We start from the raw sequence: 202,446 nt of genomic DNA, 5'->3' as shown, positions 1-202,446 counted from the left end.
GGATCATTGTCATGCTGAAAGACCAAGCCACGTTTCATCTTCAATGCCCTTGCTGATGGAAGGAGGTTTTCACTCAAAATCACATGATACATGGCCCCATTCATTCTTTCCTTTACACGGATCAGTCGTCCTGGTCCCTTTTCAGAAAAACAGCCCAAAAGCATGATGTTTCCACCCCCATGCTTCACAGTAGGTATGGTGTTCTTTGGATGCAACTCAGCATTCTTTGCACCCAGTGTCACAAGAAGGCCAAAAAGATCATCAAGGACAACATCCACCGAAAACACTGCCTGTTCAGCCGGATACCATCCAGAAGGCGAGGTCAGTACAGGTACATCAACGCTGGGATCGACAGACTGAAAAATAGCTTCTATCTCAAGGCCATCAGACTGTTAAACAGCCACCACTAACACAGAGAGGTTGCTGCCTACATACAGACTTAAATTATTGTCCACTCTAACAAATTGGATCACGAGTCACTTTATTAATGCTACTTTAATAATGATGTTTACATATCTTGCATTACTCATCCCATATGTATACAGTATACTGTCATCTATTGCATCTTGCCTATGCAGCTCGGTCATTGCCCATCCATATATTTATATGTACATATTCTTATTCCATCCCTTTACTTTGATTTATGTGTATTAGATAACTGTTCTGGATTTTCTGGATTACTTATTGATATTGCTGCAGGGTCGGAACTAGAATCATAAGCATTTTGCTACACTTGCAGTAACATCTGCTAACCATGAGTATGTGATCAATAACATTTGATTTGATTTTCTCAGGAGACAGACAGACAGAAAACGTATGTTCCAGATAATAGCAGAAGCAGCTGTGCTGCTGGTTTCTAAAGCTATTTTATTGTACACATAATGGTATTGAAGTGGCTCGAAGCTTTGAAGTTAGAGAGACATAGTGCTGTGCTGTGTAGTAGGGGCACCCTTTTACATGAAACTGGAATGAAGCCTTTAGCAGGCTGAAGGGACTGATTGGACTGTACCTCAAAGTCCTCCTCCAGTTGCTGTTGACAGATGAATACATTAGTATGTGTGTGATGCGGCTAGTCCAGTTGTGCTGGGGGACAGCGGTGGCTGTGGCCTACTGCAGCTGGGTTTGGCTGCTGCACACACTTGCACGACACCCACACCCTCTCCCCAGAAAGCTGTGGACCACACACTCCTGCAAAGCCATAGGTGACTTGTTTCAGGAAACTAGGTCTGTAATTTTTTATCATAGGTACACTTCAACTGTGAGAGACGGAATATAAAACAAAAATCCAGAAAATCACATTGTATGATTTTTAAGTAATTAATTAGCATTTTATTGCATGACATAAGTATTTGATACATCAGAAAAGCAGAACTTAATATTTGGTACAGAAACCTTTGTTTGCAATTACAGAGATCATACATTTCCTGTAGTTCTTGAACAGGTTTGCACACACTGCAGCATGGATTTTGGCCCACTCCTCCATACAGACCTTCTCCAGATCCTTCAGGTTTCGGGGCTGTCGCTGGGCAATACAGACTTTCAGCTCCCTCCAAAGATGTTCTATTAGGTTCAGGTCTGTAGACTGGCTAGGCCATTCCAGGACCTTGAGATGCTTCTTACGGAGCCACTCCTTAGTTAGCCTGGCTGTGTGTTTCGGTTCGTTGTCATGTTGGAAGACCCAGCCACGACCCATCTTCAATGCTCTTACTGAGGGAAGGAGGTTGTCCATATCGATGTGATACTTCAAAACCGTCTCCTTTTACATGTCTCATGCTATCTCATATCGCAGCAACAGCATCACAGAGTGAGCTGCTACCTACCTTTTCACTGTACCTGAATAGACATGTGGTGGTGTCTAGAATTCAAACCCAGCAAGAATCTAGTGGGATTATAAAGCTAATGAAAGGCGAGCTAGTGTGTGTGTGTGTGTTGGCAGTGAGTCAGACAGACCCAGAGAGAGAGCCATCCAGCCCAGCCGGGTCCTGGGAGGGGAGAAGGCTATTTCCTGCGTCACCTGCAGCCAGTGACAGTGTGAGACGAGTTAGCTAGCGCTAGTGAGTGTTCACTGCCGTTCCGCATGCCTCTCTCAAGCGGAGTGTGGAGCTGTTGAAGGATGACAACTGACATGGAAGAGCCTCCAGCCTGTGTTGGGAACCATGGCGGAGAGATTATTCAAACACCAGACCGTCAGTACATCACAGACCTTGCGCACTGACCTCACAATACAGCCCAAGCATAGTAGCGTTTGTCTCTTGTCTCATGGCCTAGTAGTACTACTGCCATGCACTGTGCTCTGCCAAGCAAGCCGCGTTGACTGTAATATTGATAGCCATCTGAGGGACCACTGGGCCCTGAATATATGAAAGGATTTAGAGCACAGTGGCCATAGACTAACATATGTCCTGTTGTTTGAGTTTTACTGATGCTTTAAAGATTTATAAAGGGCAAAGAAAGGCATTTATGTACTCAAGATGACAAGTGAAAGCATAGGGCCCCTATAGGTAGTCATAACATAAAAGCAACACTGGTAATGTCTTAAAATGGCCATTCTCTCATGACACCACAAGATGGCACTAGCAATACATCTGTAACACTATCCACCTGACAAGCCAAATACGGCTCTCCCCCTCTCTCATAATGTCCGCATAGCCTTTAAGTTTACAATCAATTTCCCCAAGAACAACCCAGCACAACTAAATGAATGGACAAGTAATGCTTGAAACCAAAATAAACAGCTTTGAGGTAGCAAAATGACTGAATTTAGCTCTGAGATAACAAAAGGAGAGAATTCACAAGTGTGGGTTAGTGGGCTACAGTACCTGTTACTAATCTTTGGGCCAGTCATGCGAAGCAAATCCCTCTCGACACTGTTAACCTAGTGGACTGAATTTATTGGTTGCATGGGTCCTAGAGCACTGTTTCTCTTTTGTATGCCTGCTCTGCTCGCAATGCTAAACAAGCGCACAGGGATTTTTTCCCTAGATGCTGAATAATTTGCATGAGGACCATGGGCATGAGGGTTTGACTTTGAAACTACCGATTCTGATGTTTACTACAGTATGAGCGAAGTCATAGATACAAATTTTAATGTGTAGCTTGTAGTCATTTGGAGTGGGTATCTGTTGAGTAATGATACACCTACTCACAAATTGGAAGGTTCACATTTCATATGAATTTCAACAGCCGAACAAAGTTTGCCTACGGTCTCTCTTCTCAAAATGTTAACTTCTTCCATCATCACTCACGAATCAGGTATTAATCCGAATGTATTTCTCTCATAGCAAGATGGAGAACAACTGAGGTTTTATTCTTGGCCAATTTCAACTGTGAGGGGCAGTTATGGACCAAATTCACATCGAGACACTCATTATTAGTTGGGGAAAATGTACCAAATCATCGTCTAATAGAACCTTCACCTTTCTTATTTACCTTCAGAAATCCTAATTTATGAGGGGAGGACAACAGTAAGATTAATTGTGAGGTGAATAATACAGATTGACTTTCATGGTCTTCTTTATTCATTGGCCAAGGCTCCCAAGGAGGCGTGGAACGTTCTTGGTAACACTATCGCTGTACTATCTGTATCACCTTCCACCGTCTGGTTGAGGCGGCCAATTCAGAATGTCTCTCCAGGCTGCCATGGGCAATATACTCTCACAACCGCACAATAGCCAAGTGCTCAGGGGTGTTCATGGGCCTCTCGAGTGCTCAGGGGCCTCTCGAGTGCCTCAGCAATCTAAGGCACTGCATCATAGTTCTTGAGGTATCACTACAGACCCGGCTTCGAATCCGGGCTGTGTCACAGCCGGCCGTCAATGGAAGACCCATGAGGCGGCGCACAATTGGCCCAGCGCCGTTCGGGTTAGAGGAGGGTTTGGTCGGCTGCAATGTCCTTGTCCCATCGTGCTCTAGCGACTCCTTGTGGCTGGCCGGGCGCATGCACACTGACCAGTTGTACGTTGTTTCCTCCGACACATTGGTGCGGCTGGCTTTCCGGCTTAAGCGAGTAGCATGTCAAGAAGCTGTGCGGCTTGGCAGGGTCATGTTTCAGAGGACGCATGGCTCTTGACCTCCGTCTCTAACGAGTCTGTACAGGAATTGCAGTGATGGGACAAGACTAACTACCAATTCGATATCACGAAAAAGGGGAAAACATAAAATGCTAGTGCTCAGATGACCTAACCATTTCATACACAGTCAGTCCGTCAGGCCATCCTCTCTCTGTTTGACTTGCTCTGTCTCTGTCTCCCTCTACAGCTCTGCCTCTCTCTCCCCCCTCTCCTTTCCCTTCTCTCTTAGTCATTTGGCGTGTCTGTTGCTAGAATATAGTGATTGTGTCAGCTTCAGTAAACACAGCAGCATTTGACGTGATAAGGGAAAAAATATAGGGAGAAACAAAATATATATCAACACAGATTTCATGCACTTTTCAGAACTGCCTTGGGGCATGGTGGAGCTGCCTGTCAGCACATTTGAAGTATGTTTGCAATTATCTGATTTGTTAACCGATTTGAAAATACGATGTGTTTGCAGCTTGAACTCCAAGTTCTTTGCTTCCACCTGTTAAAACATTTGCATAATTAAGGTAAGTTTTGCACTTTTTCATATTTCCACTAGTTTCTAATATTTAACCTGTAAAGAATAAGGTTTAAGTGATCAGTGGTTAGATTATTTAAAAATTATTTTATAACATCTGTCGCTCAACAAAGATGAGATCGAGATGAAATCCACTCCACATATGTATGGCCAGGGTCATGTTGCAGGTGTGGAAAGAGGAGACAAGTTTATGGCGGATCTTTGCATGACTAAGGGATGATTGTACCTTTAATTAGTTTGAGGTTTATTGTTTTTTTTTAAACTTTCTTCTCAACATTGTAAATGTAGAGATATAATCAAGAGGGGAGGGTACAGAGAAAGGCATTGGATGTACTTCAAAAAAACATGAATCAAAGTGAAACCGGTTCTATCGTTTCTCATCTGTCTTTTTAAGTTTGCATGTTTACCTCTTTTATTGTTTTGATAAAATAACATCTACTTAGGTTTATTTTTGAGGAAGGATATCAGTAACACTTCTTATGAACTACCTCTATAATACATATATATATATATCGATGCTAATAACAGCGCTCATAAACATCTATAACTACTTCCATAGAGCATTATGAACAGGGTGTATAATGCTTTATGAAGCAAAGTGGAATATGACCTAATCAATCAATCAATTTTGGAGTCAGGACATACAGTAACTGATAGACCCTCAAAAGGTTATTTGAACTGCAGAACTGGACCATTTGAATGTATAACATTTGACCAATGTTGGAATTTCAGCAAGTTGAAACCTTACTTTGGCATCCATATTAGGAAGTTCCTCAATTGTCAGGTGAAACTCCAATAGTCACTGGATAAAATGTCCTAATATGGATACCGTATCCCCATACTCACGGTGACTGTAAAAATCAGTTCTTTATCTTGATATGAGTGGGTATTAGATGCAATTTAGTTTCAAGATACATTTTAATTGTATGTACTTGTTGATCACTTAAGCATGTCAAGCCATGAAATCTTTCTTATTCTTGTAGGCTTAACCATGCTGGTAGAATCACTGTTCAGAGCATGCTTATCGTGAGCTTGAGCAAATGTGAAAATTAGCAACGATTATATTACTGTATGGTAATTGAACTATGGTACTATTACAGTCATTTAAAGCCATTGTAGTTAAAACAATGCTGCATTAAAAAAAACAAAAATGTGTTTACATCAAATAAATATGATCAAGTTAAATTAGAAGAATGCAGCATATTGTCACTGGGGGTGATCTAGTTTATTTATTTCAATGTGGTGTTCTAAGTTTATTTTCTATGTTGGTGATTTGTATGATTTCCAATTAGAGGCAGCTGGTAATCGTTGTCTCTAATTGGGGATCGTATTTAAGTAGCTGTTTCACACCTGTGTTTGTGGGATATTGTCCTCCGCTGTGCCTTGGTCCTCCTCCACACACGGTTATGACACATATACATGTATGTTGCTTTATTATAATTAGTAGACTCATTCTGATAGTAAAAACACTATTTCAAGGTAACATGCTAACTGTGGTAACAATAGTCAAAATACATAATTCACAAAAAAAGGACTTATGTTATTTTTGTTCAACCGATAAAGTCTAGAAAGGGTTGACAGAGTGAGCAGGCTACAGTTCTATATACGTTATTGGTTATCATATTTCAAAGCAGACCTGGGTTAAAATATAATTTTTTTGTTAAATACTGAGTTTGACTGAGATTATATGGCGCACCACTGGGATAGTCCGAAAAGTGCAAACCATTCCCTCTCTGTCACTCCAGGAAGGCTCAATCAAGTGCTCAAAGTATTTGATAAAAATCGAATACTATTTAAACCCAGGTCTGCTCCACAAGCAAGAGAATGTCGGTTACATGCCACCTATAATAAACATATAGAGGAAAATTAAATGAGAAAGAAATGCAGCAATGAGAGAAACAGCCAAACGTAGCACTTTGATTGAAAACATGTTGAAAGCAAAATTGCACTTCAGTGCACTGACACAACAAGGCCACATAACCAGAATTTGATGGCTAGGTAAACATTCACAATGTAACAGCTCGGGAGATCTTAGAGATATCGCCCAGACGCTCCCAAAACTCAATTTAGACTGAAGACAAGACTGCCAGTCAATTTGCTTATTTTTGAGACAGGATGGATTACAATTGTGTACTATAAATGTTTTGCTATCACAAAGGCTTTGGAATAGGGATTGGGGAGTAGCAAGGGTTGCATTCGTTATTACAAATTCTGGCAAGCACCAAAGTCTGTGTTGTACATGGTGAAGTCACAAAGTGGTTGCTGGGACGCTACGCCTCATGTGGTGTAAATCCAGCCTAACGTGAATGCACCTATCATGTGAGCTGAAACATAGTGAATCCAGTTTGACCATCCAATCATATTCTCCCGAGCATACGGGCGATCCACCAGTTGCAGGGCATAATGATCTGACAGATGACACGTCCTCCTTGGTAGTAGTACGGGTAGGGGTTAAAACCCCCCAGTGGCTCATAGTAGCGCTGGCAATAGCGGTAACCACGACGACAGTGCTGGCAGCAGTAGCCACGGTCATCTAGACGGCTATCCAGCTCAACTCCAATGTCTCTCTGTGAAGGACAAGTGGCAAGTCGATGAAAGGAAGGAAAGAAATGAAGTGCTTCAAAGGGCAGGTGATACAAAGAAAGGAGAGCCAGGGAGAGAGAAAGACACACAGCGATCTTGAGAACATTTAATTGGAAGTATAGGTGGAGTGTGGAATGCCTACACCGCATTGGCAAGGTTTATTCTTCTGCGGTAGCTCCTTATTCAAAAATTAAGTGCTAAATGTTTCTCTTTCTTTTGGCTTTAGAATTTTCTGTTCAGTAAGGTCTGCACTTATACTTTAAATTAAATATTTATCAAGCAAAAGCAATCTTTTCCCTGTGAAGAACACAAAAGTAGGGTCACACACATGATGAATAGCAGCACTCCCAGAGCAGGGACAGTCAGGACAGAGGATTTGATTGGGTGACTCGATGTTCTCGCTTCGGTCGTTGGTCAGAAAAAAGCTATGAAGCAACTAAACAGAAGAGAAAGATCAAAATGGATGTCCAAGGAAATAAACGGTCAAAATGGTTCCACGATCGACCGTGACACACGGATCAAGATAGCATTGGAAAGCGGGGCTGCCTCGATCCGGGAACACAAAACATGATATAATACCCTTGACCTTTCTGTTATGTCAGTGGTAGCATTACTCTTTCCAAGCTCCATCTCACATCCAAGAGTCCTCGGCCCCTTTGTCCCAGGGCTATATTCAATCAAAGTGACTGACACTGCCGTTTACTGGGAAATTTACAGTATTCTTTTCATCTCTGACCCTCCACTCCCCCTGCTGTGACCCATGCGAGCTGAGCCAAAATGGCCGCCACCCCTCCATTAGAGCCTACAAATGCGAGGCTCTTCATCTTGGGCGCCCTCCCCCTGACCTTGACTTTAAGTGGATGGCACATTCCTAAAGCAATTAGGAAAGTAATGATCGACTAACAAGGATTCTTTTATTTGCTCGCACCGAATGGGTGTGAATTAATATAAGGGCCAAATGAAACCCAAACGAAAGGTAAATTGGGAAGAATTAATGGCCCTTGGCTTTTTCCATTGTGCCAGTCCCCCGGGCCCATGCCCTCTCCAGACGGAGTTAGGGCTGAGTGCCATGCCTTTGATCGAGGGCAATTCTGAATTGGACTCAGAGAAGTGCCACTTAAAGCCCTCCCAGAGCTGCACAGATACATGCATTTGACAACGTTTTCAATCTCCTGTATTGAGTGAATTTGACTAAAACTTCAGAGACAATCCAGCATTGTCTGGTTAAATAGCTTTGATGAAAGAGACCAATTGTCCCCCCTTTGGACTTTACCTGATGCTTTCCTTATGAGTTAGCCTTTCATAACAGAAGACAAACAACATTTCACAGAAATCCATTGAGAGGGGAACAATGCAAGGTCATTGTTTCACCCCAGTCTTGAAAAGGCCTGGGACCCATAGGAACACATAGCTCTGACCCTAATTTCTCCTCTACTGTAAACTATGGGCAGTGTGGACTGGAAGTTGTTTGGCTACTTCCCTAGAAAAGCAGTATTAGTCACAGGAAATAGTTGTATAGGGCACTAAATGGCCCAGGGTCTCACAGATGTTGTGGACTGTAGTGTTTGTGGCTGGCGTTAAGCTACATTCAGGTTCCCATAACTTTTGGCCAGCATTATAAATACACAACACAAACAGTGCAGTAAGTAGGATTCAAATCACGAATCAGCCATCACAACTGCTGTCACAGATGATAAATGGACTAACACTGCATACTCCTAACATGGGGGACTAACAACTCAGAAAGAAAAAAAAGATGATATGCAAAAGGTGTGTTTGATTTACGACTCTGACAAAGGCTGGTGGGCAATTACTGATGGATGATTTTAGTCCAGTTTAGAGTCATCAGCTGCGAGGCAACAATCTATTATGGAAACAACATAGACAATAATCTTGTCAGCCACCTCACAGCTAAAACTGCTATAATCCAAATCCAGAGCTTCAGTTAGGGAAAATGAAGGGAAATATATTTATTCAAATAATGGGTGATTACAAAAACAAACAGACAATCGGTTGGCATTGTACGTCTGAGACAAATTAATCAGAGGCATCCTTTTTTAAAGCGTATATTAATAATTTTGGCTTTAAATTCCCCTCTTCAACGGTGATCGGAATGGGGCACCCTGGGAAATCTGCGCTCGTCACAATCAAGCAGCATTAACCATGGGTAAAAGTCATTACCCTCGTCTCCGTCGGATTTTTGACACACACCGAAACGGCACCTCACACATAACATCATATCAGAGGTTTGATCAGTCTGTTAAGTTGAAAACTTTCAGTCAGTTATTCAATAATAAGGAGGAAGAGAATCAAGACGCAACGAAAAATATGAAGCAGGTATTGCTTTGTACTCCCAACGCTAATTGTGTGGTCTCATCATCCACATGAAAAGCCACATTTTCTCATTATGCAGGCAAGGGTGAAACCTCTAATGGTTAAACTCAAGGGGAAATGTAATATTAAACATATTAGTAAAATATGCCACTTAGCTTTTATCCAAAGCAACTTGCATACATTTTTAGTAGGAGTACAGTATGTGGGCCATGAACCCACGACCTTGGCATCATTCGCACCACTTGCCATGCTCTTACCAGCTGAACCACACAGGCCCAGGCAGTAACTGTTTACGGTTTGGTGTAGCTTACGCTCAGGGAGCAGAGGAGGTATTTACAGCCTCTGTTTACCCTCGGTTTGGGAGGAGGTATTTACAGCCTCTGTTTACCCATGCATGGGAAGCCGTGTTGTTTCAATGCTAGCTTTGGATGCCAAAGAGGGCTGGGCAGAGGTACAGTGTCACACGATGGCCCACCACCAACCATCTAACCACCAACCTCCAACTGGCCCAAAACCGGCCCAGAACATGTGAGTGCCGGGTTGACCGACTGAGCCCCGCTGCCCAATCATATTTGAAGGCTTATCCTTCCCCTATCTAGGTCAAGGACAGTGATACGGCTCCTCCAGCGATGTTGAATGATAGTTATTCAGTTGGAGAGATATCCAGGGCCGCTGCCTCAGCGCCATGCGGATGCTCCACCGTGGCAGCATTGGCTATAGGTTGGCCCCATATATCTACCCACCTCTGTCACTGATACGCTAATGATTATTCAGGTTGAAAAATAAAAAGTCATGCCGCACCGAAATAACTTGTGTTTATACGAAATCAGGGGCTCCATTGGCGGACAGGCAAGGGGCCACGGTGGAGGCCAGATCAGGTGGAGGGGTGCTTGGGTCAGAATTGCCTCCCCTCCGTTGGTCACAATGGCCTTTGTTATTTTCCGGCCCGCAAACACTGACTGGCTGTGGCCATAATATGGGTGAGCGTTTAGCTATGTACAGTATTACCTTAAAAAGGGGGAGCAAGTTTCATCTCCTGGTATGCTTTAATTACAGGACATAGCATTGCAGCTGCAGCCATAGAGGATGAGCAGAGAGGAGGAGAGGTGGATAGGAGGAGAGTGCATGGAGGCAGGCAGGTATTTCGGGGCCCAGCCTGATAAAGGTTACTATTATGGCTGTGGTGTGTGTGCGGTGCATGCTGGCCCACCTGACTGTGTTGTCTGTGCGTGTGTCCAGTATGTATGTTTACCTTTGCGTGTACGTGTGTGTCAAGGGTAATTAATCATAGAGTACTAAGCCGCTCACATGCACAAAAATATGGCATTTTGGCCTCTAGACTCTTTTCTTTCTTGACTTGATAATTAAGGCATAATTAATAAATCTAGGCTATCTATTCAGCAATGAGTGTCATTGGGAGCGCTGCTTTGTACGTCGCTAGATGCCTGCCTTCGCCCGAGAAAAGACAAGAAAGGCTCCAGCTGAGACTGTAGGGAAAAAGTTGCTGCCTTTGAAGGCTAGATATTCCTCTCCAGTAATGGAGAGACATTAAGGGAGTCTTAAGCAAGGCAAGTGCATTTAAACAGATATATAGAGCAATTTCTATGCCCTGCGGTACACAAACACAAGTCCGTTTTATGCCATGAAAGTCAGCATCAATTAACGAGCGATTTCCATGCACAAAGAAACGAAGGAGAACTAGGCACCGCCGTGGCTCGTATCTCCTAGTGTGGTCTTGGTGTGCATCCACTAGGTCAAAAGTAGTGAACTACTGTATACACAGAGTATATCAAACATTAGGAAAACCTTCCTAATATTGAGTTGCACCCCCGCATTTGCCCTCAGTTTGCCGGGGCATGGACTCTACAAGGTATCAAAAGCATTCCACAGGGATGCTGGCACATTTTGACTCCAATGCTCCACAGTTGTGTTAAGTTCGCTGGATGTCCTTTCGGTGGTGGACCATTCTTGCCACATATGGGAAACTGTTGAGCATGAAAAACCCAACAGTGTTGCAGTTCTTGACACAAACCGTTGCGCCTGGCACCTACTACCATAACCCGTTCAAAGGCAATTAAAACTTTTGTTTTGCCCATTCACCCTCTGAATGGTACACATACACAACCTATGTCTCAATTGTCTCAAGGCATAAAAATCCTTCTTTAACCTCTTGAAACTCTAGGGGCGCTATATCATTTTTGGATAAAAAGATGTTCCCGTTTTAAGCGCAATATTTTGTCACAAAAAGATGCTCGACTATGCATATAATTGGTAGCTTTGGAAAGAAAACACTCTGACGTTTCCAGAACTGCAAAGATATTTTCTGTGCGTGCCCTAGACCGTGAGCTACAGGCAAAACCAAGATGAAACGGCATCCAGGAAATGAGCAGGATTTTTGAGGCTCCGTTTTCCATTGTCTCCTTATATGGCTGTGAATGCGAGAGGAATGAGTCTGCCCTTTCTGTCGTTTCCCCAAGGTGTCTGCAGCATTGTGACGTATTTGTAGGCATATCATTGGAAGATTGACCATAAGAGACCACATTTACCAGGTGTCCGCCCGGTGTCCTGTGCCGAAATTGGTGCGCAAACCTCAGCTGCAAGTATTTTTCCATGGAATTCAGAGAAGAAAGCAGGCTTCCACGAACGATATATCAATGAAAAGATATGTGAAAAAACACCTTGAGGATTGATTCCAAACAACGTTTGCCATGTTTCGGTCGATATTATGGAGTTAATTCGGAAAAAGTTTGACGTTGTTGTTGACTGAATTTTCGGTTCGTTTCGGTAGCCAAATGTGATGTACAAAACGGAGCGATTTCTCCTACACAAAGATGCTTTCAGGAAAAACTGAACATTTGCTATGTAACTGAGAGTCTCCTCATTGAAAACATCCGAAGCTCTTCAAAGGTAAATTATTTTATTTATTTGGTTATCTGGTTTTTGTGAAAATGTTGCGTGCTAAATGCTACTCAAAATGCTAAGCTAGCTTAGCATACTCTTACACAAATTAGTGAATAGCGATGGTTCAAAAGCATATTTTGAAAATCTGAGATGACAGTGTTGTTAAGAAAAGGCTAAGCTTTAGAGCAGGCGCATTATTTTCATTTTATTTGCGATTTTCAGAAATCGTTAACGTTACATTATGCTAATGAGCTTGAGGCTATAACTGTATACAGTTTTTTTTCATAGCCAAACGTGAACAAAACGGAGCAATTTGTCCTACACAAATAATATTTTTTTGAAAAACTGAACATTTGCCATCTAACTGAGAGTCTCCTCATTGAAAACATCTGAAGTTCTTCAAAAGTAAATGATTTTATTTGAATTATTTTCTTGTTTTTGTGAAAATGTTGCTGGCTGAATTCTAGGCTTATAGCTATGTTAGCAATCAATAATCTTACACAAATGCTTGTTTAGCTATGGTTGAAAAGCATATTTTGAAAATCTGAGATGACAGTGTTGTTAACAAAAGTCTAAGCTTGAGAGCAAATATATTTATTTCATTTCATTTGCGATTTTCATGAATAGTTAACGTTGCGTTATGCTAATGAGCTTGAGGCTATAAATAGAATCCCGGATCCGGGATTGCGCGACGCAACAGGTTAACCTGTAATCAATAAGGGATTTTAGCGGGTGACATCAATAAGGGATCATAGCATTCACCTGGATTCACCTTGTCGGTCTAAGTCATGGAAAGAGCAGGTGTTATTAACTTCTTAAGGTATAGGGGGCAGCATTTTCACTTTTGGATAAATAGCGTGCCCAATTTCAACTTCCTGCTACTCATGCCAAGAATATAAGATATGCATATTATTAGTAGATTTGGATAGAAAACACTCTGAAGTTTCTAAAACTGTTTGAATCATGTCTGTGAGTATAACAGACCTTATGCAGGGAAAATCCATTCAGAATTTCTCATTGAGTTCTCATTGGCAAACGATATTTCTTAGGAACTTGTTTTCAGTTCCTACCGCTTCCACTGGATGTCACCAGTCTTTGGAATTTGGTTGAGGTTATTTTTTACCTTTATTTTACTAGGCAAGTCAGTTAAGAACAAATTCTTATTTTCAATGACGGCCTAGGAACAGTGGGTTAACTGCCTGTTCAGGGCCAGAACGACAGATTTTGTACATTGTCAGCTCTGGGATTTGAACTTGCAAACTTTTGGTTACTAGTCCAATGCTCTAACCACTAGGCTACACTGCCGTCATTGTGCAATGAAGAAGTGCGGCTATTTAGGAACTGCGTAACATTGTTGAGAGTTGCGCAAGGCTTGAAAAGTAGCTTGGCTTGTTGTGTTCCTTTATTAAACACAGATAGACCTGTCTTCAATTTGATCGATTATTAACGTTTAAAAATACCTAAAGTTGTATTACAAAAGTAGTTTGAAATATTTTGGCAAAGTTTATAGGCAACTTTTGAAATATTTTGTAGTGACGTTGTACAATTTGGAAGCTGTTTTTTTCTGGATCAAACGCGCCAAATAAATGGACATTTTGGATATACACTGCTCAAAAAAATAAAGGGAACACTACAATAACACATCCTAGATCTGAATGAATGAAATATTCTTATTAAATACTTATTTCTTTACATAGTTGAATGTGCTGACAACAAAATCACACAAAAATTAGCAATGGAAATTGAATTTATCAACCCATGGAGGTCTGGATTTGGAGTTAAAGTGAAAATTAAAGTGGAAAACCACACTACAGGCTGATCCAACTTTGATATAATGTCCTTAAAACAAGTCAAAATGAGGCTCAGTAGTGTGTGTGGCCTCCACGTGCCTGTATGACCTCCCTACAACGGCTGGGCATGCTCCTGATGAGGTGGCGGATGGTCTCCTGAGGGATCTCCTCCCAGACCTCGACGAAAGCATCCGCCAACTCCTGGACAGTCTGTGGTGCAACGTGGCGTTGGTGGATGGAGCGAGACACGATGTCCCAGATGTGCTCAATTGGATTCAGGTCTGGGGAATGGGCGGGCCAGTCCATAGCATCAATGCCCTCCTCTTGCAGGAACTGCTGACATACTCCAGCCACATGAGGTCTAGCATTGTCTTGCATTAGGAGGAACCCAGGGCCAACCACACCAGCATATGGTCTCACAAGGGGTCTGAGGATCTCATCTCAGTACCTAATGGCAGTCAGGCTACCTCTGGCGAGCACATGGAGGGCTGTGTGGCCCCCCCAAAGAAATGCCACCCGACACCATAACTGACCCACCGCCAAACCGGTCATGCTGGAGGATGTTGCAGGCAGCAGAACGTTCTCCACGGCGTCTCCAGACTCTGTCACGTCTGTCACGTGCTCAGTGTGAACATGCTTTCATCTGTGATGAACACAGGGTGCCAGTGGCGAATTTGCCAATCTTGGTTTTCTCTGGCAAATGCCAAACGTCCTGCACGGTGTTGGGCTGAAAGCACATCCCCCACCTGTGGACGTCGGGCCCTCATATCACCCTCATGGAGTCTGTTTCTGACCGTTTGAGCAGACACATGCACATTTGTGGCCTGCTGGAGGTCATTTTGCAGGGCTCTGGCAGTGCTCCTCCTGCTCCTCCTTGCCCAAAGGCGGAGGTAGCGGTCCTGCTGCTGGGTTGTTTCCCTCCTACGGCCTCCTCCACATCTCCTGATGTACTGGCCTGTCTCCTGGTAACGCCTCCATGCTCTGGACACTACGCTGACAGACACAGCAAACCTTCTTGCCACAGCTCTCATTGATGTGCCATTCTGAATGAGCTGCACTACCTGTGCCACTTGTGTGGGTTGTAGACTCCGTCTCATGCTACCACTAGAGTGAAAGCACCGCCAGCATTCAAAAGTGACCAAAACAACAGCCAGGAAGCATAGGAACTGAGAAGTGGTCTGGTCCCCACCTGCAGAACCACTCCTTTATTGGGGATGCCTATAATTTCCACCTATTGTCTATTCCATTTGCACCTCAGCATGTGAAATTTATTGTTAATCAGTGTTGCTTCCGAAGTGGACAGTTTGATTTCACAGAAGTGTGATTGACTTGGAGTTATATTGTGTTGTTTAAGTGTTCCCTTTATTTTGAGCAGTGTATATGGACGGAATTAATCCAACAAAAGGACCAATTGTGATGTTTATGGGACATATTGGAGTGCCAACAAATGAAGCTTGTCAAAGGTAAGGCATGTTTTATATTTTATTTCTGCGTTTTGTGTAGCGCCTGCAGGGTTGAAATATGCTACCCTCTTTGTTTACTGTTGTGGTATCATCAAATAATAGCTTCTTATGCTTTTGCCGAAAAGCCTTTTTTAAATCTGATATGTTGGCTGTATTCACAACGAGTGTAGCTTTAATTGAGGATCTTACATGTGTGATTTAATGAAAGTTAGATTTTTATATTCCCTTTTTTTATTCCCTGGCTTTTGGCAGAGTGGGACGCAAGCGTCCCCTATAACATAAAAAGTTTTAATTGTTGTAATCTCAGTGTATAGGCCCTATATATACACTGAACAAAAATATAAATGCAACATGTAAAGTGTTGGTCCCATGTTTCATGAGCTGAAATAAAAGATCAACAGAAATTTTCCATACACAAAAAAGCTTATATCTCAGATTTTGTGCAAATATTTGTTTACATCCCTGTTAGTGAGCATTTCTCCTTTGCCAAGATAATCCATCCACCTGACAGGTGTGGCATATCAAGAAGCTGATTAAACACCATGATCATTACACAGGTGGACCTTGTGTTGGGGACTATAAAAGGCCACTCTAAAATGTGCAGTTTTGTCACACAACACCACAGAGGGAGTTTTGAGGGAGCGTACAATTGGCATGCTGACTTCAGAGATGTCCACCAGAGCTGTTGCCAGATAATTGAATGTTAATTTCTCTATCATACGCCGCCACCAATGTTTTATTTCTGTCTGTGATAAAGCCCTTTTGTGGGGAAAAACTCATTGTGATTGGCTGGGCTTGACTCACCAGTGGGTCGGCCTGACTCCCAAGTGGGTGGGCCTATGCCCTCCCAGGCTGTGTCAATGCCCAGTCATGTGAAACCCATAGATTAGGGCATAATGAATTTATTGCAATTGACTGATTTCCTTATATGAACAGTAACTCAGCAAAATCTTTGAAATTGCTGCATGTTGCGTTTATATTTTTGTTCAGTAAACATTTGACCTAGTGCATGATATACAGTAGGGAATATGGTTCCAATTCAGATGCAGCCCCAGTACAGTACGTACATAGTCGTTGACAGGAACCTGGTCCAGGATGTCACGGGCGACGCGGTGACCTCCGACCTCAGCATCAGGAATGTCCTCATCATCCTCCACCTCGTGGAACTCAGCATCTGCACCAAAAGGAGGAAGTACACAGAACAGCTGTTGATGTACTTTACCAGATCACAGCAGAAACATATTTTTTTCTCCTGTTTGAGGCGATCTGAAGGAAAATAGCTTGCCTTCTACTGTAAATGAATCTGGCTGTTTTTCTGAGAGGTTTACCATTCTTTAAACTGCTGCAGTGTACAAAGTACAGAGAATCTGGCATGGATGTCATAATGATGCCATTCTGGTTGAATAGAGCATATAACCAGATTACAACCAGGTAAGATGTCTTTTTATAATAACGTCAAGGTGTTTGTGAACAATGTCATATTTTGTTTGTTATACGGTCAGATAACCAGATTACAACCAGGTAGACATCTTTTTCTGGTCGCTAAAAAGAAGCCTAAAACATATTTTTACAATCAGTATACAACTTTACAAAAACAAATCTCTGGAGAGACACCGGTGACCCTGTACCTGTCATGGGGGAGGGATGGATCCAGTAGATGGGTAGCTCCTGGCATATCTCCCAGATCTTGGAGTTGAAGAGGAAAGCTGGGTTAGCGATGGGCTCCTCAGCAGGCACCCACACCTGAGAGTCCCCCACTACCTGCATGTCCATGCCCTCCGTGTTGCCCACCTGCCAGGGAGAGGAAACACGCACACACACACACACACACACACACACACACACACACACACACACACACACACACACACACACACACACACACACACACACACACACACACACACACACACACACACACACACACACACACACACACACGCCTTCAGTTCTATGCCCTCTGCATTCTCAGCCCCTCTTCCCAGAGCCACAGCACACAAGCCCTGGCCACGTCCTTTTATTCACCACCCCTTATTGCCCACTGGGAGAACCGCCACTTCCTGCCTCCTGCTGACTCCCACTAGCCTGGACTTCCTCCTCGCCCTTTCTCCCTGACAACAACAACACAAGAATCCAACAACGGGCATAGATTTGACTTTGAAAACGACTTTGTAGTGCTTTCTACTTTATTGTGCCACGAAAGGCTGCAATATCGTTAAATCCGACAGACACAATAATAAAGCATAGCGTCCTCTTCCCTCACACATCCCCTTAATACCGCATTCAGCTCACAGCACTAGCGACATGCTTAATTTGTTTATACTGTAGTTCATGAGCTGTAAAGTAAACTATTAGTGCTTAATGACAGGGAATACGTGTCACTGCTATCTAAGAGATGTATAAAAGGGGCTTTGGCAATGGCGCATTCCTCTACCGTGCCTGATGTGTTTCTTTATGTATATGTAAATACGTCGGCAAACAAACCCCTCTTCCCAGTGCCTCGTTAATTAGCAGCTGGAGAGAACAGCAAAACAGTTTACTTGACAAATGTTTTTACAAGGTGATTCTCTCCTAGTCTGAAGCTTAACTGCACATTAGTTGATCTTGATGTAGGATCCCCGGGCTATGGTTGGAGCCGGTATCATTTATATTAGGTTGTGCACTCTCGACTCTCCCTCCTTTCCCTTCTCACCCCTCGCTGATTCTCGCTTTATTCTAATTTACGGTCTGTGCTACAGTCTCGCTGTAACTGTTTGTTGTGAAGTGACATGACATCAATGAGCCTGCGGAGATGAACTCGCACCCCATTCCGGCCAGATGAAAGAATACTTAGCTTAGCGGCGTGGCCACTCAAGTGCTAGTTTGTGCTTAGACAAGCAGTCAAGCCTTTGACAGTTTGCTCTCACTCTTTTTCTGGGTGGGGCTAAGCTAATGACGACTCAGAGGAGGACTAGGGGGACTCTGGCGGCGTTCGCTCCTCCTGAACTACAGAAATTAAAATGAAGGCCAGGAAACACAAACAGACCTCTCTAATTGGACTGCAGAACCGCTGAAGAGGAGCAACTAAGGAAACCTTCCCGAAATTAGGAAATGGAGGTCACGACACAGAGCACTGTAATTGGACTTTTACTTTGCAGCTGAGACACAAGACCAATAAGTTGCAAAGGGAGACCGCTCTCTGGGAAATATTTAAGTTTATCATGGCTAGTGTGGAATAGTGATTTAAAAATACCAATTGACAAGTACAAAGATGATAATGATTTTATGATGCAGTTATATCATAAATGAAGCTGTCTTGTATCTAATTTTGGACATTGCTTTAAGTAAAGATATTTTGTATTAGATGTCAGACTAATTATTTATTTACTATAGATCGGAGCCACATTCAGTGTCATGCTGTAATGAACATACACTTGCCCTCTGTCACGAGTCCGACTGAGGGTGGTTTCCCTTCCCGGTCGGGTGGCGCTCAGCGGTCGTCGTCACCGGCCTATTAGCTGCCACTGATTGTCTTTTCTCCCCTTCCTTGTATGTTTATTGGTAGCACCTGTGTGTATGATTAGTTTGTCTTTATTAGACAGCCGGCCCGCCTGGTTGTTGTGCGGGATTATTCTTTGTAACCTTCTGCTCTGTATCAGAGGAACGTGTTAGTCGTGCCTTTTTTGAATCGTCATTTTGACATTCCCTGTGTTTTGGGGCCGTGATCATTGTTAGCACCCCGAGGTGCGTTTAGTGCATTAAAGAGCACAGCATTGTACTCTCTGTCTCCTGCCTTTGACTCCACACCCACGACACCCGGATTGTTACAGAATCCCGCACCTAAATTGAATGGAGTCAGCAGGAGCAGCAGCCAACCCCTCCCATCGATGGAGGAACGGGTTCTTCACCACACCACCATCCTCCATCGGATCGGATCTGCGATGGATCAAGTAATGGGGAGAATGGACCGATGGGAGAGGAGTGGTCTCTTCTCTCCACCTTCGGCACCCCCGGCTCCGGACTCCCCATCTCCCGACTCCAGCACCCTCCGGCTGACGCTACCAAGTGCTTATGATGGAGCGGCGGCAGGTTGCCACGGGTTTTTACTTCAGCTGGAGCTATACCTGGCCACCGTCAGACCCACTCCCTCAGGAGCAGAGAGGGTGAGTGTCCTCATCTCCTGCCTCACGGGTCGTGCTCTGGAGTGGGCGAATGCAGTCTGGAATGGCCCAGACTCAGCACGGGAGCACTACCCAGAGTTTTCCCGCCACTTCCGTGCCCGTCTGTCTGGGAGTAGAGATGGCAGGCGGAACGCTTCTCGATCACCACAGGTGAGTCAGCATCAAACTCACCCAGAACCCCTTGTTGGCCACCTGTTTGTCTTAACTTTTTTCCTTCACTTTTTTTCCCTCTTCCCAGCATAGGGCGCTAGTCGATTCAGGCGCAGCTGGGAACTTTATGGATCGCGGACTCGCCCTTAAGTTAGGGGTTCTGCTTGTGCCGATAGATTCTCCCTTTCCCTTGCACTCCCTAGATAGCCGGCCATTAGGGTCAGGGGTGGTCAGGGAGACCACGGTCCCACTGGACATGGTGACGCAGGGGAATCATAGGGAGCGCATCAGTCTTTTTATTATTGATTCGCCTGCGTTTCCGGTGGTGCTGGGGATTCCCTGGCTGGCCCGGCACAATCCTAAAATTTCGTGGAGACAGGGGGTTCTCCAGGGGTGGACAGAGGAGTGTTCTGGAAGGTGTTTGGGAGTTTCCATCGGTGCCACGTCGGTGGAGAGTCCAGACAAGGGTTACACCGTGTGTATTCCCCCCGAGTATGCCGATTTGGCAATCGCTTTCAGTAAAGTGAAAGCGACTAAATTACCACCTTATCAACCGGGAAGGGATTGTACGATAGATCTCCAGGTAAACGCTGCGCTTCCCAAGAGTCACATGTACTCGTTGTCCCAGGAGGAGACGTTGGCCATGGAGACATATGTCACGGAGTCGCTGGGACAGGGGTACATTCGGCCCTCCATCTCACCCGTCTCCTCGAGTTTCTTTTTTGTGAGGAAAAAGGAGGGAGGTTTGCATCCGTCTATTGATTATAGAGGTCTAAACGCCATCACAGTGGGGTATAGTTACCCTCTACCTCTCATCGCTACGGCGGTGGAATCATTCCACGGAGCGCAGTTCTTCACAAAACTGGATCTCAGGAGAGCATATAGTCTGGTGCGTATTCGGAAGGGAGATGAGTGGAAAACCGCATTTAGTACCACATCAGGCCACTATGAGTACCTCGTCATGCCGTATGGGTTAAAGAATGCTCCAGCCGTTTTTCAATCCTTTGTAGACGAGATTCTCAGGGACCTGTAAGGGCAGGGAGTGGTTGTTTATATTGATGACATTCTGATCTACTCGGCCACTTACCCCACGCATGTGTCTTTGGTACGCAAGGTGCTTGGGAGACTGCTGGAGCATGACCTATATGTGAAGGCTGAGAAATGCGTGTTCTCTAAACGAGCCGTCTCTTTTCTGGGTTATCGCATTTCCACCTCGGGGGTGGTGATGGAGGGCGACCGCATTAGGGCCATGCGTAATTGGCCGACTCCGACCACGGTAAAGGAGGTGCAGTGGTTTTTGGGTTTTGCCAACTACTACCGGAGGTTTATCCAGGGTTTTGGCCAGGTAGCGGCTCCCATTACCGCACTGCTGAAGGGGGGCCCGGTGCGGTTGCAGTGGTCAGCAGAGGCGGATGGAGCATTCAACAAGTTGAAGGCGTTGTTCACTGATGCACCCGTGTTGGCACATCTGGACCCCTCTCTAGCATTCATAGTGGAGGTGGACGCGTCCGAGGCTGGGGTGGTGGCTGTGCTATCACAGCGCTCGGGTACGCCACCAAAACTCCGCCCCTGCGCTTTCTTCTCAGCGAAGATCAGCCCAGCGGAGCGTAACTATGATGTGGGGGACCGGGAGTTGCTAGCGGTGGTTAGAGCTCTGAAGGTGTGGAGACACTGGCTTGAGGGGGCTAAGCACCCCTTTCTCATCTGGACTGACCACCAGAATCTGGAGTATATTCGGGCAGCTAGGAGACTTAACCCACGTCAGGCAAGGTGGGCCATGTTCTTCACCCGGTTCCGGTTTACTTTGTCTTATAGACCGGGCTCCCAGAACGTGAAGGCTGACGCACTGTCCCGCCTTTACGACATGGAGGAGGGGTCCACCGAACCTACTCCCATCCTTCCCGCCTCAAAGCTGGTAGCACCAGTGGTATGGGAGGTGGACTCGGACATCGAGCGGGCATTACGGGCGGAACCTGCGCCACCTCAGTGTCCGGCGGGGCGAAGGTACGTGCCGCTTGGTGTTCAGGACAAGCTGATTCGGTGGGCTCACGTCCTACCCTCCTTGGGTCACCCTGGGGTGACGAGGACAGTGGGGAGCCTTCAGGGGAGGTATTGGTAGCCTACTTTGGCTAAGGACGTTAAGGGTTATGTCTCCTCCTGTTCGGTGTGCGCCCAGAGTAAGGCTCCTAGGCACCTTCCTAGAGGGAAATTACAACCCCTCCCCGTTCCACAGCGGCCATGGTCACATCTATCAGTAGATTTCCTGACCGATCTTCCGCCGTCTCAGGGGAACACCACGGTTCTAGTGATTGTGGATCGGTTCTCTAAGTCCTGCCGTCTCCTCCCGTTACCCGGTATCCCTATAGCCCTACAGACTGCGGAGGCATTATTCACCCATGTCTTTCGGCACTACGGTGTGCCGGAGGACATTGTTTCTGATCGAGGCCCCCAATTCACGTCTTGGGTATGGAGGGCTTTCATGGAGCGTTTAGAGGTCTCTGTCAGCCTGACCTCCGGTTATCACCCCGCTCCAAGGAGACCTGGAGGGCCGTCCAGGAATCTCTACGACAAGCTAGTGGACGGCAGAAGAGGAGTGCTGACCGCCACCGCAGTGAGGCCCCCGTGTTTGTACCGGGGGACAGGGTCTGGCTCTGGACCCAAAACCTACCTCTCCGCTTGCCCTGCCGAAAGCTGGATCTGCAGTGTGTAGAGCCCTTTAAAGTCCTGAGGAGAATAAACGAGGTGTGTTATCGATTACAACTCCCTTCCTATTATCGCATTAACCCCTCGTTTCATGTGTCTCTCCTCAGGCCAGTGGTAGCTGGTCCCCTGCAGGACAGTGAGGTGCCGGAGGTCCCTCCCCCCCCTCTGGACATCGAGGGGTCCCCGGCGTATACGATCCGGGCCATTCTGGACTCAAGACGCCGGGTGAGTGGCCTGCAGTACCTCGTGGACTGGGAGGGGTACGGTCCGGAGGAGAGGTGCTGGGTACCGGTGGGGGACATCTTGGATCCATCCATGTTGAGGGATTTCCATCGCCTCCATCCGGATCGCCTTGCACCCCGTCCTCCGGGGCGACCTCGAGGCCGGTGTCGGCGCGCTGCAGGAGCTGCGCGTCGGGGAGGGGGTACTGTCACGAGTCCGACTGAGGGTGGTTTCCCTTCCCGGTCGGGATTATTCTTTTTAACCTTCTGCTCTGTATCAGAGGAACGTGTTAGTGCCTAGTTGTGCCTTTTTTAAATCGTCATTTTGACATTCCCTGTGTTTTGGGGCCGTGATCATTGTTAGCACCCTGAGGTGCGTTTAGTGCATTAAAGAGCACAGCATTGTACTCTCTGTCTCCTGCCTTTGACTCCACACCCACGACACCCGGATTGTTACACCCTCTCTCACTATAATGTCTTAAGAGTGCAACTTTGTGACTCAAGATCATACTGTAGGTTAATTGTGTTTGTCATTGATCAATTAATATTTTCTCATGACACCATAAGACTCTGGATAAAGCCATGGCACATTTTGGTAACACTTTACTTGACATAACAATGTCATGACCCATATATTTACACCTGTTGTGACATATTGCACTATTTTATGGTTGGTAATGATACCTACATAAGAGTGTAAAAACCAACATTTATTCAAGAGAGTTTTTCCCCTGCCAAGAAGATTCCTTTTGTTTGAAAGTTTGTCTTAAATCCTTTTTTGTTGTTGTAATTAATTATCTTCAGTCATGTTTTTTCATCGTATTTAAAAGAAAATACATTATGACCATTCTGTGTCACTTCACTTGGATTAAGAAAATACACTTTGAGACAATCAAGAGGCATTTTGACCATTATAATCATATAAGCCAGATATGCCTATCACATACATGCCCTTACAGTTGAAGTCGGAAGTTTACATACACTCTGGTTGGAGTCATTAAAACCCATTTTTCAACCACTCCACACATTTCTTGTTAACAAACTATAGTTTTGGCAACTGGGTTGGGACATCTACTTTGTGTATGTCACAAGTAATTTTTCCAACAGATTTCACTTATAATTCACTGAATCACAATTCCAGTGGGTCAAAAGTTTACATACACTAAATTGCCTGTGCCTTTAAACAGCTTGGAAAATTCCCGAAAATGATGTCATGGCTTTAGAAGCTTCTGATAGGCTAATTGACATAATTTGAGGTGTACCAGTTGATGTATTTCAAGGCCTACCTTCAAACTCAGTGCCTCTTTGCTTGACATCATGGGGAAATCAAAAGAAATCAGCCAAGAAGTCAGAAAGAAATTGTAGACCTCAACAAGTCTGGCAATTTCCAAATGCCTGAAGGTACCACGTTTATCTGTACAAACAATAGTGCGCAAGCATAAACACCATGGGACCACGCAGCCGTCCTACTGCTTAGGAAGGAGACACGCTCTGTCTCCTAGAGATGAACGTACTTTGGTGCGAAAAGTGCAAATCAATTCCAGAAAAACGAGAAAGGACCTTGTGAAGATGCTGGAGGAAAATGAGCCCTATATCGACTGAACCTGAAATGCCACTCAGCAAGTAAGAAGCCACTGCTCCAAACCAACCATAAAAAAGCCAGACTACAGTTTGCAACTCCACATGGGGACAAAGATGGTACTTTTTGGAGAAATGTCTCTAGTCTGATGTAACAAAAATAGAACTGTTTGGCCATAATGACCATCGTTACGTTTGGAGGGCAAAGGAGGAGGCTTGCATGCTGAAGAAAACCATCCGAACCATGAAGCACGGGGGTGGCAGCATCATGTTGTGGGGGTGCTTTGCTGCAGGAGGGACTGGTGCACTTCACAAAATAGATCATCAAGAGGTAGGAAAATGATGTGGACATATTGAAGCAACATCTCAAGACATCAGTCAGGAAGTTAAAGCTTGGTCGCAAATGGATCTTCCAAATGGACAATGACCCCAAGTATACTTTCAAAGTTGTGGCAAAATGGCTTAAGGGGTAAGGTTAGGGTTGGAGTGTCCATCACAAAGCCCTGACCTCAATCCTATAGAAAATTTGTGGACAGAACTGGAAAAGCATGTGCGAGCAAGGAGGCTACAACCCTGACTCAGTTACACCAGCTCTGTCAGGAGGAATGGGCCAAAATTAACCCAACTTATTGTGGGAAACTTGTGGAAGGCTGCCCGAAACGTTTGACCCAAGTTAAACAATTTAAAGGCAATACTACCAAATAGTAATTGAGTGTATGTAAACTTCTGACCCACTGGGAATGTGATGAAATAAATAAGAGCTGACATAAATCATTCTCTCTACTGTTATTCTGAAATTTCACATTCTTAAAATAAAGTGGGGATCCTAACTGACCTAAGACAGGGACTTTATACTAGGATTAAATGTCAGGAATTGTGAAAAACTGAGTTTAAATGTATTTGGCTAAGGTGTATGTAAACTTCCGACTTCAACCGTATTTCAGTCATCAGTCAGAAAGAGTGTGTCTTAGCAACAGAGCATTGAGGTAGGTGCATGTCTGACATCAATGTGTGCCAATTACAATGATAATTTCACATGGTCAAAAAATAAATAATTATATAACAATGTTGCGACATAGGCTATGGTGTAATGTTTTGCCTTGTGTGGGTAGGTCTTGTGGATTTTGACACTCTTATGTAGATGTCATAACCAGCCGTAAAATAACACTATATGTCACAACAGGTATAAATATATCTGTCATGACAGTGTTTTATGACCATATTATAACAAGTTATGTCAGCAGCTATGACACATGACATGGTTATGACCGTGTCATAATGTGTTATGACGCTGGGTGTCAAGTAAAGTGTTACCCACACTTTTAATAATGTGAATGCTCCGCATGTTCAAAATGACACACAACTTTTTGTTTTAGTCAAATGACATTTACCTACCGACATATAATTCCAAGAATGTGTTGTTTTTCCATGCATTGTTTGGCATTTGTTTGTGTTTTATCTGAGTGGGAGGTTTCCTTGCCAGCTAGGTTGTTTGTGGCAATACATATTAAGTGGTTACCCTGAGGAGGAAGAAGAGATCCAATAACACACTATTCTACTGTCTGAAGGAGGAGGACAATGGGAATTTCATCAGCTTCAAGACTGGAGGGAAACTAGGGGAGGCTCAGGGATTAAAGCCTCCCATCATTTCATACGAGGAGCAAAGTGAAAATGGCCGAAGATACCGGCGGCAAACAATTCATGTTTGTCACCTTGTTCTACTCCCCGGGTGCTTTATTTCCTTATCAGCCACTCGCAGATCCCTCACCGGCTACATTGTTTTCACCTCACCTCTGAGAATCTGAGGCCCCAGACGTCCACCACTGAGCCCACATTCACATAGCCCGCAGCTTGGATGAGCTGAGCAGCAGCATAAGCTGTTTTGTTTTTAATTAACCACTCTGTGGTTCACACGGTTGTAACATTTCTCAAATGACTGCCTCGCCTGATTCACCAACTACTTCTCAGACAGAGTTCAGTGTGTCAAATCGGAGGGCCTGTTGTCCGGAACTCTGGCAGTCTCTATGGGGGTACCACAGGGTTCAATTCTTGGGCCGACTCTTTTCTCTGTATATATCAACGATGTCGTTCTTGCTGCGAGTGATTCCCTGATCCACCTCTACGCAGACGACACCACACTGTATACATCTGGCCCTTCTTTGGACACTGTTAACTAACCTCCAAATGAGCTTCAATGCCATACAACACCCCTTTCGTGGCCTCCAACTGCTCTTAGACACTAGTAAAACCAAATGCATGCTTTTCAACCGTTTGCTGCCTGCACCCGCCCGCCCGACTAGCATCACTAATCTGGACGGTTCTGACTTAGAATATGTGGACAACTACAAATACCTAAGTGTCTTGCTGGAACACCCCCTTTGGCCGCCTTTCCTTCCAGTTCTCTGCCGCCAATGACTGGAACGAATGGCAAAAATCGCTGAAGCCTGAGATTTATATTTCATAGCCCATCTGTAAATATCCCACCCAATCTACCTACCTCATCCCCATATTGTTTTTATACATTTTTTCCTCTTGACAGAGCTGGTGTAACTGATTCAGGTTTGTAGGCCTCATTGCTCTCACATGCTTTTTCAGTTCTTCCCACACATTTTCTATGGGATTTGAGGTCAGGGCTATGTGATGGCCACTCCAATTCCTTGACTTTGATGTTCTTAAGCCATTTTGCTACAACTTTGGAAGTATGCTTGGGGTCATTGTCCATTTGGAAGACCCATTGCGACCAAGCTTTAACTTCCTGACTGATGTCTTGAGATGTTGCTTCAATATATCCACATCATATTCCTTTGTCATGATGCCATCTATTTTGTGAAGTGCACCAGTCCCTTCTGCAGCAAAGCACCCCCACAACATGATGCTGCCACCACCATGCTTCATGGTTCCGATGGTGTTCTTCGGCTTGCAAGCCTCCCCCTTTTTCCTCCAAACATTAACGATGGTCATTATGGCCAAACAGTTATATATTTGTTTAATCAGACCAGAGGACATTTCTCTAAAAAATCCGATCTTTGTCCCCATGTGCAGTTGCAAATCGTAGTCTGACTTTATTATGGCGGTTTTGGATGCAGTCTGGTTCTCCGTCTAAACAGCTTGTGTTCCTAAAGTCAGAAAGGGATATCTGGGATTTACTTGGCATGACGATGGAGCAACATTTAAAAACATTTTTTTAATGATGTAGCTGGTAATTGCCATCTGTAAAATGTAAATGAGTGTGGAGGATGGTAGAGGCTGAAAATATTTTGTGAGGCATTCATCTGCCGAACTTCATATACGGACGGCTCTTAGGCCAGGAGAAGTGAAATGAATCGCTCGAAGAAATGCACGCACCCTTTAATGGCTTATACCTCTTCCTCAGATCCCTCTCTTACGTTCTCGTTCACACTTACCCCTTTAGGCTATTTTGGTCAAGCCTTTGGAGGAGTATGATTACAAATGTATATTAGTTCAAGATTGACAGCAAACACCATTTGATGTGATCCACAAAGGGGGTTTGGTGGGTTTGCGGGCAGCTTTCAGACGGTTTCCTGTGTGCTGGAGACAGAGATTATACTTCAGCGGGAGAGGGCGGAGGTCAGGGTGAGTGTTTGAGCACAGCTCTCCGACTCCTCTTCTCTGTTTTATTCCTACTACCCCTGCAAAATACATATTTTTCTCCACACACACACACACACACACACACACACACACACAGACACACACACACACAGACACACACACACACACATTGAGTCAGAGAGATGCAGATATTCATACTGTACCGGTATCTCTGTGTTCAAGGTCGCCACCTCTGTCACTTTGGGAATCTCCCTGGTCTGGGTCTTGATGTAACACCTCTGATGTTTGGCGAACCGGATACCTGTGATTCCCTTTGAGCGGAAAAAGCGAGATGGAATAATACAAAATTCTGTTATGTATCGTTTATTACAGCATGGCGATGGGGCGATATCATTTTTCAAAATGCTCTTAATAACTAACAGAAGTTAGAACCTAATGAGGGTGCCTTTTGAGTTTCTTGCTTTGTTTTTCTCCTTCTACCTTTTTTCTACCTCCTTCTAGATTACAGCACATTCAAAGACAATTTATCTCCTACAACACAAGCCTCACGTTTAGAAGAGATTGAGTAAAAAACGAGGGGTTCATCCAGGCTAAACAATACTTGATAGAGAGGATATCTCAAGCAGGAAAGCCAAGCGACATATCCTAGTGCAAGGCAGTAGTTGCATCCCAAATGGCACCCTTTTCCATTGATAGTGCCTTCAGAAAGCATTAACACCCCTTGACTTTTTTCACATGTTGTTGTGATACAGCCTGAATTTAGAATTGATTCAATTGAGATTAGGTGTCACTAGCCTACACACAATGCCCCACAATATCAAATGGGAATTATGTTTGTATTTCTTTTTGAACATTAATTAAAAATGAAAAGCTGAAATATTCAACCCCTTTGTTATGGCAAGCCTAAATTATATTTATAAAACATGTGCTTAATAATAATAACACATAATAAGTTCAATTGACTAACTGTGTGCAATAATAGTGTTCAACATGATTTTTGAATGACTGCCTCATCTTTTGTACCCCACACATACAATTATCTGCAAGGTCCCTCAGTCAAGCAGTGAAGCCTCGCAAAGAAGGTCAAAGCCTCGCAAAGAAGGTCACCTATTGCTTGATGGATTAAAAAAAGCAGGCATTTAATATCCCTTTGAGCATGGTGAAGTTATTAATTACACTTTGGATGGTGTATCAATACACCCAGTCACTACAAAGATGCAGGCGTCTTTCCTAACTCAGTTGCCAGAGAGGTAGGAAACCGCTTAAGGATTTCACCATAAGACCAATGGTGACTTTAAAACAGTTACAGAGTTTACGACATTGTAGTTACTCCACAATACTATCCTAAATGACAGAGTGAAAGAAGGAAGCCTGACAGAATACAAATATTCCAAAACATGTATCCTGTTTGCAACAAGGAACTAAAGTAATAATACTGCAAAATTAAGAATGAACTTTTTCTACTGATTACAAAATGTTATGTTTGGGGCAAATCCAACACAATTTATCAGTGAGTACCACTCTTCAAATTTTCAAACATGGTGGTGGCTGCATCATGTTATGGTTATGCTTGTCATCGGCAAAGACAAGGCCAAATATACACTGGAGTTGCTTACCAAGACGACATTGAATTCCTTAGTGGCCTCGGCTTGAAAATCTGTGGCAAGACTTAAATGGCTGTCTAGCAATGATCAATAACCAACTTGACAGAGCTTGAAGATTTTTTAAAATAATAAATGTGCAAATATTGTACAATCCTTTCTGTGCACCCAGAAAGACACAGCTGTAATTGCTGCCAAAGGTGATTCTAACATGTATTGACTCCAGAGGTTGAACACTTATCTAGCCAAGATATATCAGTGTTTTATGATTCATATTTTTTTCTTCCACTTTGACAGAGTATTTTGTGTACATTGTTCACACAAAAAAATACATGCAAGTCCATTTTAATCCCACTTTGTAACACAACAAAATGTGGAAAAGGTCAAGGGGTGTGTAACGGTTTTCTATAGGTGAAGGAGAGTCGGACCAAAATGCGGTGTGGCTATTGAGATTCATGTTTAATAAATCACAAAGGAAACACGAATCAATACAAAACAATAAACGTAACGTGAAAACCGAAACAGACTAAACTGGTGCAAACTAACACAAGAACAGGAACAAGGACAAACACCCATGACACATTCAAATAATATGGCTGCCTAAATATGGTCCCCAATCAGAGACAACGATAAACACCTGCCTCTGATTGAGAACCACTTCAGACAGCCATAGACTTTGCTAGCAAACCCCACTAAGCCACAATCCCGATACCTCTGAAAAACCCCAAGACAAAACACACCACATACCAGACCCCATGTCACACCCTTGCCTGACCAAATAAATAAAGAAAACACAAAATACTAAGACCAGGGCGTGACAGGGTGTGAATACTTTCTGAAGTTACTGCATATGGCATAGGGTGATATTTGGAATGCATCCAGTGTTTCTATGGAGGCTGCCCCCGCTGAATTAGTCAGTCATAGGTTCCTGTCACTCTCTTAATCTGTGCAGCCTAGTGAAGAGCCACTCTTTTCAGCTCCATTGATGATCCCCCCCAACTTGTGGAATGCAGGGCCTTTTCAGTTTGACAACGACAGGAGAAAGCCTATTTCAACAAAGCAGACATATCTGTGAATTATCTTTGTGTGCAATTATCTGTTTGACTAGGTAATTCCGCTGGAATAAGTCTGAAAGCATATGAGATTGTAACTCGTGCCGTCTCTCGGGCTACCAGAGTCATGTGCATGTTAGAATAGAGTGCCGGATCTTCACCGGCCACGCTCGCCTTAACATTGTATCACGATAAGTGGTGACATGAAAATGGACTCGATTCAATCGTAATTGAATTACATCGACATGGCGCAGAGCTCTAATACCTTTCTGACGTCTTTAAATTAGCGTTTAACTCGGAAATACGGAAGTTCTATTCCACTTGTCTTTAGAGGTCACACACGACGACACGATATGAAGCCTGTCATAATCCTCTTGTCTGTAATTGTCTTTAGAGCTCACACACAACGACACGATATGAAGCCTGTCATAATCCTCTTGTCTGTAATTGTCTTTAGAGGTCACACGACGACACGATATGAAGCCTGTCATAATCCTCTTGTCTGTAATTGTCTTTAGAGGTCACACACAACGAGACGATATGAAGCCTGTCATAATCCTCTTGTCTGTAATTGTCTTTAAAACGCTACAAAAACAGTCGCCGAAACAGAAGTATAATGTTTACGCCTGACTTTATTGTGATGAGCCCCTGTTTATTTTACTGTAATGGCGAGCACCACTACAGAGAGAGGAAAAGGACAATCTCGGGATGTGATGCAATAATTAACAGAGTTGGTCAACCAGAAAAGAAAGAAAATACACATCATTATGGGGATAATAAATGGGAAAAGGATGCAAGATTTATAAAATAATGTCAGAATACCGGCTCGCTATTCACCCCTGATTAAACATGCTACATGTATACTGATAGCTTTAAGCTTTCCAACTGAACAATGATTTGATTGGAGGGCTCATTGCATAGCCATTGCAGAGAAAGGTTAGGGGACGCCGTAGGATTCATTGTCACTTGGGCTCTATATTACCATCTCTACCCGCATCTAGCATCTTGTGAGTGTCAGCCCAGGTAATGTGTTGAGGAAAAGAAACATGGATGCTCATTTTACCTTTAATAAATGATCAGTTATTAACTCCACGCTCTCCCCTCAGCTCCTGTTAAAGGGGGCCCTAAACCCATGCCATGAAATATTATCTCTGAGTCGCTGAACCTCTGTTTGTGATTTCCTTTCATTCACAGTCGTGTTCTGGGCCGTGCACATTTAAAACCTGTTAAGGAGCGTGTGAATTTTTTCAGCATTTTGTTAAAAATCGCGCAAAAGTTCAACGTCCTGCTACTCATGCCAGGAATATAGTATATGCATATGATTAGTATGTGTGGATAGAAAACACTCTGAAGTTTCTAAAACTGGTTAAATCATGTCTGTGACTATAACAGAATGTCTGTTGCAGGCAAAACCCCAAGGAAATCTGTTCACAAGAAACACACAAAAAATATCACTCCGCCAGTCTCCGCCAGTCTATGGCAAGACAAAATAGATACGGTCCAGTTTACAGTTCCTACAACTTCTGCACGATGTCGCCAGTGTTGGGAATTGGGTTGAAGTTAATCCTTGGTGTAATGAGAAAAAGGCACTTCCTGTCATCGAGCACACCGGTGGAAGTTATGGAAGAGAGAAAATCGTCCATGATTTGTTGACTTGCTGCTATTGAATACAGATCGCTCCGTGATCAATTTGATCGATTATTAACGTTTACTAATACCTAAAGTTGGATTACAAAAGTAGTTTGAAGTGTTTTGTCAAAGTTTATATTCAACTTTTGTTGCATTTTGAAACTGAGTTTTTTCCTGGATCTGACGGTCTTCATAAATAGACATTTTGTGTATACATGGACCGATTTAATCGAAAAAAAAGATTGTGATGTTTATGGGACACATAGGAGTGCCAACAAAGAACCTCGTCAAAGGTAATGAATGTTTTATATTTTATTTTTGCGTTTTGTGTAGCGCCGGCTACGCAAATTATTTTATTTACGTCCCCTTTGTGTATTTCGGGGGGTTGCATGCTATCAGATAATAGCTTCTCATGCTTTCGCCGAAAAGCATTTTAGAAATCTGACATGTTGGCTAGATTCACAACGAGTGTAGCTTTAATTGAGTACCCTGCATGTGTGTTTTAATGAAAGTTTGAGTTTTATCGGGTACTATTACTTGGCACTCTGAAATTTCCCCTGATGTTGATCCCTGTACAGGGACTGCAGCCATAAAAAGTTTTAAGGCACAAAACTGGAAAAAAACATTTCGCAATGGAAAATATAAATTATTGTTTGTTTTTGGACAACTAAAGGTAGTGCCTTCCTCTTTCAGTCCATTTCCCTCTGTTTTGAGCCTAATGGACACAACCTAGGATTAATGTGGTGGCAGCTAGCCTAGTGGTTAGAGCGTTGGACTAGTAACCGAAAGGTTGCAAGTTCATATCCCCGAGCTGACAAGGTACAAATCTGTCGTTCTGCCTCTGAACAGGCAGTTAACCCACTGTTCCTAGGCCGTCATTGAAAATAAGAATTTGTTCTTAACTGATTTGCCTAGTTAAATAAAGGTAAAATAAATAAAAAAATAAAAAAATGTCACTTGCCATAAACAATGTAATCTTTGGATATTGGAATATCTGAGAAACAGTATGTAGTTTAAGGAAAATAGATAATTGCAGTATAGAATCTGGATTGATATGACGAGGTACTGTGTGTTGCTCATAAAGGTAACCTGGAAGACTTCACATAAAAAGGGATCCGTGTCTTAGATTGGATCAATTTGCAGAATGCAAGTTTGTGTTGATGTCAAGCACAAGGTTCTGGAATTGAGGTAGGCCTACTCTCATCTATACTCTTTCCCCCAAATGAATTCTACATCATTATTTGTCTTGTATTATTGCTTATTTTGATATGGTTTGAAAGTAATTGATTGTGTAATAGGAATGATTTAGAGCTTTTACTCTAGTTCCAGATATCATTTTTAACAAAAGAGAGTAACCTTCAAAATACATAGATGCTGTCTTTTGCATCAATATATATTTTTTAGAAGAGCTACATTGAAACACATTAGATGTGTTGGTGGTAGTTGCACTATGTGACCATAATTATTCTCATACAAAAGACTGTTGAATATGCTTGAATGCCAGTCCTGTCTCTACTGGTATTCTTATCTCCACTTCGTGTTCCCTAGGTTCTTCCTGCAGCATGTTCCCTGTATTAACCTGATACAAAAGAAGCGGCATTATCTGCCCATTTCAATTCCTCATTCACAGCCCTTGAGCTTAACGGAGATAGTTTTTAAGGTGGCTTTTGAATTTCAACCCCCCCCCCCCCCAGCTAACACTTAGTATAACTTATAATCAGGTTTGTGTTTTCCTCCACTCTCTTCTTTTCTTTTGTAATCACAATGACGCTGGAATTATTCTGCTCGCTCACTTGTTTCGCCATCTCCCGTGGCAGTGCCCGGAATCAAACACGTTTTCTTGGTGGATTTGCTTCACTGACGGAAGTCAATAATTCAGACTGGATGAAATGGAGGAGGAACCAGCAATATGCATGCTATCGGTGTGTGTGTGTGTGTGTGCGCGCGCAAGTGCTTGCGTGTGAGTATGAGAAGTAACTGAGACCTCTTGTTATTAGATATTTAGTTTTATATAGAAAAAAGTGTTCCAAAAACGTTTTTCAGCTGTTCCCATAGGATAAATCGTTTTGGTTCCAGGTAGAACCCTTTTGGGCCTTTTGGGGTCCATGTAGACCCCTTTTCAATCTACAATCTTCTAGAAAGCACTTTTTGTGTGTATGTGCGCACGTTGGGCAAGGGATTGTGTATGAGAGGGAATTGAAAGCTCTTGTTATGATATTTTGTATTATTTATGACACACATTGCAGTGCAGGGTATTGTCGAAGAAGATATGATTTCAGGAGAACAGAAATGCTTTTACACAATATAAGAACAATTTCGAAAGTGCTCCAACACAAATTCAATCATTCTGCACAAAAACTATAATAATAATAAAAAAGAGACAGTAAATAAAGTATGCATAAAGTATGCTGTACGTAATGTGTATTTTGTCAATACTTACATGTTTGAAGTCGTGGACCTCGAGGACCTCATTGCTACCATTGCCCATCCTGAAGATCTCAATGCGGTGGGTGGGGTCAATCTCCATGATGCTGTCTGTTTCCATGCCGTCCAGCACGGCCTGATAATGTTGGTTGTACACCTGGAGACACAGGACCAATCAGAAACATCCTCAGCCTAGCTGACAGGTCATTTAACCAATAATACATGAGGGTGGGGCAACTTAACTGATTAGCTCAAATCTACAGCCTTTCAATAGGCCTAATATCAGTGACGTGTATTCATGGATGCCAAGGGAAGCCAGGCTTCCCCAAAAACTTTACCAATAAAGATATATAAACCTAAATAATTTATCTTTCGTCTCTGTGTTTCATCATTTTCCTTCAATTCGCAAGAGGCTGAATGTATCTCACCGGAGAAAGCATGCGAGCGAGCAAAACAGCACCCCTCTGTCTCTATGTGTAGCCCATCTATCTATTGAGGTCTGAACAAAAAGAGTATGATATTGTTGCCGCCGTAGCATTGAATGCAAGGGAAGACAGCGAGCATTTGGCCTCCCTTTGATAAAAACAGTAAAATAATAGCCAATCAGCATTGAAAGGATCTGAGCGAGCTCAACTGTGAATGGTCCTGGCGCAGGTTGGATTTGGCTTCACACCACTCACAACACAACAAAAGCCAAACGTCATTGACAGAAAAAAATGAATTGTTGTATCTCATTTTGTTGTCCTCCAGTGGCTAGCCAGCTTGCTAAAATTGTCCCTTTATACATAGATGGAGATTTGGACTTCTGGTTCTACTTAATTCTCGATACTGGGCAATGATTATAACAGTGATTCTGATCCAACCATGAATTCCTACTTTGTGTCCCTGGTCTGAAGTTCAATATGTAGCTAGATGTAGGGGCTCATCATTGCCCATGAAAGGAAGTTAGGCTAGCGAGCAAACATTTTAGCCAGGACAACAAAAACTAAAAGTGTGTAGCCTACTGTATGACAAGAGTCCTACACTGTTTTGGCAACATGAAAGAGACGAGGATAGGATTGGTGAGTCAACATGTTTTTTCTACTTTCACACACACACACACAGAGAAATCAGTACCACGGACAGCCACATATTTAGCTTACGTTGATTAGACTAAATAGTTTTTGGTATCTTTTATTTGTCACTATATTAGACTAAGCATACAGTATATATACATACTTATGTGGACACCCCTTCAAATTAGTGGATTCGGGCTATTTCAGTGACACCCGTTGCTGACAGGTGTATCAAATCGAGCACACACCCATACAATCTCTATAGGAAAACATTGGCAGTAGAATGGCCTTACTGAAGAGCTCAGTCACTTTCATGTGGCACCATCATAGGATGCTGTCTTTCCAATAAGTCAGTTCATCAAATTTCTGCCCTGCTAGAGCTGCCCCGGTCAACTGTAAGTGCTGTTATTTTGAAGTGGAAACATCTAGGAGCAACAACGACTCAGCCGCGAAGTGGTAGACCACACAAGCTCACAGAATGGAACCACCGAGTGCTGCAGCGAGTAACAATTGTCTGTCCTCAGTTGCAACACTCACCACCAAGTTCCCAACTGCCTCTGGAAGCAACGTCAGCAGAAGAACTGTTAGTCGGGAGCTTCCTGAAATGGGTTTCCATGGCCGAGCAGCTGAAGATCACCAAAACGCAATGCTAAGTGTCGGGCTAGAGTGGTGTAAAGCTCGCCACCATTGGGCTGTGGAAATGCGTTCTCTGGAGTGATGAATCATGCTTCACCATCTGACAGTACGACATCCTGGTGGATGCCAGGAGAACGCTACCTGCCCCCAATACATAGTGCCAACTGTAAAGTTTGGTGGAGCAGGAATAATGGTCTAGGACTGTTTTTCATAGTTTGGGCTAGGCTCCTCAGTTCCAGTGAAGGGAATTCTAGCAAACAATGACATTCTTGACAATTATGTGTTTCCAACTTTGTGGCAACAGTTTGGGGAAGACCCTTTCCTGTTTCAGCATGACAATGCTATCGTGCACAAAGTGAGGTCCATACAGAAATAGTTTGTTGAGATTGGTGTTGAAGAACTTGACTGGCCTGCACAGAGCCCTGACCTCAAACACCTTTGGGATGAATTGGAATGCCAACTGCGAGCCAGGCCTAATCACTCAACATCACAAATGCTCTGTGGCTGAATAGAAGCAAGTCCCTGCAGCAATGTTCCAATATTTAGTGGAAAGCCTATGATTTTTGAATGAGATGTTTGACTAGCAGGTGTCCACATTCTTTTGGTCATGTACTGTAGGGGATTTGATGATGTTGAAATGTTGAAGTTGAAGTGGTGCTGGAATAGTGGAGGCAGCTCCTGTTTTCAATGAGACTTGCGGTAACTCTGTGTTCTGAATCAACAATTGTTTAGTAGTCCGAATATTTCGGAAACATTAACTTGATTGACAATGCTGTAGGTCATGTTACAGTTTGTTACATGCAAGGTGCTTTGTGGATAGATGTTGCTCTCTGGTTTTGTGATGAAACAAAGGCGTGGCTGAATTTATTTTGCCACTATTCTGTTACTTATTGTCTCTGCCTTAGGCCTATATATCACGGTGGCAAGGCATACAAACTAATATGTTATAGAGCAAACAATACAATTATCAGAACATTTTAAACCATGACGGCGTAATGTGTTACTAATGGTTTTCTTTGAGACTGTGGTCCCAGCTCTCTTCAGATCATTGGCCAGGTCATGCCATGTAGTTCTGAGCTGATCCCTCACTTTCCTCATGATCATTGATGCCCCACGAGGTGAGATCTTGCATGGAGCCCCAGACTGAGGGTGATTGACCGTCATCTTGAACTTCTTCCATTTTCTAATAATTGCGCCAACAGTTGTTGCCTTCTCACCAAGCTGCTTGTCTATTGTCCTGTAGCCCATCCCAGCCTTGTGCAGGTCTACAATTTTATTCCTGATGTCCTTACACAGCTCTCTGGTCTTGGCCATTGTGGAGAGGTTGGAGTCTGTTTGATTGAGTGTGTGGACAGGGATCTTTTATACAGGTAACGAGTTCAAACAGGTGCAGTTAATACAGGTAATGAGTGGAGAACAGGAGGGATTCTTAAAGACAAACAAACAGGTCTGTGACAGCCGGAATTCTTACTGATTGGTAGATGATCAAATACTCATGTTATGCAATAAAATGCAAATTAATTACTTAAGAATCATACAATATGATTTTCTGGATTTTTGTTTTAGATTCCGTCTCTCACAGTTGAAGTGTACCTATGATAAAAATTACAGACCTCTACATGCTTTGTAAATAGGAAAACCTGCAAAATCTGTAGTGTATCAAATACTTGTTCTCCCCACTGTAGGTTGCAATATGGCTTTTCCTCCCCTGGCTTGGCTTCCAAAGGGATTTTACCCACGCACCGCTACTGCTTCATATACCTGTAGCCTTCCAATAGCATTTAACCAGGCTAAATACACCATCACCCCCCTTTTAAAATGGGTGGCAGGGGTGTTATAAGCCAAAGAGAAATACTGTAGTACAAAGATTTGAGGCCAGTACACACTTGATGCAATCACATTGATTTCTGTCATATTCTTCAAAGCATCGTGTCCAATGTAACACACAACACATGACCAATGCAAGAAATACACAACTGCAGTGAACGGCGTCCTGCATGCTGACATTTGTAAAGTGCTAACGTATTCATAAGCACGACCAGAGATAACACTGAGTCATTGTTGATACATTGCTATTGACAAACCGCAAGTTCAAATTAAGATTTGCACATCCATAGAGGCTGCGTAAGTACTCTGTGAGTAGCTACGTCGAATAAATGGCACTTTGAATACGTGGCTTGGATATTATTTTTCTTTTTTACTTGGCTGAAACTTTGTGCACTGGTTGTTTATCACGACACCTTGCTTATGGACTGTTCATGGGTATGCATGGCTGGCTGTTAAAATTCCCTGTCTACAAAAATGATTCATGCCCACAAGCTGAAAACGACGCTATTAATATTTATGTCGAGTGTGGTGTTATAATGAGAAATACATGTTGCTGAGTTCATCTTCGTCTGTTGTGGTGGTGAATCAAAGCTCCCCATACTGTACCAATGAGAGAGTTGATTAATGGATACAAGAAGGTGGCCAATAAAATCAATTAAGATTAATATTCCCAATCAACAAAAATAACCCAAGCCCTGTGAAAAATATAGTTTCTTTTTGGTGTTTATGACTACAATGTCCCTGTCTGATGCTCATATGTTGGTCTATGGTCTAGTGACTACAGTAACACTAGTTAAAGCTCTATAACATGGTCACTAACACATAATCCTTTTGACATTTTAAATGATCTGCCCACTTATTACCAGGCTCTAGAATAGGGGTGCAATAATGATTTAATGGGATATAATTCTTAACAGAAGATCACAGCAAGTATGGCTCTGCAATATAAATAACCATTAACATGGATCACAATGGCCTTGGCTCAGAAAGGAACCCAAACTTTAAAACCGTAAGACGCAGCCAAATGAAGATTGGAGATGATATTCAAGTATCTGTCATCCTCACCACCATTGAGTGTTTTCACGAGAAACCGAGAGTGGCCTTCACTTGTAACTTCACTCTATTATTTGCTCAGCCTTTACAACCAATAACTAAAAAACAAATTCTTCCAGATGTACATGCTCGGCAACCGAAGCCTGACTGGCTCACAAAAGACCCAGACGTTGCAAGGAAGTAATGATAGTGAAAGTTAATTAGCTTTCTCTGCGTCTTCACGTAGGTGGGGAGGCCAATATTCAGGGATGACATTAGTTCAAGGTGTAGCTAATGCAGGTACAAAGACTGTTGGGCTCTCATATTATAAAGGTTCTGTTCAGTACATCCTGAGAACTCCTGAAGAAATGTCATAATGATTAGCACTCGATCGGGTTGGCTATTCAGAAATGCCATATAATTAATTTGAAGGTTCAGATTCAACGCTGTTTTAACAATTGAAACTGTTCTGAATAACATACCTAAAATCCATGAAGTATAAGGAATATAACTTATCAAAACAATGAAATTAAGTTTAAGGAACAATTTAAAAAAGTTATTGAATTAGTCTTGTCAGTTTCAGGCAAGCAAAAAAATGGGTAGCAATTAGTAATAGCTCCACGCAATAAAGCATTTATAATGTATTAGTAAATAGTTAAATAATTTATTAATCTTTACTCCATTCGTAAGATGTTTAATATAGGTCCTTATAGACGGCAGGTAGCCTGGCAGGGTAGGAGCGTTGGACCAGTAACCGAAAGGTTGCTGGATCGAATCTGTCGTTCTGACCCTGTTCCCTGGGCACCGATGACGTGGATGTCGTTTAAGGTAGACCCCCTCACCTCTGATTCAGAGAGGTTGGATTAAATGCGGAAGACACATTTCAGTTGAATGTATTCAGTTGTACAACTGACTGAGGAATCCCCCTTTCCCCTTATAAACCATTTACTAATCAGTAGTTAAGTATTTTTGTGTGGCCTCATAAAGTGTGAGCTATTTATACTTTATAAATATATACTTTAAAAAATATTTTGAGTGATCAGAGTAATTTCTCACAAAAAGATGGACAGGCCATAGACATTCCAGAAGTACCTGACGCTCCTGAACGTCTCAAAATGCCAGTCACAATGTTGTAATAGTGTGATGTGTAACTTCAGACCCACTCTATGCTAAGTAACGTTAAGCTTGTTGTCCAAAAATGCTAACATTAGTATTTCTTGGCAGTGACTGTTCTACCAAAAAAAAGTGTTTATTGCAGTAAGTCCTTAGAGCAGTCCATGGACTGTTTTAGGTAAGAAAACAAATCTGAATACATAATTTCACTGAACTATCCCATTACGTTTAAAGAGTTGCTACCTTTAAAAGGACCAGTTAAAGTGCTGCCAAACAAAGCCATGTGTGAAAATAGTCTGTGGTTAAAGGGCTGGAAACATTTAAGGTTAAACATTATCAACACACAATCACAGATTATCATGAAAGACACGCAAATTATTTTAAACGTCTGGTGGACACGAGAAAATTGTCACAGATTTCGAATAAGTTTTGTGATTTCAAATCGAATCAAATCTAACTTTATTGGTGACATAATCGTTTAGCAGATGTTGATGCGAGTGTAGCGAAATGCTTGTGCTTCTAGTTCCGACAGTGTAGTAATATCTAACAAGTAATCTAACAATTCCCCAACAACTACCTAATACACACAAATCAAAAGGGGTGAATGTGAATATGTACATATAAAAATATGGATGAGCGATGGCCGAGCGGCATAGGCAAGGTACAGTAGATGGAATTAAATACAGTAAATACAATTTCTTGTTAATTTAACAAACTGTAGTTTTGGCAAGTTGGTTAGGACATCTACATTTTGCATGACACAAGTCATTTTTCCAATAATTGTTTACAGATTATTTCACTTGTAATTCACTGTATCACAATTCCAGTGGGTCAGAAGTTTATATACACTAAATTGACTGTGCCTTTAAACAGCTTGGAAAATTCCAGTAAATGATGTCATGGCTTTAGAAGCTTCTGATAGGCTAATTGACATCATTTGAGTCAATTGGAGGTGTAGGCTACCAAATACTAATTGAGTGTATGTAAACTTCTGACACACTGGGAATGTGATGAAAGAAATAAAATCTGACATAAATCAGTCTCTCTACTATTATTCTGACATTTCACATTCATTTCACATTCTGATCCTAACTGACCTACAACAGGGAATTTTTACTTGGATTAAATGTCAGGAATTGTGAAAAACTGAGTTTAAATGTATTATGTATGTAAACTTCTGACTTCAACTGTACATGTGATATGAGTAATGTTAGATATGCAAACATTATTGAAGTGGCATTATTTAAAATGGCATTGTTAAAATGACTCGTTATCCATTTATGAAAGTGTTCAGTGATTGGGTCTCAATGCAGGCAGCAGCCTCTCTGAGTTAGTGATTGCTGTTTAGCAGTCTGATGGCCTTGAGATAGAGGCAGTTTTTCAATCTCTCGGTCTCAGCTTTGATGCACCTGTACTGACCTCGCCTTCTGGATGATAGCGGGGTGAACAGGCAGTGGCTCGGTTGGTTGTTGTTATTGATGATCTTTTTGGCCTTCCTGTGACATCGGGTGCTGTAGGTGTCATGGAGGGCAGGTCGTTTGCCCTCAGTTATACGTTGTGCAGACCGCACCACACTGTGGAAAGCCTTGCGGTTCAGGGCGGTACAGTTGCCGTACCAAGCTGTGAAACAGCCTGACAGGCTGTTGTGCCTTCTTCACCACACTGTCTGTGTGGGTGGACCATTTCAGTTTGTCTGTGATGTGTACGCCGAGGAACTTAAAACTTTCCACGTTCTACATTGCTGTCCCTTCGATGTGGATAGGGGGGTGCTCCCTCTGCGGTTTCCTGAAGTCCATGATCATCTCCTTTGTTTTGTTGACGTCTCCTTTGTTTTGTTGAAGATTTGATTTGTGATAGTTGGTTGAACATACTTCCTGCAAATCATACATATAACATTTCTACCTCAAACACATATCAGTAATAATCAAGGAATAAAATCCACAAGAGAAAAACTGTCTTATCCGGACAGCTTTTGTGTGCTGGCTACATCTCCCTATTTTATGATTAGTTTGCGTTCGCGGGGTTGAAACAATTAGCAAAACACTCACATTCCAACTCTTCCTCACGTCCTTGCAACAGTCGTTTTACAACAGTTTTCTGAATAAAATTGTTATGTATTAGAACTAAGTATTACTGTCAAATGGGGTTTTCCATAGCAGTAGTTCTAATGCTATGCACTATGGGTATTGAAGTCAATTGTTAGATGACTTCCTGAAGCATTTTAAGAAGTACAACTTTCAGTGAAGAACTCAGTGGAAAGAGCTGAAGAGATGGAGGAAGTGGATACAGAGTTTGAATCAAGCAGCGAGTTGAGCAAAGTTGGTGAAGATCAATGGCCTGAAAGGACGACAGTAGTGTGAATCATTTTTACAAAAATAAAATTGTATAAAATTGGAGTGCAGGATATGTTTATGAATGATAATGGATTGTATGTTGTTGGGATGAGTTTGTTGAGTAAGGATGCATATGTGGGAGACCCATTTGAGGTGTGAAATGGTGAAGTATGCGCTGGGAGAAGTGAAGTCAATCAGAGTGACCAGGAGTGGTCTTATTCTGATTAATTGTATTTCTGAAGAACAGAGGAGATTGTCGTGGGCCTCAAAACAAATCGGGACAACAGATGTATCGTGCTTTGAACTTCAGAGCAGAGCACCCATCAAAGGAGTCATCTCAGGGATGATGACGTACAGTACCAGAATAATAGTGAAGACATCAAAACTATGAAATAACACATATTGAATAATGTGAACTCATCAGACCAAAGGACAGATTTCCACCGGTCCACAGTGGTTCTTGCCATAATGGACTTGGTCCAAATAGGGCTATCTCCTGTATACCACCCGTACCTTGTCACAACACAACTGATTGGCTCAAATGCATTAAGAAGGAAAGAAATTTGAAAATTGTCATCAAGGCAAAGGGTAGCTACTTTGAAGAATCTCCAATACATTTGGATTTGTTTTTGGTTACCACATGACTCCATATGAGTTATTTCAAAGTTTTGACATCTTCACTATAATTCCACAATGTAGAAAATAGTAAAAAATAAAGAAAAATGTTGAATGAGTAGGTGTGTGTCAAGCCCTGACCTTAGAGAGCTGTTTTATTTCTCTATTTGGTTAGGTCAGGGTGTGATGTGGGGTGAGCATTCTATGTTCTATTTTCTATGTTTTGTATTTCTTTGTTTTTGCCGGGTTCTCAATCAGGGACAGCTGTCTATCGTTGTCTCTGATTGGGAACCATACTTAGGCAGCCCTTTTTCCCACCTGTGATTGTGGGTAGTTAACATTGTTTGTGGCACTTAGCCCTGTTGAGCTTCACGGTCGTTTTGTTGGTGACATTTATCTGAAATAAAAATAAATGGACGCTCACCACGCTGCACCTTAGTCTACTTCATTCGACGGCCGTGACAGAACTACCCACCACCAAAGGACCAAGCAGCGTGGTCAGGAGGAGAGGACACGACGGAAACCTGAGAGGCAGCCCCAAAATAGATGACGTGGGCGTCGGCGCTGAGGGGTGAGTCCGAGACGAGGAGGAATTCTTGGACCGTTTGAGCGAGGAGTGGTTGGCAGTGGAGAGGGACGAAAGAGTTTGGAGGGGTTGGAGTCTGAAACATGACAGTCGCTTAGTATATCAGTATATCCTGTGCCAGCTCCACGCGCCCGGTCTCCTGTACGTCTGCCCAGCCCGGTAAGCCCTGTGCCAACTCTACGCACCCGGCCCCCAGTGGGGATCCATGGCCCAAAGCCTCCAGTGGTGATCCATGACACGAAGCCTCCAGTGACGATCCATGGCACGAAGCCTCCAGTGATGATCCATGGCACGAAGCCTCCAGTGATGATCCATGGCAAGAAGCCTCCAGTGATGATCCATGGCAAGAAGTCTCCAGTGATGATCCATGGCAAGAAGCCTTCAGTGATGATCCATGGCAAGAAGCCTCCAGTGATGATCCATGGCAAGAAGCCTCCAGTGATGATCCACGGCACAAAGCCTCCAATGATAATCCATGGCACGAAGCCTCCAGTGATGATCCATGGCACGAAGCCTCCAGTGATGACCCATGGCACGAAGCCTCCAACGACGGTCTCCAGTCCGGAGCCTCCAGCGACGGTCTCCAGTCCGGAGCCTCTAGCGACGGCCTCCAGTCCAGGGCCCGCAACGAGGGCGTCCAGTCCGGGGCCCGCAGAGAGGGTCGGTGGCGAGGGTCCCAACACCAGAGGCGCCACAAGTGGGGTTAGCCAGAGGTGGAGCGGGGTCTACATCCCGCACCAGAGCCGCCACCGCGGATAGATGCCCACACGGACCCTCCCCTATAGGTTCAGGTTTTGCGGACGGAATTCGCACCGTTGGGGGGGGGGGGGGGGTTACTGTGTCCAAATTTCTGACTGGAACTTTGTGTTCAGGTTAAATACCTGAAGAGATGTGGTTGTGGATGTGCTGTGGTTGGTGCTTGGCATCTGTACCACTGGGTGAATGGAGAAAAATAAGAAAGTTTGTTGGTTCTGTTGTTTTTTGATAAACCTGCACATGTGATGCTTGGTTATGTAAGATATGTTGTATGAGCTTTCGTCTTCAAACCAATTTTAAAAGGATTTGGCCGTGTTTCAAGTGTGTGTAGAGGGACGGAGTATACTGAAGAACAACGTATAAAAGGACGATGGTGTTGCAATTGTGATCCCAAGTTCCTGGAGTGCGCTGTAAGGGTGAAAGAGATTGAGGTGACAAAAGTTTGACCGCTCTATCGAATCTCCTATGCGGAGGCGATTTAAAAGAGTTGAGAAAACAAGGTATGGTAGTAGATGCACCACAGACTGTAGTAAGTGTTTGCTGCCAGCCAGAAGATACCATGTGTGTTAAAAAAGGTTGATTTTATGGCTTTCATTGCCACGGTTATAAACTGTATGGCTCAAGTCTCAAAGAAGTAAGAGAAACTGGACATTCATGTGGCTGCGGCAGAAAAGTTTTTGGGACTTAAGGATTTTACATCTGAAGACGGCCCGCACTCCCAGGCTCAACCTGTGTAGAAATCAGATTGGTTTAATTTTTTACAGAACATTTTTTGATTTAGTTTATTAGTATTTTTTTTGTTACATTTTTGGGGGAATCGTGTTTCCATCCTGCACAGTAGGTGGCGGGAGGCACAATAAATTGTGACTTCCCCATCCCCATTCCTGAATTAAACTAAATTTAACAAAGGAACTGGCGATGAGGTTCGATGGAATTATGCTGCATTTTTCCAGGATGATGAAAGTGATAAAAGTAAGATCTTTCATCGTTGAATCCGCCATTTGTTGACTGAATGCTGCATTTTACTTGAGCCTCAAGGGGGAGGAGAGTAGTTGCAACAGAGTGAATGAAAATAAATGGAGAAACAGGAAGCCAAATTTAGTAAAAGTTCTAACAAGTAGAAGAAAATCATTAAAAAAACTGTAGGATGAAGTAGTAAGTTATAACTAGTATAAGGAATTTAGTAGCAAACCTGATAGCAAAGAAAGAAATGTAATAAAGTGTCTTTAATAGGAGCATTTGGTCAGTTTGATTAAACAGTGGAGCAATGGGAGTGTCTACACAGAACATTTGAGATGTGACAGCCAATGGCAATAAAGATGAATTAAAGTGGCAACATTCGTTAGTGTGAAGAGAGCTAAAATGTTTAACTTGCTAAGGAGCTTGGTTCAGCCTGAGAAACTATGGGATAATAATGACAGAAACATGTGAGTTTGTATCTTGAATTTCGTGGTCGCACATTGAGCGTCGTTGTTGCAAGTACCATACGATTCACAAATGTGTAATTTAATTTTGCAAGCTTGTATCATGTTTTGTGAAAAATGTAACAAAACGGTCGCAAACTTGTGAAGTCCATTTACGACTATGAATATTAGGCTGTGAATCAAAAAGAAACATGCAGATATTTATTTTTTTATCTGCGCAAGCTCTGAGTTCCGCCATTGTTGTCACGTTACCTAGAGGTTCATAAGCTTGTAGAAAGTTTTGTAAGTTTGTAGAAAGAGATTTGCAAGTAAAAAAAAACTGGTTTGAGCAGTGTTGGTAGCAGGACCTTTTACTCCTGACCAATCAGCCAAAACCACAGCCACCAATTGCTGCACCATTGGCTGGATTGACCCATCAATCAAATCTCAGGAAGTAGCTTGAAGAGGAGAAGTTGGAAGCTACCCATGAAAGGCAACCAGAGTAGAGAGTGTACTGTACGTTCGTTGACGGAAGATGGTGGAAACTGAGGTTTTGTTTGAAACTGCTAGTGAGCTAATAGTACAGAAAGTGAGAATAAGTGGGTTACAGTGGTGAAGAAAAAGGGAAACATATAAGTAAAGCTATGTTGGTAAATAGGAAACCACTAGAGTTTTGGATGAATGCTACTGGAGAAATCCATCTAACGTCTCCAGGAAAAATCTGTAATGTGTTGGAATAAAGTGTGGAGTCAGTGAGAGCCTCCAAACTCTTTCGTCCCTCTACACATCCGGCCATGATTGGGAGTCCGCCATAGGGCGGCGCACAATTGGCCCAGCGTCATCTGGGTTTGTCCGGGGTAGGCCGTCATTGTAAATAATTTTGTAATAAATTGTAAATAAATTTGTTTTTAACTGGCTTGCCTAGTTAAATAAAGGTCAAAAAATAAAAGGGGGTTATTTCCTGGGTGGAAATAAAAGGCAGAGGATATAACTGAAGACATCGATGGAGTGGTTGGTGCCCGTCGACTGACCTGTATGGTGGATGGAGGAATAAAATGTTCACTTCATCCATGCTACTGTTCTTTGATAAAGGGTCTCTCCCTTCTCATATAAAGTTAGGATTCATTGTATACCCTGTAAGAGCTTTTGTGCACAAGCCCCTTCAGTGTCATACATGTAAAAGATTTGGTCATGTGTCAAGTGTGTGCAGAAGGGATGAATATCGTATGCTAGATGAAGGGAAATGTTGCAACTGTGGAGGTGAACATGCACCTGAATTATTGGAATGCCCTGTGAGGTGGCAAGGGTAAGGAGTGTCCAGCGTGTCTCCTATCTGGAGGCGGTGAGAAAATTGGAAGGAACGAGAGGCGGGGAAGAAGCAATGGTAGTAGAGCCAACAAGACCAGTGATGGTTTTTCATCAACCGAGGGATAGTAAAATGTTACATGTTAAAAAGGTGGACTTTGCATTATTTATTGCAATGGTCATAAACTGTACAGCAGAAGCAGAGAAGAAGTCTAAGAAAATTGGAATCATTGTGAATACCTCTGAACATTTTTTAGGGTCTTCACGATTTTACACCCGAGCAGTGCAAAAATCCTGCCGGTGAATGTAGCCCCATCACAGGCCCCTGAGCCTTCTTATTCTTTTTGTTTTTTAGTTGATGTGTTTTACTATGTATGATGTCGTTTTACCCCTTTCCCGGAAGGTTTTTATTAAGTTTCTTATTCAATACCCCGTCCAGCTGGTGGCGGTAATGCACCCTTAACAATGGATGCCAACTGTCGTTAAACCCCATCAAAGAAGAACAGAGTAATATTAACGCTACTCGGCCTGACGTACTAGAATAATACATAATAGTACACATCTTATGTGTACATGGATTTCTTGGGTGACAACACATAACAGTAGTTTGTTCATCATATCAAATATAAATGGTACATTTCTAATTAACTTTAGCTACTGGCTTCTGACATTCATCCTAGCTTTACTATCAACTGGCTACCGTTAGCTTCATCAGGCAGCTTTAGATGCGAGGGGAAAACAAATTCACACCTAACAGGTGTGGTATTTTTGTCTGTAATAAAGCCCTTTTGTGGGGGAAAACTTGGCTGGACCTGGCTCCCCAGTGGGTGAGCCTATGACCTCCAAGGCCCACCCATGGCTGCACCCCTGCCCAGTCATGTGAAATCCATAGATTAGGGCTTAATTTATTTATTTCAATTGATTGATTTCCTTACACTATAAACTGTATTTCAGTAAAATCTTTGAAATTGTTGCATGTTGAGTTCATATTTTTGTTCAGTATAGAATTGGGGAAAAACTCCCACCATCATCACATCATAATGTTAGGATTCTAGAAAAACTAAAACGATATATTTGCTAGCTATATTTCAAATACTTTTTTAATGACTTTTGAACTCTTTTGACAAACTACTTTTGACACTGCCTGTTTATTGATTGAAAAAGTTGACAAGAATTATGCCCCTCCTGCAAATAGGCTGCATTGTTTTGGTATAATTATGGCTGAATAGTCTTGTGCATATTTACAAGTGTCTAATTGGCCTAGTTAGCCAAATTACTGACTAGGCTTATTGTTATTCATGTTTTTGTTATTATTGCATTTCAGGTAGAAGAGTGAGTAAGATGACAAGAAAGTAGAACGCTGCCAGACAGGATCTCTAGGGGTATTACAGTCAATGCTTATGAACTGGATATTGTATGTGAATTGCCCATTTATATCAATGACACTAACGCATGCTTCCAGCTGCCAGACTGAATACTGGGGCCTTCAGTGGTACATTACCTGACATTACAGCAAGAGACTCCTTATCTCTGTTTTGCAGCAATTTAACATCAACATGTATTTTATGTAACCAGTCATTCATACAAACTGCTACAGACACAATAACAGACTTATATTCACTTGTCTATTTGTCCTATTCTTCAGGATTGTCTGGGATATACAGTGGGGCAAAAAAGTATTTAGTCAACCACCAATTGTGCAACTTCTCCCACTTAAAAAGACGAGAGAGGCCTGTAATTTTCATCATAGGTACACTTCAACTATGACAGACAAAATGAGAAAAAAAATCCAGAAAATCACATTGTAGGATTTTTAATGAATGTTTTTGCAAATTATGGTAGGAAATAAGTATTTGGTCAATAACAAAAGTTTATCTCAATAATTTGTTATGTACCCTTTGTTGGCAATGACAGAGGTCAAACGGTTTCTGTAAGTCTTCACAAGGTTTTCACACACTGTTGCTGGTATTTTGGCCCATTCCTCCATATGCAGATCTCCTCTAGAGGAGTGATGTTTTGGGTCTGTTGCTGGGCAACACAGACATTCAACTCTCTGCAAAGATTTTCTATGGGGTTGAGACCTGGAGACTGGCTAGGCCACTCCAGGACCTTGAAATGCTTCTTACGAAGCCACTCCTTTGTTGCCCGGGCGGTGTGTTTGGGATCATTGTCATGCTGAAAGACCCAGCCACGTTTCATCTTCAATGCCCTTGCTGATGGAAGGAGGTTTTCACTCAAAATCTCATGATACATGGCCCCATTCATTCTTTCCTTTACACGGATCAGTCGTCCTGGTTCCTTTGCAGAAAAACAGACCCAAAGCATGATGTTTCCACCCCCATGCTTCACAGTAGGTATGGTGTTCTTTGGATGCAACTCAGCATTCTTTGCCCTCCAAACACGACGAGTTGAGTTTTTACCAAAAAGTTATATTTTGGTTTCATCTGACCATATGACATTCTCCCAATCTTCTTCTGGATCATCCAAATGCTCTCTAGCAAACTTCAGATGGGCTTGGACATGTACTGGCTTAAGCAGGGGGGCACGTCTGGCACTGCAGGATTTGTGTCCCTGGAGGCGTAGTGTGTTACTGATGGTAGGCTTTGTTGCTTTGGTCCCAGCTCTCTGCAGGTCATTAACTAGGTCACCCCGTGTGGTTCTGGGATTTTGCTCACCGTTCTTGTGATCATTTTGACCCCACGGGGTGAGATCTTGCATGGAGCCCCAGATTGAGGGAGATTATCAGTGGCCTTGTATGTCTTCCATTTCCTGATAATAGCTCCCACAGTTGATTTCTTCAAACCAAGCTGCTTACCTATTCAGATTCAGTTCCCAGCCTGGTGCGGGTCTACAATTTTGTTTCTGGCGAGTGAGTAATGTGCCGTCCAATGTACCAGTCGAGCTATGGTTTTGTACTGCTGCTGCTTATTTTATGGCTAGGTTTAATAATAACAATAACTACAAATTATATACTTACTCATGATATACACAAAGTTTTAGAACGTGTACTCATTCAAGGGTTTTTCTTTATTTTACTATTTCCTACAATGTAGAATAATTGTGAAGACATCAAAACTATGAAATAACACATTTGGAGTCACAGGGTAGCCTAGTGGTTAGAGCGTTGTAACCGGAAGGTTGCGAGTTCAAACCCCCGAGCTGACAAGGTACAAATCTGTCGTTCTGCCCCTGAACAGGCAGTTAACCCACTGTTCCCAGGCCGTCATTGAAAATAAGAATTTGTTCTTAACTGACTTGCCTGGTAAAATTTAAAAAAAAGTAAATTAAAAAAACATGGTAACCAAAAAAGTGTTAAACAAATCAAAATATATTTTATATTTGAGATTCTTCAAATAACCATCCTTTGCCTTGATGACAGCTTTGCACACTCTTGGCATTATCTCAACCAGCTTCATGAGGTAGTCACCTGGAATGCATTTCAATTAACAGGTGCACCTTCTATAAAGTTAATTTATGGAATTGATTTCCTTCTTAAGGCTTGTCAACAACATCCGGTGAATATGAAGGGTAAGCAATTCAAATAAATAATCGTAATATTAAACATTTCTGAACATACAAGTTTCTTTACAGTTTAACAGCTTACATTCTTGTTAATCTAACTGCGTTGTCCGATTTACAATAGACATTACAGCGAAAGCATACCATGCGATTGTTTGAGGACGGCGCCCCATATCAATATATTTTTCAAACAGCTTCATAAAATCACAAATAGCGATTAAATAAATCATCTTCCTCTGTTTGCAATCCCAAGGGTCCAGCTACAACATGAATGGTCATTTTGTTATATCCCAAAAAGTCTGTTTAGTTGGCGCAGGTACCCTAAAATGTAAATAAACTATAATATTTCATACGGAAAGAAGTATGTTCAATAGAAAAGTAAAATAAGCAGGCGCGCCGACAGACTGATTTTCCACTGGGACTCTTTGTAACAAAACTCCAAATTCTTCCTCCTTTTGGAAGAAACAAGCCTGAAACCGTAAACAAAAACTTTTGCCATCTAGTGGAAGCCATAGGAATTTCATTCTGGGAGCTGGAATTGCATAGGACCCATAGCTTTCCATTATAAAAAACATTCTGGTTGGTTTTTCTTTGGATTTTTGCCAGCCATATCAATTGTGTTATAGTCTCATACATTTAAATAAAATTATACAAACTTCAAAGTGCTTTCTATCCAATGCCAATGCTACCAATTATATGCATATCCTGGCTTCTGGGCCTGAGTAACAGGCAGTTTACTTTGGGCCTGTCAGTCAGGTGGAAATTCAGTAGGGGAGTATACAGAAGATAGCCCTATTTGGTAAAAGACCAAGTCCATATTATGGCAAGAAAAGCTCAAATAAGCAAAGAGAATGACAGTCCATCATTACTTTAAGACATGGAGGTCAGTGGAAGACCCAGTTACATCTGTCGTGTCTCTGACTTCATTAACCTCTTGAAACTCTAGGGGCGCAATTTAATTTTTGGATGAAAAACGTTCCCATTTTAAACAAGATATTTTGTCACAAAAAGATGCTCGACTATGCATATAATTGATAGCTTTGGAAAGAAAACACTCTGAATTTTCCAGAACTGCAAAGATATTGTCTGTGGGTGCCCTAGAAGGGGAGCTACAGGCAAAACCAAGATGAAACGGCAACCAGCAGGATTTTTGAGGCTCCGTTTTCCATTGTCTCCTTATATGGCTGTGAATGCGAGAGGAATGAGCCTGCCCTTTCTGTTGTTTCCCAAGGTGTCTGCAGCATTGTGACGTATTTGTAGGCATATCATTGGAAGATTGACCATAAGAGACTACATTTTCCAGGTGTCCGCCCGGTGTCCTCCGTCGAAATTGGTGCGTCTTTTTCAGCTGCTGGTATTTTTACATGCGATTCTGAGGGGAAACAGGCTTCCACAAACTGCATATCAATGAAGAGATATGTGAAAAAACACCTTGAGGATTGATTCTAAACAACGTTTGCCATGTTTCGGTCGATATTATGGAGTTCATTCGGAAAAAGTTTGACGTTTTGGTGACTGAATTTTCGGTTCGTTTCGGTAGCCAAATGTGATGTACAAAACGGAACGATTTCTCCTACACAAAGATTCTTTCAGGAAAAACTGAACATTTGCTATGTAACTGAGAGTCTCCTCATTGAAAACATCCGAAGCTCTTCAAAGGTAAATGATTTTATTTATTTGGTTATCTGGTTTTTGTGAAAATGTTGCGTGCTAAATGCTACTCAAAATGCTAAGCTAGCTTAGCATACTCTTACACAAATTAGTGATTTGCTATGGTTCAAAAGCATATTTTGAAAATCTGAGATGACAGTGCTGTTAAGAAAAGGCTAAGGTTGAGAGCAGGTCCATTATTTTCATTTTATTTGCGATTTTCAGAAATCGTTAATGTTGCGTTATGCTAATGAGCCTGAGGCTTTATTCACTATCCCGGATCCGGGGTGGGGAGTATCAAGAGGTTAATGTGATGACAAGCAATTTTATCAAATTGGTTACTTAACTTTTAATTGATTACGTGATTGAATTAAACCGTGCAAGAATTAAACCATTAATAACCTATGACGCCATGGAAGCATTAGTTTATATAGAGCGGCTATCACCCGAATCCACTCTTAAAGATCTGAAGATCTTTTATATCAAAAGCACTCAATCAGTCATTAATGATTCTTTACCTAATATCTGTCTCATCTGAAAGTTGTAAAATTCTTGGTTATCTGCACAAAGCCAGCCTTTACTTATGAATCATCTATACACAAATTGGCCTAATTATTAATTTACTAACTAATTCAACAAATTCAGAATATACAATACATAATGACATTATACAGTAAATACCGTCCCTAGTGGACTATAAACACAAACAGTTTGGTTATAACACGATAGATTCAGAGAGAAGAGAAGGGGGGATTTGGAAGGAAGACTAAGGAATTGGTCTCTACTGGACATGGGAAGCTATTCTCACATAGATACATATGCCACTAACGATAGCTCATTCAGAGAAAGGTAATGCATTGTATTTGCATGAAGCTGACTGTGATAGTTGAGCTGGTGGTGTGAGGCTCTGGTTTGCCCAGTCGAGGTCGCCATTGTCCTTTGTGGATTCTTCTGGGTTGTCATGGAGTGAGATGTTGTGGTTTTCTGTATCGGTTAATGTTTTTACTAGATTTGCAACCTTTCCAGCTGCAGTCTGTTAGTCTGTAATCTTGGACTTCTTCTTGAGTGATCAATAGTTCAGAGTTCATAACATTTCACATGTAGAGCAAGCTCTCATGTTGTCTGGCCTGTATGGTTGAAATTAGAATTAGCCCTTTTTAAATGTGAGGACAAGTCCTCGCGGTATTTAGAACTGAGGTGACTTTTCGTCACTGAGGCTTTTATTCAAGAGTGGAAAATAGGTTGGTTCATCATTTCCAACCAATGTCTATTCACTTGGGCATGGCTAATGACTTAGTTCAACTTTACATGGAAGGCCAATTCTCTCATTTTAAAGGTTAACATCACATTACATAATTTCGCAAATAGTTTCATCTTTACTCATTCATTTTATACAAGAATTAGATGCAAGCCTCATAACTGAGGAACCTGTGCAAACATAGTAAGGGTAATGTGGCTGTATTGTCTTTCATGAGGTTACAAACATGAAACAAAATGGACCGGATTGTAGATGGCTTCTGTTCAATTCTCAAATTCTGGGATGTGGTAGAATTAGGCAGGAGAGTGCCTTTGTTCTACTGTGACCATCTCTCTCCCATACTGCATGGTCAGGGAGACAAGAGTGTCTACAAGGAATTTACAACGTGGTTGGAAAATTGCCCCCACTAACAAAATGGGGTGGGGGGGTTGTTCAAATCTCTGCTAGCCAATTCACTGAAAGGGCTAGCGTCATGACACCTCTGTTTCAGAGGATAAGTTCATTAGCGTTACCAGCCCAGATAAATACTTCACAGAGTTCAAGTAATAGACACATCTCAACATTAACTGTTCAGAGGAGACTGCGTGTATTCGGACTTTATGGTCGAATTGCTGCAAAGAAACCACTACCAAATGACACCAATAATAATAAGAGACTTGCCAAGAAACACGAGCAATGGACGTTAGATCTGATTTTTGGTTCCAACCTCCGTGTCTTTGTGAGACGCGGTGTGGATCAACGGCTGACCTCCGCATGTGTATTTCCCACTGTAAATATGGAGGAGGAGGTGTTATGGTGTGGGGGTGCTTTGCTGGTGACACTGTCTGTGATTTATTTAGAATTCAAGGCACACCTAACCAGCATGGCTACCACCACATTCTGCAGGAATACGCCATTGCATCTGGTTTGGCCTTAGTGGGACTATCATTTGCTTTTCAACAGGACAATGACCCAACACACCTGCAGGCTGTGTAAGGACTATTTTACCAAGAAGTAGAGTGATGGAGTGCTGAATCAAATGTCCTGGCCTCCACAATCACCCGACCTCAACCAAATTGAGATGCAGGGGCAGGTTTGTTGTGGTGCCATATTCTTTCATTTTTTTAAAATAATGCATTTAATGGTGCTCTGTGGGATGTTCAAAGTTTCGGATATTTTTTTATAACCCAACCCTGATCTGTACTTCTCCACAACTTTGTCCTTGACCTGTTTGGAGAGCTCCTTGGTCTTCATGGTACCGCTTGCTTGGTGGTGCCCCTTGCTTAGTGGTGTTGCAGACTCTGGGGCCTTTCAGAACAGGTGTATATATATATATATATATAAACTGAGATCATGTGACAGATCATGTGACACTTAGATGGCACACAGGTGGAGTTTATGTGACTTCTGAAGGTAATTGTTTGAACCAGATTTATTTAGGGGCTTCATAGCAAAGGGGTTGAATACATATGTACTCACCAATTTTATGTTTATTTTAAAAATGTATTTCACTTCACCAAATAAAAATTATTTTAAATTACAGGTTGTAATGCAACAAAATAGGAAAGATTCATGTAGAAGAAGAGTCATAAAAGTACCTCACATCACTACCCATACAGTGCCATTTGCCTTTTGGAATCACATCGGCATCTGACTTGTTCCAGAGGGCCATGGATTAGATCTTGAGCAGTCTCCCTGGGGTACAGTGTTACCTTGATGACAACCTAGTCACAGGAGCATCGGATAAACCTTGAAAAGACTCTAAACAAACAGTATGGTTTGCGTGTTCACAAAGACAAGTGTGACGCTGCTTTCTAGAAAGCAAAGGCAATGTTGATTGACAAGACAGTGTTGACTCACTTCGACCCATCCTTGCAAATTCAACTAGCTTGCGACACTTCCCCATATGTATTTGGGGCCATCGTGTCACATATCACAGTGACCAACAGGAGAAGAGAATCCCATTGTCTTTGCGTCTTGGATTCGAGGCAAAGTGGAGGTGAAATACCCACAGATTGAGAAAGAAGCTTGGTTATAATCTTCAGGATCAAAAAGTTCCACACCTACCTGATCAGACCGAGGTTCACCTTGCTATATTTGGTACTCCAGCATACCAACTCTGGCAGCAAGCAGAATGCGGTGTTGGGTGCTACTCCTTAGTGCTCATAACTATGACATCAAGTACCGGAGGCCTGAAGCGCGTGGCAGGTCTCCTTCGCATGACTGCCTTAAGAGCAGTGAACAGAAGATGATCTATTTCAACATGGTGGAGAACACACCTGTGACAGCTCACCAGATCAAGAAGGAGGAGGAGATCCAACACTGTCCAGAGAGTTTGACCGAGTGATGAGAAGCGTTCTGTCATGCATCGCTGACGCGCCACTGGAGTTCCAGCCTTACCTTTCACGGGGAAAGGAGTTGACAGTGACTCTGAGGTATGGGTGTCATCATACCGCCAAAGCTGTGGAAACCTATCCTGAACGAGCTGCACTCTGGACATTGTCGTCCGGATAAAGGAGCACGTAGCACGTAGATATTTCTGGTGGCTGGGACTAGACCATGACATTGAAGCCCAAGCCAGATCCTGCCCGTCATGTCAAACCATCCGAAACACGCTAAGCCTAGCACCACTGCTTCCCTGGGATTGGCCGGAGAGCCCGAGACCTGGATTTTGCAAGACCAGTGGAAGGAGCGATGTTGCCAAATGTAGCCAAATGTATACTGGAGTTGCTTACCAACAAGACAATGAATGTTTCTGAGTGGCCTAGTTACAGTTTGGACCTAAATCTACTTGAAAATCTATGGCAAGACCCGAAAATGATTGTGCAGCAATGATCAAGAATTTTGAAAAGAATAATGGGCAAACGTCACACAAACCAGGTGTGGAAAGCTCTTGGTGACTTATCCAGAAAGGCTCATAGCTCTAATTGCTGCCAAAGATGCTTCTACCACGTATTCTCTCAAGGGTGTGAATACTGTATGTATACTGTATGTAAATGCGATATTTCTATATTTCAGTTTCTATACATTTGCATAACATTCTAAAAAAATGTTTTCAGTTTTCATAATGTGGTATTGTGTAAAGATGGGTGTGCAAAAATTTTTTGGGGATCAATTTTGAATTCAGGCTGCAATAAGTCAAGAGGTAGGAATACTTTCTTAAGGTACTGTAATTTACTGTATGCAGTGGCGTAGCACAGTTTCGCCAATTTCATACTATTTTACACATTTTGCCATGAGGCTGAGAGAAAATGTTGCTGTTTTCGAGCTCAGGGATTCTTGAAAACGGGACACCTTTTTTCCAACAAATATTTTCCTTAATATTAACACAATCCTGTTCACTGTCAATTGTTTAGATGACTTCCTAAAGTACTGAAAGGCGTAGAACTTTTCAGTAAATAACTCGTTGCGTTTAAAACCACTTCTCCGTCTCCATCCCCATTCCTGAGTTCATCTGAAGAGTCCAAAAAATATATGTATATTTCCTTAAACATCCTGCGTTTTGTGTTTATTCTTTTACAATTGGTATGTTCTAGGCTATTTTCAGACCTTAAGGAGCATCAGGTACTGCTGGAATGTCTATCAATGGCATGTCTAGCATTTTGTGAGAAATTATGCTGGTCACTCAAAACATTTATAAAACCTTTCATAAAGAATTTATAAAGAATAAATAGCCCATCCTTTAGATGAGGCCGCACAAAAAGACTTAACTAGTGATTAGTAAGTTGCAGATACCAGTAGAGTGATTGATGAAGTGTGTGGAGTAATAATTAATAGATAATGACTAAACTATTTACTAACCAATTATAAATGTTTTATTAAGTGGAGTTATTATAAAATGCTAACAAATGCAGTAGCTTCAGAAAGTATTCACACCCCTTGACTTTTTCCACAACTTGTGTTACAGCCTGAATTCAAAATGTATGAAATATTGAATTTTTTTGTCACTGGCCTACACACCCCATAATAGAATTATGTTTTTCGGAATATAAAATTATTGATTCAATAAGTATTCAACATTTTTGTTATGACAAGCCTAAATAAGTTTAGGAGTGAAAATATGCTTAACAAGTCACATAATAAGTTGCATTGACTCACTCTGTGTGTGTCTCATCACTACAACTCCCATACGGGCTCAAGAGAGGCGAAGGGCATGCGTCCTCCGAAACACAACCCAACCAAGCTGCACTGCTTCTTAACACATCGCGCATCCAACCCGGAAGCCAGCCGCACCAATGTGTCAGAGGAAACACCGTGCACCTGGCGACCTGGTTAGCGTGCATTGCGCCCGGCCCACCACAGGAGTCGCTAGTGCCTGATGAGACAAGGATATCCCTACCAAGCCCTCCCTAACCCGGACGATGCTAGGCCAACTGTGTGTCGCCCCACAGACCTCCTGGTCACGGCCGGCTGCGGCAGAGCCTGGGAACGAACCCAGAGTCTCTGGTGGCACAGCTAGCACTGCGATGCAGTACACTAGACCACGGCGCCACCCGGGAGGCTTTTCAACATTATTTTTGAATGAGTATGTCATCTTTGTACCCTACACATACATTTATCTGTAAGGTCCCTCAGTCGAGCAGTGAATTTCAAACACAGATTCCACCACAAAGACCAGGGAGGTTTTCCAATGCCTCGCAAAGAAGGGCGCTTATTGGTATATGGGTAAAAAGCAGACATTGACTATCCCTTTTAGCATGAAAGAGGCGACTCCGGGATGCTGGCCTTCTTGGCAGAGTTCCTCTGTCCAATGTCTGTGTTCTTTTGCCCATCTTAATCTTCTTTTTATTGGCCAGTCTGAGTTATGGCAATTTCTTTGCAACCCTGACTAGAAGGCCAGCATCCCAGAGTCACCTCTTCACAGTTGACGTTAAGACTAGTGTTTTGCGGGTACTATTTAATGAAGCTGCCAGTTGATGACTTGTGAGGTGTCTGTTTCTCAAACTACACACTCTAAAGCACAACTCTTGCTCAGTTGTGCACCGGGGCCTCCCACTCCTCTTTCTATTCTGGTTAGGGCCAGTTTGTACTGTTCTGTGATGCGAGTATTACAGCGTTGTTCAAGATCTTCAGTTTCTTGGCAATTTCTCGCATGGAATAGCCTTCATTTCTCAGATCAAGAATAGACTGATGAGTTTCAGAAGAAAGTCTTTGTTTCTGGCCATTTTGAGCCGGTAATCTAACCCACAAATGCTGATGCTACAGATACTCAACTAGTCTACAGAAGACCAGTTTTATTGCTTCTTTAATAAGCACCACAGTTTTCAGGTGTGCTAACATAATTGCAAAAGGGTTTTCTAATGATCAATTAGCCTTTTAAAATGATAAACTTGGAATAGCTAACACAATGTGCCATTGGAACACAGGAGTGATGTTTGCGGATAATGGGCCTCTGTACGCCTATGTAGATATTCCATTAAAAAATTTGCCTTTTCCAGCCACCATAGTCATTTACAACATTAACAATGTCTACGAAGTATTTCGAATCAATTTGATGTTATTTTAATGGACAACAAAATGTGCTTTTCTTTCAAAAACAAGGACATTTCTAAGTGACCCCAAACTTTTGAACGCCAGTGTATATTTTGATCTACCAAAGTATCAGCTAAAGGAACAACCTCCTAATTACATATTTTTTTAACATAAAATGCAACTAACTGGATTCATCATGTCAACTCCGGCAGACACCATAAACATAATTTCATTTTTACAATTATTGACCAACAAGTGTTTAATGGCCTTGATTGTTTAATTCTAAGATTAGGTTATTCAAATAGGTAATACAAATCTCCAACTTCTTTTTGTTTTGTTTTATAGTGCTCTTAAATGCTCCAGGGATAATTGTGTTAGCATTTTGGCATGTTTTTCTAGATTTAGAACAAAAAACAATATTTATAAGGCAAACATTGTCCCTTAGGTCTGCATGGCAAAAAACATCAGTTGTTTAAGCAAATGTTGCAGAACAGTGATTCAAATACTTTTTCTGAATATTGACAAAAAATTATTGACTCCATCAGTGACAGAGTTGACAACAGATACTCAAAACGTACATATTTATGCCTCTAAAAAATGTTTCATTTGAAAATCCCCAATAAAAACAACCATTCTATCAGATTTTTCAGCACTCTTTCAGCAAACTTCAGCAGTGACGTTAGACATTAGGCTGTTGATTGTGTTCTGTGGAAAGTTGTCCCACTCCTCTTCGATGCTGTGCAAAGTTGCTTTATATTGGCGGTAACTGGAACACGCTGTCGTACATGTTTGTCCAGAGCATCCCCAACATGTCTGGTGAGTATGCAGGCCATGGAAGAAGTTGGACATTTTCAGCTTCAAGAAATTGTGTACAAATTCTTGCGACATGGGGCCTTGCATTATCATGCTGGAACATGAGGTGATGCCGGAGGGTGAATGGCACAACAATGGGCTTCAGGATCTTGTCACGGTATTTCTGTGCATTCAAACTGCCATCGATAAAATGCAATTGTGTTCGTTGTCTGTAGCTTATGCCCATACCCATGCATACTATAACCCCATTGCCATCATGGGGAACTTTGTTCACAATGTTGACATCAGCAAACTGCTCACCCACACAATGCCATACATGTGGTCTGTGGTTGTAAGGCTGGATGGACGTACTGCCAAATTCTCTAAAACAGCATTGGAGGCGGCTTAGGGTAGAAAAATTAGCATTCCATTTTCTGGCAACAGCTCTGGTGGAGCTTAAAAGTATGGCAACTTGGTATGAACTTTGAACTCTTATTCACTCCAGAAGTGATACCTTCTAGCCGTTGAGTTAGCAGCAGCCGCTGTAAACGTGGGATAGGAAAGGACGGACGACGTATCCAGTCTAACACACACAACAATACTACAACATATCCAGGTTACCACCAGAGACATTCTTCAGAGGACAAGAGATCCCTGCTGGGCAACCCAGCCTTCCATCTATGACCAACCTATTGAAGCGCAGCGCAGAGTAAATATTTATTGCATTTTCCTTTTTCCAAATGGTCAGTTATTTAGAATGCATAAGATTCTGTATTTACGATAGCATAGCTTCTCCCTTTGTTTCATTCAAAACCCAACACTCTTTCTTTGTGTCACCAGCCGTCATATCTGTTCCGTCCGCTAGGGACGTTTTCCTTTATGACATAATTTGTAATCAATGTATGATCCATTCTGTGTAGATGTAATTCTGTGTGATTATTTAGGTATTTAGTAAATAAATGATTAAACCAAATTTTGTATTGCTGATTCAACTTGTTAGCCAGTGTTCGTGAAGATAACCAAGAATTTATAACGTTCAGATGAGACTAAATAAAGTGATGATTAAATATTGACTGCTACTGATGTAAAAGATTACTAGGTCTTTAAGAGTTTATTCGGAAGATAACAGCTCTATATACATTATTTTGTGGTCTAACCCTAACCCTAATTCTATGAATGTCACAGTACACATTATTATGCCTTCCTTACTCCATACAACCTGCTGAATCAAAGTTTTACAGAGTATGAGGGCTAGATCTCCTATTGCACTTGCCAAAAACCACCATCAGTATCTCCCATTCCCCTTAAGAATGGCTCAGGTTTCGCACATATCCTTATGCCTCTCACCATCATCAGTTAACATACAAAAACCCAAAGTTCCACAGCGGGAAATGCATGAACATGACACTGCGAATTGTGGAAGCATTTCTTGACAATGCCTTGTTTATTTTACCACTGCAAGGCCTTATCTCCGAGGTGGTCCTCAACAACCTCTACCCAGATGGTTTCAAACGTAGAGCCACAAAAGGGGCCATTGAAGGTCTGTGTGAATGGGGCTTCTATCTGGCTGTGACACCAGAGGACATTACTCAAAAGATGGAGAGGGTGCATGAGTGTGTGTATGCGCTGCTGATGACGACATGTCCCCTAGTTGTACTTGAAGGCTGTGAGATACAGGCTTCCTTCCACTTGAGCAGAACCGTGACGCCTGTCACTTAGTATGGGGGGCTAGTAGGGGTGAGAGGGCGCAGGGGGCAGGCCTTCTATGCGGCACAGGGCCGACCGGTGAAGGATAGCGATGAGCAGCAGCTCACCAATTACAAGTCATGCGGTTTGAACCTCTCATTGTTACTGAAGGAAGTTTAATGGGTGGATGTATAAAAGGATGGGAAATTACATAAGCACCACAGTTACTACTACGGAAGATGGTCTCCTGGGTAGATAAATTAGTCAGCCTCCTCCAAGGTGGAGCGTAAAGTCAAAACAGCTGTATAAGTAGAGAGAGAGGAGAGTCTAGTGTTCAGCCTTTGTTGGTTGCCAACAGTGAGCTATCAAAATGGAAACTTCCCGAGCTCTCTCTTATAGCTTTTCTCTTTTCTCCTTTTGCACACAGAGGCCCCACCATTAGCTCCTTGTCCTCCAGAAAACTGCAGCATGGTGATTTAGCTGAGCTCAAGACTCTTGCCTCACATGGCCAGTCACATGAGAACTAAATAAATGTCTCCCCAGGGTTGCACTCGCTTCTCCACAATGTTGTTTTATTAGGGTTTTCCCCTCCTCAGATGGAAATGGACATATCTGTTAGAGACATTGACAATAACCACTTAAACAACCTCTATACAGGGAAACCCGACACTTCCCCCTTCCACCAAGACCACCAACTCTTCCTCCACTCTTTAAGAATGATTCAAATTAGAGACACTGAATTCAATCTACAGCTCCGCTTCTCTCCCATGGGGAATTTCAGCATGTTCAACCAGAAGGTGGGTAGAAACCGCAAGACAAACAAGAAGAGAGAGGAGACAAAAACAAACCAGAGAAGATTCAGAGAAACACAAGAAATTAAACAGTCAAGAGAGATGGATAGAAAAAAAGTCAAACCAGGTACCTATGGACATATTGCTGGAAAATGAAGAACCACAAGGGAAATAACTTCAACCATTATAGATCCAGCGGAGACAGGAGTGCAGATGGCATTCACATGTGTTGAATGCATGTCAAAGTCCACCCAATCAGCTACCGTGGGCGGATAGAATGCTGAAAATGCAATAAAACTCCTGTAAATCCTCAGTGTCCCCGCAGATCATCCATTGGAAATCAGCTCACTAATGCACACTCACTTCAGCACAGCTGGTGCTTTCTTCAAAACACATTTTCATTGTCATACATTGTACAATGAATCAGACAGATACACACACATTCTTTCATGCCATCTCAGAGAATTCCTCTCTAAGGGATAGACCTACAAATGGCACCAGTCTTTCAAGGAAATCTTCAGATAACACCACACAGTAGCTGTCTCTCTCTATTACCGTTGTGGAATAGAAATCCAGATGCAGGTTACATATAGGTGTCATGAGACATGGGGAGTTATGCTTGTATACATTGATTACAAGGCCTCCCCAGTGTGCGTAACATGTGATAAAGATGTATTTTACTGGTTGGAATCTGATCGGGATGTCATGCAACCAGATCACTACCAGATTACCTCAACTAGCCTGTACACCTGCACACTGACTCGGGTCCAGTCTCCCCTGTATATAGGGTAGCCTAGTGGTTAGAGCGTTGGACTAGTAACCGAAAGGTTGCAAGGTCAAATCCCCGAGCTGACAAGGTACAAATCTGTCGTTCTGCCCCTGGACAGGAAGTTAACCCACTGTTCCTAGGCTGTCATTGAAAATAAGAATTTGATCTTAACTGACTTGCCTAGTAAAAAAAAGGTAAAAAAATTATATATATTGTTATTCTTATTGTGTTACTTTTTATTATTACTTTTTTATTTTTAGCCGACTTGGTAAATATTTTCTTCTTCTTGAAATGCACTGTTGATTAAAGGCTTGTAAGTAAGTATTTCATGGTAAAGTATACACTTGTTGTATAAGGCACATGTGGCAAATAAATGTAGATTTGATTTGATTAAGACATCTTCTTCAAGAAAAATATATCTTATTTTGGTTGATATCTGTTTTTTGGTTGAAATCTGAAACCAATCTATATAAATATGTGCATAGTTAAAAGCGCAAATTTCTCTGCGGTCAAATAGTTGTCAAAAAAAGGTTTTAGCGCATATATTTTTATCAACAATTAGTCCAATATTATTGCACCTGAATTTGACCCTGAAAATATTAAAATTATATTTTTCCTTAAAGGTTTTAAGCAATTAACATTGTGTGCAGTAATCATATTTTCATTTCAGTAGCTAAATAAAAATGTCAAAGATTTGACTGCTAAGTGGTAACGTAAACTCACCCCATTCCGTACAAATGTGCACAACCGCAACATTCAAACGAGGCTACAAAGAAAACTAATGGGACAGTAGCGAATGTGTTGACTTTAAAATCGGGGTTGTGAACTAGGTTTCTATTCAAGCATTGATCGACATGGTAATGGATCTATAGTATTGGAGAAAAGTTGAAAAAAGGACCCTCCGTTACATTGTGACGTGTCATGCCGTAACGTACAGCATGCATAAAGCAACTATTTCTGTCTTACAATCTCTCTCCACCAGGTGGAGCACTTCTCTCATAGTTTAAAAACAAGAAATGGGCAGTGACGGTAAGGGTGGGATACCTAGTAATTTTTTGCGTCATCACTGGAAGCGATCATCATTCTCAAAGCCGCTGTTTACTTATAAGATCACTTTAGCACCGCCCTAAAAACCCGATTCAAATTCGACACAAACCTTCAAATAGGTATGTAATGACACCTAAGGTGATATAAGTTGGACAGATCGAGTGAAAAAAAGCTATTTCCCACACAACATCTCTCCTTCTCACTATCATGCATTAGTTTCGATCCCCCACCCGCCATTTAAAAAAAGACCCGACAGGGCTCATTGCCTTCTTGAATCATGCAGAAACGTGCAGCGTGGGGGTCATGTAATTGATTCTGTTGGAAAGGGGAGAAATTGTGCTTTACAATGGTATTGTCATTACAGTTGATCTGGAAGTGTTACGTTTTTGGGGCGCTAGAATAAGGTCAATTGTACGGACCAAGGCGATGTACAAAAGTGAGTGAGTTTACGTTAGTCCTAGATCTCCCCTATTCTTGTTACCCGGCTAATTTTAGCTAGCTAGCTAATGTTAGCTCTCTGGCTAATCCTCCATGGACATGGTACATTTTAATTTTTAGCTGTTGTAGGCGTTGGTTATAGCTAGCTTACTAACATTTTGATTTCTGTTTAGTTAATGATAGTAAATGTGTGTGTGTGTGGTGAGAGGGTGAGAGAGACTTTAGAAAACATTGTAATGTCAACGTTGTCATGCTAACTGTGTATTTGTGTGTGAGAGAGAGGGGGAGAGAGATGATGATTATGATCACAATAACTTCTAGAAAAGATTGACATAATATCTTGCTAGATGTGTGTGTATGAAAGAGAGAGAGGGAGAGAGAGAGAGAGTTAGTGTTTGTGTGTGTAAGACAGCAAGCTAGACTAATTCTTGAAACTTGTACCCCCAATATGGATGTGAAGATTTTCTTGATTTATCAGATATCCTTGTATTTATGTGTATTTTGTATTTGACAATACCATACATTTGGACTAACACACAATCTAACGTTACACCTCTCAACTGCAGTTTTCAATTCTTGATTCTCTGTTTTTGCAAGAATCTTCTAGCTTGGATTTGGTAGGATGGAGGAGGGAACAAAGGGAAGGAGTACAGAAATTATCCAGCTAGATGACTAAGAAATAGCCTATGCTTTGCTGTCTATCTCTCTATCTCTCTCCATCTGTCTGTCTCAATGCCAGATTGACGAGGGGAAACATAGTCAATGTACTTGCTAGGCTATGTCTAATTTAGTGAAACCTTAGGTAATGGTTAATCATGATTCATCTCTGTCTTTACAGTTCCTGAAACATGTCAATGACCCGATATATGGCCTCTATAGCAGTTCTTGGCCACCCACTCATTTATGAGTGACCTATTCTGCCATATCCCAGGGAAAGGAGAGACCAGAACCACCACTCCTTGAATCCATACTCATTGACAGTAAGTTGTGTGCAAAATGTTGATACTCTGATTTCAATGTGTATTGATTCCTACTAACCAGCGTTGTTAATTGGCTGTCCCCGTAGGAGAACCATTTGAAGATCCCCATTTGGTTCAAGGCAGAACTATTTTGGGTTCCATGTAGAATCCTTTCCGCAGAGGGTTCTACATGGAACCCAAAGTGGTTCTACATGGAACCTAAAAGGGTTCTACCAGGAACCTAAAATGGTTCCTATGGGGACAGCCAGAGATCCCTTTTGGAACCCTTTTTTCTAAGTCAATCCAATTGAACGAGCACTGTTTCTAATAATATAAGGTGGTAAAGCAAATCAACTCCTATTTTAATTCTGCATTTTTTTTCATCTGCAAAACCCTCTTGTCCTGACTCAACAAACACCTCCCTTGGTGAGTCATGTAAAGTTTCTCCTATTTTTCTCATTCTCCCTGTCACTCACTCAAACTCACATGTGTGCAGTTGCAGAGAAGAGGACGAGATTTGCCAATTACACCCATTTCTAACACTGTTTGTTGCAGGAATGGTATGACAGACAACTTTTGAACAATACAATATTTGATTGTCTCTTTATTGCCTCTTTACACACAATTTAATATTTGCATTTAACTACATTTTTTAAAGACTGCCACGCTGTCCTCAATTGGGGAACCTCTGTCCGGGACAATGTCCTCAGGATTATGGAGAGTGTGTTTATAAAAAGTTGTTTGAATATTACAGCATGTATTAGCTTTAAGCTAAACTTTACCATTTAGAGAGGAGTTAAACATTTTCATTATCCAACTACTGTCTTATTTTGATATCCTCTTTCTTAACATTTTTCAGATTGAATTAATGTCCCACTTCAATATCAAGGGACAGAGGAGCAAACATGCCTTTGCTACCACTTTCAGTAGATCCTGACTGTTAAAGATATTTAATTGTGCGTTACTGTGATGTCGTGTCCTGCATGTCCACATTATGCGCAAATGTATATTTTACATTTTTTATGCTCACAGTAAATGTCATGGAAAGCCAGAATACTAAGGAGGTTGATGTGTTGCGGGACCTCTGTAAAGTCCTGAAATAGGCATCTGGTCCGTATTGGAGAAGGATGCAAAGTATGAATATGAGCAATTTGCTCTTTTTTAAAGACATCTCTAAGCTGTAACTGCCACAGAATTCTTCAACTAGTACTATGGAAATACGTTTCCACAAAGTTTTTGGCCTTTTCTAGTTTACTTATAAAATCTCAAATAGATAAAGTTGTAATGCGCTGATTCTTTTAACTGCAGATCAGACCCATCACACAACCTTTCAAGAGGGCCATTATAAACTCCCAGTATCTCTATGCATGTGATTTCCGTGGGTGAATTATGAACCAATTACTCGATGCAGATGTATACATTTTTTTGATTAGATTTGTTATTGCCATTGCTTGATCTATTTTAAATGTAAGAACATGTTGCAGGTTAACTTGAATTGGTTACTATGGAAACAAATAGAAATGTAATGAACAATGTTTTCAATATCCAACTTGATCCTCTGCAATACTTATTATAGTACACTCTTAGAAAATTAGGGTTATTCGGCTGTCCCCATAGGAGAACCCTTTTGGTTTCAGGTAGGGTTCTTCCATGGGGACAGCTGAAGAACCCTTTTGGTTTCAGGTAGGGTTCTTCCATGGGGACAGCTGAAGAACCCTTTTGGAATCCTTTTTTCTAAGAGTGTAAGATTTCTAAGGGTGGTCTATACCAGGTTATGATGAGGTCTTAACTATGACCAGTAGGCTACATAATATAGCACATATTATAGTGGTCAGAATTATGACCCGCTGGTCAGTATAGAGGTCACAATTATGACCAACTGGTTGTATGGGGGTCAGAAAAAATACATAATATTCTGATCAGTAAAACAATTTCAACCAGTTTGTGACCAGAATAAGAAGTCAAAAATACCAGGTTTTGCCCTACTGGGCTGTCAGCTCCCAAGGCCTGGAGAATATGGATAAATGGAGTGGTGAATGCTCTGGGGCTGCCAATGGGAGTAAAAGGTACATATATTCTTTAGGAATATAGAGAAGTAAAATATATAAATAGGAAAGTAAATTACAGAAACCCCCCAAAACGACTTAAACAACTTATGTAGTACTTCAAAGTATTTTTTTACATAGTTACTTAGTCACCACTGTCAAAAATGGTCACAACTTGCAAAGGGAAAGTTTACAGGGCCAATTTTCTATTCCAGTGTGGTCTTTCTATTCACACACATATTACTGTGTTTGATATACTCATTGTTGAAATAGTAATTCTGTCTTTTAACTTTATTTACCTATACTACTATATTGTGTTCTTTAGTCAGTTCAAACTTAGACCATTAAAAACCCAAATGTGTACCAAACAGTTCCATTTCCACTCTTTTCCACTCCATTTCCACTCTTATTCTTCAATGGACACCAGTTAAAAATCTGCCAACATTTCTTTAATGAAAGGACACAAAATCAGGAGCAGCGTCTAAATATAACCACTTGAGATCCATTCTATTAATACCCTTTTCTGTGGTCTTCCCAACTGCGGTGATACATATAGGGAGGCTAACAAAAGAAAGGCTGTGCTTGAGGTTGCACCTCTCCAAGTTCTTTCAACAGCACTGTCAAAAGCCTAGCTATTTTGGTTAAGACTCCACTGAAACAAACATTGTTTAGAGAAACGGAGGAATTCCGGACTATCACCTGAAAGCCAATGTGATTTACTATGTATCCTCAAGTGTACTAAATCCTTAATGAAGGTTACAAGCATTCCTGTACCTAAGACATATTCTTGGTAAATTTAGTGTATTTAGAAGTCATACAAGTACTAATGTTTCAATTTGCTCAATGTGGCATTTAGACTGGAATTAGAGCAGAGGGCTATTGAGTTTGAGAATTTACCCAAGAAAAACATTAGTAGATATAATACCAAATAAAAAAGTGGCAATTTCAAAGCATAAATGTAGGGTTATTATAGAGCCATTTCACCAATTTCAACATCATTCAGAAATGATGTTGTTCTACTGTATGTATATTCCTGGAATGAAATGGGTGTTTTGGCTGCTGGTGTGCAGGGTCTCTAGATGTTGAATGCAACTCTATTCTTCCCCGCTTAATTCCTGCAAGGAGTGTAATGACACACTTTTTCTCCTTGTTCCCCAGTGACTCTCAGCCGCTTGCCACGTTTGCTGTGGTCCACTACCGTTTACAGCTGCTTTAAATTTTCACGAGAACCTATGTTCACATTTTTTTAGCTCTGGAACATATATGACTAATCGCAACAGCCATTTTAAACAACTTGAGCCCTCTCTGGCAATAAATCACCTTGATACGAGCTACTGTGCCTGTAATAGAGCTATGTTCAGTTGTGGGTAGAACAAGGGGGGCTTTGGGACCAATTCCATCTCTTCATGGTCAGCCCACTATTGTTTGGCAAACTCAGCGACCCTGACACAGTTGTCTAAAGCATTGTTTTTATGATCCTAACAAAAAATCTAAGAAAAAACAACTATTTATTATTTTCCTCTCTCTCTCCTTTCTCTTTCATTCCTCTCTTATGTTTTCTCTTCTCTACCCCCTCAGTGCCTCTTTCTTTCTCTCTCTCTATCTCTCTCTCTCATGTCTCTTTTTTTCACTGATGATCTTTCTCTACTTTCTCGTTCTCTCTCTTGCTTTCTTTTTACCCTGTGATGGCCGGCGAGTGGCATTTTCCTCACGAGGAGCATATTGAATGAATGCTGTTGCTGATTTTTGGTCTAAATACATTTCCACTCTTTGAATAAAGCCTACAATCTTTGCTAATAAAAGGACAGTTGATGTAGCATGAAAAATTCATCAAAGGCATTCCCCCAAGATTTTGACACACTGATGCATTTCCATAAATTACAAACAAACTTGGCCAGACCAAATATTGAGGTAAATGTCCACGAGAGTCACTGAATGATAGGCCTAGGAAAGCCATCTGGGGGTGTCACCTCTACAGTGGATATGCCTCTCTGTCACTTTGATTTGGTTCCTGGCCACACCACGTCTTAAAAAAATCGACAAGAGTGTCCTCTGCTCTCCCACAGCATTTAGGAACAGCTTGTGAGTAGCTGTAAGTCTGTATTCTAGATCGCTTAGATGCATGGGATCATTTGTCCAGATGCAGTAGCGGTGTGTGGTTAAAATCACTGGGGAAGCCAAAAAAAGCCATATTACAACCTATGTGTTGTGGTAGTTTATATTCCTTGCCACCGTGATATACTGTATAGGCCTAAGGTTGAGAGAATAAGAAGTCATTGGCAGAATAAATTCAACCACACCTTTGTTTCATCACTAAACTGGAGAGCAACATCTGTCTGGTAAAGTCCACAAAGCATTTTGCATGTAACAAACAGTCACATGACCAAGAGAATGTTCAATCAAGTTAATGTTAATCATTAAAAAAAGGTTTAATATATATATTTTTTACTTAACTATTGATTTAGAACACCGGAGAGTTACCGATGTAGCAAAGAAAACAGAAACTGCCTCCACTATTCCAGCACCATTTCAACTTCAACATTTCAATGTCATCAAATCACCTATGCTTAGTCTAATATAGTGACAGCTAAAATATACCAAAAACAATGTAGTCCAATTAACGTAAGCTAAATATCATGTGGCTGTCCATGGTACTGATTTCTGTGTGTGTGAGCGTACATATAAAAAAACGTGTTGACTCACCCTACTTATAGAGAAAAGCCAATGCCATCCCCTCTCGTTCATGTTTCCCAAACGGTGTATGACTCTGTCATACAGTAGTTACATGCTTTTCGTTTTTTGTTGTCCTAGGCTACCTGGCTAAAATACTTGCTCGCTAGCCTAATTTCCTTTCATGGGCAACGATTGGCCAACGGGAACCATAATTGAAACATAGATTTTCCCACCCAAGTCACACCCTGACCTAACCAAAAAGAGAATAAAAAGGCTCTCTAAGGTCAGGGCTTGACAGCTGGCTTCTCTTGCATCTAATGCTACGGGTGGCAACAATACACTCTCTTTTTGACCAGACTGCATCAGATAGATCTGCTACACATATTGAGACAGAAAGGCGCTGTTTCACTCAATTGAATGCTTTCTCCAGTGAGATACATTCAGCCTCTTGTGAATTGAAGGAAAATTATGAAACACAGAGAGACTTAAGAAATTATTTTATGTATTCTATAACATTTTGGGGTAAAACAAGACTGACTTCCCTTGGAGTCCATGAATATAGTTGAAGTCGGAAGTTTAAATGTATTTGGCTAAGGTGTATGTAAACTCATTTTGTCACAATTCCTGACATTTAATCCAATTAAAAATTCCCTGTCTTAGGTCGGTTAGGATCACCATTTTATTTTAAGAATGTGAAATGTCAGAATAATAGTAGAGAGATGTCACACCCTGACCATAGTTTACTTTGTATGTTTCTATGTTTTGGTTGGTCAGGGTGTGATCTGAGTGTGCATTCTATGTTGGATGTCTTGTTTGTCTATTTCTATGTCTGGCCTGATATGGTTCTCAATCAGAGGCAGGTGTTAGTCATTGTCTCTGATTGGGAACCATATTTAGGTAGCCTGGGTTTCACTGTGTGTTTGTGGGTGATTGTTCCTGTCTCTGTGTTTGTTGCACCAGTATAGGCTCAGTCACTTTGGATTTTCTTTTTTCCTTGTTTTGGAAGAGAAGAAAACGAGCGCCATTCTCCTTGCGGAGATGGTGCAAAATATATCAACTTGGTCGGTCCCTGGGATTGGGCTGGCCAACACGATTCGTTTTGCTTGGAAGGAAAAGGAGTTGGAGCCTTTAGGACTGGAAACCTTTGGAAGGATAATATTGATGGGGATTCTAAAGCTGACGGTGAAGGACGTGTTTTGTTTCCAAGGCAACTCGTTGGAGGGCACATACGACGTCGCGCTATATACAGAAGAAAAACACAATGATATCCTGAGAAGGGCAAGAGCAGTGGGAAGTGAGAGGCCAATGTGCCACTACGAAATAACAAGCCTGGCGAAGAATAACTTTAGGGTTGTAACTGTCACACGTTAAGGACAAAGAGGTGAGGGCTTTTCTGGGGAGATACATGGATAATGTCTCCTCAGCTAGGCACCTCAAAGACTCCCTTGGGTTTTGGAATGGGAGGAGAGGTTTCCAAGCCCTCCTCAGGGAGGACCCAAAGGGACATGGTGGCTACCTCCATCCTCCTGCTATGTTCTCCCTTGGGGCTGACAGGGGGACGTTGTTTTATGCACGTCAGCCCCCATTTTGCAGGCGCTGTATGGCCTACGGACACATTTTCGCCTCGTGCAGCATGAGAAAATGCAGATTTTGTGGATCTGAGGATCACGAGGCGAGGGATTGTGACAAGCATAAGGCGTGCCACGGGTGTGGCTCGTCAGCACACCTGTGGCGAGGGTGCCTGGCTTGTCAGAGGTCATATGCGTCTGCGGCTGGGGGGGGGAGCAGGAGCGGGGGATGGGGGAAGAAGAGGAGGGGAAGGAAGCACGCCTACAGGTCCAGAGGGGAAGGCCGCAAGGAAGGAGGAGGAGCAAGAAGCGGCGGATGGAAGAGAGAAGGAAACGGAAGGCACGGGAGTAGAAGAAACAGCAAAAGTGGCAGAAGAAGGCAACCGAGTGGAGGAGCATGAGAGAGAAGAAAGCGAGGGAGGAGTGTTGGAGAAGGACACGGTGGAAGAGCAAGTGGACTGGGGGGAAAGTGCCCTGGTGGAAGAGATGAGGGGTATGGTGGAGGAGCTGGCGGGGGGGAGGGTGGTATCTCTCCACTACCGCCATCACCAAAGAAGAGAATGAAGAGGAGGGTGCGATTGGCCGACAGTGAGAGGGAGGGGATGGCCAAGAGAGTGATGGGGGTGGGAGAAACTTCTGGGTTGCTGCTGGTTTCCCCAGGCCCTCAACTTCTGTTGGGTGGGGACACACTTAACAAGACTCAGGACTGGGTACAGGAGGAGGTGGGAGTTTGTTTGGGGACTCAGCCTCCCCGATTTTTTTCCAATCCAGCTGCAGCACTGGGGAGGGGGAGGATTGTGAGGGTAGACCCAGGGTGCAGGGCACCCCGGAGCCAAACACTATTCCTGCATCCTGGGTTGGTGAGATGGAGGAAGAGGGGGGGATGTCGGGAATACGGATGGTGTTCTCACCGGTAGATATGGAGCAGGGGAGCATCGGGTGAGTCTCCTGTTTTTTTTTTCTGTCTGGGTTTAAAATTTGAGTGTATTACATGTTTTTATTTTTTCATGGGGTCTAATTTTACTTTTGTAAGTTTAAATGTAAGGGGTTTAAGGGATTTTGTTAAGAGGAGGGTGGTTTTTAGTTATTTGGAGGGTGTGGGGTTTGATTTTTGTTTTTTACAGGAGGTTCACCTGAGGGATGGAGGGGATGTTAGTAGGTTTAAGAGGGAGTGGGACAAGGGGGAGTCGGTTTGGGGTATTGGGGGGTGCACTCATCGGGGGTAGGGATTTTGTGTGTGCACAGGGAGGTAAAAGTGGAGGATTCTTTTGTGGTAACGCAGGGGAGGGTTATAGGGGTGGATGTCACGATAAGGGATTGTAAATTTAGATTAGTGGTGGTGTATGGGCCACAGGTGGTGGCAGACAGGAGGGAGATGGTGGACTGTCTGACGCCCCTGTGTGTCACAAATAGGAAATTAGTGATAGGGGGGATTTTAATACAGATTTAGGAATGGGAGGGATAGCAGTGCAGGCGCCATTGCCGGGCTAATGGCTTGCCATGGTCTGGTAGATGGTGGTCTGCACACTACTCCGAAAATGGCCGGTCCTACATGACGCAACTCCAGGGGGGTTGAGCGGAGGCTCGACTATATTTTTGTACCCAGGTCTTTGGGTAAATTGTCTGGGCGGCTGTTGCCTGTTTTCTTTTCGGATCACGACGGGGTGCTCCTGCAGGTGGGGTCGCCAGTATGCCTCTTTGGTAGGGGGTACTGGAAGTTAGATCGGGATGTGCTGGAGGAGCAGGCTTTTGTTGACGGGTTATATGGTTTCTTTTGGAGGCTTGAAGGCCTCCGGTCCATGTGCGAGGGGATGTTAGAGTGGTGGGAATTAGTTAAGGTGAGGATTAGGGCTTTTATAATAGGGTATTGCAAGAGGAAAAAAAGGGAGGAGAGGAGGGAGGTGGATCGTATCCAAAGGTTAATTGAACTCGAATACGAGGCTGGCAACCTCGGCGGGTCGTTTGACTGGGAGAGATCCGCAACCCTAAAGGCGCAGCTCAGGGAGTTACAGGAGCGGAAGGCTCGAGCTTTCCTAGAGCGTGCGCACAGTGGCTTTCTAGAACATAATGAGACTTGTTCTGCTATGTTCTTTAAGTTGGTTAGGGCCAGACAGAGTAGGAAGGTAATGCATGGCGTTAGGGAAGAAAATGGTAGTATAGTTAGAGAACCAGAGGATATGGTCAGGGTGACAACTGATCATTTCCAAGGTTTATTTAAGGAAAGGGAAATAGATGTAGAGCAGGGAAATGTGTTTTTAGAACACTTGTCCAGGCGGTTGCCGGAGGACATTAGAGAAGTGATGGAGGCCCAGATCTCACTATAAGAGGTTGAGAGCGCTCTTAGGAGGATGGGAAAAGGGAAGGTGCCTGGGATGGATGGGCTGCCGGCTGAGTTTTCTCAAGTTTTGGGGTATACTTGGACCAGTGGTCCTCGAAGTCTTTAAGGCCATCCTTGAGACGGGGGTCCCGGGGGGATCAATGGCTGTTGGTGTGCTGTCACTTTTATATAAGAAGGGGGAAGTAACAGACCTTGGCAACTGGCGGCCGTTGACCATGCTGTGTGTAGATTACAAGCTACTTGCAAAGGTTTTAGCAGACCGGTTGCGCACAGCCCTTCCCTACGTCGTCCATGAGGATCAGACGTGCGGGGTAGAGGGTCGCTCTATTAGATGGAACCTACAGTTAATCAGGGACTCCATCGCTTGGGTTGAAGATAGAGGACTGCCTTTAATGGTAGCAGCGCTAGATCAGGCGAAAGCCTTTGATCGCGTGAATAGATCCTTTTTATTCAGAGTGTTAGGTAGAGTAGGATTTGGGGAGAAGTTTATAGGATGGATTCGTACATTATATGTCGGTGCGGGGTGCCGAGTTAGTGTAAATAGTCACTTGGGTGACGTTTTTGACCTCTCGTCTGGGGTCAGGCAGGGGTGCCCACTCTCCTCTTCGTTCTGTACATGGAGCCTCTGGGGGCTGCCATTAGGGCAGACACTGGTGTGGAAGGCTTGTTGATCCCTGGAAGTGGTGGGCTGCGTGTTAAGATGACGCAGTACGCCGACGACACTTCCTTGCTGCTGTGCAAGGACTCGTGCCTGACAAGGTCCCTTGCCATCTTTGGGGATTTCACCCGAGCGTCAGGATCAGTTCTGAACCATGCAAAGTCTTCCGTCAAGTTTTTTGGAAGATGGCGCGGTAGAACGGATGTGCCTGGGGGGTTCTCTCTCTGTGAGGGGGCCCTGAGGATTCTCGGGGTCCATTTTGAGACCTCCGGCTCAGCGACGCTAAACTGGAACATGCGTATCGCAGTGGTACAGTGGAAGCTAGCAATGTGGAAGGCTAGGTATTTGTCTTTTGTGGGCAAAGTCCTGGTCCTAAAGGTGGATGTGTTGCCGTCTCTTTTGTTTTTGGGGTACATCTACCCATTGCCGGCTTGTCTGAGGAGTCCTCTAGTGAGGTTTGTGTTTCAGTTTATGTGGAGTGGCAGGTGCGAGTGGGTCGCCAGGGCACGCATGATCTGTCCCATTGGGGAGGGAGGTAGAGGGGTACCACATTTCCCCCTCAAGCTGGACACAATGTTTGTTTCTTTCTTGTTAACGGAGCTTGCTCATCCAGTGATACACCCGTCTGGTTACTTCCTGCGGGTGTTCTTCTCGTATCAGGCGAGAAGCGTAATGGTGTGGTCTAACACGGGTCCTCGGGCGGAACAGCTGCCGTGGCACTTTGGTCATGCGGCCAAGAGGCTGCGTGCGCACCCTGAGGTTGAAGTTGCCCGAGTGGGTTTAGATCACAGGCACCTGTACGAGGAGGTCAGAAAGGCAGGGAGTCCGGAGCCTGTAGTGGGCATCTCGGAAGTGGTCTGGGAGGGAGTGCAGGAGCGGGGTCTGGACAACAGGCTCAAGGACCTGAATTGGTTGAGCCTCCATAAGTGCTTGCCGGTACGTTCCATCTTGTACCGGTATAGTTTGGCACAATCCCCCACCTGTCCAAGATCCTCTTGTGGCAGGGAGGAGACTGTGCGCCATGTCTTTTGGGACTGTGCCTTTGCCGGAGTAGTATGGGCTAGGGCACGGGTGTTGTTAGGTTTGGTAAGAGGGGATTTTGTATTGACGTGGGCCAGGTTAGAGAGAGGTGTAGGGAGAGCGAGAGGGACAGATAGGGACAGGTTTCTGCTCTGGCTTCTCATGAGTCTCTTTAAACGGGAGCTGTGGGAAGCCAGGCAGAACATGGTGAAGACAGGGAGAGATTGGGGGGTGGAAGGGATAGTGAGGAGGGTGGAAGGAGATTTGAGGGGGAGGATGAAGAGGGAGGAGAGGAAGTGGGGGCAGCATGCTGCTCGGGAGAGGTGGAAGGGGGGTTTAGGGCTGGTTGTCATTTAGATTTGTAAGGGGATAGATTAGGGACGGGGAGATAGGGAAAGGTATTTGGTAGGGTGACTGGGAGGGAAGATGCTCCCCTGAGGTTTTGTTTGGGGTTTATGTTTAGTTAAATTAGTTTAATTAAAATACCATCTTTTGAGTAATATGAAAATTATGAGTTGTAAAAGAATGAATGGTATTGAAGATAATAAATGATTTTTTATAAAAAAAAAAATAGGGCTGTTTTCGGTTTTCGCACGTTTGTTATTTTGTTAGTTTATCGTGTGTAGTTTCTTTATTAAAATAAAATGAATAACAACCACGCTGCATTTTGGTCCGCTCCTCCTTCCCACAACGAAAGCCGTGACAGAATCACCCACCACAAAAGAACCAAGCGGCGTGGTAACAGGCAACAGCAGCAGCAGGAGCAGCGTGACAAGACTTTCTGGACTTGGGAGGAAATCCTCGTCGGGAGAGGACCCTGGGCTAAACCAGGGGAGTGTAGCCGCCCCAAGGAGCAACAAAAGGAGGAATGGACATGGGAGGAGGAATTATTCGGAGAAGGACCCTGGGATCAGCCTGGAGAATATAACTGGAGGAGGCGAGAGCTGAGAGGCGCTGGTATGAGGAGGCAGCGCGGCGACGCGGATGGAAGCCCGAGAGTCAGCCCCAAAAATGCCCGAGAGTCAGCCCCAAGGTGGGGGAAGGGCTCACAGGGAGTATGGCGACGCTAGGTAGGAGACCTACGCCAACTTCCTGTGGTTACCGGGGGGCTAGAGAGACCGAGCAGGCACCGTGTTATGCTGTGGTGCGCACGGTGTCTCCAGTGCGGGTGCATAGCCCGGTGCGGTATATTCCAGCTCCGCGTATCGGCCGGGCTAGATTGAGCGTCGAACCAAATGCCATGAAGCCGGCTCTACGCATCTGGTCCCCAGTGCGTCTCCTTGGGCCGGCTTACATGGCACCAGCCTTATGCACGGTGTCCCCGGTTCGCCTGCATAGCCCAGTGCGGGCTATTCCACCTTGCCGCACTGGCAGAGCGACCGGGAATATTCAACAAGGTAAGGTTGGGCAGGCTCGGTGCTCAAGAGCTCCAGTGCGCCTGCACGGTCCGGTCTACCCAGTACCACCTCCACACACCAGTCCTCCGGTGGCAGCTCCCCGCACCAGGCTTCCTGTGCGTGTCCTTGGCCCAGTACCACCAGTGCCAGCACCACGCATCAGGCCTACAGTGCGCATCGCCTCTCCAGCGCTGCCGGAACCTTCCTCCTCTCCTGCGCTACCGGAGTCTCCCGCCTGTTCAGCGCTGCCCGAGCCTTCCTCCTCTCCTGCGCTGCTGGAGTCTCCCGCCTGTTTAGCGCTGCCAGAGCCTTCCGCCACTACAGCGTTGCCGGAGTCTCCTGCCTGCATGGAACAGCCAGAGCTGCCAGCCTGCATGGAGCAGCCAGAGCTGCCAGCCTGCGTGGAGCAGCCAGAGATGTCAGTCTGCATGGAGCAGCCAGAGCTGCCAGTCTGCAAGGAGCTGCCAGTCTGCAAGGAGCAGCCAGAGCTGCCAGCCTGCATGGAGCAGCCAGAGCTGCCAGCCTGCATGGGGCAGCCAGAGCTGTCAGCCTGCATGGAGCAGCCAGAGCTGTCAGTCTGCATGGAGCAGCCAGAGCTGGCAGTCTGCAAGGAGCTGCCAGTCTGCAAGGAGCTGCCAGTCTGCAAGGAGCTGCCAGAGCTGCCAGTCTGCATGGAGCAGCCAGAGCTGCCAGTCTGCAAGAAGCCGCCAGAGCTGTCAGTCTGCAAGAAGCCACCAGAGCTACCAGACAACACGGAGCAGCCAGAGCCGTCAGTCTGCCAGGATCCGCCAGTCAACCAGACTCTTCCAGATCTGCCAGTCAACCAGACTCTTCCAGATCTGCCAGTCAGCCAGACCCTTCTAGATCCGCCAGTCAGCCAGACTCTTCCAGATCCGCCAGTCAACCAGACTCTTCCAGATCTGCCAGTCAACCAGACTCTTCCAGATCTGTCAGTCAACCAGACTCTTCCAGATCTGCCCGTCAACCAGACTCTTCCAGATCTGCCAGTCAACCAGACTCTTCCAGATCTGCCAGTCAACCAGACTCTTCCAGATCCGCCAGTCAACCAGACTCTTCCAGATCCGCCAGTCAACCAGACTCTTCCAGATCCGCCAGTCAGACAGACTCTTCCAGATCCGCCAGTCAGCCAGGATCTGCCAGAGCCTTCCTCCTCTCCTGTGCTGCCGGAGTCTCCCGCCTGTCCGGCGCTGCTGCCGGAGTCTCCCGCCTGTCCGGCGCTGCTGCCGCAGTCTCCCGCCTGTCCGGCGCTGCTGCTGGAGTCTCCCGCCTGTCCGGCGCTGCTGCCGGAGACTCCCGCCTCTCCGGCGCTGCTGCCGGAGTCTCCCGCCTGTACGGCGCTGCTCCTGGAGTCTGAAGAGCCCCTCTGTCCCGAGCTGCCCCTCTGTCCCGAGCTGCCCCTCTGTCCCGAGCTGCCCCTCTGTCCCGTGTTATTAAGTAGGGTTGCCGTGGCTAGGAGGTCACGGAAGCGGACAAGGTGGGGGAAGACTACGGTGAAGTGGGGGCCACGTCCAGCACCAGAGCCGCCACCGCTGACAGATGCCCACCCAGACCCTCCCCGATAGGTTCAGGTTTTGCGGCCGGAGTCCGCACCTTGGGGGGGGTGTTTAGGAACAGCATTTAGGAACAGCTTGTGAGTAGCTGTAAGTCTGTATTCTAGATCGCTTAGATGCATGGGATCATTTGTCCAGATGCAGTAGCGGTGTGTGGTTAAAATCACTGGGGAAGCCAAAAAAAGCCATATTACAACCTATGTGTTGTGGTAGTTTATATTCCTTGCCACCGTGATATACTGTATAGGCCTAAGGTTGAGAGAATAAGAAGTCATTGGCAGAATAAATTCAACCACACCTTTGTTTCATCACTAAACTGGAGAGCAACATCTGTCTGGTAAAGTCCACAAAGCATTTTGCATGTAACAAACAGTCACATGACCAAGAGAATGTTCAATCAAGTTAATGTTAATCATTAAAAAAAGGTTTAATATATATATTTTTTACTTAACTATTGATTTAGAACACCGGAGAGTTACCGATGTAGCAAAGAAAACAGAAACTGCCTCCACTATTCCAGCACCATTTCAACTTCAACATTTCAATGTCATCAAATCACCTATGCTTAGTCTAATATAGTGACAGCTAAAATATACCAAAAACAATGTAGTCCAATTAACGTAAGCTAAATATCATGTGGCTGTCCATGGTACTGATTTCTGTGTGTGTGAGCGTACATATAAAAAAACGTGTTGACTCACCCTACTTATAGAGAAAAGCCAATGCCATCCCCCTCTCTTTCATGTTTCCCAAACGGTGTATGACTCTGTCATACAGTAGTTACATGCTTTTCGTTTTTTGTTGTCCTAGGCTACCTGGCTAAAATACTTGCTCGCTAGCCTAATTTCCTTTCATGGGCAACGATTGGCCAACGGGAACCATAATTGAAACATAGATTTTCCCACCCAAGTCACACCCTGACCTAACCAAAAAGAGAATAAAAAAGGCTCTCTAAGGTCAGGGCTTGACAGCTGGCTTCTCTTGCATCTAATGCTACGGGTGGCAACAATACACTCTCTTTTTGACCAGACTGCATCAGATAGATCTGCTACACATATTGAGACAGAAAGGCGCTGTTTCACTCAATTGAATGCTTTCTCCAGTGAGATACATTCAGCCTCTTGTGAATTGAAGGAAAATTATGAAACACAGAGAGACTTAAGAAATTATTTTATGTATTCTATAACATTTTGGGGTAAAACAAGACTGACTTCCCTTGGAGTCCATGAATATAGTTGAAGTCGGAAGTTTAAATGTATTTGGCTAAGGTGTATGTAAACTCATTTTGTCACAATTCCTGACATTTAATCCAATTAAAAATTCCCTGTCTTAGGTCGGTTAGGATCACCATTTTATTTTAAGAATGTGAAATGTCAGAATAATAGTAGAGAGATGTCACACCCTGACCATAGTTTACTTTGTATGTTTCTATGTTTTGGTTGGTCAGGGTGTGATCTGAGTGTGCATTCTATGTTGGATGTCTTGTTTGTCTATTTCTATGTCTGGCCTGATATGGTTCTCAATCAGAGGCAGGTGTTAGTCATTGTCTCTGATTGGGAACCATATTTAGGTAGCCTGGGTTTCACTGTGTGTTTGTGGGTGATTGTTCCTGTCTCTGTGTTTTGCACCAGATAGGGCTGTTTTCGGTTTTCACACGTTTGTTATTTTGTTAGTTTATCATGTATAGTTTCTTTTTTTAAATAAAATGAATAACAACCACGCTGCATTTTGGTCCGCTCCTCCTTCCCACAACGAAAGCCGTGACAAGAGAACAATTTATTTCAGCTTTTATTTCTTTCATCACATTCCCAGTGGGTCAAAAGTGTACATACACTCAATTAGTATTTGGCAGCATTGCCTTAAACTATTTAAACTTTGGTCAAACATTTCGGGTAGCCTTCCACAAGCTTCCCACAATAAGTTGGGTGAATTTTGGCCCATTCATCCTGACAGGTTTGTCGGCCTCCTTGCTCGCACACGCTTTTTCAGTTCTGCCACACATTTTCTATAGGCTTGAGGACAGAGCTTTGTGATGGCCACTCCAGTACCTTCACTTTGTTGTCCTTAAGCCATTTGCCACAACTTTGGAAGCATGCTTGGGGTTATTGGCGACCAAGCTTTAACTTCCTGACTGATGTCTTGAGATGTTGCTTCAATATGTCCACATAATTTTCCATCCTCAAGATGCCATCTATTCTGTGAAGTGCACCAGTCCCTCCTGCAGCAAAGCACCCCACAATATGATGCTGCCACCCCCGTGCTTCACGATTGGGATGGTGTTCTTCGGCTTGCATGAAGTGGAACAACATTTATTGTATATTTCAAACTTTTTTAACAAATCAAAAACTGAAAAATTGGGCGTGCAAAATTATTCAGCCCCCTTAAGTTAATACTTTGTAGCATCACCTTTTGCTGCGATTACATCTGTAAGTCGCTTGGGGCATGTCTCTATCAGTTTTGCACATCAAGAGACTGAAATTGTTTTCCATTCCTCCTTGCAAAACAGCTCGAGCTCAGTGAGGTTGGATGGAGAGCATTTGTGAACAGCAGTTTTCAGGTCTTTCCACAGATTCTCGATTGGATTCAGGTCTGGACTTTGACTTGGCCATTCTAACACCTGGATATGTTTATTTTTGAACCATTCCATTGTAGATTTCGCTCTATGTTTTGGATCATTGTCTTGTTGGAAGACAAATCTCCATCCCAGTCTCAGGTCTTTTGCAGACTCCATCAGGTTTTCTTCCAGAATGGTCCTGTATTTGGCTCCATCCATCTTCCCATCAATTCTAACCATCTTCCCTGTCCCTGCTGAAGAAAAGCAGGCCCAAACCATGATGCTGCCACCACCATGTTTGACAGTGGGGATGGTGTGTTCAGGGTGATGAGCTGTGTTGCTTTTACGCCAAACATAACGTTTTGCTTTGTTGCCAAAAAGCTTAATTTTGGTTTCATCTGACCAGAGCACCTTCTTCCACATGTTTGGTGTGTCTCACAGGTGGCTTGTGGCAAACTTTAAACGACACTTTTTATGGATATCTTTAAGAAATGGCTTTCTTCTTGCCACTCTTCCATAAAGGCCAGATTTGTGCAATATACGACTGATTGTTGTCCTATGGACAGAGTCTCCCACCTCAGCTGTAGATCTCTGCAGTTCATCCAGAGTGATCATGGGCCTCTTGGCTGCATCTCTGATCAGTCTTCTCCTTGTATGAGCTGAAAGTTTAGAGGGACGGACAGGTCTTCGTAGATTTGCAGTGGTCTGATACTCCTTCCATTTCAATATAATCGCTTGCACAGTGCTCCTTGGGATGTTTAAAGCTTGGGAAATCTTTTTGTATCCAAATCCGGCTTTAAACTTCTTCACAACAGTATCTCGGACCTGCCTGGTGTGTTCCTTGTTCTTCATGATGCTCTCTGCGCTTTTAACGGACCTCTGAGACTATCACAGTGCAGGTATATTTATATGGAGACTTGATTACACACAGGTGGATTGTATTTATCATCATTAGTCATTTAGGTCAACATTGGATCATTCAGAGATCCTCACTGAACTTCTGGAGAGAGTTTGCTGCACTGAAAGTAAAGGGGCTGAATAATTTTGCACGCCCAATTTTTCAGTTTTTGATTTGTTATAAAAGTTTGAAATATCCAATAAATGTCGTTCCACTTCATGATTGTGTCCCACTTGTTGTTGATTCTTCACAAAAAAATACAGTTTTATATCTTTATGTGTGAAGCCTGAAATGTGGCAAAAGGTCGCAAAGTTCAAGGGGGCCGAATACTTTCGCAAGGCACTGTATGTAAACGTCTGACGCAGTGGAATTGTGGTAGTGAGTTATAAGTTAAATAATCTGTTTTTAAACAAAAAATGACTTGTGTCAGGCACAAAGTAGACGTCCTAACCGACTTGCCAAAACTATAGTTTGTTAACAAGACATTTGTGGAGTGGAAAAACAAGTTTTAATTACTCCAACCTAAGTGTATGTAAACTTCCGACTTCACCTGACCATGCCACAGCCAGGTGAACAGAATTAGCTGCTAAGAAGGACTGGACATTCTTTCTCCACAGAGGAGGAACTATTAATGAAGCATTTCTGTATGGTAGCGCGAGGTCGTGAAAGATACTTCAGTCATTAGCAAGCAGGTTTGTAACTGTTAAGTAGGGATTTCTCCACAGGGGTAGGGGAGTTACATATTTTGCTCCAAAGCTTGTCAACTGCATGTGTTGCAGAGGAGCACAACACATTACATGTGATCACGACTTGGCAATCTCAAACTTTCAAAGAAACTGGATGATTATCAAAACACTGTCTTCCCAATGTCTTTCCATTGAACATATACACCAGCTCGACTATCCATATTTTCAGCAAATATCTCTCTCTCCTTTAATGTTCCACAATGCTATCGATATTCTCAGCACAACAGTTCCCACAGGGCTGAATATTTCACTACCTTCACTTCTGCCTTATTACTTACTTACATAACATGCTATCCCTTGAACAAGGTAGACTGTATGGGACAATACCTTAGTGACCACTGTGAGATTTACAGCCTCATAATTGTTCAAACGTTGTTCACACCAAGTTGCTGCCTTGAAGATGCAATAAAGGGAAGTCATTGACTGAGGCCCTGCAGATGGTTGGTGGTGGTGGTGATGAGGATAACTCCTTGATCTGTTACCATGGCCCCTGGGTGTGTGTGTACAACCTGTCTGCACTAGCTTGGGCCTTCATATGGGAGAGTCTGGCATACAAGGGCCCTCAGTGGCCCCACTCTCACAGATGCAAAGACAAACACGATTCCACGTTGATTGTGAAAGCACGATATGAAAATCAGTTTGAATAAATCTACCCACCTGATCCCAGCAATACTGAATCACCTACTGCATGCATTTCTGTAGCTTTTAATAATGCATTGAGTTTATTGAGTGGCTCTATACACAGAGTGTACAAATATTCCAAATATTATAATATTGAGTTACACCCCCCCCCAACAGTTGTGTCAAGTAGGCTGGATGTCCTTTGGGTAGTGGACCATTCTTGAAACACACAAGAAACTGTTGAGTGTGAAAAATACAGCAGCGTTGCGATTCTTGACACAAACCGGTGCACCTGGCTAGGGCTGTGGCGTCAGAAAATGTTGTCAGCCTGTGATTGTCAAGCAAATAACTGTCTGTACTGTTAATTAACATAAACACATTTAGCATCTCCTGGCTTCCACCTTCGGAACATCTACACTTGAAAAAGTCTAATAAATCCATATAATATAGCCTACACCTTCACAATATTCCAAACATAGTCTGGGACAGTTGTGGGATGTGATAGATCCCAAATGAATACAACCACTAGCATGAAAACAAGTTTTTACGCAATGAGATCAGAACATTTAGCATAAAGGATCGTACCCTTTTTTTTTTCAATTTTCGCCCAAAAATGACATACCCAAATCTATCCACCTGTAGCTCAGGACCTGAAGCAAGGATATGCATATTGTCAATACCATTTGAAAGGAAGCACTTTGAAGTTTGTGGAAATGTGAAATTAATGTAGGAGAATATAACACATTAGATAAGGTAAAATATTATCATCTTTGAAAGGCAAGAGAAAGGCCATACTTTCAGAAAGGAGTCTAGGTGTAATTTAGATTTTGGCCACCAGATGGCAGCAGTGTAATTTCTGACAGATTCAGTATAAAATTACACAATACACTACACAATATTTTGTCAGGCTGGAGTTTGCCCAAATGTGCCGAATTGGTCAATTGATACATTTTTAAGTACATAACTATAGAGAACATACAAACATGCTATGGTAATAAAACATTTCAGCTTACACACTCCCAGGAATGTCATACATGATGTATCATTGGCTTATACATTAACTTTCACAGATGGTGGGTGGCGTGGGTATGGATCCAGAGACAGCAGTGGGGTCAAATTGTAGAGACACGTTCCTACATTTGAACATAAAGTTATTTTATATAACAAAACTATGCTACATTTTATGTCTGGGACCCTCAGGGTGACAAATCAGAGCAAGATTACGGAATGTAAGTACAATATTTACCTTCAGAGGTGAATTTATCAAACTAGTTGCCGTGATAAAAGTTTTTTGTTGTTGTACGCTCTCCTCAAACAATAGCATATGTTTTCACTGTAACAGATACTGTGAATTGGACACTGCAGTTAGATTAACAAGAATGTCAGCTTTTTGCCCGTATCACACATGTCTACGTCCCGGAAAGTTGGCTGTTGTATACAATGTAATTCTAGTCACGTTAGCAACAATCATCCCTGTTTAGGGACACCCATCCCGTGGTGGTGAAAATGCTGATAAACTATTAGGCTATTTCTTCACATAATAAGTGCAGCAAAGCGCACACGTCAGTAGGCTATAAGCGCAAAAGTTCCATTATTGGAAAACACCATTATCAAAAGTGCATTTTTATGGTGAAAATTATTTTCCCCAAATTTGAAACTCACACGGTGCTTATGTATGCCAGTTAGGCTCTAAACCCCTTGTAAAGCAGAGGGCACGGGGAGGGTAAGGCCTGTCTTATGTCAATAACTGTGGAATGTTATGATTAGGGCTGGGGTGGTCACGAAATTTCATCAGCCAGTGTCTGTCAAGTAAATAACTGTCGGTCTCACGGTAATTGAAAATTAATTAACAGAAACACATTTAGCATCTCCTGGCTTTCACACATAGCCTAATGATGCAGACCTTTGGAACATCTACATTTTTAAAAGTCTAATGAATCCATGTAATATAGCCGACAACTTCACAACAAATCTATTTATTTTAGACAGGGTTAAAGAAGCATGATATGAAGAAAATGTAGTCTATTTCAGATGAACAGAATAGCATACTCTGAGTTGTCCTTATGTTAGGTCCTGATGTGGCTATGCCAAATGGCTTTGGGCTACACTAGTTCATTTAGCAGACAAGATTTCCTTACAAATCCGTGGCATAATTTTATAATATTTTATTGTATGAATAATAAAATTGAACAAAGCTGAATAAAATATAAATATTTCCTCCAAATGGTTTGAGGGTGTGTGAACATGTGACAAACCTTATCAAAACATATAGGCCTGGCCTCCCGGATGGCGCAGTGGTCTAGGGCACTGCATCGCAGTACGAGCTGTGCCACCAGAGACTCTAGGTTCGCGCCCACGCTCTGTCGCAGCCAGCCGCGACCGGGAGGTCCGTGGGGCTACGCACAATTGGCATAGCGTCGTCCGGTTTAGGGAGGGTTTGGCCGGTAGGGCTATCCTTGTCTCATTGTGCACTAGTGACTCCTGTGGCGGGCCGGGCGCAGTGCACGCTAACCACGTCGCCAGGTGCACGGCATCTCCCCCAACACATTGGTGTGACTGGCTTCCGGGTTGGATGCGCGCTGTGTTAAGAAGGAGTGCGGCTTGGTTGGGTTGTGTGTCGCAGGACGCATGGCTTTCAACCTTCGACTCTCCCGAGCCCGTATGGGAGTTGTAGCGATGAGACAAGATAGTAACTACAAACAATTGGATACCATGAAAACAGGGTAAAAAAAACCCACACAAATACAACATAGCTAGGCTATATGACGTGTGCATCTATGATTCTAAAAATAAAAGGAAGTTTCTTATGCTGGGCATCATTCAGTGATAATGTATCATTCACAAGTGTTATTCGAATATTGTCACCCATCAGACTATTCTTTATTTAATCTCGTCTTTATATATACTAAAATACATTTATGTGACATTTTATTTGATTTAGAATGGACCATTATCATGCACCTGTCTCGAAACAGGGTCAGCAGGAAAAAATACATGTCATCTATGCTGAACATGGTCACATACACACGTTTAGCAGATGTTATTGGGGGTGTAGTGAAATGCTTGTGTTTCTAGCTCCAACAGTGCAGTAATATCTAACAATTCACAAGAATACACACAATACACACAAACCTAAAAGTCAAAGAATGGAATTAATCATTGGGATGAACAATGTCGGAGTCGCATAGATTAAATACAGTGGAATAGAATTCAGTATATACAAATGAGGTGAGTAAAGCAAAATTATGTAAACATTATTAAAGTGACTAGTGTTCCATTGCTGAAGTGGCCAGTGATTTAAAGTATATGTACATAGGGCAGCAGCCTCTAAGATGTAGGGTTACTTAACTGAGTGGAAGCCACCTAGTGATGTCTATTTAACAATCTGATGGCCTTGAGATAGAAGCTTCTTTTCAGTCTCTCTGTCCCAGCTTTGATGCACCAGTTTTGACCTCACCTTCTGGATGATAGCGGAGTGAACAGGCAGTGGCTTGGGTGGTTGTTTTCCTTGATATTTATTTTGGCCTTCCTGTGACATTGGGTGCTGTAGGTGTCCTGGAGGGAAGGTAATTTGCATGCTTTGGATTCCATGCTTCAAGATATCTTCAATCACGTGGACTGGGATATGTTCCGGGTAGCCTCAGATAATAACATTGATGTATACGCTGACTCAGTGAGCGAGTTTATAAGGAAGTGTATAGAATATGTTGTACCCACTGTGGCTATTAAAACCTTCCCCAACCTGAAACTGTGGATTGATGGCAGCATTCGTGCAAAACTGAAATAACATAGCATTTTATCATGGCTAAGAGACTGGAAATTTTGCCGAATACAAACAGCGTTGTTACTCCCTCCATACGGCAATCAAACAAGCAAAGTGTCAGAGTCGCCGCAATTTTACGGCTCAAAAACGAGACGTATGTGGAAGGGTCTACAGACAATCACGGATTACAAAAGGAAAACCAGCCCCGGTGCGGACATCGACGTCTTGCTTCCAGACAAATTAAACAACATATTTGCACGCTTTGAGGACAATACAGTGTCACCGACGTGGCTCGCTACCAAAGACTGTGGGCTCTCCTTCTCTCTCACCTCTCACTCTATGTCAGCAAAACAAAAGAAATGATCTTGGACTTCAGGAAACAGCACAGTGAGCACCCACCAATCCACATCGACGGGACTGCAGTGGGGAAGGTGGAAAGTTTTAAGTTCCTCGGTGTACTGTACATATCACCAACAAACTGAAATGGTCCATGCACACAGACAGTGTGGTGAAGAAGGCTCAACAGCGCCTCTTCAACCTCAGGAGGCTGAAGAAACGTGGCTTGTCACCAAAAACCTTTACAGGTGCACAGAGCATCCTGTTGGGCTGTATCACCGCCTGGTACGACAACTGAGCCGGCCACACCCGCAAGGCTCTCCAGAGGGTGTTGCGGTCTGCACAACGCATAACCGGGGGAAAACTACCTGCCCTCCAGGACACCCTCAACACCCGATGTCAAAGGAAAGCAAAAAAGATGATCAAGGACGATAACCATCCGAGTCACTGCTGGTTCACCCTGCTTCCATTCAAAAGGCAGGTGCATCAAAGCTGGGAAAGAGAGATTGAAAAACAGTTTCTTTCTCAAGGCAATCAGATTGTTAAAAAGTCACCACGAGCACAGAGAGGCTGCTGCCTACCTACAGACTTGATATTATTGGCCATTTTAATAAATGGAACACTTTAATAATGCCACTTTAAGAATGTTTACATACAGTACCTCACATTACTAATCTCATACGTACAGTTGAAAACAGAAGTTTACATACACTTAGGTTGGAGTCATTAAAACTAGTTTTTCATCCACTCCACAAACTATGGTTTTAGCAAGTTGGTTAGGACATCTACTTTGTGCATGACACAAGTCATTTTTCCAACAATTGTTAACAGACAGAATATTTCATGTATAATTCACTGTATCACAATTCCAGTAGGTCAGAATATTACATATACTAAGTTGACTGTGCCTTTAAACAGCTTGGAAAATTCCTGAAAATTATGTCATGGTTTTAGAAGCTTCTGATGGCTAATTGACAGCATGTGAGTCAATTGGAGGTGTACCTGTGGATGTATTTCAAGGTTTACCTTCAAACTCAGTGCCACTTTGCTTGACATCGTGGGAAAATCAAAATAAATCAGCCAAGACCTGAGAAAAAAATAGTAGACCCCCACAAGTCTGGATCATCATTGGGAGCAATTTCCAAACACCTGAAGGTACCATGTTCATCGGTACAAACAATAGTACGCAAGTAAACACCACGGGACCACGCAGTCGTCATACAGCTCAGGAAGGAGACTCCTTCTGTCTCCTAGAGATTAACTTACTTTGGTGCGAGAAACGCAAATATATCCCAGAACAACAGCAAAGGACCTTGTGAAGATGTTGGAGGAAACAGGTACAAAAGTATCTATATCCACAGTAAAACGAGCCCTATATCGACATAACCTGAAAGGTTAAAAACCACCATAAAAAAGCCAGACCACGGTTTGCAACTGTACATGGGGACAAAGATCATACTTTTTGGAGAAATGTCCTCTGGTCTGATGAAACAAAAATAGGACTATTTTTCCATAATGACCAGACAATCGTTATGTCTGGAGGAAAAAGGGGGAGGCTGGCAAGCCGACGAACACCATCCCAACCGTGAAGCACGGAGGTGGCAGCATCATGTTGTGGGGTGCTTTGCTGCAGGAGGGACTGGTGCACTTTACAAAATAGATGGCATCATGAGGTTGGAAAATTAGAAAATCAGTCAGGAAGTTAAAGCTAGGTCGCAAATGGGTCTTCCAAATGGCTTAAGGACAACAAAGTCAAGGTATGTCCTCAATCCTATAGAAAATTTGTGGGCAGAACTGAAAAAGCGTGTGCAAGCAAGGAGGCCTACAATCCTGACTCATTTACACCAGTTCTGTCAGGAGGAATGGGACAAAATTCACCCAACTTATTGTGGGAAGCTTGTGGAAGGCTACTCAAAACGACTGACCCAAGTTAAACAATTAAAAGGCAATGCTACCAAATACTAATTGAGTGTATGTAAACATCTGACCCACTGGGAATGTGATGAAAGAAATGAAAGCTGAAATAAGTAATTCTCTCTATTATTTTTCTAACATTTCACATTCTTAAAATAAAGTGGTGATCCTAACTGACCTAAGACAGATACTTTTTACTAGGATTAAAGGTCAGGAGTTGTGAAAAACTGAATTTAAATGTTTAAATTTAGGTGTATGGAAACTTCTCACTTCAACTGTATATAATGTATACTGTATACCATCTATTCTTTACTATCTATTGCATCTTAGTCGCTTTGTCACTGTTCATCTATATATTTTATACTTATATATTCTTATCCCATTCCTTTACCAGATTGTGTATATCAGGTTCTGTTGTAGAATTTGTTAGATGTTACCTGTAAGATACAACAGCTGCACTGTCGGATCTAGAAGCATTAGCATATCGCTCCACTCGCAATAACATCTGTTAACCATGTGTATGTGACCAATAACATTTGATTTCTTCAAGCCGAAAGCCTCATTGGCTACCACCACATAGAGGACAGGTGTACTCCGTGATGGGAGAGCAGATGGCTGAGGGATTTTTACGGACCTTTCCTGTAGTGCCTGGCTGAGGGAACACTTGTCCAGACCCCCCATCACTCATTCTACCATTGGTGCCAACTTCCACATAGGTAAATTTGAGGTCTGCATCCATTAGAGCCATTAGCACAATGGAGTGGTTGCCCTTGTAATTGTGGTATTGGGATCCACTGTGTTTGGGGGGTTCGATGCTGACGTGTTTCTTGTCCAAAGATTTTATGCAGTGTGGAAATTGCCAAAGCTGCTGATACTTCTTTGCAACACCCTGCCTCCTCCTTGGTGGCAGGCAACTCGGCAACTATAGTGCCTCGGCAACTTGTATAATGCCTCTGTAACTTGTATAGTGCCTCTGCAACTTGTATAGTGCCTCCTCAACTTGTATAGTGCCTCGGCAACTTGTATAGTGCCTTGGCAACTTGTATAGTGCCTCGGCAACTTGTATAGTGCCTCGGCAACTTGTATAGTGCTTGGCATGGGCACACGAATGCTCCTGGAGAGAGGGAAAAATACTGAAGCATGAGTTGATGACAGTTCTACTGTCACCATTAGAGGCTCAGGCTTTTGACATAGATGGTTTAGCACGCATTTCTTGACTGCAACATTGTAAGATTGTGACCCCCCATCGCACTTCTCTCTCTTTGATTGGTAGGTTATATTTAGTTACTTCAAATACTGCCTGAGACACCTTTGCTATTTGACTTTGTACTCAGTAAATGGTGAAATATTATATGTGATGGTGTTCTTTGTTCGAATGTATATGCATAAAACATACATTATTTAAAAAAAAACATGCAATAGTCATAGTAAGTAGTAGAATAATGGACTGGCAAGAATTTGAAGGTAAGTTGGAAAGTAAGACTAATCATTTAAACCACCTAACATGTACTTATATTCACTGAACATTTAGTATTTGAAACTAAAACATTCATTTACCATAATTATTTTTTTATGATCCTGCAGAATGTTCATCATTCGCAAAGCATGCAACATTATGTACGCACAACATGGTATTGGGCAGCTGCTGACATTTGACAACTCCATCAAACTCTGATCATCTGATTGCCGACCACATTGTACACATTTTTCCCATCTGTTTTTAGAGAAGATTGTATTACAGGGTATGCTATATGTGTAGGATATGCTGTGTTGGCTAATATGCATATGTAGCTGTAGTCTAGTCAAACTGGAACACTGGATATCTTTTAATAAATTGGCGAAAATAGTCAACGTAGTTACCTCTTCATACGATCAAGACAATTCGTATTTCAAGCTGCATATTTCAAGTTTACTCAAAAAACAGATATTTATCTTATTTCAGTCTTTGAGAGCTCATAAATGATGCATTAATCAATTTAAATACATTTGTTGCCGAGAGTGCTTCTGTGTATGCCGTATGATGTTTTATTTATTTCCAGATCTGATGCTTATCTTTCAAGACGTCGACCTTGTTTCGGAAGGTGCCATATAAATGTCATACTTTGAGCTTCTGAAGCAAATTATAGATCTTCCCAAAGCTTTATTAACATCGACTGACAAAGCGACCAGCATCTGGCGGGCAAAGGGGACTTTTTCACTCCACCTTTGATAAGTTACGCCACGTGAAACAACCACAGAGCATCCGCATCTGGCTTAGTCCAGTTGAGATGCTGCGTTGCATACAATTGCAGGGATGTTGACAGAGCCTGATAGGAACACAACGCATAAGGCGAGACGGAGCTACTGTCAGATGTATGTAACATTAGTCTTTGTCGGCTTCGATTCGCAGTTCATATTCAATGCAAAACTCAAAAATAATTGTTAATTCAGTTTTACTTAGTATAACCCCACAATGGAAAGCGTTGTAATGAATACAATTTCATTCCATGTCAAACTAGATTTGTCTATGTCAAGACCCTGGGCCTTTGTGACTTGTTGCAGATGTGGCAAAGCAGTAATAACACTTTGACAGTATGGAGTGTGTGCTCTTATTCCACACGGCTAGAGAATCCACTGTGACAGAAGCAGAGGACCAGACTCACTGGGAGAGCCAAACAAGATGTGAAAGTTCAATCAGATTTCAAATTGTAAAACAGAGGGGAGACTAAGCCTGCTTGGCATTGCTCTAGTAAGAGATGGGGGGAGCTTGGGGAGAGTAGGGGAGAAGTGGAATGGAGGGAATGAGCCTGCCAGCCTTGCCTCAGTGACTGAGTTTACAGACTGTACAATACGTCACACAAGGTGCCTGGAGATTTGGAAGTAAACTGCCGGCCATTGAAATGCAAATTTTTGGGGAGAGGGAGATGCACAGACACGCATTGAAAGGCCACACGGCCTCAACGAGTGTTCCCAGCATGCTTTGTAGCAGTGTTCTCAATGCTCCCAGCAGAAGCTACAGTTGAAGCGCTCCCAGTTCCCTAATGCGGGATCATGCCACAGCTGACGTCGTGCCTCCTTTCACACATCACAACACAGTCACTATCTTGGGCTCGCCGATGGGCAGGGTTTAAGGAAAATCATTTTTCCCTCCTTCCTCAACTCTCCTACCCTACCTCTGCTTTTTGCCTGATGGAGGGTATAATTCATCATCTCAGGATGAGAGATTCGCAGGCCAGCTTGAGGAGAAGTGGACACAGGGAGGACATTTTAATGAATGAATGAGCTCGACATGTTAAAATCTGAAAAGATTACAGGCTGAAGGCAAGGAGGTCCCAGTGGGTCCTGCCAAAAGCAGCTGTTCTCAACTGCTCCATTAGAATAATTATTCCATGCACACGACATGACAGAGATGAAGACACTGGGTCCAAGAGAACTTGGAGTGAGTGAGCTTTCTCCCCTTCTTGAAAAAATGTGACCATATGATAGGTTGGTAGGATGACACTGAATACAAAACATGCGATTGTCAAAACAGACACAGGACACGAGCGGTAAACAAACAAACTCAGGAGGGCAGTAGAAAGCCCTGCACCTGTGACCATTAGAAAGAGCAGGTGCAAGACTGTTCATTAGGCAACCCCAGCCTGACACTGAAGTCTTTAAGAGGCGATCAGGGGAGGCGAGTGAGGGACTGCCCGGGGACTGGGGCGAGACATCAAGGTGAGCAATGCAATTGGAGCGTGAATAATGGAGTGCTTCCTTTCGGCCTGACACTCCTGTGTTTCTAAGGCAATTTCACCATACCGGGCCACCAGCACCTGTGAGCTATTTGGGCTCCCCTGGAGTCACTGGTTCACAAACGACTCTCGATTCACAATTATTCTGTGGCTAGTTGCCTTCCAAGAAGTTATTCTGCCCCCAAATTGTTTCATGCCTTCAAGAGGCTTTGGAGAGCAAAGCAATCACTTGAGCAACGTGAGGCGAAAGATAAAAAATACTGCCTAAGAAGTGAGGAATTATCTGCAATAAGTCCTTCCAAAGAAATAACAGCACAATACCAAAACTGATATAATCCATTGTAATGCATCAAAAACACACATCTTTCACCACAGTTAATCCCTTGATGAGTGCAGGTGTGAAGTCATTATCACACATTTTCTGAGTTGCTAAAAGCACACTATAGAATATCCATGGACATAACCATTGGATATTGATAATAACAGTATATTAGGAAGCAAAATCCCCTGCGATCTTTGGAGCCCCTGAAAAATAATGAGCACACAGGAAACATTGAGACAGAAATGTACTTGAAGCCAACAGAGGATGTAGGAAGCAGCCCAGCCTGCACACTTAAACACACACTGGCAGGGAGAACGATGGCAGGCTTCCATTGCAACATACTGTACAGTAACCAGTCAAAAATTTGGACACACCTACTCAAGGGTTTTTATGTATTTGGACTATTTTCTACATTGTAGAATAATAGTGAAGACATCAAAACTATGAAATAACACATATGTGAAAAAAAGTGTTAAACAAAACAAAATATATTTTTTATTTGAGATTCTTCAAAGTAGCCGCACTTGATGACAGCTTTGCACACTCTTGACATTCTCTCAACCAGCTTCATGTCACGCCCTGATCTGTCTCACGTGTCCTTGTGCTTGTCTCCAGCCCCCTCCAGGTGTCGCTCATCTTCCCCATTATCCCCTGGGTACTTATACATGTGTCCACTGTTTGTCTGTTGCCAGGTCGTCTTGTTTGACAAGTCAACCAACGTTTTGTCTCAGCCCCTGTTTTTCCCCAGTCTCTCTTTTTCTCGCACTCCTGGTTTTGACCCTTGCCTGTCCTGACTCTGGGCCCGCCTGCCTGACCACTCTACCTGCCCCTGAGTCTACCGTCCTGTGCCTTTGCCCCCACTCTGGATTTTCGACCTCTGCCTGACTTGACCTGTCGTTTGCCTGCCCCTGTTGCTGTAATAAACATTGTTGCTTCAACACAGTCTGCATTTGGGTCTTACCTGAAATGTGATTCATGAGGTATTCATCTGGAATGCATTTCAATTCACAGGTGTGCCTTGTTAAAAGTTCATTTCTGGAATTTCTTTCCTTCTTAATGCATTTGAGCCAATCAGTTGTGTTGTGACAAGGTACGGGTGGTATACTCTTAGTGGCCGGCGGCATTAATGCAGGAAAACTTAAATCAGTTTTCAGGGGAAAAAAATCCAAGACCACCTTTTCTCCCAACTCAGAGATGCATACAATGCTCTCCCCCGCCATCCATTTGGCAAATCTGACCATAATTCTATACTCCTGACTCCTGCTTACAAGCAAAAACTAAAGCAGGAAATACCAGTGACTTGCTCAATACGGAAGTGGTCAGATGACACAGATGCTACGCTACAAGACTGTTTTGCTAGCACAGACTGGAATATGTTCCGGGATTCATCCAATGGCATTGGAGGAGTATACCACCTCTGTCATTGGCTTCACCACAAGTGCCTCGTCGATGTCATCCCCACAGTGACCGTACGTACATATTTAAACCAGAAGCCATGGATTACAGGCAACATCCACATCGAGCTAAAGGCTAGAGCTGACGCTTTCAAGGAGCGGGACACTAATCTGGAAGCTTAGAAGAAATCCTTCTATGCCCTCAGACAAACAATCAAACAAGCAAAGTGTTAATAAAAGATTAACCTTTTTGGGATATAGGGCAGCATTTTCACTTTTGGATGAATAGCGTGCCCAGAGTGAACTGCCTCCTACGCTGTCCCAGATGCTAATATATGCATATTATTATTAGAATTGGATAGAAAACTGTTTGAATGATGTCTGTGAGTATAACATAACTCATATGGCAGGCGAAAACCTGAGAAAAATCCAACCAGGAAGTGGGACATCTGAGGTTTGTAGTTTTTCAAAGCTTGGCCTACCGAATACACATTGAGATTTGGACAAAGTTGCACTTCCTACAGCTTCCACTACATGTCAACCGTCTATAGAAACTTGAATGAGGATTCTACTATAAAGGAGGGGCTCATGAGACCTCTTTGAGTCAGTGGTCTGGCAGAGTGCCTTGGTCTCATGATGCGCGCACCCGACAGAGTTACCTCTCGTTCCAGTGCTTTTCTGAAGACAAAGGAATTCTCTGGTTGGAACATTATTGATGTTTTATGTTAAACACATCCTAAAGATTGATTCCATACATCGTTTGACATGTTTCTAAAGGAATGTAATGGAACTTTTCGAGTTTTTGTCTGGACGAAGTGCCTGCGCCTCATGAAGATGGATTACTGGGCTGAACATGCTAACAACAAGTGACTATTTGGACATAAATTATGTAACTTTATGGAACAAATCTGTGGAACTGGGATTCCTGGGAGTGCCTTCTGATGAAGCTCATCAAAGGTAAGTGAATATTGGTGGTGTTGTTTCTAACTTTGTTGACTCCAAAATGGTGGATATTGCTCTGGCTGTTTTGGGTTCTGAGCGCCGTTCTCAGATTATGCTTATTCCGTAAAGTTTTTTTGAAATCTGACACAGCGGTTGCATTAAGGAGAAGTCTATCTTTAATTCTGTGAATAACACTTGTATCTTTTATCAATGTTTATTATGAGTATTTCTGCAAAATCACCGGATGTTTAGAAATCAAAACATTACTGCACGTAAGGCGCCAATGTAAACTGAGATTTTTGGATATAAATATGCACATTATCGAACAAAACATACATGTTTTGTGTAACATGATGTCCTATGAGTGTCATCTGATGAAGATCATCAAAGGTTTGTGATGAACTTATCTATATTACTGCTTTTTGTGACTCCTATCTTTGGCTGGAAAAATGTTGTGTTTTTTCGACTTGGCTATGACCTAACATAGTCATATGTTGTGCTTTCGCTGTAAAGCATTTTTGAAATCAGACAGGTAGATTAACTTCTTATGGCTGCAATCCTGTTAATGGGATGATGTGACAACAGCCAGTGAAAGTGCAGGGCGCCAATTTCAAAACATCAAAAATCTCATAATTAAAATTCCTCAAACATACATGTATCTCATACCATTTTAAAGCTAATCTTGTTGTTAATCACACCATAGTGTCCGATTTCAAATATGCTTTACAGCAAAAGCAGCACAAACGATTATGTTAGGTCACCACATTGCCACAGAAAAACACAGCCATTTTTTCCAGCCAAAGATTTTCCAGCCAGTCACAAAAACCACAAATAGAGATAAAATGAATCACTAACCATTGATCATCAGATGACACTCATAGGACTTCATGTTACACAATACATGTATGTTTTGTTTGATTAAGTTAATATTTATCAAAATATGAGTTTACATTGGCGCGTTACATTCACTGGTTCCAAAAACATACAGTGATTTTGCATAGCCACATCATTCAACAGAAATACTCATCATAAATGTAGATGATAATACAAGTGATACACATGGAATTATAGATATACCTCTCCTTAATGCAACCGCTGTGTCTGGTGAAAAAAAAACTTCACGGGATATGCAAACCATGCAATAATCTGAGACGGCACTCAGAAGAATTAGTCACAATAGCCGCCATGTTGGCGTCAACATAAACAAGAAATTACATGATAAATATTCCCTTACCTTTGATGATCTACATCAGAAAGCACTCCAGGCATCCCAGGTCCACAATAAACGTTTGTTTTGTTCAATAATGTCTGTTATTCATGTCCAAATACCTTCTTTTGTTAGTGCGTTTGGTATACATATCCAAACGCTCATTCAGTGTTACGTCGGACAAAAACTTCAAAAAGTTATATTACAGGTCGAAGAAACATTTCAAACTAAGTACAGAATCAATCATTAGGATGCTTTTAACATATATCTTCAATAAAGTTCCAATCGGAGTATTCCTTTGTGTCTTCATGAGCAATGGAACGCAAGTGGATACCATGAGGAATAAGCGTGATCAGAAAATGGCTGACTGCCAGACACCTGATAGATTCTGCTCTCATTCACTTCCACAGCACAGTAGAAGTCTCATTCAAATTTCTATAGATGGTTGACATCTAGTGGAACCCCTAGGCAGTGCAACATCATTCATATCTCACGGGGATTTCATTGGGAACTGTGATGAATACACACAAAGCTCAGATTTCTCACTTCCTGTTTTGATTTCTCCTCAGGATTTTGCCTGCCAAATGAGTTATGTTATACTCACAGACATTATTCAAACAGTTTTAGAAAATTTAGAGTGTTTTCTATCCAATACTAATAATAATATGCATATATTAGAACTGAGACTGAGGAGCAGGCCATTTACTTTGGGCAACTTATTCATTCAAGCTACTCACTACTTCCCCCCCAGCCATAAGAAGTTAACAAGATCTTTCATTTGCTGTATTGGACTTGTTAATGTGTGGAAGTTACATATTTCAAAAAAATATTTTTGAATTTCGCTCGCTGCCTTTTCAGCGGAATGTTAGCGGAACCCCTGCCCTAGAAAGGTTAAGATTGAATCCTACTACCGGCTCTGACACTCGTTGGATGTGGCAGGGCTTGAAAACTATTACGGACTACAAAGGGAAACCCAGATGCGAGCTGCCCAGAGACACGATCCTACCAGACGAGCTAAATGCCTTTTATGCTCGCTTCGAGGCAAGCAAAACTGAAGAATGCACGAGAGCACCATCTGTTCTGGATGACTGTGTGATAACGCTCTCAGTAGCCGATGTGAGCAAGACCTTTAAAGAGGTCAACATTTACAAAGCCATGGGGCCAGACGGATTACCAAGATGTGTACTCAGAGCATGCGCAGACCAACTGGCATGTGTTTTCAATTACATTTTCAACCTCTCCCTGACCAAGTCTGTAATACCTACATGATTCATGCAGACCACCATAGTCTCTGTGCCCAAGGAGGCGAAGGTAACCTGCCAAAATTATTACCGCACCGTAGCACTCACATCGGTAGCCATGAAGTGATTTGAAAGGCTGGTCATGGCTCACAGCAACAGCATCCTCCCGGATACCCTAGACCCACTCTAATTTGAATACCACCCAAACAGATCCACAGATGGCGCAATCTCAATCGAACTCCACACTGCCCTTTACCACCTGGACAAAAGGAACACCTATGTGAGAATGCTGTTCATTGACTACAGCTCAGTGTTTAACACCATAGTACCCTCAAAGCTCATCACCAAGCTAAGGATCCTGGGACTAAACACCTCCCTCTTCAACTGGATCCTGGACTTCCTGACCGGCCGCCCCCAGGTGGTGAGGGTAGGTAGCAACACATCCTGCCACGCTGATCCCCAACACTGGAGCTCCCCAAGGGTGCGTGCTCAGTCCCCTCCTGTACTCCCTGTTCACCCACGACTGCATGGCCAGGCACGACTCCAACACCATCATTAAGTTTGCTGACGACACAACAGTGGTAGGCCTGATCACCGACAACGACGAGACAGCCTATAGGGAGGAGGTCAGAGACCTGGCCGGGGTGTGCCAGAATAACAAGCTATCGCTCAACGTAACCAAGACTAAGGAGATGATTGTGGACTACAGGAAAAGGAGCACTGAGCACGTCCCCATTCTCATCGACGGGGCTGTAGTGTAGCAGGTTGAGAGCTTCAAATTCCTTGGTGTCCACATCAATAACAAACTAGATTGGTCCAAACACACCAAGACAGTTGTGAAGAGGGCACGACAAAGCCTATTCCCCCCCCAGGAAACTAAAAAGATTTGGCATGGGTCCTGAGATCCTCAAAAGGTTCTACAGCTGCAACATCGAGAGCATCCTGACTGGTTGCATCAATGCCTGGTACGGCAATTGCTCGGCCTCCGGCCCCAAGGCACTTCAAAGGGTAGTGCTTGCGGCCCAGTACATTACTGGGGCAAAGCTGCCTGCCATCCAGGACCTCTACACCAGGTGGTGTCAGAGGAAGGCCCTAAAAATTGTCAAAGATCCCAGCCACCCCACTCGTAGACTGTTCTCTCTAATACCTCATGACAAGCAGTACCGGAGTGCCAAGTCTAGGACAAAAAAGCTTCTCAACCGTTTTTACCCCCAAGCCATAAGACTCCTGGACAGGTAACCAAATGGTTACCCGGACTATTTGCATTGTGTGCTCCCCCCAACCCCTCTTTTATGCTGCTGCTACTGTCTGTTTATCTTATATGCATAGTCATTTTAACTCCCGCACATTGGCTCACCGGGCTATCTGCATTGTCCCACCACCCACCAACGTCTCTTTTTACGCTTCTGCTACTCTCTGTTCATCATATATTCATAGTCAATTTAACGATACCTACATGCACAAATTACCTCAACTAACCTGTGCCACCACACACTGACTCGGTACTGGTACACCCTATATATAGCCTCATTAATGTTATTTTATTGTGGTACTTTTTTATTATTTTTTACTTTAGTTTATTTGGTAAATATTTTCTTACTCTTCTTCAACTGCACTGTTGGTTAAGGGCTTGTAAAGTAAGCACGGTAAGGTCTACGCTTGTTGGGTTGGCGCCCCCCCTTGGGTTGTACCGTGGCAGAGATCATTGTGGGCTATACTCGGCCTTGTCTCAGGATGGTAAGTTGGTGGTTGAAGATATCCCTCTAGTGGTGTGGGGGCTGTGCTTTGGCAAAGAGGGTGGGGTTAAATCCTGCCTGTTTGGCTCTGTCTGGGGGTATCATCGGATGGGGCCACAGTGTCTCCTGACCCCTCCTATCTCAGCCTCCAGTATTTATGCTGCAGTAGTTTGTGTCAGGGGGCAAGGGTCAGTCAGTTATATCTGGAGTACTTCTCCTGTCTTATCCGGTGTCCTGTGTGCATTTAAGTATGCTCTCTCTAATTCTCTCTTTCTTTCTTTCTTTCTCCCTCTCTCGGGGGACCTGAGCCTTAGGACCATGCCTCAGGACTACCTGGCATGATGACTCCTTGCTGTCCACCTGGCCGTGCTGCTGCTCCAGTTTCAACTGTTCTGCCTGTGGCTATGGAACCCTGACCTGTTCACCGGACGTGCTACTTGTCCCAGACCTATTTTGATTGTTTGACACTCTTTTGGCTATTACATGATTCCATATGTGCTATTTCATCATTTTGATGTCTTCACTATTATTCAACAATGTAGAAAATAGTAAAAATAAAGAAAATTATTTGAATGAATAGGTGTGTCCAAACTTTTGACTGGTTCTGTATGTTTGCAAGTAATTAAAAGATGTTCCCATTTGGTTCCCATTTCATATTGAAATAGAATGTGCCGAACAAATGTTCTTTCCATGGCAGTTTATGTAAAGCGGGGCACAGGAGACCAGTGTGTTGGAGCCTCCTGCCAGAGTGGGGAGTGGCAGAGGAAATCTCCATCCCTATTTATGTACTGACTTCTAATTCGTTTGTCAGGGGTTAAAGCTTTCTAGAGCAATTTAATAATTAATGAGAGCTAACAGGGTAACAGAAAGGCAAGCTGTTAGTTAAAATATGATATGATATGATATGATAAAAAACTAAAGACAAAAATTACTCATCCACATAGGCAGAGGAGGTTGTGCATGAAATAGGTATTATTGTGGTTGAAATATTTATAGGGGGCTGTGAAGTTGTGCCTGCTTAAAGCTGTAACGGCTGCATATTTACAGGTCTTATTGTCATTGTCTATGGAAGCTGAAACAGGACAGTATTGTGGTGAAATTGAAGAGGAAAGGCTTTGTAACTACTGTGACCTCGAAGAGATAGAGAATGAAATTAATTTTATCCTCGATTTCCATTTCTATCATGATATACAGTGCATTTAGAACATATTCATACCGCTTAACTTTTTCCCACATTTTGTTACGTTACAGCCTTATTCTAAAACAGATTAAATTGTTGTTTGTTTCACTCATCAATCTACACACAATACCACATTGCTGCACAGCTATTAGGTCTCTCCAGAGATGTTTGATCGGGTTCAAATCCGGGCTCTGGCTGGCCACTCAAGGATATTCAGAGACTTGTCCCGAAGACACTCCTGCATTGTCTTGGTTGTGTACTTAGGGTCGTTGTCCTGTTGGAAGGGGAACCCTCGCCCCAGACTGTGGTCCTGACTGCTCTGGAGCAAGTTTTCTTCAAGGTTCTCTCTGTACTTTGCTCCATTAATCTTTCCCTCAACCCTGACTAGTCACTCAGTCCCTGCCTCTGAAAAACATAAAGGCCTGATTGGTTTAGTGCTGCAGTGTAGGTTGTCCTAATGAAAGGTTCTCCCATCTCCACAGAGGAACTCTGTCAGAGTGACCATCGGGTTCTTGGTCACCTCCCTGACCAAGGCCATTCTCCCTCGATTGCTCAGTTTGGCTGGGCAGCCAGCTCTAGGAAGAGTCTTGGTGGTTCCAAACTTCTTCCATTTAAGAATGATGGAGGCCACCGTGTTCTTAGGGACCTTCAATGCTACAGAATTGTGTCTCGACACAATCCTGTCTCGGAGCTCTACAGACAATTCCTTCGACCTCAAGGCTTGGTTTTGCTCTGACATGAACTGTCAACTGTGGGACATTATATAGACAGGTTTGTGCCTTTCCAAATCATGTCCAACCAGTTGAATTTAACACATATGGACTCCAATCAAGTTGTAGAAACATCTTAAGGAAGACCAATGGAAACAGGATGCACCTGAACTCAATTTCGATATTCAAAACAAAGTGTCTGCATACTGCAGTAAATAAGCTATTTTGTTTTTAAATGTGTATAAATTTGCAAAAATTTCTTAACCTGTTTTCACTTTGTCATTATAGGGTATTGATGAGGAAAATAATTATTTTAATCCATTTTAGAATAAGGCTGTAACATAACAAAATGTGGAAAAAGTGAAGGGGTCTGAATACTTTCTGAATGCACTGCATACGCTTGTACTTATTTTTTTTGTCCATTGATTATTTCCATTTGGGGAATTTGTAGATAAAGACTGAAATAAAAGAAAAAAGGGCAACCTATAATTCAATTATATATATATTTTTATCTACAGAAATGTAGCAAAGGGCACAAATGTATATAGATTGTGTGTAGCCCTGTCTCACACTTGAAACTTCTCTTTGTGTCAGACCGGGTTCAAACGCCTTCCTTTTCATTTATTTGCTTTTATATTCTTCTTACTGCTCTAGGGTCATTATTATTGCCTGAATAACCTTATTTACTATTATATATTGATTTCCTCTTCATTCTTTATGTGGTGCGCACTGCACAAAACACTGGAGAATGACTAAATTATCAATGTGAATTATTGTAATGTTTATTTATGTATCAATTAATCCCGTAAGGGATCGGTTGCCAGCTGGCGATTTGACACGAAAATAACATTTGATAAATGAATTAACTCTCTCTCTCACACACACATGTTCCCATCCTCTGTGCAAACTCTCCTTCAGGACCCAGATGGGCTTGGAGAGGATACAATTTGGTGTATTTTACTGCTGTGTGTCTAAGGGGGCTTCCCATCAGGCAGACAGACAGGTAATTGGGCTTTGAAGTGGCTCCATCTTTCTCACTGAGGCCAGAGAATGAGGCCTCCCCCTCAAGACCCCATTAAAGGGGAACTGAGGGCCCACAGGTTTGATGTCCAATGACTGGGCAGCCTCTGCCATCAACATGTTGGTTGCATCCCAAAAGGCACCCTATTCACCTTATAGTGCACTACTTCTGACCAAGGCCCTCAGGGCTCTGGTCAAAAGTAGTGCGCTATATATGAGATAGGGTGACATTTGGGATTGAGGTATTATGTGCCACGTGAGAGTGTTCACAGCTTACTTAAGTAGAAATAATGACTCCTCCACCTCCGGCATGAAATACTTAACAAGGACAAAGAAGACGGACGCAAAGGTGATTTATATCTGGTGAGCAGGGAGGAAGAGAAGGCGGACTTCCATACAAAAAGTTTTGCTGTACCTTGATTAGCCTGTGCTCTGTAACCTTCCAGTACTATCCCTCAAGTGAAGTTAAAAGGTCAATTTTGATGCACATAGGAATTCTTGACTTACTTAAAAAATATATATATTTCACCTTTATTTAACCAGGTAGGCTAGTTGAGAACAAGTTCTCATTTACAACTGAGACTTGGCCAAGAATTAAGCAAAGCAGTTCGACACATACAACAACACAGAGTTACACATGGAATAAACAGTCAATAATACAGTAGGAAAAAAACGTCTCTATACAGTGTGTGCAAATGAGGTAAGATAAGGGAGGTAAGGAAATAAATAGGCCATGGTGGCGAAGTAATTACAATATACCAATTAAACACTGGAGTGAATGATGTGCAGAAGATGAATGTGCAAGTAGAGATACTGGGGTGCAAAGGACCAAGATAAATAAATACAGTATGGGGATGAGGTAGTTGGATGGGCTATTTACAGATGGGCTATGTACAGGTGCTGTGATCTGTGAGCTGCTCTGACAGCTGGTGCTTAAAGCTAGTGAGGGAGATATGAGTCTCCAGCTTCAGTGATTTTTGCAGTTTGTTCCAGTAATTGGCAGCAGAGAACTGGAAGGAAAGGCAGCCAAAGGAGGAATTGGGGGTGACGAGTGAGATATACCTGCTGGAGTGCATGCAACGGGTGGGTGCTGCTATGGTGACCAGTGAGCTGAGATAAGGCGAGGCTTTACCTAGCAGAGACTTGTATATGACCTGGAGCCAGTGGGTTTAGCGACGAGTATGAAGTGAGGGCCAGCCAACGAGAGTGTACAGGTTGCAATGGTGAAGAAGAGTTTACAGTCTAACCAGACACCTAAGTATTTGTAGTTGTCCACTTATTCTAAGTCAGAACCGTCCAGAGTAGGAATGCTGGATGGGCGTGTAGGTGCGGGCAGAGATCGGTTGAAGAGCATGCATTTAGTTTTACTTGCATTTAAGAGCAGTTGGATGCCACTGAAGGAGAGTTGTATGGCATTGAAGGTCGTCTGGAGGTTAGCTATCACAGTGTCCAAAGAAGGGCCAGAAGTATACAGAATGGTGTCGTCTGCGTAGAGGTGGATCAGAGAATCACCAGCAGCAAGAGCAACATCATTGATGTATACAGAGAAATGGGTCGCCCGAGAATTGACCCCTGTGACACCCCCAAAGAGACTGCCAGAAGTCCGGACAACAGGCTCTCCGATTTGACACACTGAACTCTATCAGAGAAGTAGCTGGTGAACCAGGCGAGGCAGTCATTTGAGAAACGAAGGCTGTTTAGTCCGCCGATAAGAATGTGGTGATTGACAGAGTCGAAAGCCTTGGCCAGGTCGATGAATATGGCTGCACTGTAATGTCTCTTATCGATGGCGGTTATGATATCGTTTAGGACCTTTAGCGTGGCTGAGGTGCACCCATGACCAGCTCTGAAACCAGATTGCATAGCGGAGAAGGTACGGTGGGATTCGAAATGGTCGATAATCTGTTTGTTAACTTGGCTTTCGAAGACCTTAGAAAGGCAGGGTAGGAAAGATATAGGTCTGTAGCAGTTTGGGTCTAGAGTGTCGTGTCTTTGGCTATGCCGGATTAAGTGATATGACATACTATTCTATAAAATAATTTCTCTGTAATTAATATCACCTGATTGAGCTAATCATGTAAATGTAATTAACTAGAGTCGGGCACCAGAAACTAATATTTATAGAGCTGTTATCTTCCGAATAAACTCTTAAAGACCTAATAATATTTTACATCAATAGCAGTCAATATTAATCGTCATCTTAATTCAGTCTCATCTGAAAGTTGTAAATTCTTGGTATCTGCACAAATCTTGGCCAGTAATTTGAATCAGCATACTAAATACCTAACTAATCACACAGAATTACACATACACATAATTAAATCATAACTTGATCACAAATTACATCATAAAGGAAAACGTCCCTAGCAGGCGGAACAGATATGACAGCTTGTTACACAAAGGAAAAGGGCTGGGTTTGAGTGAAAGAGCGGGAAGACTGAGGGACACAGGGAGAAGCTGTGCTATCGTAAATACAGTATCTGATGCATTCTAAATTACCACCCATTTGGAAAAGGAAAATGCAATAAATATTTACTCTGAGCTGCGCTTCGGTAGGTTGGTGGTAGATGGAAGGCCGTGTTGCCAAACCGAGTCCTTTGAAGAATGTCTCTGGTTGTCAATTGGATACGTTGTAGTAACGTCGTTGGGTGATAGATGGGATACTCTGTCTGTTCCTTCCTAACCCGCGTTGCATCTGCTGTTGCTGACTCAACGGCTAGGAGGTATCACTTCTGTAGTGAATAAAGAGTTCAAAGTTCATACCATTCGCAACCAAAGCTCCCGCTGATGTTGGCTTCGTTCTGTAGTTCTTATCTGAACTATTCTGACATAGGACCATCGTCCTACATCCTCGGAACAGGAAGTTATATTGTCGTCAAGGGCTTATATAGGAAGGGAGAGGAGGGAGTGTTTGAAAAGTTTTATAGCTCATGTCCCTTCACAGGGGCGGGCCACTGATTGAGCAGAGCCCTGTCTTATGAAAACCCAATTCTCACATTTTAGAAGCTAAAATCACATTTCATCCCATCAAGAATAATTTCATATTCAAACATCTAAATTGAACAACAACTCCATGTGAATCGGATAACTCTGATGTGTAGACTTTCCACTGTAGAGTTTATGTCATCTTATCTTTGATGAGAATGTCTCAGATGACAACCGAACTGACATCATATTCATTAAGTACCACCGTATATGTTCAATTGTTCGGATTACCAGAATATAGTTAATTTCCCCCACACCTTCTGATGTTCCCAGAATCTCTATGTTAACCAAGGTTTTTGCAAATATAACATCAATAGGGTAGAGAGAGGAAAAAGTGGGGAAGAGGTATTTATGACTGCCAATGTCATGACAAGTGTCTCCCCCTTTGAAGAGGGGGATGATCGCGACAGCTTTCCAATCTTTGGGAATCTCAGACGATATGACAGAGAGGTTGAACAGGCTAGTCATAGAGGTTTCAACAATTTCGGCAGTTCATTTTAGAAAGAGAGGGTCCAGATTGTCTAGCCCGGCTGATTTGTAGGGGTCCAGATTTTGTAAGTTTTACATGTGCTACAATCGCCAAAAATGCACTTTATCTGAAATATTATTCCAATAGCTTCTTAGGGGGGGGCTGTTTTATTTATGTGCACACACACACGTAGAGCTCTGCTACCTGATCAGAGCCTGACGGGCCTCGACATTATACATCAGGTTAGAGCATGCACTGTAAAAAATTTCCCATGGGCTTAGTAAATATTTCAAAAGAAAATAAATGATTTTTACTTAAACCTCTTGATACTCCCCATCCAGGATCCGGGATCGTGAATTAAGCCTCAGGCTCATTAGCATAACGCAACGTTAACGATTTCTGAAAATCGCAAATAAAATGAAAATAATGCGCCTGCTCTCAAGCTTAGCCTTTTCTTAACAACACTGTCATCTCATATTTTCAAAATATGCTTTTGTACCATAGCAAATCAATCATTTGTGTAAGAGTATGCTAAGCTAGCTTAGCATTTTGGGTAGCATTTATCACGCAACATTTTCACAAAAACCAGATAACCAAATAAATAAAATCATTTACCTTTGAAGAGCTTCGGATGTTTTCAATGAGGAGACTCTCAGTTACATAGCAAATGTTCAGTTTTTCCTGAAAGAATCTTTGTGTAGGAGAAATCGCTCCGTTTTGTACATCACATTTGGCTACCGAAACGAAACGAAGATTCAGTCACCAAAACGTCAAACTTTTTCCGAATTAACTCCATAATATCTACCGAAACATGGCAAACGTTGTTTAGAATCAATCCTCAAGGTGTTTTTTCACATATCTCTTCATTGATATGCAGTTCGTAGAAGCCTGCTTTCCCCTCAGAATCGCATGGAAAAATACCAGCAGCTGAAAAAGACGCACCAATTTCGACGGAGGACACCGGGCGGACACCTGGAAAATGTAGTCTCTTATGGTCAATCTTCCAATGATATGCCTACAAATACGTCACAATGCTGCAGACACCTTGGGGAAACGGCAGAAAGGGCAGGCTCATTCCTCTCGCATTCACATCCATATAAGGAGACAATGGAAAACGGAGCCTCAAAAATCCTGCTGATTTCCTGGTTGCCGTTTCATCTTGGTTTTGCCTGTAGCTCCCGTTCTAGGGCACCCACAGACAATATCTTTGCAGTTCTGGAAAATTCAGAGTGTTTCTTTCCATAGCTATCAATTATATGCATAGTCGAGCATCTTTTTGTGACAAAATATTTTGTTTAAAACGGGAACGTTTTTCATCCAAAAATGAAATTGCACCCCCAGAGTTTCAAGAGGTTAAAATAATAGTTTTATGGTTTAACTTACATTTTTGAATATAGTACTTAATTTACAACCCATATGAAAGACTGGCATTTGCAAATAAAAATCCAAGGTAATATGCTGATAAATGTGAACGAATATTTAGAAGTAACAACCAACATCTTAAAAATATGATATTCAAATTATTATTATTATGTTGGACTGACATGCCAGATCAAGTTCTGAACTTAAATTGTGCTTGGAACAGCTCAACGGACCTCGTCTTGATCTTTTTCCTCTGGAATGGCCATGCAACTTGGAATGTAGTTTGGATCTCTCTACACATATTTTCTATGAAATTTCAAAAATATTTGTGGATAACTTTAACGAATATTCTTGAAGTACAATTTTTTTCTTGCTGGCTATATTGCCAGAGTACGTTTTATATTTCACATTGATAAGCTAGTTAGTTAACGGTCGTTATGTTTGTACAGTTAGCTAGTGGTGGGCATGTTACTAGCTAGTAAGTTAGCAGTGCATTTACTCGCCTCGGCACTGTTTTATATTGACCGAAATAGCTATGTAACATATTAGCTACATAGTTTACCAAAAAATGCATCGTCAGCGAACATTAAAGTAGAACTGAACACATGGTCCCCCTGCAATTTAATGTTTGCCTGCTGGGCAAGCTAGCCAGGCAGAGACAGGAACGAACAATATGTAGCTAGCTAACTACATCCAGCTATCTAGCTACACCTGTCCATGCGGAAACCTTCTTGTTGTTCATGTATTCACAACATGTTCAAGGCAGCACTGCAAACGTTGACAGTGTGCAGTAATTATCTAGTCAATAATCTAACAGCCAAACTAGCTAAATGAAATAACTGGGCTGGCTAGTAAGATAGATAACAAGCAGCCCTTCCAAGTCAGCTAGGATTGCGATGTTTCTGCTAGCTATCTAAAGCTGAAGTCATTTGAGTTTTATTTTCCTGACATTGTCATAGATTTTAATACAACTCTTCTTCTTTAGGTATAGGTATTCACGTATTCAGGTGTTCCTGAGTACTGGACAGACCATATTTTCCGGGAAATACATTGACAAGGTATGTAACTATATTCAAATACTATTGATGTAAAATATTACTAGGTCTTTAAGAGTTTATTCGGAAGTTAACAGCTCTATAAATATTATTTTGTGGTGCCCGACTTCCTAGTTAATTACATTTACATGATCAGCTCAATCAGGTGATATTAATTACAGAGAAATTATTTTATAGAATAGCATGTCATATCACTTAATCCGGCATAGCCAAAGACACGACAAAGTTGTTTACTGTGAAGGATCTGCACCAGAATATAGAGCATGGGAGGTCCTGGCTGGTATTCCCTGTCTTACACAGTCATGTACCTTACTTCTGGGTCTCATCTTTGGCTTAAATCTAGGGTACCCCAAAGAACTGAAATATACCTTTGAGGTGTTCCAAAAAGTATTATTGGAAGTCGATCATCTCAGGACCTTCCCACGGATCCAAGCTCTAAAGATGAAGTTACTTGTTTTCAGAGATATCTAAAGATATCTATAAGAACTCTGAAAGGGCCACCCACAAACTGTGGACTAAACCCTAATCAGTAAGCTGCAAATGTAGTTGTTAGGTGGTATAGGAACTACAGTTTATATGATGCTCTTTGTCAGGTGAAGTCATAAGAGACATTGTCTATTCCTGTTTAAAAAACAGCTTTGTTTTAAAACTTCCTCCATATGCACTGGTGGATATCTGATATTATTTGTCAGGTGTCAGCTATCTGGATGTAATTTTACCTAAGGAGGCAAGGTGGAGTTATACCCAGGAATGCTTATACCTGTCAAAACAACATGTCCATATGGTCTTCACTAGTCCACATGGAATCAGGTTTAAGGGACAATTTGGCATATATTTTGTAACAAATGCGCAATGTATGTTTTGATGAATCTAAAACAGTTTAAATTAGGTTGTATTTGAGCTAAAGTTCCTATTGTGCTTTGTGTAAAGTCTATTAAGACACATCGTTAATTTACGTTTCTATTAAAATATTGCTTTGTTGTTAAGGGGCACACAGACCACCAGAAAATGATTGATGATTGATGAACTGTACGCGATGTAAGTGCTAATCTCAAACCATCACTTGAACTTTATGCAGTTGTGAAGATCTTAAAGTATTTGTAGTCAGGTGCAAGCTATCTTTACCCAAGGAAGCAAGGTGGAGCTATACCCAGAATGCATACAGATTACAAAATACGAATGCCTAAGGAGTAGGGTTTAAGGTGCAATTTGAGATTGAAGTTTGAAGAAATTATACAATTATAACATTTATTTTATTCAAAATAAAGGTGTGGAAGTTTGAAGTTGAACACCATTGTTTCTTTTTGCATATTCCCCCCTTGTATAGAAATAATACTTTTTAGTAAATTATCCCAAGTATATTGAGGTAACTATTTGTATCAGCTTTTTAAGTATAGTTGTGAGTATATTCTTTAGCAGTAGGGACTCAATGTAAATACATTTTACTAACCTGAGTACCATAAGTAACTGAGAAAAAAACATTTGTAGATAAACATAGAATATCAATTACGATACTGAATATATTCAGCAAATTAAACGTACAATATTAGGTCTGTAACCGATTACATGAAGTATATCAAACTTATAACATTAGTTCTGGGACTTGAAGAATGTAAGCAGGTCAAACAACAAAAAACTGTTGTAAACCTGATAAAATTAAGTTGAATGGAAGGAATTTTTGAGATCCAGTTAGTTGTTTGCACTTCATATATTTGAGTTTGTAATACACTAAAAGCGAAGCATATTACACTTAAAAGATCCTCATTGTTGGATTTACTTATAAAGCTGATGCAAATAGTGACCTACATTTTTTAAAGTTAAAGGGGCACAATATTTTTTATAGTATGGTAGTAGACGTGGTATGTCAAATTGTTGTTTTATCGCTAATTGAAGCGATAAATATACAAAATATAAATTTTACGAACATTTCCCCCACACTTCAGCTACCCTTCACCCTTCACCCCTCCCCTACCCTCCAGCAACCCTCAATCTCTTCCCATCTATCTCTGAAAACCATCCAGTTTTGATATCTGCTTGCCATATATTTTTCATCTGTGTTGTGACGTGATGTTTCAAAAACGTTAACCTTTCTATTCTCATAGATTCTACAGATTGTCAATTAAAGAAGACATTTTTTCTGTAAGAGTGTTGTTATATTATTGATCAAATACCTATGGCTTTTCAAATCACCCAGCAGTGCTATTTGCAGAGTTAGCTTTAAGTAAAATGTTGTGATTTTTCAGCCATTCCTGTACTTGAGACCAAAAACAAGCTACAGTACATATGGGCAGTACCAAAACAAGTGATCTAAAGATAATGTCTCCTCACAGCAAAATCTGCAGGGCTGGAGTGGTTCTATCCCCCATATATATAACTTTCTATTGGTTACAAGATTTTGTATTATAATTTAAGTTGAAAAACTCTGTTTTGAATTCGGCGTTGTTTTGTAAAATCAGTTCATTAACTATGTGCCATTGAATCGGTACATCAAAAATCTCTACCCAACGATTTTGCAACCTGTATGGCGCAGCTCCTTAAAAATAACTGGCATACTTTTTTATTAATCATACATTTCTTTCAACCAATTTTGGTCTTTAATGCAGGGCCGACAGACATGTTCCTTAGCTTCTCCCCCTTCCACTTTCCTCCTACATTTTTGTTGCTGTAATGCTGCAATCAGTTGGTTGTAGTTTTTGGTAGAGCAGACATTTCAATTTATTTTGGTCAGCTGCATGTGTAACATACAGTACATTCAGACCGATTTACTTTTTCCACATTTGTTAGGTTACAGCCTTATTCTAAAATTGATTAAATTGTTTTTTTCCTTTCATCAATCTACACACAATACCACATAATGACAAAGTAGAAACCGGTTATTCGAAATGTTAATTGTTTTATTAAAAATCAAAAACTGAAATCTCACATTTACATAAGTATTCAGATCCGTTACTCAGTACTTTGTGGAAGCACCGTTGTCAGTGATTACAGCCTACAGTCTTCTTAGGTATGACACGACAAGCTTGGCACATCTGTATTTGGGGAGTTTCTCCCATTCTTCTCTGCAGATCCTCTCAAGCTCTCAGGTTGGATGGGGAGCGTCGCTGCACAGCTATTAGGTCCCTCCAGAGATGTTCGATCGGGTTCAAATCTGGGCTTTGGCTGGGCCACTCATGGACATTCAGAGACTTGTCCCGAAAGCCACTCCTGCAATGTCTTGGTTGTGTACTTAGGATCGTTGTCCTGTTGGAAGGTGAACCTTTTCCCCAGTCTGAGGTCCTGACCGCTCTGGAGCAAGTTTACATCAAGGATCTCTCAGTACTTTGCTTCGTTCATCTTTCCCTCGATCCTGACTTATCTCAGTCCCTGTGTAACGGATGTGAAATGGCTAGCTAGTTAGCGGTGTTCGCGCTAAATAGCGGTTCAATCGGTGACGTCACTTGCTCTGAGACCTTGAAGTAGTAGTTCCCCTTGCTCTGCAAGGGCCGTGGCTTTTGTGGAGCGATGGGTAACGATGCTTCATGGGTGACTGTTGTTGATGTGTGCAGAGGGTCCCTGGTTTGCGCCAGGGTATGGGTGAGGGGACGGTCTAAAGTTATACTGTTACACCTGCCACTGAAATACATGCCCACAGCATGATGCTGCCACCACCATTGTCATGTTTTGACCTTAGTTCCTTTGTTATGTCTTTGTTTTAGTATGGTCAGGCCGTGAGTTGGGTGGGTTGTCTATGTTAGTTTTTCTATCATTTGGGATTTCTGTGTTCGGCCTAGTATTGTTCTCAATCAGAGGCAGCTGTCAATCATTGTCCTTGATTGAGAATCATACTTAGGTAGCCTGGTTTCACTTTTGAGTTGTGGGTGTTTATTTTCCGTGTTAGTGTCTGTGCCACACGGGACTGTTTCCTGTTTAGTGTTTTTGTTTCACCTTTCAGGACTGTTTGTTTGTCGTATCTGTTGTTTTGTCAAGTGTTGCATATTTCATTAAACAATATGAAGACTTACCACGCTGCACCTTGGTCCTCCGATCCTTCATACTACTCCTCTTCAATCAGAAGAGGAGGACGAAAACCCTTACAGAAACACCCACCACCAAAGGTTCAAGCAGCGTGGTAACGGGCAGCAACATCAGCGAGATCAGGACTCCTGGACATGGGAGGAGATTCTGGACGGCAAGGGACCATGGGCACAGCCGGGAGAATATCGCCGCCCCAAGGCAGAGCTGGAGGCAGCGAAAGTCGAGAGGTGGCGTTATGAGGAGGCAGCACGGCAGCGTGGCTGGAAGCCTGAGAGGCAGACCCCAAAATTTATTGGGGGGGCACATGGGGAGTCAGGTATGAGACCTGCGCCAACTTCCCGTGTTAACCGGAGAGCGAGAGGGACCAGGCAGGCACCGTGTTATACGGTGGAGCGCACGGTTTCCCCGGTGCGCGTGCATAGCCCGGTGCGGTACATTGCAGCACCTTGTATCGGCCGGGCTAGAGTGGGCATCGAGCCAGGTGCCATGAAGCGGGCTCAGCGCATCTGGTCTCCAGTGCGTCTCCTCGGACCGGTGTACATGGCACCAGCCTTACGCTTGGTGTCCCCGGTTCGCCAGTACTGCCCATTTCGGGCTATTCCACCTCGCCGCACTGGCCTGGCTACGGGGAGCATTCAACCAGGTAAGGTTGGGCAGGCTCGGTGCTCAAGAGCTCCAGTGTGCCTTCGCGGTCCGGTCTATCCGGTGCCACCTCCACGCACCAGCCCTCTGGTGGCAGCCCCCCGTACCAGGCTGTCTCTCTGTCTCCTCCCTACAGGTGCTCCCGCCTATCCGGTGCTGCCGGAATCTCCCGTCCGTCCGGCGCTGTCGGAATCTCCCGTCCATTTGGGACCCGTGGCTTGGGTCCCCAGTCCGAGGGGACCGAGGCGTTAAAGAGGCCACGGAGGCGGGTAGAGAGGCAGAGAAAGACTATGGTGGAGTGGGTTCCACGTCCCGCGCCAGAAACCCACCCAGACCCTCCCCTATAGGTTTAGGCTTTGCGGCCGGAGTCCGCACCTTGGGGGGGGGGAGGGGACTGTCACGTTCTGACCTTAGTTCCTTTGTTATGTCTTTGTTTTAGTATGGTCAGGGCGTGAGTTGGGTGGGTTGTCTATGTTCGTTTTCTATAATTTAGGATTTCTGTTTTCGGCCTAGTATGGTTCTCAATCAGAGGCAGCTGTCAATCGTTGTCCCTGATTGAGAATCATACTTAGGTAGCCTGGTTTCACTTTTGAGTTGTGGGTGTTTATTTTCCGTGTCTGTGCCACACGTGACTGTGTCCTGTTTATTGTTTTTGTTTCACCTTTCAGGGCTGTTTGTTAGTCGTGTTTGTTGTTTTGTCTAGTGTTGCATATTTCATTAAACAATATGAACACTTACCAGGCTGCACCTTGGTCCTCCTCTCCTTCCCCAGACGACAAGCGTTACAACCATGCTTCACTGTAGGAATGGTGCCAGGTTTCCTTCAGACATTATGCTTGGCATTCAGGCCAAATAGTTCAATGTTGGTTTCATCAGACCAGAGAATCATGTTTCTCATGGTCTGAGAGTCTTAGGAAAACTCCAAGAAGGTTTTCATGTGCCTTTTACTGAGGAGTGGCTTCCATCTGGCCGCTATACCATAAAGGCCTGATTAATGGAGTGCTGCAGACATGGTTGTGCTACCTGGAAAGTTCTCCCATCTCCACAAAATAACTCTGGAACTCTGTCAGAGGCTCTTATCCCCTGATTGTTGAGTTTGGCTGGGTGACGAGCTCCAGGAAGTCTTGGCGGTTCCTTCGACCTCAAGGCTTGGTTTTTGCTATGACATGCACTGTCAACTGTGGGACCTTATATAGACAGGTGTGTGCCTTTCCAAATCATGTCAAATCATAGAATTTTACATAGGAGACTTCAATCAATTTGTAGAAACATCTCAAGAATGATCAATCGAAAGAGGATTCACCTGAGCTCAATTTTGAGTATCATAGCAAAGGATCTGAATGCTTATGTAAATAAGGTACAGTTGAAGTTGGAAGTTTACAAACACGTAGGTTGGAGTCATTAAAACTTGTTTATCAACCACTCCACAAATTTCTTGTTAACAAAGTATAGTTTTGGCAAGTTGGTTACGACATCTACTTTGTGCATGACACAAGTAATATTCCCAACAATTGTTTGCAGACAGATTATTTCAATTATAATTCACTGTATCACAATTCCAGTGGGTCAGAAGTTTACATACAATAAGTTGACTGTGCCTTTAACTTTTATGGCTGCAGGGGCAGTATTGAGTTGCTTGGATAAAAGGTGCCCATATCAAACGGCCTGCTCCTTAGTCATAGTTGCTAATATTTGTATATTTTTATTAGTATTGGATAGAAACCACTCTGAAGTTTCTAAAACTGTTTGAATTATGTCTGTGAGTATAACAGAACTCATATAGCAGGCAAAAACCTGAGAAATTCCACTTCCTGTTTTTTTTCTGGAGGAGGCAGATTTTCAACCAAGGTCTCATTGAAATTACGACGAGATATGGATGAGTTTTACAGCGAGATATGGATGAGATATGGATGAGATATGGATGAGATATGGATGAGTTTTGATGTCAGCAGTCAATAGAACTTTGTCTGATGACTCTAATGTGAAGGGGGGTCGATTGACACAGGAAATAGTCACCACAGCCATGAGTGGACCATGCTTTCACCGGACGCGTTCACAGGGAAAGTACTTGCGTTCCACCGCTCATTTGAAGTAATTCTAATTCTCCGGTTGGAACATCATTCATGATATATGTAAAAAACTTTTTAAAGATTGATTCAGTACATCGTTTGACATGTTTCTACTAACTGTTACGGAATTTTTGGACATTTCGTCACGTTATAGTGGACGCTCTTTGTGACTTTGGAATTGTTTACCAAACGCACTAACCAAAGTAGCTAATTGGACATAAATAATGGACATTTTTGAACAAATCAAGCATTTATTGTGGACCTGGGATTTCTAAGACTCCATTCTGATGAAGTTCATCAAAGGAAAGGAAACATTTATCATGTATTTTCTGGTTTCTGTTGACTCCAACATGGAGGCTAATTTGGCTACTGTTCTGAGCGCCTTCTCAGATTATTGCATGGGTTGCTTTTTCCGTAAACTTTTTTTGAAATCTGACATAGTGGTTGCATTAAGGAGAGCTATATATATAATCCCATGTGTATAACTTGTATTATCATCTACATTGCTGGAAAATGGCTGTGCTTATTGTGGTTTGGTGGAGACCTAACATAATCGTTTGTAGTGCTTTCGCTGAAAAGCCTATTTGAAATCGGACACTTTGGTGGGATTAACAATGAGAATAGCTTTAAAATGATACAAGACGCATGTTTTAGGAATTGTAATTATGAGATTTCTGTGGTTTGAATTTGGCACCCTCTATTTTCACTGGTAGTTGTCATATCGATCCCGATAATTGGATTGCAGCCATCCCTTCCGTCTTCAAGAGAGCGAGAGTTGCACCCCTTCTGAAAAAACCTACACTCGATCCCTCCGATGTCAACAACTACAGACCAGTATCCCTTCTTTCTTTTCTCTCCAAAACTCTTGAACGTGCCGTCCTTGGCCAGCTCTCCCACTATCTCTCTCAGAATGACCTTCTTGATCCAAATCAGTCAGGTTTCAAGACTAGTCATTCAACTGAGACTGCTCTTCTCTGTATCACGGAGGCGCTCCGCACTGCTAAAGCTAACTCTCTCTCCTCTGCTCTCATCCTTCTAGACCTATCGGCTGCCTTCGATACTGTGAACCATCAGATCCTCCTCTCCACCCTCTCCGAGTTGGGCATCTCCGGCGCGGCCCACGCTTGGATTGCGTCCTACCTGACAGGTCGCTCCTACCAGGTGGCGTGGCGAGAATCTGTCTCCTCGCCACGCGCTCTCACCACTGGTGTCCCCCAGGGCTCTGTTCTAGGCCCTCTCCTATTCTCGCTATACACCAAGTCACTTGGCTCTGTCATAACCTCACATGGTCTCTCCTATCATTGCTATGCAGACGACACACAATTAATCTTCTCCTTTCCCCCTTCTGATGACCAGGTGGCGAATCGCATCTCTGCATGTCTGGCAGACATATCAGTGTGGATGACGGATCACCACCTCAAGCTGAACCTCGGCGACGGAGCTGCTCTTCCTCCCGGGGAAGGACTGCCCGTTCCATGATCTCGCCATCACGGTTGACAACTCCATTGTGTCCTCCTCCCAGAGCGCTAAGAACCTTGGCGTGATCCTGGACAACACCCTGTCGTTCTCAACCAACATCATGGCGGTGGCCCGTTCCTGTAGGTTCATGCTCTACAACATCCGCAGAGTACGACCCTGCCTCACACAGGAAGCGGCGCAGGTCCTAATCCAGGCACTTGTCATCTCCCGTCTGGATTACTGCAACCGCTGTTGGCTGGGCTCCCTGCCTGTGCCATTAAACCCCTACAACTCATCCAGAACGCCGCAGCCCGTCTGGTGTTCAACCTTCCCAAGTTCTCTCACGTCACCCCGCTCCTCCGCTCTCTCCACTGGCTTCCAGTTGAAGCTCGCATCCGCTACAAGACCATGGTGCTTGCCTACGGAGCTGTGAGGGGAACGGCACCGCAGTACCTCCAGGCTCTGATCAGGCCCTACACCCAAGCAAGGGCACTGCGTTCATCCACCTCTGGCCTGCTCGCCTCCCTACCATTGAGGAAGTACAGTTCCCGCTCAGCCCAGTCAAAACTGTTCGCTGCTCTGGCCCCCCAATGGTGGAACAAACTCCCTCACGACGCCAGGACAGCGGAGTCAATCACCACCTTCCGGAGACACCTGAAACCCCACCTCTTCAAGGAATACCTAGGATAAGATAAGTAATCCTTCTCACCACCCCCCCCTTAATGATTTAGATGTAAAGTGTAAAGTGTAAAGTGGCTGTTCCACTGGATGTCAGAAGGTGAATTCACCAATTTGTAAGTCGCTCTGGATAAGAGCGTCTGCTAAATGACTTAAATGTAAATGTAATGTAAATAACAGGTTTTAAACAGCTTGAAAAATTCCCGAAAATGATGTCATGGCTTTAGAAGCTTCTGATAGGCTAATTGACGTCATTTGAGTCAATTGCAGGTGTACCTAACATTATTCTGTCATTTTACATTCTTAAAATAAAGTGGTGATCCTAACTGACCTAAAACAGGGAATAATTTCTAGGATTAAATGTCAGGAATTGTGAAAAACTGAGGTTAAATGTATTTGGCTAAGGTGTATGTACTCTTCAACTGTATTTCTGTATCTTATTTGTAATGTCTTTTTTTTAAATCAATTAGTATATTCGAGTTTAACAAAAATATGTTGCAATATTTATTCTGTTTTTTTCCTGGTGGATTAAACTGAAATTTTAACCAGATTTCTATGGTTTATTTTAAAAATAGCGATATTTTGGAGATTAATTAATTGATCAAATAACCGAAAGTGAGAGGTTGTAATCTTAATGTAGGGAAATTTCTGTGAATATTTTTAATCATATTTATTTTTGATTTTTTTCCCCATATTCCATCCAGTTTGCTTAATTAAAAAAAATATATATACAGTGGCTTTTGGAAGTATTCACCCCTATTGGCATTTTTCCTGTTTTGTTGCCTTACAACTTCAAATTATTATGGATATTTTGGTGGTTTGTATCATTTGATTTACACAACATGCATACCACTACGATGATGCAAAATTTGATTTATTGGGAAACAAACAAGAAAGAAGACAAAAAAAGTTGATACTTTGTAGAGCCATCTTTTACAGCAATTACAGCTGCAAGTCTCTTGGGGTATGTCTCTGTAAGCTTGGCACATCTAGCTACTGGTATTTTGTCCCATTTTCAAGGCAAAACTGCTCCAGCTCTTTCAAGTTGGATGGGTTCCGCTGGTGTAGAGCAATCTTTAAGTCATACCACAGATTCTCAATTGGGTTGAGGTCTGGGCTTTGACTAGGCCATTCCAAGACGTTTCCCCTTAAACCACTCAAGTGTTGCTTTAGCTGTATGCTTAGGGTCATTGTCCTGCTGAAAGGTGAACCTCCGTCCCAGTCTCTCATCTCTGGAAGACTGACACAGGTTTCCCTCAAGAATTTCCCTGTACTTCAGGCCATCCATCATTCCTTCAATTTTGACCAGGTTCCCAGTCCCTGCCGATGAAAAACATCCCCACAGCATGATGCTGCCACCACCATGCTGGGTGGGTTGGGTTTGCGCCAGACATAGCGTTTTCCTTCATGGCCAAAAAGCTCAATTTTAGTCTCATCTGAACAGAGTACCTTCTTCCATAAGTTTTGTAATCTCCCACATGCCTTTTGGAGAACACCAAATGTGTTTGCTTATTTTTTTCTTTAAGCAATGGCTTTTTTCTGGCAACTCTTCCGTAAAGCCCAGCTCTGTGGAGTGTATGGCTTAAAGTGGTCCTATGGACAGATAATCCAATCTCCGCTGTGGAGCTTTGCAGCTCCGTCAGGGTTATCTTTGACATACAATTATCTGTAAGGTTCTTCAGTCAAGCAATACATTTCAAAAACAGATTCAACCACAAAGACCAGGGAGGCTTTCCAATGCCTTGCAAAGAAGGGCACCTATTGGTAGATGGGTGAAAAAAAGCATCATTGAATATCCCTTTGAGCATGGTGATGTTATTAATTACACTTTGGATGGTGTACCAATACACCCAGTTACTACACATATACAGGCGTCCTTCCTAACTCAGTTGCTGGAATGGAAGGAAACTCAACATTTATCTAAAATTAACCCTACAAATAGCATTAATGTGAGATTTGGAAAACCAGTGTCAATCCATCAACAATATAATAATACTTTCAATAAAAATGTATCTTTAACTTAGAATCTGTAGATACTTTGCTATTAGACAGAATCAGATTTTATGTAAACCATCACAGCACAGTTGAAAAATATATGGCACATAGAAATCATTAGAGGGTGGTTTACTGAGAGTAGCTGAGAGGTGGGTTTAAAAGCTCATGTTCTATAATAGTTTTGACTGAAAACACGATTTTTAATGTATATGTACTATCTATCTAGATGTAATGTACAGTGCTAAAGTTTTAGGCAGGTGTGACAAGGTGTGCAGTATTGTAAGAATGCTTCAAAACCAGACATGTTAATAGATTATACTTATCAATTAACAAAATGCAAAGTGAGTGAACAGAAGACAAATCTACATCAAATCTATATTTGGTGTGACTACCCTTTGCCTTTAAAACGGCATCAATTCTTCTAAAGGTACACTTGCACACAGTTTTTGAAGGAACTCGGCAGGTAGGTTGGCCCAAACATCTTGGAGAACTAACCACAGTTCTTCTGTGGATTTAGACAGCCTCAGGTGTTTCTCTCTCTTCATGTAATCCCAGATAGACTCGATGATGTTGAGATCAGGGCTCTGTAGGGGCCATACCATCACTTCCAGGACTCCTTCTTCACGTTGAAGATAGTTCTTAATGACTGTCGCTGTATATTTGGGGTCGTTGTCATGCTGCACAATACATTTGGGGCCAATCAGATGCCTCCCTGATGGTATTGCATGATGCATAAGTTTCTGCCTGTACTTCTCAGCATTGAGGAGATAAATTCTGACCAAATCCCCAACTCCATTTGCAGACATGCAGCCCCAAACTTGCAAGGAACCTCCACCATGCTTCACTATTGCCTGCAGACAATCATTTGTGTACCGCTCTCCAGCCCATCGGTGAACAAACTGCCTCAAAATGTCTTTGAGTGGTTTGAAAATATGACACGACCAAAAAAATGGCTGTCTAACAACAAACTTGACAGACCTTGAAGAATGTTTTAAATAATAATGCAAATATTGTACAATCCAGGTAAGAAAACCTCTTAGAGACTTAACCAGAAAGATTCACAGCTGTAATTGCTGTCAAAGGTGATTCTAACATGTATTGACTCAGGGGTGTAAATACTTATGTAAATTAGTTATTTCTGTATGTAATTTTCAAGAAATGAATAAACATTTCTAAAAACATATTTTCACTTCGTCATTATGGGGTGTTGTGTGTAGTGTAGATAGGTGGGATGAATTATTTTTTAAATGATTTTGAATTCAGGCTGTAACACAACAAAATGTGCAATAAGACAAGGGGTATGAATGCTTTCTGTAGGCACTGGAAATACATAATTTAAAAAATGAGTATTGAATTGCATGGGGTCTAAAGAAACATTTGAAGTGTCCCAAACAAAAAGGAGATCTGCTGCACCCATGTTATGTAGGGTAAAGCAGTGGTGTAAAGTACTTAAGTAAAAATACTTAAGTAATACTTAAGTTGTTTTTGGAGGTATTTACATTTGACAACTTTTACTTTTACTCCACTACATTCCTAAAGAAAGTAATATACCTTTTACTCCACACATTTTCCCTGACATCCAAAAGTACTCGTTACATTTTGAATGCTTAGCAGGACAGGGAAATGATCCAATTCACGTCCCTATCAAAATAAACATTCCTGGTCATCCCTACTGCCAGTGATCTTGCGGACTTACTAAAAACAAATGCTTTGTTTGTAAATTATATCTCAATGTTGGTTTGTGCCTCTGGCTATCCATACATTTTTAAAAACTAGAAAACCGTGCCATCTGGTTTGCTTAATTTAAGAAATGTTAAATGATTTATAGTTTTACTTTTGATACTTAAGTATATTTAAAACCAAATACTGCGGAGCAGAAGGGAGAGTTTCTGCAAAGTATTTACGATCCGGTTGTTAAGTAATAAAACTCTGGTGGGAGAGCGAGAGAGTGAGAGAGGGCGAGCTGATCTGGCGCCTATGATCCTCACCCAAGAGAGAGAGTTGTGACATTTCCAATATCATCACCTATGTGGAAATGCCGTAAGAGTAATGTGTATGCCAATTACTTGATGGCCCGACCGCATTCTGTCCCATATTAATTAACAACTTTTGGTGCCAGCGACAATGATATAAGAAAGTAGCCAAGACGACTAGATTGATGGAGCGTCCACCACGTTTCTCTCAGTAGATTGAGACAAATATATTTATCGTCCAATAGCACACTTAAAAGGATCCACCTTCCTTGCGGATCTGTTTGGACAGTGTGCACATTCGGATCTAAATTTTTGTTTATTAAAATCATCACCCCTTTTGAGTTACTTTGTCCATTGGAGAAGTATATTTCACCCCCCTGTCCTTTATCCACACAACGTCATCAAAAAATGTAGAATGAGTTTCCTGTAAACATTAGATATTATATTCCTTCTCCTGAAGGCAGGTAAAGACTTCACATCTTTTCTTAGCTAAGCCATGTCAATTTTAACTAGCTATACTTATTTCACCGCTTACCGTAAAGAGATACAAGTTTCAATTGTAGTTACCATAATACATATTTGTAAACTTGCCATTAGAAAGTACCATGATGGTTTAGTGTCCATGTAGATGTACCATGATATTTGCAATGTTAAGCATACTCTAGCTGTGACTGAGTAAAACCCCAATTGTCCTCCAATAGTCTACCTGCTAAAACCTCCCCCCATCCCTAGTTGGATTGTCGTCCCTATGACTGGCAGACACACCCCTGCACACATAGACCATAGGGATTCCCAGAGATTGGGACCCAACCTTTGAAAAGAGCACAAAGTGCCACCTAAAAACAGAACCAGATTAGCAGCCAACAGCATTTCTAACGCTATCGCCTCAGTTGTACTGTACAGTGCTCTCAGAAAATATTCAGACCCCTTCCCTTTTTCCACATTTTGTTACGTTACAGCCTTATTCTAAAATTCATTAAATTGTTGTTTTCCCACTCATCAATCTACACACAATGTCCAATAACAACAAAGCAAGAACAGCTTTTTAGAATGTTTTGCAAATGTATTACAAATATCACACTTACTGCAGGGGGTTTAACAACTCTGTCCCTGTTGTATATCAAGGACAGAACATTCTGTTCTCCCTCTCCAAGGGAGGAGTGTGCTTTGTTTCAAGAATACTTTTTCCCATCCAAACTCTAACACATTCAAAACTATACTACAAAAACAATATTTCTAACATAGAACGTGGGGAATGGTCAGAGGCGATCTACAGAACACTAATGTCGTTTTGTTTGTTTTTGAGAAACTATAAGAGATAATTGTTTTACATAAGCTTTACACAGTGACAAGTCACTGTGAGGTCAGTGAGGTCAGAGAGTGTGTCAGCCTGACGGAACCGCCCATTTTGAACAAACTGCATACAATGATGGGTTAAGAATGAACATATCAAACCAGGGAGACATAGAGCTGCAGCTTTACATTTAAAGTGGTTTGACGATAAACTCACCTCCCAGACAATCACTGTCCTAAGTAAAGTATCTAGAAAAGCTAATTGAGTGGAACCATTCTACGACTCTGCTCAAACCATCATATTACTCTACTCTCATCACCCCACTAGGAATCATCAACACTTTTATTTCATTTTTTATTTTACCTTTATTTAACTAGGCAAGTCAGTTAAGAACAAATTCTTATTTTGGCCTAGGAACAGTGGGATAACTGCCTGTTCAGGGGCAGAATGACAGATTTGTATCTTGTCAGCTCGGGGTTTGAACTTGCAACCTTCCGGTTTCTAGTCCAATGCTCTAAACACTAGGCTACCCTGCCGCCCTGACACGGCTGGATAGCCTACCTTCAAGAGGCATCTTTCAGAGTGAATGGAAGGAAAATCAACTCTGTAGTACTGTTCAGGACTACACGACAAGTCACCGGACACCAGATAACTGCAGAGAAGAACAACAGTAGAAGACTTGTTGGGACCATTTTTGCTCCATCAGATCCTTACAAGCGTGCCACGAAAAGGCCCAACCCCCCTTTCCAAGAGGGCCTGGTTCCGACAGAGATACACGGCGAACCAAGGAATTTCACAAAATAATTGAATGATTTCTTACTACAAGTGGGTGGTGGTTAGTGTGCAAAGTATTGGAGTTCTATAAATGAGAGTAGTTTCTAAATGTACCAACATTAAGTGTCTCTGTTCATCTCTCTCTCTCTCTCACACTCTCCATGTATTTTGTAACGAGCAACCATATTGTTGTCAGTCTGCTAGGGACCTGTTCTTAACATATTAAATGTGTATGTTTTTCCTGTATTACCATTTAATTAGCAAGTAAATAATTAAACAAATGCGCTGATGCAACGAGGTATTTGACAGTTCAGAATTATTATATAATATGAGGTCATGATTAATAAGTTGACTGTTTATACATGAGATAGGTACAGACCTTTTAGATTTTAATTCAGGAGATGGTAACTCTTTAAATAACCGCTGTCGTGGTGCCCCATATCATAATGAGTTAATTGTTAGTCACTTGATGAGATAAATAACAGTTCTCAGATTAATGTTCAAGTCAAGTCACGACAAGTTGATTGGAGTCCAGCTGTGGTAAATTTAATTGATTGGACAAGGCACACACCTGTCTCTATAAGGTTTCACAGTTGACAGTGCATGTCAGAGCAAAAACCAAGTCAAGAGTTCGAAGGAATTTTCCATAGAGTTCTGAGACAGGGTTGTGTCGAGGCACTTTTCTGCAATGTTGAAGGTCCCCAATAACACACTGTCCTCCATCATTCTTCAATGGAAGAAGTTTGGAAGAACCAAGACTCTTCCTGGAATTGGCCACCCAATCAAACTGAGCAATCGGGGGAGAAGGCCCTTGGTCAGGGTGGTGACCAAGAACCCAAAGGTCACTCTGACAGAGCTCCAGAGTTCTTCTGTGGAGATGGGAAAACCTTCCAGAAGGACAACCATCTCTGCAGTACTCCACCAATCAGGCCTTTATGGCAGAGTGACCAGACAGAAGCCACTCCTCAGTAAAAGGCATATGACAGCCCACTTGGAGTTTGGTAAAAGGCACCTAAACGATTCTCAGACCATGAGAAACAAGATTGTCTGGTCTGATGAAACCAAGAGTGCTCTTTGGCCTGAATGCCAAGCGTCACGTCTGGAGAAACCCTGGCACCATCCCTATGGTGAAGCATGGTGGTGGCAGCATTATGCTATGGGGATGTTTTTCAGCGGGAGGGACTGGGAGACTAGTCAGGATCGAGGGAAAGATGAATGGAGCAAAGTACAGAGATCCTTGATGAAATCCTGCTCCAGAGCATTCAGGACCTCAGACTGGGGCCAAGGTTCAACTTCCAACCAGACAACAATCATAAGGACACAACCAAGACTACGCAGGAATTGTCTTGAATGTCCTTGAGTGGCCCAACCAGAGCCTGGACTTGAACCCAATCTAACATCTCTGGAGAGACCTAAAAATAACTGTGCAGCGATGCTCCCCATCCATTCTGACAGAGTTTGAGAGGATCTGCAGAGAAGAATGGGAGAAACTCCCCAATTACAGGTGTGCCAAGCTTGTAGCGTAATACCCAAGAAGATTTAAAGTGGTTATCACTGCCAAAGATGTTTCAACAAAGTACTGAGTAAAAGGTCTGAATACTTATGTAACAACTTCCTAATATTGAGTTGCATCCCCCCCTTTCGCCCTCAGAACAGACTCAATTCCTCAGGGCATGGACTCTACAAGGTGCCGAAAGCATTCTACTGGCATTCCGGCCCATGTTGACTCCAATGCATCCCACAGTTGTGTTAAGTTTGCTGGATGTCCTTTAGGTGGTGGACCATTCTTGATACCCCACCGGAATTACCATCAGCAAGGTACGAAGTTGTCAAGGTTGTCATTAGCAGCTTTGAGAAAATCCTTGTATATTATGCTCAGACTCTTGAGGGGACTGGGCTGCTTTAGTGGATCTCTGAACTCGTCACAACTTCCGCTCACAGACACAAATGGGTTCCGACATTTGCAACTACTTTCTTTGCTCACTGACTTTCAACTCATCACACTGTTCCAATCCCACAAACTCTCAGGCACCCCATCTTCAAACACACCTGTACTCCTCCCCCACATATACTCACTCACATACCGTATCTCATATGTCCTGTGTTTGTTTTGTTTCTATTGCCACGTTGATTCCTGCCTAATTTCAGGCTTTTTAGTACTTTTGTGTTCCAGTTCCTTGTATTTGGGGGTTTATTATTGCATTAGTTGTCCCTTCCTATAATGCTGTCTTTTTTATATTTTTTATAAATACTATAAATAAATATGAATTATTTGAATAAATATAAATTATTTGACGACATTCCCAAACTTGAGTAATATAGCATATAGGTAGTTTGATTATCAGTCTTAATTTTCTGGTTAATAAGAAACAAAATCATTTGCAGTCATTTTCTCTTATTCACAGTAGCGCCTGGAACAAAAATACTGGATAATTGTCCTTGAAGAAATTATTGATGTATTTTTTTGGACATAGTCTTGAGTTAATTAGCTTCTACCCCCCTTGGGTAATCTGGGGGAAAGATGCGGAGTGAAAATGCTCTCCATCAAAAGTGAGTGAATTGGATTTTTACAAGATGAATGGATCGGACAAGAGTTTACTCCAATTATATCAGGAAGAGGCTTGAGTTCTAGTGCTGCCAATGTGGTCAACAGCAATTAAGGTTGTTTGGACAGAGGTATCAGGAACACGAATTGCTTAAACATATTTACACGGCTTGTAGAGAGAAGCTAATAGACAAAATGATAAATGACACTGCAGTCAACCAGAGAAGTCATCGTTTAACACAAATGCTTCTTGAAATTACATACTTGACAGCCAAGACATTGAAATAATCATTTCAAAATGGCTGTCTTTTTGATGGCCAATAGAGCTTTTAATTTAGTGTATTATTATACTCTGTTATATTATACCGAATGCAGGCTGAGGCTGTCTTTGGCTCTTTGTGTGACCATCTCTTTCCATTTCTTACACATTTTCCATGAAAGTCATAGATATGATTTGGTCAGGAAAAGCTTCAGTGGGTCTTTTATCCAGAGTTCTAGCAATTCAAATGTTCCATTAAAAGCTGGGCCATACAGCATTGTAGCAGGACATCGATATAGCTTTTTTATGAGCAGGTAGAGAAGAGTGAGCAGATGTGTAACTGTTAACCTGTTTCAAGGTCGGACATGAGCTTGTTTGATAACAGCGATGGAAACCTAGTCTACTGGTTGATTGTGAAGAAATATGAAGAGTCATCATGACTAGGGCTGTTGCGATGACCGTATTACCGCCACACCAGCGGTCACGTGTCATGAAGGCACTCAAATTCCACGTGACCGGTTAGTCACGGTAATTAGGCTTCTGGAAGCTCTGATGCTGCTCATGGTCATTAGTAGCCTACTAAACTTGCTAACTGCCTGCAACTTAGTACTCTATTGTCTCTCTAATCACTCTGACATCAATGCAAATGTAATCGAAAATCAAATCAAACACTCATGAGAGCCCATGAGCTCATGTTGCATTACATTTCTATAGGCTATGCAATTGCGTGAGAAAACAGAGCGATGGCCTCTACAAAAAAGAGGAGGATCCAATCAGATTTCTATTAGGTTAGGCCTGCTATATTTATTTGTCAATTTTCCTAAAATTAAGCATATTGCTTATCTTTACAACAGGAGTGTAGCCTACCTGGCTGGCATAAAAATTAATCACGGGAAAAGCATCTGTCATTTGCTATTTAAGTGCATGGATAGATGACATAGATGACATATTTTTTCCGACCACCCCTGTATCAAGACAGGTGCATGATAATGGTCCAGTCTAAATTAAAATACATTTTGCACACATTATTTAGTATTTGTAAAGAAAAGATTAAATCAAGAATAGTCTGATGAGTGACAATATTAGCCTATTCCTTGTGAATGATGCCCAGCAATAAGAAACTTTTTCGAATAATAGTCACACATCTCATGTAGCCTAGGCCATAGGCCTATATGTTTTGATAAGGTTTGCATCACATCTAAAGTGGCCAAATAACTTCTTAAAATGATGCACATTAACCTGCTTTATATGGGTGTAGAGCCTAACTGGCATACATAAGCAGTGCATGAGTTTCAATTTTGGGGAAGATAATTTACCATAAAAATGCACCTTTATAATAAAAGCATTACATGCATAATCGCATTTGCGGTGACTTTTATAAATGGTGTTTGCACGCTAATTGAACATTCCCGCTTATAGCCTACTTGTCACACCCTGACCATAGTTTGCTTTGTATGTTTCTATGTTTTGTTTGGTCAGGGTGTGATCTGAGTGGGCATTCTATGTTGTGTGTCTAGTTTGTCTGTTTCTGTGTTTGGCCTGATATGGTTCTCAATCAGAGGCAGGTGTTAGTCATTGTCTCTGATTGGGAACCATATTTAGGTAGCCTGTTTGGTGTTGGGTTTTGTGGGTGATTGTCTCCTGTGTCAGTGTTTGTGCCACAAGGGAATGTTTCGGGTTTTCGTTTTTGTAGTTTATTCATGTATAGTTTTCTTATTAAAAAACAAACAAGAATTTCAACCACCCTGCGTTTTGGTCCTCCTCTCCTTCAACAGAAGAATCCCGTTACAGAATCACCCACCAACAAACAGTGCAACCCAGCGGCGTGGTGACAGGCAGCGGCAGCAGGAGCAGCGAAGTCAGGACTATACGACTTGGGAAGAGAGACAGGTGGGGGGTCGACCCAGGGAGAGTGCCGGAGCCCGCCCGGGATTCGCTGGAGCAGTACGAGGAGGGTTATAGGAGAATGGAGTTGGAGAAATGAGCACGGCGGCGTGGATGGAAGCCCGAGAGTCAGCCCCAAAAATGTATTGGGGGGCACACAGGAAGTGTGGCGAAGCCAGGTCGGAGACTTGCGCCAACTTCCTGTGCTTACCGGGGGGCTAGAAAGACCGGGCAGGCACCGTGTTATGCTGTGAAGCGCACGGTGTCCCCAGTGTGGGTGCATAGCCCGGTGTGGTACATACCAGCTCCGCGTAGCGGTCGGGCTAGAGTGGGCATTGAGCCAAGTGCCATGAAGCCGGCTCTACGCATCTGGTCTCCAGTGCGTCTCCTTGGGCCGGCTTACATGGCACCAGCCTTGCGCATGGTGTCCCCGGTTCACCTGCATAGCCCAGTGCGGGCTATTCCACCTCGCCGCACTGGCAGGGCGACCGGGAGCATTCGACCAGGTAAGGTTGGGCAGGCTCGGTGCTCAAGAGCTCCAGTGCGCCTGCACGGTCCGGTCTATCCGGTACCACCTCCACGCACCAGTCCTCCGGTGGCAGCCCCCCGCAACAGGCTGTCTCTCCGTCTCATCCCTACAGCTGCTCCCGCCTCTCCGGCGCCAGAGCCCCTCTGTCCCGAGCTGCCAGAGCCCCCGCCCCTCTGTCCCGAGCTGCCAGAGCTTCCGCCCCTCTGTCCCGAGCTGCCAGAGTTTCCGCCCCTCTCTCCAGTGGGGTCATTTAGAACGGTCGCCGTGGTTAGGAGGCCACGGAAGCTGACAATGGGGCGGACTAAGACTAAGGTGAAGTGGGGGCCACGTCCAGCAACAGAGCCGCCACCCAGACCCTCCCCAATAGGTTCAGGTTTTGCGGCCGGAGTCCGCACCTTGGGGAGGGGGTACAGTCACACCCTGACCATAGTTTGCTTTGTATGTTTCTATGTTTTGGTTGGTCAGGGTGTGAGCTGAGTGGGCATTCTATGTTTCATGTCTAGTTTGTCTAGTTCTATGTTTGGCCTGATATGGTTCTCAATCAGAGGCAGGTGTTAGTCATTGTCTCTGATTGGGAACCATATTTAGGTAGCCTGTTGGGTTTTGTGGGTGATTGTCTCCTGTGCCACACGGGACTGTTTCGGGTTTACATGTTTGTTTTTGTAGTTTATTCATGTATAGTTTTCTTATTAAAAAAACAAACATGAACTTCAACAACGCTGCATTTTGGTCCTCCTCTCCTTCAACAGAAGAATCCCATTAACTACTGCCATGTGCCCATTGCTGCGCTTATACTGTGAAGAAATAGCCTAATGTCATGCCCTGACCATAGACTGTTTATTCTCTATGTGGGTTGGGTCGGGGTGAGATTTAGGGTGCGTTATCTAGGGGAATTGTATATCTATGTTGGCCTGATATGGTTCCCAATCAGAGTCAGCTGTTTTTCGTTGTCTCTGATGGGGGATCATGTTTAGGTAGCCATTTTCCCATTGTGCTTTGTGGGACCTGTCTATGTATTGATGCCTGTGAGCATTAGTCCAGCTTCATGTTTTGTTATTTGAAGTTTTCATTTCCAAAATAAAGGATGAATAAAAACATACCACGCTGCATCTTGTTCCACTTTTTATGACGAACGTGACACCTAATAGTTTATCAATATTTTAAGCTAAATGTTCTGATCTGTTGTGTCAGCCACATTGCTTAAACATTTTTTTGATGCTAGTGGTTGTATTAATTTGGGATCTATTGCTTCCCACAACTGTCCCAGACTATGGATGGAATGTTTATTTCTCCCATGGAATAGGTTGACTTTTGTACTATGGGCGATAGTAGATTGACATAGGCTAGTGCTTTTGCTAATCATTAGGCCTACTCATCTTGTTGGCTGACGAAAAGTAAATGTGGACAGTTCATCCAATAAGGACACGCACAGTTGCGTCCCCGATGTCTGTCTTCACTTGTAGCCTTTGAGAAAGACCCGATAACGTGATGGAGAGCACGCAACACTCAGGGAGAAGGGCACAACAAAGACATGGAGTGCATTACAGCCACAAAGGTAACGTCGCCGTCAAATTCGAGGCATTATCAAGTGCTTGTCAAATTGTGAATGAGACTAATGAAGTGTGTACAGCCTGAGCAAAAAAACAACAAAGCAGAGCTCATGCATTTCAAGCAACTTTTTACAAATCACAATAAGAGTCGCATCATGCAGCCTTAAAATGTATTAATTTATCAAATGTTATGTTCCAAAGGTCTGCATCAGCAGGCTATGTGTGAAAGCCAGGAGATGCTAAATGTGTTTCTGTTAATTAATGCTCAATTACCATGAGACCGACAGTTATTTACTTGACAGACACTGGCTGACAACTTTGTGACCACCACAGCCCTAATCATAACATTCCACAGTTATTGACATAAGATAGGCCTTACCCTCCCCATGCCCAGACTAAATGTTTACCATGACTCTAGTCAACTGGTTGATCTTGAAGCAATATGATCAGTCATGACATCCCCCTGTTATTGACATGAGCCAGGTCTTACCCCCCCTAGACTAAACATTTACAGTGACTCTAGTTTACTAGATGATTGTGAAGCAATACTGCTGTTACTGAGCCAGGCCTTACCCTCCCCAGACTTGGGCTCCAGAGGTGTCTAAGGCTGAAGATGCCCAGGGTCAACACCAGGAAAACCAGCCCCAGAATCAGGGCTCCTCGCTGGTAGCTCCGGTACACGGTCTTCTCTTTCCCCACCTCCACCTAAGGATAACATATGAATTGGGAAGCATTGTTTATCCATTCACACTTCAGAGTGGTTCATGTACATATCATACTGTCCTTTAAGTAACTATAATGACTTTAAAATCACTACAGCTGCTCTGAGAAAATGTGTTATTCTAATGGTATTAGCAATGATATACATTCTAATAACCTCATTATAACATGACATAAGTGAAATAATGTCTGACAATCATTAGATGCAAGATTCCTAATGTTGCTTACAAAAATATGTTAATTCTCTAGATAGCCTCTATTTATGGGTTTCACCTCTATCACTCGGTCGCATCAAGCCATTGATATCAACGTTCTCAAGATGCTCTCAGCCATAGTGGTGCACAAAAGTCAAATGGTGCCCAGTCACTCTGAATGAGTGCAGATTATTGTTTCCTCTAAATTACACTATAGTGGCTTGGAAAATCAATGATTAGTAGGAAACAATTTTGTCATCATTAGGTCGTTGAATTGACTTTAGATCGATGGAAATCATTAGCAAGCAAAGTTTGTCAAAACTACGTTAGCTAACTAACTTTTGGCACTCCTCACTCTTAGCTAGCTAGATGATGCTATCCTACATCTAAAGTCAATCTGACTACATCACAATGATGACAAAAGGTTTTCCTATTAATGATTTGCCTCCTTTAGAAATGTCATTGTGTTTCCAAGTCACTATAACACACTTTAGAGTAAATCTTCTTCAGTGCCAATTGAGAAAGCATTAGGTAGAACATTCAGTCGGCCACCAGACCTCAAGAGAACCTTCAAAACAATATTGTGACAAACGTCCAACCCATGAATACTCTATTCATAGTGTGAACTGTCAAACTATATAAAGTTGCAGAAATGCTGGGAGGATTATGTAAACAAATACCCAGGAATAATGATCTGGGGCTGAAGGCAAATATTAATGATGCAGCATACAATGACATTCTAGAAGATTCTGTGCTTCCAACTTTGTGGCAAAAGTTTGGGGAAGGTCTTTTCCTGTTTCAGCATGACAATGTCCTGTGCACAAAGCGAGGTCCATACAGAAATGGTTTGTCGAGATCGGTGTGGAAGAACTGGACTGGCCTGAACATAGTTTAACCTCAACCCAATCGAACACCTTTGGGATGAATTGGAACACCTACTGCAAGCCAGGCCTTATCGCCCAACATCAGTGCTTGACCTCACTAATGCTCTTGTGGCTGAATGGAAGCAAGTTCCCGCAGCAATGTTCCAACATCTAGTGGAAAGCCTTCCCAGAAAAGTAGACGCTGTTATAGCATAAAATGTGGGACCAACTCCATATTAACGCCCATGATTTTTGGAATGAGATCTTTGAAGAGCAGGTGTCCACATACTTTTGGTTATGTAGTGTAGTTGCCTGCACAAAGTAAATGATCATTATTTTGAAAATCTGCAGAACTGCGGATATACTAAAAGGTCATGTATATTTTACTTTTCTTCAAATTAAAACTCAATTCCCTGGGCTGAAGGCCACACAGTAATAAAAAAGGGCTTTTGTTCCCCCACAAAGCTCCAGTGGTGAGGGAATGAAATGTTCTGATTCACACTGCTGCTATCGAAGGTCTCAGAGGACAATGAAAATAAGATATCGGAGCAAAGTTCAATTAGCGAAGTTGTTCTTTAAAATAATTGGGCCATCTTCTTGCATGCAAGGCTATGATAAAACAGCTTTGTTGTCTCTATTGTGATTGTAATTATTACAGTGGATTGGGTAATGTTTGGCAAAATGAGGGTGCCATTTATAAAAGGTATATGTAGTTCATACGCTATCTTGTTCATGCATGTGAGTGAGAGAAGTAGTGTGACTGAGTGAATGTCAGCCGGTCCCATGGACAAGTATTAGAGGGGTGAATGAAGAATTAATGGGTGAAAGAATTATAAATGTTTATTTCTGGAGTCTGAAGTACTAAACAATTTCAATTAAAAGGCGAGTCTCAAATAGTTGCCTGTCCCTTTTAATAGCCGGGCATCAGCACATTAATTGTTTACGAGGTTACCATGGGCACAGCTCTGATATTTCCACAGTCATGTGCATTAAATATACTTTTTTGATTATGTTATTGCTAGCCATGGCGACACCAAAAATAAAACATCAAATTCAACTGCTCTCAATGGTGCTGAAGCGCAAAATCAGGGGTGTGTGATAGGCAGCTTAGACTTTCCAAGTCTGATATGCAATGGATTTATTACTATAGTATTTATACTATTAATAGTGGGGACTTTAAACAGTGTGGTAGTTGTAAAAAATGTATTGAGCAAAAGCTGCGTGCATTAATACCCCCAAGAGTTGATGTCCATGCCCCCATGGAAATCAACTATCATAATAACATACAATATAAAAATCTGTCTGTTTAAGCTGGAGATATCAGTTTTTGCATGGACTGCATCTCAATCCACCCTATCCGCCGATATGGGCCTTGGCAGCTTCATGAAATAGTACCCGCAAAACACCAGTCTCAACGTCAACAGTGAAGAGGCGACTCCGGGATGCTGGCCTCCTATGCAGAGTTCCTCTGTCCAGTGTCTGTGTTCTTCTGCCCATCTTAATCTTTTCTTTTTATTGGCCAGTCTGAGATATGGCTTTTTCTCAGTTGTGCACCGGGGCCTCCCACCCCTCTTTCAATTCTGGTTATAGCCAGTTTGAGCTGTTCTGTGAAGGGAGTAGTACACAGCGTTGTACAAGATCGTCAGTTTCTTGGCAATTTCTCACATGGAATAGCCTTAATTTCTCAGAACATGATTATACTGACGAGTTTCAGAAGAAAGTTCTTTGTTTCTGGCCATTTTGAGCCTGTAATCAAACCCTAAAATGCTGATGCTCCAGATACTCAACTAGTCTAAAGAAGGCCAGTTTTATTGCTTCTTTAATCAGAACAACAGTTTTCAGCTCTGCTAACATAATTGCAAAAGGGTTTTCTAATGATCAATCAGCCTTTTAAAATTATAAACTTGGATTAGCTAACACAACATGCCATTGGAACACAGGAGTGATGGTTGCTGATAATGGGCCTCTGTACGCCTTGAGAGGATCTGCAGAGAAGAATGGGAGAAACTCCCCAAATACAGATGTGCCAAGCTTGTAGCGTCATACCCAAAAAATAATCAATGCTGTAATCGCTGCCAAAGGTCCTTCAACAAACAAAGTACTGATTAAAGGTTTTGAATACTTATGTAAATGTGATATCTGTTTTCTCTGTTTAATAAATTAGCATAAATATCTCTTTTTCCTTTGTTATTATGGGGTATTGTCTGTAGATTGAAGAGGGGGAAAAAACTATTTAATAAATGTTTGAATAAGGCTGTAATGTGAATGTGTGGATAAAGTCAATGGGTCTGAATACTTTCCGAAGGCATTGTATGTGATTAACTATAACTGTAGCAATAAACATCCAAGGCTCTAGCTCTCCTCACAATGAGGATAGGAAACAGAAGGTCTTATAAATGTGGCCGAAGTCTACTCTCTCCTCCAACAGCTTGCATACAGTATGTAGTGGAAACTTCACTTGACGACAAAGCTCTGTCTGCACAGAATATAAATTGTTCAAAGAAAGATAGAGGGGGTGGGGGGAGGGGGAGGCGGAGGCGGAGGCAGAGGCAGAGGCGAAGAGAGTGAAAGGAGTAGAGAGTGTGCACACAGACAACTGCCAGTCGACCAGTGTTAAACGGGTTTAAGGGTTGACAATCAGGCAGGTATTTGGTGCCTCTATGGCAGGACTCAGTCTGTGATGAGGGGAGCCTGAAGCCCCTTGTTATTCTGAGGGAGGCAGAAAGAGAGAGGAATGGATAGAGGGCATTCTTTAAAAAAATGAAACAAAAAAGAAAACACTGCAAGAGCTAATGTACTGTACATCCAATGTGATTGACATTTTTGCTTAAGGTAACACACATGAACACAACACAAGTCCACAAGACTAGTTTAAATTATTCCACAAGACTGGACTCAGTGTGGTCCACTTTGCATTCAATACGCACTTTTTTATTATTGAATATTTTCTTCAGAAATGTAATGCCACCGGTGGTTTTTGAATCATAATAATTCCCTCAGTGAGTCTGCTGTAACAATTGACACAATCTTCACATGAGATTCTTTGGGGGACTGTCTGTTTTTCCATTTATTAATGTGTAATTCAATGTGCTTCTATGGGTTGTAGTAGTAAAGGCTAAATTCAATATTTTATCCCCCCAAAAAATATACATACAATGGTACTACATTTCAAAATAATAGCTAGATGATAATAGCTAGATGATAACAAAAATTGAGGAATTTAGCAAGTCCCCTAGCTCAGGTGAACTTGTACAACTTAAGTGTACGGAAGACAGGCAAGGTAGAGAGGAAAGATGAGGAAAATAGTATACTCTAAGCACTCAGTCAGACACCAATGTCAAGTCCCATTCTAATTGTTATTCCAAAGTGCAAATGTCAGATATAACTCTAGGAATTTGAAATACATGAGTATTTTATTTTTTCTTAACATCTCAATGATCTTTTAGCCCCTCAAACCACCTAAAACTCACAATATACCAATTGCAATTGTTATTTTGTCTGTAAAGGATGCTTTTGCTCAATATGCATGACAAAACACTGACATTTGTTGTCATTTTAATTGCATTCATTCACTTTTCATCACCCAATAATATAACACCCAATGACCCCATGTTACATCACTGATTATGTGTCCATAAGCATCAAGATATGTATTAATTCAATGAAGATAGTGAATTTATTGCCACATTTATTACCAACATCTCCTAATCCTAACCATATTCTACAGTCGGTAGAGTATGAACAATTAGTACAAAATAATGAAATTAAGACTCACATCTTTCCATAGAGCCTGCTGACTGCTGGATTGAGAGCTATTTTCCATAATGCAAGCCTAGAGAAGAATTTCTTCAGATTCACTTGTCCTAGCTGGTAAAACTACTGAGGCTCTAGAAGTAAGAGTCCAAACTTCATTCCATTGGTAATTTGAGAGTGCTCTGAAAGGGGAGGGATGGGATGGAATTACTTAAACACTTCTGATTTCCATTATAAGAAAAGCAGATGTATCCAGCCGAAGTCTGCTCGAAATTCAAATAATGGAATATCTGAGGTAGATGTTTAACTCTGAGATACTGCACTACACCCGGGATAGTTATTCTAATTTTACTTTCAATTATCTGACTCTAGGGGGACGAGCAAACTTTTGAAAGTGTACGAGAAAATACAAATAATTATTTTTCTTTTCAACGATCTTTTATGAGGAAGAGTACTCCGGCCTGGCTGTCTAAATGCTCTTTCAAGTGAATGCAACCGTCAGCAAATACAGCAACCACAGCAAATACACAAATATAAACAACAGTCAGGATGGTGCTCCCACACAAATCAACAGAAAATGGTTAATTTCCTGGTCCTCTGTTCCATGTAGAACTTACTTTAACACACTATGACACACTTTGAAACACTATTATACATTGACACACCATGCTGTTCAATACCTTTACAGGCTAAGGCCACTGTGACACTGTGCAAACAGTTAAGCTATCGAACATCTGGTGAGATCTGTCAGATTTCCAACCTTTCATGCAAAAGGAGGACCTGAAGTTGTGTGGGACTTTTTAAAGGGAACCTTGATATTCTGGTATGTCTTTTAAATTAGTCCATTGTTGATACAGTCTCAAAATGTTTTGCATGTCATGCTGATATGGCTGGTGACACTTTCTTCTTCAAAGTCCAATATCTTGAGAGCTTGGCTGCTGACATGGACAACATTTTGGGATTGTATCAACAGTGGACTAATGTAGAAAATACCAAAGTATACGTTTTGAGTGGAGTTCCTCTTCAAGGCTATGCTTGATAGTCCATACAGTATGTAACTCCTACAGCAATGCCTTTAAAACATGTCAAAACCTCTTAAGATCGCACATCAATGGAATTGTTGCGGTGTTTGCCCGTGTTGTTTTACTAGAATGTAAACACTCACATAAACCTAGGTTGCATAAGGAAGAGGAGGAATAATGACTAAGGTCAGTACAACGGAGATCATTTGGGCTAAACCTGGTCAAGCAGGACTTTAGTGTGGCAGGCAACATTCCGACACACATTGTCTGTCAGATCTGATAGCCGTGAGGCTTAGTCAGCTTTTTCCTATTGATATAAACCTTTACAATTACTGTAACATTTTGCAGCAGCTCTTTCAGGAATAGTGTCGTGTCAGCACTGGAGTCGATCATCCACAGACCCCCATCCCCCTTGCAGCATTCAGAGCGAAACTCGGGCTTCTATACCCATAGAAAATAATCAAATGTATTTGTCAAGTACACGCCAGATACCTACAGATTAGAGGCGGGCTGATGGGAGCAGCTAGAGCAAACCTGGAAGAATTAGAAAAATAAACATTTGCTCTTTCCCCCTCTCTGCTCCATCACTGACTAGCATTTGATAGGAACTTGATGAACTCTGTCTGCTTGTTGGCTTCTTAGATGCAGCAATGGAGTACAATGAACCAAGGTGAGGCATATGAAAGTTCAAAATCAGTGGAAGTTAGTTGCAAACAGGGCAAGTGTAACTTTTTTTCATGAATTTCCCATCTTCCTCCCAATTAAATTGGTTACTGTGTGTAACGGCAGATTTCCTCTTCCTCTGAAGAGAAGTAAGGATCGAACCAAGATGCAGAGTGGTAAGTGTTCATGACGATTTATTAAAAACGAAACTGAACACTGAAATACAAAACAATAAACGATGTGATGAAAACGAAAACCGAAACAGTACCGTGTGGCGACAAACATTCACACAGAAACAAACACCAACAAACCAACAGTGAAACCCAGGCTTTCTAAGTGTAACGGTTGTCGTCTGGAAATAGAGAGGACCAAAGCGCAGCGTGGTTAGTGTTCATCTTAATTTAATAATAATAAAAAAACTGACCACTTCAAATTACAAAACACCAAACGTGCCAACCAAAACAGTTCTATCTGGTGCAGACACACAAAGACTGAAAACAACAATCCACAAACCCCAACAGAATACAGGCTACCTAAATATGGTTGCCATTCAGAGACAATGACTAACACCTGCCTCTGATTGAGAACCATATCAGGCCAAACAAGAAACCCAACCTAGAAACCCAAAACATAGAATACCCACCCAACTCACGTCCTGACCAACTAAAACAAAGAAATAACACAACAACTAGGGTCAGAACGTGACACTAAGTATGATTCTCAATCAGAGACAACTAACGACACCTGCCTCTGATTGAGAACCATACTAGGCTGAACACAAAAACCAACATAGAAAAACAAACATACTGCCCACCCCAACTCATGCCCTGACCATACTAAATAAATACAAAACAAAGGAAATAAAGGTTGTGACACTGTGACACTGTGTCTACATTGAGTGTTACTTTCAACATTGCATAGATTTTCCAACCATTCCCATGTGGAATGATGACATCCACAGGTTTTTATTAAAACATTTTTAAATTCACCTTTATTTAACCAGGTAGGCTAGTTGAGAACATGTTCTCATTTGCAACTGCGACCTGGCCAAGAAAAAGCAAAGCAGTTCGACACATACAATAACACATAAGAAATTTTATATACAGCATGTGCAAATGAGGTAGGATAAGGGAGGTAAGGTAATAAATTGGCCATGGTGGTGAAGTAATTACAATATAGCAATTAAACACTGGAATGATAGAATGTGCAGAAGATGAATGTGCAAGTAGAGATACTGGGGTGAAAAGGAGCAACATAAATAAATAAATAGAGTATGGGGATGAGGTAGTTCGATCGGCTATTTACAGATGGGCTATGTACAGGTGCAGTGACTTGTGAGCTGCTCTGACAGCTGGTGTTTAAAGCTTGATAGGGAGATAAAAGTCTAAGGTGGGGCTTTAACCAGCAGAGACTTGTAGATGACCTGGAGACAGTGGGTATGAAGCGAAGACCAGCCAACGAGAGTGTAGAGGTTGCAGTGATGGGTAGCATATGGGGCTTTGGTGACAAAACGGATGGCACTGTGATCGACTGCATCCAATTTGTTGAGTAGAGTGTTGGAGGCTATTTTGTAAATGACATCACCGAAGTCGAGGATCGGTAGGATGGTCAGTTTTACGTGAGTATGTTTGGCAGCATGAGTGAAGGATGCTTTGTTGTGAAATAGGAAGCCAATTCTAGAGTTAATTTTGGATTGGAGATGCTTAATGTGAGTCTGGAAGGAGAGTTTACAGTCGAACCAGACACCTAGGTATTTTTAGTTGTCCACATACTCTAAGTCAGAGTTGTGATGCTGGAAGGGCGGGCAGGTGCTAAAGCCTCTTGAAGCTAGGGGACACTATTGTTATGTTTGGAAAAATAACGTTCCCAAAGTAAATGGCCTATTTCTTAGGACCAGATGATAGAATATGCATATAATTGACAGATTAGGATAGAAAACACTCTACAGTTTCCAAAACTGTCAAAATATTGCCTGTGAGTATAAAATAATTGATATTGCAGGCGAAACCCTGCGGAAAATCCAATCATGAAGTGCCTCTTATTTTGAAACCCTTCTGTTCCTATGCATGCCTATCCTCCATTTAAAGGGATATCAACCAGATTCCCTTTTCTCTGGCTTCCCTAAGGTGTCAATAGTCTTTCGACATAGTTTCAGGCTTTTATTTTGAAAAATGAGCATGAAAGATCACATTGCGTAAGTGGATAGGTGGGGGCTCTCAGAGAGAGTTTTTGCGCTACAGAGTAAAGCCGCCATTGTTCCTCCCTCTGTTATTGAAAAACCTACACACTCGGTTGATATATTATCGAATATATATTTTAAAAACTACATGAGGAATGATTATCAAAAAAAAATGACATTTTTCTGTGGACATTATGAAGACTATTTGGAATTTCCGTCTGCGTTGTCGTGACCGCTCTTTCCTGTGGATTTCTGAACATAACGCTACAAACAAACTTTATTTTGGGTATAAAAATAATGTTTATGGAACAAAAGTAACATTTGTTGTGTAACTGGAAGTCTCGTGAGTGAAAACATCCGAAGATCATCACAGGTAAACGGTTAATTTGATTGCTTTTCTGATTTTCGTGACCAAGCTTCCTGATGCTAAGTGTACATAATGCTATGCTAGGCTATCGATTGCTTTCACTGTAAAGCATACTTTGAGACGACAGGTGGATTAACAAAAGTCTAAGCTGTGTTTTGCAATATTGCACTTGTGATTTCATGAATATGAATATTTTTTAGTAATATTATTTGACTGTTGCGCTATGCTATTCAGTGGTTGCTGACGAAAATGATCCAGCGACATGGATGGGTAGCGTCAAGAAGTTAACTCACCTCCAGATGAGCTTCAATGTCATACAACTCTCCTTCTGTGGCCTCCAACTCGTCTTAAATGCAAGTAAAACTAAATGCATGCTCTTCAACCTATTGCTGCCCGCACCTTCCTGCCCATCCAGCATCACTACTCTGGAAAGTTCTGACTTAGAATATGTGGACAACTACAAATACCTAGGTGTCTGGTTAGACTGTAAACTCTCCTTCCAGACTCACATTAAACATCTCCAATACAAAATTAAATTTCAGAATCGGCTTCCTATTTCGCAACAAAGCATCCTTCACTCATGCTGCCAAACATACCCTCGTACAACTGAACATCCTACCGATCCTCAACTTCGGCGATGTCATTTACAAAATAGCTTCCAGCACTCTACTCAAAAAATCGGATGCAGTCTATCACAGTGCCATTCATTTTGTCACCAAAGCCCCATATACTACCCACCACTGCGACCTGCATGCTCTCGTTGGATGGCCCTTGTTTCATAGTCGTCATCAAACCCACTGGCTCTAGGTCAGCTGCAAGTCTCTACGAGGTAAAGCTCCGCCTTATCTCAACTCACTGGTCACCAATGCAGCACCCACCCGTAGCACGTGCTCCAGCAGGTGTATCTCACTGGTCACCCCCAAAGCCAATTCTTCCTTTGGCCGCCTCTACTTCCAGTTCTCTGCCGCCAATGACAGGAATGAACTGCAAAAATCTCTGAAGCTGGAGACTCATACCTCCCTCATTAGTCTTAAGCAGCAGCTGTCAGAGCAGCTCACAGATCACTGCACCTGTACATAGCTCATCTGTAAATATCCCATCCAATCTACCTCATCCCCAAACTGTATTTATTTATTTATTTATTTGTTGGTCCTTTGCACCCCAGTATCTCTATTTGCACATTCATCTTCTGCACACCCTACCATTCCAGTGCCTAATTGCGATGTTGTAATTACTTCGCCACCATGGCCTATTTATTGCATTTACCTCCCTTATCGGACCTCATTTGCACATGCTGTATATGGGTTTCTACTGTATTATTGATTGTATGTTTGTTTATTCCATGTGTAACTCTGTGTTGTGTTGTTGTATGTGTCTAACTGTTTTGCTTTAGCTTGGCCAGGTCAACTGGGGCGGCAGGGTAGCCTAGTGGTTAGAGCGTTGGACTAGTAACCAGAAGGTTGCAAGTTAAAATCCCTGAGCTGACAAGGTACAAATCTGTCGTTCTGACCCTGAACAGGCAGTTAACCCACTGTTCCTAGGCCTTCATTGAAATTAAGAATTAGTTCTTAAAACTGACTTGCAAATGAGAACTTGTTCTCAATTAGCCTACCTGGTGAAATAAATATGGACAGTTACTCCAATATCTGCTGTGGAGGGTTATCTTCAGGGTTATCTTTGTTGCCTCTCTGATTAATGCCCTCCTTGCTGGTCTGTGAGTTATGTTGGGCCGCCCTCTCTTGGCAGGTTTGTTGTGGTGCCGTACAATTTCCATTTTTTAATAATGGATTTTATGGTGCTTCGTTTATAACCAAACCATGATCTGTACTTCTCCACAACTTTGTCCCTGACCTGTACGTAGAGCTCCTTGGTCTTCATGGTACCGCTTGCTTGGTGGTGCCCCTTTCTTAGTGGTGTCGCAGACTCTGGGGTCTTTCAGTATATATACTGAGATCATGTGACAGATCATGTGACACTTAGATTGCACACAGGTGTACTTTAATTAACTAATTATGTGACTTCTGAAGGTAGTAATTGGTTGCATCACATCTTATTTAAGGGGCTTCATAGAAAAGGGGTGAGTACATATGCATGTACCACTTTTCCGTTTTTCAATTTTTTTTAAACAAGTTATTATTTAATTTCATTTGACCAATTTAGACTATTCTGTGTATGTCCATTACATGAAATCCAAATAAAAATCAATTTAAATTACAGGTTGTAATGCAACAAAATAGGAAAAACACCAAGGGGGATGAATGCTTTTTCAAGGTGCTGTAGTTAGCTCCTAAAGTGGTTACTATAGCTTTGACTGCATCCTGAAAGTGAATTCAGAGCCATTCAGTGGCTAGCTACACTACAAAACATAATCTTGCTAGGTTCCCTTCAACCAATTGCAATAGCAGTCCACCACAAAATACCCAAGAGTTTTCTGATGAGCAAGGGGTATTCTTTGTTTAATTTTATTGTGTGTCAGAAACACAGTTTGAGATCATTGTGAGGGGATTTTGCCAGTGTTTGAATGGGAAATTGGTTTTCCTGGAAAAATGTTACCGAGATAAATTGAGTCAAAAGACTAATTCAAATCCATTACTTGGATTATATAATAAGGTGAAATAATTTCCATTTGGAATCTTAGTTCCCTACAGGGAACTCATCAGGCTTGCCTATGTCTACTGGAGCAGGTAAACAACTGTTCGCCAAATGATGCTAATACACTTGCTGCAGAAAGTTATAAAACAGTGGGAGTTAAACTGTGCACATACCCTATGAAAGCCTCTGGACATAAAGGTGAATAAATAAAGTCATACAATGAGCTAAAACAAAAGGAACCGAAGGGAACTGGATAGCGGTTCCTAAGCAACTGTTGCAGAGATGCTGTGGGGAGGACGGCAGTGGGATTATTGAGACCTGATCATTAGGAAAGTTACCTCTTCAATATCCAAACAGGCCTTTTGTTCACCATATAGTAGGTCTAAATTAACAGGCCTGTGGAGACACACTTTCTGGGAAATATCGACTTTCCAAGACAACAGCCTGTGATTTCTACCTGAACCCTTGGAGATTTAAAACCTTTACATAATCATTTTTAAGGCAGACAAAATACATTGAAAAGAGCAAATAATGTCATAATAACAGTAGCCTACACTAGTCGACTGTCTTGGTCTTGTAATAAAGTTAGCCTAAGAGCAGTCCTGTTTAAACAAATAATCAATCAAGTGATGTGCGGAGGACATTTATGTCTATTTCTGTCTCCGGAACGGTGAAGGAACATCCTCATATCTCATGTACGTACCTAAACAGTACATCCAAAATCATTGAGGACATTAAATGCCCTGTATATTGTGAGATAGTGGAAGATTTTAATGTAGGGATGTATTCTAGAAGTCTGAAGAAGAGTTACATTTCACTATACCACAACAGCAGAGCACATATCATGGACATTACATGTGTGTTATATCCTTATTTCAAAATGTATTAATGGTTTTTCCAAAGCTACTTAACGCTTATCATTATTGAATGTAGGCGAGACATGGCCGAGACTTATAAGAAGGGTTGTTATGTTTCATGTTTTTAGGAGGGGCAAACAGTCCTATTCATTACACATGTTAATTACTTATTTGGCTCTAAAAAATATTACACAGTGTAGAGGCAAATTACAAAGGGCAAGACTATTCAAATGGACCATTATTCATAGTCTTCATCTAATGCGAGACCCTCAATTATTTTAATAGAGTAATTGTCTATTTTCATCAGTTGACTATTAACAAGGGACCTCTATACTGCACATAACTATACTGAACAAAAATATAAACTCAACATGCAACAATTTCGAAGATTTTACTGAGTTACAGTTCATATAATCAGTCTGTTGAAAAAAATAAAATAGGCCCTAATCTATGGATATCATATGACTGGGATATGCATCTGTTGGTCATGGATAACTTTTAGAAAAAGGTAGGAGCGTGGATCACATAACCAGTCGGTATCTGGTGTGACCACCATTTGCCTCATGCAGAGTGACACATCTCCTTTGCATAGAGTTGATTAGGCTGTTGATTTTGGCCTGTTGAATATTGTCCTACTCCCCTTCAATGGCTGTGCGAAGTTGCTTTATATTGGCAGGAACTGGAACACGCTGTTGTACATGTCGATCAAGAGCATTCCAAACATGCTCAATGGGTGACATTTCTGGTGAGTATGCAGGCCATGGAAGAACTGGGACATTTTCAGTTTCTAGGAATTGTGTACAGATACTTGCGACATGGGGACGAGGATTATCATGCTGATATATGAGGTGATGGCAGCGGATTAATGGCACGACAATGGGCCTTAGGATCTTGTCACTTTATCTCTGTGCATTCAAATTGCCATCGATTAAATGCAATTGTGTTTGTTGTCCGTAGCTTATTCCTGCCCATACCATAACCCATAAATTATGATTATAAATTAAGGGCCATAATAAGAAAACCTTCCGATGAAAAGCAGAGAGTTTCACTGGAACTTTGTCAATATTATAATTGCAAACCAACATGAAGTTAAGGACCCTGTCAATGGTGTGGAGAGGAGTAGGCAGGAGGCAGTCACAGGTATAGAACTGCTGAGTTTATTTAAGGATCATAGGTTAAAGCGGGACGAAACCCAAACGCTGTTGTGCTCAAAACATATCTTCATAAACAAAAAGGCACAGGGTGAACCGAAATAGTAGGAGAGATTCCTCTCAAGAAAACAAGTAACATTTACAATGACCGACAAAGACAAATGGCAGAGGGAGTATATATACAGTAATAGAGTGGGGATTGGAACCAGGTGTGTGTAATGATGACGAGACAAGACCGGGGTTGATGAGTGAAGGGCGTTTGCCAGCAGTAGGTTCGGCAGCAGCTAAAAGACAGGCGATGCCGAACGCCTGAGCTGGACAGGAGGGGGAGCCAAAGTGAAGGCTGGTATGACAGTGCCGCCGACCTTGGGGATGACCCCAGAGATGCGGTGCGGGTTGGGACGACGCCTGTGGAAGTCCCGAATGAGAGAACGATCCAAGAAGTTCTGCGCTGGAACCCAGCACCGCTCTTCGGGACCATACCCCTCCCAGTTGACCAGCTACGGGCGAATCACCCCACAACGCCATGAGTCCAACAGGCTGTGGACAGAGTACGCCGGGGCCCCCTTGACGTCCAAGGGAGGGGGAGGTGCGTTGTAGGTTCCAGCACTAGCCAAGGGACCAGCTGCAACTGGCCTGAGGAGAGATACATGAAATGAGGGTGAGATACGGTAATTAACGGGGAGCTGTAATCTGTATGTCATCTCATTGACTCTCCTCAGGACTTTGAATGGCCCCACAAACCACGGGTGGATGGGTAGGTGCTTCGTGGAAAGCCAGAGCCTGTCACCGGGGTGAAAGACCGTGGCCACACTCTGGTGACGATCGGCCTGCACCTTCTGCCGGAGGACGACGTCCTGGAGATGGGTGTGCGCGGTGTTCCATATCTCCTCCGCACGCCGGAACCAATCGCCCTCTGCAGGAGCCTCGATCTAACTCCAGTGCCAGGTTTCCAGGGCCGGCTGATAGCCTAGAACACACTGAAAGGATGTGAGGTTAGTGGAGGAGCGACGGTGGGAGTTTTGTACATATTCTGCCCAAGGCAGAAACACAGCCCACTCCCCCGGAGTAACTACGAAGGTATCTACCCAGTTCCTGATTTACTCTTTCTACCTGACAATTTGATTGGGGACAGTAGGCTGACCACGAGGCTGTCCACGACCTCCAGTCATTTCGTGAAAGCCTTCAAGACACGGGGAGTGAACTGAGGAACACAGTCAGAGACAATGTCCACCAGGATCCAGAAGATGTGAGAGAAGAGAGCCTCTGCAGTCTGCAGGGCCGTAGGGATACCAGGCAGATGATTCAAACAACAGGCTTTAGAAAACCGGTCCACAATAACCAGGATGGTGGTGTGACATGGATAGATGAGACTAGGGTCGTTGTGGAACCGGCAGTAGGTAGAGTTTGCCATAGGGGAGGTGTCTAGGTGTCTTGCTCTGTGTGCAGGTGGAGCAGGAAGAAACGTAAACCCCGGATGTCCCGGGCCAAGGTGGGCCACCAGAACTTGGTGGAGAGACAGTCAATAGTACGGGCTATACCCAGGTTCCCCGACACAGGTGCTGTGTATGCCAAGGCGAGGAGACGGTTCCACACATTAGAGGGCACGTAGATACGCCCCTCAATACAGTGGGCAGGTGAGGGTTCCTGTAGCAGGGCTCAACGGATGTCTGTGTCCACATTCCACACGACAGGAGCCACAATGCGGGACAGGGGAATAATGGGTGGCACTTTCTCCCTCCGATCCTCTGTGTCATTCACCTGGGACAATGCATCGACCTTAACGTTCTTTGATCCCAGCCGGTAGGAGAGGGCAAAGTCAAACCTGGCGAAGAATAGGGCCCATCTGGCCTGATGCGGGTTCAGCCTCTTCGCTGCTCGAGTGTACTCCAAATTCCTGTGGTCCGTCTAGACAAGGAATGGGTATTTAGCACCCTCCAGCCAGTGCCGCCATGCTTTCAGCGCCTTCTTGACGGTCAACAACTCACAATCCCCCATGTCGTAATTCTGCTCCACTGAAGACAGCTTCCATGAGCAGAAGGCGATAGAGTTTAGGCGGTAATCCAGTGGGTTGGGGGAGAACAGCCCCTACTCCAACCTCAGAGGCATCCACCTCCACGATGAAGGGCAGAGACAGGTCAGGGTGAGCCAGAACAGGTGCATTAGTAAAACATTCCTTGAGCGCACTGAAGGCTTCGTTGGCCTCCTCTGTCCTGCGCAGCTGTCGAGGACCTCCCTTCTGGAGGGAGGTGAGAGGGCCCACTACTGGGCTGAAACCCCTAATGAAGCGCCTGATATAGTTGGCAAAACCAAGGAACTGCTGCACCGCCTTGATGTTGGATGGAACAGGCCACAACCGTACTGTACTGACCCTCTATTCTTCCATCTCCACTCACGCGGTGGATATCCGATAGCCCAGGAAGGAGATCGCCTGCTGAAAGAAATGGCTCCTCTCTGCCTTGGCGTACAGTTGATGCCCTATCAGCCTCTCCAAAACAGACCTGCCATGAGAGACATGTTGTTCGTGTGTAGTGGAGTACACCAAGATGTCGTCTATGTACACCACTACACAGCGATCCAACATGTCTCTAAACACCTCGTTAATGAATGATATAAACACAGACAGTGCATTTGTCAGGCCGCTGGGCATTACCCTGTACTCGTAGTGCCCGGTGCTGGTGCCTACAACCTGCGCACCAGGTTGTAGGCACTGCGTAAATCCAATTTAGTAAAGTACTTAGCACCATGCATCTGTACGATCACGGTGGGAATGAGAGGCAGGGGATAACTGAATTTAACAGTAGCCTTATTCACTGTCCGGTAATCAATACAGGGGCGGAGACCTCCCTCCTTCATGAAAAATAACCTGGAGGCTGCCGGAGAGGTGGACGGATGGATTAATCCTTGGGCCAGTGCCTCCTGGATGTAGGCCTCCATGACTTCGGTCTCTGCATGCAAGAGAGGGTAGAACCAGACAGTAGGTTGATAGCGCAGTCCCATGGACGATGAGGGGACAGGCAGGTGGCACGAGTCTTTGAAAAGGCCACCTGTATGTCCCAGTTCTCCTCCAGGATAAGATGAAGACAGTGATGCGTTCATGGTGGTTAAATTAAAATTGCTGTGGGGACTTGCTTTCATTCAGCCACAAGAGCATTAGTGAGGTTGGGCAATTAGGCATGGCTCGCAGTCGGCTTTCCAGTTTGATGGGGTTAAGGTCAGGGCTCTGTGCAGGCCAGTCAAGTTCATCTGCACCAATCTCGACAATCCATTTCTGTACGGGGCATTGTCATGCTGAAACAGGAAAGGGCCTTCCCCAAACATATTGCCACAAAGTTGAAAGCACAGAATCTTCTGGAGTATCCATTGTATGCTGTAGCATTAAGATTATCTTCACTGGAACTAAGGGGCCTAGCCCAAACCATGAAAAACAGCCCCAGACCATTATTCCTCCGCCACCAAACTTTACCGTTGGCAATATGCATTCTGGCAGGTAGCGTTCCAGATTCGTCCATTGGACTGCCAGATCACTCCAGAGAATGCATTTCCACTGCTCCAGAGTCCAATGGCAGCAAGCTTTACACCACTCCAGCTGATGCTTGGCATTGCGCATGGTGATCTTACACTTGTGTAAGGCTGGTCGGCCATGGAAAACCATTTCAGTTAACCCACTGTTCCTCGGCCGTCATTGAAAATAAAAATTTGTTCTTAACTGACTTGCCTGGTTAAATAAAGGTAAAATAAATAAATTCCCTAATAACACGCCACTTTGATACAGGTACACATCTTTGAAGAAGGTTGGGAGAATTTACACAACAAGTTAGCAGAATTAATGTAACAGGTTAAGGTCAGGATAACATTTTAACTAACCTAACCTTACCTTACAGAATGCTGAAGCCACCAAACGAAGCATCAAGGAGTGCTGGCTTTCCAGTTGGTGGTGACGTCGGGTCCAGGGGCCACCACCGATGGAACCGGGGGTGCCTAAGCCAGCTCGAGAGGTATCTTGCCCCGGTTGGCTCGGAAAGCACCCATCCCACGTCAGACCTCAGCCAGATCGTCAGGTTTTTAAGCCCAGCTGGCTCGTCCGGCTGCTATCCCTCCGCTGGATCGACAGGCATTCATGCTTCAGCCCAGCTCGCCAGGCTCTCACGCCTCTGCCGGTTCGTTGGGATTTCGCGCCTGTGCCCGTCAGGCTCGCCCAGCTGGGACACCGGGTGGCTCTAGAAGGGCTGGTACTGTCACGCCTGCTCCCGCTCTTCGAGCGCCAGGCTCCCCAACATTACTTACTCCTGCCACCATCATTGCACATCAGCGATTATTGGACTCACCTGGAATCAATCACCTCTGTCATTACCTCCCCTATCTGTCTGTTCCCCCGCTCTGTTCCCCACTTCAGCAATGATTGTCATATGTCCTTGTATACCCGTGGGCTGACATTGTTCCTGTCTTGTTCCATGTCTGTTCCGTTTAAATGTTTGACTCCCCGTACCTGCTTCTCATCACTGGCGTCGGTCCCTACAAGTTGATGAGAGTCAGAAACATCTAAATATAATCTGTTTTAGATTCAGGCTATAACATAACAACATTTTGAAAAAGTCAAGTGGTTTGAACAGACCTGGGATCTCCTTGCCCCCAGCAGCCAAATCTAACGCTATTGTGACATTTTATTGATAACTACCTATAGGGTATGTGATTTCATGAACTGTCAGGTCTTGTATCCATAGGTCCATCTAATTCATTTGAAAGTGGCTACATTTCTCCAGCCCCATTGCTCAGCTTTACAGTAAACACGTGGCAGTGCTGCCATACCCACACTATGTATTACGTTTAATCACACAGAATTAAACAGATTAAAATATGCAGAGGAATGGAGAACGGACAGAGCATTACACTTTATAACATTTCCTCATTCAAATGATCTAATGTATAATTTTAATCAACCCATATGTACCTTCTACTCTAAATGTGCTCTACTCTGACAGAATAGAGGGCTGTAATTGCTGTGTAATTACTCTGTGATATAATTAGACAGTGATTAGTGGGATATTTTTGAGTTTGAATTAAATAATTGTTATTTTTTTCCTCCCTCTGTTTGAAATATTAATCATTCTGTAAGGCTAAGTTGACGGCGAGAATTGCAAAAACCCTTTAAATGCTTGAAAGTAAAACCCATTCGTAATTGACCCAGTTAAGTTGCAATTGTCCTTGCGTTATTGTTACGTTTATACATAAAAAAATATCATATTCACGATTACAGTCAATGCTCAATAGTAGGGCTTCAGTAAAAAGTTAGAACTACCCACAAGCAACACATCGAAGTATCTTATGTCAAAGCTTATGCTAAATTGCAATAAAGGCATTCGAACCAGATGTTCACGTTTGATGTGAAAGTCCAAAGAATCCTTCAACAAAAACCCAGAATGTACAACAATTTATTGAATAAGGAACGACAGCCAATACCAAAGGCTACCATTCTAGATGTTGTCAGGTTGCTAATAGTTGTACATTTGTTGACTGTTAAAAGTAATTAAACCGATTTACTGCAAAAAGAGAGAAAATATTGTTGATATGAAATGTTAGAAGTGTTAACTGTTCTCTGTACGAAATTATGGTCTTTGGATGTGACAATTATAACCAATCACAGGCCTACAGTATATCTGGAACTATGGTATACAGCCAATAACCCAGACATAAACAGAAACATCAGTTTCATCTGTACAAATCCTTAAAACAGTGAAGCTGACGTGAGCCTAAAATGAGTATTGTCAGATTTACTACCACGCTAGTTCTGAAATGCATAGACACCATCATATGTGACAGTCTCTCTCATTTCCCCTCTCCTTCCATCTCGGCATTCCATCTATGCATCAGTCAGATTATAAGAGGCTGTCCGAATATATGACCAGTGTCCAGAGGTCATTGTGAATGTCCGAGTCCTGTGGAGCTCATCACGCCAAGCGCAGCACGCTTCAGGAAGTAATCCAAACCCTCCAACCTTTCCCTATCAACATTCTTCGCTGCCCTTAGGCCAGCAAGCAGATGTCAACTGGCATGCACCTCCAACTCAAAAGTAGCTGTTTGACTTTCACAAGTCGGCCATCATCCAGGCAGCGTACATACATCCAGGCAAGGTTGCCATATCCTTGGCACCGTAATTATATGCCAGTTAGGAGCGTCAGGTTACACATGCAGATTTCCTCCGCTGCTCGCAATCAGGAGGTCCAAGTCATACTACATAGGTTACCAAGCATGTATAGATATTGTGGCATCTTAATTATATGCCAGTTAGCAGTGTCGGGTTATGCATGCAAATGTCCTCCGCTGCTCGCAATTAAGAGGTCCTAGTCATACTACATAGGTTACAGAGCATGTAAAGATATCCCAAAATATTTAAATGACTCATAGTGCCAAATGTTGTTTTTGTTATATTCCCATTCCTCTTGTGAACAGAATACATTCCATGTAATGATGACCTTGGATATTCACTAAATGAGCTCAAAACTTTTTAATGTCATAAAACAAATATCTCCTAACATCATTGACTTGTGTGGAGTGATTGATTGAATACACATGAATATTAATCAAACAGAAGATTGTCAACAAATCCCTCAATTGACAGCACGTTATTGGGCCAGAGCTAAAGTGGGGTTGGACCAGAACTACTGTTTAAAGTGGGGTTGGACCAGAGCTATCGTTAAAAGTGGGTTTGCACGAATTCAACTCGCTACAAAACAACATACAGAAAATGGAAAGAGGAAATAAAGATGAGTACAGAACTTTGCACATTAGGTAAGTATAATGTCATACGCACTTCAAAGAGAGAGAGAAAGAGAGAGAGAGAGAGAGGGAGAGAGAGCTTAGCCATGCCTTTGAGGAGCTGACGGCTACAATATCATATTAAACAATCCATCAAATAGATTGATTGACTGGTTGCAACACACCCGGGCTGAAATTCATTAACGGCAAAGTGCCTCATCTGGAGTGACAATGACTGTTAATTGTAATGCATAACACACTATCAGCCTAATATCTAAAACTGACAAATAGATATGTGTGCTCACCCTAGAGAGTATTAACGGGAGCCAACTCAACTCTGCAGTGTCAGAGAGGGAGAATGGGGGTGGTGGAAGGGGAGCTGGTGGCTTGATGGTCCTGGTCTACAAAGTATTGCATAGGCTGAAGGTTTCGTTTCAGGTCAAAATAGGGACTTTGATTAATATGAATATTATAAACATCAGTGAAAGAGACATCGGTGTTGAAACAGTTGATATACAGTGCAACATTTTGGTAGAGCAAAAGCACTGTGCAAAGAGCAAGAAATACCTTAAACCTCACTCTAATCATGCTGTTTTAGTTTGAAACTTTTCTTTAACAATGTGCATTATAAGGAGGTGATTAATTAATTAAAGTTTCATAAACCGAGCATTACTTACATACAGTATAGCCACCTCTTTATAACTTTGAATGTTTATTTGAGCTTATTACCTAAAATGTATCAATTGAAAGTGTGGGTTCACATCTCCAATCCAGATGTGTCGGTCATTACTGAGATGTGATTAAGAAAGAGTGTTAACCTTTCTGGTTATAACCTTTTTCGGCAAGATGAATCTTCCAAAGGCGGTGGAGTGGCAATCTTTACCAAGGAACACCTTCAGTGCTCGGTTGGCTCCACCAAATCTGCCCCCAAACAATTTGATTTGCTGGTTTTAAGCATTAAACATTCAAATAGCTCTTTGTTGACTGTTGCTGGGTGTAATCGTCCACCATCAGCACCTACCTGTACCCTACCTGCCCTAAGCTCTCTCCTGGAACTTAACACTAAGAATCTGTCCTGCTAGGTGACCTAATTTGGGACATGTTTAAACCCCCTGACCAAATCCTAAAGCAATAGGACTCCCTAAATCTTTCTCAGATTATTACCAATCCCACAAGGTATGACTGCAAACACCCATAAAAGGCTACTCTCCTTGATGTTATCCTCACAAATAATCCTGTTAGGTTTCAGTCTGGTGTTTTCTGTAATGACCTTCGTTATCACTGTTTTATAGCCTGTGTTCGTAATCGCTGCTCAGTGAAACGACCAGTCCTGATATATCATAGACGCTTCCAATTTTTGCTTTTATGAGCAAGCCTTCCTTCATGACCTGGCCTCTGTAAATTAGTTTAGAATCAGATGATCCCCTCTGCCGAAGACGCTTGGACCTTCTTTTTTTATATTTTCAGTGGTACTGTTAATAAAAATGCCCCCCATAAAGAAAATTATAATTAAAACAGGTTCAGCCCCTGGTCTGACAGTGATCTTGCAGTGGTTACTCTACCTCAAGAATTGCATTTGGTGAAAGGCTCGGCACACGCATACTCAGGCTGACTGTCTCTCGTTCAGGCAAATGAGAAATAAGTGCACTCAGGCTATCCGGAAGATCAAGTTAGTTACTTTAAGGGGCAGTTCTCTCTCTGTGGGTCTAACCCCAAGAAGTTCTGGAACATAGTTAAAGACCTGGAGAATAAACCCTCCTCCTCACAGCTTCCTATATCCCTTAATGTTGATGATGTGGTTGTTACTGACAAAGAGCACATGGCTGAGCTCTTTAATCACCACTTCATTAAGTCAGGATTCCCGATTTGACTCAGCCATGCCTCCTTGCCCGTCCAACATTTCCTCATCTTCTAATATGACTATCCCCGATGCTCCTCACTCGTTTTCCCTTGCCCACTACAAAGTTTATCCCTGCAGGTGGTCACTGAGTCTGAGGTGCTAAAGCAGCTCCTTAAACTTGACCCCCTCCAATAAAATTTGGGTCAGATGGTTTAGACCCTTTCTTCTTCAAGGTTGCTTCCCTTATCATCGCCAAGCTTGTCTGTGACCTTTTTAACCTGTCTCTCCTCTCTGGGGAGGTTCCCATTGCTTGGCAGGCAGCCACAAGTGCGTCCTTTATATAAAGGGGAAGATCAAGCTGATCCTAACTGTTATTGGACAATTTCTATTTTACCCTGTCTATCAAAAGTGTTGGAAAAACTTGTCAATAATCAACTTACTGGCTTTGTTGATGTCTATAGTATTCTCTCTGGTATGCAGTCTGGTTTCTGCTCAGGTTATGAATGTGTCACTGCAACCTTAAAGATCCTAAATTATGTCACCATTGCCCTTGATTCTAAGCAATGTTGTGCTGCTATTTTTTTTGACTTGGCCAAAGCTTTTTATACGGTAGACCATTTCATTCTTGTGGGCAGGCGAAGGAGTATTGGAGTCTCCGACGGGTCTTTGGCCTGGTTTGCTAACTACCTCTCTCCATGAGTGAAGTGTATAAAATCAGAACATCTGCTGGCTCAGCCACTGCCTGTCACCAAGGCAGTACCCCAGGGCTCGATCCTAGGCCCCACACTCTTCTCAATTTACATCAACAACATAGCTCAGGCTGTAGGAAGCTCTCATCCATTTATATGCAGATGATACAGTCTTATAGTCAGCTGACCCCTCCCGGATTTTGTGTTAACCTCCTACAGGTACCCCCCTACTTTTTTCAATTTCCGCCTGAAGACACACCCAAATCGAACTGCCTGTAGCTCAGGCTCAGAACCAAGGATATGCATAATCTTGATTTAATTTGAAAGAAAACACTCTGAAATTTGTGTAAATGTGAATTGAATGTAGGATAATATAACACAATAGATCTGGTTTAGATAATAAAATGAAAAAACATGTTTTTTTCATTTTTATTGTTGTATCAACATCTTTAAAATGAACAAGACACAACAAACATTCTAACACACCCCCCCCAAAAAATTGAGAAAAAACATGAGAAAAAAATTATATACATTTATATACATTTACAAAATAACACTTTAAATATTTGGAAGACCATCAGTCCTCTACAAAATATTGTGCTGCTGATGCCAGGTGCCAAAGCAGTCTCTTTCTACTGTAAAGCAGAGGGTCACCAAGCATGTGGTGCAGGTGATGGGGGACTTCATTTTGCAAAGAACACAGCGACGCCTCCATGCTGTGCCCTTTTGGCCCTGAGGCACATCCATGCCTGCAGAAATACATTTGGGCAGATGAACACCACTTGTGGCAGGAGCTGGATGAACCAGCTTCAGTGGGGGATGGATACCCAGGCACTGGGGGCTCCCATTCGGTGTCAGTGTCACTGTGAAAGAGAATGTTCAGTTAGAATAGTTTCACATATGAGCCCTGTATCAACAGGTATAATAAACATATATATATAGAGTACAGGGAACATAAGGTTGAATATATTATTATAGACCAGCTGTATCTACTGTATCCATTTCACTTTGGCTATTGTTGTGGGCCTGCCCTCCCCTCAACAGCCTCAAATAGGCTATTTCATTCCGCAAATAATTACATTTACATTTACGTCATTTAGCAGACGCTCTTATCCAGAGCGACTTACAAATTAATTTTTACCTTTTTTTTTATTTAACCAGGCAAGTCAGTTAAGAACACATTCTTATTTTCAATGACGGCCTGGGAACAGTGGGTTAACTGCCTGTTCAGGGGCAGAACGACAGATTTGTACCTTGTCGGCTCGGGGGTTTGAACTCACAACCTTCCAGTTGCTAGTCCAACGCTCTAACCACTAGGCTACCCTGCCGCCCCAAATAATGTTTTATATTATTAATTTCAAACAAAGGCATTGGCATGAGAAAAACTTACCAGTCCAAAACGATGTCCTCTCCGTTCATAAAATATTTGGGAATCGCTAAATGAATCGTCCTCCAAACAATCTCTGTCTCATTTTCCCGATCAATTTCTTCTAAAATGGTGTGTACATCTGTATATCTAGACTTAGATTTAGCTTTCCCTGACTTAGTCGTTTACCAAAACAACGCTGTGCGTAACAACTTGCGGTATGAAAATTCAATGGCGAATGACCCTCTTTACGCCGAAGTTTACTACATGGGTTGGTCTTCCAACACATAAACATTACATATTGCCGTTTACCTCAGCTCATTGGCTATATACCCAGCTAGATTTCAAGATGATCAGTGGTCATTGGGTTAAAATACAGTCAATCAACGAAACAGCGGTCTTATCATTGGTGCACAATGATGTCATTACTTGTTGAAATCAGTCTTCAAATCGGTTTCTTTCAGTCAATACGTCCCGCGAAATGACCCATCATGTTTGATTGTGTTACAAACAAACCAGTTGATTGCAATGAAACCAAACATGACTGGAAAAGTCACGTTTCGTGTGTGTATTTACATCGAATGTGTCGTCGAAAATGGAATGAGACGGAATTCACGACACAAGCGGTTCACAAAATGTTTCGTGTTAGGCTATAAAAATGGGTTTTGTCAAACAAAAGACCATTCATTGTGTAACAATGAGCATTGAGATTGCAAACAGAGGAAGATCATCAAAGGTAAACAATTTATTAAATTGCAGTTTGTGATTTTGTTACGCCTGTGCTCAGATAATCGCATCGTATTCTTTCGCAGTAAATCCTTTTTTAACTCTGACAACGCAGTTGGATTAGCAAGATTCTAGGCTTTCAAAACATGTGAGACACTTTTGAATGTTTAATATGACTATTTATGTAGCCATCACCGTATGTTGTCAAATTTCATCCCGCTAACAGGTTCTGTGCGCAGAGGTTAAATCTATACTTGGTTTCCTCTATCGCAATCACTCCTCTTTCACCCCAGCTGCCAAACCCCTGAATCAGATGACCATCCTACCCATGCTAGATTACGGAGAAGTAATTTATAGATCGGCAGGTAAGGGTGCTCTCGAGTGGCTAGATGTTCTTTAACATTCGGCCATCAGATTTGCCCCGAATTATCCTTATAGGTCACATCACTGCATTCTATATTGTTCTCTAAACTGGTCATCTCTGTATACCCGTCGCAAGACCCACTAGTTGATGCTTATTTATAAGCCTCACTCCCCACTCTCTGAGATGCCTACTGCAGCCCTTATCTTCCACATACAACACCCGTTATGCCAGTCACATTCTGTTCAAGGTCCCCAAAGCGACACACATCCATGGGTCGCTCCTCTTTTCAGTTCTCTGCAGCAAGCGACTGGAACGAGCTGAAGAAAGCACTCACTGGACAGTTTTATCTCCATATCTTCATTCAAAGACTCAATCATGGACACTATTACTGACAGCTGTGACTGCTCCTCGTGATATATTGTTGTCTCTACCTTCTTACCATTTGTGATGTTGTCTGTTCCAATGATGTTTGTGCCATGTTTTGTGCTGCTACAATGCTGTGCTGATGCCATGTTGTGTTGGTACCATGCTGTTTTGTCATGTGTTGCTGCCATGCTATGTTGTTGTCTTAGGTCTCTCTTCATGTAGTGTTGTGGTGACTCTTGTCATCATGTGTTTTGTCTATTTTTTAATCCCAACCCATGTCCCCGCAGGACGCCTTTGGCCTTTTGGTAGACCGTCATGGTAAATAAGAATGTGTTCTTAACTGACTAAATAAAGGTAAAAGAATGTACAAAACATTTGCCAGGAGTGCCAGACCTTTGGGGCTACTCAATTGGTTCCCATTGCACCAGGCAAGCTCAATCAAGAACAACTCAAGTCTTTGAAAGAAAACTCTCACCACTAGAAACCCAGGTCTCCTCTCAAACACATAGGTGTGACGATAACAATCATTTGCACATTGCTATAGACTCACATACAAAACAATTTGCATTTAATAGGGAAGATATACATTTAAGACACTATGCCTCACAATAGAAATGTTTTCCTCCTACTTAGGAAGTTTAAACAAGGTGAGATTGTACCTGATTGACTTGTGTCGGTGTGATGTGACGGACTCAGGAGGATGCAGAGTGATTGCTGTCTTCCCTCTGTCAATACTCTCATTACCACAGCCCAGCTGCAGCAGGCAGCTGTAGAATATATTGTATTAGCACCTGGCAGAGGAGGAGCCGGTGACACTTCATACCAGGTAATAAAGCTCATTTCTCAGGAGGAAGATAATAGGACTGTTTCCCGAATGGAAACCTCTTCCTTATTAAGTGCACCGTTTTAACCAAAAGTAGTGCACTATGTAGGCAATAGGGTGCCAGTTGGGATGCAATCTAGGTATTCATGCAGAGCTTTGGATTTGAATTATGCGAAAGCTTATTGGTCACTTTTGTAAGTGCATGTACAGTATGTGAAGGTGTGACGCAGATTATTTCTCATAGCAGTTCACAATGCAGCACTCAAAGTGAGAAGTCTATTAGAAAATAAACAGGTTATACCAGTAGATAGAAACTGATGTTTGTTCTCACTGGGGAAAGAGTAAGATGAGCTGTGTAGTAACGTAATTACTAATAATTATTTCATAATAACATTTAATAACATTTCATCAATAACATAAGCCATTTAGCGGACACTTTTATTCAAAGCAACTTAAGTAAGCAATCTACAGTTGCTAAATTCATTTTTTTATAGTAATAAACTCATCAAATGTAGCCCAACCTAATGATTCTTGGAGAAAATCTTATTTAAATCAATTACAAATAAAAGAAAAACAATGAAAATGTGAATAAAATAATTAATATATATATAAACATGTATATATTGTCATGACGTGACTCATTAATCTGATAACTGTTATGTGTCAAATCAACTATGTTTAATTGTTTCCCGACAGTCATTTATGACAGTCATAAATACCTCTTCCCCCCTTTTTCTTCTCTCTACCCTACTGATGTTACTGGGCAGCAGGGTAGCCTAGTGGTTAGGATGTTGGACTAGAAACCAGAAGGTTGCAAGTTCAAACCCCCAAGCTGACATGGTACAAATCTGTCGTTCTGCCACTGAACAGGCAGTTAACCCACTGTTCCTAGGCCGTCATTGAAAATAAGAATTTGTTCTTAACTGAATTGCCTAGTTAAATAAAGATAATAAACATTTGCAATAATCTTGGTTAACATGGAGATTCTGGGAACATCAGAAGATGGGGGGAAATGAGCTATATTCTGGTAATCTGAACAATTGAATGATAAGATGACAAACTCTACAGTGGAAAGTCTACACATCAGAGTTATCCGATTCACATGGAATTGTTGTTCAATTTAAGTGTTTAAATGTGATTTTAGCTTCTAAAATGTGAGAATTGGGTTTTCATAAGACAGGGCTCTGCTCAATCACTGGCCCGCCCCTGTGAAGGGACATGGGCTAAATAACCTTTCAAACACGCTCTCCTCTCCCTTCCTATATAAGCCCTTGACGACAATATAACCTCCTGTTCCGAAGATGTGAGTACGACGGTCCTATGTCAGAATGGTTCAGATAATAATTACAGAATGAAGCCAACATCAGCGTGAGCTTTGGTTGAGAATGGTACGAACTTTGAACTCTTATTCACTACAGAAGTGATACCTCCTAGCCGTTGAGTTAGCGACAGCTGCTGCAAACGAGGGTTAGGAAGGAACAGGCAGAGTATCCCGTCTATCACACAAAGACGTTACTACAACTTATCCGATTCACAACCAGAGACATTCTTCAAAGGACAGAGGACTCGGTTTGGCAAGAAGGCCTTCCATCTACCACCAACCTACCGAAGCGCAGCTCAGAGTAAATATTTATTGCATTTTCCTTTTCCAAATGGGTGGTAATTTAGAATGCATAAGATACTGTATTTACGATAGCACAGCTTCGCCTTTGTTCCTCAGTCTTCCTGCTCCTTCACTCAAACCCAGCCATTTTCTTTTGTGTAACAAGCTGTCATATCTGTTCCGCCCACTAGGGACTTTTCCTTTATGACTTAATGTGTAATCAAGTTATGATTTAATTATGTGTATGTGTAATTCTGTGTGATTAGTTAGGTATTTAGTAAATAAATAATTAAACCCAATTTTGTATTGCTGATTCAAATTGTTAGCCAGGGTTCGTGAAGATAACCAAGAATTTACAACTTTCAGATGAATTAAGATGACGATTGACAAAGACTGTTATTGATGTAAAATTAGGTCTTTAAGAGTTTATTCGGAAGATAACAGCTCTATAAATATTATTTTGTGGTCCCCGACTCTAGTTAATTACATTTATATGATTAGCTCAATCAGGTGATATTAATTACGGAGAAATTATTTTATAGAATAGCATGTCATATCACTTAATCCGGCATAGCCAAAGACACGACAATCCTCAGCCAGGAGAGTCATGACAAAAGATGACAGTTTTTGATTTGTTAAAAACGTTTGAAATATCCAATAAATGTCGTTCCACTTCATGATTGTGTCCCACTTGTTGTTGATTCTTCACCAAAAAATACAGTTTTATATCTTTATGTTTGAAGCCTGAAATGTGGCAAAAGGTCGCAAAGTTCAAGGGGGGCGAATACTTTCACAAGGCACTGTATATATATATATATTTTACAACCTTTGCACATGGGAATCATGAATGTAAGTCAGACACGCTTAATGAGTAAACAGCCTCAATAATGAATTACTTTTTCAATCATTGTAACTGTTTATTGCTTTGACATCAATGAAAAGAAAACCACTCAAACAACACATAAAGCTTTAGTTGAGAACACATGTTCTGACTTGGAGTGCGGCAGCTTTTTATATTCGACTTGACACCAGTGTTAAGTTAGAGCAGACATTGGGCCATGAGGCAATTTCACTCTGCAGCCTTAGATCTAGTCTGAGGCTGCATTCTCAATGGCACCCTATTTCCTATATAGTGCACTACTTTTTACTAGGGCCCATAGGGCTCTGGTCAAGAGTAGTGCACTGTATAGGGAATAGGGTGCCTGGGACACATCCTAAGCCTTCTCAACAGAACTCCACTGCACATCCTCTGCCACTGTTGAGCTCTACTACAAAATACTCATTACAAAGTTCACTGTAGTCAGCACATTTCAAATGGAGAACTTTGTGGCATGTTGTTGGCAATGGCAAGCCAACTCAAACTAGGCGCTGGAGGCTAGATTGGATTTCTACTATTGCCATGTAGGACGCGCATCTCAGTTCAATAGTGTATCAACTGGATTCCTTTTTTGCTTATTCTTTGGGACACATTACTGTGAAACTGTTGTCTATCAAGATCACTTTGCATAAGTAGTAAACAATAAATCCAAAAATGCAAATGAGTCTGGCAAACATGAAACTAATGAAACACCTCAAGGCGGTTGACAGATTTGTAGTTCACACCTTTCTCAGTGGAAAAGTGCAAAGTATGAAACTGCAATGCTTTGGACAAAATAGTTTATTTATCTGCAAAGAAACACAGAGTGCAAGGGATTCCAATCATGCATATCCATCTGCTTTTCAAAGTTAACACAGGATGTGACTAGGGGATCAGGACAGTATGTGACTAGGGCATGAGGACATTTTTTTTGGACCCACTCAAAATCATACTTACCTCACAGCTGCACGTTTACTACAGATTTGACTTGTTATTGTTATTCACTGTGTATTTATTGCTTGTGTCACTATCTCTTTTTCTTTTAGATTGTTTATCTTTAACTCTGCATTGTTAGAAAAGGACCCGCAAGTAGCATTTTCCTGTTAGACTACACCTGTTGTTTATGAAGTGTGACAAATAACATTTGAGATGTTTAGCAGTTTTCACTCTCTGCTTCACCTGCGTCCCTCTTCACGCCACTGTTTTGACTAACCCCATAGATTGAGCACATGAACATTATTTACATTTTAGTCCAGGGGACAATTGGCCAGCTGGCAATTCTGGCAAATGCCAGATGGAAAGAACCATTTTATAGTTGGGTGTGCTGGTCGAAATTGACACAACCAAAAATAAGCAATTTCTCTGTTACACTAATCTATAATGAGCCTTTTGCTGTTCAGTGGGCAAGAGCCAGCCCCCCTACCAACATTCAAAGTCAAATGCTGCATTAGCAGCGAGACCTGCTCTGATTCTGTCATCAGTTAGACAGCCAAGATCATGGATCGTAAAGAACTTAAAGGGTTCCTTAAAACGTAGAAAGAACACATTCTATACTGTCACCTCTCTCAAAACATCACATTTTTGGGCGGCTAAAACCATGATTTGGTCGAACAGTAGTGTTAATCCTCATGATTCTTGAAATGAAAGTGTCTGCCCTTCCCCTGTGCCTGTGCCCTTGCTGGAGCCTGCTGCTGTGATGAGCAAGCCACTCTCCTCTCCCCCATGTGCTTGAGAGAAAAATTAATTCTGATCGTATAACATTTCAAAATCCAATTGCAGGAAAAACACAGCTTTGGAAGCGTTGTCTCCTTGTCCCTGTCAAAGAGGGTAGGGTCTCAGCATTCTGTAGGTATTCCCAACTCTCAAAATTCAACTCAAAAGCAACTATTTTACAACCAAGATATTTGATATGGCTTTGAGATATGGAGCACCGGCCATTGCACACCGGCCATTGTGAGGGCATAGGACAGGGCAACCCTGGTCCCGGAGGGCCTCAGGCACTTCATGTTTTTGATTTAACCGATCTGGAAGATCAGATGTGTTGAATTTAGACAATCATTGAACTGATCAATTAGCTCAGTTGGTCAGGTGTGGTGTCTAGTTGTAATAAAATCCTGAACAGGGTTGCCTACCCCTGGCATATATCTATAGGTCTCATGGGTAGTAGGGTAGATGGGTAGATTTTTTAGGACATTATATTTTCAGTTGGATGAATAAATGACTAATAGCAGTGGGAATTAAATGTAGAGTTAGCGATCTAGTTTTGAGTTTCAACTTCCTGAGGTGAATTAGCCTATGATATTAGTTATTCCACATAAAGATGCTTAAAATACCATAAAGACATATTGTTTTCCCCTAATTCTGACTAGGACTACACATTTATTGATTATGATTTTATACATTCTAATCAATTCCATACAATTATATATGTTTCAGGGCGGAATATTCTAATCATTCAATTAACAGATAATTCTAAACTAACACAGGTAGAGGCACTATGGGCTCAGGTACATCTGCCTCACCAGGCACCCTGGTAGGATGTGTGTATAGACCTCCTTGCTCTAAGGTGTCCTATCTGGATAACTTATGCACTGGGTTTGACCAGGCCACAGATAGCAACAGAGATGTATTTATCTTGGGTGATTTTAATATAAATTGGAAGGATCACAATAATTGGAATAGAACAAAATTGATGAGATATGCAAAGAACTGTGGTTTGAAACAAATGGTTAATGATACTACTAGATCATCAATTAAGTTGGGTCATCGTTCAGACACATGCATTGATCTGATTTTCTGTAATATACCATTGCAATGCTTAAAAGCCAGATCAATGCCAGTGGGCTGGACAGACCATAATATTGTGACCATAACCATGAACACCAAGGTTTCAAAGAAACCCCCTAGGGTTGTGGTTAAGAGAAATGTTAAAACATTTAATCATGAGCAATTTCTAAATGATTTGGCTGCTGTACCCTGGGAGCTTATTTATCTAGAGGATGATTTAAATCACGCTACAAGAATGTTTTATTGATTTGCTCACTGAGGTAATGGACCATCATGCCCCTATAAGAAAAAGTACAGTTGGTACTCGGGCATCTCCATAGATTGATGATGAACTGGGTGAGGCATTTTCTCAAAGAAATATGGCAAAAGTCTTAGCAGCCAAGTCAAAATTAGAAATTGATGAACAGAATTCTAGAACATTATGTAATTATGCAGTTAAATCGAATCGAAATATATATTTTTATTTTACAACAATGCTTTTATTGATTGTAAAAATTATTTTAAAAAGGTATGGAACACAGTTAAGGGCTTATTTGGTACATCTATCTCATCATGCCCATCTAGTGTGGAGGTTGACGGGAGAATAATAACAAAACAAGCTGATATTGCCAATAATTTTGCAGATTCTTTTTACAAATTAAATTAATTTACTGAGCAACAATGTAAACATACATTCTTCCAAACAAGCTATTGTCCAATGGATTGATGATCATATTATGAGCAACAAGATCTGCTCTTTTAGTCTGCAAATGGTGTCAGTGGAGGAGGTGTTAAACCTATTGAAGTCATTACCTGATGGTACATCTACAGGTTATGGTCTTATGGACACATTTTTGCTTCGCTGTGCTGCTCCCCAGATTGCAGTCCCACTGAGATACATATTTAATTGGTCACTGGAAAAGGGGATGTTTGCAAATTAATGGAAGCATGCGAAACTGTGTCCTATTCCGCAAGACTGCAAAGAACCCATTACTCCTGCCAATAGTCGACCAATTAGTCTACTCCCTACACTCAGTAAGATATTGGAGGGTATTGTGAGTAGACAAATATGGGAGTACATGGAAAATAATGATCTGATTACAGCCAATCAGCATGCTTATCGCAAAAACCATTCCACTACCACTGCATTGGTTGACATGACTGACCAGTGGCTCAATTCTATGGATAATGGCAAGTTTGTGGGTGTGCTATTTTTAGATTTCAGTGCAGCATTTGATTAAGTGGATCATGAAATAATTTTGACAAAATTAATGTATTATGGTTTTAAGGAGGTAGCATTGAATTGGGTACAGTTATATCTAACTGACAAGAAACAGTCCACCTATATCAATGGTTCATTTTCTTCCCCTCGTGTTAAACTGTGGAATACCGCAGGGCAGCTGCCTTGGGCCACTTCTCTATTTAATATATACCAATGACCTTCCCTATGCCTGAGCTGAAACTCAAGCTACTATATTTGCAGATGATACTACAATTTATTTAGCAAGACAATCTGTTCAACAGGTACAGCAAGCTTTACAAGGAGATTCGGAGAATATTAGGGAGTGGGTTTGCCAAAACAAACTTGTTTTGAACACCAAGAAAACCAAAGTTATGTTAGTCTGTTCCACTAGGAAAAGGCCAAAACAGCATGGGATACAATTAAGTATGGAAGGAGTACAAATTGACGAAGTGGCAGAAACCAAACTATTGGGAGTGCAGCTAGACAACTGCTTATCATGGTCGTCTCAAATAACTTATCTATGTAAAAAAAAACATTAAAACAGCATGAATAATCAGAAGGATAGCTAAATATTTACCAGGAAAAATTATTCAGCAAATAACACAAGCATTAATTGAGAGTCAGGTGAACTACTGTTCTGTGGTCTGGGGAAATGCATCATCAAGTAAATTAGGAGGCTGCAGAATGCACAGAACAAAGCAGCAATGATTGTTTTAAGGTGGAGATATGGTTCTTCTGTTGCAGTCATGCACAATGTTCTTGGTTGGTCATCAATCGATAAGATAATTGAAAGGAACATGCTTATTTTATTCCATAATATACATCATTTAAAATGGCCAAGTTCTATTCACAATGGTATTCAGTTGGTAAGAGACAGACATTCCGTAAATGCTAGGAATAGATTGTCCACTATCTATGCGTTGACCAGACAAAAAAAGAGAAATAGGCAAAAGAACATTTCAATTAGAGCAAAAAAGAAATGGAATAAATTAACTGAGCAAACCAGTAACCTTTTAATATATAAATTTAAACATTATACATAGAAATGTTGTGGGACTATAGTAGATGACAATCAATATTTTTTTAGTTTGAGTATTTATTGGGTTATTATGTTAGTATATATGTATGTTTGTAATAGTGTGTTATGTGGAAATATTATTATAAATTCTATTTTAATGTTTAAGGACTCTTGGAAGATTAGTACAAATGGGGACTAAAAGAGATCCTAATAAAATCAAATCAAAATCCAGTCCCTCCTGCAGAAAAGCACGCCCACAACATGATGCTGCCACCCCCGTGCTTCACGGTTGGGATGGTGTTCTTCAACCTGCAAGCTTCCCCCTTTTTCCTCCAAACATAACGATGGTCATTATGGCCAAATAGTTCCATTTTTGTTTCAACACACCAGAGGACATTTCTCCAAAAAGTATGATCTTTGTCCCCATGTGCAGTTGCAAACCGTAGTCTGGCTTTTTTATGGTGGTTTTGGAGCAGTGAATTCGTCCCTGCTGAGCGGCCTTTCAGGTTACGTCGATATAGGACTCGTTTTACTGTGGATATAGATATTTTGTACCTGTGTCCTCCGGCATCTTCACAAGGTCCTTTGTTCTGAGATTGATGTGCACTCTTCGCACCAAAGTACATTCATCTCTAGGAGACAGAACGCGTCTTCTTCCTGAGTGGTATGATGGCTGCGTGTAAACCCATGGTGTTTATACCTGTGTTTGGTGTTTGGAAATTGCTACCAAAGTTGAACCAGACTTGTGGAGGTCTACAATTTTTTTTCTGAGGTCTTGGCTGATTTCCTTTGATTTTCCCATGATGTCAAGCAAAGAGGCACTGAGTTTGAAGGTAGGCCTTGAAATACATCCACAGGCACACCTCCAATTGACTCAAATGATGTCAATTAGCCTATCAGAAGCTTCTAAAGCCATGACGTCATTTTCTGGAATTTTCCAAGCTGTTTAAAGGCACAGTCAATTTAGTGTATGTAAACTTCTGACCCACTGGAATTGTGAAACAGTGAATTATAAGTGAAATATTCTGTCTGTAAACAATTGTTGGAAAAATTACTTGTGTCATGCACAAAGTAGATGTCCTAACCGACGTGCCAAAACTGTAGTTTGTTAACAAGACATTTGTGGATTGGTTGAAAAATTAGTTTTAATGACTCCAACCTAAGTGTATGTAAACCTCCGACTTCAACCGTATATTTCCCCCAAAAATTCAACGGTACCATAGGACCGTTGGACCATGTCAAAGGTACCGTAGGACCTTCGGACGAGTCTTGTGAGGCCTGTGGTTATCCTAAAGCAAAACAGCTGACATGTACAAGTTTGTGTGATTCGTACCATATTAGAGTCCCAAGATGCTTGTGGGGGTTGTAGGCCCAACTGTTTGGACGCTACAGATGATTTTGTGCTAAGACCAATTTTCAGATGTCTCATGGTCTGACAAACACCATCCTAGCTCTGTCACCTACCACCACAGATGCGGAATTCGATATTGGCTGTGGTGGATTGAGTGGTGGATTGAGACGCATCCATTGCAACAAAAAAACACATTTTTATGGGGATTGTTCTATTATGCTAATTCAATTTCTGCGGGGGAGTGAACATTGACTCTCGGGTAATAAATAAGTTAGGGGAGGTTTTTTGTCAGCTACTATTTTCAAAACTCATATAGCAGTGAAGACAAACTGAAATCCATGAACATACAACATTTGAATGGATAGGAGCAACAAAAAAAAAACAAAAAAAGATTTTGTTTATCAATAAGGCCACTCATTAAACAATTAGCAGGAATATGGGATCGGTTACTTAATGTAGCATTCAGTTCTATACTTTGGTATAGTAGGTTTGTTTTGTCTGCAGATGTTCCTTCCAGTCACTGAGATGTGGTCATGCGGTAGCCTGTCTCTGATTTGAGGCTGGCGGTGAAGTCATTGCAAAGTTGTGTCCGTCTTACATGAAGCTGTGGTAGGGACAGGGTCTGACGTGCTTCAGTATAATGAAACCATCCCCCTAGGATGATGCAGCATGCTCTCGTCTGAATATGCTCCAGGTCATTAGACTGGGCCTGGGTCAGTGAGCTGTGTCGAGCAGGAGCGGCATACTCCAGGGTTGGGCATACTGTATGTATCTGTGGCACATGACACCTTTTAAGGCGGCGAAGGAGAAAATGTTTTACATGATTCAGGGGAAGACATACGACGGGCATTCATTTGAAATATAGCCTAAGTTGTTAGCTTGGCTTTTTATAATATATAAGGCTTAAGCAAACAGGCAGACAGACAGAGAAGAAGCAGCACAGAGTTACAACAGAAGACACTGAGACCGATAGACAGCACAAGAGGGAGGCAAATAAAATGGCTAAAGCAGAGACAGAGTTATAGTGGCGAGTTTTATCTCCAGTGGTGTTTTTACATAATGTATTTGTTTTAAACATGAGTCAGTTAAAAAAAGATTTGACGGACCATATCTCGCCAGCCACTGGGGGGGGGGGGGGTATTTGGCTGCATGTGCAATAATGTGGGCTGATGTGGAGTGGGGGTGGGAACTAGTTGGTGATAGGAGATACCATGTGACGATATGGCAGAGTTGAGTGACTTGGTGTAAAGAGAAAAGAGGATCTAGTACTGAGCACTGGGGAAAACCAGTAGTGAGAGCATGCAGATCTTGATGCAGATCCTCTCCACGCCACCTGGTAGGAGCGACCTGCCAGGTAAGATGCATTCCAAAAGTGTGCAGAACCTGAGATGCCCAGCCCTGAGAGAGTGGAGGAGGATATGGTGGTTCACGGTATCGAAGACAGTGGATCGATCTCAGAGGGTGAGAACAGAGGATATAGAGTCATCTTTAACAGAGCAGAGAGCCTCAGTGATGCAGACGAGAGTGGTCTCAGTTGAGTGAGCCATCTTGAAGCCTGACTGGTTAGGGTCAAGAAGATCATTCTGAGAGAGAGATAACAAGAGAGTTAGTCATACATTATTTTGGAACGAAAAGAAAGAAGGGATACTGGTCTGCAGTTATTGACGTCAGATGAGTTGAGTGTTGGTTGACTAGCCAGTGGTTAGGGATGAGTTGATGAGGGAAGTGAGAAATGCGAGAAGGTGTCCAGAGATGGTTTGGAGAAGGGAGTAAGCGATGGGGTCAAGCGGGCAGGTTGTCGGGCGTCAGGATTTCATCTGGTAAGATAGGGGAGAAAGAGGTAAAGGCGAAGGGTCATTCTGTGAGAGTGGGATAAGTGGACTCAATTGGCTAATTGAATGAGGAACGGATATCGTCAACCTTCTTTTCAAAGTGGTTGACAGTCATTCATAGAGAGGAAGGTGGTGGAAGATTAAAACCTGTTTGAGATCGAGCTACTTTTTTCAACATTCTGTTAAAAATCGCGCAACATTTCAATGTCCTGCTACTCATGCCAGGAATATAGTATGTGCATATGATTAGTATGTGTGCATAGAAAACACTCTGACGTTTCTAGAACTGGTTCAATGGTGTCTGTGACTATAACAGAACGAGTTCCGTGGTCAAAATCGCCAGAAAACCTGGTCACTTTTTTGACGGAGAAAACATCAATCCGCCAGTCTATGTATTGTCTAAGGCTTGTCATAAATGATGAAACAGTGCATGCAATTCCTACACCAATGCCCTTTATCCTTGGTTAGGATAGTCAATCGCACATCCGGTCTTCAAGTGCGCAACTGAAAAAAATGTCCGTGGGGGACTGGACTTCGTTTTCTTTACTTCTAGTTATTGAATACAGCTCGCTCCATGATCAATTTGATTTTTTATTAACGTTTACTAATACCTAAACTTGGATTACAGATGTAGGTTGAAGTGTTTTGTCAAAATTTATAGGCAACTTTATGAATTTTAAAAAATTATGTTGCGTTGGGAAACGTGCATTATCCATGGATTTCACGGTGTTCATAAATGGACATTTTGGGTATATATGGACCGATTTAATCGAAAAAAAGACCCAATTGTGATGTTTATGGGACATATAGGAGTGCCAACAAACAATCTCGTCAAAGGTAATGAATGTTTTATATTTCATTTCTGCATTTTGGGTAGCGCCGGCTACGCTAATTTCTTTGTTTACATCCCCTTTGTGTGTATCTGGGGGCAGATAATAGCTTGTCATGCTTTCGCCGAAAAGCATTTTACAAATCTGACATGTTGGCGAGTGTGGCTTGATTTGAGTACCCTACATGTGAATTTTAATGAAAGTTTGAGTTTTAACGAGTACAATTAGTTGGCGCTCTGGAATTTCTGCTCATTTGGATCCTGTACAGGAACCAACTCCTGAAGAAGTTTTAAGGAGGGAGGAGAAGTTGGAAATAAGTTTGTTAGGGTTAAAGGGAGAAGCTTGGAATTTAGTGATAGAAAGTAGCTTTAGTAGCATGTACAAATCAATCAAATAAAATAAGAATATATTTGTCACATGCCAAATACAACAGGTGTAGACCTAACAGTGAAATTCTTACTTACAAGCCCTTAACCAGCAAAGCAGTTTAAAAAAATAGAGTTAAGAATATGTTTACTAAATACATGCAAGTAAATACAATTTTAAAAAGTAACACAAGAAAAAAACAATGATGAGGCTATATACAGGGGGTACCGGTACCGAGTCAATGTGCAGGGGTACAATTAATTAATAAAAAAATAATAATATATATATAATAAATGTGCAGGGTACAGGTTAGTCAAGGTCTTTTGTACATGTCAGCAGTCTTATGGCCTGGTGGTAGAAGCTGTTAAGGAGCCTTTTGGACCTAGACTTGGTGCTCTGGTACTGCTTACCGTGCGGTAGCAGAGATAACAGTCCATGACTTAGGTGACTGGAGTCTTTGACAATTTATTTGGTCCTTCTTCTGACACCATCTTGTATATAGGTCCTGGATGGCAGGAAGCTTGGCCCAAGGGATGTACTGGGCTGTATGCACTACCCTGTGTAGAGGCTTATGGTCAGATGCCGAGACGTTTCCAAGCCAGGCGGTGATGCAACCGGTCAGGGTGCTCTCGATGGTGCAACTGTATAACGATGTGAATGGGGGTGTGTTGGGCCCTCCTTTTCCTGTTGTCCACAATCATCTCCTTTGTCTTACTCACGTTGAGGAAGAAATTGTTGTCCTGACACCACACTGCCAGGTCACTAACCTCCTCACTATAGGCTGTCTCATCATAGTCGGTGATCAGGCCTACCACCATCATGTCAGCAAACTTAATGAAGGTGTTGGAGTCGTGCTTGGCCACACAGTCGTCGGTGAACAGGGAATACAGGAGGGGACTAAGCACGCATCCCTAAGGGGCCCCAGTGTTGAGGATCAGCATGGCAGATGTGTTGTTGCCTACCCTTAACACCTGTTGGCAGCCCCTCAGGAAATCCAGGATCCAGTTGCAGAGGGAGGTGTTTAGTCCCAGGGTCCTTAGCTTAGTGATGAGCTTCGTGGGCACGATGCTCTTGAACACTGAGCTGTAGTCAATGAACAGCATTCTCACTTAGGTGTTCCTTTTGTACAGGTGGGAAAGGGCAGTGTGGAGTGCGATTGAGATTGCGTCATCTGTTGGGGCTTTATGCGAATTGGAGTAGGTATAGGGTTTCCGGAATGATGGTGTTGATGTGAGCCATGACCAGCCCTTCAAAGCACTTTATGGCTACTTACGTGAGTGCTACGGGGCAGTAGTCATTCAGGATTAGGATTAGTGTCCCGCTCCTTGAAAGCGGCAGCTCTAGCCGATAGCTCATTGCGGATGTTGCCTGTAATCCATGGATTCTGGTTTCTGTACGTATGGTAACTGTGGGGATGACGTCGTCGATGCAGTTATTGATGAAGCCGGTGACTGAGGTGGTATACTCCTCAATGCTATTGGATGTATCCCGGAACATATTCCAGTCTGTACTAGCAAAACAGTCCTGTAGCGTGGCATCCGCGTCATCTATCCACTTCTGTAATGAGCGAGTCACTGGTTCTTCCTGCTTACGTTTTTGCTTGTAAGCAGGAATCAGGAGGATAGAATTATGGTCAGATTTGCCAAATGGAGGGCGAGGGAGAGCTTTACACGCATCTCTGTGTGTGGAGTAAAGGTGGTCTAGAGTTTTTCCCCTCTGGTTGCATGTGACATACTGGTAGAACCTAGCTAAAATGGATTTAACTTTTTCAAACGTACTAACACATGGGTGTGATCATTCTACAGTGGTCCCTGTAGCGTACTATCAAACCGGTGTGATTAGAACCGGTGTGAGCTCACCATTGATCTAAATAATTGAGTAAAACACTTTCTAGAAATCGATTGAAGACTGCCGATTGGTAGTTTCTGCGTGCCGCCATGCTTTTTTTCTCTCACAGAAACCAAAGATAATAAGAGAAGACAAGATAAGTTTGGTCTGTTTATAATATGCATGTTGGATGGGGTGTGTTGTCTACCATCGTTCACATCTCTCCATTCACTTCCAGAAGTTCTCAAAAAATGAGTGAACCCTTACTCACCTCATATTCATATAACATCTTTGGTCCGACAGACGATTACGTGACATCCAGAATGCATTGTATGTCAACAAACATGGCTCCACACATAGCTGGAATTAGCGCAGCTCATCATAATCAGTACAACCTTCAAAAAAATGTGCCCATTACAATCTATGCAAGGATCGGAATGCATGATTTGTCACTTGCAAACATGTGAATAAAACAGTAAATATAGAAATAACTACCACACAAAACATTTTCTGATAGTGATTAATTGATACAAGTGGCATGTGTTGTTGTTTTTGTATATTTATGTATGTAGCTAGTGAGATAAGCTGTAGCATGAGCAATGTCTTTCAAAAGGAGACAACTCTCAAATGCGGAAATTCTGGAGATTTTTTAAATTCTGACAATGAGTCTGAGTATGAAAGTGAGGAATCAGATTCTGACAGCTTAGAGCTGTAGCCATTGAGAACCCTGAATCTGAGGACTCACAGGTCCCTTTTAAGACGCTGGTGGTGATGGAGGCAGACCGACAGTGGATGAAGTACAGTGATTCTGTGGTAGCTGGAAGGCTGCCAGCCATTTCACCCCTCCTGGCCCTGCAGTTTGCTTTGATGAGTCCCAGGCTGGAGTGCTACGCCCCTTGCCATTTCCATCTGAGGCAGAGTGCTTCAAGTTGTTTCTGACAGATGAGCTGGTAGGAGACATAGAGTTCCTGGCAAATGTATTCATCCCCCTGGGTGTTTTTCTGATGTTGTTGCATTACAACCTGTAAATGAAATGGATCTTTCTTTGGATTTCATGTAATGGACATACACAAAATAGTCTAAATTGGTGAAGTGAAATAAAATAAAAAACTGAAAAGTGGTGTGTGCATATGTATTCACCATTTTGCCATGGAGCCCCTAAATAAGATCTGGTGCAAACAATTACCTTCAGAAGTGACATAATTAGTTAAATAATGTCAACCTGTGTGCAATCTTAGTGTCACATGATCTGTCACAGTATATATACACCTGTTCTGAAACGCCCCAGAGTCAGCAACACCACAAAGCAAGGGGCACCACCAAGCAAGTGGCACCATGAAGACCAAGGAGCTCTCCAAACAGGTCAGGGACAAAGTTGTGGAGATGTGCAGATCAGGGTTGGGTTATAAAAAAATATAAAAAACTTTGAATATCCCACCGAGCACCATTAAACCCATTATTCAAAAATGGATAGAATATGGCACCACAACAAACCTGCAAAGAGAGGGCAGCCCACCAAAACTTACAGACCAGGCAAGGAGGGCAGTAATCAGAGAGGCAACAAAGAGATCAAAGAGCTGCAAAGCTCCACAGCAGAGATTGGAGTATCTGTCCATAGGACCACTTTAAGCTGTACACTCCACAGAGCTGGGCTTTACGGAAGAGTGGCCAGCAAGAAGCCATTGCTTAAAGAAAACATAAGCAAACACATGTGGTGTTCGCCAAAAGGAATGTGGGAGACTCCCCAAACATATGGAAGAAGGTACTCTGGTCAGATGAGAGTAAAATTATGCTTTTTGGCCATCAAGGAAAAGTATGGCACAAACCCAACAGCTCTCATCAACCCAGAATACCAACCCCATAGTGAAGCATGGTGGTGGCAGCATCATGCTGTGGGGATGTTTTCCATCGACAGGGACTGAGATACGGGTCAGAATTGAAGGAATGATGGATGGCGCTAAATACAGGGAAATTCTTGAGGGAAACCTGTTTCAGTCTTCCAGAGATTTTAGAATGGGATGGAGGTTCACCTCCCAGCAGGACAATGACCCTAAGCATATTGCTAAAGCAACACTCAAGTGGTTTAACCTGTTACATCTATGGGGGCGCTATTTCATTTTTGGATAAAAAGACGTGCCCGTTTTAAGCGCAATACTTTGTCACAAAAAGATGCATGACTATACATATAATTGATAGCTTTGGAAAGAAAACACTCTGACGTTTCCAGAACTGCAAAGATATTGTCTGTGAGTGCCCCAGAACAGATGCTACAGGCAAAACCAAGATGAAACTTCAACCCGGAAATGAGTAGGATTTTTGAGACTCTGTTTTTCATTGTCTCCTTATATGGCTGTGAATGCGACAGGAATGAGCCTGCCCTATCTATCGTTTCCCCAAGGTGTCTGCAGCATTGTGACGTATTTGTAGGCATATCATTGGACGATTGACCATAAGAGACTACATTTGCCAGGTGTCTGCCCGGTGTCCTCCGTCGAAATTGGTGCGTCATCTTCAACTGCACGTCTTTTTCCAAGCGATTCACCGGAGAAAGGAGACTACCACGAACGATATATCAATGAAGAGATATATGAAAAACACATTGAGGATTGATTCTAAACAGCGTTTGCCGTGTTTCAGTCGATATTATGGAGTTAATTTGGAAAACAGTTCGCCGTTTTAATGACTGAATTTTCGTTTTTTTTTTGGTACCCAAACGTGATGTACAAAACGGAGCGATTTCTCCTACACAAAGAATCTTTCAGGGAAAAACTGAACATTTGCTACGTAACTGAGTCTCCTCATTGAAAACATCCAAAGTTCTTCAAAGGTAAATTATTTTATTTGAATCCTTTTCTGTTTTTTGTGCAAATGTTGCCCGCTAAATGCTATGCTAAATGCTACGCTAGCTATCACAAATGCTTGTTTTGCTATGGTTCAAAAGCATATTTTGAAAATCTGAGATGACAGTGTTGTTAAGAAAAGGCTAAGCTTGAGAGCTAGCACATTCATTTCATTTCATTTGCGATTTTCATAAATAGTTGACGTTACGTTATGCTAATGAGCTTGAGGCTATAACTGGATACAGTTTTTTTTCATAGTCAAACGTGAACAAAACGGAGCGATTTGACCTACAGAAATAATATTTTTTTGAAAAACTGAACATTTGCTATCTAACTGAGAGTCTCCTCATTGAAAACATCTGAAGTTCTTCAAAGGTAAATGATTTTATTTGAATGAATTTCTTGTTTTTGTGAAAATGTTGCTGGCTGAATTCTAGGCTTATAGCTATGCTAGCTATCAACACTCTTACACAAGTGCTTGTTTAGCTATGGTTGAAAAGCATATTTTGAAAATCTGAGATGACAGATCTTATGTTTGCAACTCCCTTCTTTGCCATCCTCTTTTCCCAAGACGGCTTCCTAGTTTTGCTGTGATGCCTGCATTTCTTCAAAAATGCTACTCCCATCCTAAATTACCCATTATTCAAAATAACAATTGTTCTTAGAAGTCTGACATCAGCATTTGATCGTGTCTTTGTGCCATACAAGGACCTATGTATTGATGAGTCTCCCCCCCAGGTAGGCTGGCGTTCCGTCAATATCTTCCCTCCATAAAGCACAGGTTTGGGGTCAAGTTCTTTGTCATGTGCGACGTGAAGACAGGATTTGTCCAGGACATTATAGTTTACACAGGATCCACCACTGATATCCAACCTTATGAGGGGCATGGGGTGTCAGGGTCAGTGGTGATGACCATGCTGGCTCCTCATCTCAGCAAAGGGACACACTTTGCATGTGGACAAGTGATACAGCAGTCCCACACCCTTCCAGAATATGCTCTCCAACAGCACAGTGGCCTGTGGCACAGTCAGATCGAGCAGGAAGGGGATGCCAGCATTCGGATGCAGGAAGATGCAGAGAGGGGAGGTGGAGTTCAAGGAGAACAGTCAACAGCTGGCAGTAAAGTGTCATGACAATCGAGACGTCCATGTCCTTTCCACTGTCCATACAGCAACCATGTTGGCCACAGGGAAGGTGGACCACCTGACGGGAGCGAGAAAAATCAAACTAGACTGTGTGCTTGACTATAACCTCAAAATGGGGGCAGTGGATAAAGCGGACATGATGAACAGCTTTGTGGAATGAACACAGAAATTGACCAACTGGTACAGTATATGAAGATATTTTTCATCTGATCGACACTGCTGCCCTCAATGGCCACATAGTTCACCGCCAACTAACAGGTGAGATGATTACTGAACAAGGTATTTTTTGTAATTGGACGTACAGTTCAAGGACAGAAACTAATATAACGTAATAAGGCACTTACTTCGATAGAAACACACACATTTCCAAAGTTATTATTGGTCACGAAAACAACAAAGATTGCGATGTGGGCAACAGACTGAAAATGTGAACACTTGTGTGCAGATCCTGTTCTGACGGGAGATGTGCAAATGTCTGCACATCTTGAACTGCACAAACAATTTGGAAGTGCTTGGGGAATTTTGTCCGGGTCAGAAATGTCCAAAAAATGTATTGTCCGTAAAAGTAAAATGGACTACTTTGATGTGAATGAATGAGGAGGTGGAACACACCTCAATTCAAACTGTTCTTAGAAAAATAACTTGTTAGTGTCAGGACCCGGTTTCGAACCTGGGTCTCCGGAGTGAGAAACAGTCACTTAACCAACTGAGCCACGAATAGACAGCAGAACCCAGAAGATGAGGCAGACACAGCAGTACTTAAGACGGTGTATTTAATGAAGAAAAAATCCTAAAAATAAAAAATGGCAAATCCAAAAGGTGGAAGGAAAAACACAAAAAGACCTAAAAAGAAACTCACCAAAACTAAACAAAAACAAAAAAACAGAATACCACAAGAACGTTACCCGGAATCGACAAGAGCACACAGAACACTAGGGCAGGGTGCTAACATACAAACACAGAGCACAGAACTGAGGGAAACAAAGGGTTTAAATACAATCAGGGAAAAAGAGACACAGGTGCAAACAATAATGGGGGTCAAGGGAAAACACAGGGACAAAAAGCACAATGGGGACATCTACTGACAAACAACTGGAACAACCCTGGCCAAATCCTGACAGAATCCCCCCTAGGAACGGCTCCTGACGTTCCTACCAGCTCTCTCAGGGTGGAGGACCCTGAACTGACGAATGAGGTCAGGGTCCAGGATGTCTTTGGCAGGAACCCAGGAGCGCTCCTCAGGACCGTAGCCTTCCCAGTCCACCAGATACTGCCAGGACCGCTGCACCCGGCGGGAATCCAGTATCCGGTGGACGGTATAAGCCGGCTGGCCTCCAATGACACGAGGCGGAGGGGGAGGTCTGTCTGCCGGGACAAGGGGAGAAAAAACAACAGGTTTTAACAAAGACACATGAAATGTGGGATTAATCTTAAGGGATCTGGGTAAGTGTAGGCGATAAGAAACTGGGTTAACTCTCCTGGCAACCTTGAAGGGACCGATGTATTTTTGGGACAGCTTGCGAGACTCCACCCGTAGAGGTAAGTCTCTTGTGGAGAGCCAGACTCTCTGGCCGGGCGCAGGGTAGGCCCGGGACGGCGACGTCTGTTGGCTTGTTGTTGATACCTCTGTGAGGAACGCATCAGATTAAGACGGGTCTTCCTCCACATAAGCCGACAGCGTCTGACGAATCTCAAGGCTGAAGGCACACTGACTTCTGCCTCCTGGTCCGGGAACAATGGAGGAGCATAGCCAAACTGACACTCGTGCGGAGACATACCAGTGGAGGAGGAGCGCAAGGTGTTGTGCGCGTATTCGGCCCAAACAATAAAGGATGACCATGTGGACGGGTTGTCACGAGTCATACATCGGAGGGTGGTTTCCAGCTCTTGATTCATCCTCTCTGTTTGGCCGTTGGACTCCGGATGGTACCCTGAAGATAGACTGGCAGAAGCCCCCATGAGTTGGCAGAAGGCCTTCCAAAACCTTGAGGCGAACTGGGGACCTCTGTCAGAAACCACATCTTGAGGAATGCCGAAGACTCGGAACACATGATTAATTACCAACTCAGCCGTTTCCTTGGCAGAAGGTAACTTAGTCAGAGGGACGAACCTGGCCGCCTTAGAAAACCTGTCGATTATGACTAGGATAGTAGTATTGCCATGGGATGGAGGAAGTCCAGTAATAAAGTCCAATGAGATATGGGACCAGGGTCTGTGGGGAACAGGTAAAGGGTGAAGGAGTCCTTGAGGGCGGAGGTGAGAAGATTTGCCCTGGCAGCACACGGGGCAGGCATTGACGAAAGTGGCAACGTCTTCTCTTATGGTAGGCCACCAGAACTTACGCTGGATGAACTCCAAGGTGCGACCTACACCCGGATGACAGGTGAGGCGAGAGGAGTGCCCCCACAGAAGGACCTGAGTCCTCACTGCCTTGGGGACAAACAACCGATTGGCAGGGCCTCCTTTAGGGTCCGGTTCGCTAGCTTGAGCACGTCTCACGGTATCCTCAACTTGCCACGAGATCGGAGCCACAATCTTAGCAGCAGGAAGGACAGGCATGTCCGTGTCATCTCGAATGGCAGGAGCGTAGACTCGGGACAGGGCATCCGGTTTGAGATTCTTCGACCCGGGCCGATAGGTGAGGATAAACTGGAATCGATTGAAGAAAAGAGACCATCTAGCTTGTCTAGAGTTCAATCGCTTCGCCTGCTGGATATACTCCAGATTTTTGTGGTCCGTAAGCACTTGAAACGGGTGAGAAGCCCCTCGAGCCAGTGTCTCCATTCCTTCAATGCCATCTTAACCGCTAGGAGTTCACGATCCCCCACATCGTAGTTCCTCTCAGTCGGGGTAAGCCGGTGTGAGAAGAAAGCGCACGGATGAAGCTTCTTGTCTTCACCCTCTGAGACAGGACAGCTCCGACACCAACCTCTGATGCGTCTACCTCCACCACAAATGGTTCATCCGTAGTCGGTAGTATCAGGATGGGAGCAGAGAGGACGCGCTGCTTGAGTCCTTGGAAGGCCGTCTCAGCTTCTCTTCCCCAAAAAACCTTGCATTGCCACCTTTGGTTAAAGCTGAGAGAGGAGCTGCCACCAAACTGAAGTTCTTGATGAACTTGCGGTAAAAGTTTGTGAAGCCCAGGAAACGCTGAACATCCTTAACGGATTTGGGGGTGGGCCAATCCGCTACCGCCCCTACCTTCCTAGGGTCCATTTGGATTCGACCGGGTTCCACTACAAATCCCAGGAATTGTACTCGGGATGAATGGAATTCACATTTTTCCGGCTTAACGTACAGATGGCTGTCCAGGAGGCGTTTGAGTACTTGTCTGACATGCTTAGTGTGTTCTTGAAGGGAGCTCGAAAAGATGAGGATGTCATCCAAGTAAACGAACACAAATATGTTAAGCATATCCCTAAGCACATCGTTTATGAGCGCTTGGAACACCGCTAGGGCGTTGGTCAGGCCGAAGGGCATCACCAAGTATTCATAGTGACCAGTAGGCGTGTTGAAAGCGGTCTTCCACTCGTCACCAGGTCTGATCCGCACAAGATGGTATGCGTTCCGCAGGTCAAGCTTAGTGAAAACAACTGCTTCCTGGAGCAGCTCGAAGGCTGTGGCCATAAGGGGTAGCGGGTAACGGTTACAGACGGTTATGTCATTGAGTCCCCGGTAGTCGATGCAAGGACGTAACCCACCGTCTTTCTTGGCCACAAAGAAAAACCCTGCTCCCGCCGGGGAGGTGGATGGACGCATGAGGCCTGCTTCCAGAGAGTCCTTGATGTAGGTATCCATAGCAGCTCGTTCGGGTGGAGATAGGGAAAAGATCCGACCCCTGGGGGGCAAGTGCCCGGAAACAGGTCGATGGGGCAATCGTAAGATCTATGGGGTGGTAGCATGGTGGCCCTCTGTTTGCTAAACACCAGTTTGAGGTCATGGTAACACTCGGGAACTCGGGTCAGGTCGATGGATTCTAAAGACTCGGGAGTAGAACTCGGGAATTCTGGAAAATACAAGTAGCTTGGCACGTAGGACCCCACTGCTTGATAGTGCCCACAGACCAGTCGATGTGAGGGTTATGGCTGTGAAGCCAGGGGTATCCAAGGACGAGAGGGAACTCGGAACAGGAGATCAAATGAAAGTTCATCAATTCCTGGTGTTGTGAAACTGAAAGTCTCAAGGAGGTAGTGACATGAGTGACAAGTCCAGATCCCAAAGGGCTTCCATCCAATGTAGTAACCCTCATGGGGTCACTTAGAGGTTCAGAGGGAACGCCATTCTCCTTCGCCCAGACACCATCCATGAAGTTACCTGCGGCTCCAGAGTCTACCAAGGCTTGAAGGTGAAGCTTGTGGTTGTCCCAGGAGAGGGTGACTGGAATGAGCAGACGGGAGTTGGACGGATGGGAGGAGGTTATGTTTCCCGTTACAGTTCCCCCCGGTCTGTACGGGACAGAGCGTTTCCCTGGAGCCCGGGACACGTGGAACGGAAATGGCCCGGTTTGCCGCAATATAGACAGCGTCGCTCCTCATCCGGCGGTCTCTCTCAGCCTGGGAGATGCGTCCAATCTGCATGGGTTCGGGTGGAGCCAGTGATGATAAAGGTGGGGACTCGGAGCTGGGACTGATAGGGGCTAGAGGTCTACGGTTGAGTTCTCTCTCTCAGACGCTGGTCAATGCGTGAGGCCAACTTGATCAGGGACTCGAGATTGTCCGGTGGTTCCCGAGTGGCCAGTTCATCTTGGATAGTGTCGGAAAGGCCTTTCAGAAAGCACACCGTGAGCGCCTCGTTGTTCCAGCCACTCGCTGCTGCCACCGTGCGGAACTGGATGGCATAGTCCGTCACGCTGCGCCAACCTTGATGGAGAGTCAGGAGCTGTTTGGCTGAGTCAGAACCACTGCTTGGGCCTTGAAACACTCGTTTGAATTCCTCAGCAAAGGCAGAGTAGCTGGCACAGCAGGAACTATGGGCATCCCACACAGCAGTAGCCCAGGCCAGGGCTTTTTCCGACAGCAGGGTGATGATATATGCGATCTTAGACCGGTCGGTGGGAAACGACGAGGGTTGCAGCTCAAAGGAGAGAGAACATTGAGTGAGAAACCCTTTACAAGCACTTGGATCACCTGAGAACCGTTGGGGAGGTGGAAGACGAGGTTCAGCCAGGGGGTTAACTGCCATGGGTACGTGAACTTGAGGTACTGGGACGGGAACTGTTGCCGGGGTAAGTCGATCAGACATTTGCTTAATGGAAGTCAGCATCTCCGACAGAAGATGAGAATGTCTTGCCATTAAGGCCTCTTGCTGAACCAGGGCGGCTTCGTGGCGTTGGACAGTCTCCTGGTGGTGGGACAGCGTGGCAAAAAGGTCCTGGGAACTGGCTGCCTCTGGGTTCATTTTTGGCTCTGTGTTTCTGTCAGGACCCGGTTTCGAACCTGGGTCTCCGGAGTGAGAAACAGTCACTTAACCAACTGAGCCACGAATAGACAGCAGAACCCAGAAGATGAGGCAGACACAGCAGTACTTAAGACGGTGTATTTAATGAAGAAAAAATCCTAAAAATAAAAAATGGCAAATCCAAAAGGTGGAAGGAAAAACACAAAAAGACCTAAAAAGAAACTCACCAAAACTAAACAAAAACAAAAAAACAGAATACCACAAGAACGTTACCCGGAATCGACAAGAGCACACAGAACACTAGGGCAGGGTGCTAACATACAAACACAGAGCACAGAACTGAGGGAAACAAAGGGTTTAAATACAATCAGGGAAAAAGAGACACAGGTGCAAACAATAATGGGGGTCAAGGGAAAAACACAGGGACAAAAAGCACAATGGGGACATCTACTGACAAACAACTGGAACAACCCTGGCCAAATCCTGACAGTTAGAAAATCATTTGAAATTGACAAGTTGAAAACAGCCTATAAATAAAAACAGGCTGCTTGCCTTGGTTTGAGGGCAGTGCGGATTAAATGTACTATTGCGTAACAATCACATTCTGGAATTGAGAACATTCTAACATCACGTGCATAAAGAACTGAGGCGCTGAGGCGACCGTTAGATATATTTGGAACTCACGCATGAAAAGGTTGTTTGCCTGCATTAAAGTCCCCGTCCACTAGGAGCACCACTTCTGGATGAGCATTTTCTTCTTTTCTTATGGATCCTTGAGTGCGGTCTTAGTGCCAGCGTCAGTTTGTGGTGGTAAATAGATGGCTACGAAAAATATAGATGAAAACTCTCTTGGTAGATAGTGTGGTATACAGCTTATCATGAGGTACTCTACCTCAGCTGAGCAATACCTTTAGACATTTGCGCGACAGATGTTATTGACAAATAGACAAACACCGCCACCTCTTGTCTTCCCGGACGTAGCTGTTCTGTCCTGCCGATGCACAGAATACCCACCCAACTGTATTTTATCCATGTTGTCGTACAGCCACGACTCGGTGACACATAAGATATCACAGTTTTTAATGTCCCGTTGGTTGGATAGTCTCGAACGGAGCTCTTCCAGTTTATTCTCCAGTGATTTCCCATTGACCAATAGAATGGATGGTATAGGCGGGTTACCCACTCGCTGACAAATTCTCTCAAGGCACCCTGATCTGCGCCCCCTGTATTTTCATATTTTCTTCATGTCAATGACGGGGATGTGGGCCTTGACTGGGAGCAACATTATACCCTTTGCATCAGACTCATTAAAGAAAAAATCTTCGTCCAGTTCGAGTTGAGTAATTGAGGCAGAATCAGAAGACAGTAGAGAGGATTTAGCAGAAGGTAGAGATTATAGGATAGAAGAGAGTGTAGTGGGAGAGAGAGTTAAGATTGAGATGGTGCATTACCATCTGGGTAGGGGCTGAGTGGGTAGGTTTGAAGGAGAGAAAAAGAAACAAAGTAGTGGTCATAGACATGGAGGGGGATGCAGTGAGATCAGTATGTAAACAGCCTCTAGTAAAGATGAGGCTAAGCTCATTGCCTGCCTTGTGAGTGTGAGGGGACTGGGAAAGGGTGAGGTCAAAAGAGGAAAGGTGTGGAAATAAAGGAATCAAAGTCAGGCATCAGGAGACTGAAGTAACCCAGTACAATGAGTGGTGAGCCATTGTCGGGAAATGATCTTATCAAAGTGTCAAGGTCATTGAGGAACTCTCCAAGGGCACCTGATGGGCGATAGATGACAACAATGTAAAGCTTGAGTGAACAAGTGACAGTGACAGCATGAAATTCAAATGAGGAGATAGACAGGGAAAAAGAGAAAATCTCCACTTGAAAATCTCCAAATGTGTAGCCCTGTTCCACCACTGCGATGACCAGATGCTTTCGGACTATGAGAGAACACGTAGTCAGATGATGATAGAGCAGCTGGAGTAGCAGTGTTCTCTGGGGAAATCCATGTCTCCGTCAGGGCCAAAAGGTGTATGGATTTAAGGGCAGTTCCAAATGCTGACAGAGACTAGGAATTCCATATGGGTTGTTAATTAGAAGGGTTGCAGCCATGAGGTGGGGAACGTTTGTAAAACCCTTACTAACAATGCAGATAGATTTGTTTTAAATAATAGGAAAATAATAACATGAGGAATAAATAATCTGTAATGATAACTTTGCTATATAGATGGGGTACCAGTACCGAGTCGATGTGCAGGGGTACAAGGTAATTGAGGTAGACATGTACAGTACCTTCAGAAGGTATTCACACCCCTTTACTTTTTCTACATTTTGTTGTGTTACAGAGTGGAATTTAAATGCATTTAAATGTATTTTTGTGAATGATCTACACAAAATACTCTGTAATGTCAAAGTGGGAGAAAAAAATCTAACGTTTGAAGAACAATAATAAACGCTAACATGTTAGAATCACCTTTGGCAGTGATTAAAGCTGTGAATGTTTCAGGGTAAGTCTAAGAGCTTTACACACCTGCGCAAGTAGTGGACAATTAACAGTTCAGACAGCAATGATTAACTAGGTAACTAGAGAGACAACACTTCAAATCACCAAGACTATACCAATAACAAGTTATTGAAACAAAAAGTATACTCCGCTATTATTGTAGGAACAGTTGAGGTACCTTCCCAGCTATAGATGGAGCTATACATCGAGTGTATAACATTAGGAACACCTGAACTTTCCATGATGTACTGTAGACTGAGCAGGTGAATCCAAACGACAGCCATGATCCCTTATTGATGTCACCTGTTAAATCCACTTCAAATCAGTGTAGATTAATGGGAGGAGACAGGTTAAGGGTGAATGGGCAAGACAAAATATTTAAGTGCCTTTCAACAGGGTATGGTAATAGGTGCCAGGCCCACCGGTTTGAGTGTGTCAAGGAATGCAACACTGCTTGTTTTTTTACAAGCTCAATGGTTTCCCGTGTGAATTAAGATTGGTCCATCACCCAAAAGGTTTCCAGACGACTTGACACAACTGTGGGAAGCATTGGAGTCAATATGGGCCAACATATCTGTGGAATACTTTCAACACCTTGTAGAGTCCATGCCTCAATGAATTGTGTGTTCCTAATGTTTTGTACACTGTGTAGATGAACACATTATAATACAAAAAAACAGTCTTGTGCTTCTATTGACAGTCTGATCCACTTATAAAGAAAATATGTCCCTTCATGTCAGTATCATTTGTTTTAATTTCTGATCCAGAAAATAACTTACAAAAGCCATGTCAGTAGCTTGTGTGCTTGCAGTCAGCCTTTGTAACAATGATTCTTCTTTTCGTTTTGACCTGAAAAGATGTCATCCTTGCATTCTACGGACAGAAAATGACATTGTTACCAAAAGACAGCACAGATGTAGTGATAGACAAAAATGCTGTTGAGGCTTATTTCATGAAGCCTAAATGAGCATTATTATTAAGTTGTATGGTTAATGTGGAGACTTTGTGCAGATCTCACAAAGGCTATTGACACAATGGCTGGTCGCCATGGCAATAGCCTTGCGGCCGGAGTGGGCTCAAGGCCGAAGGGGCTTGATTATATACTGGCCAAACAGAGAAGGCAAATATAATATCTCTGGGTGTAAATGCCAGTCATTGATTAGATATGATTGAGCCACATCAGCAGGGCTGTATGTGCATGAGAACATACACCTGCTGCCAAGTGTGGATTCCACTCTAGGTTATAGGTGGGGAATGAGAAAGGTGAAGATTAAAAGCATTGCTCTGGAAGTAACAGTCCTAGATCCACTTCTATACAGCACAGCCTTATGTTAAGTATTTCAATCTTAATTCTTTTTTAATTCACAGAAGGAACAGTGTTTATATAATTTCCAATCATGTCTGGCACATTATAGTTGTAATGTATTTTCCTCATTACATCCCATGTTAATTAGAAATGCAAAACTGTATGTCCCAATATGCTTGTGTGTAGCTGTGAATGTAAAACATGAAAATCCCAAGCAGCCAGCCCATATGTATTGATGCGTATGATCAACTATTTTATGTTATAACAACCCTATACACTAAAACAAGTGACATGTTAGACAACTGCAACCTCTAAAATGTTATGATCTTGTGGCTAGCAAGTAGCAACTAATGTTGCTTCAGAAAGATTTCTGAGCCAGAAAATATTTAGCATTGTTCAACATATAGAAAGCCAGCCAATAACTTTAGTTTGCTAGCTATGAACTGGAAAATGTTTTAGTTATAAATTAACTAGTTCGCTAGCTAATAATAGGCTGAACATTTCCTTATCCCGTTGAAGTTATTCATTTTCCTTCTTGGATGTCTTTGTACTACCCATGTTCACTTCTGGCAAGTTTCCTCAGATTCTGAGCAAATATTGCATTTTACATGGCCTCCTGTAAATGTCAGTCATGCTACGAGTCTCTAGCCTTTAATTGGGGAATTATCTGCATTGCCAAACTGCTTCTCCTCCGTTAGCGATGTGCTGCGCATGGTGGATTGACACACTTGGTTTACACTATCCTCATTCACATTAGAGGCATCAGTGAAGGAGGGGTGAATGTCATAGCAAAAGGCTAGCATGAAATTAACCATATCCAAGTAAAATGGGTACAAAGAACCATGTTCTTGGCTAGATATGGCCAGCTAGCATGCTAGCATACAGAAGCTTTATTTCATGCAAAGTGCTAGGTACTATGTCAACTAATGCGCAATGATTATAAGCAATGGCTATTGGTAGGCATTAGCAATATTGGAAAGCACAGGTGTTTTTTTGATCAGGTAGAAAGAAAATGAAGGCAATGGTTTTATACCTTTAATTGTGACTCGTTTCAGGAAACTAGGCATATGTTGCAGGTACCTATTTCACAGGAGAGTCATTTGAATGCATTTTTAATCCAAAATGCTTTTTTTGGCAGAAATGCCTTCTCGAACATGTGAACTTTCATGTGCCTTATTAACGGACTTTGAATAAAATTGTTAAATTACGAGTCCAGTTGGTTTAGCCATAGAAAAAGTCAGCAACCTTCCCACTAGCGTTGATGAGTGGGCTGGACATGCCAAGAGATGATGTCACGACTTCCACCAGAGGTGGCTCCTCTTCCTGTTCGGGCGACGCTCGGCGGTCGTTGTCGCCGGCCTACTAGCTGCCACTGATCATTTTTCATTTTTGGGGGTTATGTCTGTTTTGTGTTTCACCTGGTTTCATTTTGGTTAATTAGGGGGGATATTTATCTCGACATTTCCTTTGGGTTTTTGTGCAGGATTGTTTTCATTTGACTGTCAGTTTGGGTTGCGTTTTCGTTAGTTCATGTTTAACAGGTGGTTTTTCCCTGGACTGTGTCTGAGTGGGGTTTTGTGGCTACTGTTGTAGTCCGGTGTCCTGTTATTTTTGAGCTGGTTTATTTAATAACAACCTTTTCATTCGGAACTTGTTTCTCCTGCACCTGACTCCACATCCACATCTCCCTGGGGAGTTCTGACAGATGAGTTCAGATTGGTCTGCCATATAGCATGCTTCTGTCTACTTGTGCTGGTCAGTATGTGTAGGTAATCCTGTCTAAAGCAGCTTTATTTTTTATTTTTTATATATCTTGTAGTAGAACTGCATAAGTGTTGCTCTCCACTTTCTGGACGACAAAGTTTTGAAATCAGTGGAATTAGAGTATGATAGCTAAGGAGATGGAGAAAACACCTGACTCCAGATTGCATCTTCAAACTAAGGGCAACCATGGCATCTGTGAAATGGAGAGGCGTCCATCCATGATGTACAGTGGGGCAAAAAAGTATTTAGTCAGCCACCAATTGTGCAAGTTCTCCCACTTAAAAAGATGAGAGAGGCCTGTAATTTTCATCATAGGTACACTCATTTTGACAGACAAAATGAGAAAAACAAATCCAGAAAATAACCATTTTTAATGAATGTTTTTGCAAATTATGGTGGAAAATAAGTATTTGGTCAATAACAAAAGTTTATCTCAATACTTTGTTATATACCCTTTGTTGGCAATGACAGAGGTCATACGTTTTCTGTAAGTCTTCACAAGGTTTTCACACACTGTTGCTGGTATTGTGGCCCATTCCTCCATGCAGTTATCCTCTAGAGCAGTGATGTTTTGGGGTTGTTGCTGGGCAACACAGACTTTCAACTCCCTCCAAAGATTTTCTATGGGGTTGAGACCTGGAGACTGGCTAGGTCACTCCAGGACCTTGAAATGCTTCTTATGAAGCCACTCCTTCGTTGCCCGGGCGGTGTGTTTGGGATCATTGTCATGCTGAAAGACCCAGTCACGTTTAATCTTCAATGCCCTTGCTGATGGAAGGAGGTATTCACTCAAAATCTCACGATACATGGCCCATTCATTCTTTCCTTTACACCGATCGGTCGTCCTGGTCCCTTTGCAGAAAAACAGCCTCAAAGCATGATGTTTCCAACCCCATGCTTCACCGTAGGTATGGTGTTCTTTGGATGCAACTCAGCATTCTTTGTCCTCCAAACACGATGAGTTGAGTTTTTACCAAAAAGTTATATTTTGTTTCATCTGACCATATGACATTCTCCCAATCTTCTTCTGGATCATCCAAATGCTCTCTAACAAACTTCAGACGGGCCTGGACATGCACTGGCTTAAGCAGGGGGACACGTCGGGCACCGCAGGATTTGAGTCCCTGGCGGCGTAGTGTGTTACTGATGGTAGGCTTTGTTACATTGGTCCCAGCTCTCTGCAGGTCATTCACTAGGTCCCCCCGTGTGGTTCTGGGATTTTTGCTCACCGTTCTTGTGATCATTTTGACCCCACGGGGTGAGATCTTGCATGGAGCCCCAGATTGATGGAGATTATCATTGGTCCCATAGTTGATTTCTTCAAACCAAGCTGCTTACCTATTGCAGATTCAGTCTTCCCAGCCTAGTGCAGGTATATAATTTTATTTCTGGTGTCCTTTGACGGCTCTTTGGTCTGGGCCATAGTTGAGTTCGGAGTGTGACTGTTTGAGGTTGTGGGCAGGTGTCTTTTATACTGATAACAAGTTCAAACAGGTGCCATTAATATGGGTAACGAGTGGAGGACAGAGGAGCCTCTTAAAGAAGAAGTTACAGGTCTGTGAGAGCCAGAAATCTTGCTTGTTTGTAGGTGACCAAATACTTATTTTCCACCATAATTTGCAAATAAATTCATAAAAAATCCTACAGTGTGACTTTCTGGATATTTTTCCCTCATTTTGGCTGTCATGGCAGACCAATGTATATGTGTAAGATAGTCTAGCTAGCTCCATTTTCAGATATTACACATTTTTAACTTTGACAAAGTTGTTTTCATTTCGAGTTAAAGTGTACTGTTAGCTAGCTAACTAACATTAGCTGAATAGCTCACAAGCTAACGTTAAGTGTATGATCTTATTATTCTTATCTCAGAGCCATTTTCTTTGCCAGTTATAGACTAATGTTAGCTAGCTAACATTGAACCTGGTTGGTTACATACCTACAGATTCATGCAGGGTAGTAATGTCATGAGTTGCGATTATGGTTCATTGTTTACCTAGCTAGCTAGCTACATGTCTTGACAAAAGACTCCACTATGCAAGTAAACATTTCAATAGAATGTCACTGCGACAACTGTTGATAGACGTAGCTGGTAAATTCGCTCTGGCTTTCTACTCCGATTTCAGAGCACTCTTGCCTGAGTGTGCCAGAGAGCAGAATAACTGACAAATTTACGAGCGTGCAACACCTGTTAAATATGGCCGGTGTCAGCAAGCGTTGGCAAAAAAGCGTAAATATTTGCCAGCAGCACAGTTGCAGTCACCAACGCTCTGGATAACATAAAAACAGCCTAACCAGTTCTGCTAGGGCGAGTAAAACGGTCAGTGAAAGGTTCACTCTTGTTAGCTTGAGTGCTTGACGTTAGGACAGAACACTCGGATTACCCTTAAAGAAATGGGTGGGGCTAAAGCTTAAGAGTGTGTGAACGATGCAGAATGGGTGTAGACAAAGAAGAGGTCTCTAGTAGGTACCAAAACATTCAAAGTTGATCAACTTTCAAAGCAGAATTACTTTCCCATTGTTCCTCAAATGCAGTGTATGATATACCATTTTGTAGCTCTGTGTGTCTTCTTTTATCCAATGTAAAAAAAAAACACCAAATCAAGGCGGTCAATCACTAATTGCACAGCTGTTCAAGACTTTTTTTAAAGTCCTACCATACTACAGATACTACAGATCACATCTAAGCTGTGTATTCACCCATCAGGGTTTCCTAAAGCCTGTGCTTGACAGCTATGGTTTCTCCCCTAGAGGCATCACATCAGTCTATCCAGCGCACTGTAGTTGTGCCACCTTAGGGGTTACTCAGGATTGTTGTCTCTCCCTGCTCCTCTTTCCTCTGCCACGTCCAGACCACCTAGGATTATGAATATCTTTGCATCTTCGTTTGAGTGTGATATGGGAAGCCCAACCTCTATACTCTCTACTGTAAGGTATGACACACCTCACCCTTTTTACTTAGCGATCAGAAGGGTGTCTATGTCTCTTGGCCTGCCGTGAGGCCCTCTTTGACAGGGTATGTGTGAGGTTTTATGGGCTTCCTTCTCTCCCCCAGGTAACAGGGTTAAGTAAAATGTTGTATGCTTTCAAAAGCTTTTCCCCCCCACTACCTGAAAAATTTGCCAGAAAAGTATTCGTTGATATCACCATTACTGTCCCATTAATCCACAACAATTCATTACAATGTAAAGAGGGAACGTTCTGCATACAGTAATACTTGAAAGTAGGCTGTTGTAAACATGTTACTTTCCCAGAACTGGAATTGATTGGAATTGATTGATACAAGTTATTGTACCTTATGATGAGGAGGTTGTGATTGAGGTTATGGTTGCTGAGGCGGTGAGGAGAATTGAGATGACTTGACAGAGACTAGCAATTGGGAGGAGGAAGGGGAGTCATTAAAACCCTAGTTCAATGGACTACCAATGTGCAAAAAAAGGTCAATATCAGGGGATCTCTTTATCTGTATATTTCTGGATATCTGACATTTTATTAGATATAAGGAGTAGACATGGTCCAGATACACATGTTCCTTAATTTCATATAAGGAGCTAGGATATTCTTCGTGAATAGGACAGTTTCTACATTCCTCCAATCCGGGCCTCAGAAATGTCCCTGCTACCGTATGAGTCCAGGTAGATATCTGGGGTGAGATACGTTCAAGACACGCATCTGATACACATGCACCCGCTTACATATTTGTAGAATATTCTAACTCCAGAAAGGGCATGCGTAAACATGCTGATATATCTAAGCCTTTATACTTAATAAGCATGAACGAATCCACATATTTGCAGAAATGTATATACAGTCAGTCTTTGTCAACTTTATTTGGCCTATTTGGCCTTTCAAGGGAGCTTTTCCTAGCCACCGTGCTTCTAGACCTGCATTGCTTGCTGTTTGGGGTTTTAGGCTGGGTTTCTGTACAGCACTTTGAGATATTAGCTGATGTACGAAGGGCTATATAAATACATTTGATTTGATTTTGATTTGAAAATAGGATATCACATATCTCCGGATATTCAATGAGTCCATATCAAGCCATATAAAATGTCTATGTGTGATACTCGGAGTAATCCCAAAATAATATATGTCTAAAAGACACATTTGGATTCAGAATTTGACAGGAGAAAGTGCAAATCCCAAAAAACTCAATATGCATTGGAAATGGTCTGTATTCTCTAGAATTTCAAAAGCACGGACCCTGTAACGAATTCCCCTCCTGGATGTTACAATAAATTACATCTTGTTTTTGGCTGGTGCCAAGTTGTCTAGGTCTAACCCATCCTTATCCGCTCTTGCTCATCATGTGGCTTCTGGGAGTAGGAGCTACCTCACCTTATCAGAACTCAGGATAAGACCCAGATGCAGACAGCTAGAGTCACAGATGTATATTGACCCAAACAGGGGACAGTCAAAAGACCGGTCAAAGGCAGGCAGAGGTCCGTAATCCAGGGTACAGTCAATAAAGTACAGAACGGCAGGCAGGCTTGGGGTCAGGACAGGCAGAGGTTCGTAAACTGGTCAGAGTCATGCAGGTACAGAACGGCAGGCAGGCTCAGGGTCAGGTCAGGCAGAACAGGGGAAACAGCACTTGCGAAAGCAGGGAGACGGGAAAACATGCTGGTAAGACCTGACAAGATAAGACGAACTGGCAACAGACAAACAGAGAACAACATGCATAAATACACTTGGGATAATGAGAAGACACGTGCAGTGGGTGAAGACAAGCACACCTGATGGATATTACCATGCCACACTGATAAACGCCCACCGGTGTCGACTTGGATATTACCCCTGCCGATCTTCACATCTTTTGTGATGCCTTCGAGAGGACTTACGGCTCTGTGGCCTACCTATGTGTAACAGATGTGCAGGAACACACACATTTCCTTCCTGCAAGCAAGATCCAGGGTGTCCAAAGAAGGAGCTCACTATGCCACGCCTCCAGCTGAATCTAGCTCTTACTTGGGCACAGGTCTCTGACTCTGTACGGAGCTGTCTGTGCCCCTGGGGCAGATCACTCTATGGTCTGACTGAGCTGTGCTCCTGGAGGTACGTGGACACTGCTAACAACCCTGCCGACGACATCACCAGGGGTAAAACTCAGAGAGCTCTCCTTGCTTGGGCAGTGGAGCATGGGCCCTCTGTTCCTTACTCAGCCCACAGATACTTGGCCTGATACACCGCTGCCTCCTGCCAAGGTTCCATACCCAGAGGAACTTAAGAAGGGAATCTTCTGTAGCCTTATCACTGTGGATAAGGATACTCCTCTGCCTGACCCGCTGCAGTACCAGACGTGGGGTGATTTGGTGGCGTTGACCTATCTCTCCCTGCACGGAGTGGCAGCGCCAGACCTGCCCCCTTACTCTCACACTGACACTGAGGTGTTCCTGCTCAGTAAGGTGCAACAGGACGTTTTCCCTGAGGATTACAAGCTGCTGCATGCCAGTGAGTCTGTTCTCTCCTCCAGCCATCTCTCCTCTCTGTCAAGTCTTCCATACAGGTTGTAAGGGAATTCACCCCCGTAGTGGACAAAAATGAATGGCAAATTATTGGCATAGTACAAACCATGTACACATTGGTCAATACCACCCAAATCGGCGTTGATTCATGCAAAGTTTACTTCAAATGCCATATGGCTATTGCCAGTTGTAACACTTCAAAAATCCAACAGGTGGCGTGTGCGCTCCACCGTGGTTTTTCATATTGATATTCGACTCCAAGTCAACATCCAAAAGCCAAATTTTGAAAAAATGGATTTTTTGTCAAAAACTTATCACCCCTTAAAAAAGTGCTTTCTGGACCGTTTTTTGAAATTCTTTCGCTTTTTTTGTCAATTACACATGTGTAAGAACTGTATGAATATACTTTTGTCCAATTTTATTATCATTATTTTTTTATTTTTTTAACTTGCGCATTATTGCATGTGTTTTGTCCATCTGCAATATGATTTCATAGGAAGTCAGAAGTCAAAAGTCAATAATTGCAAAATTTCATAAAAAACTTCACACACCCCTAAAAAAGTGCTTTCTGGACCGTTTTTCAATTTTTTTTTCGAATTTTGTGTCAGTTACACACGTATAAGAACTGTATCAACATACTTTAGTCATATTTTATTATCCTAATGTTTTTTTGTTTTTTTTTACTTGTGCATAAGGCATATGTTTTGTGGGGGCCAAATGTCATAAGAAATTTGACATGCTCAAAAATCCTTCAGAAATGCCAAATTGACTGGCCTGATGAACTCGGGATGGCCGGGCAGTGATTGTTGTTCCTTTCAATCACTCGTGGTGTTGATTTCATCGTGTCCATTTGTTTATGTTTTCTCACTTTTGCAAAGTCACTGTGCATTTGCAATATGGTTAACTGGGCATTCACCATCACCAATTTGTCATGCTATAAAAATCGTGCAGGAATGCCAAATTGACTGGCCCGATGAACTCGGGATGGCTGGGCAGTGATTCTGGTACCTCTCCATCGCTCGTTTGGGTTGATTTCAGAATGTCACTTTTGGTGATGGTACCTCACTGTTAAAACATATTGCAAATGTTTTCTCACTTTTGCAAAGTCACTGAAAATTTGTGCAGGAATGCCAAATTGACTGGCCCGATGAACTCAGGATGGCTTGGCAGTGATTCTGGTACCTCTCCATCGCTCGTTAGGGTTGATTCCAGAATGTCCATTTGGTGATGTTTCCTACTCTTGCAAAGTCACTGTGCATTTGCCATATGGTTAACTGGGCAGTCACCATCACCAATTTGTCATGCTATAAAAATCGTGCAGGGATGCCAAATTGACTGGCCCGATGACCTCGGCATGGCTGGGCAGTGATTCTGGTACCTCTCCATCGCTCGTTTGGGTTGATTTCAGAATGTCACTTTTGGTGATGGTACCTCACTGTTAAAACATATTGCAAATGTTTTCTCACTTTTGCAAAGTCACTGAAAATTTGTGCAGGAATGCCAAATTGACTGGCCCGATGAACTCAGGATGGCTTGGCAGTGATTCTGGTACCTCTCCATCGCTCGTTAGGGTTGATTCCAGAATGTCCATTTGGTGATGTTTCTCACTCTTGCAAAGTCACTGTGCATTTGCCATATGGTTAACTGGGCAGTCACCATCACCAATTAGTCATGCTATAAAAATCGTGCAGGGATGCCAAATTGACTGGCCCAATGACCCCGGGATGGCTGGGCAGTGATTCTGGTACCTCTCCATCGCTCGTTTGGGTTGATTTCAGAATGTCACTTTTGGTGATGGTACCTCACTGTTAAAACATATTGCAAATGTTGTCTCACTTTTGCAAAGTCACTGAAAATTTGTGCAGGAATGCCAAATTGACTGGCCCGATGAACTCGGGATGGCTTGGCAGTGATTCTGGTACCTCTCCATCGCTCGTTAGGGTTGATTCCAGAATGTCCATTTGGTGATGTTTCTCACTCTTGCAAAGTCACTGTGCATTTGCCATATGGTTAACTGGGCAGTCACCATCACCAATTTGTCATGCTATAAAAATCATGCAGGAATGCCAGATTGACTGAACCGATGAACTCGGGATGGCTGGGCAGTGATACTGGTACCTCTCCATCGCTCGTTATGGTTGATTTCAGAATGTCGCTTTTGGTGATGGTACCTCACCGCTTAAGCATATTGCAAATGGACAAGAGTCACCTGCAAGTCACCGTCCATCAGTCAATTTGATATCATTCTGACACCAAACTGATACAAACTGACACCAAACCCACTTTTCCCAACTCGTTTAGGAGCCAAGTATAACATACTTCAGAGCTGGCCCAAAATTCACAACGCCTTCGGTACAAAACATAAAAAAACCATAAAACACATAGTTACTTTCTAGCTGCGGGGCCAGTTCGGACATTATGTGTAGTCCTATGTGAGGCGACCCCGAATCCCGAGTTTCGGCTCGATAGGTCATTTGGTGTCCGAGTAAAAGCCTAATTGGTGCTGAAAATCCACTTTTTTCCATGCCTTGCTACGGGGTCCTTGAATGAGCTATCGGACAGAAACGTTGGGTTCTGTCTCTATGGGCCGAGACGGTCACAATGCACCTAGTCTTGTGTCTCTGGGACATTTCTAAATGTCGCCATTTTCGTAATGGTCAAAATGAATTGAAGTCATTGCAAATGTTCGACGCTGTTTCTCGGTCCGAGAACCTTCTAGAGCGCCGTAACTCACCACGCACTATCGACCTGAGGTCTAGAACAGGATTCTAAAGTTTCGGAACTCTAGGTCTGACGGTTCTTTTTTAGCTCGAACAAAGCTAACTATTGGAGGCACTGTCAGTCTCTACACACCCCAATACGTCCCTCCATCCAAGTTGGGTATCTGTGTGATTTATTTTTCCTTTGAATTTTTATGGGAAAACTGACTGATTTACAGTTCATGGGGGTTGTCTAATCACACATATGAAGTTTTGGACAGATCTGATTTTTTATAACCCTTCCAAACAGCCCCTGAGACACCAATTATGGCACTTCCGGTTGGCACAGGAAGCTATAAATAAACACATATCTTGATTGACATAGAAACCTACAGAATCCTGAGTTTTAAGTCTTTAAGTTGAGAATTGACTGATCTACACAGGGTTGAATAATGCAGAGTCATTTCTACCTTTGGAGGTGATGTACATCCAAATACCTTTTGGGTCAATTTAACCACTTCCGGTTGCTCCAGGAAGCTTAGAATCGACACAGGTAGACCTCATAGTGGTCTGATGGAATGTCATAGAAGACAGGTTCATACAGCATTCATAACCCATATAGACCCCAGGTTGTATTTAGGGGAGCAGGCAATGTATTCCTATGGGGAGAGAAGTCAATGCACACTGTTTTTATGTAAACACCTTCTTTTAACTGTGAAAGGTTAATACCACACAGTCAAGGTTAGGCTTGCACAGATCGGGAGGACCTTAGGAACAGTCCTGTGGTTGAATTGTCTTTCTAAACCTAACTCTTCCGCCGCTGTCACCCAAAATCAAATGACATTGTGGTGCAGGCTTCATTGTGGGCCTATTTTTCTCATGGTCGCTGCGCTTAGACCGTGCGAGCTACGGTCAAGCAGGATATCTCGTTGAACTCGGCACGGCCTTGGGATTATGTTTATGCCATTGCCTGCTCTCTGTGTCTTTAAACACCACGCTTTGTCACTCCATCCTTGCTGTGTGTGTGTGTGAGAGCTTTTCTTTGACATCTGTTGGGAGAAATGACTGATTTACAGTTCATGGGGGTTGCCTAATCACACATATGAAGTTTTGGACAGATCTGATTTTTTTAACCCTTCCAAACAGCTCCTGAGACACCAATTATGGCACTTTCGGTTGGCACAGGAAGCTATAAATACACACATGTCTTGATTGACATAGAAACCTACAGAATCCTGAGTTTTAAGTCTTTACGTTAAGAACTGAGTTATTTACGGAGGGTTTAGTGAGTGTGTGTTATTTCAGAAAATAATAGAAAATCACAGAAATGTCGCAGAGCTCCGCAGCACACTTTAAAAATATTCGTATGAACACCCTGCAACTGGATCTGTAACCGTTGAAAAAAAAACCACCTATATCTGAACATCACAATCTGGTCATCGTACGATTTCTCTTAAATGACGATAGATAAATGGCTGATTTTTTTATTGACACCGGAGGCTCCTTGACTTTGACGTGAAGTGAAAAAATCATTTCTCTATTTTCATTTTGGACCTTTAATCCCAGAAATATGGCCATAACTCAAAAACCGTTGAGGCCTAGACGCCATCTTGTTCGGGGCCATCTGCCCATTATGCCAAACCTACGCTCACCAAGTTTCGGCTTCGAAATATTTTCAGTTTTCGAGATATGGCCCGTCGTGATTCGGGATGTTTTGTCCAATAGCAATATGATTGCTTATGCCCTCTTGTGGGATCTTCCGGCATAGCGGAAAAATGGACCAAAATTTGATTATTTTATAAAACGAAAACCGAATGTCCGACAAAGTTCATTTGATGACTTCCCGGTAGGTCTGGCCCTGCCGCTCGGCCCGACGCCGTCCCCGAATTTTAAAAATGTTTTCGGACGTCTAGTAAGGGACCGTACGTTTCCAATATGGACTTTCTCACTAACCATACGGTGATTGTCAAAAAGTTCCCTTAAGGTATGTACTGGGGATCAGACCATGTCTGCGGAGGTGCTGTGCACCGTTCTTGTGGAGGTTGAGGGCATACTGAACTCTAAGCCACCAAGATATTTTTTCCTTTGATGAAGTTGACCCAGAACCTGTCATCCCTAACCTTCTCCTGATGGGACGGCAGGATGCCTCCCTCCCCCAGGCTGGGTATACGGACAGTGACCTGTTGGGGCGGTGGATGTGGAAGCACAGCCAGGTGCATGCCGACCACTTCTGGTCCAATTTCCTGAAAGATTACTTACCCTCGCTGCAGGTGCGTTAGAAATGGTGTAATCCTGCTGTTAACCCGCTGAATGTGGGTCAAGTGGTAATGATCATTGACCCCCAGATCCTCCGGGCACTGTGGCAAGATGAGAGGTCAGATGTTAGGGTAGGCAACAAACTCTATAAGCTATCTGTTGAAAATCTGGTCGAGCTGCCTCAGCTCTCATCAGACCCTTAAGACATTGCTGAGTGGATTCTTTCTCTTGTGATGCATATGCTGCTCATATGCAGGGGCGGCCATGTAAGGAATTCCCGCTCCTGGATGTTAGGAAAAGTTACAACTTGTCTATCTCATTTGGCTGGTGCAGAGTTGTCCAGGTCCCATCCTTCCCCCCCTCTTGCTCATCATGTGAGCGATCATTAGATTGGCTAGGCTGCAATCAGGGACTAGCCATGTGCCTAACCTCTGCCCATGCCCTGAGTATGCAGTGCTTCTGGGTTGTGATTGGACAGCCCAGTCCATGCGCTCACAAGGGTGTAAGTAAATCCCATCTTGGATGGTCTTTTTCCTTCCTACGGTAATTCATGGTGAGAGAGCGTGGTTGGATTATTGGATTTCGGGTGCGTGAATGAATGTAAGTTTGTTATTTGTTCTTATTGGTGTTATTGTTGCAGTGTGTGCTAGTATAGCTGGCGTTGCTTAGTTTGTACATCTCATTAATATTGTGTTATTACTTATTTTCAGTAACAACTAGCCAGTATTTCCTATTATATATATATATTTGTTGTGCCTTTCATACAGTCTTTGTTATTGCCTGTTACTATGTAATAGCCTGCCATTCACTGTTGCAGTGTATGTATAGACCCTTTGCTGTCCATGTTATTGTTACTGCCTACTGCTATTGTATTATTCCATTATTATATCCATTACATGTATATTGTAGTTATTGTATGTATCATATCTTCATTGCATGTTTCTCTTCCGTTTTAGACCATTCCCATCTGTAATATGTCCATAAAGTCCTCGGTTTGGAATACTCTAGAGGTTGCCTTGGCTTTCTAATAGGAGATAAGTGTTATTAAATCCACAGGCAAGCTTATTCTGGAGGTTCTACCTCAGACCATTTTGTCCAGTGTACAGGCTTATCTGAATGAACATCAAAATGGAATATTACATTTGATTAAATTGTTTGGGGAATGGCCTTGTCTCAGAGGGAAGCTCCTTGGAGCCAGATGATGTGTCGGTGCTATGCGATGTCATGATTTACCTGGACCACCTATTGAGATGTGCCTTTTGTTAAGTAAATCCGGTGTCAAAAGGAGACTGGAGTGCTACTTTAAGGTAAATAGGTGAATGAAATTCTGCACATGTCTAATAGGGAATCAACTATGTGCATTGAGCTTGTCTGATACGTTAAGCTTACAGTTTGATGCCTCAAGGCGATGCCAGAGATCTAGATAACCAGAAGAAGAAAAAAAAACTTCACTTGACTCGGCTATTCTCCTCCCACTCCAGCTAGCTTTTTTAGAGTCTGCCATTACCCTCCTGAAGTTGCCGGTAATATGACATGGTGAGGTTGGACCCAGATGCAGAGAGACCAGACGAGGAATCAGCGGTTAAGAATAAACGTAATACTTTACTGAGAAACGGTAATGGAAAGATCACAGTAACACTGGGAAACCTCAAACTCACTCAGGAGGCAAACGCACACAATTCAAGCTTCAGCAAAGGACAACAGAAAACACACCTCTTTAACAGGGAAATCATAATGAGTAAATAGTACACACCTGAGTGTTGTTAATGTCTCTAGGATGGTCTCTGCCACCCTCTGGTGACAGGTGGAACCATGACAGGTAATAGGCTACATGTGGAGTCGGCAACCTTTGTCATGTGGAATGCCAATTTATCTTACCATTTCTATCAATCTGAGTGCCAGTTATGGTTTTCATATGCACATTTATTTGAAACAGTTTAATTTAATTTATAATAACGTGGCTGCTAATTTATTACAAAAATAAATTCACATTTCCGTAAGTAAGACACTTTCCTCAGCAGTGATTACAGCATTGAGTCTTCTTGGGTATGACATTACAAGCTTGGCATACCTGTATTTGGGGAGTTTCTCCCATTCTTCTCTGCAGCCCCTCTCATGCTCTGTCAGGTTGGATGGGGAGCGTTGGTGTATTTTCAGGTCTCTCCAGAGATGTTCGATCGGGTCCAGGCTCTGGCTGGGCCACTCAAGGACATTCAAAGACTTGTCCCATGCCACTGCTGTGTTGTCTTGGCTGTGTACCTAGGGTCGTTGCCCCAGTCTGAGGTCCTGAGCGTGCTGGAGCAGGTTTTCACCAAGGATCTCTCTGTACTTTCTTCCGTTCATCTTTCACTCCTGACTAGTCTCCCAGTCCCTGCCGCTGAAAAACATCCCCTCAGCATGATGCTGCCTCCATCATTGTAAGGTTCTGTATGTATTTTCTTAGTCAACCCTGTGTTCTGTTTCGTTGTGTTCTTGAACGTAGCCCTGTCTTTCATATTTGTTCATTGATTTCACCTGTGTTAGTTACTCACCTGGTCTCATCAGCTCCTTGTTTTGTTCAGTTCATTCTGTTTGTGCCTTTGTGAGGTATTGTTCGTTTTGACTCTACTAAGCCTTTTCCTAGCTCGTTTGTGAGAACCAGTGATATCCTTCAGTCACTGTTTTGATTCACCTGCCTGCTTGCCAGCCTGTGTTCTTCTGCGAAGGCGAAATAAACACCTTCCGCGCTCTACGAGTGAATCTACACCTTTTCTCTCCGAGTATTCATTACAACCATGCTTCACTGTTGGGATGGTGCCAGGTGTCCTTCAGATGTGATGCTTGGCATTCAGGCCAAAGAGTTCAATCTTGGTTTCATCAGACTAGAGAATCTTGTTTCTCATGGTCTGAGAGACTTTAGGTACCTTTTGATAAACTCAAAGCGGGCTGTTGTGTCAACTGTGGGACCTTATATATAAATCATGTCCAATCAATTTATTTTACCACAGGCGGACTCCAATTAAGTTGTAAAAAGATCAAGGATGACCAATGGAAACAGGATGCACCGGAGCTCAATTTCGAGGCTCATTGTAAATTGTCCGAATACTTACTGTATGTAAATAAGGTAGTTCTGTTTTTTTATACATTTGCAAAGATTTCTAAAAATCTGTTTTCGCGTTTGTATTATGGGGTATTGTGTGTAGATTGCTGAGGATTTAAAAAATATTTAATCAAATTTAGAATAAGGCTGTAAAGTAACAAAATGTGGAATAAGTCAAGGGTTCCGAGTACTTTCCGATGGCACTGTATGTAACAAATGACCTAAATAAAGCCAACAAATAAAAGCATTGCAGCCTGCAGGTAGAGAATAAATATCCTATAAATCATACTGGCTACACATGGCTTATCTGCAACGAACTTAAAACATTGTAGCAACTATTGGCGCATGGCCATTCTGACGTCTGCATTGGCCATGCAGCATTCATGGTGATATGGCCTCAGCAGAAGTCAGGGCATTCATACTTCAGATCTGTTGTCAAGGGAGTGAGTTTGTGTTTATACAGGATGTACCGTCTCCACCTACCGTCAACCAATCATGTCAATGCGGAGCTGCACAGCACCCTCCGCATTGTTACAACATTTGGGAGGCGCATTGCTATGTGGTACAGAGCTCGATTTCCACTCTGCATGCTCCCGGAGGCTCTGCAAATGTATCACACCCTCTACATGGAACCTCCGACCACATTTTCAAATCAAGCATAGATTGGCTTTTAGTCTAGGCCTCCGCGATGGATTAGTTCACTGAGAAGTGTGCAAATATTGATATATATTTATATTACTGCTCTACGAAAACAGCCTAACGACAAAGCAATTGACCAGTCGACTAATTGGGGTCAGCCCTAGCCCACACATTCTCTAAAGAACATTTTAAATGTTTAATACCCTCAAACACTAAGTTAGGCATAGGCAAACTAATTTCAAAAATAGGCCATCACTGTCATTCGTGAATGATAATTCTTCACATTTTACCAGTGAAACGACCAAGCAGCATCTCCATGACAAACATTTGATTAATCTCAATCAGTGTCATGGGAATGTGCATTAAGATCTTCTTGGACTATGGTTTTGTGAGCGAATTAGAGTATATGGTGTTGACAAACTATTAGCCTTTCTTGTATTTTGTTTCTATCAGTGCATATATCCTGACTAGTGGTGCGCTTGTTGAGTTTTCGGCTAACCATTCTAAAATCTCATTCGAAATGAGGTATTTTTGATATAAAAGTAACGTTATAGGTCAACTATGGTATTATACTCTTATGTTAATGCTAATCAATCATAATGTGATCTTGCAAGACATTGATTCAGCCTTGATCTAACTCTACTAAACAAGTGTCCTTGTGAGGAGTGATAATCTTCCATTTGTAATAATAATAATAATAATAATAAGTATGACGATTAGGATAGGCAACAAATCTTGATGGTGTTGAAAGGACATCATCAGGATCGTGCAATGACGTTAAAAAAGTTTAACCAACTTGTGGTGTTGATGGATAGCTCTGCCATTCAGCCCGTTCAGAAACAAACAACAATAATGTGCAGTAGACCCATAGCCTAATAGGTCAATGACTATGTGGTATAGTCTAATGTAAATATAGTAAATACATGTACACTATATATACACAAGAGTGTGGAAACCCCTTCAAATTAGTGGATTCTGCTATTTCAGCCACACCCGTGGTTGACAAGTGTATAAAATCGAGCACACAGCCATGAAATCTCCATAGACAAACATTGGCAGTAGAATGGCGTTACTGAAGAGATCAGTGACTTTCAATGTGGCACCTTCATAGGATGCCACCTTTCCAACAAGACAGTTTGTCAAATTATTACCCAGCTAGAGCTGGTGCTGTTATTGTGAAGTAGAAACGTCTAGGAGCAACAATGATAGGCCACACAAGCTCACACAGTTTGGGGAAGGCCATTTCTTGTTTGACATTGCATGGCAATGCCGCCGTGCACAAAACGAGGACCATACAGAAACGGTTTGTCGAGATCGGTGTGGAAGAACTTGACTGGCCTGCACAGAGCCCTGACCTCAACCCCATCGAACATCTATGGGATGAATTGTAACGCCGACTGCGAGCCAGGCCTAACCGCCCAACATTAGTGCCCAACCTCACTAATGCTCTTGTGGCTGAATGGAATCAAGTCTCCGCAGCAATGTTTCAACATCTAGTGGA

The 202,446-nt window shown here is 42.6% G+C and overlaps 1 protein-coding gene across 1 annotated transcript; it reads right to left on the bottom strand.

Annotated features, from left to right (window-relative positions):
• Window positions 1-6,012: 6,012 nt before the first annotated feature.
• LOC135545223 (tenomodulin-like) lies at window positions 6,013-136,543 on the bottom strand. Its single transcript, XM_064972848.1, has 7 exons — window positions 136,434-136,543; window positions 131,455-131,586; window positions 34,775-34,915; window positions 28,256-28,363; window positions 17,296-17,458; window positions 16,735-16,841; window positions 6,013-7,163 (listed from the first exon to the last, which is right to left on the bottom strand). Exons 1-7 carry the CDS (start codon window positions 136,479-136,481, stop codon window positions 6,954-6,956), a joined length of 909 nt encoding a protein of 302 aa, XP_064828920.1. The 5' UTR covers window positions 136,482-136,543; the 3' UTR covers window positions 6,013-6,953.
• Between the last annotated feature and the right edge of the window lie 65,903 nt (window positions 136,544-202,446).

This window comes from Oncorhynchus masou, chromosome 9, assembly GCF_036934945.1.
Source record: "Oncorhynchus masou masou isolate Uvic2021 chromosome 9, UVic_Omas_1.1, whole genome shotgun sequence".
NCBI lineage: Eukaryota > Metazoa > Chordata > Actinopteri > Salmoniformes > Salmonidae > Oncorhynchus > Oncorhynchus masou.
Note: the sequence above shows the minus strand (reverse complement) of the source record. Positions and strands in the feature narration are given on the sequence as shown.

Coding starts and splice junctions, on each gene's coding strand:
- LOC135545223 (XM_064972848.1), bottom strand. CDS start 136,481: ATGGAAAATAGCTCTCAATCCAGCAGTCAGCAGGCTCTATGGAAAGAT. Junction 34,916..131,454: donor GGAGCCCAAGTCTGGGGAGG/GTAAGGCCTGGC, acceptor CTGTGTCTCCAG/GTGTACAACCAACATTATCA. Junction 17,459..28,255: donor CCTTGAACACAGAGATACCG/GTACAGTATGAA, acceptor TCTCCCTGGCAG/GTGGGCAACACGGAGGGCAT.